This window comes from Ambystoma mexicanum, chromosome 11 (assembly GCF_040938575.1).
Source record: "Ambystoma mexicanum isolate Mex_15411 chromosome 11, UKY_AmexF1_1, whole genome shotgun sequence".
Classification (NCBI taxonomy): domain Eukaryota; kingdom Metazoa; phylum Chordata; class Amphibia; order Caudata; family Ambystomatidae; genus Ambystoma; species Ambystoma mexicanum.
In genome coordinates, this window is record NC_090934.1 from 10,977,093 (window position 1) to 11,265,450 (window position 288,358).

General features: G+C 50.3%; 1 protein-coding gene across 1 annotated transcript; it reads right to left on the minus strand.

Annotated features, from left to right (window-relative positions):
- Positions 1–7,131: 7,131 nt before the first annotated feature.
- CAP1 (cyclase associated actin cytoskeleton regulatory protein 1) lies at positions 7,132–211,474 on the minus strand. Its single transcript, XM_069622395.1, has 13 exons — positions 211,349–211,474; positions 161,364–161,491; positions 160,431–160,531; positions 159,619–159,696; positions 159,381–159,524; positions 129,222–129,307; positions 128,722–128,827; positions 128,409–128,589; positions 126,144–126,334; positions 85,003–85,126; positions 84,098–84,180; positions 58,150–58,293; positions 7,132–8,441 (listed from the first exon to the last, which is right to left on the minus strand). Exons 2-13 carry the CDS (start codon positions 161,482–161,484, stop codon positions 8,358–8,360), a joined length of 1,443 nt encoding a protein of 480 aa, XP_069478496.1. The 5' UTR covers positions 161,485–161,491; positions 211,349–211,474; the 3' UTR covers positions 7,132–8,357.
- Positions 211,475–288,358: the final 76,884 nt, after the last annotated feature.

The window sequence follows — 288,358 nt, forward strand, 5'->3', positions numbered from 1 at the left end:
GTTGTTCTCCAGCATGGGTCTGGCATGGATTCACATGCTCATGAATATTCCCCGTCGTCAGGCTGGGAATCCTCGGTAAAGAAAAAACCAGTATCAGTTTCGTTTCTGATCTGTCTTTCGTAGTAATAACCAATCACTGGTCTCTGCGTCATACTGACCACAGCCAATGACTGCCCTCTACCTAAGCACCGCCTCTGGCAGCCATCTTCAGATTTGGAAGCACGTAAAGTGGCAGTATGACCAAGTGAAGAGCCGCAGAGGGGTAGGCGGGAGGGTTCGCATGTGAATCCATGCCAGACCCATGCTGGAGAACAACAGTTACAGGTAAGTAACTTGTTCCTTCTCCAGCATGGGGTCTGGCATGGATTCACATGCTCATGAATAAAGAATACATAGCAGTACACACATGCACAACCACGGGAGGTGGCAAAGGCTCAACATTAAGCATTACATCAAACTCAACATTAAGCATCTTACCTCCTCACCAGGCTCACCTCAGGCGAACAGGTTGCGCAGCACTGCTTGGCCGACCCTGGACTCCTCCCTGGAATCCCGGTCGACGCAGTAGAATTTCGTGAAGGTGTGCGTCGACCTCCACGTAGCAGCCCTGCATATGTCCAGCAGGGGCACACCAGAAAGGAACGCCGTGGTAGCTGCGATCGCTCTGGTGGAATGGGCTCTCGGACGGCCAGGCAGCGGTCGGTTTGCCAACCGATGACAGTACATGATACAGCCGGAGAGCCATCTGGAAATGGAAGCCTTCGAGAGAGCCTTCCCCTGATTGACAGGTCCAAAGTTCACAAAGAGTTGTGACGTCTTCCGAAAACACTTTGTGCGGTCCATGTAGAACTTCAGCGCTCTAGCCACATCCAGCGAGTGCAAAGTCCTCTCAGCCGGCGACGAAGGCGACGGGAAGAACACAGGCAACACCAAGGGTTCGTTGAGATGGAAGTCCGACGGTACCTTGGGCATGAAGGAGGGGTGCGTCCTGAGCACTACCCTCGTGTCGTGGAAAGTCAAGTACGGGGCCTTGCAGGAAAGGGCCTGGATCTCTCCCACTCGTCGTGCGGAGGTGATGGCCACAAGAAAAGCTGTTTTCCACGATAGAAACTTCAACGGGGCCGAGTGCAGAGGCTCGAACGGAGGTCCCATGAGCTTGGTCAGCACCACGTTGAGCTCCCACGCCGGGGCCGGAGCCTTCACCGGCGGGAACGATCTGAACAGTCCCTTCATGAACTCTTTCACCAGACGATGAGACCACAAGGACGTCCGCCCCGTGGTTCTGGTGTATCGGGAGATCGCAGCAAGATGAATCTTGATGGACGCGTGTGCCAGACCAGCTTTGGCCAGCGTCAGCAGGTACGGCAGTACTTGGGGAGCCGTAATCCGTAGAGGGTTAATCTTCTGTGCGTGGCACCAGACAGAGAACCTCTTCCATTTGTGTCCGTAGCATTTAAGAGTCGAGGACGCCCTGGCCTTTGCAAGAACCTCTCTGCAATCGGCCGGTATGTCGTATCCTCCAAACTCTAGCGCTGCAGGAGCCAGGCCTGCAAGTTCAGCGACTTCGGGTCGTGGTGGAGGATGGCGCCTCCTTCCCTGGAGAGTAGATCCGCGTCCGCCGGCAGCTTGATCGGCGGGGACGCTGACAAGTCCAGCAAGTCCGGGAACCATATCTGCCTCGGCCACGCAGGTGCGACGAGGATCATCCTGCACCGTGACCTCTTGAGCTGGTTGACGTGCCGGATTAGCAGAGGCAAGGGAGGGAACGCGTAGAGGAACAGGCCCTCCCAGGGGAACGAGAAAGCATCGCCCATGCTCCTCGTCTGGGGAAACCTGCTGGCGAACCTCCGGCACTTGGAGTTCGTCGCCGTCGCGAACAGGTCGATCTGGGGTGTGCCCCACTGTCGGAAGAGGCGATCCACCAGATCCTGCCGTAGTTCCCACTCGTGGCACGAGCGCAGCTCCCTGCTGAGTGAGTCGGCGATGGTGTTTTTTATCCCTGCCAGATGAAACGGCACCAGAAAAATCCCTTGGGCGACGGCCCAATGCCACAGGTCCTGCGCCTCCTTGGACAGCGCTGGGGACCTGGTTCCGCCCTGTTTCCTGATGTAAAACATGGTGGTGGTGTTGTCGGTGAAGATCCTCACCACCTTGCCCTTGAGGGACGGAAGGAAGGACCTGAGGGCCCAAAACACTGCACGGAGCTCCAGGACGTTGATATGCAGGGACTTCTCCGTCGGGAGCCAGAGTCCCCTTGCGTGCAGATTTTCGGTGTGCGCTCCCCACCCTTCCAGGGAGGCATCCGTGGTCACAGTCTCCTGGTGGGCTGGGGTCTGGAAGTCCATGCCCGCCGTCAGATGCGCGCGGGTGCCCCACCACCGTATCGCTCGTCGGAAACTCTCGTCGAGCTTGATCCTTTCCTCGAAGCTGCCCGTCGTCTGGATCCAGCGCGCATCCAGGAATTCTTGCAACGGGCGCATCCGGAGCCTGCACATGGGAATGAGGTAGATGCAGGAAGACATCATCCCGAGGAGGGACTTGATGGACCTCACTTTGGCCGCGTCGGCCACCAACATCCGTTGCACCTTGCCCAAGATGGTCCTGGTCCTCTCCTCCGACGGGGAGGCCAGAAGGGACACTGTGTCGAGCCTCGCTCCCAGAAACAGTGCGACTTGCGCGGGCACCAGGTGGGATTTGGCGTAGTTCACGGAGAATCCCAGGTCCGTGAGGAGTTGGACGGTCCTTGCCGTGTGGACCACGGCGAGCTCCCTCGTCTTGGCGCGGATGAGCCAGTCGTCCAGGTAGGGGTAGACGTGAATCCCCTCACGGCGCAGCTGCGCCGCCACCGGTGCGAGGCACTTGGTGAATACCCTGGGTGCCGACCGTAGTCCGAAGGGAAGGGCTTTGAACTGGTAATGACGCCCCTGGACCACGAACCTGAGGAATTTTCGGTGCCCCTTTAGGATGGGAATGTGGAAGTAGGCATCCTCCAAATCCAACGACGATAGGAAGTCTCCTTCCTCCAGCTGACCCAGGACGTGCTGGAGGGTGACCATCCGGAACTTCTGCGCCTTGATGAACTTGTTCAGACGTCGCAGGTCTAGGATGGGGCGCCATCCTCCCGTCTTCTTCTTCACGAGGAAGTATCTCGAGTAGACTCCGGAGCCCCGAAGCCTCTTTGGGACGAGTTCGATGGCGCCCTTTCTGAGCATCGCCTTTACCTCCAGGAGAAGTTGAGGGACGTGAAGTTCTTTCCTGGCCACGGGGGGGACGCGCGGGCACCTTCTTTGAAACTCGAGCGCGTGGCCCCGGGCCAGGGCGTCCAGCACCCAACGGTCGGTGGAGATGGACTCCCACACGCTGACGAAGCCCGCCAGCCGGCCTCCCACCGGGGTGCTTCGGTGGGGGCCCGACCCCACGGCCGGTTCAATCCTGCTTGGACGCGGCCTTGCCGCCTTGACCTCCTTGGCGACGACGGCGGGGTCCGCTAGACTTGCCTCGTCCTCTGTAGGCCTCTTGCGACGACGAGCGGGCCGCTTGACGGTAGGAAGCGAAACCGCCGCCGGAACCTTTGGAGGCGCCCTTGCCTCCGCCGCTCCGAAAGGGCGTCAGTCGTTGCTGCAGAACTCCAAGGGCCCGGGCCGTCTCAGTATCCGCCTTGATGGCCTGAAGGGAATCGTCCACTGTCTTCCCAAACAGGTTGTTCCCGTCGAAGGGCATGTCCAGGACTCTGGTCTGGACGTCCTGCCGGAAGTCCGTAGCTTTGAGCCATCCACGACGTCGAAGGCAAACGCCGTTGCCCAGCTGGCGGAACCCAGTGTCGGCGATGTCCGTCGCCACGGTGATGGCGTGGTCCGAGGCCACCTCACCTTCCTGCAGGATCTCCAGGGCCTCCGCCCTCTTGTCGTCCGGCAGAAAATCCAGCAGGGGAGCTATCTTGTACCACAGCTCCCTGTCGTAGCGAGCCACGATAGCCAAGGCGTTGGCCGCTTTAATCGTCGTCGCTGCCGACGAGATGACTCTACGTCCCATAGCATCCAATTTATTTCCCTCGCCGTCCGGCGGGGAAGTCGATGTGGAGGCCGCACCCCCCCCGCTTTCTTCCTGGCTGCCGCGGAGACGACGGAATCCGGGGTAGGCTGCGCCCGGAGGCATAGGGGGGCCGTGTCCGGGACCCGGTACTTTTTCTCGTACCGGTCTCTTCTAGCTGGCGTCGTGGAAGGGTTCTTGAGGAGGGAAAGGCCCTCATCCCAAATGTCGTCCAACAGAGGCACTGCGAGGACCGTCTTCCTCTTGGCCTCGCGCCGCTGATAAAGGAAGCCTTCCTTTTTCTTCTCCTCAGGGCAGAGTTGGAAAAGCTCGGAAGCCCTGGAGATCATGGAGTGGAAAGATCCGATCTCGTCGGGCGGAGAAGCCCTGGTGGGAGGCGACGACGGAATATCCTCGTCGTATGCCTCGTCGTCCGTACCCGTCGCTGCCGTGTCAGTCCCCGTATCATCCCCTCGGGTGGACGGGGAGGAGGGCTGGACGGGGCGCGACGGTTGAAAAGGAGGTGGTGGATGGATCCTTCTTTTCTTGGTAGGGGGAACACCAGAAGGTCCCGGTTCTGGATCCCCCGACGGGAGAGGTTCCTCCGTCGGTAACGGTAGCCTCGTCCTTATCTCGGAGCATAAGGACTGTATGGCCAACAAAATGGCCGCAGAGTTGTCTTGCGGCGCTGGCAGAGGGGAATCCGACGGGCGAGCAGGGGCCCCGTCGGTATCCTCGACGATGTCGTCGTCGTCACCTGCGTCGGGGTCCATTCCGACGGGCTGGCCTTCTTCCACGCCTAGGCCGTGGCTTAAGACCTCGATCAGCTCCTCTTCTGAGGTTGAGGCCGAATCTACGACGACGCCCTGCCCCCCCTTCTTCTTCCCCACGGAGGGTTTCACGGGGGTCCTATCGATGGGCACAAAAGAAGACTCCCTCCGAGGAGGCAGGGAGATTCTGGGCCCTGAGGTCGCCACCACTGGTGCAGCCTCCACAGGCTGGGCCAGGGCCGCCGCGACCGTTTCGATAGAGGGCTTGGTCGGATGGATCAAGGCCTTCACCACCTTAGGTGCGCTCACCGCCTTATCCTTGAGGGAGGGGGCACTGCCACGCTCCTCCTCTGCCTTAGAGCTCGACCGGGGCCTCTCCAGGAGCTTCGCCGGGTGCTCGGCCTTCCTCTTACCCGACCCAGAGCGTTGGCTCGTGGTTGATGGTGCCGGGGAGGGTGCGCCCTGCCTGGCGCCCGTAGAGCCCGACCGTTCGGCGCTCCCGGTGCCAGCGGACTCGCGGTGCTTGGCCTTATGTTGGGCCCCCGTCGCCGGGGCGCCCTCAAAGGTCTTAGAAGACCGCTCGGATTTCTTCTTCTTCTCGCCAGACGGGCTCTTACCCTCCAGCCAGTTGGCGAGACGTTGATGGCGGTCCTTCATGGTCCGTTCCGACATGTTGCCGCAAAACGCACAGTCCTTCTCCACGTGCGTCTTGTCCTCATGAAGGCAGTAAAGGCAGAAAGAGTGTTCGTCCTCCTTAAAGACATTCTGCAGCTGGCATCCAGGGCAGACCCTGAACAGCTTTCCGGGCGTCGAGCTTCCCTTCTCCTGGGCCATCTCCGAGACCGGGCCTGAGAAGCTTCTGGAGTCCTCCGAAGTGTAGCTCGACGAATCTTCACCCTTGAGGGGCGCAGACGAATCCGACACGGGTCCCCGTTGATCGGATGTAGGATCGGTGGAGCTTGAGGCTCTTTTGACCGAAAGAATCGAAGTTTTTGTGAAAAAAGCGCGAAAAATAGCACTAACTATCGAGAGCAATAGCACGAGGATCCCAACACATGAACGTGCGGTAAAAATCTGAAGATGGCTGCCAGAGGCGGTGCTTAGGTAGAGGGCAGTCATTGGCTGTGGTCAGTATGACGCAGAGACCAGTGATTGGTTATTACTACGAAAGACAGATCAGAAATGAAACTGATACTGGTTTTTTCTTTACCGAGGATTCCCAGCCTGACGACGGGGAATATTCATGAGCATGTGAATCCATGCCAGACCCCATGCTGGAGAAGGATGGTTTGCATGTCCCCTCTTTGCGGAGCTGTGATTCAAGCCTGTTTGTAGATTTGCTGCGTGAGGAGCATGTGCCACCAGATATGTAGAGCTCAGCCGCCAAGTGCGCTGGTGTGCTACTCGTGACTGCTTTGTAGACGATAAAGTCTTGAACAGTAGGCTGGCCTGGAGTGGAAGCCAATGCAGTTCACATAGGATGTTTGGGGCCTGCTATTTAATGAAAAAGCTTTCTTTCTACAAACACATTTGTTTTCTTTGTTGCCATAGCCACAGCCTAGTTAGAAGCGTGCTAGATGGGTTGGGAGGCTATTTACCTTCCAGGCTGCAAACATGAGTAATGTTTTACTGTGGTCCTTGTGACAAACTAAATACTACATACTGTTAAAAAAAAAATGGTTATTCCCAAAATGAACCACATTTTTTTTCAACTGAAGTTGCAGGTTTATAGAGCAATGCACACAGCACTGTGAAGCCCAAATTGTATGAGCTCTACAAGAACCAAATAATGTATGTTAGAGTGACTGGGTAACACGCCTTGCTTCCCCTCACTATGATCCACACTGCTGCAATTGGAGTATGCGTCACTGTTCAACTCACAAAATCTATCTATATGTCCAGTCCAGCCTACCCTGGGGTGTAATTTCTACGGGGGAAAGGGGGGGGGGGGGGGTTTGGCTTGTCAAAGCATGTCCTGGCATCCTGGTCTCGCCACAATACCATGACCTTGTAAAAGGTGCAGTGTTCCTTGGCATCATGTGGCGAGCACTTGCCTCCCTTTTGCAGCTTGAGGGGTAAAACCAGGAGATGCGGTCCATGCTGTCCTGGGGCCCTGCGGCACACCGTTGGTGGTGGTGCCTGTCCCACTTGGCAACCACACCATTTAACTTATGAGTCAAGCAGGGAACATTATCACAACAATCTGTTAGTATGGATGTTCTCCCGCATTCATTCTCTCAAAACAAGCCACCTCTTTTGCACCCCCTGCCTCAGTACTGGTGGCAATATGTAAGCTCCACAGAATGAACTGCCCATTACAAAACAAAAAGAAAACAATTGGCGTTTACTTTATTCTAGTTTCATTCATTGGAAGTACATCGGGAAGGTTAATTCCCACAAACCTCAGGAGAAGTACAAGTCAAAGAAGATAAAAAAAAAAAAAAAATTTGCATATTTCTGTAAATGGTATCCTCAAAAAAACATTCTGGCAAAATGTACAAAGGGAATGACGTCAGGACACTGCGTTCCTCGAACAAGGACACTGGCGTAGGCAGGTCCCTTCATATGCATCAAGACAAGGCTGCTCTGTCAGACTTCCCTGGGACAGAGGCAGCAAGCGTGCTCAGATGGGAGGAAGCTAGGCGCAGTGGGAACAATATGGCATGGGTGCAGCGATACCAGGAAGAGAGGCGGGCTCAGTGCATGCGTGTGCAGAGCTAGAAGATTGAGCTCCCTGTACCATGTGCCTGCTTTTGGATCTAGTCCCGTACTTCTGCACCTGATTAAAAAAAAGCCCCATGACTAATGTCCTAGCGGTATCCAAAGAGCAGAACAAAGACTGGGTGAGCAAACGTTTGGAATGTTTTGATACCAAAACCAATCTATGACAAGTCGTCAAGCGTGCTCCTTGGGACTCTACACAGCGTGAAGATGCTTGCAAGACATAGTGATGGGTAGGAGGGCCATGTACCTGTACCCTCTGCCTTTAGTCCAGGAGGTCGGTGCGGAGGTCCACATTGCCCCCTTCTGTCCCTGCAATCGAGTGAGTCAAGAACCTCAAATTAGATTATCAATAAGCTGAAGACTCAAGATGCTGAGGAGCTCAGCCCCTCTGCACAAACCCTGTTACGGTTTAAAAGTTGTGGAAGTGATCCATAACACCTGAACTATGCACAGCACTTGGCACTCGAGTGTTCCTGGATGAAGAATTCTTTGTAGAGGCCACTGCTTGCCATTGGCATCCTCCCTTCTAAGCCCACCAAGTGCACTGCACCTGGGCAGGAATAACACGAGCGGAGGACCAATAGCAGGCCGAAGCAGCTGCCTGCAGCTGTAGCTGCAGCGTGAGAAAGGGAAGATTGCTTTGGACAGGAATGTGAGCTAAGAAACCACCACCCTACCCCAATCTTAGTGCTGAGGTATACGGAGAAGGCAAGCGTGCAGGTCCCCCTACACTCTTGCGGAGGGGGGGAGGAGGGCAGAGAAGCAGGGAGAGAAGAGGGGCAGGAAAGGAGCAGAGAAGGATTCTTCAGCCTAGGGGTAGAAGCCAGCAGCTTCTCAGCCAGCGATCTCCGTCATGGTGGTTACAAGCTTCTGTCCATTCCACACGGTCTTGAACTGCTCGGGGACCGGAAACTCATTCTAGGAAGAGAAGAAACCAACTATGAAACAAAGCCTTTCACATGTGAACAGTACAAATAGCTGTAATAATTCAAGCTTCTAAATGTACACTGGTGCCTTCTATGACATCAGCACACTCAATATGCAGACACTGTACAGATGTATAATGGAGCACAAAAAAGACATCTTGCAACCCAACAGGCACAGACTGGACAAATACTGTATCGCACTGTGAAGGCGCAAACTCAATGCAGAGACCCACAGTGGAGTAAAGGAGAAGGCATGCCGGTGCCATCAAGCATCCCCAAAACATAATAGAAACCACCAAGCGTGCTGTGCATGTAGGCAGCAGAGCGTGTGCTAGCTTGCGCAGAAAGGATAGTAGACAAACTTCAACTAAATATACGTGCAGATTGTAAGCCCAAGCAACCAATTAAATGGGAAGAGATTAGAGACAGGTGAGCACAGCCAAGAAAAAGCAAGAGAGCACGTACAATAATTGGTGTTCACCTAGCCAAAGCCATGCAAGGAAAGGCTACTTGCATATAAACTGCAATCAAGCAGCAAAATCGGTGTTACAAGTATGCAAAGAACGTGGTATAGATGCAAATGCTTTGCATAGATAAGCGCACGTATTACACTGCTCCAAGACTCTGGAACCTCCTCCGCATCATCAGACTCACCCCTTCGCTTCTACAGTTCAGGAAGGAGCTTAAGACCCTCATCTTCAACGGAATGGCTCCTCCATTAACTAGGTCCACACACCCTCCACCTACCCCGAGACTGGGTGATTGGAGACAGTTTCCTCCCCTTGCTGACAAATTGCCCACCTCCCCACTCCTGTTAACCCCCCCACTCCCTGATTCTCTGCTTTTCTCACTGTGTTCTTCCCCCTAGGATTGTAGAGCACTCTTTCTGAAAGCTAAGTCTGCACTCTATAAATGGCATTATAAATAGCAGACGCTGCGTCATTAGCGTCACCTGGCATAGTTCAGCATCTGGCCTATCATCAGTGCACACAGAAGTGCTTGGCATCAGGTTACTAGGAACACAGCTGCAGGTCCTACTTGTGCCAAGTGCCTCTGGTAAACTGAGCACATGCACTCACTGATGCACTGTGATACACCTGCCTTAGTGGGTGCTCCCCTTCCGCTGGCAGGAATGAACACACCCATAAGTAGTGCTTCTACTTTACGCATCTTGAGAATGTCATGCATTCGAGCCCTTTACGCCTATGCAAAATGTTCTCCACTTTTGCAATCTTGGAAAAATCAATAAGTTCCACTCTTGGAATGAAAAGAAAATCAGGAGAGGTGTGGATGCAGGTCGAGTTGCAAATGTGCACCTGACATTTTTGCTGAAACCGAATTGGTAATATGGAGTTTGTTAGGGACGTTTGTGCCACCCTCTGTTGCAGGCAACTAGCCCTAATGGGAGGGTAACACATGACAAGAAAGGGAAGACAAACCTCTCATAAGGCAGGCAACCCAAGGCTCAACTCACAAGTAGGGGTTGTAGGCCGTGTGAGAGGTCAGAAATGAGACGCATACACAAAGTGGTCATGTTTTCAACATTAGACATCGTTATTCAAATAAAGGGGTTGGATAGAGGCCTTTGTGTCCCTATTCTAAAGAGTTTCCCGAGCTAGGAAAATTAAAACTAAAGATCAGTCTATGTCTCGACATCAAATTTATAAACTGTCCATGGGTCCAAAACCATACTAATCGGACCCTCACACTAAAAATTATCAATTTATGGTGCAATGAAATGTCTAACTTATTTTTGGCAAAAAAGTGATAATAAAAGAGAAATTGATAATTCCAACCAAAGTATCTTCTCCAAGGATACATCCGTGGATTCAGAGAGGGGGTTCCCTTCCCCTGGAAATTAAGGTAGGATGGCAAAGTTTCTTTCAGTGTCTCTGGTATACTTTACCATATACTTTGAAAAATAAATGTTGCTCTATACAACTTTTACTGGACCGGCTGGTATATTCCCCTGCCAGGAATCCTCAGTCTTACAGGTCCCTTTATACTCTTCTGCCAGGTATCTTGCCTCACTTTTGTTACAACTTTATTGGATCTCCTTGTAAACTATCTTGCCAGGAATCCCTTTCTGGATCTTACAGATCTCCTGGTTTACTCTCCTGCCAGGTATCATGCCTCCCAATGTTCCCTGCCTGGAGTATTCCTTTTCACCAGGACGACTTCTTGGTGTTCACGGTCCTTTAATTCCTCAGTTTTATTACTGCTCTGTGCTCCGCTTCGTTGGTTTGAGGTACTACTTGTTCCAACTTTGCCCACACTGACACAGACATCCCATGTATGGAGACTTCAAGTTTTGCCTTGTTCAAGTTTTGCCTTTTATATTCTCATTAGTATTAATTTGCTTAGTATAATGCTTGCTCCAACCTTTCCCCATTCAGATATCCCATTAGGTTCTGCATTTGTATTTAACTTGGCCAGTAATCATATCTTTTTCTGCTTACATGCCTGTCTGTATGCCCTAGAATCCCCAATGGCTATGGGTAGAATCAACAATGTATTGAGGCGTTCCCAACCGGTGGCACGCTGCTGCGGTGAAGTTCCTGCATCGGAAAATCCATCTCGCACTGCAGACTCTTTCCAGCTCTCCGGACAGCTTTGCCTTCACCCACCAGCACGACCGCCGCTTCTCTGCACAACAGTGTTCCAACAACTCTGCCGTTGCTGCCAGCTCAACTGTTCTCTCTTGGTGCCTGCAGTGTTCCTCCTCGGCCTCGCGCCACACTGGTATGCCCCGCTTGCTGGCAGCGGTGTAGAAATACCTCCTTCTCCAGCATGGTCCTTCTCGCTACTGCAGTTTGCCTCAGCACTGCTTCTCTCATCTCCGGCTCCACTTCCTTCTCCGGTTCTCCCAATTTGAAAACGGATACCATCTTTAAATTTCCTGCTCACTCTGCCCTCCCTATAACTAGTCTGCCTGGTTGACCGTTTCTTCTGATCCGCATTAACTCCTTTCTCCTCTTCCTCATCTCCGTACCTAAGGTTTTCTGGGAATTGGAGTCAATTGCATTTCTATGATTTCAAATGGGATGTTCAGAATATCTGCTCAGAAAACCATTAGAGATAGGAGATGATAAATGTGCGTTATGAGTGTATGAGGTATACATGTTTTGTCCAGAGTGATTTTCGAGAGGGGGTTGTTGGGGATTAAAACGGGAAGGACTTGTATAGGGACAACAAGCCATCAAGAATCTAGGAAAGAAGTCTTCTCTTGGAAGGGAAGAATACTGCATCTCTCCTGGTGGGGTCACCACCTTTCTCCGACAGCTGTCTCCTTCCATGTGATCCTCCATCATACCACCCCCAGGGTGGTCAGGATCAGGCAGCGGCTGCCGTCCCCTGGCCACATGGGAGAGCTTTGTAGGGGAATGCCATCCAACTACTGTGCCATCTCTCCTTGCATTACACTCTAAACTCCTTCAGCGAGCGGGGGTACAATCCGGCTTCTGTCCACATAACCCATTCTGCTCTCCTTCCTCCATCAGTGTGGCTTTCATCCCTTTCATTCGACTGAAACAGCCCTTTGTTCTGTTTCTAACTCTTTACTGGCAGCTTTCGACACAGTGTGCCACTCTGTTCTTCACACCCTCTCTCATGTTGGTTTTCAGGACTCTGTACTTGCTTGGTTTCACTCTTAATGTACAAACCACACTTCCTCCGATTTCTTGTCCCGTCAATATTCCTCTTTGCTACAAGTTATAGTCAACACAAGGCTTGGTCCTTGCCTTTCCATCATTCTTTGGTCCCTCTCACATTTTTCTTTCAATTATACTAGTCAATCTACTGTCTCGTCCTGTCTCTCAGCTATCCAATATGGATGTCAGGATGGTTTGAGGTGCAAGCAGTTAGACATTTTTCTTCCCACTACTACCCCCCTCTCCCGCCCCTTCTTGCGTCTTCACTTCCACTGCTCCGAACCTCTTATTCTGGATTCTTCTTCATCCTTTCCTTATGTTTCTTCTGTTGTTCACTTGTCATACCTACTTCCAATATCAGACCAGCTCATCCTTTCCCCTTTTCATGACACACACATTCTTGTTTCATCTCTTATTTTCTCTTTGCTTTTTCTACCGTTCTGCTCTCCTTCGTGATCTTCCGGTCCATCAGCTAGCCCCATCTATGCACCATTTACAGCGGTGATGAATCCTGCAGAGTCCCCTCCCAGGTGGCCAGGGGCAGGCAGACGCTTCTAAGGCAGACGCTTCCTGATCCCCTCCCAGGTGGCCAGGGGAAGGCAGACGCTACCTGATCCCCCTCCCAGGTGGCCAGGGGAAGGCAGACGCTTCCTGATCCCCCTCCCAGGTGGCCAGGGGAAGGCAGACGCTTCCTGATCCCCCTCCCAGGTGGCCAGGGGAAGGCAGACGCTGCCTGATCCCCTCCCAGGTGGCCAGGGGAAGGCAGACGCTGCCTGATCCCCTCCCAGGTGGCCAGGGGAAAGCAGACGCTTCCTGATCCCCCTCCCAGGTGGCCAGGGGAAGGCAGACACTTCCTGATCCCCCTCCCAGGTGGCCAGGGGAAGGCAGACACTTCCTGATCCCCCTCCCAGGTGGCCAGGGGAAGGCAGACACTTCCTGATTCCCCCTCCCAGGTGGCCAGGGGAAGGCAGACACTTCCTGATCCCCCTCCCAGGTGGCCAGGGGAAGGCAGACGCTTCCTGATCCCCTGCAACAGATCCTAACCCTGGGGGAGGTATTAGCTGGGAGGATCACCTGGGAGGACAAGGGCTCCAAGGCAATAGGGTGACTGTTGGGTTAGGCACAGTATTTGTCCCCCTTAGAGGAAGAGATGTCAGTGATGCTGGAATATGTAATGGCTTGTCGTCAGAGTGAGATTTCTTGTTCTAAAGCAATTCATCCTGGGGGTTGTGAAACATGTCCAAATCATTTATCAGGCGTAACGCTCCCCCCTCAAAGTTGCCCAGATCTATAATGGTGAGAGTTCTTGTAGTAGACCGGAGGAAGTTGGGTGTGGACATCAGAACGTTATCTTCGTTTCTGATAGAGCAAGCACTAGCACTCCTTTGATACCAAAACAAACATTGAGTCCTTTTAAGTTTCCTCCTAAAAACAGGATCAATAATGGAAGTGAAGTAAAGCCATTTAAACATAATGTGTGGAGCGAAAAAGCTAATTGTAACAGTGGCGACTGCAAGTCCCACAATACCCAAATCACTGGGACAACAAAGGGATTTGGAGGCAGTTTAAGGCGTTCAATGACCCACACCGAGAGGGATTAGGGAGTATAAAGGGCCCCCTCAGGTGCAGGCCAAGGGAGTTAGCAGGAGAAGAAGCAGAATGTGGAGTGAAGTGAAGGTGGAGTGACTACATGTTGCAACAGCCGCAGAAGCCAAGGGAAAGCAGAAATGCCAGAGCCGCCGCTTATTGGGAAGCGGATGCTGGTTTCTTGAGGGTCTCTACCCTTGGGCACCTTGTGTGCAGAGATTGCGTGATGGGAGGAGTTATTCCAGAAGGCTCCCCCCCCACCAGCCCACCCCCCACCAGATTCTTCATTTTTATTTGAAAACTAAAGTGGGCAACTAACACATACCAACAGGCTGATCTAGAGTGTCTCAGGGGCACCCCCATGGCACAGCGGACTCTGAGGTTGGGGGCAACAAGAGCCTCAGGTACAGCAGTGATTAAATCCCTGCACCCCTATGGTCCTCACCCATTCCCCAAAACATACCAGGCAGCGCTCGGGTCGCGCGTATGATGCAGGGGACTGGGGAGTGCGTGGGCACTGCAATTAATGCAGAAAAAACCCAGATGGCCGCAAAGAAGACAGCCCCTCACTTCAGGAAGATAACACTGGCTTGTTAAGAGAGAGAATGATGTGGAAAAGATGTAGTCCTCCGGTGCCAGTTAGCATTCTCCCTATACCATCTTTTCTCTGCATTGACTATCTTACTAACAAACGGGCGCACTTACAGGCAACCAGCGCCACCGGATTTACAGGGGGGTTTACAATCTTGCCCTTATTCCCCCCCCCCCGTCCCTCCCCCCATGTCCGCTAAGACAAGATGCAAACTGAGGTTTTCGACTTTGGCTCCCACCAGTGCCATACTTTCTGGTTTGATGATGCTGGTAATGTGGAGGCCCCTAAAAACAGATAACATTCAAGGCAAAGTCTTGTGAAAAAACATCCCGGGCTCCACCAGGTCTTCCTTGGCAGACCAAGCAGGTTGTATCCCCGCGGTTGATTTTGGGGAGTGGAGGGCAACTTGAGCTCACAGATCTGGAATTATCAGGTTGGTTGCCACAGGAAGCTCAAGATTGCAATCGGACTTCTCCAAGCAAGGGCGGGAAAGCATAGGTTGATGTGACAAAAATACTGCCCCAGGGAATTTACCCGTTTTGGAAAACAGCGGGCTTTTGAATTCGGACCAGAGGCCGGAGCATCAGACTAAAACACCCAGGATAATGTCATTATGCCGCAGCCTACAGCCCTACAGCCCACCAGTAATCCAGCTGCAAAGTCCCTGTTGTTCTCTTCCCCAGACAGAGACTTTTGGAAGAACCCCCCACCCACACAGTACACCCTATAGATTAAGAGATCCACATACATGGGGACACTTCATCAACAAAGAGCTTACTGCCCTTTACGATCAACAAGAACTAATTTCGAGAGCTGTAACGGCCAACACAGACATACTCAATTAGGTGAATGAAAAATGATCCTTTGTGGAAGGTTATCAAAGGGACTTTGGGTTGAGAGAGGGGAAGGAACAAGTTACTTACCTGTAACTGTTGTTCTCCAGCATGGGTCTGGCATGGATTCACATGCTCATGAATATTCCCAGTCAGGCCGGGAATCCTCGGTATAGAAAAAAATCAGTATCAGTTTTGTTTCTGATCTGTCTTTCTTAGTAGTAACCAATCACTTTTCTCTGGGTCATACTGCCCCCAGCCAATGACTGCCCTCTCCCTAAGCCCCACCTCTGGCAGCCATCCTCAGATTTGGTAGCACGTAAAGTGGCAGTATGACCAAGTGAAGAGCCGCAGAGGGGTAGAAGGGAAGGTTTGCATGTGAATCCATGCCAGACCCATGCTGGAGAACAGTTACAGGTAAGTAACTTGTTCCTTCTCCAGCATGGGGTCTGGCATGGATTCACATGCTCATGAATAAGAGAATACATAGCAGTACACGCATGCACAACCACGGGAGGTGGCAACAGGCTCAACATTAAGCAATACAACAACTCAACATTAAGCATCTCTTACCTCCTCACCAGGCTCACCTTAAGCGAACAGGTTGCACAGCACTGCTTGGCCGACCCTGGACTCCTCCCTGGAGTCCCGATCGACGCAGTAGAATCTTGTGAAGGTGTGCGTCAACCTCCACATCGCAGCTCTGTAGATGTCCAGCAGGGGCACACCAGACAGGAACGCCGTGGTAGCAGCGATCGCTCTGGTCGAATGGGCTCTCGGACAGCCGGGCAGCGGCCGGTTTGCCAACCGGTGACGGTGCATGATGCAGCCGGAGAGCCATCTGGAAATGAAAGTCTTCGAGAGAGCCTTCCCTTGATTCACAGTCCCAAAGTTCACAAACAGCTGTGATGTCTTCCGAAAACCCGTGCAGTCCCCGTAGAACTTCAGCGCTCTAGCTACGTCCAGCGAATGCAGAGTCCTTTCAGCCAGAGACGAAGGACACGGGAAGAAACCAAGGGTTCATTGAGGTGGAATTCCGACGGCACTTGGGCATAAAGGAGGGGTGCGTCCTCAGCACCACCCTCGTGTCATGAAAAGTCAAGTATGGAGGCTTGCAAGATAGGGCCTGAATTTCTCCCACTTGTCGTGCGGAGGTGATGGCCACGAGAAACGCTGTCTTCCACGACAGAAACTTCAATGGTGCCGAATGCATAGGCTCAAATGGGGGCCCCATGAGCCTGGTCAGCACCACGTTGAGCTCCCACGCCGGGGCAGGGGACTTCACCGGCGGGAATGATCGGAACAATCCTTTCATAAATTCCTTCACCAGTCGATGAGACCACAAGGACGCCCGTCCCGTAGTTATGGTGCATCGTGAGATGGCGGCCAGATGTATCTTGATGGAAGCGAGAGCTAGTCCAGCCTTGGCCAATGACAGTAGGTACGGCAATACTTGGGGGGCCGTAATCCGCAGTCGGTTAATCTTCTGTGCACGGCACCAGACAACCTCTTCCATTTATGTCCGTAGCACTTGAGAGTTGAGGACGCCCTGGCCTTTGCAAGAACCTCTCTGCAGTTGGCCGGGATGTCGTACCCTCCAAACTCTAGTGCTGCAGGAGCCGGGCCTGCAAGTTCAGCGACTCCGGGTTGTGGTGAAGAATGGCGCCTCCTTCTCTGGAGAGAAGGTCTGCATCGGCAGCTTGACTGGTGTGGACGTTGACAAGTCCAGAAGGTCCGGGAACCAGATCTGTCTCGGCCACGCCGGTGCGACGAGGATCATCCTGCACCGGGACCTCTTGGAGCTGGTTGATGAGCCGGAGCAGCAACGGCAGGGGAGGGAACGCATAAAGAAATAGGCCGTCCCAGGGGAACGAGAAAGCATCGCCCATGCTCCTCGGCTGGGAGAACCTGCTGGCAAACCTCCGGCATTTGGAATTCGTCGCCGTCGCGAAGAGATCAATCCGTCGTCAACGTCACCTGGTGAGCTGGGGTCTGAAAGTCCATGCCCGCCGACAGATGAGAACGGGTACCCCACCACTGGATCGCCTGACGGAACGTCTCGTTGAGAGGGATCCTGTCCTCGAAGCTGCCCGTCGACTCGACCCAGCGGGCGTCGAGGAACTCTTGTAAGGGGTGCATCCGAAGCCTGCAAAGGCGCACCAGATAAATGCAGGAGGACATCATCCCGAGGAGGGACTTGATGGATCTTACCCTGGCCAGGTCTGTGGCCAGCAGACGCTGCACCTTGCCCAGAATGGTCCTGGTCCTTTCCTCCGACGGCGAGGCCAGCCGCGCCACTGTCGAGCTTGGCTCCCAGAAACAGGGCGACTTGCGACGGATTTTGGAAAGTTGATGGAGAATCCCAGGTCCGTGCGCAGCTGGACGGTCTTCGCAGTGTGCTCCACGGCGAGCTCCCTTGTCCTTGCCTGGATGAGCCAGTCGTCCAGGTAGGGGTAGACGTGGACCCCTGTAGGCGCAGCCGCGCCGCCACCGGTGCGAGGCACTTGGTGAACACCCTGGGTGCCGACTTCAATCCAAACTGGAGGGCCTTGAACTGGTAGTGCCGCCCTTGGACCACAAACCTGAGGAACTTTGTGTCTTTTTAGAATGGGGATGTGGAAGTATGCATCCTCCAAGTCCAACGACGACAGGAAATCGCCCTCTTCCAGCTGTCCCAGCAGGTGCTGGAGGGTGACCATCCGGAACTTCTGTGCCTTGATGTACTTGTTCAGTCGTCGCAGGTCCAGGATGGGGCGCCATCCTCCTGTGTTCTTTCTTACGAGGAAGTACCTTGAGTAAACTACGGACTCCCGAAGCCTCTTTGGGTCGAGCTCGATGGCACCCTTCTTGAGCATCGCCCTTACTTTCAACAGTAGTTGAGGGACGTGATTTTCCTTCCTGGCCACGGGTGAAACTCGAGGGCGTGCCCTTGGGCCAGGGCGTCCAGCACCCAACAATCGGTGGAGATGGACCACCACACGCTGACAAACCTTGCCAGCCGGCCTCCCACCGGGGTGCTTCGGCAGGGGCCCGACCCCACGGTCGGTTCAATCTTGTTTGGAGGCCGCCTTGCCTCCTTGACCTCCCCGTCAACTACGACGGGCACCACCTGACTTGCCGCGTCCCCTGTAAGCTTCCTGGGACGAAGATCTTGCCGCTTGGCGGTATGTGGAGGAGCCACTGCCGGATCCCTAGGAGGCACCTTGTCTGCCTCCGGAGCTCCGAAAGGACGGCCGTCGACGTTGAAGCACTCCCAGTGCCCGGGCAGTCTCTGTATCTGTCTTGATGGCCTGAAGGGACTCATCAACCGCCTTCCCAAACAGGTTGTTCCCGTCGAAGGGCATGTCCAAAACCTTGGTTTGTACGTCCTGGCAGAAATTCCGTCGCCTTGAGCCATCCTCGTCGTCTGAGGCAAACGCCGTTGCCCAACTGAAACCCGTGTCGGCGATGTCCGTTGCCACCTTGATGGCGTGGTCTGAAGCAATCTCACCTTCCTGTAGGATTTCAAGGGCCTCAGCCCTTTTGGCGTCCGGAAGGAAGTCCAACAGAGGGGCGATTTTGAACCACAACTCCCTGTCGTAGCGGGCTACGATAGCCAGGGCGTTGGCCGCCTCGATAGTAGTCACTGCGGATGAGATGACCAGTCGTCCCATCGTGTCCAGCTTCCTGCCCTCGCCGTCCGGCGGGGAAGTTGATGTCGAGGCCGATGCCCCCCCAGCTTTCTTCTTTGCCGCCACCGAGACGACCGAATCCGGGGTAGGTTGTGCCCGAACGCACAAGGGGGCAGCGTTGAGGGCCCGGTAGTTCTACTCGTACCAGTCCCTCTTTGCTGGCTCTGTGGCAGGGTTCTTGAGGAGGGAGAGCCCCTCATCCCAGATGTCATCAAGAACAGGTACGGCGAAGACCGTCTTCCTTTTAGCCTCGCGCCATTGGTAAAGGAACCCTTCCTCCTTCTCTTCTGGGCAGAGCTGGAAGAGCTCGGATGCCCTGGAAATCATGGCATGAAAGAATCCAATCTCGTCGGGCGGGGACGCCCGAGCAGGGGGCGATGGGGGACACGTCCCGTCGTCGCTTCCGTCATCTGTACCCGTCGTAGCCGTGTCCGTGCCTGTATCATCCCCGTGGGTAGTAGACCGGGGGGAAGGCAGAGGGGGGTAGAGGTGGCGTAGGATGCGTCATCCTCCTCTTATGCGGTGGACTTTCCGAAGGTCCTGGCTCCGGTTCCCCCGTCGGGTCTGGCTCAGGTACCTCCGTCGGGGGGAGGGGCAACCTTGTCCTGATCTCCGAGCATAAGGACTGAATCGCTGACAAAATGGCTGCCGAAGTGTCCTGCGGCGCCGGAAACGACGGGCACGAGGGCTCTTGAGGAACCTCGTCGGCAACACCGTCGCTCTCATTGTTGCCCTCGTCGGGATCCCTCCCGATGGGCTGGGCCTCTTCCACAACTTCGATGAGCTCTTAATCAGAGGTCGTGTCCGTATCCACGATGGCCACCTGCCCCTCCCCCACCTTTTCCAATGAGGACTTCGTGGGGGTCTTCTCAATGGGCCTGAAAGAAGACACCCTCCGCGGTGGCAGGGAGACTCTGGGTCCTGAGGTCGCCTCCACTGGCGTAGTCTTCACAGGCTGAGCCAGGGCCGCTGCGACATCCTCAATCGAGGTCTTAGCAGGGTGAATTAAGGCCATCGTCACCTTCTGGGCTCCTTGGGCCTTCACCGTGGAATCTTTGAGATCGACCGTGGCCTCTCCATAAGTTTCGCCGGGTTCTCGGACTTCCTCTTACCTGAGCCAGAGCGTTGGCTCGTGGTTGATGGCGCCGGGGAGGATGCCCCTGCCTGGCAGCCAAGGAGCCCGACCGTTCGGCGCTCCCGGTGCCCGCGGACTCGTGGTGCTTGGCCTTTTGTTGGACCCCCCATCGCCGGGGCACCCTCACAGGACTTAGAAGACCGCTCGGACGTCTTTTTCTTCTCGCCTGACGGGCTCTTCCCTTCCAGCTAGTTGGCGAGACGGAGGTGGCGATCCTTCATGGTCCGCTCTGACATGTTCCCACAAAACGCACAGTCCTTCTCCTTGTGCGTCTTGTCCTCATGGAGACAGAGGCATAACGAATGCTCGTCCTCCTTGAAAACATTCTGAAGCTGGCATCCAGGGCAGGTCCTGAACAGCTTCCCGGGCGTCGAGCTTCCTTTCTCCTGGGCCATGTCCGGGGTAGGCCTCGGAACTTCTGGAATCCTCCAAAAGCGTAACTCAACGAAATCTTCACCCTTGAGGGGCGTAGAAAACTCTGAGACGGATCCCCGTTGATCGGATGTAGAAACGATAGAGCTTGAGGCTCTAATTAACCGAAATATTAGAAGAATCTCCTGAAAAAGCGCGAAAACGCAGCAAAAGCTCGAGAGCTACAGCATGAGGACTCCCAACACTTGAACGTGCAGTAAAAATCTGAGGATGGCTGCCAGAGGCGGGGCTTAGGAAGAGGGCAGTCATTGGCTGGGGGCAGTACGACCCAGAGACCAGTGATTGGTTACTACTAAGACAGACAGATCAGAAACAAAAATGATACTGATTATTTTCTATACCGAGGATTCCCGGCCTGACGACGGGGAATATTCATGAGCATGTGAATCCATGCCAGACCCCATGCTGGAGAAAGGCGCAACTGTGCACTTCAGCTGGGCTCTACTGAGGCCATGCAGTTTGCTACGGTAAAAACCATCTTAGCCCTAAATCTTCCAGCATTTGTACATCAGTCTGTGGGGAGCTCTATCATGGAACACATATCCATGGCTTCGGTTGAGCCTACTGACTCCTACCCCATTGTTGGAGTGTATGGTGGAGACTGACCAGACTTGGGTGCCTACAGAACTGCCCTGTAACTCCTCGGACAGTGGAAGACAGATCTGTGGTTGAGGAAGTGTGTAATGGCTGTGTTGAGAATCTTTCCTCTTCTCCCTTTTCCATCTACACTAATAGGAAAAAGGAGGCAGAGGAAAGTGAACCATGCAAGAATCAAGCAGTGACTAAATTGAGGTCTGCCAATGCTTCGAGAAAACATGTCAACCAGCTATCGGACAATGACATTGATCTAAATGAGCAGGGCATAGATCCAGCTATAGAGCGGGGGCTGGTTGTGTCAACCAGCAAGGGGAATCAGGGGACAAAAAAGAAGTCTAAACAGGTAATGACTGCCAACGTACCACTACCGCCAGTAATGAGTGATCGTCCCCTCCAGTTCTATCATCCCCTCAAAACAGTTAGGCGCTGACCAGCAATCCACTGAAGGAGAGACCACAAGGATGTTCTTTAATTTATCCGAGGCATTGAACAGACCACAACAGTCTAAGCTTACTGCCTTGTGGCCTTTAATGGTCACATTGCCCACGTCCATCAATTTATAGATGCCAAGGGACGAAGCAGTACCTCATTCGCAGGTGCTTCAGACCACTTGTTCGGGTTCTGGGGCTCCTGCCCAAGGATCCCAGGGCCTTGACTTTGGTGCAGCTACAGGGAAATCCTAACTAAGGGGGAGACAGGTGTTTGAACAGTCAGAATGGAATTGCCATGAATGATTCCACTACAGCCCAGGGCCTCATTTGCAGGGGAGGGGCTTTGAGATGTGGGGTGCATCTAAGCTAATTGGTTGGGAGTTGAGCCAAGAGGGTCAGGGTTCCAAGCGCCTAAACAGGTGTAGGGTACTGGAAATATTCAAATCCCCAGGGTCTTCACATTTGGGAAGATATCAAATTTATCGCCCTGTATATGGTTACAAACACTCGCATGGTCTCACTTCTGTTCTGAGATCATAGCCAACTTGGTTTGGTACCAGAGGGAGATTTTGAAGTCCTTGGGCTAGGATTTGTTTGGCATTAAAACCACAGAGGCTACAAAGGTTTTCCTGGCCCTTTGATTGGCCTCCGAGCCATTGCCTACAATTGTGGACTCTATGACCACACAGGCATTGTACCATCCAATCTGTGTTGCCATCCCTCACCAGCTCTAATGATTTACAGGATTGCTCCTGGATCGAGGGGGCTATCACAACCTTTGTGTCTCTTACAGCGATCGCGCAGCAATCCGAGCATTGGTGAGATTGAGATGCTCTCGTGGAACATTTGTGGGATGAAAAAAACTTTATATACAACTGGAAGAATTCCTCAGAGATGATAAATGTTACATATGTTCCTACAAGAAACCATGTGTATGTTACCCTATGTGTTGGAAGGGTACTCATCGTTGTCTAGCCCAGCGAAGGGAGAGGCTAAGGGGAGGCAGAGTGGGGGTTTGGCCATTGCTATGAACACCAGTCTGGATTTGGTCCGCATTATGGTTGGAGAGAGAGGGAATCTTGGCAGTGCATGCCTCCTTCCTGGATGGGATCAGGGATTTTCTGCGTCTATACATATTGGAACCCGGCAAAACAATCCCATCTCCGCTTTTCACCCCTTGTTATAGCAGGCTTTTGACTCCTGGTTAACGGCGGGTCACGAACATGCTAGGATTGTCTGAGGGGACGGCCCATCTGGCCTATGCTAGACGGGAGGGGAACATCCCAGAAAGGAAGATCTTTTTACCTGGCATAGGGGGCCCTCTAAATCATGGCTAGACCGTTTGTCGCCTCTGCTCCGCTCAAGGCAAGGTCCTCCAACGTACACGATGCAGGGGTTAGTGATCACCTGATTCACTTTACAATGAGTGAAATAACACAAAGGTCCGATACATGCGATATCCTAGCGTTGGTAATTCTGCAGAATAATGGCCGGTCCTGTCGCTGGGATTCCCAAATGTACAACAAACAGCAAATGTACAACAAACAGATTTTACTATGCAGAGTGCACATAGCAGCAGACAAGACAGCTGGGGGGTTGGGGGGCAGAGGACATTGGACCTGCGTATTGGGGATTGTACACACAGGGTTAACTATGAAACAGCAGGCGTGTTAAGGGACCCTACCCTCATTTGTTTGATAGTAGAATTAGAGACTACAAGATGTCCAAAAGGCGGGCCATAAAATCATTGGGTCAGCCATCTCTGTAGAGGAATTTGACAGTCTCAAAAGGCGGGAGCGTCAACGACAGGAATCTTGCGAAAGCCTTAAAATATGAACTCCACCCAAGAGACAACCAAATGCTGAGGTTGCTTATTAAGGCGGACAATTTTGTAAGACCATAAATTTTAAGGGGGGTGCAATTTCATCATATGGGCTGATGTAATTTTAGAAAACACCCGAAGTCTTCTTTGAGGGCAAATTTAATTCTCCACTGGATGCCAAATGCTCCCACCTTAAGTATGATCACAGAGTCTCGATCCAAGCCCCGGGACGATGGAAGACATAGTATGGGCTATAAATAAACTTAAGTCCTCTAGGGCGCTGGGACTGGATCGGCGCCCCCCTTCCTACTTAAAAAAAGACATAACTTCCCGGGCTGTTTGGCTTAACCCCTACTTTGACTCCATCTACGCCACACATAAGGTGCCAATCTCGTGGACGAGGTCCATTGTTATTCCCATCTTCAAGAAAGGTGAGTCCCATGATCCGGCCGACTACCGCCCCATTGCTCCAATTGACTCAATCTGTAAGGTCTTTTCCACATTGCTGCTTAGAGATCTGAACTCCTACCTAGTGAAAGCAAACAATCTATCTCGCTTTCCGGTAGGGTTCAGGCAGCAAGTTGGATCTCCCCTCAACGCTACACTAGTTAAACACCTGTTCCTTAGTGCCAAGACTTTCCAGGGGGGCAACATTTATATGGCCGCCCTGGAGCTCTCTTCAGCATTTGATTATGTGGAGCCCCAGCGGATGTGGGACAAATTACTAAGACTGACAGTGCCTCACAAGTTGGTCTGCCTGGTGGTGGCTACGCATCATAATTCCACTGTCAGGATTCGTCTAGGAGGGGGCTGTCACTAAACCCATTCAGGTGTCCCTCGGACTAAGACCGGGGTGTATTTTGGCACTGACTTGGTTTAATTTGTACTTGTGTGATATAGAACATTTATGTGAGAGACTGGATCTAATTGCCTTAAGGCTCATATCTGAGAATCCACTGGCTGGCCTTTGCAGATGAAATCATCTTTGAATGGACACCGCAGGGCCTACAAAGTAAACTCAACATCTTTGCAGCCTATACCACATCGAATAATTTGGCCATTAATGGTGAGAAATCCGAGGTGGTGATATTTCGAAACTTAAGAACCCCAAGATGATGTGATGGTGTGTGTGGGGGCGGAAATTGTTGAAAGGGTGCTACCCATGCACTATTTGGATTACAATCCATCAAACATTGGGTCAATCGAAATGTGGACATGTGCACTAAAGGACAAGATTGTTCTACTACTAGCCCATATGAGGTGCATTTTCTGGAAATTATGCAGTTTCTCCATCTTGCCTGTTCTTAAATACTACTTGGGGAAGATGGGGTTGGTTCTGCTGTATAGGCCGGACATGGCGCCAGTAGAGCTTGGCGCCTGTCTAAACATCATGCAAGGGACCATCTGGAAAAAGGTGTTGGGGCTTGCCATCCCGGTCTGTGTCGAATGGAATCATCAGGCATGAAATTAACCTAATTTTATTATAGGCTAGACTCCAATGTAGACAGTTAATGTCCTACTCCAAGTTCTAGCCCTTCCAGTAATTCACTGTACATAGAATCAGATCATGCTGCAAGGTTCTGTTCCGTCTATGAAAGGGTTTCAGGGCAATATGGACAAATTACTGAAGGCTTGAATGTGTTGGCGCTACAACGCAATCCGAATGCATGTCAAGGTTAAGCTATTCAGGACTGGAGAATTAAGATTGAATCCATAAACAATTACTCCATGTACCAGGAATATGCCAGGTCCCCCTTAAGCAAGGCCAGCTTCCGTCCTATCTAAAATATTGTCCTTGCCCGTTGTCCATAGGCACCCCTCTGCGAGAACGAACACGGCCCATTGACCTGTTCTTTGGAAAGTTACCCACCCGAGAGTCCGCAGCCACACTTTAGCTCATTGTACCTTACACAGATGGGCAATATCCATTTGCATATCAGTCTTTGCCCCGCCCACATGGGCAGTCCAGCACCGAAATGCTATGGCAATTCCTCAGATTTAGGGTGAATCATATTCATAAATGTACTAGGAATTGGTACACTTCTGACAAAGAGGTGAAACGTACAGAGGCTGTCGGAACAAGTTACTTACCTGTAACTGTTCTCCAGCATGGGTTTGGCATGGATACACATGAATATTTCCTGTAGTCAGGCCGGGAATCCACAGTAAAAGAAAAAAAACAGCTTCACTTTCACTTAGAAACTGTCTTTCTCCTATAAAACAATCAGAGCTTTGGGTCATACTGCCCTCTCCCTAAGCCCCTCTTCTGGCAGCCCTCTTCAGATGTGGTTGCGCGTAAATTGGCAGTGTGACCAAGAGCCGCAGAGGGGCAGGAAGGAGGGTTCACATGTGAATCCATGCCAGACCCATGCTGGAGAACAGTTACAGGTAAGTAACTTGTTGCTTCTCCAGCATGGATTCACATGCTCATGAAAAAATAAAACATAGCAGTACATACATACACAAGCAAGAGAGGTGGCAAGGCACGACAGAAGCAATTACTCTTACCCCCAGAACAGGCTCACCTTCAAGCGAACAGGTTGCGAAGCACTGCTTGGCCAACCCTGGACTCTGTGGCCACAGTAGAATCTTGTGAAGGTGTGCATAGACGTCCACGTAGCAGCCCTGCAGGTGTCCAGCAGGGGCACACCAGACAGGAACGCTGTCATTGCAGTGATCGCTCTGGTGGAATGGGCTCGCGGACGGCCGGGCAGTGGTCGGTTTGCCAACCGGTGACACTGCTTGATACAGCCGGAGAGCCACCTGGAAATGGAAGCCTTAGACAAAGCTTTCCCCATGGTTCACAGGACCAAAATTCACAAAAAGTTGAGATGTCTTCCGGAAACTCTTCCTGCATACCACATAGAACTTCAAAGCACGCGCTGCATCCAGCGAGTGCAAAGTCCTTTCAGCCAGCGAAGGTGCCGGAAAAAAACACAGGCACCACCAAAGGATCATTGAGTTGGAATTCCGATGAAACATTTGGCATGAAGGAGGGAGGGGTGCATCCGCAGCACTACCCTCGTCTTTTGAAAAGTCAAATAAGGTTGCTTGAAGGACAGGGCCTGAACCTCACCTACCCTCCTGGCAGAGGTGATGGCCATGAGAAAAGCAGTTTTCCACGAAAGGAACCTGCAATGGCTCAAAGGGAGCCCCCCCCCCCCCCCATGCGCCTTGTCATTACCACGTGGAGTTCCAACACTGGGGCAGGCGCCTTCACCGGCACAAACGATTGAAACAGTCCTTTGAGGAACTCCTTGACTAGACGGTGTGACCAAAGGGAAGACCGCCCCGGAGACCTGGTGTAGCAGAGATCGCCGCCAGATGCACCTTGATGGAGGCACGTGCCAGCCCCGCCTTGGCCAAAGACAAGTACAGAAGGATCGGAGGGGCCGTGACTCAGAGTTGATCCTCTGCGCTCGGCACTAAGTTGCAAAATGCTTCCACTTGTGCTTGTAGCACTTACACTCTGGCCCTGGGAAGGACCTCCCTGCAGTCTGCTAAGGCTACAGGAGCCAGGCCTTCAGGCTCAGCGATCCTGGGTCGTGACTGAGGATTTTGCCTCCTTCTCTAGCGAGCAGATCCGTGACCACTGGCAGCTTGACTGGAGGGGACGTCGACAGGCTGAGAAGGTCTGGGTACCAAATCTGCCTCGGCTATGCCGGGGCGACAAGGATCATCCTGCATCGGCAAGGCAAGTCGATTGGTGACCCACAGCAGGCGAGGTCGGCGAGATCGCGTATAGGAAAAGGGCCTTCCCACGGGAAAGACAGTGTGTCCCCCATACTCTCCGCGGGTGGAACCTGCTGGCGAATCTCTAGCATTTGGAGTTTGTCGCCATCGCAAACCAATCGGTCGCCATCGCAAACCGATCAATCTGGGGTCTGCCACACCTGAGGAAGAGGTTGTCCACTTGATCCTGCCAAAGCTCCCACTTGTGGCAAGAGCGCAGCTCACTGCTGAGGGAGTCACAATGGTGTTCTTGACTCCAGCCAGGTGAAAAGGAATGAGAAACATCCCCTGGGAAATGGCCCAGTGCCACAAGTCCTACATCTCTCTGGAGAGTGCTGGGGATCTGGTGCACCCCTGCTTCCTGATGTAGAACATCGTGGTGGCATTGTAAATGAAGACCCTCACCACCTCCAGACGTGGATCCCTTGCTCACTATTCTTAGAGAGGCACAGCTACACCCTACTGATGAGGTTCAACCAGACCGAAAGACGTGTCTGGGGTTGCTGTTGGTACTCTTGTTCAGAGGAGAATTGCCTATCATTTCAGTGCTGGACTGCCCCAGGGCAGGACAAAGACCGATATGTTTGGGATATTTCTTCTCTGTGAAAGATAGTGAGCTAAAGACTCTGGGTAAGGCTCAGGACTCATGTCTGGCAGAGAGTCTCCCAGGACCCCCTTTTGTTATTTGCAACCCTCAACACCTTGCCCTTGAGGGAATGGAAGATCCTTTTTGGGTACAAGGAAGTACAATGAATAAATACCCTTGTTTACCTGAATAGGGACGGCTTCTATGGAGTCCTTTCCCAGCAGTGCTTCCACCTCTTGGTTCAGGATCTCCAGGTGGTCCGGTGAAAGGCGCTATGAGTGCGGCGGTCTGAATTGTGGAGGTCGGGTGAATTCCATGCAGTAACCGTGGGCGACCGTCTTTATGATCGACTGGTCTGAAGTTATTCCCTCCCATGCCATGAGGAAAGATTTTAATCACCCCCCGAACGGGGTGACGTGGGAGGGGACCTGGATTTGATGGTCATTTCTGACCAGAGGCTGTGGCTCCTCCAAGATTAGGGCTTCTGCAGTGTTTCCGACCCCTTGCTGGGTAGTATAAAGTGTTTCCAGAAGTCTGCCCTGAGTTGAAGTTTCCTGTGCCGTAGTAGTTTTGGCCAGCACGGCTTGCCCTCGAAAGGACCGCCGAGAGTTATTATCCCTCTGGGTGGAAGGCGTCTGTATGATCTGTTGCAGAGACTTCAGATTCTCATGTTCCTCCTTGGCTGTTTCCAAAGCCTCATCCACCGCCTTCCCGAAGAGGTTAGAGTCCTCAACGGGCTTGATGAGGGAGGCTTGAGTTTCCAGTTTAAAACCAGATGTACGCAGTCAAGCACGTCTTTTCAGCAGGGTCCCTTGGGAAAGAGAGCTGTCTGCAGTTTCCGCAGTGTCGAGAGAGTTCTTGATCACATGCTGGTTAACTTGTCTTCCCTCCATTACAATGGGGAGAAGACTTGATTTTGCGGGTGCAGGAACCCCTTGGAGGCCTTCCTGGAGCAAGTTCCATCGCGCATCAGCTTAGCTTGCCAATAGTGTAGTATTATTAGCAATGCGCGTAGTGTATGTGGCTGCTGACGTGACACGTTTGCCAAGGGCATATAGTCGCTTAGATTCCTTGTCCGGCAGTGACTCCCCCGTGGCAAGGGGTATCCCCGACCTTTTCCCGAGTGGTAGTCGCTACCAATGAATCTGGGATGGCGTGCCCTCCGATGTATAGAGGGTTGGAAGGGGAGGGCCGAAATAATTTTTCGACTCTTGGGTTCACTGCCCGGGTTTGAGCTGGTGATACCAATGAGGGAGCCACCCTTTCTCTTCACAGAGTTGAGGAGGGGTATAGCCTGGCTAGATGGAGGTTTCTCCTTAAGGTTATCCTCCACAAAATCCTGCTCAGGCACCGCCTCATGAGTAGAAATTTAAGTATTCAGCTGCTTTTTTCAACATGGAGTTGAATGCCATTTGGTCATCCACAGGAGAGGCCTGGTGAGCAAGGGTGGACGCAGGAAAATCCAGGCACAAAACATCAGAGTCCTGATCTTGCTGTGTCCATGGGTCTAGACCTTCCTGCTGGGTTTCCTCCCAGTTGTCCGTAATATCCTGTTCTTCCTCATAACTTTGAAGAAATGAAGCTTCCTCTTCTTCATTATAAATGTCCCTATATGTGTCCATGTGGACAGTGTCTTCCTGCTGGGAGGCATGAGACTAATCTTCAATCTGGAGATTAGGGTCCATTTGAGCCCTTTTCGGCAGAGGATGGTCAGAAAACCAGATAAACCTCCCCAGCCGATCCATACACCCGTCTAACTTCTCTGTAGTCCATTTAGAGGACCCAAATGGGCCTGTGGGTGGAGAAACGTTTTCCGCCCTACGGCGTCGAAAAGAGTCCTTTAGGGTGTCGGAGAGAGGCTCCTGGCTATCTTCGTAAGCGTCGTAAGAATCGGGATCCCAATCCGCATCTGAAACTTTTTCTGCGGCTTGTCCCATAACTTTGGCCGGAACCGGGGTACGACCCACCGTCGCTGTAATTCTTTCGATGCCGTCTTCGATAGTCGCTGAATCGGCACGAGACAAAGGCTCCGATGGTTTACCGGCAGGTAAACTACCTTCCACGGTGCTAGAGGACCTAGCGGTTGGTTTTTCGGGTTGAGGCCTAGCTGTAGTTTTCGGGCCTACCACGGCCTTTGAGACCGAAGCATCGGACTTCCGCACTTCAACGTTTGCAGTTTTTGGAGTAGCGCCCTTGTTTGATTTGGACAGCCCAGTCGCAAGACGATGCTGCGGGGAAGGCTTTGGATCAGAACGATCAGAGGAAACCGTTAAAGTTTTCGGCGGCCCTGCTGGCACTTTCACCTTTTTCGACGAAGATGTCAAAATCGGTATAGGGGTTTTGTGCTTAGTGCGAAGCGCTTGTACGCCCGTTGCAGGGTGTTGTCCCTGTAGCGAGACCAGAGTCAGGCCTTAAAGGGTCAGGGACGGGCGGGGCGGACCTAGAAGCGTCCGCCTCAAGGTCTGTAACATCCGCAACGGATGTTTGGTCATCCGAAGTACCCCCGTCGCTCTCAACGGGTGTGGCGGTGGGGGAAAGGGGTTCCAATCGCAACATACCTTACGAGGCCCACCACTTCACACGGCGCTCCTTAAGGGTTTCAGGCCGAAGGAGTTTGCAGGCCGCACACTGCTTTTCGTCGTGCTCTAGGGGGAGACAGGCATTACACGTCCTGTGTTAGTCCTTCCAAGGATATCTAACCCTACACTATGGGCAGAATCTAAAAAGTCCTTTCCACAGCTAAAGGGCAGGATGAACAGACCAAAAGGGAAAAGAGGGTAAAGGAGGAAAGACATACCGACAATATGGCCACCCCGACCCCACTCTCCCTACTGTATAGGTCGGCCAGAAGGCCTGACCATGTGGAAAATCCGGCTGCCGGATCTTAGGCGCCGAAATCCACAGCCGTAGACGAATACCCCGTAGACTTTGTTGAAGATGTTCTTGTAGTTGAAGTGACTTGACTGGGAATAACCGACAATTCAATGAGATAAACAAGGTCTCTAGTAAGAGAACCGCTATAGGGCGACCAGTTATGTGGGTGGAAAAAAACAATCTGAGGGACCTCAGCGTGTGAGGGATTTTGGGTACACTACAAGTCACAATAGGAATAGTGTTACGGACACGCCGACGTCCCCTTTTGGTCCCCGAAAGACAAGATGCTATACTCCGCAGTTACCACTGGATGTCGGATCATATGCACAGTATGTGATTCTAAGTAGATTAACATGCATCAGAAACTTTATATATACACCACACCAAAATAAAAAGAATACTCCATATTAAAAATAATTCCAGCATATAACAAAAATAGTCATGTCTGTATGTGGGCCCTCTACCATAGGCAAGCACCCAAGATAATATATCAGGGGGCGGGAAGAGTGAGGATAACCAGGGAACCGCAAACCCCAACAAGTAGAGCCCCTTTATGGGCATGCACAACATCCTAAAGACACAACCCAAACCTGGTATATATGAAAGGCCTTAGATCTGCTGGTCAGCGCCTAACAGAATACCCAGATCATGGGAGAAAAAGGGAACCACCCGATGGCCAGACCTTAAAACATAATAGGCAGGGCATGGGAGAAAAAGGGAAATTACTTACTGTGATGTACATTCTATGGATTCTTCTCCCACAGATTCCTCCGATAGATATCCATTCCAGCGTCAGCTGCGCAGAAACCTTTGATACGGGATGTAGTGCACCTCGACTCAACCGATCAGTTTTGCCTCGATAGTCTGCTCCAGATGTGATGCCGTACACATACGTCACTACGCCCCTTTACCTCAGTTCCCCACCTTTCTCTTCCTACTCCCCGCCCCCTGAGCTCAGCCACTGCAGAGGAAAACTAGGCGATCCAGCCAAATAACCGAAAGTGAACAGAGAAGGGAACTTTGATTTTTTTTTGCTATTGGAGAAAATGGAGACCGCAGAAGGAATACGGCACCCAACCAGAAAATGACAGTGATCCCCAGAACTCACATCGTCCCCCAAGAGAAAAGCAGCCACTGACTGCAGGCACTTTAATAGCAGGGAAGAACGGGAAGGCAATGAGAATGGGTGGAAGAATACATAGCCAGAACATTACGGTAGAGCTTGCCTGGGGTTTGTGTGTAACGTGATATGTTAGCAAGGTAGACCTTGATAGCGGTGGAGTCAAGGCCAGCGAAAGCAAGTACGGTACAAGTAGCGGAGCAGTCACGCGCAGCTGTGACATCTTCCACGGCCGGCACCACACTCTAAAGCACTGGTGCTTGAGGGGGCCTTGGCCTTAGCTAGGATCTTCTGGCATACTAAAGGAAGTGAATAGTGTCCAAAGTGTAAGGCTGTAGGAGCCAGGCCGTGAGGCTCAGATGCTGGGTCGTGGTGCGGTATAGACCCTCTGGAGGAGTCAGAAAGTGGAGGCAGTTGGATGGCTGGGAACACCCATATTTTGCATATTTTAAGTGACTTTGGGTCTCACCCTAGGTTACTAGGGGAATCCAAACATGGACCCATTGCTCACTATTCTTGAGAGGTACAGCTCCACCCTACTGAGGAGGTCCAACCAGACCGAAACACGTGCCTGGGGTTTCCGTTGGTACTCTTGTTCAGAGGAGAATTCCCTAGTATTTCGGTGCTGGACTGCCCCAGGGCAGGACAAAGACTGATATGTTTGGGATACTTCTACTCTGTGAAAGATAGTGAGTTAAAGAAGCTGGGTAAGGATCTTGTAACCAGGACTAATGTCTGGCAGAGAGACTCCATGACCACCCCCCCCCCCCGTTATTTGGCTGGGACCACTGACAGATGGAGAAGGTCAGAGTACTAGATCTGTCTGGGCCACACCAGTGCTATGAAGATCATCTTACAGTGACAACGTTTGAGTGTGTGTATCACTCGCAGCTAGAGCGGAACTGGAGGGGAAAGCGTACAGGAATAGTCCCTCCAAAGGGAAGAAGGAATACCCTCCTGCCCCCCCAGAACCCTCGGCTAAGGATATCTGCTGGCCAACGTCTGACACTTGGTGCTGGCAGCCGTCAGAGAGAAAGTGATTTGAGGGAGACCCCATTCACTGAAGAGATGAAACACTTGCGCTTGTTGAAGCTCCCATTTGTGGAAGGGCTGCAGCTCCGTGCTGAAAGTCTGCAATGGTATTCTGGACTTTGGCCAGGTGAAATGGAATGAGAAACATGCGTTTTGAACAAGGGCCCAGTGCCATAGAGTTTGTCATTTCAGGCATAGAGATTTCGATTTCAAGGAGAGCACAGGTTAGCACACACGCCAAGCCTTGTTTCCCGATGTAAAACATGATGGTGGTGTCCGTGACGACCCGCACCACCTTTCCCTGGAGCTGCGGCTGAAAAGACAGGGACCAGAAGATTGCCCACAGTTCGAGGACGTTGATGTGCAATTAACTCACAGAGCCAGAGGCCCCTGGGGGAGGGGGGACTGGGGGGAGAAATCGGTCCTCTGTGGGCTCCCCAGCCCTCTTGAGAGGGGTTGGTCATGACACTAGCCTGATACGGAGGGATCTGAAAGGGAGCGCCATCTGAGAGGTGTGGACGAACTGACCACCTGTGCCAGTGACTTGTTGCCACCTGGCATCCAGAAATTCTTGAAGGGGGTCTCATCTGTAGCCTGAAAAAAAAAAAAGGACCAGCTGGATGCAGAAAGACATTATCCCCCAGCAGGGACTTGATGGATCAGACTGTTGCCACAGAAGCTGTCAACAGCTGTTGGACCTCCCTCTTTGATGGCCTTACTCGCTCCTCTGAGGGAGTCATAAGACACAAGACTGTGCTGAGTCGGGCACCCAGGAACAGTGCGTTCTGCAATGGCACTACACAGAACTTTGGATAGGAGAGTCTGAGCGAAGTCAGAAGTTGGAGGGTCTGGGTTGCCAGGTAAGTATAAACGCAAATGTGCAGCCACTGGTGCCAGGCATTTGGCTAACACTCTTGGGGCCGAGGCCAAAGGGTAAGGCCTTGAACTGGTAATGTCTCCCCTGAACGACAAACCGTAGGAACCTCGGGTGTTTGAGATTAATGCGGATGTGGGCATCTTCCAGTTCAAGGGTTTAGAATAAATCCCCTTCCTCCTGTTGGTAAAGTACGTGCTGCAACGTGATCATCCAGAAGGGATTTGAGGAACTGGAGGTGCTGCAGGTCTAGGATTGGGCGCCAACAACCCCCCCCCCTGAACTCTCCCATACCAGAAAGTATACGAGAACAGCCAGAACACAAGGAACGGTTCTATTGCCCCTTTGCCTAGCATGGCTTGAACCTCCCTTAGCAGCTGAGCCACATGCAGTTGTTGTCTCGTTGAAGGAGGAATGTGTAGGCATCCGTCCTGAAATTCCAAAATGTGGCCCTGCTGCAGGTCATGGAGCAACAGTTTGTTCGTGGAAGTCTTTCTCCACTGTTTGAGAAAGTTTTATAGATGGCCTCCTACTTAGGTGCAGAAGAGGGGGCACAGGTCCTAGGCCGGTTGAGGCCTGTTTCAGCAGTCCTGGATTTGGGGGTGGGGGCAACAACAAAAAGGTGGGAGCCAACAGCGTAGGGATGGGAGCATCACCTACATGCCTCCTGGGTGGTAGAGCGGGTGGGCTGACAATTGGAGATGGTGAAACTCATAAGACCTGAAGACTCTCCCCTTAATGGAGGGAACGGATGGCCTCCTCTGCTGAGCGGTGCTCAGTGAACATGCCATCTCAGTGTTAATCTTTATGGCCTGACAATTTTTGTCAAGCGCCTTGCCAAAAAGGTGGTCGCCATCAAAAGGGAATGTCAACCACCTTGGTCTGCACATCTGTGCGGCAGTTGGCGAAAGTCTGTTGAGAGCACCTGTGATGGCGTGGTTGGAAGCCAACTCCCCCTGCAGGAATGGCTAAGTCTTCAGCCTTATCGCCAGAGAGGAAGTCTAGGATGGGCCCAAACTTGCACCATAACTCGGTCATACCTTTACAGGAAGGCAAGGGCGTTGGCGTCCTCGATTGTTGAAGCTGCCATAGTCATGATGCACTTTCCTGCAGCATTTAGCTTCTTACCCTCCAGTCCGCAGGAACCATGGACAAAAGGGTTTGAAGACCTATTTCTAGCGGCGGCTGAGACCGGAGACTGGCAAGGGTTGGGACCCTAGGCACCGTGTCAGGAGCCAGTACTTCTCCAACCGGTCAAGCTTAGCAGGAGTGGTACGAGGAGCCTTAATGATCACCAAGCTGTCCTCCCATGAGGCAACCAACAAGGGGACCGATACTATTGTCTTCTTGGAGTAATAGTACATTTCTTACATTGCGCTACACACCCATAGGTCTCAGAGCGCTCAAATAACAGAAGACATTATCCCACAGAGTGGTACTCATTTTATCGATCTCGGAAGGATAAAAGCTGAGTGGACCCTGCCGGGATTCGAACCTGCCAAAGCAGGCTGCACACAGATATCCGGGACGAGCGGTTAGCTCGCTGTGCTATCTGACCGGCTTCTGTCGTCGTTCAAAAAGGAAACCATCCCTTTTCTCTTCATCTGGCACCAGGTTGAATAGCTTGGCAGACTGATATTACAGAGTGGAACAAACCAATCCTGTCCGGGGGAGAGGCCCTGGCAGGCGCATTCAACATCCGGGCGTTACCCATGAGCGGGAACGTAGTCATTCAAATCATTAGTTGGTGCACTGGTCGTGATGGTGTGTCCGACGTGGTTACTCTACCACAGGGGATAGCGCGGCTGGCATTGGCCTAGGTGTGACAGGGGCCTTATATGAAGCAGCGTCGGTTGAGCCAGAGAACGCCTCAGTTGTCTTCTTGTCGGAACAGAGGTAGGAGTAGTGGGCAGTCGCTGCTGTATTTCAGCCACCAGTATGTGTAAGGTGGACAGTCTAGCCAAGAACATGTCCCTTGGTGCAGGAGCAGGGCCTGAGCCCCTTGGAAGGGATAATCGGCTGGGTAGGCCTGCGCCCCCTGATGAGGCATAGGCAGAATGGGGTCAGGTTCTCCTTGGATCCCTTCCTGATCTGAGTAAAAATTCTCTGGAATGTCTTCTTCAGAGCTGGTGTAGATTCTGGAGAGCTTCTGGGGGACCCCAGAGGTGCCAGAGTGAAGAGAGTGGCAGCCTTGGTGGGCCCTGGGCAGGAAGCCCAGAGCTGGCGGCGTCTCTCTCACTAAATAAGAGACCTTAGGCAAAGTTGCGAAGACTGAAGCCTAATAGGTACGGTGGACGGGACAGTAGTCGGAACCGCTGACGGAGGTCTAGACAGCAGGGAGACCCTGGCCGTGGTAATCGTCGCAGTAGTAAAGGTGACTGTCGTAGACAAACCCTTTGGTGTTGCAGCCGTCAAAGAAAGAGCAGACTTCGTAGACAGGCTGACTGTCTTGGTGGATGAAGTCATCGACCAGGCTCGTGTCCACGGCAGTGGAGCCGGGTCCTCCGATGGCTTACTCTTCGACAAAGGCCTGTGCTTGGCCGCTGATGGCGACTTTCTTACAGAAAGATGCAGCCCACCGGTCAACTGAGTCTTAGAGAGCAGACGAGTGTTAGGCAGAATCCTATGCAGTGCCCTTAAGGACCACTACACACAATTAAGACTACAAGTGGTAATACAAGTTCACCTTTGGTACAAGCCCGTACTACACTGTTAAAGTGGTAGCAGTAGCGGAGCAGCCAGGCTTATCTCAAGAGAAAATGAGCAGTAGTAGAGAACACAAAGGACCACAATTACTGTGACTCAAGCAAACACTGACTCAAGGTTTTCTGGTTAAAAAGTAAAAGTACATTTATTTTAAACTATCTGTTCACAAAACACTTCACTTCTATTAAATTAAAACCACATGAAAAATACACTACACACAACCCATTAACTTTGTGCAGAACAAATCAAGGTAAGTACCTTATGATTTGACAGACCTGTGTTGTGAAACTAAAGACGTTACCGGGAATACATATGCAATCACTTTTTGACAGTAATGACAGTTTGGTCTTACTAAAGATACGCGTATCCGCGGAAAGAAATGTTACCGGGGTAAAAACACACTTAGCACCCGAGTTAACAAAAGAGTGTTTGGGGCAAAGATTATAGGCAATACTTTTGTCAAGGCAGACAGAATCAGAGAACACTTTTGAACCCAAAGATAAAAGTCAATAGGCCTGTGCCAGTGTTAGGTGGAACAGGGTTCCTGTTGTCGAGGATCACAGTCCGATAGTTCACAAATCAAGGTTGCTAGGCGTACTTGGATATTGTAAAAAGGGGAAGCAAAAGTTAGAAGAGGGAAGGAAGACCAGGGCAAGCCTTGGATAAGGAGAAAAGCGTTCACCCTAGTTCCTCGAAGCTGGACACAGTACCTTATTCTTTGAAGAAGCTGGTGCCATGGCAGTTGTTCCTGATAGTTTCCTGTAGACTCACAGTTCCTGGAGCTTCAGTCTTGGGGACAAGAAGGACGACTTCTGGAGTGAGCTGTATTACCCAGGGATGAGGCCAGCAGCAGCGACAGGGAATAAAAGGTGCGCTCCTTTAGAACAGGAGAGGCTCTTCAGGTGGCTATCCGGACCACTACAGCAGTGTGCAGCGATTTCGACCACAAAGAGGATCCTCTGGCTGTGGGAGATGAGCTGGTTGAACCCACCGGTCTCAAGAAGAAGAATCCGGACTCAATCTTCTCTGGTCGTTGAAGGGCAGATAGCTCAGGACTGCAGCAGGGCTTCACTGGGACTCGGTAGTTGCAGCAGCTGTCTTATCCGCTTCTATTCAGTTCCTTGTAGCTCCAGTGGCGACTCTGACTTCAAGCCCAAGAGTCCTGCCTTTTTTGCGAAAAGCCCCCATTCACACAGCCTGGCTGTCAATCATGCAGCAGGCGGGGTGGGGAGGGGGGTTGTCTATCCCGGACAACCACCTCAGCCAATCATGGCAAAGTGCGACTTGGGTTTCCTAGGATACCCTGTGCAGGGGGTGACTACACCCCTCCCTCACATTCAGCCCACCTAGACACCCAGGTGCCCAGAGGAGGGCTTCTTCGCAGAAGCCCGACAAAAGACGGTGAACCAAGAAGGCAAACTTGGTTTGCAGCGCAAAGTGAGACACAAGGAGGATTTTAACAAAAAGAAATGGCGAATAAACCCAGCCGGAGCCAAAGGAAGCATTTGGTCAAGCGGGTTTATTTTCGAGGCTAATAGAATAGCCTGGAACAATACCACGTTTAAATAATAAAATTGCGGTAGAAACTTTAGGGTAGATACCACTGCCACCAGCCAAGTCTAAATGTTAAAAGAGCATAACAAAGCTCAGAGGCACAGCCAAAAAGGGATAGTAATTATCCCTTTGCAGTACTCCCATGTAAGATGGGGTGCACTGGGTCTGTAGTTTTAAATGACTACATAAAGTTAATGGCAACTTTACATGTTTCTGGGGGACAGTAGTCAGCCCCAGAAAAATGGAGTCAGTGGGAAGTCTAAAAGACAATCCTGTGTTACTGCACGGAAGGTGCTGTGCAACACAAAAAGTGTGACTCGTGGAGTGGTGTGCTCCAGAGCCCAAGATCAAACAAACAATAGGAATACACATGGCAAAACACCCGTAACAGTGGGGAAGAGACTCACACTCTTACTAAGTTGAAAATATAAACTCCAGAAATCCAGCAAAGCTGCTGGGGGACTCATTAGGTGAGGGAAATTAGCCATAGAATGAGAATTCTCCCCAACAACGAGAACGGCGTAAGAGCGTGTGATTTAACCTTCTTTTGGATCTTCGCCAAGGAAGCATCCTCAAAGGATCTCTACCTTTTTTTACTGGAGGGAGCACACTCTTTGGACCTGCCAGCCCTGCAAGAGGCATGACTACGCCCAGAGGCCGCATCAGAGGCCTGCCCCTCTTCCATCCACGCCACCAACCTTCGATGGCGGTCCTCCTGTGTCTGAGGAAAACGACTGGCAAATGGACATCCAACCACATTGTGGTCAGACTAGAGACAGTAAAATCACCAGAGGTGCCGATCCTCAATGAAAATTTTCACAGGACCTGAAAAGACTTTTCTTCGTGGCATCTGTTAGGATAAATTTCAATGTTTGCTGTTGTCTGACCAACCTAGTCTGACTTGCCAGTGGAGGCCAACCTTCTGCTGTACTCCGCTGGGCTTTTGCTCATTTTGTTATGGGGAAATGGATATGGCCTTAAGACTATTAGTACTGAGAGACCATTTCCCTTAGTCTTTCACTTTGTTGCCATTTCTTAGTAACATTTTAAGGTGCACAAAGTACCTTACAGTACAGTGCGCTGGGGTCCCTTTTTCATTTTTAAGGTCCTAGACACCCGTTAAGGATTTTTTTGTGAATGTACAAGCGTGCCTTGGACAGAACTGGTAGCAGCGGTTTCTTTATGTATTTTCAACACTTTTCTATGGCCCTAACCGCGTTTGACCCAGGACAGTGGCCAGTGCCTAAAATGGCCATTCCACAAGGTCCTTCGTTGTGTCCTTTGGCCGTCTTGTACCTTTGCATTCCCCAGGTCGAGCAGACTTGGGAAATTCTTATTTGGTCATGCAGACCCCCGCGCAAACCAAAGCTTTCACATGCCTTCTGTGTGCGCGCTCCGGAGGTGGGCTGGAGCGGCCTAGTTCCAATAGACATCCCGGGTGCCAGGATATATGGTGTGCTGGGATGACTGGGACCACCGTGGTCCATGATTGGTCCACGTCTGGGATGGCTCTATGGGAGCAGATCTATTGGTTTCTCTTTGTTTTGGCGCGAATTAGATTTTGGATAAGAGAAGGCATCTTACACCCCTTCCAAGACGATCTTCTGAGTTCACACCAAACTTAATAAAAAGGAACCAAGTATCCTGAACCGAAGAAGCAGATCCATGGAACCGCTGGAAGGTTTGGCAACCTGAGCCCGCTGTTGTCCCGCCGGATCCCCCATTTCTGATCAAACCTAGAAGGCCTGCAAGGGCGCTTTGACCCATTGGAATAGTGGGACCAACTATTCTTGGCACCTCTCGATTAACCAGTAAGCAAGCCTTTTCGGAAGTGTTCTTGGACCACCCAGTGAACCGACCAGCTCGTACGGGAACGTTGCCCAGGAACCACTGCAGTCTCGAGTTTTGACTTGAGCCTTTGGAGACTAAGCTCTGGGTATGAGGCACTCTCCTACTGGGTTTCGTACACCTATCATTCCTAGGTCTGGGATTCGAATATGCCTGAACCAGAGCATATGCGGTCACTGAAGACCAGCTGTGGTGACGAACTTTGTGGGTGCCTTGCCGCTGTGCCCCCCCCATGTCCTCAGACTCACTGCAGTGGAACTGGCCTGATCCGTTCACCAGGAGCCGAGAAATAGCTACTGGCCCGCCACGGAATCAGCCCCAGAACGCAGCTCCTGAAAGTCGCAGAGCCACGCAATTTCAGGATTTGAACCTGCGACCGAAGTGGACTAGACTGCTGAATTTTGGCCCGGAGAGTGCCGAGGGTTGGTAAGTACTTGCAACCCTCACCGGTGGCCCCTGGCGAATCCATAGACTTTTACACATGAGTGTCCCCTGAGGGCCACTCTTATCGAGGTAGCCTGTGCTACTGAGCTATTACCAACTCTTTGATCCTGTTCTGCCCTCTTAGGGAGACCCTACTTTAACAGTGGGAACTTATTCTTCACTGCCTCACCCACCTACCTGAATCGCTACAGCCCTTTGAAGAGACTCGTGCACAACCGTGTGCATCAGCACCAAATTTACTTTTGAACTCAAGGCACCACTCATATTAGGGACTGGACTGCCTCTTAGATAGGGTTTAAATTGTGAAGGACTGCCTATAAGATATTCGCACTCTGTGACCCCTTTCTTTGTAGGTTGTGGATTTGTACTATGTAATATCCCATTAGGCCATTGGAAACTCTATATGTTTCAAAGTGTGCTGTTGGTTTTGTTAATATTGCTGAAATGTGTTCGATTTAAAAGACCTTTAATAAATGTACATGTATTTTTGGTATATGCACCTGAGAGTAATTTGTGGTGTTTTTACTGTGTGTGCCTTCGATCACCCTCACCCCTGCTAATACCTAGTCTTGACCGCCGCCAATGCTACCTTGATTGGTCTGGCTTGTCCAAAAGCTTACCCTGTTCCAAGAAACTAGGCTGGCCTTCCAAACCTCTGCCCACCAGGTCAGAGTTTAGAAATCCATTTGAACAAATTGGTGTACAGCGGTGGGATAGGGCCAAAGGTACCCGGTGTTGTGCACTGGTAAAGGTACTCAACACTTACCCAGGACACACAGTGACCTTATCAGTAACTCAAAAGTAAAGGCTAACGACCTATCTTAACATAGCAGCAATAGCCAACATAACCTTGAATGCTTCCAAGTCATAAACAATGAGAATAATGTGTACCGAGAGGTGCTTATCTGCTCAAGGTACAAAGAGTGAAATGATCCAAAGGATCATGGATTGTTAAGATGTGCAACTCGATGCCATTAACTCGGATGAGAGTGCAGAAGGTGGTAGGGCTGCTCTCACCGACAGCTCTAGCAGAGCGGTCACTAGCCTCATCCATGGGGTCCATGAAGAAAGGGATGATGTAGAGTTGCAAGTGTTATCAGTCGGCTCCGATGCTGAATTCAAGAAGCAAGATGCAGTTTAAGCAGAAGGAGCTGGAGTTCAACATGGCAAAGCTGAGAATCGCGCAAACAGAAAAACAAAAAGGACAAGGATCACCAGTTGTAGCTGGCCAAGATTCAGGCTACAATTGGCTCCTCCAAGGGATCTGGACATGGGTCCTCCTCTCATCCAAGATTTCCTAAAGATCTGCTCAGTATGTATGATGAAAAGAATGACATTATGGACTGGCTGACTGCATTTGAGTATGCATGTGAAGTCCAAGAGGTTGTGGATGCTGGTAAGATTGAATGGCTGCTCAGTCGACAACCCCATTCTGGCTGCAGTGCCATTAGAGAAATCTCCAAGACTGATAGAGTAGATTTTGCAAAATTGAAGCAAGCTCATCTTAAAGTTTGGGAAGCCTCCTGCTCAATACTTGAAGTGATTTAGAGTACAAAAAGAAAGAAGGCACCACTTGGGTGTCCTAGGTTACAGATTCCTTGAAAAACTTTACTGGCTGGGTTGAAGGCTATAAGGTCACCACCTTTCAGGGTATGTTATGTTCAGCCATGCTTGAACATATGTTTGCATCTTGTTCAGCTGAGCTTAAGCAGCACTTGGCTGATTCAAAGGAGATATATCCTAAGAAACTGGCTAGTGCAGCATATTTGTGGGGTCACACAGAGTGCCCATAAGGACAAGACTACTCCTGGTAAGCAGGAAGAGGGGAAAAAGAACAAAGATAAGGAGGGGTTGGGAGGGTGGGGGGCGAGGCGGTGGGGGGGGGGGGTTTGGGGGTAGTTCTGAAAACTTTCTCCAAAAAGAGCCACAAAAAAGAAAACTAGGGTAAGTCCCGGGAGAATGTTCAGGGTAGGAGTTATACTCACAGAAAGAACTCTGGTTAAAGTAAGCCTCCCTAAATCCTAAAACCCAGTGGATCTTGTGTGGCTTGTGGAGCAAATGACCATGCAAGATCAAAACCTTGAGGCTCCACTCTAGTCTGGCCTTCCCCTCCTATCAGGAGGAAGAGATCATAGGGCCATCCTTCTCCTCAGACTCCTTTCCCAGTGGGATAGAATCCAAGGTAGTCCTAGTTTCCCTGGGTTCCTGGGAGCCTAAGGTCTCAGAGGCTTATGCTATCATTCCAGACAATACCAAGCACTACTTTAAGGACAGTGTGCTAATCAATGGAGTAGATGCTCATGCCCTTAGGGATAGTGGGGCAAGCAGAAATGTGGTGGATTCCACTTTGGTAAACCCAGAGGAGCTTGCCAGAGCTTCCCCCCCCCCCGATGCCCACCAAGTTAGCTGATGGTCCCCCTCTCTAGTTCCCAGTAATACCTGTAAATCTTACTATAAAATGGTACGATGGTCATGATTCCAGTGAGCATACAGAGGCAGGACCCAGTTAAGGCCTTACTGGGGAATGATTTCAGAGACTTCGGTCTTGTGGGTGACACAGCAGAGACCTTGCACACGGTCACAAACAAGGGCTGCACTGGCCAAGACCAAAGCCAAGCACAAGCCAAAGGGGAAACCCAAGGCTAAAGGAGTCAAGAAAGACAAGAGTGGGAAAGAAAACACTCCCCCTAACTCACCTACCACCGAGGTGGAGGTAGTTGGCCAAACACCTGAACCTGACGACGAAGAGGTGTTGCCTGAAATTCTTAATCCACATGACCATCCTGAACTCCAATGTTTATTGGTTGAAGGTGGTCATGATAGGGTTGAGTTTAGTAAGGGCCAATGTGAGGGCCCTTCTCTGGAAGGCCTACACGGACAGGCCTGCTCCCAGCTTGAGGGTGAACCTCCTGGGAAGCACAGGATTTATTGGGAAGGTGGGCTCCTCTACAGTGAGCCTACAGAAGGAGGCCACAGGAGGTTGGTGGTTCCCCTTCATGTAAAACCCTTCCTCTTGCATCTGGTGCATGAAGTACCCCTTGCTAGTCACCTTGGCATGAAGAGAACCAAGCAAAGGTTTTCCATGCACTTCTACAGGCCCAAGATGGGGATCTAGGTAGAAAATCACTGCAGGAGTTGTGCCACGTGCCAGTTATCTGGAAAACGTGGCACAACAATCTAAGCTCCATTGTGGAGGTACCATTTGAAAGGGTAGGGATTGACATTGTTGGTCCCCTTGACCCTCAGGTTTATCCTGGTGCTGGTCGACCATGCCACCAGGTATCCTGAGGCCATCCCATTGAAGACTGAATGCCAAGTCAGTTGCAAAAGCTTTGCTTGGCATATTCACTAGTGTTGGCTTCCCTAAAGAATCTGTGTCTGACAGGGGCAGCAACTTTATGCCCAAGTACCTGCAAGCCATATGGAAGGAGTGTTGGGTTACTTACAAGTTTTCCTCAGCATAACACCCCCAAACCAAGGGCTTAGTTGAGAGATTCAATAGACCCTTCAAAAGCATGATTGGGGCTCTGCAAGAGCCCCAGAATACAAAATGTGATCTCCATCTTCCATGCTTATAATTTGCCTACAGAGAGGTACCACAAGAGGGGGTTGGCTTTGGCACCTTTCAGCTTCTTTTTGGTCACCCTGTAAGGGGACACTTCGCTATAGTCAAGGAGAGTGGGAGATGCCTCCCCCTCCCTACCAATGTAGTGGACTATGTGCTTGAACTAAGGAAGAGAATGGGCCTCCTGATGGCTCAAGCTAGTGATAAGTTGAAGGATGGGCAAGTTCTGGTGAAACACTGGTATGACCACAAGGCTTCCCTTGTCAACTTTACACCAGGCCAGCAAGTCCTGATCATGAACCCTATAAGGCCTAGAGCTTTACAGGATAGTCAGGCCCTTACTCGGTAGTGGAGCCACTGGGTGAGGTAAACTATTTAGTGGACTTTGGAAGGGCTGGACAGGCGCCAAAGATGTTCCATGTGAAAAGAATGAAGGCTTTCATCACTAGGGTTGCAATAGCTGCACTGCTGTTGGCATCACACGTAGAGGTAGAGTCAGAACCTCTTCCTGATCTGTTCCAGGGCAGTCCTTCAGACAGCTCCATTCAGAATGTCAAAGTGACCCCTTCACCAGACTTCTGGTCAGCAAGATGAGGTGAGAAGTTTGCTGAGGCAGTTCTCCCCCTTATTTTCCCTAGCTCTTGGTTTGTCGACTAGGTAGCGTGGGGCAGCATTGTTGAGGCATTTATGAGATAGGGAGGCTACTTTTAGCATGATTTTGTCTGGAATGGTAAGCCAATTATGGTCTCTCCTGATTGGGGATGCTGAGCGCTGCTCTGAGAGCATTGTTTTGCAGCGTCTGGATTTTGTTGGCTACCACGTAAAGTGCGTTGCAGTAGTCTAATTTTGATAATGCAAGGGCTCTGGCTAGAGTAATGCAGCTCTGGGTGGATAGGGAGGGTATGGCTGCTCTCATAAGCTTGCATGCCAATGCCGTGGAGGATGCCATGGAGCTGACCTGTTTGTGGAAGGAGAGGGAGGAGTCAATTTATATTTCTAATGTTTTTCTTTGGCTACCTTGATTGGGTTCCCCTCAATGATGAACTGGTGTATTTATGGTCCAATTTGGTGACGTTGGGGGTGGAACCGAGGATGACTTCAGTCTTGTCATCATTAAGGCATAGACTATGAGAAGCCATCCATTCCTGGATGATGAGGTACACCCTGCTCACCAAGGCCAAATCATGGTTGTAATCTCCCGTCAACGGGATGAGGATCTGGGTATCAATCGGCATAGATCGTGTAGGTGATACCCAGGCCATCGAGATCGTCAAACAGGAGCTTCGTGAACATGTTGTACAGTGTGGGGGAGACACAAGAAAACTAGGCATTACAGGGCTCTGAATGCCATCACCAAGACATCTCCTGCCCCCCCACCCCCTTTGCCTCATCTCCTTGATCATCTTCCTCCCCCCCATTCTCACCCTTCACCCCATCTTCCCCTCAGTTCTACTGCACTACTCTCCGTCTCCCCTTCAGTTTAATTGCTCTACTTACTGTTTTGTTGGTCTGATTCTCAATTGTAAATTGCTACTGTTATAATGTTAATTGTCATATGTATCCTGTTAAAATGTGCAGCGCTTTGGTGTAAAGCGCTATGTAAACTAAATAAATACTAATACTAAGACAGATGCACACCCCTTGCCTAGAACCGATGAGCTGGTGGATACCTTGGGTGTCTCCAAGTACCACAGCACATTTGACCTCACTGCAGGGTATTTGCAAATAGCCCTAGCAGAACATGCCAAGGAGAAGACCGCTTTCTCAACACCAGAGGGTCTTTACCAGTTCAGGGTAAGGCCATTTGGGTTGAAAAATGCACCTGCCACTTTTCAGAGGATTGTGAATCATGTCCTTAATGGGTTGGATGAATTTCGTCTTGCATACCCGGATGATAGTTTTCAGTGCCACCTGGGAGGACCATGTGAAACACCTCGGTATTGTACTGCAGGCTCTTCAAAAGGCTCACTTGACCATAAAGGCCAACAAGTGCCAGAATGCACAAGATTCAGTGGTCTACCTTGGGCATGAAGTAGGTGCAGGGAGGATTCTGCCTCTATACAGTAAAGTACAAGCAGTACAAGACTGGCCTACCTCCACTACACAAACCCAGGTGAGAGCCTTTTTAGGACTCGCAGGGTACTACAGAAACCTCATGGCAGAATATGGTACCATAACTGCCCCTCTGACTGCTCTCACTACAACTAACAAACCCACAAGGTCTTTTGGTCCGAGGAGTGTGGGAACGCCTTCAATGGCTTACAAGACTGACAGCTCCTGTTCTCAGGGCCCCCGATTATAAAAAAAGACCTATTATTGTGCAGACAGATGCCTCCAACACTGGGATGGGTGCTGTACCATCACAAGTAGATGACAAAGGCAAGCAACAGCCTATTGGCTTCATTAGTCGCCAGCTTAAGGTCAAAGAGCTCAGGTAGTTCATAGTAGAGGAAGAATGTTTATCTGTTGTGTGGGCCCCAAGGATGCGGAGGCCCTACCTCGATGGGACCCTCTTCACTGTGCAAACGGTCCATAAACTCTTCAAGTGGCTCATGAACGTGAAGGGAGAGAACCCCCAAGTTGCTCAGGTGGTCCATAAGTCTACTTCACCATTTCGCATAGGCCAGGTGTCCACATAGCAATGCTGGTGGATTGTCCAGAATGTTTTAGCGACCTGAAGAAGCTCACCCAGACGTGGATTAGTTCCCACGGCCCTTGGTCTGGGAGGGGCGAGCGTTAGGAAAGATTTCCATTTATGGGTTATTTTCCCTCCAGTTGTGAACCCCCGCCCTACGTATTGCAGTTGGACCGTCCTAGCCTGACTTACCAGTGTAGCCCAGCCTTCTGCTGTACTCCACTGGGCCTTTGCTCATTTGGTTATGGGGAAACTGATATGCCCTTAAGACGGTCATTAGTGGGAGACTTGGTTTCCCTTAGTCTTTAACTTTGTTGCCATTTCTTTTTAACATTTTATAAGCGCACAAAGTACCTTACAGTACAGTGCGCTGCGGTCCTTCTCATTTTTAAGGCCCTAGACACCCTCGAAGGATTTATTTTGGGAATGTACAATTGTGCCTTGGACAGAGCTGATGGCAGCTGTTACTTTTAATGTATTTTCAACTCTTTTCTATGGTCCTAACTGCATTTGGCCCAGGGCGGTGGCTAAAATGTCCACCCCACGATTTCCTTTGTTCATCTTGTCCCTTTGCTTTCCCCAGGTCGAGCAGACCTGGGAAATTCCTTATTTGGTCATGCAGACCACCACGCAAACCAAAGCTTTTGCAGGCTTCTGCATGCCTTGTGTGTGCGCCCCCACGATGTGGGTTGGAGCTGTCTAGTTCCAATACACATCTTGGGTGCCAGGATGTCTGGTGTGCTGGGATGACTGGGACCACCGTGGTCCATAATTGGTCCACTTATGGGATGGCTCTATGTGAGCAGATCTCCTGGTTTCTCTTCTTTTTGGTGCGAAGGAGACTTTGGATAAGAGAAGGCATCTTACACCCATTCCATGTCGATCTTCAGAGTTCACAACGAACTTCATAAAGGAGTCAAGTATCCTGAAATGAAGATCTTTAGAGTTCACAACGAACTTCATAAAGGAGTCAAGTATCCTGAAATGAAGAAGCAGATCCGTAGAACCAATGGTGACCCGCTGGAATGTTTGTCAACCTGTGCCCGCCGTTGTCCCATCCGACCACTGTTTCTGATCAAACCAAAGAGGCCTGCAAGGGCGCCTTGACCCATTCAAATAGTGGGACCAACTATTCTTGGCACATCCTACTTAACCTGTAAGCAGGCCTTTTCGAAAGTGTTCCTGGACCACCCAGTGAACTGACCAGCTCGTGTGAGACCTTTGAACTAGGGTTTCGATTGAGCCTTTGGAGCTCTGGGTATAAGGCACTGTCCTGCCGAGATTCGTATACCTAGCAGTCCTAGGTCTGGAATTCCGAGAGTACGCCTGAACCAGAGGATACGTGGTAACTGTCGCCCAGCTGTGGGCATGAAATTCGTGGGTGCCTTGCTGCTGTGCCCTTAGACTTGCTGCAGTGGAACTGGCCTGATCCGTTCACCAGGAGCAGAGACATTGCCACTGTCCCGCCACGGAATCGTCCCCAGAACACAGCCTCTAAAGGCCGCAGAGAAGCGCAACTGCAGGATTTGAACTTGCGATCAAAGTGGACTTGACTGCCGAAGTTTGGTCCGCAGTGCACCAAGGGTAGGTAAGTACGTGCAACCCTTACCTGTGGCTCCCTGGCGCACCAATAGACTTATAAACAAGTATCCCCTGAGGGCCACTCTTCTTTATCGAGGTAGCATGTGCTACCAAGATATTCCCAACTCCTGGATCCTGTTCTTGGGGAGACCCTCCTTGAATAATGGGAACTTATTCTTCACTGCCTCACCCACCTTCGAGTCACTACAGCCGCTTGAAGAGACTCAGTTTTAAACATACCCGCGTGACCACGTGCATCAGCACCAAATGCACTTCTAAGCTCCAGGCTACACTCATATTAGGGACTGGACTGCCTCTTAGATAGGGTTCGAATTGTGAAGGACTGCCTGTAAGATATTCACACTCTGTGACCCCTTTCTTTGCAGGTTGTGGATCTGTACTGTGGAATATCCCATTAGGCCATTGGTAACTGTATATGTTTCATAGTTAGTATTGTGTTGGTTTCGGTACTACTGCTGCAATTTGCTTTGTGTTCGATTTAAAATGCCTTACACCCGACAGAGTAATTTGTGGTGTTGTTTACTGTGTGTGCTCATTGTAGGCTTTTGATCACCCTCACCGCTCCCGAGCCATAGTCTTGATGGCACTCAATGCTACCTTGATCGGTCTGGCTTGTCCAGATGGTTAACCTGTTCCAAGAAAATAGGCTGGCCTTCTGAACCTCTGCCATCAGAACATCTTAACAGCATCCGCCATGGAATTAGAGTAAGGCCCAAGCCTTGGCGTGTAGCGCCACGAGCTGGAGATCAGACAATGGACGAGGATCTTCTACAGCAACGGATCCCCGCTGCCGGTAGTCAACGCAACTGATGACAAAGATTTCAAAAGAGTCAAAAGGTAACGATTTTCGAGGAGCGCAAGTACGAGGACTCCCCGCAAGAAGCATGCAGTAAAAACTTGAAGATGGCCACCAGAGGTGTTGCTTAGGAGGACGTGTCATTGGCTGGCGCAGTATGACAAAGGGACACCGATAGGCTATAGAGTAGACAAACAAGTTACTTACCCCTGGTATCGTTCTTTCACCTGGATGTTCCTCCAACATATTCCACATCTTTGACATTGTAGTGTCTAGCTTCAGCTGATTCGGAAATTCAGCAGAGGGCGCCCTCTGTCGATGGCATCAGGTCGATGTCCCTCGAAGGCCTCCGTCGAGGGTGACGTCATAAGTAGCATGCATGGCGCCCATTGCCTCAGTTCTGTCCCCCCCTCCTCCTCGTGTAGCTGATATGCCCATAAATCGGGCCTGACCGTACTCAGCCTTGTTCGAACGAAAGCTGTAATAGCATGGGAAATTCTACAGAGGGGTAGGTTGGGAGGGCGATGAAGAATACATTTGAGGAACATCCAGTCGAAAGAACGTTACCAGGGGTAAGCAACTTGTCCTCCAATGTATTCCTCATCTTTGACAGACTCCCATTCAGTATCCATGACTGGAGGAGGATGAAGAATGTTGTACCTTGAAAGTTAGAGGGAAGAGTAAAGCACTGCCTTATCAAAAGCAACATCCTGAGCATAGTTACATCACAGATGTTTTTAATAGAAACACCCCTTTGTAGGGCCGTCAACGTAGCCATGTCTCTGGTGGAACGAGCATGCAAGCCCTCAGGAGGGTCCTTGCCCGCCAAACTATACCACTCAGAAATAGTGAGGATGATCCATCTAGACCAGGTCAGTTTAGATGCAGCCTGGCCTAGTTTGTGCCCGGGTCATCCACTCTCACTTTGGACATTCTGGAAATATAAAAGCTTAACATGCTTGTAGGGTCCAACCTATGAAGCCTTCCCTCCTTAGTAGGATGCCGAGGAGGATAGAAGGCAGGAAGCACAGACTCAAGTGAAAGTCAGAAACTACCTTAGGTGAGAAGGAGGGTCTTACTCTCAACGCAACCCTGTCCTTGTGAAATATAGTAAAGGGTGGCTTGGAAGAAAGTGCCTGCAACTCGCTCACTCCATGTGCAGATGTTAGAGCAACCAACAGAATAGTCTTAACCTCACGGACATGAGTGCAAGGGTTCAAATGGAGCACCCATCAGAAACTTTAAGGCCAAGTTAAGGTCCCAAACCGGAACCTGAACAGGTGATGGCAGGAACACATGTGTGAGCCCTTTAAGAAACTGAATAACCAATGGAACCTTGAAATAAGAACATTCCTCGGGTGAGCGCTTAAAGATTCAGAGCGCCGCTAGGTAACCTTTAATGGTTCCCACGTGAAGACCCTGGTGTGCTAAAGAAAGCAGAAAAGAAAACATTCGGAGTTGAACATTGAAAAGGATTAACATTCTTTTCTATGCACCAGTCGCAGAACTTGTTCCAATGGCAACAGTACTTTGCTGCTGGCCGCCTGCCCGAAAGCAACACCTCCATTACGTCATCCGGGAGGTCTCAAATCCTTATATCTCAACCTTTCAGAAAGTATGCGTGAAGGTTGATAGTTTTGACCTCTGGATGGAGAACCTAACCTTCCTCTCGTAAGCAATGATCGTCTTTGGGGAAGACGCATCGGGACAGGTCCAGAAGATCCAGGTACCACAACCTCCTGGCCCAATCCGGAGCAATGAGGATCATGTGGGTCCCGAATCGTCTTAACCTCCTGAGAACTTGAGGAATGATGGGACTTTTGGCACCGGTCATGAACAGATCCACCTGAGAGGTTCCCCAAAGGGTGAAGATCTCTTGAAGGACTTCCTGAGCTAGTTCCCACTCGTAGGAGACTGCGCTCTGCCTGCTCAAAGTATCCGCCGATGTGTTCTCCCCTCTGGCTAGGTGAACTGCCGCTAGGGAGATTCCTTCTGGAATTGCCCAGTACCAGAGCTGCATTGACTCTGCACAGAAGTAGTGCATCGACACCTCTTGCTGAGGTAATGCATGGCCACTGTGGTGTCAGTCATTATCAGGCAATGTTTTCCCCATACAGACGGCAGGAAAGCCTTCAGTGCTAGCCCGATTGCTCCTAGCTCTAAAAGCTAGATGTGTAGTTTGGACTCCAATGTAGACCAACGACCGCTGATGGTCCGATGATCGTTGGCGTGAGCTCCTCAACCCGCGAGTGAAGCTTTCACCACTACAGTTCTCTCCAGCCATGGTTGCCATAAAGGTTCTCCCTTCATAAGATTTTCCTCGCAGGCCCACCACAGAAGATCCTGGCCGGAATCTGAAGGCAATCCCACATCTTGCCTGAGAACTGGGACCATTATGTTCCGATAGCCCATTGAAGGGCTCTCATCCTCAGGTGGGTCTCTGGCACCAGAAAAATGCAGAATGCCATGAGGCCGAGCAACCTCAAGAATTCGAAGGCCGGAAGAATCTGGGCATTCCAGAATTTGGTTACCACCTGGAGAAAGTATTCAGCCCTCACCCTGGGTGGCGAGCACTTCCAAGGATGTGTGTAATACAGCCCCTATGTACTGGAGTCGTTGGGAATGTGTCATGGGACTTCTTGAAATTGCAGGAGAAGCCCAGTCTGAAGGAAGTGGCAGGTGACCCAGATGATCCAAGGGTTGCCCGGGAGAACACACCCTGATCAGCCAATCGTCCAGATAGGGGTAGACATGAATTTCCCCCCTCTCCTGAGACACGCTGCCACCACCGCCATCAGTTTGGTGAACACCCTTGGGGCAGAGGTCAATCCAAATGGCAGGACTTGAAACTGAACCGCCAACCTCAGGTATTTCCGGTGCTGGAGATGGATCGGCACATGAAAATAAGCATCCTGAAGGTCGAATGACACCAACCAATCCTGAAGTTGGAGGATCTGAGAAAGTGACCATCTTGAAATTGTCCTTCATGAGGAACTTGTTAAAATTTTTCTTCAAGTCCAAGATAGGTCTCATTTCCCCAGTCTGTTACAGGAATCAAAAAATATGAGGAATACCAACCCTTGTTCCTGTCCGCCACAGGTACTAGTTGTATAGCGCCTTTCTCTAGCAATTTCCTGCACAAGGAGCGGACCCGGAATCCTCAAAGAGCGATTCCCCGGTGGATTGTAGTTAGGCTTCTGTGTAAAAGAAAGACAGTCACCATAGGCTATTATTTCCAGAGCCCACGCATCTGAAGTAATGTCTCGCCATTCTTCAAGATTCTGAGACACTCTGCCCCCTAGTGGTGAGCTGTGACTCAAGGCTTCAAAGCAGTTTTGAAGCGGCGGTTGCAGAGCCTGATGGCAAAGAGGCTGCTGCTCGAGCGGGCTTGGCACCTCTACCTCGTCCACCACGAGGAAACTTACGTTGGCCTCTTTGACTGGTCATTCCTCTCACCCTTCCAAACGAGTAGTAGCGAAAAGATGTACCCTTCCACTGCTGTCTGCTAGGTTGCCGAACAGCAGCGCCCAAAGACTTGACAGCTGCTTTAGAGGTCTGCAACTTCAAAGCTCTCATCAGCCTTGCTGCCCAAAAGATGAGACCCATCAAATGGCATGTTCAGAAGACGAGCCTGCACATACAGTGCAAAACCAGACTTCCGTAAACACGCAAACCTGCGTACTGTCAGGGAGAATTCTCAGAAATGGGCTCATTCCTGTCACCTTAGAGACCCCCAGCAACTCGGCTGGATTTTGAGGACTTGATTTTTTTTTACCACCACTGTATTTTGATGTGTGTTTTGTGTTCTTTGATTATGGACTTTTAGACAAGGCCATAGGCATCTTCTTCATGTGTGTCACACAGCACCCTCAGTGCAGTGACACAGGGAAGCCTTTTGACTGTCCCAAGGTTTACATACCTTCTCTGGGATAAACTGTTTCCCAGAGAATGTAAAGTTAAATTGACTTTACTAGTCTTTTTAAATTCCTAGACCCAGTACACTATCTTACAATAGAGTGCTGGAGGGGTTACCTATTATCCCCCAATGTCTAAAAACTCATGTAGCAGTCAAATGTTACCCTTTGCTATCAAAATGGCTGGTGACAGTGGTTTTACAACAAACTATCATGATTTTTCCCGATCGTGAACACCGGTAGCTAAAAATTGCAGGAGCCATGTTTTTCAAGATGGCGTCTGAGTGCCTTTGTTTAAATAGGTCCCGGTCTTTTTTCACCGTTTCATTTTGGAAAACTGAGTTGGCCTATGCGTGCCAAACTAGGTTTGGTCCCTTTGTTCATACGCCTTTGGCGGGCTTCAGGACTGAAGAACGCCTTGGGCGCCCAAGTGTCTGGGGTGGGCAGGAAGTGAGGGAGGTGCCCGAAACTCCCTGTGCTTGGTCTCCTAGGAGACACAAATACACTCTGGCGTGATTGGCTGACTGTCCGGCAAGGACAGCCACCCTGCTGGGTGAGTGGCAGCTAGGCTGGAATGAATGGGAGAAACTGGATAAAAGGCGAGTCTCTTGGACTGAAAGCCAGAGCCGACCACTGGAATGAAAGAACCAAAGACGAGCTGGAAGAGGACAGCTGCTGTAATTCCTGGACCGTTGGTTTCACGGTGAAGCCCTGCTGCAGGTCTGTATCGTCAAGTTCATCTAGACAAAGAAGCCCTTCAAGGACGACTTCTCCCTTTGAGTTGGTGGGACCAATCAACTCGTAAGCCACCTGAACACCATTCTCAGAGCTGGTTGTATTTTCCTCAGAGTGCTGCAGGAAACCGAATAGCCAGGGAGGAGGACACCAGTTTGTGCGCTTTAAAGACAGCTACCAGAACCGAAGATTTGCCAGCTTTGTGACCAGTCCCCGTGCAGGAGTCACCCCCCCCCACGCGACATCCTCCGTTTTGTCCCCACGGCTGAGGCTCAAAAACAGCGGGATCTGCAGGAACTGCCAGGAACAGTAGTCTTCAGCTGCATCTTTTTCTTCTATACAAGGTACTGTGAAAACCTGACCGAGAGAACTTACCTCTTACTGCGAAAATGCGTAACAACTTTGGCAACTTGCATGCCTAGTCAGCTTGTGACCCGATATATGAACCTTTCGTCCGTGAACTACTGCCGAGAACCGCGGCAAAGACTTTACTGTTAAAATACCAGAACCGTTTTTACCTATACAAGACACTAGTCCATTGACTTTGGCCTACCCATTGCATTGAATCAACTCCTCTGGTGAACTTGCACAGTTGGATTATTAGTTTTATTAACTTATGCCTTTTTGCTCCTACTTCAAATGCTCTGATGAATGCCTTTTTGCTCCTACTTCAAATGCTCTGATGAATGCCATTTTGCTCCTACTTCAAAGCAGTTTAAATGTCTCAGAAGCTGAGTGTAAAGTACTGTAGTATATTTCCATGTGATATTGATTGCCTCCTTCTAGTGAATGTTTTCTAACTGTGTAATAAATGAAGTTTTACCAAGAAACCTGGAGTATAAGGGTCTTGTAATTATAGACCTCTGTGTAACACCCTTACAAGCTCACATTCCCTCTTGAGATATGCCTGGCTGCTCAGCTCGCTACCAAAACTGTGTGGTACAGACTTATACCAAAGGTTGGTTTTGCTTACACCTGTAGTCCTAGTTGTGTGTAGTGGTCCCAGAGGGTACTGCATACAAACATTGCCTAACATGTATCATGGTGTTTGTGGCGGTTGACCTGCTGATGCTGTCTGCAGAATCAAACCCAGACTGAAGCGATTCACACATGGCTTCCTTGCCACCCTTAATAGCCAGAAAGTCCCCGTCTTCCCCTTCGGGAATACGCTCTGCCGCCATAGAGATGAATCTCACAGTGTGTACAAAAATGTTGCTAAGGCCCAAGTGCAGTTGGACGATTTTAACACCATACTCCCAGCTGAAAATACATTGCGCCCCCATCAATCCACGCACTTATCGTCCCCATCAGGATGAATGGTAGGGTACGCTGCCCGTTTCGAGGTTGCCATGGCTGCTTGAACCACCAAACTCAGGAGTGGGAGTCAGTGGACAGGTAGCCAGTGTCTCTACTGGAGGGGTGGTATTTTCTTGTCAGAAACTTGTTCACCGCCGGATTGTTATCTGGGGTTTCCCCAATTTCTGCCCACCCTTTTTTCGCAGACCCACATGAAAAGGAGGCAACACTGGATCTGTAGGAGGACCCTATGACAAAATATCCGCAGGATCATCCTGATCAAAATGCACAGGAGGGCTAGACCAACCCAAATACTCAACGACAACATAAGTCACCTGTAAGAGGAGTCGGCATGCTCCCCTGGTTCGCCGAACTCCAAATCAGGAGAAGTGTCTGTACCACTTGCATAATGCAAGATATCACATAGATCCTCCATCCTACTCTCCTCCGAAACAAGGCAATCGGCACATTAGGGGTCCCAAACGGGACATCTTCCTCTTGAGAACGTTCCTCATCCTCAATAATTGAAGTGAGGCACTTAAAGAAATCTCTCTTTGGCAGAGGAGTACACCTTTTCTCAAAAGGTGTCACAGATTTAGAAACCGCCATCTTTGGAGGTTCTACCGTCACAGGAACCGGTGCTGGCAGTTTTGGCCCACCGGCGCCGACAACGGCGTAGGCTTTGAGGGTCTGATCGGATGGAGGACCCGATAGGCACTATCGACTGGCCTGGCACTGATGGTGTTGATGGGTTCGATGATGTAGACGACCTTGACCTATCATGTCTCGCTCGATCCTTAAATTCCTGGTCCTTACGTGGCCTTGAAGGCTCTCGATGAGGATCACTCAGTTAACCTGGGGACGATGGTGCGCAAGTATCCGGTCGAGATTGTTCCCCGTCGGCTTCATCAGAAGGCGCGGACAGGGTTTGCCCTGGTTTTCAAAACTCATCTCCACTTGGAAAGCTTCCCATTCTGCCGGCGTCAATTTTTTAGACGGGCAACTCACCCTTTCAGGGGTGCCACCTGAAGACGAAGAAGGCGACCTGCGGTGCCTTCTCAAGTGCTTCGACGAGGACGGTGAATGGCGGGAGCCACTCTTGGACCTTGAATGCTTGGCCATCTTCCTCCGAGTTGAGTTGCCTCTCGACTCATTGGTCGAAGGCCCAGCAGGTCCGACTTAAAACACCTTGCCTACCTCGAGTTTTCCCTTTCGTTTACGCAAGGCCTTTCCAGTCATCGACTGACACTTGGAGCACGTATCCGTGTTATGGCCCGCAGTCCTGGCATTTCTTGAATCCGGACCGAGGTGTCGTCCGAATGGAAGACGAAGACATACCGATAATCTTCAACAGAGTTTCACGAAGCAAACGGCAACGGGAGCCATGCGTGCTACTTATAACGTCTGATGGCGTTACCCTTGACAGAGGTCTTCGAGGGTCATCGAACCGAAGCCATCGAAGCAGGGTGCCCTCTGCCCAAAAATTTCCGAAGCTGGACACTACAATGTCAAAGACACAATCCATTCGAATAGCACTTTTTAGCTTAAAGCTAATCTGCTTTAAATTTACAGAGGACTTCCAACGGACAGGGAATATTCATAAGCATGCAAATCCATGCTGTCCGTCTTACACTGCCACATTCCCAGTCTGACATCCTTCTCTTGCCTTTCACCCAACACACTGCCAGTATAGCTGTTTCCTTCTGCCTTCACTCCCATATTAAAAGTGAACCTGGCCAAGCAGTCCAGAGACAAACTTCTCCAACTCAGCCTTCCTTCATTTCAGCAGCGCTTCTCACAAGTCACATTTTCCATCCATGCATCTAGTGCCCGACCTCCCACCACATTTCATTGACGCCTGCAGTCCATTCTTTGAATTCATCACATTTTCTTAAGCATGTTCCTCCTTTGGAATGTTTACTTCTGTTAGGATGATTTTGGCTGCACCATTTGCATGGTTTTCAGGCACTCGCGTGGCTCTGTAAGAAAGGTGGGTGGGGTAGGTTAGTAGGGAAAGAGGGATGGGATAGTAATAGTGGTCTTCTGTTGATGCTTGCAGAACCAGGAGAAACATGCACCTGTGCGTGTCAGCTTTCTGGGTGTGCTGTGTGCGCACTGGGCTTGTTGTGTCCAGAGGGGTAGGGTTCTGTTCTAGGTTGTTTGCATGGTTCGCAGTGGGTGTGTGGTTTGTGTGTAGTTTTGCTGACCCTTTTGGACATGTGTAGTACGTGAGAGGTATGCGGGGGTGAGAAGCGTAGTGGGTGGTTAGTTGGTTTCTGTTTGGCTCTGGGTGTGCGCTTGTTTTATTGTTGGGTCTTCGATTCGTATTGTCACAGGTTTGCTTTGGTCCCAGAGGTGGGTTTGTGGGGGATGCACGTTCTGCTTGTTTCAGTGATTTGAATAGCAAGGTTTTCAATCGTTTCTCTGAAAGTTGGGTGGTTTTCCGTTCTTATTTCCTTTGGTACCGAGTTGTATTGGCTATCAAATAGGAAAGAGCGTTTCCTCTCAATTTCGTTTTCTTGAAGTATTTTGTTTCGATTTGGATGTTGTAGCTTGATCATTGATTTCGTCCTGGTTGGTAATTGGTGATATGTCTTGGAGAAATTCAGCTCCTTGTCCGTATAGCGATTTGTAGGCGATACAGAGGGCTTTAAAGGCAATACCTTTCTCACTGGTAGCCAGTGTAGACCTCAGGGCTGGTGTAATGTGGTCCCTTAGTCTCAGGAATAGTCTTGCAGTATTTTGGATGCATTGATTTTTTGCGGGGCGTTCTGGCATTACAAGTCTGTTTGCGTAGTCTAGTCTAGTCTTGATAGTACCAAGGAGATGCTCGATGGTTCAGTGTGGGAACTTGAGGTAGGGAAGTATCCCTCTTATTAGCCGTAGGAGATCGAAGCATTTGTTTGCTATTGCATGGACTTGTGGTTCTAGAGAAAGTCTTTAGTCCATGAGGATTCCTGCCCTTTTTTTTTTTAAATCACCCACAAGGTCTCAGCTGATTTCCCATGCATGGTGGCCAGATCAGGAATGTTTATGCTGCATTGTGAGAAATAACTAACATGACACTTTTGCTGACTAAATATGCTTGGGCAATGTAGTTAAGCCAATCAGTTGAGACTATTATTTTTGTCCCTGTATGCACTAAAGCCCCATAAAATGCCAAATAGGACGGTTCATTGTAGTAATTCACAAACACGTTCCTTGTCCAATTAGATTTAATTGCTTTGCGAAACAAGCAGCCAATCGACCCAAACTGTCTTTCTCAAGGCTTATCCAATTTCACCCAATTGTTGTATTTTCATGGGGTTCTTTGTTTATCCCGGTTATTCTACACTCCCCAATAGTGTGGCGCTAAAAGTATTCCATGTGCCTAATTGGATCTTTATTTTCCTTAAATTTGGTCATGAGCCGGCGTCCTTCCTATTGTTGTATATACATGTATGGTGCTGTGTTCGATCAGTTTATTGTCCTGTGCAACTTTTGATTAAGTGCAGTACGCCCACCCACCTGACAACACACTTGCTGTAAAACCCATCTCAACTCCCCAGAGCAGAAGCACAATCACCCCATGTCCCCCAGAGGTTCTATCATTCTTTCCTCATGCAGACTTCAGGGACTAGCAAAAGCAATGACTTACGAAGTCGCCGCTACTGGTCGGGACGAGGATGTTCATTTCAGAGGATTTGGCACTGACTATCTCGCAGTCCAGACAGTCTTTGCTCAGGTAAACATGGCAGCCGTCTGTTTTATTGATGGACACAGTTGGCACTTTACCCATCACCTATGGATAAAGAGCAGAGGGGATTAAGATGGGAGCATCCCTTGTGCACTTGCACATGAAAGAGTAACATTGAAGACTTGGAGCAAGAGTTCGCCACATTTGGCACCATCAGAGCTAGTATACTGACAGACTGTTCAAAGCAGTTTGACAACCCAAAAACCACAAGCGATACAACCGGTAAAAAGCAGAAAGGTGGTATGAGCAAGATTGGTGCAAGCAAAGCAGAGGGTAATGTCAAAGCTGAGACTTCTGTAATGGGCAGGACAAGGCCGACTGGTACAACCAGGATGTGCATGAAATAGACAGCAGATAGCATGACACCTGGAATAACTGCTAGGCCTTTCACTGAATGATACAACACCCAAGAACGATGTATGGGCCACCTTTAAATAAATTATAACCACTGAGAATTCTGAGTAGTGCTTCATTCCTCCATTTTATTGCCTGCAGTGCCCATAGAAAAACAGGGAGCAACCATAAGTAAGCTCAAAATATGGCAGGGGTGCCAGCTTTCTTGTACAAAGGGGACTTGTGAGCAGTCAAGCCAAAACTGCTACGCCATTTGTGGAAGCTTCTGTAATGATGGAACTGAAGCTGCATCGAGTTATGACCAATTCAAATCCACCCATCCATCCATCCATGCAAGGGTTTTGAGGTCTGATGTGTCCAACTGTTACTACCATAGGGCACATGACATTCACAACAACGGCATACACTTGTGTACAGGCACGCTATAAATGACATATCAAAGTGGAACCACAGTAGCAGATCAAAACTGGTGGTAGGATCCAGTGGGCAGATGGCACTGTGTACCTGAGAAGCAGATAGGCTCTGACAGGGCTCATGGGAGGTACATGGCAGGCAGGCTCTGGCAGGAGGCATGCTGCTGATGGGTGCAGGGGGGCACAGATAGTGGGCATGGGGTCATGGTAGAATAGTAGAGAGGCAGACGGGAGGCATGCTGCTGATGGGTACAGAGACAGATGGGCTCCGGTCACATGGTAGAGGGGCAGACAGGCTCTGGCAGGAGGCATGCTGCTGATGGGTGCAGGGGGGGCTCCGATAGTGGGCATGGGGTCATGGTAGAATGGTAGAGAGGCGCAGACGGGAGGCATGCTGCTGATGGGTACAGAGACCGATGGGCTCCGGTCACATGGTAGAGGGGCAGACAGGCTCTGGCAGGAGGCATGCTGCTGATGGGTGCAGGGGGGCTCCGATAGTGGGTATGGGGCCATGGTAGAGAGGCAGACGGGAGGCATGCTGCTGATGGGTACAGAGACCGATGGGCTCCGGTCACATGGTAGAGGGGCAGACAGGCTCTGGCAGGAGGCATGCTGCTGATGGGTGCAGGGGGGCTCCGATAGTGGGCATGGGGTCATGGTAGAATGGTAGAGAGGCAGACGGGAGGCATGCTGCTGATGGGTACAGAGACCGATGGGCTCCGGTCACATGGTAGAGAGGCAGACAGGCTCTGGCAGGAGGCACGCGGGTGAGGGGTAGAGCGGCAGAGGAGGTCTAACGTGACACATAGTGGGCATGATGCAGATGGGTACATAGGCAGAGGGGCTCTGATAGGGCAGGTGAAGGGGTGGAAGGGGGGCAGTCGTCGACAGGTACTATAAGGACTGAATGTATGGCATGAACCTCATGGGGTATGGCATGGAGGGCATTAATGCAAGCTCTCTGTACAGACTTCTGTAACCATTCCTTTGCCACTTTCCAAGAATCCCTCAGGAACTCCCTTGTGCACCCTCTCCTAACAAAGTCTGCTGACCCTTCCTGCCCGGCTAACTATCGCCCTATCACCTTCACCCCTTTCTTGGGCAAACACCTGGAGAAGTTGGTCATCCCCCCAACTGAACCGCCACACTGAATCTGCTAGCTGTCTCCACGACCACCAGTCTGGCTTCAAAGCATCCAGAGACACGGAAACTGCTCTCCTGAACACCAGTGAAGACCTCCTCTATCCTGGATTCTAATACGCTCTCTGTTCCTACGCTTTTCAATCTTTACTCTGCCACTGACAAGGTCAATCATGCTATCCTCATAAATCGTCTGATACCCTAGGCATCACAGACCGGGCACTGGCCTGGCTGACCTTCCTCTCTTAATCGACCTTCCCAAGTGCAACTGGGCACTTTCCTCTCCTCCACCTCCCTCTACCTGCAGCGTTCCTCAGGGCTCTATCCTAACACTGTGGCTTTTCAATACTTACCTCGCCTCTGGCACACTTGAGCCAAATCACCTGGTTCCAGAAGCAACACAAGACCTTCCACTTCTGTTCCGCTTTCTCTCTTCCTCTCCCGTGCTGATGTCCCGACTGCTCCATGCACTGATCACCTGGCCACCATCTGAACTCGGGCCCAGGCTCCTGCATGTCAAGTTGGACCTCACACTGCCTCTTGGCTCCCCCCAGCACTTGTGATCTGTATCTGCAACCCTACAGTCCATTCTCTCTGCACTTCTGAGCCACCCGCTGGCTGCATTTATGAGTTACCTGCACCCCCATCCCTCTGCCCCTTCTCCCCTTCCACTTCCCTGCACTTGCACAATCTGAATGGCAAGGCGTAGTAAGGTTGTTTTATCCTCCCTCTGTTTCCCCCTCCTTATCTTGTCGCGCCTAGAAACACTTGTACGCAGGCGCATTATGCCATATCATATCTCCACCTTCTCTTCTCACTTCGTGTTATGCTGATGACACAGCTCTCCTTTAAGCTTCCCCTCCTACTTCCTCCCTCATACTAGACTGCCCAACTGCTATTCAGGCATGGTGCTCTGCAAATGATTTCTGCCTTAATGTCAGTAAACCAGAGATTCTACTCATTGGGACGCCTGCTCCCAGTTTCCCTCACCGCTCTCTGGCTCCCACCTCCTTGGGTCCGCTCACCTCACCCTAGTGAGGCAAAAAACCTTGAGGTAATTTTCGACTCCTCGCTCTCCTCCCCTCACATCACAGACCTTTCCAAGAAGTCCAACATTCTGCTGCACCTCAGAGGCATTCCCCCTTTCCTCACCTTTCCCCAGATGCTCGATGTCACCAAAGCTCTGGCTCCATCTAGGCTGGACTACTGCAACAGCCTCTTCCTCAAACATCCTCTTTCCTCCCTTCACTCTCTTCAACTAATCCAGAATTGGGCCGCAAGACTGGTTGGCCTCAAGCCCAAGTAACACATCTCTCTAGCCCCAACATCTCTCGACTGGCTCCCGGTGGCTGCCAGGAGAAAATTCAAGACCCTCTGCATCATCCACAGGGCTTTCTGTGGCCTCAGACCTCGCTACATCCAACTTTCTCTACCTAAATACTGCCCGTCTAGTGTCCTTTGGTCCTCTAGCTCCAACTATCTGCAGATCAGACGTTTCTCCAAGCAGAGAGTGGGGGTAGATCTCTTGCTTCGGCAGGAGCCTCCCTCTGGAACGACCTTCCTGCCCCTCCGACTTGAGCCGGATCTCCTTAAGTCCCAGAAACATCTCAAGACTTTCCTTTTCTGCTCCGCCTTCCCTCTCCCTTGCCAATGTCCCGCTGTTAGGCAAGCATCGATGTAGTAACCCTGTGGGAGACTACACCACCCTTGTCCTCTTGGTATTTGGTAACCCACCTATTGGTATAGGTCTGTACTACACAAGTTGGTAGTGTAGAGCTGTAGCACTGAAATCCACCAATACAAGTATCCAAATAACACGAACACAAGGGTTTTAGTTAAAATAATTATTTAACAGTTATTTACAGGTTCTCAGAGCATGTGAGCACTTTCAACCTTCCAATGAAGTCTAGATAAAAACCTTCCCCAGCAATACTAGTTTAAAACCAATGCATCACCTATGAGGGACAGTAAGAATCAAGGTCAATGGACTAGAAGAGTCTGCAGGGAGCCAGGACAGCCAAAGTCTATGGAGCGGAGGCACTACTTGGATAGCAAAGTCTTGCACAATGTTAGAGAGTTTGAGAAAAATCACTGTAGGGTCACAAGCCGTTATATTTCTGAAAGTTGGAGCTGAGATCAACTCTAGAAAAGCAGCTACTGCAAATCTCAACTGAGAAGAGCAAGCTGCAGACAATGAGGCAAGTACCCAAAAGTCAGAGTAGTACCTTTGGTTAGAAGAGGTTCCAGCTGGCTGGTTGCAGTGATTCAGAGCCTGAGTTCCTGAGTTTCAATTGTGGGGACAAGAGGGAGGACGTCTGGCGACTTCTGCTGCAGCAATTCGATGGTCGGCAGCAGCTACAGGCTCTTTTCGGATCAGCAGCACCTTGTGCTTTAAGCGCTCAGTAAATAGCACCACTGCGGATCTTGGACACCGGTTGGGCTTCCTTCACTCAAGGTTGAAGGGGATTCGCACAGAAATGAGAATTTTCTCTAACACCCGCTGCAACTGGTGCCTGGTCCCTTATGTGCCTTACTGGGGCCAGGCCCTCCCCGTTCAGTCTATTTGACCACCACTTGCCCTCTGGCACCCTGCTGAACAAGCCTGCATCTGATCCACCCCTTCCTTGCTTTAGCTGACCCTTGCTTTCCCCTAGTACTTGCCATCCTGGACTCCTCAGCTCTTGGCCAGCCCCTGCCTTCCTGCACTTTGCCCCCACCCCCTCATCATCATCATCATCATCATCCCTTCCTCCCTGCACTTGCATGGTCCGAATGTCACAATGCCTAGGACATTTATTTTTATTGTCCTTGTTTTTTCACCTCCGTCACGCCCCCAACCCCATTGTCTTGCTACGCCTTCAGCCTTCAAACACTTGTGTATAGCCGCCTTACAAATACCCATTAAATAAAAGCAGAAAACTGGGGTCTCAGTGATAAGTGTGCTGAAGCTGTGTAATCATGACTTGAATAAGGTTTTATTGAAATAATGAATCATAACCTTTTAAAAATAGCTTATGGGTCTACAACCTGCGGCTCTCCATATGATCCCTCGCCATTTGATAACTCTTGCTGGGGCTGATGGGAGTTGTAGTGCAAAACCCAGAGAGCCAAAGGTTGAATATGCTTTAGCAGTAGGCAAGATTTGGAGCAGTACTCTTGGGTGCACTACAACAACCTTGACCTCCTGGCAATAGGAACCCAGCCTTTGGTATAAGCCTATACTACACAGGTTGGTAGCGTGTTGAGCAGCCAGGCTTATCTCAAGAGGGGTCAATGTGAGCAGTAGGGGAGTTACACAGATTCACAGTGACAAGTATTCAAATAAACTCTTACACACAAGGTAAACAATTATTAATTTAACAGTCAGTTTGAGTAAGCCTTCTTCCGAAGGGGCAATATAATAGGAACACACAAATACACTCCAAAATACACACTCAATGTTTCTAAATTTCTAAATCAGTAAGTACCCTTTTGGGTTGGCACACAGACACTTCCTACACCCTCAGGTGACTTAAATTGCTAGGACTCTGGACATTAATATATCACTATCGCATTTAGAACCATACTTCGGAGCATGTCAAAGAAAAAGGTTAATAGAATAAAACAAGAGATCTCACAAATCTTCTGAAGCAGTTAAGTACTTTTGAAAACCCCCAATGCAAGGTAAATTAACCACTTCCTAGAAGGAAGGCAAAACACCAAGTCAGAGGGAAGAAGAATCATTCAGGGAGCCGGGCCAGCCAATGTTAAGTTGGCAAAAGTCTAGGTGAGCTGAAGCACTTCTTGCAGGCAAGTCAAAGTCTTGCACAAGGTTTTAGAAGTCTGTAGAAAATAGGAAATCCAAGTAGGGCCACAAGCGGTTTAGGCTTGTGAGGTGAAGAAGCTGTTAGCAACTTCACAGAAGCAACCAAGACAAGTCTCAACTGAGAACAAGTGAGGTTACACAAGAGGTAAGTTCTTAGACTGTACAGTAACTTTGGTTAGAAGAAAATTGTTCCAGCTGGCTTCTGTTCCTGGGCCTCAGTCGTGGGAACAAGAGGGAGGACATCTGGAGGACTCCAGCACTGCAATGGGACGATAGGCTACAGAAAAGCACCAAGGTCTATTCAGTGGCACTTCACGGTTTCAACTCCTCGCGTCTCAGCAAATAGCACCATTGTGGTTCTTGGCTGTCGAGATGGACTTTCCTTGCATCTGTGGTACAGCACTCTGTTGAGGTGGCTCAAGCTCGTTCAAGCCCGCTTCCTGGGAGTCGAGGATCTTCCTGCAGCTCTTGACCAACTTAGAAGAAACGCACACATCTGGTGTTCCTCTCCCTGGCTCTTGAGTTCCGGCAGCAACAGCAGAAATATAACCAGCTTCTAGAGGATGTCCAGACGGGCTTACTTTGGAGTTGATTGGTCCCACCAACTCAAGGGGAGAAGACGTCCTTGCAGGGCTTCTCTAGTCTAGGCGAATTTGGAGCGTCAGCACAGCAGCAGGGCTTCACCAGGCAAACCAACGGTCCAGGAGTTGCAGCAGTCGTCTCTTCCAACTTCTTCGGATTCCTTCGTCCAGTGGTCGACTCTGCCTTCCAAGCCAAAAGGCCGTGCCTTTTATGCAGGTTTCATCCATTCATTCATTCCAGCCTAGCTGTCAGTCTCCCAGCAGGGTGGCTTTCCTTGCCGGACAGCCAGCCAGCCAATCACCTAAGAGTGCATTCCTGTCTCCTAGGAGACTAAGCACAGGGAGTTTCGGGAACCTCCCTCGCTTCCTGCCCCTGCCAGACTGCCTGGAGCCAGAGGCAGGCTTCACTCGTGAAGCCTGCTAAAGACAAAAAAAGAACAAAGGGACCAAACCTGGCTTGGCGCGCAGAGTAAAACTCAAGACCTTTCCACAAAGAAATGGTGAAAAAGATGACCAGGGCCATTCTGACAAATGGCACCCTTGGGTGCTCCACTGCAGCTGCGAAACGCAGCCCACGGTAAAAGCACACCACGGTAGTTAAAAGTAAACCACTGCTAGCAGCCATTAATTGTAGAAAGGGTAACATACAACATTTACATGAGAACGTAGACAAAAGGGGATACTAAGTAACCCCTCCAGCACCCTATTGTAAGATAGTGCGTGCTGGGTCTAGAAAGTTACAATTGTAAAGTCAATTTCACTTTACTGCTCCGGGAAACAGTTGTTTATACAAGAGAAGGTATTTAAACCTTTGTGAAAGCTAAGAGACTTCCCTGTGCCACTGCACTGAAGGTGCTGTGACACAATGTAAAGATGATGCCTATGGAGTTTGTCAGACTCTATACTTATAAAGAAACAGTGTTGAAGTCACATTAAAATATGAGAGTGGGAAAAAAAGGGTCTCACTCTCCAGGTTAAAAATTAAAAGTCCGAAAATCCAGCTAAATTGCTGGATAGTGGGCATGGGGCCATGGTAGAGAGGAATTAGCACATTTCTGAGAATTCTCCCTAACAAGCAGAATTTGAGGAGCCCAAGTTTCTTTATATTTTAATAAAGGGTAAGTGAGTAGTTGGTCACCTGTAACTCCATTTCTCCAGCATTGGCATCTTTCATGGATTCACATGCTGTGAATCTTCCCAGTTATCAGGCTGTGATTCCACGGTTACCTTGATTTAGTAATTTCCCTATGGAAAAAAAATAACTTGACCCCTTGAGTTTCCCCCATCGACGTTGTGGTTGCTTTCGGTCCCCACCAACAGGATGTAGAGTATAGCTCTGCCCCAACAGCTTCCCCTCAGATTTTAACCACTCCAGCTGGAGGATATCCCCCAATAGAGCATGTTTGCCTGTAGAGGTAGGCTGGAGGGTGCATGTGAATCCATGAAAGATACCAACGCTGGAGAAATGGAGTTATAGGTTAAGAAATTACTCCCTTCTCCAGCATTGGATCCTTCATGGATTCACATGTGAATACATTTTATAGCAGTAAACATGTAAGGAGATAAACCAGACAAAGGAGATAAACCAGGCAAACACAAGTTAGAAACTTTCAAATTCACTACGTTAATACGAGAAGTATACATACGCAAGTAGACAAAGAAGCTGCAGGGCTTGCCTTACTGGAACAACTGTTGAAGGACTGCTCGTCCCATCTGCAGGTCCTCAGTGTGCTGCTGATGTAAACAGTAGTGCCTGGTGAATGTGTGGGACACTGCCCATGTTGCCGCCTGGCAAAAGTCTGATGATTACTCAAGACCAGAGAGCCGCAGAGGCAGCCGTGGCCCTTGTAGACTGCGCTCTAGCCGTAGTTTGCAACAGCCTATTGGCTTCGAGTGGCAGGAGATTGTAGATGAAATCCACCATGCAATGCCATTTTGAAATGTATTTTCCCCTTGTTGGATGAGCCAAAAGGTGACAAACAGCCGTTTAGTTGATCTAAAAGATTGTGTCCAGTCTAGATAATTTCAATGCCCTTTTCACGTCCAGAGAGTGTAGAGCTTTCTCCGCTGGTGAAGTGCCATTTTGAAAGAATGTAGGCAGAGTAATGGTTGCATTTTTGTGAAACTACGATCAAACATCTGTGATGAAATGAGTATTGGTGGAGAGAAACAGGTCTTCCGCGAATCGTAGATACGGAGGGTCTACTACCAAAGCTTACAGCTCCGAAACGCATCTAGAGGATGTGATGGCTACTAAGAAAGCCACCTTCCATGTGAGAAATGTGATGTGAGTTGTGAACAGAGGCTCGAACGAGGGCTTCATAAGCCCTGCCAGGACCAGGCTCCATACAGGTGGAATCCTTTTATTTGGAGGAAAGGTATGAAAAAGCCCTTTTAAGAAGTGCTTGATTAGTCTGTCACTGTAGAGAGGGGAAGATCTTTTTCTTGTAAATCTAAAAATGGCTGATAAGTTTTCCTTAAATCGAAGAGATAGCTAGACCTTCTTTTGCTAATTTTAGCAGGCAAGGAAGGATCCGATGCGGATTGGATAGTCAGATGCAGGTGGTCCGAGAACCAGGTTTGCCTGGGCCAGTACGGCGCCACAAGCATTATTTTGCATTGACCTTTGCGTATCGAACAAGTTACTTACCTGTAACTGTTCTCCAGCATGGGTCTGGCATGGATTCACATGCTGATCAATATTCACTGTCAGGCTAGGAATCCTCGGTAAAGAAAAAAACAGTTGGTTTCATTTCTGAACTGTCCTTCTCCCAATAACCAATCACTGAGATCTGGGTCATACTGCCCCCAGCCAATGACTGTCCTCCACCTAAGCCCCTCCTCTGGCAGCCGTCTTCAGATTTGGTAGCACGTAAAGTGGCAGTATAACCAGGAATAGAGCCGCACCGGAGCAGGCGGGAGGGTTTGCATGTGAATCCATGCAATCCCCAAGCTAGAGAACAACAGTTACAGGTAAGTAACCCCAGCATGGGGTCTGGCATGGATTAACATGCTCATGAAGAAAGAATACATAGCAATACACACATGCACAACCACAGGAGGCGGTAAGGCTCAACAGAAGTAAAAACACTCACCCCTGGAACAGACGCACCTCAAGTGAACAAGTTGCACAGCACCGCTTGGCCGACTCTGGACTCCTCCCTGGAATCCCTGTCCACGCAGTAGAATTTTGTGAAGGTTTGCGTCGACCTCCATGTAGCAGCCCTGCAGATGTCCAGCTGGGGCACACCAGACAAGAACGTCATATTTGCAGCGATCACTCTGGTCGAATGGGCTCTCGGACGGCCAGGCAACGGTCGGTTCGCCAAAGGGTGACAATGGGTGATGCAGCCAGAGAGCCACCTGGAAATGGAAGCCTTGGAGAGGGCCTTCCAATGGTTCACAGGGCCAAAGTTCAGAAAACGTTGCAACGTCGTGCAGAAACTCTTTGTGCGGGCCACGTAGTACTTCCGCGCTCTAGCGAGTGCAAAGTCTTTTCAGCTGGTGACGAAGGTGTCGGGGATAAACACAGGTAACACTAAAGGCTTGTTTAGGTGAAAGTCCAACGGCACCTTGGGCATGAAGGAGGGGTGCGTTCACAGCACAACCCATGTCTCGTGGAAAGTGAAGTATGGAGGTTTACAGGAGAGGGCCTGAGCTCTCCCACTTGTCGTGCAGAGGTGAATGCCACAAGAAAAGCTGTTTTCCATGACAAAAACTTAATAGGTGCAGAATGCAGAGGTTCAAACGGAGGTCCCATGAGCCTAGTAAGCACCACATTGAGCTCCCAGCCAGAGCTTTCACCAGTGGGAACAAGCAAAATAGTCCTTTGACAAACTCCTTAACCAATCAATGTGACCACAAGGATGGCCGTCCCGGGGGTCTAGCGGGAGATGGCTGCCAAATGAACCTTGATGGGAGGCGTGGGCCAGCCCCGCTTTGGCCAGCGACAGCAAATATGGAAGCACCTGAGGGGCCTTGATCTTCAGAAGATCAATCTTCTGGTGACGGCACCAAATAGTAAAGGTCTTCCACTTGAGCCCATAGCATTTCAAAGTAGACGATGCTCTAGCCATTGCAAGAACTTCCTTGCAGTCCGCCGGTAGATTGTAGCCACCAAATTCTAGTGCTGCAGGAGCCAGGCCCTCAGGTTCAAGGACCCTGGATCGTGGTGAAGAACGGCGCTGCCTTCTCTGGCGGGAAGACCAGCGGTCACCGGCAGCTTGACTGGTGGAGAGGCCGACATGCTGAGCAGGTCCGGGAACCAGATCTGCCGGTGTGACGAGAATCATCGGCACTTGCACTGTTTGAGTAGACTGATGACTCGAAGTAACAACGGCAACGGAGGGAACGCATACAGAAAAAGGCTTTCCCAAGGGAATGAGCATGCGCCCACCCCCATGCTCCCTTGCTGGGGTAACCTGCTGGCAAACTCCCTGCGCTTGGTATTCGTCGCCCTTGCAAATAATTCAATCTGGGGATTGCCCCATCTTCGGCACAGATCCTCCACTAGGTCCTGGCGAAGCTCCCACTTGTGGCAAGAGCAAAGTTCCCTGCTCAGGGAGTCAGCAATGTGTTCTCTACTCCTGCCAGATGAAACCGAATGAGGAACATCCCCTGGGCGACGGCCCAATGCCATAGGTCCTGCGCCTCTGTGGAGAGCGCTGGGGACCTCGTGCCCCCGTTTCCTGATGTAAAACATTGTGGTGGTATTGTTTGTGAAGATCCACACCACCTTGCCCTTGAGTGACGGCAGGAATGATTCAAGGGCCCAAAAAACACTGCCTGAACCGCCAGAACGTTGATGTAGCCACAGGCCTCCGGTGTGAAGACTTCCGACGTGGGTTCCCCATCCTTCCTGGGACGAGTCCGTCGTCACCGTCTCATGGTGCGGTGGGGCCTGGAAATCTGTGGCTTTGGTCAGATGAGAGCGCACACCCCACCATCCTATCGCCTGACGGAAACCCTCGTCAAGGGCGATCTTGTCCTGAAAGCTTCCGGACACTTGGATCAAACAGGCGTCGAACTCCTGCAGATGATGCATCTGCAGCCTGCAGAGTGAAGAGTTAAATGCATGACATCATGCCGAGCAAAGACTTGGCCCTCACCGTGGCAATCTTCAGCGCGAGCAGCCATTGCACCTTGCCCAGGATGGCCGCCACTCTCCTCTCAGACGCTAGGCATGACACGGTCGAGCCAGGACCCCCGGAACAACGCGTCCTGCGATGGAGGCAAGCAGGACTTTGCATAGTTCACTGAGAACCCCAGATCCGTCAGAAGGTGGATAGTCTTCGCTGTGTGTTTGACAGTGAAGCTCCGTGAGGTGGCTCTGATGAGCCAGTCGTCCAGGTAAGGGTAAACATGGATCCCTTGCAGTCGCAGATGACCCGCCACCGGGCACTTGGTGAACACCCTTGTCGCAGACTTCAGTCTGAAGGGAAGGGCCTTGAATTGGTAGTGCTTCCCTTGGATGACGAAGTGCAGAAACTTGCGATGTCCCTTGTGAATGGGGATGTGGAAGTACGCATCCTCCAGGTCCAACGACAAACTCACCGTTTTCGAGCCGTCCCAGCACGTGGTGAAGCGTGACCATGCAGAACTTCTGAGACTTGATGTGTTTAACCGTCGTAGGTCGAGAATGGGCCTCCAGCCCCTGGTCTTCTTTCTTACTAGAAAGTATCAAGTGTTAACTCCGGGGGGGGGGGGGGACAGCTCTATCGCCCCTTTCTTTAGCATCGCCCGAACCTCAAACAGCAGTTGATGGACGTGATTTTCTTGCTGGGCCACCTTTGTTGAAACTCCAGTGTGTCTTTGTGGGCGAGAGCGTCCAGCACCCAACGGTCAGTGGAGATGGTCTGCCATACGTGGACGAAGTTCACCAGCCTGCCTCCAACCAGGGTGCACAGGTGAGGGCTAGACACCACGGCCGGTTCATTCTTGTTCGGAGGTCGACGGGCCACCTGAAGGTGCTTGGTGTCGACCCCCACCTGTTGGCTTCCTGGGCCGAGGGGCAGATGATAAGAGGAGCCCATGCCGAAACTTGGAGGATCCTTGGGACTTGTTGCCAGAGGGCCAAAAGGATGGTCGCCGCTGTTGAAGAGTGCCCAATGCACGTACTGCCTTGTTTTCCGCCTTGATCGCTTCTAGAGACTCATCTTCAGCCTTTCCAAACAGATTGTCCCCATCGAAGGCATGTCCAACACTCTTGACCAAATGTCTTGATGGAAATTGGTGGCCCAAGCCAGCCCCGGCCACGAAGGCAAACGCTGTTGCCCATTTGGCGGAATCCCGTGTCGGCGATATCCGTGGCCACCGTGATCCGACACCACCTCGCCTTCCTGCAGAATCTCCAAAGCTTCCGACCTCTTGTCGTCGGGAAGGTAGGCCAGAATGGGAGCAATCTTGAACCATTGCTCTCGGTCGAAGCGAGCCAAAATGGTGAGGGCGTTGGCGGCCTTGACAGTAGTCTCCGCTGAGGAGATAACCCGTTGCCCCATGGCATTTTACTTCCCCTCACTGTCCAGCGGTATGGAGGCCACCGAAGGAGGAGGAGCCCAAAGACTTCATCTTGGCTGCTCCTGACACCACAGAGTCCGGCGACAGTTTAGTCTGCAAGCACTTGGGCGCACAGTCCGGCATTCTGTACATCTTCTCAAAGTGGTTTCCCTTCGCCGGGGCCATTGAAGGGTTCTTCATGATGGACAATCCCTCATACCAAATGTCATCCAGGAGTGGGACCGAAAGGACAATCTTCCTCTTTGCCTTCGGACGTTGCTATAAGAAACCCTCCTCAATAAGGAGCTGAAAGAGCTCTGAAGCCCTACAGAATATTGCGTGAAACAAGCCTATCTTGTCAGGCGGGGAAGATCTGGGAGGTGGAGACGGGAGGTGCAATCCGCTGTCATCTGTGTCATTACCCGTTGTCGCCGTGTCAGGATCCGTCTCATCCCTCTGGAAGGTGGGGTGGAGGGGGAGAGTGAGGCGAAGGGTGGCAAGGAGGTGGAGGGTGAACCTTCCTCTTCATGGCCGGTGGCTTCCCAGTTGGCTCTAGCATCACGGGAGGGGCAGCCGGGGTAACAGGCATCCTTGTCCTCATATCCGAGGCCAGAGTAAGCAAAGCTGAGAGAATGAGATATCTCAAGGTGGCTGCTGAGGCAGCTGTGGCAACAGAGGCGGAGGTGAGACCAGTGCTTGAGGCGTAGGCTGGTCACCCAGACCCTCAACGCCCTGCTGTTCCTCGTTGGTCTCCTCGACGTCTCCATCGTCACCCTAGTCGGAATCCTCGCCGTAGGGCCTGCTCCCGACGTTCCTCTCCTCCTGGATGGTCTGGAGGCAAGTAAGCTCCTCCTCCGAGGAGATATCCGTGCCCTGGAGGACTACTGGGCCTCGCCCCCCCTTCTCTGCGACCAGAGGCGACAGTTTCGGGGAAATGACTGGAATCATCTTCTGTGGTGTCTTCTCTATGGGTTGAAAAGGGGACTCCCTTCTGGGAGGTAGGGACACTCACCTCCAGGGCTGCGTCCTGTGGATCCGCCCCAGCAGCCTTCGCGAGGGACGCCACCACCCCTTCGACGGAAGGCTGGGCCTTCATCAAATGTACCTGGGCCTTCACAGACTGGACAGGACCCTGGTCCTGCTTGGCCTTGGTCGACCCAGCGGCCTTCTTCGGGGGAGGGTCAGCGCCCCGATTCCCCCTTGGCCTTCTCGGGCAGGTTGGTCTTGGGCTTCTCCTTGAGTTTGCCCGGATGGTCCGACTTCCTCTTGAGCGTTGGCTGGTGATTGAAGCCGCTGGAGATGCCATACTCACCCTGGCCACTGGGGAGCCTGTCGCTACGGCGCTCCCCGTGGCAGTGGACTCGCAGTGCTTAGCTTTTGTGTGACACCCATGGGAGGGGTGCCCTCAAAAAAGATCTTCGAAGACAGCTCAGCTTTCTTGGAAGCAGGGGAGGCATGCTGCTGGGTCCCACCCAGAGCGGGGGCTTGGCCTGTAGCCAATTCCTTGAGCCGCCTACGCCAATCCTTCAGCGTGTGGGGCACCCATCTACGACAAAACGCACAGTCTTCCTCCACGTGTGTTGTGTTACAGGCAGTGAAGGAAGTGGGAATGCCGGTCGTCCGATAAGACATTCCACAAGCCGCAGTCGGAACAAATCTTGAAAAGGACATTTGAGTCCTGCTTCTCCTCCGACATGTCCATGCGGTGTAGGCCTTTACGAATCTTCTGGAATCCTCCAACGAAGAAACCTGACGAAATTCACCCTTGAGGGCGTGGAAGAATCTGAAAAACGGGTCCCAGTCAATCAGAAGGTAGATCGCTAAAGCACAAAACCTGATTGAACGAAAAAAATAGAGTAAAACTCTTCCAAAAAGCAAAAAATGCAGTAAAGGTTTGAGAGCTAAACACGAGGACTCCCAACACAAACGTGCGGTAAAAATCTGAAGATGGCTGCCAGAGGAGGGGCTTAGGTAGAGGGAAGTCATTGGCTGGGGGCAGTATGACCCAGAGCTCAGTGATTGGTTATTAGAAAGACCGTTCAGAAATTAAACTGATTTTTTCCTTTACCCAGGATTCCCAGTCGGACGGGGAATATACAGGAGCATGTGAATCCATGCCAGACGCCATGCTGGAGAACATCTATCATTTTCCTGATCGAGGAAATGGCCGTAATGCATTTGCGAACACGCAGTACCATGTGAATGAGAATGTGTCCCCTCGAGAGTCGGGATGCAGGATCCTGCTTGCAACTTTCTTGTACTGCTTGTTGTCAGGAGTGGCGAAAAGGTCTAGAGGAGGGATGAACCCACATTGAGAAAAACTTGGATATCTGGATGCTGTGCCGTTGCCATTCGTGTGACTACGATGAATGCCTGCTGAGTGTGTGCTTGCTTGTCCTGTATCCCTGGCAGGTGGAAGATTTGAAGCAGAATGTTGTGTTGGATGGCCCAATGCCAAATGGTCGGTGCTTCTTGAAACAGAGTGCTTGACCACGCTCAGCCTAATTTCCGCAGATAAAACATTGTGGTTGTGTTGTCCGTGAGGACTCCAACCACCAAATTCTTGTATTTATTGTTTTTATGTAGAGCTTTAATCCAAAATTCTTGATTAGCGGAAGAAGGATTTTAGAGCCCCATGTACTGGCCGCAGTTCCAGCACATTTATGTGGAGGACGGCTTCTTCGGGTGTTTAAAGGCCTTTGACTTGGTGCTTGCCCAAATAAGCTCCCCATCCCGCCAGGGAAGCATCAGTCACAATCGTGAGAAGGTGAATGGGTCCCTGTAGGGGCATTCCTTTGGCGATGTTGCAGGTGTATGTCCACCATTTTAGTGTGCTTGATAGAGTCCGAGTGCTGGTAATAGTCTGACCAGGAACCCCGAATTTGGAATCATCTGGTAGCCAGAAACCTTTACACTGGCCGCATGTGCAGCCTGCAATGGGGAATTAGAGGGACGAAGGAGGACATGATCCCTAAGAAAGCCATGCATGTGCGGACCACGACAAGCTTGTTTGATGTGAAAGTTTGCAAGGATTATCCATTTTTTCATCTTGTCCAATGAGGGTCTGATAAGACTTTGGTCTGGGAGGCCTTGAGCATCCAGGAAAACCACATTTTTTGAGTGACCTTTGCAAGATTGTGTCTAATTTATTGCACATCCCAACTGTTGGAGCAGAGTTTGTCTGAGAAAACACAATGCGTGTTGATATGTTGAACCTCAAACTAACCAGTCAAGTACAGGTAGATGTGGTGGCCCTATTTTCAGAGGAAGGCTGCTACTGGTGCCAGGCACTTTGTGAACGTCCTGGGTGCCGATTTCAGGCCGAATGGAAGTACCCAAAACTGGCAATGGCTTTCACCAACCAACAATCAGAAGTACTTTTTGATGCCTTGGGTGTATTGGCACATGGAAGTATGCATCCTTGAGATCTAATGTTGCCAGATATTCTTGGGGTTGAATGGCCTTTAGGACCTCCTGGATTGTTACTATCTTAAACTTCTGCTTTTTCATGTTCAGCCTTCGCAAGTCCAGGATAGGGCGCCACTTCCCGTCTGGTTTTCTGACGATGTACCTGGAGTATACTCCTTTTCCCCCTTGCTGAAAGAGGGATCATTTTGATGGCTCGTTTTCTTTGACATACTTACTCCTGTAAAACCTGAAGGTGTGGGTGGGATGACTAAGGGAGGTATCGGGATTTGTGCACATTTGAACTCCAACAAGTGACCGTATTGGATTGCATCTAGCACCCACCCGTCCTTTGTTATTGTCTGCCGCTCGTAAAGGTAGAACGCCACATTTCCCCCACCTGTCTGCCCCTGATGCAGTCATTGTTGGGTCTTATGTTGCTTACCTCCGAGAGGGGGTTGATTTGCACGTTCGCTGCCCTTGATGGTATTCCCTGCTGCGTTGGATTGGTAATTTCTCTTGTAGTCCTGAGTAGTATCCGCTTTACTGTAGTTCTCGTCTCTAGAGGATGAGAACCTTGAATTATCCGAGGCTTCTCGAAAGGAGCAAAAGGACCACCTGCCCTGCAGGGCTGTAAGAGATCTAGCAGAGTCTGAATCTGCCTTCATGGATTTAGGGCCTCATCAATCTGGTCCCCAAACAGATTTTCCCCTTCACATGGCATATCGATTAATTGTGCTGTACTTCCTGCTGAAAATCGGTGCAACGTAACCATGCCTGTCGTCTGAGGACTATCCCATTGCCAATCTGTTTGGACCCCGTCGTTTCAGCAAGGTCTAAAGTGATAATAATGCTGCGATTTGAGGCTTCCTCCCATTCACACACTAGCGTCATGGCTTCCTTCCTCTGCTGTTCTGCTAAGTGTTCCAATATAGGAGCCAGCCGATGGCAAATCTCTCAATCGTAACTAGCAACTATTGCAAGGGCATTTTGCTGCTTTGACAGTTGTTGCCCCAATGGTGAGAACCTTTTTTCCGAAGGCATGCATTTTTCTGTTTTCATTGTTAAATAATTCTGAGAATGGAGGCCCTCCTGCCAAACAATCCAGGATGGGTATGGAGAACATTGCCTTCCTGTGTTTAACCATGTGATCGAAGAGGAAACAATCCATTCCCTCTTCCAGAATCAAACCAAACTCCTGGCAGGCTTTAGACATGCAGTGAAAAGCTCCAATGTCATCTGGAGGCAAAGGTTGAGCAGGGCTATCCTGAGCGTCTTGGTCAGAATCATCCGTGTCCCACGGGTCGGCTCTGCGTGGAGGCGGTGCAGCATGTATCCCATGGACCAGTGTCCTGGTCTGTGTTAACCAATTCTCCCTCCTCTTGCTCTCTTCTACGTTATGTTAATTCACTTATAATGCGCCAAAGCCCGAAGACATCCAGGCGCACTGAAGCTAAGGAGGGTAGCCATCAACTGTTTTCTGAAGAACAAATGATCCGTATCATTGCGTAAGTGTTCAGGCAAGGCATTCCAGGCCTGTGTCGCCTGCACATGAATAGCACAACCATTTCCGTGGGCTCTCTTAACGCGGTCTACTTCTAAAAAGCATGCCTTTGCAGATCGCAAGTTTTTTACGTTGATAAAGGCTCAACCTATTCTTAAGGTAAGCCGGAGCATCACCGAAAACACATTTGTGGTCAACAGCGGGAAATTAATCCTTGCCGAAACAGGCAGCCAGTGTAATTTCTTTCTGGCGGCAGATGTAGGTCTCATCTGATAGACAATGCGCACTGCCGCATTCTGATCTTCTGCAATTTTTGGATATCAGCCTTGTTGGCTCCCCCTAGGAGTAGTCTACTCTTGGGAGTAGAGCGGCTCTAACTCGTTTTTGACGGTTCTCCTCAGAAACCAGAGGGGCTACTGATCGACGAACTTTGAGATGGTAGTTGGTACCTTTCACAATTGCTTCTACGTGTGAACCACTATCCAGACTGGCTTCCAGGTAAATGCCTAAGATCTACACCTTATGCACCACTGAAATGTGGCTGCCGTCAATCGAGAAACTGGCGTAGGAGTGACTCAATTTGTCTCTAGCTTGCCGGGGGCCGTATAGCATAAGCTCGGTCTTACTAGCGGTGAGGCATAACCAATTTGTGGCCATCCAGCCCTTTATAGTCTGATAGTGTGTTAGGCAGAATCCTGTGCAGTGCCCTTAGGGACCACCTCACACAATTAAGACCACAAGTAGTAATACAAGTTCACCTTTGGTACAAGCCTGTACTACTATGTTAAAGTGGTAGCAGTAGCAGAGCAGCCAGACTTCTCAAGAGTATATGAGCAGTAGGAGAGATTACACACAGGGTCACAATTACTGTGACTCAAGCAAACACTGACTCAAGGATTCAGGTAAAAAATATAAGCACATTTATTTTTAAACCATCTGTTATAAAACACAACACTTCTCTTAGTTCAAAACCACACGTAAAATACACTACACACAACCAATTCACTTGGTACTGTATAACTCAAGGTAAGTACCCTATGTTTTAATGGACCGGTGTTGTGAAACAAAAGACGTTACCGGGAATACAGATACGATCACTTTTTGACAGTAATGACAGTTTGGTCTTACTAAAGATACGTGTATCCGCGGCAAGAAATGTTACTGGCGCAAAAACACACTTAGCAACCGAGTTAACCAGTGAGAGTTGGGGCACAAATCATAGGCAATACTTTTGTCAGGGCAGACAGAATCAGAGAACACTCGTTAACACAAATACAAGAGTCAATAAGCCAGAGCCAGTGTCAAGTGGAACCGGGTTCCCGTTGTAGAGGATCACACAGTCGGACAGTTCAAGATTCAACGTTGCCAGGAGTACTATATTGTCAGAGGAAGCAAAAGTTATAAGAAGGAGCGAAGCCAAGAGCAAGCCTTGGAGGAGAAAGGGATTCACACCCTAGCTCCTCGAAGCAGAACACAGTACCTTATTCAAGGAAGAAGCTGGTGCCACGGCAGTTGTTCCTGGTAGTTTCCTGCAGACCCACGGTTCCTGGAGCTTCGGCAAGAGGGACAACGTCTGGAGGGGTCTGCACCACACAGGGATGAAGCCAGCAGCGACGGTGAATAAAAGGTGCGCTCTCTAAAAATAGGAGAGGCTCTTCAGATGGCTATCCGGACCACTACAGCAGTGCGCAGTGATTTCGACCACAAAGAGGAACCTCTGGCTGTGGAAGATGAGCTGGTTGACCCCACCAGGCTCAAGGGAAGACGACTCCGGACTGGATCTTCTCTGGTCGTCGAAGGGTAGATCGCTCAGGACTACAGCAGGGCTTCACCGGGACGGGGTAGTTGCAGCAGAAGACTTCTTCTCCGCTTCTCTTCGGTTCCATGTAGTTCCAGTGGCGACGGTCTTCCAGCCCAAGAGTCCTGCCTTTTATGCGAAAATCCCCCATTCACACAGCCTGGCTGTCAATCACGCAGCAGGGGGCGGTTGTCCAGCCCGGACAACCACCTCAGCCAGTCATGGCAAAGTGCGACTTGGTTTCCTAGGATACCCTGTGCAGGGGGTGACTACACCCCTCCCTCACATTCAGCCCACCTAGACACCCAGGTGCCTAGAGGGGGGCTTCTTGGCAGAAGCCCACCAAAATACAGTGTACAAAGAAGGCAAACCTGGTTTGCCGCGCAAAGTAAAACACAATTAGGACTTTAACAAAAAGAAATGGCGAATAAACCCGACCGGGGCCAAAATAAAAAGTATTTGGTCAAGCTGGTTTATGTTTGAGGCTAATATAATAGCCTAAAACAGTTAAGAGCAAAACAAAACTCTAGGAGGTACAGATAAAAAGGGCTAAGAATTAACCATTTCCAATACTCCATGTAAGATGGGGTGTACTGGATCTGTGGTTAAATTACTATGTAAAGTTAATGGCAACTTTACCCTTTTCTGGGGGACAGTAGTCGGCCCCAGAAATAAAGTCGGTGGGAAGTCTAAAAGACAACCCGGTGTCACTGCACTGAGGGTGCTGTGCGACACACAAAAGAAGGGGGCTACTGAAGTGGTGTACTCCAGAGTCCAAAAGACAGGTAACAGACACATGGCAAAACACGGGTAAGAGTGGGGGGAAAGCTCACACTCTTACCAAGTGGAAAAATAAACTCCAGAAATCCAGCAAAGCTGCTGGGGGACTCACTAGGTGAGGGAAATCCATTGAATGAGAATTCTCCCTAACAGACCAGGTCCAGCTTCTGTTGGTCTCTTTCATAGTCCCCACTAATCTCCAATGCCAGCTGGAAATAGTCTGCGTAATTGCAGAAGAAAAGACCCAGACTCTCCAGATCTATACACAGTGGGATGATATCAATGTTACAAAGCAGGGGAGAGAGGAAAGGGGACACAGCAAGTGGTGATCTCAGCATCAGATGCACTAGCACCCCGGTGAACTCTTGAGCAGCGGCCTTCAAGGATGGATTTAAGCCAGTGTATTGCTTCCACCGAAATACCCCTCCCCCGCCAACAGTGGCCATCCGATGCAGCAGGATCCCATGGTATAGCAAGTCGAAGGCTGCCGATAAGTCCAACAACATCAGCATCCCTGACTTGCCCGACTCCAGCCCAGAGAACATGTGTGTCTGTAGGCCTAATAATGCAGTCTGCACCGTGGAAGCTACGGAAGTCAGATTGCTTCTTATGTAGAGTGCCCATTCTTGCAATATGATCCTGAAGTTGTAGGGAAGCACCTTCGTCAATTAATTTCAGGAAAAAGAGCGTGTTGGTGATAGGCCCAAGCTTAGCTGGATAATTTGGGTCTAAACTTGCCTTTAATAATGGCGTGACTGCTACATTTTTTATAGAGAGGGATGCTACCAATTCGAAAGGAGCAGTTTACAAACCTGCAGAGGAAAGGAACATAAATACACTTGTGTTCTAGTATTGTCTTGGATGGAAGGAATTCACCCAGACAACTTGTGGGGTATATGGTCTTCAGGACATTGTGGATTTCTATTTTTGTAAGCTCCTTAAACCCAGTGTGGGTTTTCTGCTGATTTTGATCTCCATCTTCTAAAGTTTGGTAACTCGTTTTTAAAATAACGGTACCCTCCTACTTCCCATCCTCGCAACAACTTTCCCTAGTAACTATGGTATGTGGAGTTTTCTGGGTTAAGTTTTCCAAGATTATTTTTTGGGGAAATTTTCAATTTGTCCGAAAAAGCTTTCTGGACTATTTTACAGTCTTCATTTGTCGGTTTAATGGTAGCGCTGGTACTCATGGTTTTCTCCCAGGACCCAAGGAGTCTAAACATTTCCTTAGTTTGATTTCCAGCATGGGTAATTTGTTTATTGTAGAAATTACACATTGCTTCCTGGATTTTAGCCATGTATTCCTTTGCTTTAAGCTTCCAGGTCACCAAGTTTTCCAGAGTGTTGTCTCAACCAGGTGTGTTCCGCCTGCCTTTTGGTGGTTTTTAATTTCACCAAGGTTGGGGTGATGATTAGGAGCATCTTTAACGGTCCTAGTTTTCAAGGGAGCCACCTGATCTAACATACTTAGAATCTCCTTGTTATAAGTATTGATACATGGACTATATCCCCGTGGCGGTGTTGGAACTCTAGGAAGTTTGTCTTGGTCTCCAAAGGGATGGCTTGGGTCCCTTTGATGCTGCAGCATAACTTGGCCTTCTCCGATTGTCTGAGCCTGCAGAAGCCTGGCATCAAGCTGCCCCAAAATTGATGTAGTGTTGTAAGCACTTGCAGAGAAAAGCAAGGATTGCAGGCTTATAAGGGGGTATTGTGGATTCATACTGCCCATTCCAGCAGGTGTTGATGGTACAGTAGGTGTCTGAATCCCTAGAGGTGAGTCTTCCTCTTGATGGTCTTTGGATAGGAGGATGGGAAGTTATTTCAGGATTGGAGTCAGTAACACCTGCACATTCTTTTGGCGGAAGCTCAACCTCAGACGTGATTTCATGCTGCAAAATGTCTTCCGTCATGATATCTGGGTAACATTCCTAGAGAAGCCCAGTCATGCTCTATCATGTCCCCTGTTGGGGTTCTCAAAATACCCTTGGGAGACAATATACTGTCCCGCATAGGTAATCCCAAAGTCTCCATCATGATGGTGGTCGACGGTTGCTTCTGTTGTTCTCCGGACGATTTATGTTTTTTGGTCGTCGACGAGAGATGGGCAGCTAACGCGGATGAAGTTGTCATCGATGCCGTTGTGTGGTAGATGGGGATGTCAGAGTGGATTTCGATGACGGTCGTCGACGGGTGTCTGTTGACAATTCATGCGCAGAGGACGATCTGTGAGATTCCAATGAAGAATAGTTTTTTTTTCATCAAATATGAAGAGGAGGTCCTCATAGCCAATTTGGATCGGTGTTTGTCTGTCAGAGATCATCTCCTGGACGGGTCGGACTTGGGTTTTGTCAACGGCAACACCCTTTATCCCTTGGTTTTTCCCAATGGTGTCTTCGTCGACGGGGCCTTGGCCGAGTGCTTAGGCCCAGTATGGGACACCTCACCACCACTACCTGGTGGTTTTTTTAACAAAAAATGTTTGGCCTTATCGTGACCTCTGGATGATCTTGCCTCACCCGTTTGTTTTTTTCTCCACCAGCTCTTCAGACCTGGATCTCTGTCGGGATGGAGACCTCTTGTCAGAGGTAGTGATGGCTCTCACTCCGTGACAACCCCACTTCTGATGCAGGGTACACTCCCTTATTGAGCCAACAGATTAGGAGACGGTTTCTGTCCTCAAGGGTTTTTTGAGAGAAACCCTGGCAGATGTCACATCTATCCGTGGAATGGTTGGGGTAGAGACAGTAAAGACATTCCGTATGCCCATCACCCTCGTACACATTTTTTAGGCTGCAAGTGTCATAAGGCCTAAAATAAGGACTTCTTTGGTCCCGAGGTCGTAGACGTCGGTTGAGGCCTAAAATAAGGACTTCTTTGGTCCCGAGGTCGTAGACGTCGGTTGCTCCGGATGGAGGAAGTTGAGAAATATAAATTTTCCGAAGGACGTCATTTTCTCTCAGGAGAGAGAAACATGAGGAATACCAACAGCTCGGGAGACGGTTGAAATCTGAGAGGAATCTGCTGGCCCAGAGCTATACACTCGACGTCCTATTGGTGGGGACCAAAAGCACTCACAAGAACGTCGATGGGACACTCTAGGGGGTCACATTTTTTCCATAGGTAAATTACTAAGTCAAGTTAACCAGGGATTCCCAGCCTGACGACCAGCAATATTCACAGAAGGTGAATCCATGAAAAATCCAATGCTGGGGAAGGGAGTAGTTTACCTGTAACTTCATTTCTCCAGCATTGGCATCTTTCATGGCTTCACATGCAGTGAATATTTCCCGTCAGGCTGGGAAACCTCGGTAACTTTAACCTAGCATTTTCCTATGGAAAACTGACACTTTAGTGTCCCATCAACGTCCTTTTTGGGTGCTTTAGGCTACCCAATAGCACGTTCGGTATAAATAGCACTGCCCCCCCGTGGCTTCCCTTCAGATTTTAACCTCCAAATTAGAGGAAACACGAATCCCGGTTTGCCTTAAACTTCTCCAGACGCCCCTTCACGGCTGGTTCCGAAAAAGGATGCCGCTTCGTATGCAGGCCCTCTTGCCACACATGGTCTAAAATGGGGACCGAGAAGACGGTCTTCCGTCGCTTCCCCATGTGATCGAAAAGAAAAGTCTTCCACTCCTCCTCAGGAGCCAAGCCAAATTCTTGGCATGCCTTCACCATCATAGTGTGAAAGGCCCAATATCGTCTGGCGGAGACAGCTGAGCAGGGCTGTTAGGCGGTTCCACCTCTGGGTCTGTATCCCACTTATCTCTCCAGGGCGACAAGGTTTCTTGACAACTTGTCACAAGGCCTGCTCTCCTGATCTGAAATCGACCAGCTCTCCTTCCTCTGGATGACTTCTGGGAAGGCCCAACTCCACTGGTGACGGTAACGTCAGCTGCACCTGAGGTGAATCCCTGGGGCGACTCGGGCGAGGGGCCACAACAGGCAGACTACGCACCACTGGAGGCACCGGGCTCAGAGCCTCTGGAAGTCATGCATCCAATTGACCCAACAGTGATTGGAGCGCACTTAACACCTGCATAGACAGCAGAGTGTGAGGGTTCACCAACAGGTAAAGGGGCACCCCAACCCCACTTGACGTAGATGGACCTGCCTCCCGCAGACCCAACACCGATGGTTGCAAACCTGGTTCATGCTTCTCCTCCAGACCAGAGGAGACTGAATAAGAAGCTGGATCCTGTTGTAGAATGTCCACCGGGAGCAACGGCTCAAAGCCGGCCCCAGACTGCCATGGCTCTCCCGTCTGCAACAAACCACCATCCACCTCCAGCTGTGTCGTCGATAGCAATTGCAGACCACCGACAGTCACGGCCGTAGATGACACCCCTGTCGACGAAGGGAGTGAGGATTGTACCACAATCGTCGATGATAGAACCTCAGTCGACAACTTAATCGACGACACCAAGTCCTCCACCGGCCTGGCCTTCTCCGGCGACGCGTGGTTGAAGTGCCGGAATGGTGCTTGGATGAGTCCGCTGGAAGAGGACCTATGCCGGTCCTCAGATGACGAGTGCTCCAAAGAGTACTCGCTCACCTTCTCCTACCCAGAAGAGGACTTATGCGCCGACTTCTCTGGCCCATCACTCCACCCCTTGGACTTGTCCGGTCTTGCCGACCTGGAGAGCGAAGAACCACTCCTACCTCTAGACTGAAGCGACTTGGATTGAGAGGAACCAGCTTTCCCCACCTCCGATGCCAGCACCTCCGTGCGTTGCTTCTTGGCGGGGGAGGGGGGATTCCACAGACATCGCCCTGCACTGCATAGGAGTCTTCACTGCCGGAGCCGAATACTTGCTTCCCCGGGACGAAACCTCTGTACCCGGTAAGTGCCCTCGTTAAGCCAAGCAATCAGTCGGTGGTTGCGGTCTTTCAGCATTTTATGAGCAAACCCCCCTCCCTCTCCCCCACCGCCTACACCCCCACTGCCTACACCCCCACTGCCCCCCCTCACAGGCATCCGCTGAATGACTTGGGTAAAGGCAATACAAGCAATCTGCATGGCCGTCTCCCTCGAAAACCTTCTTTAGGCTGCAGGAAGCACAAGGCCTAAACAGCAATTTGATTTTTTATGGCCCACAGATGACGTACTGGCCGATAGTATGAAAAGCATGTGTATAACACGAAGAGTAGACACGAGGTGTCTACAACTGTTCGGAGACGGTTGAAATCTGAAGGTAAGCTGCAGGGCAGGGGCAATTTATACTGAATGTCCTATTGGGTAGCCTAAAGCACCCAAAAAGGAAGTCGATAGGACACTAAAGTATTGAGGTTTGCCATAGGAAAACGCTAGGTTAAAGTTAGCGAGGTTTCCCAGCCTGAAAATGGGAAATATTCACAGCATGTGAATCCATGAACGCTCCAATGCTGGAGAAAGTCGTAAACTAATGTTTACACAGTTTCCATTCCCGACATACTATGTGCATAAACCTATGTATGATTTTGTCTAGCAGTTTTAAATTAATTTTTAAACTGGTATTTTTTACAGCCACAATTCTGTTTCTTCTTTAAACTTTATTTCTAAACCAATGTTCTGATTTGTTGCGATGTCCTTACCTGCACTTTCACATCTCGACTGTTGATTATTTCCACGATGCCGACAGCATCATCAAAGACCAGGCCGAGCTTCTTACAGTTATCTAAGGATGTGAAAGTGCAACCACTAAAAGTTAAGAACCACACCTTACTCTTTAAAATGATTCCCCATCAAGCCGCACTTCTCCAATGACCCTAACTCCTAACCAGTTCACAGAAAGCAAACAAGAGTCCTTGTTCATCAACCCAGAAGGGCCCTTACTCAACACCCTACTCCAATCCAATCCTGCCAGAAGCCCCGTTATTCTCTCCCATTACCCTCTAATCACACAAAAGAACGCCCCCTTCAGTGGATTCCAGAAGGACTACTGCAAGATCACTCCTTCACGGTCGTAGCTCGTTTATCTTAGGTTTCACCCACCCTTTACTCAAAACAATCACCCACGTGGCCCCAGAGGAAGCTTGCACAGCAATGGCACTTATCAAGTTAATTTAAATGGGCTGTAGACTTAGCAGGACTGCTTTGTAAGCACTACGCATACAAGTGCCCTTACAGGATAGACACGGCTATTCTTACTCCATAAGCACAAGCAAAGCTGGCTACTATGAAGGGCTGTAGTCGCATACAAGTACCCCTACATGGCCATTCTTATATGGAGCCCAACTTTGCATTTGATGTCCTCCTGGATTAATTTACTGTTTCCAGGCTATCCTAAACTGCACCATTCCAGAGATCAGCCCAACCAAAATGCACCCTGGTTTCCATCCCCTTTTGAACACCAGAAAGCAGAATCCCCAAAAGGTCAGCTTAGCCTGAACGATTCCTGGTGTCCACCTATTTCTCCAGTGCAGACCTGCCTGCTCTGGCAAGGTGCCAGTTTCCACCCCTCATTCACCCAGATGGGGCCAGGAGCAGCAGCTCTCACCTACGGTGATGGAGTTGATCTTCCCCTTGATCTGGAGGGTGCTGTTCACGCACTTGTAAATGTACGCCACCTGCTTCAGCTCCGTCTCACTGATCACCAGCTTGGAGGCGTTCTCGTAATTCTCCTGTTGGGAGAAACATGGAATAAGAGCTCATACCACTGCATTGCAACAAAGATCCCGTAAACCAGTATCCCCTCCTCCCCCCCAAACCCCATTTTCTACTACAAGGCAACCATGCACCCAATGATACACCCTGTCCCACCAGTCTCCTGCCATGACAACCCACACCCTACTTCGGCAACATTAATTTAATGCAGAGGCTCTTTATGGGAACAACAGGTTATACAAGTATGACCATAGTAAATGTGTTGCTCTTCTAGATTAGCAGACCACTGGTGCTGAGCCCTGTCACAGAGGAGGAGGAGGAGCAAGATGTGTATGCCAAGTGTTGATGAGGTCAGTTGCAAGAACTTATGTTCTGTGTGCATGTATGTCCCTAGACAAGTTCTGGTGAGGGCACATGGATCCATCCACTGGGTAGCCCCAACTGTAGTAATCCATCGCAGTTTGAACTAACGAAGTCCACCCTGAGAAAGGATAGGTCAAGAGCTGCAAGCGAGGCAAGCTGCTGGGAGAAGTCTGGAGTTGGGATGTTAATGTGTGCTCCCGAGTGGCTACTCTAGCTATGTAGGAGAAGGTGGAAAGTAGAATGGTGCGGTAAGGGCGTAAACAATCAAGAAGTCCTATATAGCAAGGCACAGCAGGGCCATGAAAGGGTTTGGCTTCTCCCCCAAACTCCTACCTCTGTTCTCTGCAGACAGCTTCCACCTTTACTTTGTCACGGTCGAATCCTGTCCATGTTGCACTCACTTTCAGGTCCATTGAACATTGTGGCAAAAAGGCACATGGATTTCAAGGAATGGATTACAGCCCAAGCCAGTATGATCAATGGTGAGGGACATGGGCTTGCAGACTCCAGGGATGGGGAACAGCAGATAATGGGAGGGGGCTTCCTGGGGGACTACTCATTACCTTTGGTGAAGTGCAGTGCTCAGGGTTTTCGGATGCATGAACATTTTGGTTCTCTGCATAAGCTGCTTATCTGCTTCCTTGGAACGCGGTTGGCAGGAGGAGAGCTGGACTTGCAGCATATAAATGAACACATTCTTCAGCAGAGGTTGTGTCAGTATTTGGTGAGTGTTGGCTTGTGCTCCCTTTTAATGGCCTTGAAGGACTCTGGAAGTGGATTATGTTTTGCCCCGGTGGTCTGTAGCATTCTGGCTGGTTATCCTGTCCAAGGACTGCCTCTCCGACCATTCTGCAAGGCTCCTACAGGGCGCAGGCAAGTCTCTGGCCAATCACTTTTCCTGCCAATGGCTTCCTATACTGGGGTCCTGCGGGGCAGGGAGTTTGCATTCAGAGGTTTGTTAGGTCTTGCAGCACCTGGTGTGAAGTGGGTCATTTCTCAATAATGCCCCAGAATTTAAAAGTGCTTGTGGGAATGTAAAGTAGCATTGGGAATGGCCCGACTTCTCGGCACCCAAGATTTGGACCATTGACCTAAAATATGAGTTTGCAGAAAGTGATGTGCCAGATGTCTGTGGGTGATGCCGACCCTTTTCACTATGGAGTCTCACAACTCAAGGTCATAAAATACGATGGTGGAGATGGTCTCACATTCATTTCACTGGTGGATTGAACTACTCGGGTTGCTTCTTAATGGGCTACACTTCCGCATGCACTTATTCTGAGACTCCAAAGACACGCAGGCTGGCAGGGTCTCTAGCACCGTAGGTAGGACCACGACCTACAGATTGTGGGCTTGGTCTGGGGAAGGCGCCTCGCCGTTCATAACCTTCACTTTGCAGGCGATTGCTTTGCACATAACAGATTTCATCAGGTCTCCCCTCATTCTAGCCTGCAATCATTTATGGTTTAGTGGGGTGCTGCAAGAGAAGGGGTAGATTCCTGCAACCTCCGTTTCATCTCTTGCAATAGCACGACCCCAGGCAGATTTTCTCTTTGGTATTTTGTACCTTGATACACGTCTTCAGAGTACTAGCATGAAAGACAGGAAAATGAGGTAGCAGAGGTAAGGAACCCATCCATTCACAACGAGATGAGGGGCTGTGTTGCTCGATGCCATTAACTGCAAGAGCGGCGTGTCCCAGAAGCCCTCCTGAGTTAGTAAGTACACTCTATGAGGGTCAGTTGGGAATAACGGAGGGACCCAATGAATTTGGGCAAATCAGTACGGAGTTTGCAGAAACGCATCAGGATCTGGCGAGAAGAGCCATAGCTCATAGCAAAATGCTGTCTGCTGCCAGCCTTTGGGACGAGTTGCCCCCTTCTGAGAAGCGATGCTGGCATCACGAGAAGTCTCATCTATGTCGATCACAATGTGACTGGGCAGCAGAACTTTGATAGAATGGGGAGAGCTTTGAATGGTGAATGCAGAGAACGCTGGTAAGAACTGGAAAGGCAGGCTCAAGCTCCATGGATCGCCATGGCAGGCCAGCACACCAAGAGCAGGGTAGTTTAAGTCTATGTTGGACCACCAAAGCAGACCTACTGTTAGTGGAGGAAACTCCTGTGAATCTGGATCTCGAAGGAAGTAGCATCCACAAAGCTCGGGGGAGCAGGGGACACCAGGGTATATGGAAAAGAATAAAACAGTCCACATTAGGCGACAAGAGCGCGACTGCCACAGAGCCACGTGTGAGGAAGGACGCACACTGGTGAGTAGAAGCACTGAAAAGTAAACAAAGGCAGGGAGAGTAGAGAAACGGCAAAATGAGGCCCCGTACCGAAAGACCTCCAAAGCTGTGGTGAACGAGAAAAGGTACTGTTGCATTGGACAGAAAGTAGTGAAATGCTAAGAGTGGAAGAACGGCTGTCGTCCTGAAGGGCAATTCTGAGAACGATGCATGTTGAGTCACGGAGTAAGATATCCTAGGCTATAGAGCCTGGACTGCATGAAGTGCTGTGAAGTAAAGTCCAGACTGCGTCTAATAAACATTGAGAGTGAGGAAACAGATGCACCCTAAGGCAGCCATATCAGGCTCAGTGGACAGATGAGTTGGCAGCATAGAAACATCTATTCTAACAGCCACTGAAAAGACACCCAGTGAAGTGTAATGATCCCCAAACGAACACAAAGAGGCTTATGAAGCACTTTATTCTAAATACGGCAGTGAACGAATATTAAGGGACTGGTTACAAAACAACGTCTTAAGATTAACAAAAAGTAGTATAAACAGATCGATGGGAGCCTAAGCCTAGCCATGTTTAAAGAACAAAGAAAGAGTTTGAAGGGATGCATGCTTGGCAATGAAGTCAAGGCCTTTACTTACATAACATATCTGAAGACTGTCAAGTACCCCGAAGGCAATCGCTTGATGAAAGCCACCTACAACCTAAGCTTGACAAACCAATGTTGCAAGAGTCAACTATCCATCCACAGAGTAAATCGAAAGACTGAAAAAAATCAAATTAAGCACAAGTCTGTAAGATTTACTGAGAAACACTGGTACTTGATGGAGGTGGAGCAGGGAGTCACCAGGTATGAGCGGAGATCAGGGGATGACAAGGACACCTTTTGGATCCCATTAAAAACTACAGAGATCCTGGATCTAGACTACACCCTTTATAAAGTAGTTTTACTCTTTCTTTACAACAATCAATGCACACTGAACCTCATCGAGGACCACCCTAGTGCACACCACAGATCAATGCGCACCAACCCTCAGTGAGGACCACCTGAGGACACCACAGATCAATGCACACTAAACCTCAGTGGAGATAACCTGAGGGAACAATGCCATCACTTGCAAAGACATGGAGTGAGGACCACCTTCTCTACCAAAACAAGGGACCAACGTACAGACAGAATTCCATTGAGGATTTCATCGATAAACAAGGGAGGTCAGCCTCACCGAGCATCCAGCACATCAGAAATAAAGCGCACTGGACAAACACCTGGATCCCAGCAAGTTGGAAGGAGAACCCTAAGGATTAATATGGTACGACGCAGTTACATCGCCAGGCTTTTTGGCTGAAAATGTTCAGCCAAAAACTCATTGAAAAACATGGGGGGGGGTGTTAATTGGGACTCAATAGGAAATGGAAATTAGGGGGGCAAACAACCCAAATATTTGTATAAAAGAAGTGTTTTTTTGCCAAATATATTTGGAAAAAACTCTGCAAAATAAAAGTTTCCCATCTAAGAAGCTAGAACCATTAATACACCACAAGGCTTACACTGTTCGTGGTTTACTTCAATGCAGCAGATCAAAATAGCGAATTTGAAGACTCCAGCAGCCCTGGTGATCCTTAACCACTCTGGGGCCAATAAAACTTAGACATTCCAGCTGCCCTTTCAGTAAACAATGCAATTTATTTTTTAAGGAGGGTCTCCCAGACCTCTTAAAGGAACTTTGGTTAGTCTGCTCTTAAATAACAACTTTCGTCAGATTACACACACACACACACACACACACACACACACACACACACACACATACACACACACACACACGTGGGGCAGTCTCCAATAGCTCCTTTATAGTAAACATCCTGGATAAGGTGGTCTCCTTTTAGTGAAGACACTTCCTGGAGGAAACCTATCCTGGGACACCACCAATCTGGCTTCAGACCCCATCAAAGGACAAACTGATCTTGATGTAAAGAAAACCTTCTTGCACAGATGGATATAGACTGGTCTGGCATAATCATAGCTGCTCAACCTAGCGGCAGCTTTTGATACGATTGACAACCAGGTCTGGCTAAACCGACTTGCCCTGAACTTAAGGCTTGATCGTACCATAAAACAAATGGTTTAATTCCGTTCTCCATAATCAAACACCCACTGTCAAGATCGAGACATTGCTTATTTTCCTGTTCCACTGAATTTTGAAAATGTGTAACATGCTCGAAACGGACCAAACTGTATAATGGCGCAACTTTTACTGAAAGCGACTATCCAGAGTTGTAGTAATGCCAACATTCCATCTGAGGGAACAAACAGTTACAGAAGACCCAGAATAGTTAAACTTTATTTAAACAAAAACGTTTTCAGGGCTTTAAGAAACTTGCACAGGGAATCCCGAGTCTTACCTGGGTAAACTGTTCCAGAGTCTGGGACCAAACACTGAGAATCTATCCCTTCTAGACACAAATGTTGATGAAGGAAAGACTAATAGAGCATGGTCTTGTGAACGTAGTCTTGTGAACAGACATCTGGATGGTTGAAACTGCTGCAGTTTATCCTTCAGGTAGTCCAGTGCTAGATTGTTCAGACACTTAAATACAAGGCACAGTACCTTGAATTTAATGCAGTCCTCAACTGATAACCAGTGAAGTAAACAGCGTGAGGGTGAAACATGAGAAGTTTTATTTAATCCACAAACCAACCCCACCACTGCATTCTGTGCCCTTTGCAATCTACTAAGTTTTTTTTGGATTGTCCACCAATTGGCTATTACAATAGTCTAGGTGGGCATTTTGTAAGTGCTCCCACCACTAGCATGATCCTCTTCCAGAATGTATGGGAGAGTTTGCCGGAGAATACTCTTACGTCCCGTCCCCTTTCCTCCATACTGTATGGGAGTCCCTTCCAAGGGACGGGAGATGGAACGGGAGATGGAACCTTTTTCACCAGAAAAACCTTATTGCCCCTTTACATTTAGAGGTGCGCAGGGGCACGGCCCAGGGAGCATGCGCTGCCCTGACTCCGCTCTCCTGCGCACACCTCAGTCCCCTTTTCCGTTTCGACGGGAACGGGCCGAATTCACCAGCGCTCCTGGGTTTGGCTTCAGCCATGTAATTCCACGTGCAGATACTTCCATCTATTTTGTCATTTTGGTCCTCGGTCCTCTGGAGTCACGCTCCTCCTGGCGCTTGTCGACTTCTACAGGTGTCCATCCTGCAACGGGCTTGTCCCAACTTCAGACCCCCACGCCTTCCGCCTACGTTGCCTTGGCCCAGACCACGGTTGGAAATCATGTTCAGCATGTGACTCGCCGTCCTCGAAGGCGGTGAAGAACAGTCTAGCCAGGTGGAAGGAGCTCTTCCAGAAGTCGCCTCCAGAGGATCTCAAGCACTTTGTAAAACATCGTCCCAGGTTCAAGGTAGGGCCGATATTCTCCAACGCATCCCGCAAGGGAGGCTCCTTCCCAAGGACTCTCCTGCTTGGGAGGGACCGGTCAGGTCCTTCCACCGGCACGTGCACTGAGGCTGCTTCAGCTACTGGCTTTCGGGTCGAGGGGTCCTCTCGGACACAGTGTCGAGGGACAGGAAGGTTCAGGTACCAGGGCTATGCCCTTTTACCAGCGCAATAGCCGAGGGGCTATGCCCTGACACCAGCAAGCCATCCGAGGGGCTAATCCCTCACTCCAGCAAGCCATCCGAGGGGGCGCCTATACGCAGATCTACCGACCCCCGGGTTGAGGGTGTCACACCTACCGGGCCAAGACCCGAGGAGCAAGGCAGGTCTCGTGATCCACATGCCTGAGTCTTGGATGAGGCCGGACCCAGCGAGCTGGGCAACACGTGGCAGGCAGCTCAACAAAATGGCTGCCGCGCCAGACAGGAACACCCGTCCGGCCCCTTGCCACATATTCGGCAAAGAACGAGTGTCAAGGTGGGACTGGTCGCAACATGGTACGTGGCCTACAGTCTACCTTTCATATGCGCTGGGTAATGTTCCCATGCGTCCATACGGACTGGGTATGCAGCGGCTCCAGCAATCCCCTGCTATGATATGGCATTTATAACGTGCCTATACACAAGTGTTTCAAGGCACAACGAGGCAAGGAAGGGGGAACAAAGGGAAGACCGACAACGATCCTACTAGGCCAGGTGTCAATCAGATCGCGCAAGTGCATGGGGAGGGGGGAAAGACAAAACTGAGGGGGAAGGGAGATGGGAAAGTGCAGTACATGGGATAGTACAATAAATAAGATAAATAAAAATGGCCAGCTGGTGGCAAGTGCAAACATAAGTGATGGTAGGAGGACTGTAGGTATACACAAAACATTCCCCAGGTGCAGGGGTTGCCAGGGAGGCAGTGCAGGTGGGCAACTGGCGGGGCCTGGGCCCAGAGAATCAGAAAGGGTGGCCAGGTAACCAGTGCAGTTTCTGCCAGGAATTCAGCAGGTACCCCCTGCCACCACTTCAGCCTGCGAGGAGAGGCTCTTCGATAAATTCCTCGGCCTCATGAGGTCTCCTCAGATGGTGGTTATAATCAAGGACGCAGTGCTAGCGGCACCACAGACGACTCCATCGGGTGTAGCCTTGATCCCGGTGCAGCCGCCTCCTCCAGCTCCACAGCCAACTCTGCAACCTCCGCCGCCTCTGGCTTTGGTCTCTATACCCAAGCCTGTGCTGCCATCTACCCCTCCTCCTCCACAAGATCTGCAGGACACGGATGAAGAGGAAGATCCGGACACGCAAGAGCCTTTCACGAACGTCTTGCTGGCCTGGCTGAGTGCCTAGGCCTCCCTCAGCCCGAGGTCGAATAGCCGGTAGAGGCAGTTCTGGCTGAAGTCCTCACAAGGCACCCCTCTGCCAACATAGGAATTCCACTGCAAACTGATGTAGTCCCTGGCCAAGAAGGGTTGTCTCGAGCCCCACTCCGTCCAGCCGGTCAACCGACACCCAAGTACAGGCAGATGGAGGGGGACGACTACTCCTCCTCCTCCTCCTCCTCCTCCTCCGGAGGAGGAGAACTAATCCAACGCCTCCCTCCACCTGCATCAGGCCAACGCAGACACCATGCTAGCTGCCGCCAACCAACGGTTATGGCGGGAAATTGCAGACTTCCTCCCGGAACTCCCCTCCCAATGCCAATCATGCTTCAAGGTGGGGCTAGCGGAGGCCAAGCTTGTGGCGCATGACCTCATGGAATCCACAGTGGCTCATATCACATTTTATATCTACTATTCGAGGGTGGGGACCTCTTCCACTCCTCTACGGATGAAGAGCTGGACAAAAAGAAGAACAGCTCATAAACGGCAAAATCTTTGTCCATTCTTACAAAGTCCACGCCAAAAGCTTACACCCAATCCCAGCAACGTCAGAGAAGGGTCGTACATATGGAGGGTTCCACAGCTTCCAGGAAAGCAGATCTAGGCAGCCAGACCGCTCGCTGTCTCAGAGCCGGCACAAACAAAAAGGGGGGTGTGGGGGAGGGGAGTAAGGGCTTTTTCCAGTCCCCCTCAGCCTCGGAGGGAATGAAGGCATGACACGCCCCTCCGGGTCCACGCGTCTCCGGTGGGGACAGGCTTGCTCTCCATGCACATTTCTGGCGCCAGCATTTCGGGACCCATGGATCCTATCCGTATTATCCACAGGGTACTGCCTACCCATTCCAGCCTCCACTCTAATCCACTCCACAGGTGGAGACAGCAACTCTTGGCAGAGATCCGGTTGCTCGTAGAGAGCCAGGCAGTGGAGGAAGTTCCAGCCTCCCCGCAAGGTTTTGGCTTCTACTCCAAAATTTGCCATTCAGAAGAGGAACGGCCTGAGAGTTGTGCTGGACCTTTCCACCCTCAACCTCTCCTTACCCCTGCAAAAATTCAAGATGGTTACACCAGCTTTTATAGCAGAGACATTGGACAAGGGAGACTGATGTGCTCCCTGGACTTGAAGGACGCGTACCTACACGTCCGGATCTGGCAGCCCCATCATTCTTTCCTACGGTTCAGGATCATGGGCTACCATTTCCAATACAAAGTCCTCCCGTTTTGCCTCAACTTGGACCCCAGGGTCTTCACTCATGAATGCTGTATCGGCCATCAGAGCGCAGAGGCTCCACATCTACCCATACCTCGACGACTGGCTTGTTCTCCGGAAGCGGTTCACCACTCTTCCCAGGCCCTCATGAACACTCTGCACGACCTGGGCTTTTTGCTCAACCTCAAGAAGTCACAGCTGCTCCCTACGCAGTCGGTGACATTCCTGGGTCTGATCTGGGACACGTGCGCCAAGAAGGTTTTCCTGTCGGAGGACAAGATATCGGCCGTCAAGAGGGCCACCGCCCACTTCCTCAGCAGAAAAGTGACCTCGGCATGGTGGTACCAACATCTCCTGGGTTTACTAGCGGCAGTTCTCATAGCCGTGCCGCACACAAGACTAAGAATGAGAAGGATTCAGCTGCACTTCGCAGCCTCATGGAATCAGGAGCGGGGCTCTCAGACGATCAACATTCCTCCATCGCTCCACCTGGATCCATCTTGGTGGGCCATGGACTGCAACCTACGGACGGGCAAACCCTTTCAGCCGCCCTCTCCGCAGGCCACCATCACCACAGACTCCTTGCTCGAGGGCTGGGGAGCCACTCTGGACGTCCCATCGGTCGACGGCACCTGGACTGGACAGGAGCAGGAATACCACATCAATTGGTTGGAGCTGAACGCCATCTGGCTAGCGCTCAGAGCATTCCTACCACTTCTCAAGGGCAAGGTTGTCCTCATCCAGACAGACCACACGACCAGCATGTACTACGTCAACAAGCAGGGAGGCACCAGATCCCCATCCTCTCTGCAGACTGGCAATCAGCATTTAGGAATGGGCCCTGGAAAATGACATCTACCTCTCGGCAGGCCACCTCCCAGGCGAATCCAACCTGGAGGCGGACCGGCTGAGCAGGCTGGGAGCGGACAATTACGAGTGGCAGCTAAACAACCTTGTTATTCAGGAGATCTTCAACAAGTGGGGTCACCCCCACGTGGATCTCTTTGCCACCTGGCACAACAAGAAGTGTCCCCAGTTCGCATCCTGGCAAGGTCAGGGCCCCGGCTCTCTGGGCAACGCATTTCACCTCCAGTGGACCGGCATGAAAGCCTACGCCTTTCCGCCCACTCCTCTGATCCACAGGGTAATTTGCAAAATCAAGGAGTCTCACCGACTCATCATCCGGATAGCTCCATGGTGGCCGGCCAGGCCATGGTTTTCGGAGCTACTCAGCCTCTCGGAGATGCCCCTATACATCTCCCGACGGGCCCAGCACATCCCTCACAGCATGCTACCTGAGCAGGTAACGCTTCGGCACCTGAGCCTCTCACAGGCCAATATGAAAATCATACAGGGCGCTAGGATCAAAGCCACCAGGGCCCAGTGCAAAATCAAATGGACCAGATTCTGCCACTGGGCAGACTCCAGAGGAATTGACCCCTTGGCTTGCACCTTGGAGGGCATGCTCTTTTTCAGTGCACCTCGCTCATTCAGGCGTGCATGTGGATACCCGCCGCACATACCTTGCAGCAATTGGAGCTTACAGGAATTCAGAGGGGGGCATTTTTTCCTCCTCCAACCCTATCGTCAAACATCTGACGGGTCTCGCTAGGCTCTACTGCCAGTCAAGAGACTGCACCCAGTGTGGGACTGCAACATAATCTTGGGTGCAATGACACACAAACCATTCAAGCCAATGGCGTCCGTGGACATCAGGATAGTCCCCATCAAGACGGCCTTACCTCAGCTCGTAGAGTCAGCAAGATCCAGGCGCTCGTCGCCTCTGGACCATATAAAACCTTTCACAAGGCACCCAGCTTTTCTGCCCAAGGTTCCGTCTGCTTTCTACCTTAACGAGGAAATAGTCCTTCCTACATTCTTTCCCGATCCTAAGGAAAAAGCACAAAGGGTACTGCACTGCCTGGATGTCACGAGTGCTCTGAAATTCTACTTGGACTGGAGCAAGGGTTTCCTCAAGTCGGACTCCCCGTTTGTCACTTCTGGAGGTTCAAGACCAGGCTATCAGGCTTCTAAGGCCTCCATATCCCGCTGGATGGTCTCTGCCATCAAAGAAGCATACGAGGGCCAGCACAAGCCACTTCCGGCCAACATGCATGCCCACGCAGTCAGGGCCAAGGCAACGGCCATCACATTCCAACGCCATGTCCCTTGGCAAATCATAAGTCCCTCAGCTTTCTGCAAGCATTACTGTTCGGATGCCGGATCTAGATCTGATGCGGCTTACGGACAGGCGGTTCTCAGGAACCTATTTGCTTAAAGAGGGTCTCCCCTCCACCCTGGGGCTACCATCAGCTGAAATTGCCCAAACAGTATGGAGGCAAGGGGACAGGATGTAAGAGTAATTATAAATTACTCACTGTAGTGACTAACCTACTCTTAAGTCCATAGTCCCCTTTCCTCCATACGTCCCACCATCCTCCCCCCTAATACTGGTGTCATTAGGAAATGGTAAATCTATTGTCGACGTGTCAATGGGGACTGAGGAGTGGCGCCGGAAGGTGGAGTCAGGGCAGCGCTCCTTTAAATTTAAAGGGGGAGAAGGTTTTTCTGGTGAAAAAGGTTCTGTCGACCGTCCCTTGGAAGGGACGCCTATACAGCATGGAGGAAAGGGAACTATGGACTAAAAGTATGTTGGTCACTACAGTGAGTAACTTATGTCTCAGGGAGTAAAAAACAGCTTCACTACCCAAGTTGTTCTGCTAGATGCAGCCAATGTTTTTGACTTCAGTGGAAAACTTAAGTTCAACACCCAGTAACTTGGGAAGTGACTGATTCTCTAAAGTGGCCGAGGGGTGCTCGGGGCCAAACAGAATGAACTCTGTCTTGGCTGCATTTAGTTGTAGTTGGTTAGAAGCCACCCACTCGCTGATCTCTTGGAAGGCATTCACTGATCTTGGCGAGAATTTCCTCGACCTGGTCAATTGTGGTAAAAATCTGAGCATCGTCAGCATAGGATTGGAAACTGATTCCATGACTTCTCAGAATTTCCATGACCAGTTGGATACAAATTAAAAAGGTGCAGCGACAGCAATGACCCTTGTGGAACCCTACATTCCACAATACTGGGGTCCGACATATTGGCTCCCAGTCCGACGCATTGCTGGCGCTTCTCCAAAAAAGATCTAAACCACCATCTGAACCACCGAATGGTTTGCTCCGAAACCTTCCCAACCATCCTCAATTTCACCAAGAATGAGAACTTGCCCTGGTCAGCCACCTTCATGCACCATAAACTGCTAGCAGGGCCGTCTCCGCATGAAACCCAGACTGTAAACAGTACAGGAGTAGTTCCTCTTCAACAAATGCTTGCAATTGAGTCACCACTTTCTCCAGTATCTTCCCCGGCAAGGTAATAACAGCAAAACTCGGATAATTCTGGAGAACCAGTGGATCCAAAATGGCTATTTATTTTTTTAGAAGAGGGTTTAATGTGGCGTATTTGAGTATGCCAGGCACCAATCCTTGATCAAGCGATTTATTAACAAAAATGGTAACAGAAGGGGCAATTTCCTCAGCCATACGCTTGGACGCAACTGCCGGCATAGGGAACAGGCAGTCATTAGTTGGTTTTAGATTTTATCAATACACGTGATCCACTGTTACATGATGAAAATTAAACTGTTTTACGGAGTGAACAGCTTGATCATGACCAATATCTAAACCAGTGCTTACTTGCACAAGGAAAAAGGAATTCGGTTCATGGCTGCAATATTGTTCTTAATTATATCAATTTTATCTACAAAAAAGCTGTAAAAGGCATTGGCCTGTGCCAGTGATGGTGCAATTAATGGTAGGGCGATGGAATTTAGAGATGGAGAAAAGTTCTCTTGAATGTTAGTATCCCAACATCCACTTTAGGACTCGAAAATTCTTTGATTTGGCCACTAGTACAAATAGTTGGATCGCATGATCTGACCAATAAATCGGTATATTATCAAAAAGCGATGTACAGATCTCTTGTTATGATCCGATCAAGACAGTGATCCCTATTATGTGTAGATGTTTTTGCCGAAGGGCTAAGGCCATGATTTTCCAAAATATCCCAGAGTTCCATGGAGCCTGGCTGATTAGTCATTCAACCACAAATTCCAGTTCCCCAGTAGTAGTATTTATGCATGTTTACTGCCTATTGTAGAACGAAAAAAAATTAAGACACTCTAGGAATTCTTTATATGAACATGGGGGCCTAAAGCCCAATACCACAAGAGTGGCTGAGTTAGGGGATAACTCAATAGTAAATTGCCCCACTTGCAATTCACTTACCCAATAAAGTGATTTAAAATGGGAAATGTGCAATATATCTTTATAAATAATATCAATGCCTCCACCACGTTTGCCCACCACGTGTTGAATTAGAAAATTATCCAGTACTAAATTGTGAAAAACTGCATGCAACGCCTCTGTGAACCAAGTTTCAGTTATAAAAGAAGATCAAGGTCTTGCTCCTCAATTAAAGAAACAACCTTGGTGGTATGTGCACACACAGATCTGACATTAACTAAACCCCCCTTAATGCCTTCCAATTTCTTGGTTGTGCAAGACCCCCTATCTAAGGGAGTAGCAATTCCTAATCTTATTTAAACTTCTCAATGTAATTGCCCACTTATTATTGTCCAAAATCTTTTAGTGCCAATATATCACAGGTACATGTCCTCGACCCCCCCCAATTTCAAAGCCATTACTTCCAAACAATATGGCTCACCGAAGTCACAGTGAGTAGAATCACAGCAACACAATGTATAGGTAGGTAGGTAGAATCGCAGCCAAAAGCAGCAGTCTCCCCCGCCGACCGCCGTTCCAGCCCAGACAGGGTTTGCGTCGTCTGGGTCGGACCCAAATGATGCATTCAGCCCGCATCTAGCGCAGAGAGCAATGGGAACGGTGAGATTAGCAGGAAATCCACAGAATTTGGAATGCATTCAGGTCTTCAATCGTATTGACATGTAGATGAGACCATTACCCAAGTCTCAATCAGCCTAAAGCCATGTAAACCCAAGGTCCTTCTCTTGTATTGGGATTACTTCAAATGTAATGGATCTTTCAGGCCAGTCGCACAGCTAAAGCCACCCTGTCCATGATCCCTCAGGTAAAGTCAACCTTATGCTGCTCCTCTTACTATTTAACGTTGACACAAATCAATCACCCATTAACCAAGGATAATGGCACGGCCATTAATCAGCACCAAGCTAGATTGCTGTAAAGAGCTTGCGTGCCCACCCGCCTCCACTGAAGCGCCAGCACTGGAGTTCGAATCAGGCAAATGTTTGCTAAAGGTGTACCTCAACATCCAGCTGGCGGCTGCTGCTGCTGCTGGACCTTTCAGAACTGGGACACGAGAGGGTTACTGTGGAAGCCAAGTACCTGAGTGGAGCCAGAAAGCAGCCAGGAGATGTGCACTGGTAAACATTACAACCCAAGACAGGTTTGTGCAAAAAAGATTAGAATGAAAGACTGGCTCATCGAGCATGAATCAGGCCCATTCTTGCACTGGATAAAACATCCAAGTGCCATCTGGAAGCTGGCTTGCGAATAGGTTGGCCTCTTGCTTTCAAAGTGAATCAAGATAGGCCTTTTTTCTACAGACAAAACCATCCACCCCTGGAAGAAAAGCACTGGCACTTTATATAGATGCAAGGGTTCTGGCCAATACCCTTCAGATTTAACACAAGAGTGCAGAGCGGAACTTTCATTGAAGCGTAGTGTGTCCTTGTGGAGGTGAATCACTGTCCAAGGTTTCCCTGGCCTCTTGGGAAATAGGAACTTCGGACCTCTGCCACTGCTCTCCGTCCCAGAGTGATGGTCACACTTCGAGCAATGCACAATGCAGGACTAGCAGTTCCCAGTTGACCTCTGCTAGGATTTGTTGACAGAGTTTGGCTGCAGCATTCAGGAGAATGAGGTTCAAGTAGGAATCTGGTCACTATCCATGAAATCAGGAATGCCTAGGCTAGCCCGGACAAGCTGAGGGCATCCATCGCCTCCGGCACCATGTCACAACGAACGATGCAGCACCGCTCCCCACCTGCACACCCGCATTCCTGGTCAGCTGTAGATATGGTGCAGACGTTACTCCGTGCCACTAGCACCGAGTCTGCTTTGGAGCACTTGAAATGCAGGCAACCATAGATAGCAGGAAGAGAACATGTGACAAACAGTTCTACGCGTAAATAAACAGGGCAACCCACTGGGCGCCTCTCTGAAACCTGGCAGCTGCGTGTTGGGTCCATTGCTGGTTCTCCATCGTCTGAAATGCAGCTTCCACGATGTCCTTTCCGTCCCACTTGTGGGATTAGCACAGGTGCTGCAGAAAGTCAGCAGGTGCACGCAGAGAGTGTCCGCCCATTACTACGATTCTCCAGGAAAGCGTTCTGCTATTGAGGGCCACGTGATAAACTAAACAGAGCGTTTCATTCAAATACTCTTGATTTGGCAGGAGCATGCCTCCATATGTAGTACATGGCTGTGGCTCACCCCAACAAACTGCCTCTGGCTCCAATGGACAATCCGACCCCTGCAAGAACGTATAGATGCAACACTCCACGCATCTAGCACCAGGACTGCAAAGGGCTGCCTAGCCATCGGGGGGAGGGGTCGGCCCACCCACCCAGCACGGCTGGCGAGCAATACGTCATTTCTGGGTCTCCATGAAAGAATGGAAAATAAGCAATGGGGAGGGAGCGCAGACTACAGATCTAAAAGGCTGTGGGAACAGAATAATATTTCATGAGTCTGGCAGTGCAGAACACTCTGCACTAAAAGATATTGCTCAGCGTGTGAAGTTTGAGCTTAAGGCAAAAGGAGTGCAAAGGACGTGCAAGGATATGGGCTCCAGACTGTTTGTAGATGGTAAAGGTTGGTGTCAATTCTTTCATCTGTAGGATTTCTAGATTGACATGGGGCCATAATGGGCGACGTCCCCTCAACCAACATGGTGCAGTGGTGAGAACATGTCTTTTCTGGACCATTTGATCTTGGCCGAGGAACCTTCCCAATCGTGTGTAGAATTTAGGATAAACTATACCCTACTGAGGGAACATAGTGTTCTGCCAGCAAAGGTCACTCGTAGGATTAATAGTGCTTAGTCGGGCTTGGAGGTGAACCGTGGCGGGAAAAGATTGGTAAATCGGATTATCCACATAGATGGATACAGTGGTAGGGTGCAAAAATGTGTGTTTGAGCATACCCTTGATGGCAAGAATATTACTAACAGCCTTTTACCCTTCTTTTAGTGAGGATGTAGATCTGGACTTTTTTTTACCAGAGTCTGTAAAAGCAAAGCAACCCACTTACTTGATCCCACTATACAAGACCGGAATCAGGGCGTATGGAAGGATGTTGGTGCTGCTCAGAGGGGTCTTCTGGTTCTACTAGAAAAGGTGTAGGAGCCATAGACCTATACAGCTCCAGAAGGAAGGGGAAAAGATGCTCCTCTCAGTCAGGAAAATCCATGCAGTTTCTGGAGTGTGGGAAGGAACAAATTACTTACCTGTAACTGTTCTCCAGCATGGGTCTGGCATGGATTCACATGCTCATGAATATTCCCAGTCATGCTGGGAATCCTCTAAAGAAAAAATCAGTTTAGTTTCTGAACTGTCTTTCTCCTAACAACCAATCACTGGTCTCTGGGTCACACTGCACACAGTCAATGACTGCCCTCTACCTAACACCCTCCTCTGGCAGCCATCTTCAGATTTGGTAAGCACGTAAAGTGGCAGTAGGGCCAAGAGAAGAGCCGCAGAGGGGGTAGGCGGGAGAGTTTGCATGTGAATCAAAGCCAGTCCCATGCTGGAGAACAACAGGTAAGCAACTTGTTCCTTCTCCAGCATGGGGTCTGGCATGGATTCACATGCTCATGAATAAAGAATACATAGCAGTACACACATGCACAACCACAGAAGGTGGCAAGGCTCAACATTAAGCATCTCAACATTAAATATCTCTTACCTCCTCACCAGGCTCACCTTCAAGCTAATAGGTTGCGCAGCACTGCTTGGCCGACTCTGGACTCCTCCCTGGAATCCCTGTCGACAGTAGAATTTCATGAAGGTTTGCGTCAACCTCCATGTAGCAGCCCTGCAGATGTCCAACAGGGGCACACCAGACAGGAACGCCGTAGTTGCAGCAATCGCTCTGGTCGAATGGGCTCTCGGACGGCCAGGCAATGGTCGGCAACTGGTGACATTGGGTGATGCAGCCGGAGAGCCACCTGGAAATGGAAGCCTTGGCAAGGGCCTTCCCTTGGTTCACAGAGCCAGAATTCACAGACAGCTGTGATGTCTTCCGAAAACACTGTGCGGTCCACGTAGAACTTCAGCGCTCTAGCCACATCCAGCGAGTGCAAAGTCCTCTCAGCTGGTGACGAAAAGAAAATAGGTAACACCAAGGGCTCGTTGAGATGGAAGTCAGATGGCACCTTGGGCAGGAAGGAGGAGTGCGCCCGCAGCACGACCTTTGTCTCGTGGAATGTCAAGTACGGTGGTTTACAAGATCGTGCCTGAATCTCCCCCACTCGTCGTGCAGAGGTGATGGCCACAAGAAACGCTGCTTTCCACGATAAAACTTCAGCAGCGCTGAATGCTTAGGCTCGAACGGGGGACCCAGGAGCCTAGTCAGCACCACATTGAGCTCCACGCCGGGGCCGCAGCCTGTACCAGCGGGAACGAACGGGAAAGTCCTTTAATGAATTCCTTGACCAAGTGGCGTGACCAGAACGACGACCGCCCCAGAGTTCTGGTGTAGCGGGAGATAGCCCCCAGATGAACCTTGATTGAAGCATGGGCCAACCCTGCCTTGGCCAGCAACAGTAAATATGGCAGCACCTGCAGGGCCATAATCCTTAGAGGATCGAGTTTGTGCACGGCACCAGATGGCAAACCTCTTCCACTTCTGGCCGTAGCATTTCAGTGTAGACAAAGCCCTGGCATTGGCAAGCACTTTCTTGCAGTCCGCCGGGAGATCGTATCCACCAAACTCACGCTGCAGGAGCCAGGCCTGCAAGTTCAGCGAGCCTGGGTCGTGGTGCAGAATCACGCCTCCTTCCCTGGCGAGAAGATCTGCGTCCGCCGAAAGCTTCACTGGAGGAACGCTGACATGTCCAGTAGGTCCGGGTACCATATCTACATCAGCCACACCTGTGCGACGAGGGTCATCCTGCACCGGGACCATCTGAGTTGATTGATGAGTCACAGAAGCAATGGCAACGGGGGAAACGCATGGAGGAACATGCCGTCCCAAGGCAAGGAGAAAGCATCCCCCATGCTCCCCGGCTGGGGAAACCTGCTGGTGAACCTCCAGCACTTGGTGTTTGTCTCCGTCGCAAACAGATCGATCTGGGGATTGCCCCATGGTCGGAATAGCAGATCCAATTGGTCCCGTCGAAGCTCCCACTCATGGCATGAGCGCAGTTCCCTGCTGAGAGAGTCGGCCAGTGTTCTTCACTCCTGCCAGATTAAATGGGATGAGGAACCTGATTGACGGCCCATCGCCATAGGTCATGCGTTTCTTTGGAGAGCACTGGGGATTTGGTGCCCCCCAGCTTCCAGATGTAAAACATCATGGTGGTGTTGTCTGAAAATCCGCACCACCTTGCCCTTGAGGGATGGAAGGCAAAACACGGCCCGTAGCTCCAGAAGGTTGATGTGCAACGACTTCTCCTCCGGTAGCCACAGGCTTCTTGTGTGGAGACAACCGATGTGTGCACCCCATCCCTCCAGGGATGCTTCCGTTGTGACCACCTCCTGGTGCGGGGGTCTGGAAATCCATGCCCACCGACAGAAGCGGACAACCCACTACCGAAACGCTCGCCGGAAACTCGAGAGCAATCTTGTCCTCGAAGCTTCCTGATACCCGGATGCATAGGCGCACAAGGTAAATGCACGACGACATCATGCTGAGGGACTGGAGGGACTTAATGGACCTCACCCTTGCAATCTTCAGGGTCAACGGCCGTTATCCCTTGCCCAGAATGGCCGCTAATTCTTTCCTCTGACAGGAACGTCAGACACAACACTGTTCAGCCGGGACCTTAGAAACAGCGCGTCCTGCGATGGCACCAAGCAGGACTTCGCAAGGTTTATAGAGAACCCCAGTTCCACGAGTTCCACGAGTAGCCGGACGGTCCCCGACGTGTGTGCGACAGCAGTCTCCCTCGACTTCGCTCGGATGAGCCAACCGTCCAGGTTGGGATAGACCTGGATCTCCTGCAGGCGTAAACACGCCGCCAGACACTTGGAGAAAACGCTTGGTGCTGACTTCAATCCGAAGGGAAGGGCCTTGAATTGCTAATGCTGCCCTTGGACCACGAAGCGCAGAAACTTGCGGTGTCCCTTGTGGATGGGGATGTGGAAATGGGTGTCCTCAAGGTCCAGCGACGACAGGAAATCCCTGTCTTCCAGTTGTCCCAGCACGTGCTGAAGGGTGACCATCCGAAACTTCTGGGACCTGATGTACTTGAGGCGGCTGAGGTCTAGTATGGGTCTCCAACCGCCTGTCTTCTTTCTGACGAGGAAGTACACTCCGGAGACCCGGAGCCTTTTTGGGACGAGTTCTATGGCACCTTTCTTCAACATGGCCCGTACCTCCAGCAGAAGTTGGGGGGGGGGGCTCCTTCCTGGCCACTGGTGGAATGCGCAACCTCGTTGAAATTCCAGGGTGTGCCCGTGGGCCAGGGCATCCAGCACCCAACGGTCAGTGGAGATGGACTTCCACATGCTGAGGCCGGTTCAATCCTGCTTCGCTGTGGGGGCGCCACCTTGTTGACCTTGGCGATTACTGTGACCTCCTCCGGACTTGCTGCGGCCCCTGTAGGATTCCTGAGCCAACGAGCAGGACGGTTGACGGTAGGCATCACGAGCCGCCACCAAAACCTTTGGAGTATCCCTGAGCCTTTCCTCCGTAGGTCCGAAAGGACGGCCGTCGCTGCTGGACCGTGTCTAACGCCCGGCCCGTCTCGGTATCCGGCTTGATGGCCTGAAGCGACTCATCCACTGCCTTGCCGGATAAGTTGTCTCCGTCGAAAGGCATGTCCAACACCCTCGACTGTATATCCTGGCGGAAGCTAGTGGCCTTCAACCAACCCCGCTGACAGAGGCAAATGCTGTTGCCCATCTGATGGAAGACAGTGTCGGCGATGTCCGTGGCCACTGTGATGGCATGGTCCAATGCCACCTCGCCTTCTTGCAGAATCTGTTAGCTGGTAACTTCTTTGACAACATTCAATCTTGAAAGTATCACTAACCTGATTTAACAGCGACTTCCCTTGGAGGATACAAATGCTGAAATGAAAGTACCCCCAGACAGCTCTACTCCCCCCCACACCGGGAACAATACAGAACCAGTGTGGGAAGGAGCAAAACCCTCAGGGAAACCCTCTGGGGAAGAAAACCCTGGACAATGTCGCACACAGGTGAAGAGGTCTTGAGCTAGTAGAGGTCTTCGGTGTAGCTGACAACTCGTAATGGAGATGAACTCTCTACAGGAGCAGAACAGACAGATAAGTATTCAAAAGTGAAGGACAGGCTGAAAGACACAGGAGAGGTAACAGGCTGGAACTTACTGTAGGATTATGCTGAGGTTACAAAGGACAGTAAGGTGACCGGGGATACCAGTCTCCAATATTGTAGTCCGAGAACACTAACATAAGCCCTCCCTTATAGAAAAAGAAGGTTAAACTTCAGCCAATGGGAACAAGTAACGCGGGGAACGGGTGTTTGGGAAAACACGCTAACTTACTTTGGATGGGAAAGCAGAAAGTGACGACAGCCTGAATGGATGTTGGGAGTGATAACTTGCCGGTGAAAAACCAGACCCGGAATGTGGCCGAGATGAGAAAGGAGAGGAGAGTCTAAATGGAAGAGAGTCAATAGGTAGCAGTTAGGGAGAGCAAGAAATTCACAAGGTAAGCGAGGAATCACCTAGAAGAGAACTTACGGAGCGCCGAAATCAGCAGTAGCGACGCGGCGGGTAGCAGAACTTCCTTCACTATATGTGATCACGTGAACAGCCATCCGTGTCTCTGGGGAGCGTGCAACGTCTATACCGTTGTCTGTAACAACGGCACGGACATCCGCGACCATCTTGGTCGTATTGGATCGTATCGCTCCGTACACACGCGGCGCTGCCAAAGAGACCAGTGTCGCCACGGTGTAACAGAATCTCCAGCACCTCCGCTCTCTTGTTGGGAAGGACGTCCAGGAGGGGAGCAATCTTGAACCACAGCTCCCGGTCATAACAGACCACGATGGCCAAGGCATTGGCCGCCTTGATCGTTGTCACAGCTGACCAGATGACCCCGTCACCCCATGGCGTCTAGTTTCTTTCCCTCGCTGTCCGGGTGGAGGAGAGGATGTTGATGCCAAGGATCCGGAAGACTTCTTCGCCGCTGAGATATCCGGGGACGGTAAGGATCGGAGACACTTGGATGCAGAGTTCGGCACCCTGCATTTCTTCTCGTACTGGTCCCTCCTCACCGGGGCCAAGGACGGGTTCTTCATGCCCCTCGTCCCAAACGTCGTCCAACAGAGGGATAGAAAGTACGGTCTTCCTCTTGGTCTCCCGCCGCTGGTACAGGAAGCCTTCCTTCTCCTCGGGGGCCAGTTGAAACATCTCCGAGGCCTTAGCGATCATGACATGGAAGGAGCCAATCTAGTCGGGTGGCGAGGCCCTGGGCACCAGCGAGAGGAAGTCCCCTCAGTCGTCTGTACCCGTGCCAGTCACTGTATCCAGTTCTGTATAGTCCCGCGGAGGAGGAGATGGAGGCGAAGGATGGCTAGGAGGTGGAGGATGGACTCAACTTGCCGGGGGGGGGGGGGTTCTCCTCCCACCCGTCCCCCCCCCAACGACGCAGGATCTCCCGCCGGTGACAGGGGCATCTTTGTCCAGATCTCTGAACACAAGGTGTGCAGTGCCTGTAGGATGTTCACCAGCACGTCCGCTGGCGGTAGTGGTGGGCGCTGTGGCTGCAACAGGAGTGATGGTAGTGGCATGGTGTCCTCTGGCTCCTCACCACCCTGCTCGTTGTCAGTATCCTCGCCGCTCTCCACATCCGCTTTGCCAGGGTCCTTCTGATAGGACCTGGCCTCAAACTTTGCCCAGTACGGCCTTCAGGCCAGACAGCTCCTCCTCAGAGATGTCTGAGCCCTGCAGGACTACAGCCCCTCTCCCCCGATCAATCAGCATGGCCATCTAGGGGAGATGACCGGCATAGTCTTCAGCGGTGTCTTCTCGATGGGTAGAAAAGACAATTCCCTCCGCACAGGCAGGGACTCTCCTCTTAGGGGCCGCCTCCTGCAAACCCACATACGCGGCCTTCGCTAGGGACGCCCTCATTCCTTCCAGGGAAGACAGGTGAACCTGGGCCTTCACAATCTTGGATGCGCTTGCGGCCTTCACCATGGAATGGGGGGGTGGGGGTCAGCGCCCCACTCCATGGCTTTATCCAGCGGAGTCAGCTGGGACTTCTCCAGAAGTTTACCCGGATGGTCAGACTGCCTCTTCTTCGCTGACCCAGAGCGTTGGCTCGTGGTCGAAGGTGCCGGAGATGCTGTTCCCGACCTGGCCGCAGAGCGGCCCGTCCCAACGGCGCTCCCGGTGCAGGCGGTGCTTTGCCTTATGTTGGGCCCCCCGTCGCCGGAGCGTCCTCAAAGGTCTTAGAAGACTGCTCTGATTTACTCTTGTTGGGCGCGGCTCGGGGCTCGCCCGCAGCTGGAATCTTCGTCTGAAGCCACTCTGAGAGCCGCTTGCGACGGTCCTTCATGGTGCGGGGCACCATATCCTTGCAGAATGCACAGGTCTCCTCCACGTGCGTTTGGTCAGAATGAAGGCAGTAAAAGGCACAGAGTGCCCATCGTCCAGGAAAAGGATCTATAGGCCCCACCAGGGCAGATCCTGAACAGAGGCGTCGAGTCTCCTTTATCTTCAGCCATGTCCACGTGGGGTAGGCCTCAAAGAAACTTCTGGAATCCTCCAAGAAGGGAAAGCGATGAAAAATCACCCTTGAGGGGTGTAGAAGGTTCCGAAAAACTGGTTCCCGTTAGTCGGATGATGGATCGATGGAGCTTGAGGCTCGATGGACTGGAAAAAATAGGAGTAAACGCTTAGGAGAAGGAAAAAAAAGAAAATCGCAAAATGCAGTAAAAGCTCAAGAGCTATAGCACAAGGACTCCCAACACTTGAACGGGCAGTAAAAATCTGAAGATGGCTGCCAGAGAAGGGGCTTAGGTAGAGGGCATTCATTGGCTGGGGGCAGGATGACCCAGAGGCCAGTGATTGGTTGTTAGAAGAAAGACAGTTCAGAAATTAAACTGATTTTTTCTTTACCGATGATTCCCAACCTGACAACGGGGAATATTCATGAGCATGTTTATCCATGCCAGACCCCATGCTGGAGAAATGGTGTGACTAAAACCCAGGAGTTCTCCCAGAGTAATCCTATTACAGATGGGAAATGGGGAGAGCATGCCAGTATGTTGTATTGCAGACCGTACTGTGAAATTTCTTTCCAATGTTCTGAATCCGATTCGTATGTGACCATGTCCTTGGTCAAGTCTTTAGAAGGCCCGCTGCTGCTAGGGCCACAGGGCCTAATGGGATCTGAAATGTAATCGTGAAGAGCGATGCTGCTCTCTGGGACCGGGTGTGGTGTATACTCATCCAAGACCAGCCCAAAGACTTGGAAACAGTCCATAGGAATACCAGGGCCAGAGATAGTCCATCTAGCTACCAGCCCATCTCATTATTAGATAGTGAGAGTAAGATCTTCGTGGCCTGGCTCCCAGGGATTTTGAAGTCTGAGCAGAAACGGGGGCCATCAACAGAAATGCCAAACTGGATTTCTTAACGGTTTGGCAACAACCCTGAATGGTTTTATTGTCACATGTATGCAGGAAGGCATGTGTTTGGTGGGTAATGCCTGTGTGTACATGGCTGCAGTTGATTATTTCCAGGCCTTTGACTGTGTGAACTAGTCTTTACTCTGGTCTAAATAACAGAAATGGCATATACCATCCTCACTCCTTGGGATATTGCGCATCTGCAGAAGGACGGTGCATTGAGAGCGAGCTTGAATGGACAGGGGCATTGACTGATAGCTTTTCAACTTTCTGAGGCCTCAGAGAGGGCTGTATCCTTGCTCCCTGTCTATTTAAATCTCCACTTATTCGACTTGGGCGAGTATTTGAGTACCCCTCCGAGAAGATCATGGTTGTCAGTGCCATATTTAACCTATCTTGATAATGTGGTTACTGCTAGATGGCACCCACGTGGGCTTGCAGAAACAGCTAGGTACAATAGGTTCTTAACTCATTACAAAATAATTGAATCGATTAACGAAAAGAAAACCAGCATTATACGATTTTGTAAGAATCCAAGGAAGAAAATGGGTTTTACACAGGTGCTGCAGGACTAGGTAATGCCTCCTGTATCGTGTTTGACTTATCTGAGGTTTGTCAAAGATATTACACTTAGTACTGCTCCCACTTTGTCTCGTTTGATGGCAAAGGCTTTTTAAATTCTCAGCACAGATGAGGACGTTTAACACTAGGTTCTGCCGTTTCTCAATTTGTCCTCAATGCATTTTTATCGAATGAAAACACCATTACTTTATGTCATGGACCTTGGTTTTGAACCCTGTTCCAAGTGATTATGCAAGGATTGAAAGTTTGAAAAACGGCTGCCAACCTGCCGGACTGTGTGCGTCGATGAGGCCTTGCGTTTTGAGATTGGTTTAGCATCTTTGCGTTGCTATCTGAATTGGAATACCATTTCTGAGTTTCGTAAATGTTTGGCTCCACCAGCAAGGGCATTGTAGGTTGATCTCTCTGACGCAAGCCCGATGGCGCTGAAGGGCCCCAGGAAGGAATTCTAAAACGGTGCTGAATGGATACGGATGGCCTGTGACCAAAAGGTTGAGAACTTCATTTGTGATCTTTGGGCAGTCAAAAAAAGATTGTTTGAATAAGATTTGTCAGACAATAGGTAGAGAGGGAGTTGTCATGAATGATAAACTGTTGTTAGGAACTGTCCCTTCATATGTTGTGAAATTTCTGAACACAGATGGCACTCACAGGTTGAATGTACTCTCGACAGGGGAACTATGTCAAGCAAGATCTACAGTAAGTAATGTTATGTTATGTAAACTTTTAAAGCGCACTGTCACCAGAGGTATCTTGGCGCTAAGGAGGAGAGAGTGAGGAATACCAGTAAAGGCCAATGCAGGGTTAGAATAGAAGGGTCTTCACAGATTTTCTGAAAGCTAAATGGTTAGGTATAGCCCTAATCATTGGTGGCAGGTTGTTCCACATTTGAGCCGCAGCCACCGAAACAAGCCGACCTCCAATCCATTCACGAAGGTATGAGGGAACCACCAGCAGATCGGCTGATGAAGATCGCAGCGGAGAAGTAACAGACAAACGTAGACTGAAGATATTCTGCAACCAGTCCATGAAGCGCTCGGTGGACAATGCAAAGTGACTTAAGCTCAACTCTGACTAACAGGGAGCCAGTGTAGGGCATGCAGTACCGGAGTGATATGTGCACCATAGGGGGAGCCGGTAGCAATAGGTGCGGCCAGATTTTGAAGGCGCTGAAGCCACTGGATTAAGCCTTTAGGCTGCCGAAGATAACGAATTACAGGAGTCCAGTTGGCTGAGCACCATGGCTGCGACAACCGGAGGATGGAGAGAGAATGGTAAAAGCGGGAGAACCTTCAATATCTTAAGATGAAAATGACCTTCTTTACACACGGCTGAGACTTGGTAATACATTGACAGCGAAGCAGAGAGGGTCATACCGAGATTCTTGTCACTGGAATAGGTAAAGGACCCAGAAGAACAAGTTACTCTTACCTGGTAACGTTCTTTCGATGGGATGGTCCAACGACGTATTCCATATCTACGTCAGTAATCACAACAGCTGTGCTGCTTCGGAAAATCTTTGGGCGTCTGCGTCAATCACGTTGATGCGTTGTCCTCAAAGGCCTCTGTCGAGCAGACGTCACTGGATGTTATAAGTAGGACGCACGACGCCCGAAGCCTTAGTTGTAGTTTTTTCCCCAGAACGTGTGGCACCAAACCACTGCCAGTATGACCACAGAAAGCCTTGCGGAAACGTAAGCTGCAATCGCATAAGAAATTCTGTAGCGGGGCAGCTAGGGAGGGAGCGATATGGAATACGTCGTCGGACCATCCCATCCCATCGAAAGAACGTCACCAGGTAAGAGAGTAACTTGTTCTTCGAGGGGATTGGGTCCTCCGATGTATTCCATACCCATGGCAGACTCCCAAAGTAGTACCAACGTATGGAGGGAAAAAGGATTTAGAATATAGAAATTTAGAATGCCCAATCAAAATTTCAGAGTAAAGGACCGCCTTGCCAAAGGCCAGATCCTGCCCATGGATAGAATCGAGGGAGTAGTGACGTATAAAAGTATGGACCAATGCCAAAGTGGCTGCATAACAGATGTTACGAATAGGAACAACCCTTTGCAGGGCAGTAGAGGCAGCCATACCCCCTAGTAGAATGGGCCCTTAAGCCTACTGGAGGGTCCTTACCCGCCAAGCGGCAACATTCAGAAATTGCCAAGATAATCCATCTAGACAAAGTCTGCTTAGTCACAGCTTGTCCCAAACGCCTTCCAGCATAACCAATAAAGAGCTGATCGTCCACTCTGACCCGGGACATGCGAGAAATGTAGAAACTTAAAGCTCTCCTAGGATCCAACCTATGGAGCCTCTCCTCTTCCTTACCAGGATGTGGAGGATAAAATGCCGGAAGAATAACCTGGCTCAAATGAAATTCCGACACCACCTTCGGAAGAAAGGACGGACGAACTCCAAGGACAACCCTGTACTTATGAAACACAGTGAAGGGTGGCTTAACTGAAAGTGCCTGCAACTCACTCACTCTGCGAGCGCAAGTGACCACAACCAAAAACAGTTTTAAGGTTTAACAGCCTCAAAGGACAAGAATGTAAAGGCTCAAACGGAGCACCCATAAGGAATTTCAGAACAAGGTTCAAATCCCAACCATGCACCTGGAAAGGTGCCGGCTGGAACACATTAGTGAGTTCTTTGAGAAACTAAAGGAATTTTAAAATAAGAACACTCCTCAGACGAGCGCTTAAATATAGACAGCGCCGCCAGGTAACCTTTAACAGTACCCACTTGCAGGCCCGTGTGGGCCAACAAAAGCAAAAAAAGAGAACTACAGGAATGTCACATGAAAAAGGATCCACATTCTTAACCCTGCACCAGTCACAGAACTTTCTCCAACGGCAACGGTACAGGGACTTTGTTGCCGGCCGTCTGGCCGAAAGCAACACCTCCATCACGTCTTCAGGGAGGTCCCAATCCTTATACCTCAACATTTCAGAAGCCAAGCGTGAAGGTTGAGGGCTCTGACCTCTGGATGGAGAACCTGACCCCCCCCTCCCATGAGAGCAGGTCGTCTCGGTAGGGAAGACGACGTGGAGGGCAGATGGACAAGTCGAGAAGGATACCACGTACTCCGAGCCCAAGCCGGAGCAATGAGGATCATCCAGGAACCAAACCTCTGCAGCACTTGCGTGATGACGGGGACTGGAGGAAACGCGTACAGCAGTGGGAAGGACCACTCCACCACAAACGCGTCTCCTAAGGCTCCTTTTGGAGGAAATTCCCGCGAGTAGAACCTTTTGCACTTCCGGTTGACACTGGAGGTGAAGAGATCCACCTGAGGGGTTACCCAAAGGGCAAAGATCTCAAGGAGAATCTCCTGAGCCAGCTCCCACTCGTGAGAGATTGCGCTCTGCCTGCTCAGAGCATCCGCCGTCTCGTTTTTCGTCTCCGGCCAGATGAACTGCCGAAATCAAAATTTCCTGCTGGATGGCCCAGAACCAGAGCTGCATCGCCTCCCTGCACAGAGGAAGGGACCCTGCCCCCCCTTTTTGTTGAGGTAGTGCATGGCCACTGTGTTGTCCGTCAGAATCAGGACATTCTTTCCTCGCAGTCGGCAGAAAAGCCTTCAGGGCAAGATGACGGCCCTCAGCTCCAACAGACTGATATGGAGTCTGGACTCCGACGGAGACAAACGACTGTTGACTATCAACTCGTTGGCATGAGCTCCCCATCCCGTGAGGGGTGCGCCCGTCATGATCGTCACCTCCGGCCAGGATTGCCAAAATGGAGCCCCCCTCATCAGATTGCCTTTGAAGGCCCACCACAGAAGGTCCCGGGCGTCCGAGGGCGGCACCTGAACGGGGTCCGACATCCTGCCGGAGGACTGTGACCACTGCATCTTGAGAGCAGAGATCTCATCCGCAACCTGGCCTCTGGCACCAGAAGAATGCAGGATGCCATGAGGCCAAGCAACCTCAAGAACTCGAACGCAGGGAGACTCTGGGCATGTTGAAACATGTACACCATCTGCTGAATGTGATGAGCCCTCACCTGGGGAGGCAAACACTGCCCCAGGGACGTGTCGAGCACTGCTCCGATGTACTGGAGCCGCTGAGTTGGTGTCAAGTGGGACTTGTTGAGGGAGAAGCCCAGCTTGTGAAGGGAGTGGCAGGTGACGGACAGATGATCCAGGACTTGCTTGGTAGAGCGCGCCCCGATCAACCAATCGTCCAGGTAGGGGTAGACGTGAATCCCCCTTTCCTGAGATACCCTGCCACCACCACCATGAGCTTGGAGAAGACCCTCAGGGCGGATGTCAATTTGAACGGCAGGACCCGAAACTGAAACTGCGAGTCGCCAACCGCAAACCTCAGGTACTTCTTGTGCTTGGGATGGATTGGCACATGAAAATAAGCGTCTCTTCGGTCGAGAGACACCAACAAGTCCTGAAGTTGAAGGGCCTGGAGGAGAAGGAGTAACCACCATCTTGAACTTGTCGTTCCCGAGGAGCTTTCTCAAACCGCGCAAGTCCATGATGGGTCTCAATCCCGTCTTTCTTCGAAATCAAAAAATAAGGGGAATACCATCCCTTGTTCCTCTCTGCTACAGGCACCAGTTCTATGGCGCCTTTCTCCAGCAGAGATTGTATTTCCTGCGCAAGAAGCAGATCCGGACTCTTCAAAGAGGGATTCCCTGGTGGATTGTCGTGAGGCCTCTGCCGGAAAGGAAGACAGTAGCCGTGGGCTATGATCTCCAGAACCCACACATCTGAAGTAATGGCACGCCACTCTACAAGATGCTGCGCCAGCCTTCCCACCCAACCGGCGAACCATGGGACATGGCCTCATGACTGAGCTGAAGCGGCTGCAGCAGTGCCTGAGGGCAAAGAGGCAACTGCTCGAGCGGCCTTGGCACCTCGAATACCCTGTTTTCCACCTCTGGCACTCCTACGGTGGCCCCTTTGACTTGCAGCTGCTCTCGCTTTACCAAAGGAGGAGTAATATCGAAAGGAACCTCCCCTCCATTGCTGTCCCCTAGGACGAAAAGGCGGAAGTTGGCGAACTGCAGCCCTCAACGACTTTGCTGCAGCTTTGGAGGTCTGCAACCTCTCAAGGCTCTCGTCAGCCTTGCTGCCAAAAAGATGTTCACCATCAAAGGGCATGTTGAGGAGCCGGCTTTGCAGATCAGGAGCAAACCCTGACTTCTGCAACCACACAAACCTACGTATTACGGTGCTCGCCGCCATGGACCGGCTGACGCAATCAACCATGTCCAGACCCGACTGAACGGATTCACACATGGCATCCTTGCCATCCTGCACGATAGCAAGAAAACCATCCTGTTCCTTCCCTTCGGGAATATGATCAGCCGCTAAGGAGATACAGTTCCACAGAGTGTGCGTGAAACGAGACAAGGCACAAACAGAGTTGGCAGCCTGACGCGCCATACCCCCAGAAGAAAACAGCTTCGCCCAGCCCTCAAAACATTTGTCGTCTCTATCAGGAGGGATGCTAGGGTACGACGCCTGCTTTGCGGGGGCCGTAGCCGCCTGCACCACCCAACTCTCCGGAGTAGGGTGCGTGGTCAAGTAGCAGGGGTCGCCACTGGCTGGGCGATATTTCTTCGGCAAAAACTTGCTCACTGCCGGGAGACTCTCCGGAGAAGTCAAAGCCGCAGCCAGCCTTCTCTGCAAGGCCATATGGAATGGCAGCACCGGGTCAGTTGGTGGACATTGTACGAGGATATCAGTCAGGTCATCCTGGATGGGGGGGGGTAATCCGTGACCCTCCACATCAGGCGCCGGTATGAGGACTCGGCATGCGTACCAGGCTCAGGCCGTCCAAACTCCACCTCCGGGGAGGTGTCTAGACCACTGGCGTTGTGCAATGATTGACACTCAGGTCCTCAAGTTGGATATGACCAGAAAGGAACAAGTTACTTACCTGTAGCTGTTGTTCTCCAGCATGGGTCTGGCATGGATTCACATGCTCATGAATATTCCCCGTCGTCAGGCTGGGAATCCTCGGTAAAGAAAAAACCAGTATCAGTTTCGTTTCTGATCTGTCTTTCGTAGTAATAACCAATCACTGGTCTCTGCGTCATACTGACCACAGCCAATGACTGCCCTCTACCTAAGCACCGCCTCTGGCAGCCATCTTCAGATTTGGAAGCACGTGAAGTGGCAGTATGACCAAGTGAAGAGCCGCAGAGGGGTACGCGGGAGGGTTCGCATGTGAATCCATGCCAGACCCATGCTGGAGAACAACAGCTACAGGTAAGTAACTTGTTCCTTCTCCAGCATGGGGTCTGGCATGGATTCACATGCTCATGAATAAAGAATACATAGCAGTACACACATGCACAACCACGGGAGGTGGCAAAGGCTCAACATTAAGCATTGCATCAAACTCAACATTAAGCATCTTACCTCCTCGCCAGGCTCACCTCAGGCGAACAGGTTGCGCAGCACTGCTTGGCCGACCCTGGACTCCTCCCTGGAATCCCGATCGACGCAGTAGAACTTCGTGAAGGTGTGCGTCGACCTCCACGTAGCAGCCCTGCATATGTCCAGCAGGGGCACACCAGAAAGGAACGCCGTGGTAGCTGCGATCGCTCTGGTGGAATGGGCTCTCGGACGGCCAGGCAGCGGTCGGTTTGCCAACCGATGACAGTACATGATACAGCCGGAGAGCTATCTGGAAATGGAAGTCTTCGAGAGAGCCTTCCCCCGATTGACAGGTTCAAAGTTCACAAAGAGTTATGACGTCTTCCGAAAACACTTTGTGCGGTCCATGTAGAACTTCAGCGCTCTAGCCACATCCAGCGAGTGCAAAGTCCTCTCAGCCGGCGACAAAGGCGACGGGAAGAATACAGGCAACACCAAGGGTTCGTTGAGATGGAAGTCCGACGGTACCTTGGGCATGAAGGAGGGGTGCGTCCTGAGCACTACCCTCGTGTCGTGAAAAGTCAAGTACGGGGCCTTGCAGGAAAGGGCCTGGATCTCTCCCACCCGTCGTGCGGAGGTGATGGCCACAAGAAACGCTGTTTTCCACGACAGAAACTTCAACGGGGCCCGAGTGCAGAGGCTCGAACGGAGGTCCCATGAGCTTGGTCAGCACCACGTTGAGCTCCGGGGCCGGAGCCTTCACCGGCGGGAACGATCTGAACAGTCCCTTCATGAACTCTTTCACCAGACGATGAGACCACAAGGACGTCCGCCCCGTCGTTCTGGTGTATCGGGAGATCGCAGCAAGATGAATCTTGATGGACGCGTGTGCCAGTCCAGCTTTGGCCAGCGTCAGCAGGTACGGCAGTACTTGGGGAGCCGTAATCCGTAGAGGGTTAATCTTCTGTGCGTGGCACCAGACAGAGAACCTCTTCCATTTGTGTCCGTAGCATTTAAGAGTCAAGGACGCCCTGGCCTTTGCAAGAACCTCTCTGCAGTCGGCCGGTATGTCGTATCCTCCAAACTCTAGCGCTGCAGGAGCCAGGCCTGCAAGTTCAGCGATTTCGGGTCGTGGTGGAGGATGGCGCCTCCTTCCCTGGAGAGCAGATCCGCGTCCACCGGCAGCTTGATTGGCGGGGACGCTGACAAGTCCAGAAGGTCCGGGAACCATATCTGCCTCGGCCACGCAGGTGCGACGAGGATCATCCTGCACCGTGACCTCTTGAGCTGGTTGACGAGCCGGATTAGCAGTGGCAAAGGAGGGAACGCGTAGAGGAACAGGCCATCCCAGGGGAACGAGAAAGCATCGCCCATGCTCCTCGCCTGGGGAAACCTGCTGGCGAACCTCCGGCACTTGGAGTTCGTCGCCGTCGCGAACAGGTCGATCTGGGGTGTGCCCCACCGTCGGAAGAGGCGATCCACTAGATCCTGTCGTAGTTCCCACTCGTGGCACGAGCGCAGCTCCCTGCTGAGTGAGTCGGCGATGGTGTTTTTTATCCCTGCCAGATGAAACGGCACCAGAAACATCCCTTGGGCGACTGCCCAATGCCACAGGTCCTGCGCCTCCTTGGACAGTGCTGGGGACATGGTTCCACCCTGTTTCCTGATGTAAAACATGGTGGTGGTGTTGTCGGTGAAGATCCTCACCACCTTGCCCTTGAGGGACGGAAGGAAGGACCTGAGGGCCCAAAACACTGCACGGAGCTCCGGGACGTTGATATGTAGGGATTTCTCCGTCGGGAGCCAAAGGCCTCTTGCGTGCAGATTTTCGGTGTGCGCTCCCCACCCTTCCAGGGAGGCATCCGTGGTCACTGTCTCCTGGTGGGCTGGGGTCTGGAAGTCCATGCCCGCCGTCAGAGTCGGTTGTGATCCTTTCCTCGAAGCTGCCCGTCGTTTGGATCCAGCGCGCGTCCAGGAACTCCTGCAACGGGCGCATCCGGAGCCTGCACATGGGAATGAGGTAGATGCAGGAAGACATCATTCCGAGGAGGGACTTGATGGACCTCACCTTGGCCGCGTCGGCCACCAACATCTGCTGCACCTTGCCCAGGATGGTCCTGGTCCTCTCCTCCGACGGGGAGGCCAGAAGAGACACTGTGTTGAGCCTCGCTCCCAGAAACAGAGCGTCTTGCGCAGGCACCAGGTGGGATTTGGCGTAGTTCACGGAGAATCCCAAGTCCGTGAGAAGTTGGACGGTCCTTGCCGTGTGAACCACGGCGAGCTCCCTTGTCTTGGCTCGGATGAGCCAGTCGTCCAGGTAGGGGTAGACGTGGATCCCTTCGCGGCGCAGCTGCGCCGCCACCGGTGCGAGGCACTTGGTGAACACCCTGGGTGCCGTCCGAAGGGGAGGGTTTTGAACTGGTAATGACGCCCTTGGACCACAAACCTGAGGAATTTTCGGTGCCCCTTTAGGATGGGAATATGGAAATAGGCATCCTCCAAATCCAGCGACGACAGGAAGTCTCCTTCCTCCAGCTGACCCAGGACGTGCTGGAGGGTGACCATCCGGAACTTTTGCGCCTTGATGAACTTGTTCAGACGTCGCAGGTCCAGGATGGGGCGCCATCCCACCGTCTTCTTCTTCACGAGGAAGTATCTCGAGTAAACTCCGGAGCCCCGAAGCCTCTTTGGGACGAGTTCGATGGCGCCCTTCCTGAGCATCGCCTTTACCTCCAGGAGAAGTTGAGGGATGTGAAGTTCTTTCCTGGCCACGGGGGGGGACGCGCGGACACTTTCTTTGAAACTCGAGCGCGTGGCCCCGGGCCAAGGCGTCCGCACCCAACGGTCGGTGGAGATGGACTCCCACACGCTGACGAAGCTCGCCAGCCGGCCTCCCACCGGGGTGCTTCGGTGGGGGCCCGACCCCGCGGCCGGTTCAATCCTGCTTCGACGAGGCTTTGCCGCCTTGACCTCCTTGGCGACGACGGCGGGGTCCGCCAGACTTGCCTCGTCCTCTGTAGGCCTCCTGAGACGACGAGCGGGCCGCTTGACGGTAGGAGGAGAAACCGCCGCCGGAACCTTTGGAGGCGCCCTTGCCTCCGCTGCTCCGAAAGGGCGTCCGTCGTTGTTGCAGAACTCCAAGGGCCCGGGCCGTCTCGGTGTCCGCTTTAATGGCCTGAAGGGAATCGTCCACTGTTTTCCCAAACAGGTTGTTCCCATCGAAGGGCATGTCCAGGACTCTGGTCTGAACGTCTTGACGGAAGTCCGTAGCCTTGAGCCATCCACGCCGCCTAAGGCAAACGCCGTTGCCCAACTGGCGGAACCCAGTGTCGGCGATGTCCGTCGCAACGGTAATGGCGTGGTCCGAAGCCACCTCACCTTCCTGCAGGATCTCCAGGGCCTCTGCCCTCTTGTCGTCCGGCAAGAAGTCCAGCAGGGGAGCCAGTTTGTACCAGAGCTCCCTGTCGATAGCCAAGGCATTGGCAGCTTTAATCGTCGTCGCTGCAGACGAGATGACTCTGCGTCCCATAGCATCCAATTTCTTTCCCTCGCCGTCCGGTGGGGAAGTCGATGTGGAGGCCGCACCCCCCCCCCCCGCTTTTTTCCTGGCCGCCGCAGAGACGACGGAGTCCGGCGTAGGCTGCGCCCGGAGGCACAGGGGGGCCGTGTCCGGGACCCGGTACTTTCTCGTACCGGTCTCTTCTAGCTGGCGTCGTGGAAGGGTTCTTGAGGAGGGTGAGGCCCTCATCCCAAATGTCGTCCAATAGAGGCACTGCGAGGACCGTCTTCCTCTTGGCCTCGCGCCGCTGATAAAGGAAACCTTCCTTCTTCTTCTCCTCAGGGCAGAGTTGGAAAAGCTCGGATGCCCTGGTGATCATGGAGTGGAACGATCCAATCTCGTCGGGCGGAGAAGCCCTGGTGGGAGGCGACGACTGTACATCCTCGTCGTATACCTAGTCGTCCGTACCCGTCGCTGCCGTGTCAGTCCCCGTATCATCTCCTTGGGTGGACGGGGAGGAGGGCTGGAAGGGGCGCGACGGCTGAAAAGGAGGAGGAGGGTGGATCCTTCTTTTCTTGGTAGGGGGAACCCCAGAAGGTCCCGGTTCTGGGTCCCCCGACGGGAGAGGGTCCGTCGGCAACGGTAGTCTCGTCCTTATCTCTGAGCATAAGGACTGTATAGCCAACAAAATGGCCGCTGAGCTGTCTCGCGGCGCTGTCAGAGGGGAATCCGACGGGCGATCAGGGGCCCCGTCGGTACCCTCGACGATGTCGTCGTCACCTGCGTCGGGATCCATCCCGACGGGCCGGTCTTCTTCCACGCCGAGGCCGTGGCTTAAGACCTCGACCAGCTCCTCCTCCGAGGTTGAGGCCGAATCTACGACGACGCCCTGCCCCCCCTTTTTCTTCCCCACGGGGGATTTCACGGGGGTCCTATCGATGGGCACAAAAGAGGACTCCCTCCGAGGTGGCAGGGAGACTCTGAGCCCCGAGGTCGCCACCACTGGTGTAGCCTCCACAGGCTGAGCCAGGGCCGCCGCGACAGTTTCGATAGAGGGCTTGGCCGGATGGATTAAGGCCTTCACCACCTTAGGTGCGCTCACCGCCTTATCCTTGAGGGGGGGGGACAGTGCCTCGCTCGCCCTCCGCCTTCGAGCTCGACCGGGGCCTCTCCAGGAGCCTCGCCGGGTGCTCGGCCTTCCTCTTACCCGACCCAGAGCGTTGGCTCGTGGTTGATGGTGCCGGGGAGGGTGCGCCCAGCCTGGCGCCCGTAGAGCCCGACCGTTCGGCGCTCCCGGTGCCAGCGGACTCGCAGTGCTTGGCCTTATGTTGGACCCCCGTCGCCGGGGCGTCCTCAAAGGTCTTAGAAGACCGCTCGGATTTCTTCCTCTTCTTCTCGCCGGACGGGCTCTTCCCTTCCAGCCAGTTGGCGAGACGTTGATGGCGGTCCTTCATGGTCCGCTCCGACATGTGGCCGCAAAACGCACAGTCCTTCTCCACGTGCGTCTTGTCCTCATGTAGGCAGTAAAGGCAAAAAGAGTGTTCGTCCTCCTTGAAGACGTTCTGCAGCTGGCATCCAGGGCAGACCCTGAACAGCTTTCCGGGCGTCGAGCTTCCCTTCTCCTGGGCCATGACCGGGCCTGAGAAACTTCTGGAGTCCTCCAAAAGCGTAGCTCGACGAGATCTTCACCCTTGAGGGGCGCAGACGAATCCGACACGGGTCCCCGTTGATCGGATGGAGAGTCGGTGGAGCTTGAGGCTCTTTTGACCGAAAAAACAAAGTTTTTGAGAAAAAACGTGAAAAAAAATAGCACTAACGCTCGAGAGCAATAGCACGAGGATCCCAACACATGAACGTGCGGTAAAAATCTGAAGATGGCTGCCAGAGGCGGTGCTTAGGTAGAGGGCAGTCATTGGTTGTGGTCAGTATGACGCAGAGACCAGTGATTGGTTATTACTACGAAAGACAGATCAGAAACGAAACTGATACTGGTTTTTTCTTTACCGAGGATTCCCAGCCTGACGACTGGGAATATTCATGAGCATGTGAATCCATGCCAGACCCATGCTGGAGAAGGAGGCCATCAGGAACCTCTGCGGAAACTTACCTTCCGCAGACCCCTCATCCATCTCAGAAACATAATCCAGAGGCTGGAAGGAGGGTACAGAAAAAGGAACACGGGGAACCTCCGACAAAGCCGTCTCGAAAGGCGTCGACGGAATCGGCGTCGACAGCTTCGACACAGGCCTCGAGGGCGGAGCACCGAGCATGTCTCTCGACAGCCTCGGCGCAATGACGTTGACGACTTCCTTGGAGGCGGAGCCTCGAGAAGTCAGTCGACGACCTGGGAGCCGCAGGCGTCGATGTCTTCTTCGAAGACATCACAGGTTCTCCAGGTCTCAAGGGCGTTGAGGACCGGGACCTGGAATGGGCATGTCTAGAGCGACCATCCTTGTCCGACCGGGACCTCTAAAGCGTCCGGTGGTCGCGACGACAACTCGATCCCGAAGGCATACGAGCAGCGTCTCTAGGCCGGTGTCTTTCGACAGCACGGACTGACCAGAGCCCTGCGATTGGAAAATCGCCAACATCTCCTTTCGGAAGGAATCTCATTCCTCAGGAGTGGAATGCTTGTTGGGACAAGCAACCCGCCGATGGAAGAAGGCGACCTGTGACGGCGCTTCCTGGAGTGCCTCGAAGAGGCAGAGGAATCGCGGGACCGACTCCCAGACCGAGAACCCCCGGACTCACGATGATGCAGAGAGTCGCCCTTCGAATCATCCGTCGAAAGACCAGTGGAACGCGACTTCCGGGGCTTGGCCAGCTTACCGACCGACAGCTTCTTCTTAGGCTCCCGCAAGGCCTTCTATGTGAGCGATTGGCAGTCGACAGTCATCCGTATCGTGGTCCTCCCCGAGGCACCAGAGGCAAGCGTCGTGTGTGTCCGTCAGCAACATCTTGGACCCGCACACCCGACACTTCTTAAAACCGGACTGCGGGGTGGAAGAAGCCGAAGACATCATACAATATCTTAGAAACAGGTTCGAAGAACCAGGCGCCCCGAGATCTCCAAAGCAAACACGTTCGTGGAAAACTCGATACTGAGGCTATGGGCGTCGTACGTCCTACTTTAACATCCGGTGACGTCGGCTCGACAGAGGCCCTCGAGGACAGCTTATCGACGTCATCGAAGGGAATGGGCGACGGGGCAGTGCCTTGTGGGACACCACAAGGTGAAAGGAACGGGAGAGATAGGGAGGGAGAAAGAGCACCTGAGCGCGGTCGGCTATGAATGACGAAAACCATGCTAGGACCGGACCCGCAATCCCAATCTGGGACAGGCAGGTAAGCAGAGTGGGGTGGTCTACAGTATCTAAGCCTGCTGAAAGATCTAACAAAATCAGTGCCCCCCACCAGCATCAACCAGCCTGGCCATGTCATCCTGAACTGACACCAGTACGCTTTCCGTGCCCCGACCAGGCCTATAGCCAGATTGGGCAGGATCAAGCAATGTAGATGACTCAAGAAAAGTGGAGAGAAGAGGTGAGTCCAAAGATTCCAACAATTTCATAGGAAATGGGAGGAGGGAGATAGGACGGAAATTAGAAAGAAGAGAGTCGTCGAGCGAGGGCTTCTTCAGAAGGGGAATCAGTGGCAATTTTAAATTCAGCCGAAATGAGGAAGCATTGACCGATGAGGTAAGTTCCATAGAAGTGTCACCAGCAATTTTTTTCATGACTACTAGTGGAACCATGTTGGAGGGGCAGCCAGATGCGCTGTATTGCCCGCATGAGTGTTTCCTCAGAAAACAGTAGAAAAATAGACCACTCTTACTCCCGGCAGGCTACCCACAATGGTGTAGCCATTGGAAGTGGTAGGCACCTGGGACGCTTGGATGGTCGGAAAAATTGGGCTAAGGAATTAGAGGTCCTGTGTCGGGGGGAGTGCAGGTGTAATTTTCTCAGAGGAGGATAGAGCTCTAACCGCCAAAGAAAGAGCCTTGGGTTGGCAGAGGGCCGACTCCTGTGAAGTAGGGACGTAATGGTATAACGGTATACCGTTAAATATACCATGAACCATTTAATTGAACAATAATAACCATCACATTGTTTACTGTATATACAGTTAAGTGTGCTTTTCAATCTGATTTGTAAAGGCTGCAGTAAGCAAGTGCTGCGCAGTCTTGGTCTTGCACTGTTGGATGTGCCGTCTGCAAAGTAGTTTCAGTTGGAGCAGTTTTTAATGCCATTCCATAAACCACACGTGCCTGACACAAAATCAATGTGAGGAATAAATACAGTGCCAAGAAGGAAAAAGCTTTACTTTGGGTTTGCGGCTTTGGGGTTTATATATTTATAATGGATGTTTGCTAAACACATGACAATGGGGGATGTCCCTGGCTCCATCATTGAATTTACATATAAGTCACACTGCGAAATTCACTAATCTCTGTGGGTATTCCCTGCTGCCATACCAAAGGGTAACATGTCCGTGATTACTGAACACCTTTTGGCCCGCAAGTAAACTAAAGGCTGTAACGTAAAGAGAGAGTGAGTGAGTGAGTGAGCGAGCGAGCGAGCGAGCGTGTGTGTGTGTGTGCACGCACAAGCGTATACTAAAATCAGCCTCCATTGATCTGTGGCATGCAGGTTATCAAGATGGCAACATGTTCATCTTCACCAGTAGCCAATGGGGGAGCTAAAAGCCTAAATGACCACTTAAGAAAAGCAATTCAGTTTGCTTTGCCAGTCGCAGCAGGGCTTCCACCCCCCCCTCCCCCATCATCCTCTCCACACGTGTGTTTGTGTTTGGTGTAAGCAAGGGGTGGCATTTCAGTGAAAAGTATGTTGAAAAGCCCAATTCTGGCCCTGAGTGCCTGGTTTTGTTTGTGTTGATAAATCTGACAATTTACGACCTTGACAAATATTTTCTAAAAGATTAGTTAACTCCACCTGCTATACCGCGATAACCATGATATACCGTCATTTGGCAAGAAGGTTATCGTACCGTCATAAAACTAATACCGTGACACCCCTAGTGTGAAGTACAATTTTATCGCTTCAAAAATATCAGAGAAATAAGCAGCATAACAGTCTTTGTATTGAGCTTTAGCATTGAGGTCATAACCAATGCTCCACATGCGTTCTATCTGCTTGAGATTAAGCCGAGCAGCTTTAAGTGTGGGGGTAAACCAAGGCTGAGTGGGAAGTCTGCGTGGTTGAATGAGCGACTAGGGGCAAATATGTCAGCATTTTCGCTCAGAACACAATAGTGTGGAGAATGAGGGGTGACAGTATTCCTGGCATTTACTCTTGACCAGTTTAGAGAGTAATGAAATTGATGGATCTTGTGATAAGGGATAAGATTGAGGCGGTGCTACAAACAATGGAGTATATCATATTGGCTTGTGGGTCCCATCAGAACAGGGTTCGAAATGGAGGGTAGCTGGGAGCTATTTAGCTCCTCCTTGCAGCCTAGAAGACCCTGGTTAGCTTAAAACCAACTGCTACCAGGAGCTACTTTCAGCTCCCCAAGACAACTGATGTTGAACAAACATACCCATTTGACATTAACTGTGCGCTTAGGACAATCGATAAATGAGCGTAAGGGCGCATCTATAAAGCATTTAAAGCATGAGCGGCCATAAATCATGGCCAAAATGTTCATTTTGCATATTTGGTGGAAATTAAATTTGAGGAACGCTATGTACTAGCTCCTCATTCCCCAGTGATAGCTTCTGCACACTGGTTAATGCCGGATACCCAGGAGCCGCTTTTCACGCCCACTTATCCATTTTCGATCCCTGCAGAAGGAGAGATTATTGTTGGGGTCATATGTACATGATCCTATGTATTCAGATCTCAAGGATTTGTTTCTCTGGCTATCAAGTGATGAAGAAACTTCTTTGACAATTGTTACTGTTAAATTGCTAAAGCATGCAGGAATCGTGAGGCCCGGTATTAATCTTATATTGTATTTGTTTGTTAATGGATTGTCAATTATTTTTGTTTTAACTTGAAATTGTAAATGATATGTATTAAGTTGATGAAATTGGATCAAAGTCATTTTATTCCAAGATGTAAATTAAATGTGTGTATTTTGTCTAAGGAGGCCTTGTGCACCCACTATCACAATAAAACTTTTTTTTTAATGTAAAAAAGGATTCACTTTTATGCTGAGTAGATTTCAAAACTGAAGAAGCCCGAAACTGGGACATTCAAGCTGATCAAATGTGTCAATCACGTCTCGGAGATGTTTGAGCAGGCAGCCTACCCACTGCTGCTTGAACCCCTGCCATTCCACTCCTTGTTGGTTACCTTCACCTCCTCACCCAGACATTTCACCTTTCTGTATTAGAAAAGCGAGACTAAAAGCGGTCACAAACATATCACACAGGGTCTCAGTCAGATGGCAGTGTGTGCACAACCTCACCAGGACCACCAAACAAGAGTGCTGCAGGGAAAAGAGAAAGCTTAAAAAAGGGCACCACAGACAAACCACAGAGCAAGAACTGGGAAAAGGTCCAATACTAAGGTACGGGAGGGGGTGGGGAGGGAGGAGGAGAAGAAAGTTAAAGTGCAGCAGAAAATGGCAGGGCTTTAAACTCCAAACTAAACCCAAAAGAGGAGACATTGAAAACACCCAAAAATAAAACCTGGCAGTTGTCAGAGACCACCTGTTAATGGCAGGAATGAGGAATCTGAGACAGCATCCAGAGGCAGGAGGTTGTGCGATTTTCAACATTTGCTCAGCTGACGTGGTAAGGGGAGCCTTTAAGAATCAAGACCTTCCTAAATAACCATCACAATTCTCTCCTACTTCACAAGCATCATCGAACAAATTCTGCCAGGTAACCAGTGTTGTCAGCAACCCCACGTATAACCCCCTTAGCAATATAATCACCCCCAAACACCAGTACCACACAACTTCCTCCACAACGTTTTCTCGCACCACAAAGGTCCACGACTATGACCAGTCCACAAAAGCACCACCAGACTGCTCTGGTGAACCTACATAAAAATACACCATTTTACCTCTGCTAACCTTTGGGTCGCAAGACCTCTGTACCGGACAAGAACCACTGCCCAAAAAACATACCACTTGCACGGCACCACTGCTGTGTCAACATACCACTCGCCATTTCTTTCCATCCAGTTCCAGTAGTGGCGGTTCTTTCTTGGGCGCCGCCTTTGGGGGGGTGCAGGCGACAGGCGTAGGCTTTGGTGTGATGAAAGGCTTGGGACCACTGCGGACAGGACCTCCCTGTGCCTTCAGTCCTGGGTTCTTGTGCGTCTTCAAGGTGTCAGGGACATGTTTCAGAGCTGGAGGAACACATAAGAAAATAGCTCGGGTGTATTATTCACATCACAGCCTCTGATCCAACCTGCATTCCTGAAGATGGTGCTTGTGCGTCAACCCAGATCAAAGCACTGGAGCTTTGCCTCTCAGGGTGTCAATGCACACAGTACTGCCCCTGGAGGGCCCCTTGAGCTCCAGTGGCACAGTGGTTGCCCTGCATCTCTCATACGGTTCTCACCCTGACCAACTTACAGGGTCCCATAATGGTACCCTTCCCTTCATGCCCACTTGGCCTCCTGCCAAGCTTCTTTTCAGCCTACATCTCCATGGGCCATTTCACACACAGTAGTTGCTGTATAGGTCTCCAGGATTCATTCATTCTCATCTCCTTGGGGGGAGTAAGGGGGGGATAAGGGGGGGGATAAGAGGGGGTAGGGGGGATAAGGTGGCTATTGCCCCAGGTCTTTTGGTTGTAGCCCCGGATAAAAGCTCAGGGGCTACAACCAAACGGATATAGCTAGCCCGAATCCCACAAGTCCCGACATTAGCTTAGCCCCGGATCTTTTCCAGACCTAGCAACAACCCTGGCTGTAGGCCTCTATTGGCCACAGCTCCTATGGTATTCACAGAGTAGCACCCACTTGCGCCCCAACTCTGCGAGTCGTACATACCCTGCTTCTTCACTGCCCCCCGGGCGGCTTTGCCTCTGTTCTCACATGGTACACACCCTGCTTCTTCACTGCCCCCAGTTCAGATGGATGTGCCCAGACGACATTCCCTCTTCTCACATGGTACACACCCTGCTTCTTCACTGCCCCCAGTTCAGATAGATGTGCCCGGAGGGCATTGCCTCGGTTCTCACATGGTACACACCCTGCTTCTTCAATGCCCCCCGGACAGCATTGCCTCTGTTCTCACATGGTACACACCCTGCTTCTTCAATGTCCCCCAGACGGCATTGCCTCTGTTCTCACATGGTACACACCCTGATTCTTCACTGCCCCCAGTTCAGATAGATGTGCCCGGGCGCCATTGCCTCTGTTCTCACATGGAACACACCCTGCATCTTCACTTCCCCCAGTTCAAATAGATGTGCCCGGACGGCATTGCCTCCGTTCTCACTTGGCACACACCCTGCTTCTTCACTGCCCCCAGTTCAGATGGATGTGCCCTGGCGGCACTGCCTCTGTTCTCACATGGTACACACCCTGCTTCTTCACTGCCCCCAGTTCAGATGGATGTGCCCGGACGGCATTGCCTCTGTTCTCACATGGTACACACCCTGCATCTTCACTGCCCCCAGTTCAGATAGATGTGCCCGCATGGCATTGCCTCTGGTCTCACATGGTACACACCCTGCATCTTCACTGCCCCCAGTTCAGATAGATGTGCCCGGACGGCATTGCCTCTGTTCTCACATGGTACACACCCTGCTTCTTCACTGCCCCCAGTTCAGATAGATGTGCCCGGACGGCATTGTCTCTGTCCTCACAAGGTACACACTGCATTTTCACTGCCCGCATCTCAAGGTTCTCACTCTGTCTCCAGGGCTCTGGGTCAAATGTGGCGGTCACAGAAGCCTATGCAAAGAATCTTTCCATTCTTTGCTGAGGCCACATACTGTGCTGCTGAATAGTTTAACTAGCAGAACCACACAAGGGGTTAACCTCTGCGTAGTGAAATAAAATTGCATTGCACTTTAAAAGAGGCCCTCAAGTCAGCAGTCATTTCACTGGCCCCATCACACACACAATGCACTCCATGCTCCCCTACTACAATAGATTCCATGGCCCACAGCACACATGGTACTCGCCATGTGTGATCCCCTCTCATACATGGCCCACAGCACACACAGTACTCCCCATGTGCGATTCCCGCTCATCCATGGCCCATAGCGCACACAGTACTCACCATGTGTGATCCCGTCATCCATGGCCCATAGCACACACAGTACTCACCATGTGTGATCCCCTCTCATGGCCCATATCACACCCAGCACTCACCATGTGTGATTCTTGCTCACCCATGGCCCATAGCACACAGTACTCACCATGTGTGATCCCCTCATCCATGGCCCATAGCACACACAGTACTCACCATGTGTGATCCCCTCTCCTTGGTTGATCTGTGCAAATAGCTGGGATCGCGATTCAGATCCTGAGCTGTCGGGTGAAGCAGGTGCAGGAGGGGGTGGAGGAGGTGGCGGGCCTGGAGGAGGTGGTGGGGGACCAGCACGTGGAGCTGCCGGACACACGACTGCCCCAGAAGCTTTGGGTCCCTAAAAATAAAATACAAACATTTTTAGGAATTAATCACCAAAATGTTAGCTTGCTTTGAGGCCATAACATACAAATGATCAAATGTAAGACTATGCATGGGGCACACATGGCGACTTCTACTCTGCACTTACCGTCTTGCTCCAGGCCAGCCCGGTCGTGTGATATTCCTTTACGTAGCCTTGCAGCTCCGTCCAGATGTTCAGATAAGCTTTAGCCCAATCCACATGTTTCTGGTCTCTGGACAAGAAAGAGACTGCATTACTACAGTGTATAGGCCTCAGACACTGGGTGCCAAGGTTCCTTCCCACTGCTGGAGGGGGAGGGTACTGAGAGCGATGGCCCTGGAGAAGCGGGGTGTAGTTGGGAGGGAAGAATAGTGTATTTGGAAATCCAAAACCTGACCACTCAATGAATAACCAGTTGAGAATTAACGAGAGTCGCTCCATTCCACATTAATTGCAGCCCCCACAGTTATTGCTGTATTCACCTGAAGGCATCTCTCAATCCCACCAGGTGAATCCACCCCCCCTGACCCCCATACCATTTGTCCAGTAACCGACACCGTCTATGAAACACCTTCAATCTGGAGACCAGCCCCTTCTTACCAGATACCCACCCGCGTGGAACTTACACGTCCTTGTACTCTTTCAGCACACGGTTGGTGTAAAACATTGCAGCGTCGTTCATCTCTTTGATGTAGGGCCCAGGCTTTGGAGCCTAAAAAAAGATAAAGGGTATAAACCAGCGAGAAACGTGCTAATAAGTTCAGGAAGGAACAGCTACATATGATAACTAATGCCTGCCCCAGAACAAAAGCTGACTGCTGAACGAATATGCTTCACAGAAACCCTGAAGAATCAGCAGCCACAGTTGCAGGCAGGCACTACTCAAGACCCCAAGGAGACACCAAAGCATGAACAAAAACAAGATTAAGATGCCAAGCACTAACACCATGGCAAGCTGAGAAGAACAAGGTCAAAGGAAGCCCACCAGGGACAGTGGCAAGCGGAGAAGAAGGTCCAAAGAAGCACACCAGGGACACCATGGCAAGCTGAGAAGGCCCACCATGGCAAGCGGAGAAGGTGAACAAGGTCCAAGGAAGCCCACCAGGGACACTGTGGCAAGCGGAGAATAAGAACAAGGTCCAAAGAAGCCCACCAGGGACACCGTGGCAAGGTGAGGAGAACAACAAGGCCCAAAGAAGCCCACCAGGGACACTGTGGCAAGCTGAGAAGAACAAGGTCAAAGGAAGCCCACCAGGGACAGTGGCAAGCGGAGAAGAAGGTCCAAAGAAGCACACCAGGGACACCATGGCAAGCTGAGAAGGCCCACCATGGCAAGCGGAGAAGGTGAACAAGGTCCAGGGAAGCCCACCAGGGACACTGTGGCAAGCGGAGAATAAGAACAAGGTCCAAAGAAGCCCACCAGGGACACCGTGCCAAGGTGAGGAGAACAACAAGGCCCAAAGAAGCCCACCAGGGACACCGTGGCAAGCTGAGAAGAACAAGGTCAAAGGAAGCCCACCAGGGACAGTGGCAAGCGGAGAAGAAGGTCCAAAGAAGCACACCAGGGACACCATGGCAAGCTGAGAAGGCCCACCATGGCAAGCGGAGAAGGTGAACAAGGTCCAAGGAAGCCCACCAGGGACACTGCGGCAAGCGGAGAATAAGAACAAGGCCCAAAGAAGCCCACCAGGGACACCGTGGCAAGCTGAGAAGAACAAGGTCAAAGGAAGCCCACCAGGGACACCGTGGCAAGCTGAGAACAACAAGGTCAAAGGAAGCCCACCAGGGACACTGTGGCAAGCGGAGAATAAGAACAAGGTCCAAAGAAGCCCACCAGGGACACCATGGCAAGGTGAGGAGAACAACAAGGCCCAAAGAAGCCCACCAGGGACACCGTGGCAAGCGGAGAAGAAGAACAAGGTCCAACGAAGCCCACCAGGGACACCGTAGCAAGCAGAGAAGAACAAGGTCCAAAGAACCCCACCAGGGACACCGTGGCAAGCAGAGCATAACAAGGTCCAAAGATGCCCACAAGGGACACAGTGAAAGCAGAGAATAAGAACAAGGTTCTACAGATGCCACCACTGACACCAAGTCATGCTGGGAACAAGACCAGGTTATGAAGATCACACAAGTGCCATATTGCATGGAGGAGCAGCTTCTCAGGAGGTTACCGCTCAGATCGCCACATTGGTCACTATAGAGGCACTATTTAATGTTTGCTTGTTAGGCGCTGATACAGGAAATAAATTGTTTTTCAAAGCACCCACATGGAAGCAGGGAGGGAACATGAGATAGCAGTACAACTAAATACAAACAAAATACAGAGGGGGATGGAACGGCCAAACCTACTATGCCTCGTGAGTATTCAGAATATGCAAGTGCAGACAGGAAGAGGGCAGTGAGGTAGGTGCTGTGGTGTCCGTGCTCAAGGGTGAGGCGCAATCAAAGTGTAAAGTAAGGTAAGTGCTATGCAGCCAGGAGCTGCGTTGGGTGGAAAATGCAAATCTACAGTACGGAGGGTGTGCTGAGGCAAGTGCTGAAGGAAGCCAGATGCTGGGGAGATTGGGTGTGAATGGTCAGAGGCCCAGAGGATGCATAAGGATCCAAGACACCAATCACAGCACCGTGGGATTAGCAGAGGAAGGAAGGAGGAAAATGAGTCTTGAGGGGTTTCCGGAACTTCAGAATGTCCTGCTCAAGATGCAGTGGGAGGCTGTTACAGACGAGGGAACCAGCGGAGGAAATAGAGGCCTTCTGCTCTGTTTAGCAAAATGCTTTACACACAGTTGGTGCCAGAGGAGCGTAGAGGTATAGAAGGAGAGTATTTGGTATGAGAGTTGCAGATACAGTGGTCCCTTGCCCCAGACAGCCTTGTGGATGATGCAGGGGGATTTTTAATTTGATCTGTGCAGCAACCGGGAGCCAGTGGAGGCTTTTTAGGGCAGGAGAGATGCGGACCCTGGGCTTAAGGTGAAGAATAAGTCTTGCTTCTCTATTCTGGATTAGCTGAAGGGGTCGGAGAGTGGAAGGAGGTAGACTGAGGAGATGGCTGTTGCAATAGTCAAGCCTAGAGAGAACCAGGGCTCGGGAAACAGAGCTTCTGGGGGAAAGTGAGAACTGGGAGAATTCCTTTGAGTAGGAAGAGTTGAAAGTGGGACTTCTTGGCAATGTCCTGCTGCCCCGAGGTAGCAGGCTAGCCCGCCACCCAAGTTAAGGACCTTGAGTGCAGCAAGGGTCCCTTAATGAGGGTGGAGGGTTACCTACAGGGTCGGCCCACCACCGAGGGGCATATCGCCATTAGCACCCGTGTATATCCAAACAGGTGCTAATGGGTTTTTCTAAAAGAAAGAAAATGTACCTTGATTTGCGGCCCGAGGCCGCACAGCTGTCATCAACATTGAAGAGGGACTGCCTGCCTGACAACTTGAGTCGGGATAAAAGTAAGTTTGCCTTAACGTCCCGCACCCCAAATAAAAAAAAAACAACAAAAAAAACACTAGCACCCATGTAGGGAGCTACATGGGTGCTAAGGTGATGGGGAGAAGGGGGAGCGGGGAAGGAAGTGCCCGACGCCAATGAAACTGCTCAGAACGCGGGCTTTCCTTAGTGAATACAGCCTGTATTATGAGCACTCATTGGCGGACGTCTCCACCCAGGGTGCTAATGCCGTAAATAACTCACATTTTGGTTGGGGCCTGCCCATTTCAAACTATCGCACATTGTCCTCAAGCTTCTAAACACTCTCCTCTCTGCCCCTCCACCTCATGACACCATGTCCCACCAACCACTCCTAATGCCATCACCCCATTCCTACTCGACACAGCGTACTCCGCCTTCCAATCACTCTCCCTCAGGACTACCTACCGCACCCATCCCTCCGTCTCCTCCTCAACCCCATGCCACGCACCTTCAATCTCTTAACCACCCCATACCCTCGCAGCAAGACTCCATGACTCCCTCACTAATCCTCCTCCCCATCCACCCACCTTTCCTCAAACGACAACCTGCGCACACCCACCAAATCGAACACTTTGCCTTCATCCAAGACCTACCCCATCCAGCATTCCTGGAGAACTAACATGGACTCTGGAACGCCCACTCTGCTACGAGTCTTTACTCAATTCCCACCCAGACTCTGCAACCCCATTCCTCTGTGAGAGCAGTCACAGAAACAGCTTCCCCCTGAAGCAACTGCTGCTCTTCACACTGCCCCCCCCCCACTTTCTCCCCCTCTCCTTGCTTCATTACAAAACGTTTATTAGTGGGACTTCTGATCAGCAAAGCCCACCCATCTGTCCCTCTTGATTCAAACACATCACTGTATAGCTCCCTGTGCCAAAACCCCTCCCCAGCCTTCTCCACGCAGTCTGTGGAAGACCAAAACGTTTCTCCTACAATCAACTCCTAGTCAAATATCTTTTTGCTACAGTCCTACCCAAAGCCCAAATCCTGGCTGTCACGCTTTGTACAGCGCTCTGCTGCTCTCGAGCTAGGTATGCGCTTTGAACAATCATGCAGGCTTTGAGCGTTGCTAACATGACAACGCTCCAGAAGGACTACAGCTCGGAACACTCTTGGCTCTTCCATAATCAAATAACCCACAATGTTTGCAACTCACTCAACCTCACCTACCCCCAGGACACCCCATTGTTCCTTCTTCAGACAACTGCCTCCTTCACTTCAGAGTTTTTCTTTCTCCACTCCCACTTTGCCTCCCCGCTGTGCAACTATAACCGACTACAAACTCAAATCCAAATTCAGTGCTCCATCTTGATCAAATCCGATCCTTTCTGCCACGTTTCTTTCCAATACCACTAAATTTGTCAAGCAATCGTGGCACTTGCATCAGTCTTTGAACACCAATAGCCTTTTCCTTAATCTACCCTCTTCTGCTCTACGACCTCTCCAGCTAATCCAGAATAGACTAAGACTTATCCTTGGCCTCAAGCATAGGGACTGCATCTCACCAGCCCTAAAAACTCTCCACTGGCTCCCGGTTTCTGCAAGGATCAAATACAAAACCCTCTGCATCATCCATAAGGGCTGTCTGGGGCCAGGCACCACGCCATCTACAACTTGCTCTCACTAAATACTCTCCTTCCAGATCTTTATGCTCCTCCAGCACCCACAGTGTCAAGCGATTCGCTAATCAGCGAGCTGGTGGCCGATCTCTTTCCTCGGCAGGCTGCCTCCAATGGAACAGTCTCCCCCCTTCCTCTTTGTCTTGAGCCAAAACTCCTCAAGACATTTCTTTTAACCTGCTCCTTCCCTTCCAACCAACAGTTGCTGAGATTGGTGACCAGGGCCCTTTTGTCCTCTTGGGCCCTGGCCTCCCACAACCAATTGCCTTCAGCCTTCGCCCACTCCCAGCACTTGCCATGGCACCCACTGGCCTATACCACCACAGGCCTGCACTTATTTATTGGCAGCTGACCACTCACCCAGGCACTTACAGCTGCTCGCTCCCTAGCACTTCCCTCGTGGTAACACCTAGCACCACACTCCCTTCCTCTCTGCACTTGCACGTTCTGCATGCTCACAAGGCCTAATCGGTCCGCCTCCATCTTTCAATGTTAGATTTCATTTTCATTCCCATGTTCGCTCCCTGTTGCCCTGTGGGCGATTTGAAACACAATTTACTTGAGAAATGGCTCCCTTCCCCAGGTTTCTCTCCACATTCAAGAGAACTCAAAAGTCCCAAGGGCCTGGGTATTACTTGGAATTTTCTTTTAACTGTACTGCAATTTGGGTGTGGGTCTTCAGACTCGCAGGACACCCGTATTCCCAAAGGCATGGGTCTTAGAGATTCTCTTTTACAGCACTTTGTATACACTAGACCTTTGCCCTGTATACTCTCCTGGCAGGACTTTCATGCAGTTTCTTTATTGTGGGATGCAAATGCAGCCCCAGCGTGACAAACAGATGTCATGCCAGGCCCTACAGTGAGAATGAAGCTCGCTGATGTGGACACCCATTGGATATGCAGGCCAGTTCGAAACATGGTTTTCCAACATTAAGGCCTAGTAAATGAACAAGAATGGGCTTCTTTCAACTTCATCTTAATGGACAGGCGCTCAAGTGAAGGAGAATGTGCCCGAGCACTGAACACTGCTGAATGTGCCCAATCCATTGCAAGAGACAGTTGTGGCTGAACATGCTGTTTTCATAAAATATGAAAAGCTACAATTTCACTTAAAGGGACAGGCGCTCAACATGTTACATTGGCTTCAATGCAGCACAAGACTGATACAAAAATCTAAAGTGAGGCCACAGATCTTGCATTTGTCCCAAATATAGACTTTAACAGTTAAAGACATTTAAAAGGAGAGGCATTCTTGGTTTAAAAGTGAACACTGGTTTCCCATGATAAACTTTGGCCTATGTGTGAATAACACTGAAAGCAAGACTTTTTTTTTTAACCGTTGTATTAAAGACTTGATTTCGACAACAGACACAGATGCAATACAAAATGTGCAAAGCACATCTTTTCAATTTAAAATGCTATTCTGTTAGAATTAGATATTAAGTTTGTTTTCCCCACTGAACTGAAAGGTCTATGCCTCTAAAACCTTGACCTCAAGAGCTTTGGGCTGGGCCCACCAAAAAACACTGGTTGTCAGGTTGAAATGCAAAATAAATACAAGAGCCACTAATGGATCTCCAAAGAATGTAGAAACAGACATTACTCATAAGCAGCTGTTCAAGTCATGGGATTTGTGAGAAATTAAACTCGATTTTCTGAAATGTGAAACTGAGGCTTCTATACTAATGTCTTGCAATCCAACTAACATGGGACACCTTTTCCTTAATAACAGGAGAACTGTGCGTTGCAATGAGCTCATTCAGGACTCATTAAAGATCACAAAAAGGCAGTCAGTTCTATGTACGTATTAACCATATACCCAGTGTGTAAGTTGAGTTAGAGGTGACAATGTGTTTGTGACACTCCTAATAATCAGAAAACTCCTAAACTTGGCGAGCAGAAAGGAAGAAAAATTGTGTTTTATGAATTTTATTAACTCTTTCAGCTCAAGAGTAAACCAGGGAAAATAACAGCTCCTCCCAGGAATGTTGTGGCGAAATAAAATTAGCATTGCCCTGATTGGTCATAAATTGTAGAATTCAAAATGATATGTTTATGCAGTTATCTGAAAAGATGAGGTAGTTGCCATGTGTTGAGATTTTGAAGAAACCTAAACAATTTACGAACATGTCATTTTGAAATGCATTTTTCTCCTCCCACATTATCCATACTACAGACCTCTAAACTCCTTGCCCCATCAGCTGGCAGTGGGCGAACTGGTGGGAAAGTGGGGAGGGCGAAGGGGGGGGGGGAGGGAGAAGGGATGTCCAATCCGTAGCGTGGGAATATTCATAGCATGTGTCATCAGCATTATATAATATCAGTTATCAATCTAAAGGGGGACAGGACAGGAGGAGACGGAAGGACAAAAAGAGCAGCCGGATAAGCGGAGACTGAGAGTAGACCCTGATGACACCTGCTGGGGATTTCTGCCTGGAAGCCCCATCAGAGAGACCTGTGGCTGGAGGGACCTTGCTGTGAATAGAGACCAGCGGTGTGCGCTGCCTACCTATTCCAAAAGAGGTTCTGAAACCTGGCTGACCTCCTGAGCTGAGAATAGAGACCTCCAGAGTAAGTAGATGCATCCCCAAAGCGATCCATTGTATTGGGAACTGAATGCCTTAATCCTTTAGGGGGAGGGGGCATATAAGAGTGTATAACTTTAGCTTATCCAACTAAAATATAATTTAATTCACATATGGTAAGTTACCACGGGGTGATTTTGTCAAAAGTGACAAAAATGATCCCAGTACACAGTAATTGACTCTGGTCTTTAATGTAATTGGGTAACCCTGCTGGTCATGTGAACGTGCCAGTGTCCCCAAAACAAAAATCCCAACACCCTGCATTCCCTGTGAAAATGAATTGTCCCAAACAAATTTTCCCATTCATTCCAAATTCCCCAAACCCGGCCTTTCCTTTCAATGTGTGCTCTCCAAACGATTTTCCCATCGAGTTCATTTCCCAAACCTTGCTTTTCAAATAAAAGCCCAAACGAAATTCCCATTATATTCCCACTCCCTGTACCTTGCCTTCAAACTAAAGGAGTCATATATAACTGATGCCTGCGGGTGGGGGGTGTTGGGAGAAAAGAGCATTGTGATAAACCAAGCAATCACTGGGCGTTTTTAAAGTTTAATCTCTGTTAATGTGCAAAGAAATCCTACGTGTGTGTTGACTTAAAATTCAACCCGTTTGTGTTGTGGTAACTGAAAAAGTCTATCAAGAAATGCATGTCAGTCAACAGATGCAAGTAATTTACATTTGTGCTTTTGTGTTGTCCCACAGAGTTGGTGGCTGGTGTTTGATTTATTATTCAGTGTAGAACTTTAAATATACACAATTATTTCTATACAGCGGCCTGTTTTCTAGCTTATTGGCGATAGCGAGGTTATCTGCTGAATGGTGTTGTACAGGTTGAAAGCCTAACCAAATTTCAATATGCTAAGCACTTTGTTATGCAACACCTTGACAGTGGTGAAAGGAGCTCAGAGTTGAGTGACCGTCCAATAAACTTTGACATTATACAGGGCGTTATCTATATTTTTGTAAAAAGTTCATTCAGCTGGTCTTACAAAAGACCTGGTAGTCTGATCCGAACACACAACGTCCTTTTGTTTTTTTTTTCAATCTCTTGCTTTTCCCTGAGTTCGTATTGTGGGTCCCAGACTCCCAATTCCACTTCTAGAGACTTTTCTCTTGGCCGACAATGCTTCCGTGCCCCAACCCTTTCCCGGGGCTCACTGGTTTGCTTCTTGCGCTTCTACAGCTTTCCCCGATTATTCGTCAAGTAGTTCTCTGTCTCTCGCGGCCACTGCAAGCACCTTTGCATCCAGGTACCTCGGCACTCAAAGCACAGCCTGCTCAGAGCGCGCTGCACACCGGATTTCCTTCTTGCTACTTTCTGCCATTCGGACATCTGCGATGCCGCCAGTACCTTGTTCTGCCTTGCGCTGGAGAAATCATGTTACACTTCCTGCCATTGTTTTGTACCATGCTGGGCCAATTGGATTATCCCAATTACTAGACCAACGGTATTGGTTTACCTTAGGAGTAAACATTATGACTCCTTGCCTCTTCCCAGTTTCTGTCATGCCGTTTTCCCTGTGGAATTGAGGAGGCTGTTCATTCTTTTTGGAATTATCGGTACTATTCCTCGCACACTCTGCTACTCTGGACTATCCCAAATCGTGCAAACATTTTCTGCTCCTCCAATCCTAGGAAGCTTTCTATAACCTTTCCATCCATGCTTACCAACCTGAATCCTCGCCCGCTACCTTCACTTCTCACTCTGCCGACTGCAAGGTACTGCCTAGCCAAGATACACAACACTTTCACTACCCTCCTCCACCCTCCTCTCCATTCACACTCGCACGTCATTCTCTCAAACATATGCACACGCACCCCGTTTGACAGACCCGACACCTCATCCTGTACTCCCCACTGACTCCTCCACACACCAAAGAAAAGGAACAGGCACCCGTGAGCTGCTCCTATGTGCAGGCATGCAAAAATTGAACTTGCCAATGACCATCGAGTCTGCACACATAGGAAATGCTGTGCATGAAGCGAGTCCTTACGCTAGCTATTAGCTTACAACTTTAAATGTGCACCCCTTCGTTTAGAGCTTTTCAAATTGTGACTTTCCACAGGCACCTTCCCAATATGCTTCAAGATGGCGGCTGTTAAACCCAAAACTAAACCAGCTGATTCAACAATGAGGCCAAGGCTTGGACAATGTCTTAAATACATTGTAGTTGGTGCATACTGGGAGGGAATGACTAGGCAGCGCTCTCTGCCCCCAACCAATCTGGGTTTGGTGGCACACAAGACAAACTGCACTAAAGGTCTCCAACTTCCTCTTCACCGTCACCTGACCCATCCTCATCCAGCTTGGCCGGCCTGTCACCTCCAGCCACTCTTCGACTCCCACCATGAATTGTCCACATCTTTCCCGGATGATCACACTGTATACATTTTTGTGCCATTTACTTCATGGTGGTGTTCAAGAGTGGGACCGGCTCTGCACCTCCTTTACCCGGTTTAAGCAATTCACTGCTACAGCAGCAGAGGCTGCAGCCTCAATCTGAGCTTCCAGAAAATCTCACCGTGGCAGCCTCCATTCCAATCCACTAAAACACCCATCACCCCTCGTCCCAAGCAGACTGGATTGCTGCCACATCTTTGCTGCATATTCCTCGTAGGACACCCCCACTGCACCTCTTTGCACTTTTAAATAAGGCTCTGGGGCAGGACCTAGAGGAGAGTATTATGCTTCACTTTATAGTTAGAATTGCGTTTTGCAATTGTCTTTGAATTTGAAACACTAACTAGTAACACCCATGGCCAATCCCCATGGCTTGGCTCCGCATGACCTCACGTCCTGTGTCCAACCCTTTTTCCCTGCTGCTCTTTCAGCAGACAGCATGTCTGCCACCATTTTTGTAGCATCACTTAGAGCAGCTTTTGGAATGGCTTGAATCTTTTTTTAGCTCCGTCATCTACCCTACGAGAGCCTTGTTCGCTATTTTTGACTCCCTAGGCCAACCGGCACCATACAAACGTACATATGTGACGGTAATAATAATAAAGGGCACATCCAAGGGATATTTAAAGCAGAATGGAACATACCATCATGGACAATGTCTCTCCTGTGGAAGCTGGATTAAAGGGGTGCTGTGTACTGGGTAGTTCCTGCCTACCAGGTGATGCCCGACACCCAGGAGCCGCTTTTATCTCCTGCTCATTGAATTCCATTACAGCTGAACTTCATTTATTTCATGTGCTTTTCTTCGTGGACTTGCAATCTCTTGAACCTGCCCGGACCCTTGGCCTTCATGGGCGCAGAGTGGTTGGTTTCCACACCAGGGAGCCCATTCGGACCTTCTGCAACACTCTTAAGTGATCATTTTAAGTGTGAGGGGACCATCAGCGGGTGTACTACATACGGTGCACGGTGCCCAGAGCCCTGCTGGCGGGGCTCCGGCGGTGTGGTTAAACGCCATGGCACAATGGCAGACAGGGTTGGTGGTGGGTCCCTCAAGCACAGCCTTGCAGGGGAGGAGTTGGAAATAAAACACATTCTTTTCTTGAAGCATTTTTCCCCTCAATGGGCTTCAGATCGCTGGCAAACGTTTCCCTGCACAGGAGCTCAATTGATATCACAGCTTAATCCTTCCTCCTAGTGCCCAGGGTTCTCCGGCCTCAGAGGCAGATCAGAGTAAAGCCTCTCTACAGCAGCTTGGTGATATGTAGGAGGCTGAGCAATATTGTGAGGAATGCTCTGAACAGTATCAACTGGAAGAGCACGGTTGCAGCAACATCCAATAGTCTGCTCCTGACAGAGCTTTAGCCGTAGGTTTCAGAAGGATATAGGTGCATTGCACCCCAGTCAGTCCAATTTTCGAACTGCCCATAGACCTGAGAGGGCTCTCATCGATCTGCAAACCCACATGATGAGTATTGTGGGTAAGGCTGGCCTCTTGGTCCTGTTGGATTTGTCGGCCGCTTTTGATCTGGTCACAAGCGCCTTCTGCACACACTGAAAGATACTGCTCGCTGCTCTGAAAAAGACATGCAACTGGGTGCACCCTTTCCTGACCAGGCAATCATCAAGGATCTGCTGGGGAGAAGCACCAGCAGAGTCCCACAGGGGGCATGTATGTTTAATCTCTATGCTAGACCCCTTTGCAGCCTCCTAGGATACCCAGCTGGTCCTAGAGATCTCTACCAACACCACAAATCTCCAAAACATCTATAACCCGATGGACCTATGGAGGAGAGACAACTGGATGTGCCTCAACGCAGGTTAAACTGAGTTATTCATCTTTGGATCTCCCCAAGCAAGAGCAAAACTAGGCCCCAACAACCAGGCTTTTTCCAACCAGGAATGCGATATCCTAGTACACTAGGCACACATACAGATTGCTCCCTGAGCGCAGAGCCACACGTGTCCCAGGTTGATGAAGTGTGCCTACCATCTAACATTTAACATTCACCTTTACCCCACTGAAAATAACTGCACTACAATAGCCTGGCCAGTTATTCTGTCTAGATCAGACTATTGTAGTGCTCTGCTGGTGAGTGCCGATAAAAGGAGCTTACAGAAGCTTCGGACGGAACCGAATTATACTGTTCGAATCATACAAATTATCCCAAAAAAGTGCTACCCATCGGCAAGGCTTACACTGGCTCTCTGTAAGAGCCAGATACCAATTCAAAGCAGCTACCTTAGTACACATACCTATATGGGAAATCCCCGACTCACTTGAAACCATCCTGGTACGAGCCCTCACGGCCACTTCATTCACTAACCTACGGCTAGTCAACTGCCCATTCTTCAAACGGACTAACGGCTTGGGAAGGTCTTTTGCTGCCCGCTCAGCCATGACCTGGAATTCGCTCCCTTTACCCCTGCGGCTAGATACAAGCATTCAACACCTTTCTCTTTGAATAACTCATCCATCTCTATCTCTGCCCCGTACTTTGTTGTCTCGTGTGTCTATATGTGCGCCCCGATACCTTTAGGTTACAGCGCGTTATAAATCAATTAAATAAATTATACACTGGACATTGCCAAGAGCTCCATGGGTACTGGGCAAAGATAGCGACCCAGCTTTCCTGGCAAGGTGCAGAGGGCAGTTTGTATCCTGAGCAATGAACACTGTGCCATTCCAACAGAACACCGCAGGCGCATTCACGTTCCGATTGAGAGCAAACAGGGAGCCTTCTTCCTTCAAGGAGGGTTCCCAAGATGGGGTGTTCTGGATTCCCTTTGCAAAGAAACTTATAAGTTTGTAAACACTTAATGTGGCCTTTGACATCTACTGGTAGCCCCCTCTCAGCTCAGCATTAGGGGCATGCACAGGTCGGACCATCTCAGCTCAGGATTAGGGGCATTTACAGGTCAGCCCATCTCAGCTCAGGATTAGGGGCATGCACAGGTCAGCCCATCTCAGCTCAGGATTAGGGGCATGCACAGGTCAGCCCATCTCAGCTCAGGATTAGGGGCATGCACAGGTCGGCCCATCTCAGCTCAGCATTATGGGCATGCACAGGTCGGCCCATCTCAGCTCAGCATTAGGGGCATGCACAGGTCGGCCCATCTCAGCTCAGGATTAGGGGCATTTACAGGTCAGCCCATCTCAGCTCAGGATTAGGGGCATGCACAGGTCAGCCCATCTCAGCTCAGCATTAGGGGCATGCACAGGTCAGCCCATCTCAGCTCAGGATTAGGGGCATGCACAGGTCAGCCCATCTCAGCTCAGGATTAGGGGCATGCACAGGTCAGCCCATCTCAGCTCAGCATTCTGGGCATGCACAGGTCAGCCCATCTCAGCTCAGGATTAGGGGCATTTACAGGTCAGCCCATCTCAGCTCAGGATTAGGGGCATGCACAGGTCAGCCCATCTCAGCTCAGGATTAGGGGCATGCACAGGTCAGCCCATCTCAGCTCAGGATTAGGGGCATTTACAGGTCAGCCCATCTCAGCTCAGGATTAGGGGCATTTACAGGTCAGCCCATCTCAGCTCAGGATTAGGGGCATGCACAGGTCAGCCCATCTCAGCTCAGGATTAGGGGCATGCACAGGTCGGCCCATCTCAGCTCAGGATTAGGGGAATGCACAGGTCAGCCCATCTCAGCTCAGGATTAGGGGCATGCACAGGTCGGCCAATCTCAGCTCAGGATTAGGGGCATGCACAGGTCGGCCCATCTCAGCTCAGGATTAGGGGAATTTACAGGTCAGCCCATCTCAGCTCAGGATTAGGGGCATGCACAGGTCAGCCCATCTCAGCTCAGCATTAGGGGCATGCACAGGTCGGCCCATCTCAGATCAGCATTAGGGGCATGCACAGGTCAGCCCATCTCAGCTCAGCATTAGGGACATGTACAGGTCGGCCCATCTCAGCTCAGCATTAGGGACATGCACAGGTCGGCCCATCTCAGCTCAGCATTAGGGGCATGCGCAGGTCAGCCCATCTCAGCTCAGCATTAGGGACATGTACAGGTCGGCCCATCTCAGCTCAGCATTAGGGGCATGCACTGGTCGGCCCATCTCAGCTCAGCATTAGGGACATGCACAGGTCAGCCCATCTCAGCTCAGCATTAGGGGCATGCACAGGTCAGCCCATCTCAGCTCAGGATTAGGGGCATTTACAGGTCAGCCCATCTCAGCTCAGGATTAGGGGCATGCACAGGTCAGCCCATCTCAGCTCAGGATTAGGGGCATGCACAGGTCAGCCCATCTCAGCTCAGGATTAGGGGCATGCACAGGTCAGCCCATCTCAGCTCAGGATTAGGGGCATGCACAGGTCAGCCCATCTCAGCTCAGCATTAGGGGCATGCAAAGGTCAGCCCATCTCAGCTCAGGATTAGGGGCATTTACAGGTCAGCATTCTGGGCATGCACAGGTCAGCCCATCTCAGCTCAGCATTAGGGGCATGTACAGGTCAGCATTATGGACATGCACAGGTCGGCCCATCTCAGCTCAGCATTAGGGGCATGCACAGGTCAGCCCATCTCAGCTCAGGATTAGGGGCATGCACAGGTCAGCCCATCTCAGCTCAGCATTAGGGGCATGCACAGGTCGGCCCATCTCAGCTCAGGATTAGGGGCATTTACAGGTCAGCATTCTGGGCATGCACAGGTCAGCCCATCTCAGCTCAGCATTAGGGGCATGCACAGGTCGGCCCATCTCAGCTCAGCATTGGGGGCATGCACAGGTCAGCATTAGGGGCATGCACAGGTCGGCCCATCTCAGCTCAGCATTAGGGGCATGTACAGGTCAGCATTATGGACATGCACAGGTCGGCCCATCTCAGCTCAGCATTAGGGGCATGCACAGGTCGGCCCAGCTCAGCTCTAGGGGCATGCACAGGTCAGCCCATCTCAGCTCAGGATTAGGGGCATGCACAGGTCAGCCCATCTCAGCTCAGCATTAGGGGCATGCACAGGTCGGCCCATCTCAGCTCAGGATTAGGGGCATGCACAGGTCAGCATTAGGGGCATGCACAGGTCAGCCCATCTCAGCTCAGGATTAGGGGCATGCACAGGTCAGCCCATCTCAGCTCAGGATTAGGGGCATGCACAGGTCAGCCCATCTCAGCTCAGCATTAGGGGCATGCACAGGTCAGCCCATCTCAGCTCAGCATTAGGGGCATGCACAGGTCGGCCCATCTCAGCTCAGGATTAGGGGCATTTACAGGTCAGCATTCTGGGCATGCACAGGTCAGCCCATCTCAGCTCAGCATTAGGGGCATGTACAGGTCAGCATTATGGACATGCACAGGTCGGCCCATCTCAGCTCAGCATTAGGGGCATGCACAGGTCGGCCCATCTCAGCTCAGCATTGGGGGCATGCACAGGTCAGCATTATGGACATGCACAGGTCGGCCCATCTCAGCTCAGCATTAGGGGCATGCACAGGTCGGCCCAGCTCAGCTCAGCATTAGGGGCATGCACAGGTCAGCCCATCTCAGCTCAGCATTAGGGGCATTTACGGGTCAGCCCATCTCAGTTCAGCATTAGGGGCATTTACAGGTCAGCATTCTGGGCATGCACAGGTCAGCCCATCTCAGCTCAGGATTAGGGGCATGCACAGGTCAGCCCATCTCAGCTCAGCATTAGGGGCATGCACAGGTCGGCCCATCTCAGCTCAGCATTAGGGGCATGTACAGGTCAGCATTAGGGGCATGCACAGGTCAGCCCATCTCAGCTCAGCATTAGGGGCATGCACAGGTCGGCCCATCTCAGCTCAGCATTAGGGGCATGCACAGGTCAGCCCATCTCAGCTCAGCATTAGGGGCATGCACAGGTCGGCCCATATCAGCTCAGCATTAGGGGCATGCACAGGTTGGCCCATCTCAGCTCAGCATTAGGGGCATGTACAGGTCAGCATTATGGGCATGTACAGGTCAGCCCATCTCAGCTCAGCATTAGGGGCATGTACAGGTCAGCATTAGGGGCATGCACAGGTCGGCCCATCTCAGCTCAGCATTAGGGGCATGTACAGGTCAGCCCATCTCAGCTCAGCATTAGGGGCATGTACAGGTCAGCCCATCTCAGCTCAGCATTAGGGGCATGTACAGGTCAGCATTAGGGGCATGCACAGGTCGGCCCATCTCAGCTCAGCATTAGGGGCATGCACAGGTCAGCATTAGGGGCATGCACAGGTCGGCCCATCTCAGCTCAGCATTAGGGGCATGCACAGGTCGGCCCATCTCAGCTCAGCATTAGGGGCATGCACAGGTCGGCCCATCTCAGCTCAGTATTATGGGCATGTACAGGTCAGCCCATCTCAGCTCAGCATTAGGGGCATGTACAGGTCGGCCCATCTCCGCTCAGGATTAGGCGCATGCACAGGTCAGCCCATCTCAGCTTAGCATTAGGGACATGCACAGGTCAGCCCATCTCAGCTTAGCATTAGGGACATGTACAGGTCGGCCCATCTCAGCTCAGCATTAGGGACATGCACAGGTCAGCATTCTGGGCATGCACAGGTCGGCCCATCTCAGCTCAGGATTAGGGGCATGCACAGGTCAGCCCAGCTCAGCATTAGGGGCATGCACAGGTCGGCCCATCTCAGCTCAGCATTAGGGACATGTACAGGTCAGCATTCTGGGCATGCACAGGTCGGCCCATCTCAGCTCAGCATTAGGGGCATGCACAGGTCAGCCCATCTCAGCTGAGCATTAGGGGCATGTACAGGTCAGCATTAGGGGCATGTACAGGTCGGCCCATCTCAGCTCAGGATTAGGGGCATGCACAGGTCAGCCCATCTCAGCTCAGCATTAGGGGCATGCACAGGTCGGCCCATCTCAGCTCAGCATTAGGGGCATGCACAGGTCAGCCCATCTCAGCTCAGCATTAGGGACATGCACAGGTCGGCCCATCTCAGCTCAGCATTAGGGACATGCACAGGTCAGCCCATCTCAGCTCAGCATTAGGGGCATGCACAGGTCAGCCCATTTCAGCTCAGCATTAGGGGCATGCACAGGTCGGCCCATCTCAGCTCAGGATTAGGGGCATTTACAGGTCAGCCCATCTCAGCTCAGGATTAGGGGCATGCACAGGTCAGCCCATCTCAGCTCAGGATTAGGGGCATGCACAGGTCAGCCCATCTCAGCTCAGGATTAGGGGCATGCACAGGTCAGCCCATCTCAGCTCAGCATTAGGGGCATGCACAGGTCAGCCCATCTCAGCTCAGCATTAGGGGCATGTACAGGTCAGCATTAGGGGCATGCACAGGTCGGCCCATCTCAGCTCAGGATTAGGGGCATTTACAGGTCAGCCCATCTCAGCTCAGGATTAGGGGCATGCACAGGTCAGCCCATCTCAGCTCAGGATTAGGGGCATGCACAGGTCAGCCCATCTCAGCTCAGGATTAGGGGCATGCACAGGTCAGCCCATCTCAGCTCAACATTAGGGGCATGCACAGGTCAGCCCATCTCAGCTCAGCATTAGGGGCATGCACAGGTCAGCCCAGCTCAGCTGAGCATTAGGGGCATGTACAGGTCAGCATTAGGGGCATGCACAGGTCAGCCCATCTCAGCTCAGGATTAGGGGCATGCACAGGTCAGCCCATCTCAGCTCAGGATTAGGGGCATGCACAGGTCAGCCCATCTCAGCTCAGCATTAGGGGCATGCACAGGTCGGCCCATCTCAGCTCAGGATTAGGGGCATTTACAGGTCAGCATTCTGGGCATGCACAGGTCAGCCCATCTCAGCTCAGCATTAGGGGCATGTACAGGTCAGCATTATGGACATGCACAGGTCGGCCCATCTCAGCTCAGCATTAGGGGCATGCACAGGTCGGCCCAGCTCAGCATTAGGGGCATGCACAGGTCAGCCCATCTCAGCATTAGGGGCATTTACAGGTCAGCCCATCTCAGTTCAGCATTCTGGGCATGCACAGGTCAGCCCATCTCAGCTCAGCATTAGGGGCATTTACAGGTCAGCATTATGGGCATGTACAGGTCAGCCCATCTCAGCTCAGCATTAGGGGCATGCACAGGTCAGCCCATCTCAGCTCAGCATTAGGGGCATGCACAGGTCAGCCCATCTCAGCTGAGCATTAGGGGCATGTACAGGTCAGCCCATCTCAGCTCAGCATTAGGGGCATGTACAGGTCAGCATTAGGGGCATGCACAGGTCGGCCCATCTCAGCTCAGGATTAGGGGCATGCACAGGTCGGCCCATCTCAGCTCAGCATTAGGGGCATGCACAGGTCAGCCCAGCTCAGCTCAGCATTAGGGGCATGTACAGGTCAGGATTAGGGGCATGCACAGGTCAGCCCATCTCAGCTCAGCATTAAGGGCATGTACAGGTCAGCCCATCTCAGCTCAGCATTAGGGGCATGTACAGGTCAGCCCATCTCAGCTCAGCATTAGGGGCATGTACAGGTCAGCATTAGGGGCATGCACAGGTCGGCCCATCTCAGCTCAGCATTAGGGGCATGCACAGGTCGGCCCATCTCAGCTCAGCATTAGGGGCATGTACAGGTCAGCCCATCTCAGCTTAGCATTAGGGACATGCACAGGTCAGCCCATCTCAGCTTAGCATTAGGGACATGTACAGGTCAGCATTCTGGGCATGCACAGGTCAGCCCATCTCAGCTCAGCATTAGGGGCATGCACAGGTCAGCCCAGCTCAGCTCAGCATTAGGGGCATGTACAGGTCAGCATTAGGGGCATGTACAGGTCGGCCCATCTCAGCTCAGCATTAGGGGCATGCACAGGTCGGCCCATCTCAGCTCAGCATTATGGGCATGTACAGGTCGGCCCATCTCAGCTCAGGATTAGGCGCATGCACAGGTCAGCCCATCTCAGCTCAGCATTAGGGGCATGCACAGGTCGGCCCATCTCAGCTCAGCATTAGGGGCATGTACAGGTCAGCCCATCTCAGCTTAGCATTAGGGACATGCACAGGTCAGCCCATCTCAGCTTAGCATTAGGGACATGTACAGCTCAGCATTCTGGGCATGCACAGGTCGGCCCATCTCAGCTCAGCTCAGCATTAGGGGCATGCACAGGTCAGCCCAGCTCAGCATTAGGGGCATGCACAGGTCAGCCCATCTCAGCTGAGCATTAGGGGCATGTACAGGTCAGCATTAGGGGCATGCACAGGTCGGCCCATCTCAGCTCAGGATTAGGGGCATGCACAGGTCAGCCCATCTCAGATCAGCATTAGGGGCATTTACAGGTCAGCCCATCTCAGCTCAGCATTAGGGGCATGTACAGGTCAGCATTAGGGGCATGCACAGGTCGGCCCATCTCAGCTCAGCATTAGGGGCATGCACAGGTCAGCCCATCTCCGCTCAGCATTAGGGGCATGTACAGGTCAGCCCATCTCAGCTCAGCATTAGGGGCATGCACAGGTCAGCATTAGGGGCATGCACAGGTCAGCATTAGGGGCATGCACAGGTCAGCCCATCTCAGCTGAGCATTAGGGGCATGTACAGGTCAGCATTAGGGGCATGTACAGGTCGGCCCATCTCAGCTCAGCATTAGGGGCATGTACAGGTCAGCCCATCTCAGCTCAGCATTAGGGGCATGCACAGGTCAGCATTAGGGGCATGCACAGGTCAGCATTAGGGGCATGCACAGGTCAGCCCATCTCAGCTCAGCATTAGGGGCATGTACAGGTCAGCATTAGGGGCATGTACAGGTCGGCCCATCTCAGCTCAGCATTAGGGGCATGCACAGGTCGGCCCATCTCAGCTCAGGATTAGGGGCATGCACAGGTCAGCCCATCTCAGCTCAGCATTAGGGGCATGCACAGGTCAGCCCATCTCAGCTCAGCATTATGGCCATGCACAGGTCAGCCCATCTGAGCCAGGCATTATGGACATCTACTGGTCGGCCCATCTCAGCCTTGGACCGCAATCTAGCCAGAGCGCATCCGTTAGCGTGTCAGCTTTTAAAGGCCATCCATTTTTTTCAGCACTCCATAGCCTGGCTATTCTTTCATTGTGGAAGTTAACAGAGTACTGGGAAAGCGGTTTTCTTCGCAGGCTGAAGGAGCTGCCTTGTAAGCAAATGATTCTCAATGCCTTATCTGCTTTAAAGGGTGTTTTGCACATGCCCTGGATTTCTTGCTGCAAGTGTATTCTCCAGAGGGGAGATGCTATTCAGGTTCTAGATGAACCAAAGGGGAATTCAGTCAGTGTTTTGACTGGGCTTAACTATTTGCTACATGTCTCCATACGAGATTGTGACAACCGCTGACGGGCTGCAGGCAACACTTACTAGGCATCAGGCGTCCTCACAAGCAGATTTCTTCTCCCACGTTAGCCCGATGGATAAAATTGTTTAAAGAAGAGGCAAGCATTGATGTCGCGGTCTACAAGCCGACTCTTCCAAGGGGCCATGGCATTTAAAGCTTTCATGATGGGGGACCCATTGGAGCACATTATGAAGTCTGCTGATTGGTCAGTGGGGAGTGATCATAATACTCGCCTCTGGGTCTTGCCACAGAATATAGACTCCTTTACTCGTTACAATCTGAAATACCTTAATACCATTATTCCCACTTTATATGTCAATGCACATGCCTGCTCCCACTAATGCCCCATTGCTTTCTCTCTCGAGTGTGGACCCCACGCCGCATTGAAGTTAGTGACGCAATCTATGAATTCTGGTCCTGGTTACAGTTCAGACCGATATCAGTTTTCCGTTTTCCGATTGACTTTTGTAGTATTGGTACATTGAAGAACACCCGTCAAATGGGGCAGGATCTGATAGATGTTGGTTGTACAAAGAGGAAGAGCCGGAGGGAGAATATAAGGGCACCAGGACCCAAGCAATGGGATAGGACTATGGATGTTACCAGTTGCAATGTTTCAAGTTTAAAGGAAACTAGCATAGACATACGATGCTGCTGGGAAAGTTACTCATGCTTTTCTGGTGAAAGAGCAAGTATAGGAAGCAAAGCAGAACACTTGCCTCTGTGCCCCCAACAAGTTTGGGGCATCTCTAGTCTACGCTACACCCCACCCCCTCACCTTACCTTACCTTACTGCCTTCATGTGGGGTAGTTAGTGTGAGGGGTCAGTAATGCGAGGCGAACAACTGTTTGAGGATTTATCAACATATGCCATTTTATTCTTAAAAGAAATGTGATCAAAATGCCTCACTCTCTCTACTTTACAGAGGATTGACCGGCCTAACCAAAGCTAAGGGGAAAAACCAAAACAGGAAATCTGGCCCTCACTAAACAAATACACAAAGAAAGCATATGGCAAGACAACATAACATGAACATCCACATTCTGAATAAGCTTATAATGTCCCAATGACCCCAGAATTCAAGGTCAAATCTGCTAATGTTCAAAGAAAGAAAGGTCTTCAATCAGTTCTTGATTTCTCAAAAGTCAATGTAAAGGTGTGTTAACCAAATTTCCAATGATAGCAAATCTCGTCTCCTTGGTGAAATGTCCACTTCTCCCAAATAGCACCAATGGTGATGCCAGCCACAATGCTTGGTCACCTCTTCAAATTCAATATCCACTAGTCAGTGGTTGTTAGTTAGTATTTTCTTAGTTGCAGTTTTAGAATTCACAGTGGTATATTTGGCAGGAGGACTCATCAGTGCTGCTACTTCCACTTCAGCAACTCCACTTCTACTTAATTCACTATGAGAACAGTCACCTTTGTCTCATAGTACTCTACTTGAGAAGACTACTACAATGTTGCTTCTACTGACAACCTGATATACCACCAAAACTTGCACTACTACCACAACCTCAGTGATTTGTACTTCGAAAGAGGCTTCGACAAGACATACTCTAAAGTACTTCAACAACTTCAAGTAGGCAAGGCAGGCTACCGCCAACTCTTCAAAAGGGACAGCCTCTTTGCCTCTTGTGTCTGCCACAATAAGAAACTGAGTTTGCCTTTAAGACTCTTCCCTCTGTCTTCCACAGTCTTTGGCACTACAGGTTGTGTCAACTTCAAAATAGTCTTTACAAGCAGCCAGTTTCCCTGCCCCAACTTTACCTGCACCTTTCTGCCAGTTATCAGCACAAGTAATTACCCTGAAGCCTTTGTGCCACTCTTAGCTTCCGTTAAAGGCTTCCACAATTGTAGATTAGGCCAATTGAAGCGTTAACTTCACCTTTCAGTTGGATTGTGTTTTAACTGTGAGGAAGGGTGGTTTCACTGATAATATGGGAAGATTGGCTTGGGTAACATTGGTTCTCTTCAGTAATATACACGTTACCTTCTTCAATAATCATCACCTGCCCCCACGCCCCAGCATATTACTATGCCTTCACCCCCCGTCCTGATTTTTGGAGTCACGCGCTTGCTTAGTTCCTCCGATTCTGGGGCATTGGTCAGTCCCTAAGGCTACCAGTACAGGGCGATGGTCCCCAATTGTGCGATACCTTGTTTAAATGCAGCCCACATCGCCCGACAGCGGAGTGCTGCAAGTAAACTTTGTATCCATTTTCCTTTTAGTGTTACTTTTGTATGTGTCCAAGACAAACTTGCGGCAGCAGATATTTTTCTACTGCGTTTTTCAATTTTCTCACATGCACTTATGCATTTTACAGCAGAATGCCATTGAGAGTACCATTTAATCAGGATGGCCATACCATGCGTTTTTATGCCCATCGTTGGGCCATATTCCTGGCCTCTCAGGTCAGGAAATGCCATACAAGGTAATCTCTTTCCCAGGGAAAACTCGAGTTTCTGTACGAAGCAGCGATGGGAGTATCTGGCTGCAAGTGCAGGCTGGGAATGTCTGGTCCCAATGCACACATCTGCCAGAAGTAGGTCTGTGGCCGGGCAGATGTTGGGCAAGGCCAAAAGTAGGTCTGTGGCCGGGCAGGGGCCAGGAGTAGGTCTGTGGCTGGGCAGATGTTGGGCAAGGCCAGGAGTAGGTCTGTTGCCGAGCAGATGTTGGGCAAGGCCAGGAGTAGGTCTGTGGCCGGGCAGATGTTAGGCAAGGCCAGGAGTAGGTCTGTGGCGAGGATGAGGTTAGGCAAGGCCAGCAGTAGGTCTTGCCGGGTAGATGTTAGGCAAGGCCAGGAGGAGGTCTGTGGCCGAGTAGATGTTAGGCAAGGCCAGGAGTAGGTCTGTGGTGAGGATGAGGTTAGGCAAGGCCAGGAGTAGGTCTGTGGCCGGGCAGATGTTGGGCAAGGCCAGGAGTAGATCTTTAGTGAGGATGAGGTTAGGCAAGATCAGGAGTAGGTCTGTGGCCAAGCAGATGCTGGGCAAGGCCAGAAGGTCTGTGGCCGAGAAGATGTTGGGCAAGGCCAGGAGTAGGTCTGTGGCCAGGCAGATGTTGGGCAAGGCCAGTAGGTCTGTGGCTGAGCAGATGTTGGGCAAGGCCAGGAGTAGGTCTGGTGAGGATGAGGTTAGGCAGGGCCAGGAGTAGGTCTGTGGCCGGGCAGATGCTAGGCAAGGCCAGGAGTAGGTCTGCTGCCGGGCAGATGCTAGGCAAGGCCAGGAGTAGGTCTGCTGCCGAGCAGATGTTGGGCAAGGCCAGGAGTAGGTCTGTGGTGGAGCAGATGTTGGGCAAGGCCAGGAGTAGGTCTGTGGTGAGGATGAGGTTAGGCAAAGCCAGGAGTAGGTCTGTGGTGGGGCAGATGTCCTTGATTTGGACCGCCCTTGCTCGAATGTATGGTGCAGATTCTGATCATTGGTGGGATGGGGCGACCCGGGCTTGAATTTGGGATAAAAGGACGAGTCCTGCAGACATTCTTCAGATCATTGTATGGACCCAAGGCCCTTAAGGGTTGCAGCCCACTGAAGAGATCAAGCATGGTCTCCAGCTGAGCTGGTGAAGCCCTGCATCTCTGCACCCATTTCCTGAAGACCCTTGCTTGTGCTTCAAAGCTTAGGCTGGTGGGACTCCAGCCCGCACCCCTGCACGAAGATCCTGCCCCCAAGAACCCTTTTGAAGAGTCCCGTAATCATTATGAAGACTGCCAACTTCATCTATGGCATCTCTGAAGCATCTGTCCCAGTCGCCTTGTGGCCCAAGTAGCCACCCTCCTGCTGCGCTCTACTGCAAAGAGGGGACTCACAGCAGCATCTGTGTTCTTGCCACGTGACTGGCCTGCCGCAGCCTGATCGCAGTGTTCATCGCTACAGCCCACTTCAGTCAAGTCATGGGGGGAGGGCGTCAAGTGTCGTCCTGGGACCTATGGTGGTCTTCATCTTGAGGTGCCTGGTTCATGAAGCTGAAAGGTATCATCTAATGCAGAACTACTACCTAGTTTAGACCCAATGCAGAAAACTACTACTCCATCCATGGCCTTTGAGCCCCCTGCAACAGAACCAACAATTAAAGTAAGTGGTTCCAGCAAACCTAGCAAGAGTGGTTTCTATTGAAATCGGGGTACGGTGAGCAGGGGTGAGTTTGTGTACCGTTATCTGTTTCCTTCTCCCCCACCACTCCCCCACCATAGGGCTAAACGGGTGTAAAGTCCTCAACCTACACCTCTTCCGCATCTGGATTTATTTATTTGTATTTTTAAAGCACACATCAGCCCAGGGGCATGGTGGCACTGTTACAGATATATTGCTGGTTACAAAGGAAGGTTTTATAGTTACATTCAAGAATTGCATTTCACAGTACATTTCATAGCACTACATAGAGATTACAGTACAGCTTGGAGTTCGATGGAAGAGTAGTTTAGGAGAGTAGGAATGATGTGCAAGGTTATATGAATAGTGTGGTTTTGAGGGATTTGAGAAAGGAGAACAAGGAGGGTTCTGTCCGGAGTGTGTTGGGGAGTGCATTCCAGAGTTTGGGTGCAATATGGGGGAAGCCTATGCTGCCGGCATGGTTTCTTTTTACAGAGGGTACTCGGAGTTCGTTAGCATGGTGGCTCCTTTTGGGATTGGATCAGTTGAGTTCCAGCCGGGATCCCCTCGTAGTGGGATTAGGAAAGGATCTCTAATCTTGTCAATTTAACCATTTCTTCACTAGTGGAGCATTTGGACTATTTGTCGGCTTTGCCAATACTGATTTCTTCACTTCTACAGACTCCCAACAACAGTACTTGCCTGGGACCTAGTGGCACTAGGTCCATTTATCTTAGCTGGGAAAGACTGAGCGATAGGGGACTTGTTTTATAAGGCAGTGTAACTCGTTTACATCGATTTGCATTACTTCGCATTGATTTGCAAAGGTTGCAATTATGTCTGACTTTTTAATAGTAAAGTGTGGGTGATCTCTTGAGATCACCAACTGTGAACTATTTATATAGGTTTATAATTGATCAGGGTTCGAAATTGAGGGGCACTGGGAGCCATTTAGCCCCGGTTTGTAGTCTAAAGAACTTGATTAGCTTGACACCAACAGCTACCAGGAGCTACGTTTGGCTCCCTAGGCCAACTAAAGCCGAACAAACGCCCATGTGAATTTTTTTTTGGTAAACTTTATTTTTGGTTTGCATATCACATCACATTCGCTTCAACTTCCCTCCAACATTAAGGTATATATACTGTTCAAAAAAGGACTTTCTTCCTACTCCCTTGATCTACACAATAGTCATACATATTTGCACATTTACGTTGTTTTGGGTTCCGAATTGACGGGTTTCGTGGTGAATTCAATCACTAAGTTCCCCGTGTCCGTTGGGGTGTCACACAGGTATGTTCTGAACAGACTCCAAAAGTCTTTTGGTCTGCATGGTGTGGGCAACATTCCTATGCAAGTTTCCTCACATTCGTTAACATATGTTAGGGCTGTAAGGAACTGTTCTGTGCATGGGGCATGGCTGCTCTTCCAGCTTTGAAGAATACACTTCTTGGCTACTGCGCAGGCGACATTCAACAGTCTCCTAGTTTTTTCTGGGGTTTTTCCTATGTCGCGGAACAGGTATTTTTGGGGATTGAGCTGCGCTGGGATTTGTGTCATCTTCCAAAATATTCACCACTTCACGCCAGAACCAGGCTATCAGGGGACAGGCCCAGTACATGTGAAATGCATCTGCACGAGGGCTGCTGCATTTTGAGCAATTTCGAGATAAGGAACTATGAAACTTCGCCATTTTGACTGGAGTATAACGGAGCTTGTTCAGTATTTTGAACTGTATTAGTCTTAGGCCCGCATTCAGTGAGACTTTCTTAGAGAGGAGACAGTATCTGGACCATTTCCCTTCTTCTATTGTTGTTCCCATGTCCTTTTCCCATGTAGCCTTAATGTTGTTCAACGATTTTGTGTGCGTTTGGACTATGTTGTATAGCTTGGATACCCCTGTGCCATTTTGTGAATACAGTGATTGATAACATGCATGTTCGGGCGGTTCTACTGGGTATGTTGGCCATCGTTTCTTGAATGCTGCTTTCATACGGTGATATTGTAAAGCGACAAGTTGGTTTCTCCCTACTGTGTTCGCAAAATCCTCTGGGGTTACAAATCTACCTTTTGGAAACATGGTTTTCATTGTAAATTCATATTTCAGGATCCAAGCCTTCTGTATGCTGATGTCGTATGTTGGCTTAATGCCTGGGAAGTACCATAGCAGGGCCTGTGAATCGTAGGGTGCGTCTATGTGGGCGTCTATGTGGAGCCTCTTACTGATTGCGGCCCATGCTGCGATTGTACAGGATGCCGGGTCAAATTTCCAATCGTGTTTTTGAGATTTTGCGAATATTATGGATCTCAGGTCTGTTGGGCGGACCGAGTGCCGCTCGATGGGAACATGTGGTACTATATATGTGGGGTCCTGCCAGTACTTAGCGTATTGTGCCTGCGCCACCAGATAGTACAGCTCAAAGTTGGGTGTGGCAAAGCCCCCCCCCCCCATTTCATAGGGTTCCACTAGTTTATCCCATTTCAGCCTGTTGGCTCCACCATTCCATATGAAGGTGGTAGCCATGGAACGTAGGTTTTCAAAGAAAGGTTTGCCTGGCCATATTGGAACATTGCTGAAAATATAAAAGGAGCTTGGTGAGCATTACCATTTTGAGTACCGCAATTCGGCCAGCGAGTGATATGGGAAGTCTAGCCCAAATTTGGAGTTTGGTATGGATCGTCTAATAGGGACTCGTAGTTGTCTACATGTAGGGACATTTTGTCTCTAAAGACCAGGATGCCTAAGCATCCAACATGGTTAGGTGCCCAACCCAGGCCATGTGTGTGTGTAGGGCAAATAGTGGCCTGTGTCAGCAAAAACATTTCAGACTTAGTGGTGTTTATTTTGTAGCCTGAATGTGCAGTGAAGTCTCCTATCACTGTCAGTGTGGGGGCTAGGTTCTTTTCTGGTTCTCGTATGTACAATAGCGCATCATCTGCATATAATGAGATGGATTGGATTATGGGGGATTATGCCCCCCAGTTCTTGCTCCAATCTAATTGCAGCCGCCCCTGGTTCTATCGTGAGGGCAAAAAGGATGGGAGAAAAGGGACATCCTTGTCTGGTGCCTCTATGTAAAGTGAAATGGTTGGATAGAGTAAGATTCGTTAGGACCCTAGCTTTGGGAGAGGTATAGAGCAATCGGACACATTGTGCAAAGTACGGGCCAAACCCAAATTTGGTAAGTACTTCGAACAGGTATACCCATGAAACCGAGTCGAATGCTTTCTCAGCATCCAGTGATATAGTCACCGCCTGCACTTCCGGGTTAATCTGTGCCATGATGCAGAATAGTCTACGCAGGTTTAAGGCTGTGGATCTTGTTGGAATGAAGCCGCACTGGTCGGGGTGTATTAGGGTGGTCATTTTGGGTAATCTAGTAGCGAGTACTTTTGCGTAGATCTTGGCGTCTGTGTTGATCAAGGAGAGCGGGCGATAGGAGGAGCGCTCATGGGCAGGGCGTCTAGGCTTCAGCAAAACCGTTATAATTGCGTCAGTTCAGAGCTCAGGCCGTCTGGGCCTGGGGTTTTGCCAGCTGCCAATGATTTCATCGCTTGAGCAATATCTTCGCTAGTTATTTGCTGCTCGAGGGCCCAGTTATCCTCTAACGAGAGCCTAGGGAGAGTAATCTTGCTTAGGTATTCCTTTATGTCTTCCTGCGTGTGTGTCATGATTTGCGCATAGGTTATTGTAATATTCGGTAAATTCATCTTTGATTTCTTCTTCTTCCCTGTGTACAGCTGTTCCCTCGCCTGCCAAAAGGCAGGTGATTAGGGTATGATTGTATTCATTCCGTAATAAGCGCACCAAATGATGTCCCGCCCTATTGCCCTCCCCGTATCTACGCGCTCTGATCGGTGTGGCCATGTACTGTTCTTTAGTTGCTAAATCATTACATTTTTGGAGGTGTGCATTGATATCGGCCTGCGTATGCTTGTTATGTGTTGCACTATATTCGGTTTCGAGTGTTTTCAGATAAGTTTGTTTTGTTTAATTCAGTTCCGATGGTCTTGAGGAGTCCGGTGGTTTTGGAAATTATGCTGCCTCTCACCCATACCTTGAATGTTTCCCATATGGTGGACCATTTGTCTACTGACCCTTTATTCAATCAGAAGAATTCCTCCATTTCAACATATAGTGACCCTACCACATTTGGGTCCCTTAAGATATTTGGGGGCATTCTCCACCGCTGAATAGGTGGTTTAATGTTATGTAGCGATACCTCGAGTATGACCGGAGAGTGATCCGAGAGCGTGCGGGGAAGTACATCGCAACGCTCCACTGAGTTAATCAGGGGGGAGGAAATGAACCAGTAGTCTATTCTGGATTCTGTATCATGTACTGATGAGTAGAACATGTGTGGTCTGTCTGTTGGGTGTATCCCTCTCCAGGCATCGGTCAGGGCCAGTTCCACTAGGGCTTGGTGTATGATGGTGGCTGATCTAGTGAGGTTTCTTTGTTTACTCGAAGACCTGTCTAATGAGACATCAAGGATAGTGTTGAAGTCCCCTCCCCACAACACCCATGCGTCCACTGTCGAACCAATTTCAGCGAGGAGATGGACATAAAACTCGGGGTCCTCCAAGTTTGGGCCATACGTGTTGACCAGTACCAATTTTTCGCCTGCCACAGTGCCCCAAACCACAACATATCTACCCTGTGGATCAATTTTGCTTTTTCCGGTGGCAAACCCCAACGAGGGGTGAATTAGCGCGAGGACACCTCTGTTCTGGGAGGAGTATTCGGTGTAATGTCTATTGTTACCCCGCTGTCGCAAAACTTTAATTAGTTCCTCGCAATGCATGGGTTTCTTTGAGCATGGCAATGTGTGGGCGGTGTCTATTAATGTATGCCCCTACTCTGCTGGCTTTCGCCCTATTGTTCAGGCCACAGATATTCCAGGTAGACATTTTAAGTTTTAACCCGGCAGCTGACTGTTTTCTACGCCATTTCGATGGGTTCCAACAAAGATTGGGGTGAGGGGTCATCTCTTTGCGGGGATCAGCGCATGATACAGTGATTGTATTTAACAAACCAATTAACCTCTTCTCCTGGTGCCCAAAACGCCTATGTGAATTTAACTTGGGGCATTTGTGACAATCTACAAATAAAAATTAGAACATTTATTAGACTTTTAAAGCATAAGGGGTCATAAATAATGGGCAAAATAATAGGTTTAGATCTTATGCAGAAGTTAGATTTGTGGAACGTTATGTACTAGCAACCCATTCCGCAGTCACTGGTCAATGCTGGATACCCAGGAGCTGCTTTTAGGTCCCGCTTATAAAATCTTAATTTCGATCCCTGGTTTATATTAGGGTATTTATGGAGGTCCAGGCTCAAGAAATTCTTTCCAGTGATTTTAACTGCTTAGCGTGTCTAAAGGCCTATGAGTATTTGTATACACATACAATCTATATTGATTACAGTGCTCTGTGTGAGTTTCAATGCACCATTACACCACCCGTAGATCGCCCAAGTCCAAGCCTTACTGTTCAGCTATCTGCCTTGAATGAGTATGGCAAGACCCAAGTCTCTTTTTGCTGTTGACTAAACCAGGGCTGGTTCTGAAAATCCACCTTAACCACTGTCGAGCCATAACAAAGTTGGCAATAGCAGTCTCCAAATGTCCTTCTAGTGCAAATCTGCCCAGGGCTTGTTCTTGAAACAGCAGTGTCAATGCGGCGGTCTTGGAATAGAACCTACTGAGGGGACCTTAAACAAGAGGTACTGATGGAGGGGTTCAGTGAATTCCCTGGTTTACCACCTCCAGGTAGCACATCATACACTTGGGTGGGGTCTACGGGGGGAAAGATAAATCACTAGTTCCCAAAGGCCCTCCAATCCAGAAAGGAGAGGTATCCAGTGTGGCTTTGTCAAACACCCCATCACTGACCATCACAGACTGTAAATTGGAGCACCATATCAATACGGTCACATTCTGAAATCGGACACCTCTCCAATATATAGCACACCACGTGATGGTGTACACAAAAGGTGCAGGACCTAGTTATCCTTCCAAAACCATCACATGCGATACACAGAAGGTGGATAGCAACAGAAGGATTACAGTGTAACCCCTACAGGTCGTCCAGAAGCCACCATCATGGGATGCCAAGAGTATGGTCTCTATGAACAATCTCCCTGCTGACAAAGGCAACAACAGTGCACTAGCCAACTAAGGAACGGCCTGCTTGAAACCTCAACCGGGGCCCCCAAGCACCACCACACAGCCCAAATAAAACTGCAATTTTCTTCCGATCCCCCTAGAGTACCTCATCCTCACTAAATTGCCAGCCACTACCTGGCCTGCACCAATAGCCAGTTGATGCAGCCCTGGAATTTGCAGTTTACTTCAACCCAAGTCTGAGATCCACTCAAAGCTCACCACAGCCACCCAGCCCAGGGCTGGCACGCTCTCACTGACAGCAGACAGGTGGTTGAACAGTTTACTGCCACGATTCTTCTCCCGGAAATCCTGGGCTGCCTGGATTTGCTCCGACAGGGGCTTCAATACAGTCAGGAGCTCACTCTGGTGAAAACAGGTAAGAGTAAAAGATACTCATTAGCAGTGATAACGAAACGCAAGAACCGGAAGTTGCCAATGTGGTTTCGCTGCATCTCACCTCGGCAGGTTGCTGACAGTTGGAAGCCGTCACAAGGATATCCCGCTCAATCTTCAGCCCAGCATGGACCATGTTAGCCTGAAAGAGCCCCAATATTCACAATCACTAATGATACCTAGTGCCCGTCTCCTGAGGGGTGTGTATGAGAGAAGGGGCACGTAGGCAGAGAGGGGGCCAGAGGAGGGGGAGGAGGAGCGTTCGAGGGGGCCAGAGGACGACAGGAGGTAGGGGGCAAAATGATGATGGAAAGGGGGAAAAGGGAGGAGGACAGGAGTTGGGGCAAAAGGAGAAGGAGGACAAGAGGGGCAGAAGGAGGACGACAGGAGGACATGATGGAGCAGAACAAGGACAGCAGGGGAGACAGAGCATGAGGGAGGAGAGGGGCAGGGGGATGACAGTAGGAAAGGGGCAGCAGTGGGAGGAGGACACAACAAAGGGGTCAGGAGGCCAGTGGGAACGGAGGGGGAGTTTTTGAATGATAAGTAGTCCTACAAGGAAACAGGGGGCGCATGAAAGACGGTGGGGCCAGGAAAGTGGTGGCGGAATGAGGCAGGGCAGGAGGCTAGTGGGAACAAATGGGGCAGTGAGAAAATAGGCTTTGGCTATTAGCAAAAAGCAAGGGGGTGTTGGTGCAGGAGAGTGGAGGTATTCCAGCGGGAAATAGGGAAGAAGTGTGCCAGAAACAAAGGAGGGGGGTGGGGGGAGTATTACGACTGGCCATTTGTTCGATGGGTCTGATGAAGGACACAAAGGGGTGGGTCAAGACTTTACACTCAAATACTAGCTTTGGCAGGACTGACGACAGCCCTTACCTGTGTGCTGACATCTCCACCGATCTCTTTGCTGAGCTTCAAGTACTGAGCCACAGGGCCATCGAGGAGGGAGTCAAAGGCTTGAACATAGGGAGCAGATCCTGCAGAGGTGGACGGGGGGAAAAAGGTCATAAGAACAGCAGCAAGCAGCTATTCAAGCCCAACCCAGGGTAATAGGGACAGAAAAGCTCAAGGGCAGCAGTGGCTTTCCTAACCCCAGCCCCACACAACTCGGAAGGCCAAGCCTGACATTTATGGAGCCAGAGGGAGTTTAACAGGGGCTGAGTGCATACCCATCACTCACACTCTCCCTGCCCCCACCAGCATGAGGCGTCATGCCCCCATCAAATCCATTAACCTAAGTGTCCGTAGGGGCAGGTTGGAGTCTTGCAAATGCACAGCCAAGCCAACAGGATGTAAACACAGGCAGCAAATTCACCCCATAGCGACAGGAGGCATCCGTGCAAACATACCACATCTCAGGTAGTCCTACATACAAATTGCATTATAAAGCCCTGCGAGCAGTCTCTTGCCTACTTGGCTGCAATGTACAGTAACGAAACCTATCCAAAAACACACCCCTGCCAGTAACAGGAAATTGCAACAGGCCAACCAGCAATGCCAACAGCAGGATGAAGGCGTCACGGCTTTCTGAACAGTCATGTACTGTCCAGGGCCAAGCTGAAGGTCACTCGAAAGGTGTCAGTCTACCTGCAAACAGTGCATTGGGGATCGGACAGCAGCAGGGACACCGATGGCTGCATCTGCAAATCGTGGTTCTTTCTATGAGAAACGAGTCCCCCACAGACTCTCATTGCTAAGTTTGCAGAAGTCGAGTTCTCCTTCCCCCACCCTTCGGCGGCCCTCTGAGTTTCACTCCAAGACCCCAGAGCTTGAGACTCTGGTGCAGCGGAACAAGCCTTCATTTCATACCTGTAGACGATGCGTCACCGCCTGCTCCGCCGTGGACTCCAGAAGACTGAGCCAAGAGCTCCAGGCGTACCACTACCTTCTCAAAGCGTTCCGCCAGCTTCTGCATATCGGCCGCCATCATTCAGCTCCTGAGGACACAGAAAAACATCCAAGAAGGGCTGTAACTATGGAATATATGAGCAGCGGACAACAGGGAACGTACAGACAAAACAAGGAAAATACAGTGAGCGATGAAAACACAATCCAGAGCAAGCAGAGGGAAGATGCATCATATTGATGAGTGGACACTCGAAAATGTACATGACCACGCGGCCAAATGCTTTGATGGTAAACCTAGTTCTGCAGCCTGCTGGGTACATACAGCTTGCAACTGGTGCTCAACCCATGAGCTGATCCCATGCGTGACATTCCATCTTACCGCGTTGCTATGTAGCCGCTACCCAGAAAGTGAGATGGCTGCAAACTACAATATTCTGCCTAGTTTGCCCAGTGCTCTGCCCGATACGCCATCCACTCTGCGTAGTCTTTTACATAATGAATACATAAAGCTAACTTGCTATTTAAGTAGCAATCAATAGTTTCATCCTGTCTGTACATCTACAGACCTACTACAAAACTGTACACTGTAGTGGGCTTCCAGAGCTCGTTTTGCCCTACGATTATGATTGCATTATATATTTGCACCTGCAGTAGAGAGAGCTGCCAAACTGTTTTCGGGGCGTTTTTATCATAGCTATTTGTATCCATTCATGCAGCAGCTAACCTTCCTACAGACACTCATCCAATGCTTGCAAAGATTTTCACCCACTTGCATATTTGAGTAGATTTTAAGAAGTGCCAATACCATTTGCAGGGGATGTTGGAAACTTATTTAAACTTAACTTATTTGACATTTACTGTAAACAAAGTATCACTGTGCATGGCTGACCTCTGGGTGACAGCAGTGTGCCAAACTAAAGTGGATTTGTGGTGACATGCACCATTTTACAGAAAGTGCATTTAAATGTGTTGTCATCCGTTGCCATGGGTCTAATGCATGTCTCTTCAGTTGAGTAGGAAAACTAAGTTACTCAACCTGCATGTCTAGCAGAATTTAAGAATTTGCAAGGCCTCACTTATCTCACTAAAGTCTTACTTCGGCAGTACACAAAACTGCTGCATTGTTGCTCATTTTATATATCTTGTGTACAAGTATCTTCTGATGGCATTAAAAACATCACAAAATTGCTAATCAAATGGGTTTGTTTGCTAATGAAGAATAATTAGATTAGCAAACTCGGCTAATCAATTTTTTGAAAACTAATTTATACCTTGTACATGATGTCATACTACATGGCAAACTAAGAAAAACCTACACGGGATTGCGATAGGCTCAAGGGGACCATCCAAATATACTTTCTATAAGGGATTGGAATGCGAATGGATCTCTAGTCAGGTGGGCGGCTTATGCCCTCCCTTAGTGCCAGTCATCTTCAACAGTTATTAGAAACACGATACACCATTGGCTCTCAAACTATAAAGTCCTTTGTTATATGGCCTTCAACAATTGGATGGCACACTTGTACCCTTCTGGAACATTCCATTCTCACAGCACGTAAACTGGTAGCCCGGTTGCTGGTGGATGGACTACTTCCCCACCCAATAAGCCCCATCTCTTTAATCACTCATGCCATCTGCCATTCAGATTGTTTTTTAACTTGGCCTTGTAGTTGCTTTTCTTCTATGGGAATATAAGGAGTGTGAGCATGTTCTTATCAAGGTTCAGGCTTGCATGCCCAGATCTATTTTCATCCTCGACTCACGTGATCAGAGGCCATGAATCAACCCATTTTATAGCATTTAATTGTCTCAAATAAAAGAACTTGGCACTCATGGTGTTCTCCCTTTCCAACTTTAACAAGGGATGCCTCAGCATTCTCAAATTCACTGTTCAAGATTGAAGAAGTTTTGTCTGCCTTCACCTCCAACACCAGCCCAAGCAGTTTTCCTTTGGCCCATCTTCAAGCTTCAGCTCATTTCTTTGCTGCAACACACACAGTTATCGATCCTCCTTGCTCCACGGGTTGAGCTTACTAAAGTTGTGACATCAAATATCCAGATTCTATATACACATATATTGATGGCACCGCCTGCAGTCTATTCACTACACATAGCCAGTCTTTACGATTACTTAGCCTACTTGCGTTACAGCATCTGTAGTTGTAGAAATACTTGTATTTTCTGCAGTGCTTCACACCTGCAATCTTCATTCCGCACATGAACGTCTTAATTCTTTACTTCAACATAAGGTTCCATAAGATCTATGCCTTTTCTTCTCCGGTCATCCTTCTCAGTGCGTCACGCTCATCACTTGACATCACCAGCCTCTCCTTTTCACATGTTCACACTCCTTCGGGGTCCTCCCTCAGGAGACCATCTCTTCGGGGATACATCACAGGGGGCTTTCTTAATGGATACAGGCTCTTGCCTGGAGTTGCACATGTCGTAATTTCCGGTTTCCAACATATAAGAAGGGGCGTACAGCTGCTCATCTATAGGGCTCTGTAGCCTTGATCCCTGGCTCACTGGTCCGAGTTGTCGTAATGGTAGGAACCTCTCTAGGCCTCGTTTGGGATCTAGGTCTGCAGAAGTAGGACTAGGCTCTGTAGCCTCCTTGGCTCACTGGTCCAACGCCTGAAGGCAGTACAGCTGGTGCCCTCTCTGGGCCTCGTTTGGGTGCTCTGTTTGCAGAGGTAGGACTGGGCTTTGGAGCCTTGATCCCTGGCCCAAGTGGCCGGAATGACCTGTCAAATCATAGCACTCTAAAATGCTGCGACCCCACCAGTGGTAAAGTCTTGCAGCTTCTTTGCTAGTAGATGCTAGTAGTAGATAGTTAGTTCCAAACTTATCTTAGTCTTAACTAGAACTTGGCCTCTGAACAGGAATAAAAAAAACAGGTGCCATCTTCTCCACAGTAAATGATGAAAGGCAGTTTAGAACAGTGAGTTCTGCCAACCTGCTCTCAATATTTAATTGCAGAACTACTCCGGAGGGAATCCCCCATCTTGACTTGGGCTAGATCCCAATCCTCCATCTTGTGAATAGACAGCAGATCTCAGGAGCAAATCATTAAATCGTTCTTGAGCTCAGTCTCGATTGTTTTCTTGAGTTGTTGCTGACGTTTAAAAAAGGTCTTTAGCTGAGTCTTTACGGGATCTTCATTTAAAAATAAAAAAAAAAAGTATTTTCAAAATGGCCGGCGCCACACAGAAAACTTTAGTCCTTCTAATGACTTCTGTGAAGCTGGTAAAGACTAAAAGCTTGTTGAGTGGCTTTCGGAACATGAGCCCTGGAGGTAAGTTTATTTAAATCTTAAATTGTAGTCTCTGCCTAGCGATGACAGTGTGCGCGTTGGACGAACTCCTGCCTCCCTAAAGGGTTCCTGTATTTACACAAAGGCAGCTTGCCCACGTGCCCAACTCAAAAGGAACTGGTAGCTCTGCAGTCAGGAATGAGAAACCTTTCTGTTCTCGACCCACAATAACCTACTCCTTTGTCAGAGTAGCAGCACGAGAAACTGTGCTCGCTCACAGTGCTCAGTTCCGAGTTGCTGAGGTGCGCGTCATACGGAAACCGTAACCTTTCCGTTCAGAAATACTAACCCTTTGTCAGCGTTCACAGCTCAATTAGCACGTTGAAGAGATCATCTACTGCAGCACAGATGCGCAGACTGTCCGCCCTCTCCTCCGCTCTCCCTCCTTCTCGGATTGCTGATACTCCTTCAGCTACCCCCCCGCCCTCTTCTCCTTTCCTTTTTTCTCCCCTGATGAGGTAGCTAGACAAGTCCGATCTATGAAAACATCAAAACAAGTCCATCCCTGTTCCTCTAAAACCATTAAGGACCACAATGACACCCTTGCTCTCTCGGACATCCGGCTCATGAAGCGCGTGTCAATTTGTGGACACCACCTCCCACCCTCCTCCTCTCCAGGATGACTCACACCATGACACAGCCCAGTCTCTGTGCTGCTACTCTATTTCTGCTACTTTTGATGTTCTAGCCCCCGTTATGAGGATCCGTTTGAAGTCCAAAGCCAAGTGTAATTCCTGGTATGACTTGGACCCATCTACACATAACCGCAAGTGTAGGGCGGCTGAAAGGAAATGGAGGGCTCCCTGCTCACCCTCTAACAAACTGGCCTGCTGCCGGCTCCAAAGGCATTACCGTCTCGCTGTCCGCTGCAAGAGGAGAGCCCACATTCAAGCCGGCGTCTGCGGCATCCAACAACTCGGCCGAACTCTAAAATCTGCAAGGAGCTGGCCAACCCTGCTGCAATCTCCACCCTCTCGCCTCACAGGCTGTTTGCAATGCCCTTGCCTCTCACTTTAATTCTAAAACCCAGGACATCTTTTCCACCCTCTCCTCCGCCCGCCTCCTCTCCCCTATCCGTCCCAGCATGCTAACCCTCCTTCAGCCATTCCCCCCCCCTCCCTCTTTCTCCTCCTTCCCTCCTCTCCTGATGAGGTTGCGAGACAAGTCTGATCTATGAAAGCCTCATCAAAAAACAGGTCCATCCCTGTTCCCCTAAAACCATTCTTTTGTCTCTGAATCTTTCCCTTCCCCCCCTGAAGCACTCCGTGCATCCTCTCCTCAACAAAAAAAAACCAGCAGATCCCTGCGGGCCTGCCAATTACCGCCCAATTTCCATTACTCCCTTTTTGGGGAAGCTCTTGAAAAACTGTCCATCTCTCAGCTTAACCTTGTTTCCGACACTATTGGCTCTCTCCATGACCACCAATCTGGATTCAGAGCTGGCAGAAGCACGGAAACTGCTCTCCTGAACATCCGTGAAGACCTGCTCTCTAACATTCCCTCCGTCCTCATCCTTCTTGATCTCTCCTTTGCTTTTGACACGGTCAACTATACCATCCTGCTCAATCGTCTCAGTGACAACTTGGGTATCACTGATCAGGCTCTGGCCTGGCTGACCTCTTTCCTTTCTGACTGACCCTCCCAGATAAAACTTGGGCCCTTCCATTCCTCTATCTCCCCCTCTACTTGTGGAGTTCCCAAGGGGTCCAACCTCTCGCCCTGGCTTTTTAATACTTGGCAACTCTCGCCTACTGAATTTCCATTTTCTGCTCAAACTTCCAGTGCTATGCTGATGACAACCAACACATTTTCAGGCTCCCTCAGGCACATCCTCTCCTTCCCTCATCTCAGACTGCCTAATCGCCATTCAAAACTGGTGTGCCACCAACAATCTTTGTCTAAATGCCAAAAGAGATCCTCCTCATTGGTACACCTTCACCATTCTTTCCCCTCACTCTCTGGCCGGCGTCCCCTGCCCTCCTCCTACCCCTACCTGCGAGACTAAAAATCTCAGGGTCATCTTTGACTCCACACTTTGCTTCTCTGCACACATCTTTGATGTCTCTAAAAAGTCAAACTTCCTACTGTACCTCCTTAGAGGTACTCTGCTTTTCCTCTCTTCCCTCAGAAGCTCACTTTCTTCCAAGCTCTGGTTCCCTCTAGGTTGGACTTCTGTACAAATCTACCTGCCTCCACTCTCCGCCCTTTACAACTACTCCAGAACCGAACTGCGAGACGTGTCCTTGGCCTCAAGCCCTGGGATCATCTCTCCAGCCCTGAAATCCCTTCATTGGCTCCCAGTGGTTGCAAGGATTAAATTGAAAACTCTCTGCATGGTCCACAAGGCTTTCTGGGGCCTGGTTCCAAAACACCTTTAAGTATCCCTGCATAAATACCTCACCTCTCAAGCCCTTCGCCCCTCTACTTCTAACTCCCTCAGGGTTAGTTGTTTTGCTAAGAAACGAGCTAGGGGTAGATCTCAGACTTCGGCTGGGGCAACCCTTTGGAACAGCCTCCCGACCACCTTGAAACTTGAAGAGAACCATCTCTGGTTCCGGAAGCACCTCAAGATCTTCCTCTTCACCCCTGTTGATTGCTCCTCTCTTGCGGTCCCGTGCACCTGGCCACCCACTGTCCCTCAGGCCCAGGTACCTGCTCAACCTGCTTCCCTTATGCACTGCCTCCGGGCCACCCTTGGCACTGGTATCTGTACCCATGCAGCCCCCACTCTTATGCACTTATCAGATATACCCTATCTAACTAATCTTGCACTTGCCACTTATGAGCTGCACTGCCTTTTCATTGCATTTATTTCACTTATTCTTCTCTCCTCCGTTGCACACATTCCATTTCTCCCCCTTCCACGCACTTAGCCCCCTTCGCCATGCACTTGCGCATTCTTAATGTCACTGGGCCTGGTAAGATCGCTATTTTTGTTCTCCCCCCGTTCCCCTGCCTTTGCTCGGTCGCGCTCCGAAACACTTGTGTATGAGCATGATATAAATAAAATATCGTATCATATCATACCATTACTCACCTTGTATAAAATGTGTACCAGAAGAAATCTTGAAATGTGCAACCCTACCCGATGCAGGATTCTAAATAATACTTGATAAGCAGGGCTAAAAGCATCTTCTGGCTATCAGGTGCTGCTATGGGAGGGAAACTAGTAGCTACTACATTGCGTGCCAAAAAATCCAACTTCCTAATGCAAACTAACTTATGGTCCATTTGATGTTAAAATGTTAAAGATATTTGTACCGCGCACCGTCACCAACAGAGTTGACCACCAGGCGCTCTGGCGGATCTGCAAACGAGAAGGTGGGATGGGTTAGTAGTGTAAAGATGGAGTAGGATAATGAGAAGAGTGGTTTTCTGTTGGCAGCTTCAACTCAGTATACACCGTGTGCTGAGCTTTGGTGCGAGTATCGGAGCAATGTCAGTCCTCGTGTGATGTTGGTGCGCTTTATTTGTTGTAGCGGTGTGGTGAAGTGCATGCGGTGCGAGAGGTGGTTGTGTTAAGTCTAGAGCGAGATAAGTATGTACGTTTTTAGCTTTTTTTTGGTTAGTGGGTTATACGCTTTGCAGCTGATGTCAGTATGCCGGGATTTCGGGAATCCTGCCTGGTGCGAAGGCGGCTAGACGAGAGTGCCATATGATGGGAGAGGCCCATGCCCAGCAGAGCAATTGAGTATAATATCTCACTTTACTGGATAGGAGAAGCCATAAATATATAATTACAGTCCTGAAACACAGCTCGAATCGAGATTCCCGCAAAGGGATAGAGGGGCCAGGCCTGGCAGGAATTTCGGTTTTGGCTTGACGCATTACCCGTTATATTCGAATGAACTAGGTGTAGTGAGGTTGAAGTGTCCATCATCCTCCACCAGTAGTGCCATAAAACAGGGGTCAGAAACTACAAATCCCATCAGCCCTAGCTGGAATAGTCAATTATGAAGAATTAGGGGAGTTTAGGTCCAAAACATGTGGAGAGCACAGGTTGCAGAACCCTGCTATACTGTGTCCTGTAAAGTTCTCCCAATGCACTTCTATACAAATTCCCAAACACAGGTACACCAACCTTGCCAGACTAGCTAAACCTCTGCCTTCGAGTCATTGATTGCATTTTGCATAGGTACCCACCTAATCAGACTAGCTGAACTTCTGCCTTGAGTCTCCGGTTGCAACCGTGCACATGTACTCACCTAACAAACTGTACTCTGACTGCCATCTCCTGGCAGATCCCACCCCTGCCCAGCACAGAACCCCTCCACATACCTTCCAGTGCTCCCCCATTCCATCGCACAGACGGTTAGGACACTTGGCTCACGATATGCGGCCACTGCCATCTGCTAGCCACCCCATTCTTGCCACCATCGTAGGGCTCATCATTGCCACATTGCTCTGCCCCCCCACTCCTAGCACTGCTAAGACTAACCCCCGTCACGCCACCCCATTCTCTCTCACAAAGCCCCCTAGCAACCCATACCTTAATGACCCCACCCTATAGCTCCAACACTTCACCACCAAACCTACACCCAATCAACCGTGCACGCTCCAAGTCAGGAATCTTAGATTGGGATCCAGATTGCCCCGTGCCCCTCGTGCTGCTGGCACTCAGCACTCAGCACCCAACACTTCAACTACACAGAAGTCACCACCAACCCTTAGCACCTTTTCTGCCAAAGAACTCAAGGGTGCCGTTATCAACGCTAGATCCATCATGGCCCACGCATTGGACATCTCCGACCTCATCACCACTCAAAACCTTGATTTCATAGTCATTGCAGAAACTTTGTTGCACGCAGCCTCGGGCCCACTCCTTGCCCTCGCCATCCCCAACGGTTACTTTATCACTAGAGCGGACCGTCAAACAACATCTAAAGGAGGCGGAGTCACATTTATACACAGAAATAACATTACACTTAGAATCATCCCCAACACTGAGCTCAGTTCCGCAGAATCCCTCTCTGTGAAACTTACCCCATCTCCAACTAACACTGCTACCCTCCACCTTATCTACAGACCTCCAGGACCACTTGGCTCCTTCATAGATGAGATCACGGCCATTCTGACCGTCAATACCAAACCTAACTCTAAGGTACTGCTTCTAGGCGACCTTAACCTGGGCCTTCTCGACACCAAGGAACACTTGGCCTCTGAAGTAGATACCACATTAGCTAATTTAGGCTCCCAACAACGCATTGACGAACCTACCCATATTACGGGCAGGACGCTCGATTGAATTACTGACCTTAACTGCAACACATCCATAAGCTCCAACCACGCTTGTGCCTGGTCCGACCACCACATTATCTTCCACTTACCAGCGACCAACCCTCACACTACTCCCGCGATAGCTCCAGCCATACCCACAAGGAACAAAAAAAACACATCACCAAGGTTAAACTCCTCCCTCTCATCCTTCCTATCCTGAACAAAAGCAGATGCGCCAGCCCACGCAGGGGGCGCTAGAGGCGCAGCTCACATAGCGGGCCGCCCCTCTGGCCGCCCCCTGCGTGGACTCGCCTCCTCTATGGAGGACGCAGTCAGGGTGCTCTCGGGGGTCCGGCCGGAAATGGCCTGCACCCCTGGGGGCTTAAATAGCCCAGGGCCGAGAGAGCAAGTCCTCTCATCCAGCCCTGGCAGCAGCGACATCCACCCTCCCACCCAAGCTGCTGAGAACTGCGACAGGTAAACTGAGGATCAAGGGTTGGTCCACCGGGAAGGTATAAAGGGCTTAGTGTGCTTTTGGGGGAAGAAGGATTTGCCTTTTGAATCACAGGGTGGAGTAAGGTGAGGGTGGCAATAATTGAATGTTTTGAACAAAATTGTTTTTCAGGGATGGTGGTGGCAATTTACTGTACTAACGAATGTTTCTGTCGCAGGCGGAGTTACGAGGGCGGTCCTAGAGAAGGAGGCACGCTGCGGTCTGGTCCGTGAGCTACAACCACTGGCTGCTTCAGGCAGGATGGGGTGACACGGGCGCTGATTCCACTAGGGACGGTTGGGACTCCTCAACAACCGATACAGTGGCCTTATTCGCTCCATACTCTCTGGAGGAATGACTGAACTGGCAGTGGAATCCAGGGCGGGCAGTTCTCGCAAGAACGGATTGGTGCGAGATGGCTCACAGGCTTTTGGACAAGGGACTTCTTGTAAGGCGGGATTGGCGGAGCCACCCGGCTAAGGACCATGGTTGGTGCCAGGCAGTCATAAGACCTGAGCTGGGATGGGTGGGGCCGCCCTCATAAGATGACTCCAAATTATGCGACCATATGTTTTCCAAATAAAATGTTATATATGTTTCCAACTTTCAGAATGTCTCTGACTCCATCATTGGGGCATGCAAGCGGGGGGTGTTATGATTTTACCAATGTGATGTAAGGGGCCAAGGAGTAGGGGTTAGCCCCGCTATGCATGTCCCAACATAACGACCCCACAGTCCTAGTGGATATCTTTAATCAAACACTGCTCAAAGCCATTGACAATATAGCACCGCTCAAATTACGGAAAGCCAAACAAGCCCACCTGAACTCTTGGTTCACCCCACAGCTAAGAACTTTACGCAAAGAAAAACGTAAGGCGGAATCACTTTGGAAGAGTCACCCATGTGACCCTAGCAAAGATCGCCTCATCATTACTACCCACAACTACAAGGAAGCGATTCTACAAGCCAAAAAGGAGACCTATAACCAACGCATCGTTCAAGCGGAATCTAACACTAAGGAGTTATTTAAAATCCTTAAAGAATTGGAATCCCCATCCTCTGCTCCTGACACCTGCACTAAAGACAGTAAATGGTGCAACAACATCCAAAACGCTCTCCTCAACAAAATCATTACCTTGCAATCTAAAATTAACACCAAACAAACTACCCTACTCTCCAACACCCCCACTAAACCTTCCTATACTCTGGTGGCCTCATTTACTCACACCCCTTTTAGCTTCACCCCACTCACCACCCCGGAGGTCGATAACATAATTCGCAATTTAAAACCCTCTAATTGCCAAGGTGAATCCTGACCAGCACCCATCATCAAGGAAGCAGCACATGACCTCGCTCCTTTTATAACCGCCTTCATTAACTCCTCATTCCTAACGGGCACGGTACCCAACAACTTAAAGGGCGCGTGGGTTATCCCCCTCCTAAATAAAACGACGCTAGACCCTGAAACACCAACCAACTACAGACCAATTACCACCGTACCGTTCCTACTCAAAATATTTGACAGAGCAGCTTACCTGCAGATTCAGAACTACTTAGAAACCAATAACCTCCTCGGCTCAAGACAATCTGGCTTCAGACCTAAGCACGGGACTGAAACAGCTTTACTTGATCTCAAAACTCAAATTGAGGACCTTAAAGACAATGGTAAACTGGCCCTTCTACTATTACTGGATTTATCAGTTGCCTTTGATTTGGTCAATCACCATATACTATGTCGGAACCTGAAGTCAGCGGCCCACTTCTCTGACAATGCATCCAACTGGATCAGGTCATTCCTTGACAACAGGCACATGGGAGTTTGCTCACCTACTGCATCGGCCGATCCCACACCAGTCCCTTGTCGAGTCCCGCAGGGGTCCTGTGTTTCCCCAACTCTCTACAATGTCTTCACCAAACCTTTATTTTACGTGCTTGACTATCTGGGTGTCACCTACACTAACTACGCTGATGACACCCAGATACTCATACCCATCACTAGTGACTACATTGCTGACTCTAAAGCCCTTAATGACATTTACCTTGTCATACAAGCATGGATGGCCCAGCATGAACTGTGCCTTAACGATGACAAGACGGAGCTTCTAATCTTAGGCACACAACAGAGACTTAAACTGAGTCACCTGTTCGGCTCCTTTAACATTGATGGTAATCTGATCAAAGTATCTTAAGACACCAAAACTCTGGGTATATATCTTGATGCCTCCTTGACACTCACTAGACAAACCAATGCAGTGGCCCTGCGTCTGCATACACCTGCAAATTGATCTCAGCCTGTCGCCCTTTCTTTACTGCATCACATTGGCCAGGACCTTGGTCATGTCCAAACTGGACTACTGCAATACATTTTACCAGGGCACTAACCAGGGTAATCTTAAACTTCAAACAACCCAAAACAATGCCATTAGAGCAGCCCTCAACATCCCCAGATCTGCCCACATCTCAGAAACTAGGAGAACCTCAACTGGCTCTCAGTCGCCCAAAGGATCTCCCTGAAAGCACTGGCCCTCACATACAAATGTATTAACCACCAGGCTCCCTCATACCTAGCCTCGCGATTCACTCAATATACACCAGCACGAGCACTCAGATCTGCACAAGACCAAGGACTTGCGATCCCTAGATTCAAGCTACACTCTGCTGGTTGTGCTAGCTTCCCTGTCCTGGCAGCCAAGCTCTGGACACTGTACCACTCATGATCAGAACGCTACCTTCATTCAACCAATTCAAACACAAAGCCAAGCTCTGGTTAGCTACATCCTACTAGCAACCACCCCTCTGTACTGGACGGCCCATCTGGGACCTTATTTGTTCTGATGATCGATGCTATGATTTGTAATGTCAATTGTATACTTTGTTTGCAATCTGTTGGGACTATCGTGATGATACGCCCCACCTGTAGTGTAATGCTCCATCATTTGTAATGTAATGTTCTACTAAGATATGCGCCCGGTCTGCGCTATACAAATAAAACAAATACAAATACATTTATTATGGCAAAACTAAAAGCAACATCTTAACAGCTCAGGGCAATTCCAACTGCTGAGAGTTCCGTCTTCTGACTGCACATGGGCTCTACGACACAGGGCAAAGCTACTGCGGGCATAAGGCAGCAAAGGTTTGAGGTTACTACATACAGAATTGCTTTTCTGTGGTAGGGGTGACTCCGTGCAGGCATAGAGACATAGGTTTGTGGTTACTAGATGCAGTATTGCTTTTCCATGGCAGGAGTGGCTGTTACTGCAGGCACTTTGCTCTCCTCCTCCTACACCTTTGGCTGACTAACTGACACAGCCCTTTCTAACCTTAATCTCTCCATCTCCAACACTCTAGATGCCCTTGACCCAGTCATGAGGATCCGTTTGAAGCCCACATCTAACTGCAACTCTTGAAGCGATTCCATCATGGCGACCCTTAAATGCAAGTGTAGGGCAGCTGAGAGAAAGTGGAGGGCAGCAGACGCACCCTCCGACAAACTGGCCTGCCGCCTGCTCCAAAGGCAGTACAGACGCTGTCCACCAAGAGCTCACATCCAAGCCCACGTCTCTGCAGCAAACAACTCAGTCAAACTTTTCAAAAATATGCAAGAATGCTCCTCCTTGTTCACCCCTGACGATGTTTCTAGACAAAGTCCGATCTATGAAAGTCTTGTCAAAGCAGGTTATCCCCTGCTCATCCAGAACCATCAAAGACCACGTTCACACCCTTGCTCCAGCCTTGGCCGATTTCTGCAATCACTCCACTGAACCACTCCCACCCCACCCCCACAGACCCCTTAGGCGCTCCATTGTGCACCCCCTTCTAAAGAAGCTCTCTGCCGATCCTTCCTCTCTGGCTAACTGTTGCCCGATTTCCATCACTCCTTTCCTGGGTGAACTCCTGGAAAAGCTGGCCATCTCCCAGCTTAATCTGCACACCGACTGTTGGTTGTCTCCATGAGCATCAATCTGGCTTCACAGCTGCCATAAGCACGGAAACCGCTCTCCTGAATACCTTTGAAGACTTGCTCTCTAACCTCTAATCTTCCTTCTGTCCTCCTTCGTCAGGATCTATCCACTGCTTTTGACACAGTCAACCATGCCATCCTGTTCAATCACCTATGACAACCTAGGAATCACGGATCAGCCCCCGGCCTGGTTGTCCTTTCTCACCAACAGACCTTCCCAGGTCCAACTTGGGTCTTTCTTCTCTTCTCCCTCTCTACTTGTGGTGTTCCCCCTGCCTGGCACGTCTTGCCCATCGCATCGCAAATTTCTCTGCTCCTTCTCCAATACCCAACGGTCTGGCCGCAATTCACGATTGGTGTGCCACCAATGAGCTCGGACATAATACCAGTAAGACAGATCATCCTCATCCGGACACCAGCTCCCTCCTTTCCCCTCTCTCTGGCCGCCCACTCTGGGCCATCTTCCTGATCCTTCCTGTGAGGCTAAGAACCTTGGTGTCATCTTCGACTCCACCCTCTCCTTCTCTCCTCACATCTCCGACATTTCTAAGAAGTCACACTATCAGCTACACCTCATGTATTCTTCCTTTTCTCACTTTCCCCCAGAAGTGCACTGTCTCCAGAGCCCTGGTCCTCTCTAGGCTGGACTACTGCAACAACCTCTTTCTAAATCTGCCTGTCTCTACTCTTCAACCTTTATAACTTATCCAGGACAGGACTGCAAGACCTGTCCTTGGCCTCAAGCCAAAGTATCTCTCCAGCTCTGAAATCTCTTCACTGGCCCCCTGTGGCTTCAAGGATCAAGCTCAAGTCCCTTTGCATCACCCACAAGGATTTCTGGGACCTTGGACCGCACTACCTCCAACTTTCTCATCCTAAACCTCTTTCTCGAGCTCTCCGCTCAGCCACCTCCAACTCTGAGGGTCAGACGCTTCTCCAAGCAGAGAGCAGGGGGCAGATCTATATCCTCGGCTGGGGCCTCCCTATGGAAGAGCTTCCCTGCCACTCTCAAACTTGAGCAGAACCACCTCTGTTCCGAAAGCAACTCAAGACCTTCCTTTTCAATTCTGCTTGGTCTCTTCCTCTCCCCTGCTCATGCCGCCAACTGTTCCGTACACTGGTCACCTGACCACCCTCTGAACTCAGGCCCAGGTTCCTGCTTGTCCAGGTGCCCTTGCACTGCCTCTGGGCTCCCCCAGCACTTAAGGGTCTCTACCTGAAACCCTACAGTCCCCGTTTTCTTTGCACTTACGAGCCACCCTCTAAGCTGCACTTAAGTTACCTGCACTTCTCCCTTCCCTGGTACTTCTCCCCTCCCTCATCCCGCACAATCTGAATGACAAGGCCTAGTAAGATCGTTGTTCTGCCCTCCCTTTGTTTCCCCCTCTTTTCCTTGTCGGGCCTAGAAACCCTTGTGTACAGGCACATTATAAATGACATAGGATTGAGGTTACTAGATGCAGTATTGCTTTTCTATGGCATGGGTGGCTGTTACTGCAGGCATAGAGACATAGGATTGAGGTTACTAGACTCAGTATTGCTTTTCTATGGCACGGGTGGCTGTTACTGCCGGCATAGAGACCTAGGATTGAGGTTAGTAGATGCAGTAAAGCTTTTCTATGGCACGAGTGGCTGTTACTGCAGGCATAGACATATAGGATTGAATTTACTAGACTCAGTATTGCTTTTCTATGGCACGAGTGGCTGTTACTGCAGGCATAGACATATAGGATTGAGGTTACTAGACTCAGTATTGCTTTTCTATGGTACAGGTGGCAGTTATTGTGGGCATAGAGACATAGGATTGAGGTTACTACATGCAGCGATGCTTATGGCACGGGTAGTTGTGACTGCGGGCATAGAGACCTAGGTTTGAGGTTACTAGATGCAGCAATGATTTTCCATGCCATGGGTGGATTTCAACTAGCAGTCCAGGTATCTTAACTACCTCCGTCTCTTGGAGGGGCATTTCTTGGCCACCAGCCCGCTTTCTGAAACAGCGAGGTAGCTGCAAGAAGTCAACAAGGCAATTCTATGCCGTACTTTCATGACGTGGGTGGACCTACAGGTTTCCAGCCGCATCCCATTCTTGGATGAACACGTCCTTTTAGTCGAAGTGTGCCAGCTTCCTCCTTGGTTCTTTGAGGTGCGGGCGGGTTCAAAGAAAGCCCAAAGAGGAGGCTTCTGCATTTGTAATGGCCGCTTTCCTTATGCAATGGTGGTAGCTCCACAACCTAGGAATGCAGTGGGTGGACAGCGTCCAGGGTGAAGCAGGTCCAATGGAGACAGCGATGCTGTAGAGCCCCAGCACAACTTCTCACCAAAGGTGGGCTCTGGAAGCGGGCGACACACTGGTGTTTGAGCACACTGATGGGGGTTCATCTCCCAATTCTCAAACACCATGGGGGAAGGTTCTGAGTAATGTGGGGCCTGAGCAATCGTGGTGCAGTGGACAGAGCCCCCCCGACAGTGTGTTCATGGTTGCTTGAGCACAGTAGGCAGAGGTGGGCCTGCCAAATGGAGGATCACTTAAAGGTCACTGGTGCTCGCGAGGCTGCGGTGTGTGCACGCTGGACTCTTCCTGCAAGTATACTGAGTGCAGAGTCCTATACTCTTGGGATAGGAAGGTGGAGGCGAGAATGTCTCCACATTATAAAAATTGGAATAGAATGATGTAAATAGTGAACTTACCGTTTTTTGCTCGTTCCTCCCAGATCCTTGCTACCTTCCTCCATTTAAGATTGGAGCGATTATAAGAGGCCAGGTGTGTGGGTGCCCACCCTGTGAAGGTGTATGCAATATGACATGTTTGCTGTCTAAGGGCAGCTTTGGCATTTGGCTAAGCACCCTACACCAAGGCTTGTTCAAAGTATACCATGATATTTAGGCTGTATGCCCCCTGGCATGTCGATGCAGGTGATGGTGGGATTAGTTACATGTGTGTTATGAGATAACTGTTCCACTTATTGATTTGTTTTTTGGATCTTTCTTTATAGTGTTATTTGCCCCTGGACAGGAGGAAAGCATCCCCGAAACGCGCAGAGCGCTTTTTTGGCCTCCTCTTGAATACTTAAGAGTTGTGTGTATTGAATATGTGATTGGAGATAAACATGGACATCTTTAAAGTGTACTAATATTTGGCTGATGTCAGCATTAAGGTCTGAAGTGGACGGGAGTGTCCTTACATTGGACACCTATTGTTGTATATTGCATTACGAGCTTGTGTCAGGGTCAGTATTCCTCCCCTGCACCCAAACAGTGGGTAAGACTTTCCAAAGCTATAAATAATTCAGTAGATGTGCATTGGTCATTAGATTTCACCTCTCCCTGGAAGGTCGGGCTTCACAGGTTTGTGGATGGTGCAGGTCAGAGGCGATGGCATGCGGCTTGCGAGTGGGGTGTGGGCTTGCTGGACTCGCTCCCTTGAAGGTCTGGCTTCACAGGCTTGTGGTGGGGTGGATGGTGCAGGTCAGAGGCGATTCCATGCGGCTTGCGTGTGGGCTTGCTGGACTTGCTCCCTTGAAGGTCTGGCTTCACAGGCTTGTGGTGGGGTGGATGGTGCAGGTCAGAGGCGATTCCATGCGGCTTGCGAGTGGGGTGTGGGCTTGCTGGACTCGCTCCCTTGAAGGTCTGGCTTCACAGGCTTGTGGTGGGGTGGATGGTGCAGGTCAGAGGCGATTCCATGCGGCTTGCGTGTGGGCTTGCTGGACTTGCTCCCTTGAAGGTCGGGCTTCACAGGCTTGTGGGTGGATGGGGTAGGTCAGAGTAGATACCATGTGGCTTGCGAGTGAGGAGTGGGCTTGCTGGACTCGCTCCCTGGAAGGTTTGTCTTCACAGGCTTGTGGGTGGAGTGGAAGGTGCAGGTCCTAGGTGATCGATGTGGCTTTTGGAGGGGGCCATTTCGAGGGGGGGCATGTCGCCTCAGGTCCAGTGTCCCTTTTTTTCGGTGGTCAGGTACTAAGATTGGTGTCTTGTCCCAGGCATTTCCTGCTGGGAAGGAATACCGTCCCGGGATCCCTGTGGCTGTCCATTGGCGTGGGCCGTATTTATGGAAGTATTACCGTTGGGAAGGTTGTCCTAGCCCCTCCACAGTCACTTGATTGGTTGAGCACATATGACCAAACCTGCTTGGCATTTGAGAGTGACAGGGGAAGGGGTTATTATAGCCGATTCGGATTCTCGGCCAAAAAGCCACACTAGCCAAGCTAGACCGCCTCTACACCAACTTTGACATAGATAACTCCAGCATCCCTGTTTCCTCGTCAGTTTAGGGGTCCACAGTGATTCCACCCCATCAATGGACAAACATGTAAAACGCCATTGCCTCTGCCTCAGCCTCAACAGGAAACTGATCAATGCCATAAAACCTTTCTTAACCAAATCAAACTGCCTCTCAATTGCCAGAGCTACGATAGGGGCGAAGCTAGACTATTGCAACGCCCTTCTAGCAGGCACCAAAAAAATTAAAAAAATTAATAAAAACACAGACTTCAAGTTACCCAAAACCATGCGCAAGCGCTGCACTAAGCATCCCGAAGAGAGACCACATCACCCAAACCAGACAGCAGCCCACTGGTTACCAGTCGAAGACTGAATCACCTTTAAAATTCTCACCATCACTGCACCATCATACCTGTCAGAAACCTGATCAAGGACCACATCCTTGTGGCCCATCAGAACACACTACACCAACCAAATCAACACCCCACACATCAACAGAGCCAAAGCAAGCAGGGTTAGGATTCCCGTTCTTAGCCCCCAAGCTCTGGAACGGTCCCCCCACTGCCCTCAGAGCGGAGACGTCCCTCACACCCTTCCGGAAACACCTGAAAACTGCCCTCTTCAATTAACCCCTTCCCCTCCCCCACCACATCAACCTCCTACATCTCATACATCTCCACTCATCTTCTCGCACTACAATATGTATTTCGCGTAAAATGCAAAATATATGGTGTTTAAGCATGTACTATGTTTTTCCTGGCTTCCTTCCTGCAACTAAGCTATGCTCCTATCTCTGTAATCAAGTATTGATCTCCCTCTGTAACAAGCACCACAATGCCTAAGGGCTGCTGAGCGCTCAACAAATACGAATAAATAAATAGCGCCATGAATTCTTTATATAGAAACATATAGAAACAACTTGTAACGAGCTAAGCACTAAAGTAACCAGCACCGTGATACCCCTGGGTTTGGGCGTGTAAGAATACACACTTTTTTTTTTTTTAAATAGGACTAGCCATCACTTATCAGCAACCTAGCACTGGGACCACCATTGTACAATAACAGGAATGGGAGGAGGAAAGGGTAACGAAGTCGGGTTTTACGCAACTCCGGGCGAAGTCTTGTGGCCCTCAAACCTTCAGGCTGCCAACACAAGGCTCGGGGTTTCACACGCCCACTTGAAAGAATGGCAGAGGGGTGTACCAGCCAAAGGGTGAAGTCTAGCGCTGCAGGTGGCCTTCTGCGCCAGGTAGCGACTTATGAACGTCGCTGGTAGGTAGCCAGTGAACCGGCGGAGGGTGTGGGGGGGAGGGCACCTGTATTAATTAGAAGGCGGAATTCTGGATTTGGAAGTTTAAGCGAGCAAGTGACCCTCCCGACACTTCAAGTTAATATGCAACTACTTCCTGGTGCAACGAGGTAGGTGGGTGTACTAGGTCTAGGTGAGGGAAGCCCGGCAGAGGAAAAAAAATAAATAAATAAAACCCATGCGCGTCCATGGCCGGCTTCCTGGAGAACAGCCGGACCCCTTGGCGGTCACTCACGCAACCGGGGGGACTTGAGGCGTCCTAGATTTGTGTGGAGGGGTAACCGAAACCCGCTCAACATGCCAAGTACTGTCGTTTGAATCAGAAACCCACTCACAGCGTCAGGGGGCAGCCACAGAGGACAGGTGTGAAGCAAGCCAGTGGCAGGGCTCGGGCATGAAGCCAGGAAGTGCAGAGGGGCTGGAGACCGCAGCTCTCCACCCCTAGCACTGCCGCTTCCTCTTATGAAATGCAGAGGGCGGAGCAGAAGTTGCCGCCACAGGGCCTAGGCTCCAGCGGGCAAGCTTCAAGTAGCAGGCATGGCACCACCCGCATACCTGGCGCCTAAGAACAGTTGCACTGCGGTGGGGAGGGGGGGAATAGTGGTTGCAGGTCCCCTTCTGGTACCAGTGGGTGGCAGAAGGAACATATTACTTACCTGTAACTGTTGTTCTCCAGCATGGGTCTGGCATGGATTCACATGCTCATGAATATTCCCCGTCGTCAGGCTGGGAATCCTCGGTAAAGAAAAAAATCAGTATCAGTTTCGTTTCTGATCTGTCTTTCGTAGTAGTAACCAATCACTGCTCTCTGCGTCATACTGACCACAGCCAATGACTGCCCTCTACCTAAGCCCCACCTCTGGCAGCCATCTTCAGATTTGGTAGCACGTGAAGAGGCAGTATGACCAAGTGAAGAGCCGCTGAGGGGTAGTCGGGAGGGTTCGCATGTGAATCCATGCCAGACCCATGCTGGCGAACAACAGTTACAGGTAAGTAACTTGTTCCTTCTCCAGCATGGGGTCTGGAATGGATTCACATGCTCATGAATAAGAGAATACATAGCAGTACACACATGCACAACCACGGGAGGTGGCAACAGGCTCAACATTAAGCAATACAACAACTCAACATTAAGCATCTCTTACCTCCTCACCAGGCTCACCTTAAGCGAACAGGTTGCGCAGCACTGCTTGGCCGACCCTGGACTCCTCCCTGGAGTTCCAATCGACGCAGTAGAATCTCGTGAAGGTGTGCATCGACCTCCACGTAGCAGCCCTGCAGATGTCCAGCAGGGGCACACCAGATAAGAACGCTGTAGTAGCAGCGATCGCTCTGGTCGAATGGGCTCTCGGACGGCCTGGCAGCGGTCGGTTAGCCAACCGGTGGCAGTGCATGATGCAGCCGGAGAGCCATCTGGAAATAGAAGACTTCGAGAGAGCCTTCCCTTGATTCACAGGTCCAAAGTTCACGAACAGCTGTGATGTCCTCCGGAAACTCTTTGTGCGGTCCACGTAGAACTTCAGCGCACATCCAGCGAGTGCAAAGTCCTCTCGGCCGGCAGCGAAGGAGACGGGAAGAAAACAGGTAACACCAAGGGCTCGTTAAGATGGAAGTCCGACGGCACATTGGGTATAAAGGAGGGGTGCGTCCTAAGCACCACCTTCGAGGCATGGAAAGTCAAGTACGGTGCTCTGCAGGATAGGGCCTGGATATCTCCCACTCGTCGTGCGGAGGTAATGGCCACCAGGAATGCAGTCTTCCACGACACAAACTTCATCGGTGCGGAGTGCATCGGCTCGAATGGGGGCCCCATGAGCCTGGTCAGCACCACGTTAAGTTCCCACGCCGGGGCCGGGGCCTTCACCGGCGGGAACGACCGGAACAGTCCTTTCATAAACTCTTTTACCAGTCGATGGGACCACAGGGACGTCCGTCCTGTGGTTCTGGTATATCTGGAGATCGCCGCCAGATGAATCTTAATGGAGGCATGGGCTAGCCCAGCCTTTGCCAGCGATAGCAGGTACGGCAGTACTTGAGGGGCCGTAATCCGTAGGGGGTTGATATTCTGTGCTCAGCACCAGATAGAGAACCTCTTTCACTTATGACCGTAGCATTTGAGAGTCGAGGACGCCCTGGACTTTGCAAGAACCTCTCTGCAATCGGCCGGTGTATCGTAGCCTTCAAACTGTAGCGCTGCATGAGCCAAGCCTGCAGGTTCAGCGACGCCGGGTCGTGGTGGAAGATGGCGCCTCCTTCTCAGGAGAGAAGGTCCGCGTCCGCCGACAGCTTGATGGGAGGGGACGTTGACAAGTCCAGAAGGTCCGGGAACCAGATCTGCCTCGGCCACGCCGGTGCGACGAGGATCATCCTGCACCAGGACCTCTTGGTTTGGCTGATGAGTCGAAGCAGCAACTGCAACGGAGGGAACGCATACAGGTATAGGCCGTCCCAGGGGAACGAGAACACATCGCCCATGCTTCTCGGCTGGAGAAACCTGCTGGCAAATCTCTTGCACTTCGAGTTCGTCGCTGTTGCAAACAGGTCGATTTGGGGTTTGCCCCATCGTCGGAAGAGTTGATCCACCTGATCCTGGCGCAGTTCCCACTCTTGACTCGCGGCAGCTCCCTGCTGAGCGAGTGGGCGATGGTGTTACTTTCTCCTGCCAGATGGAAGGGAACCAGGAACATCCCCTGGGCGACCGCCCAGTACCACAGATCCTGTGCCTCCTTGGATAGGGCTGGGGATCTAGTGCCTCCCTGCTTCCGTATGTAAAACATTGTTGTGGTGTTGTCCGTGAAGATCCGCACCACCTTGCCTTTGAGCGACGGGAGGAACGATTTGAGAGCCCAGAACATTGCTTGGAGTTCCAGGACGTTGATGTGCAGGAGCCTCTCCTCCGGGAGCCAGAGGCCTCTTGCGTGGAGATATCCGGTGTGGGCGCCCCAACCTTCCAGGGAGGCGTCCATCGTCACCGTCTCCTGGTACGCCGGCGTCTGAAAGTCCTTGCCCGCCATGAGGTGCGCTCGAACGCCCCACCACTGAATCGCCCGCCGGAACACCTCGTTGAGAGGGACCCTGTCTTCGAAGGTGCCGTCGCCTGCATCCAACGGGCGTCGAGAAATTCTTGAAGAGGGCGCATCCGTAGTCTGCAGAGGCGCACCAGGTAGATGCAAGAGGACATCATCCACAGGAGGGACATGATGGACCTCACCCTGGCCACGTGCGTGGCTAGCAGGCGCTGCACTTTGCCTAGAATGGTCTTCGTCCGTTCTTCCGACGGGGCCGCCAGGCGCCTCACTGTATCGAGCTTCGCTCCCAGAAACAGGGCCACCTGCGACGGCACCAGGTGGGACTTTGGGTAGTTTATGGCGAATCCCAGGTCTGTGAGTAGCTGGACGGTCCTCGCAGTGTGTTCGACGGCGATTTCCCTCGTCCTTGAGCGGATGAGCCAGTCGTCCAGGTAGGAGTAGACGTGAATCCCCTGCAGGCGCAGCCGTGCCGCCACTGGTGCTAGGCACTTGGTAAAGACCCTGGGGGCCGACTTCAATCCGAACGGCAGTGCTCTGAAATGGTAGTGGCATCCCTGGACGACGAACCTGAGGAACTTTCGGTGACTTTTGAGGATGGGAACGTGGAAGTATGCATCCTCCAGGTCCAACGACGATAGAAAGTCGCCTTCCTCCAGCTGTCCCAGTAAGTGCTGGAGGGTGACCATCCTGAACTTTTGTGATCTGATGTATTTGTTCAAACGACGAAGGTCCAGGATGGGGCGCCAGCCGCCCGTCTTCTTCCTGACGAGGAAGTACCTTGAGTACACCCCGGAACCCCGGAGCCTCTTCGGGACAAGCTCGATGGCGCCTTTCCTGAGCATCGCCAACAGCAGTTGCGGGACGTGATTTTCCTTCCTGGCCACAGGTGGAACGTGAGGGCACTTCTTCAGGAATTCGATAGAGTGTCCTCTTGCCAGGGTATCCAGCACCCAACGGTCAGTGGAGATGGACTTCCACACGCCGACGAAATTCGTAAGCCGGCCTCCCACCGGGGTGATTCGGTGGGGGCCCGAGACCACTGCCGGTTCAGTCCTGCTTGGAGGTGGTGGCCTTGCCGCGCTGGCAACCTTGCCGGCGAGGCGCTCCCTGCTTGCCGTGACCCCTGTAGGCCTCCTGAGACGAGGAGCGTGCCGCCTGGCGGTAGGACGAGCCACCACTGGATCCCTTGGAGGCACCCAGTCTGCCTCCGGAGCTCCGAAAGGGCTGTCGTTGCTGAAAGGCTCCTAGGGCGCGGGCCGTCTCCGTTTTTATGGCTTGGAGGGATTCATCCACCGCCTTCCCGAACAAGTTGCTGCCGTCGAACGGCATGTCCAACACCCTGGTCTGGACGTCCTGATGGAAGTCGGCCGCCCGGAGCCAACCCCGTCGTCATAGGCAAACACCGTTGCCCAGCTGGCGGAACCCGGTATCGGCAATATCGGTTGCCACCGTTATGGCGTGGTCCGACGCCACCTCGCCCTCTTGCAGTATTTCCAGGGCCTCGGACCTCTTGTCCGGCAGGAAGTCCAATATGGGGGCCAGCTTAAACCAGAGCTCCCTGTCGTAACAGGCCACGATCGCCAGGGCGTTGGCCGCTTTGATCGTCGTCGCCGCCGACGATATGACCCGCCGCCCCATGGCGTCCAAGTTCTTTCCCTCGCCGTCCGGCAGGGAATTCGACGTCGAGGCTCCTGACCCCGTCGCTTTCTTCTTCGCCGCCAAGACGACCGAGTCTGGCGTTGGCTGGGCCCTGAGGCACAGGGGAGCGGTTTCGGGGACCCGGTACTTCTCGTACCGGTCCCGTTTGGCTGGTGCCGTGGAGGGGTTTTTGAGAACCGACAGGCCCGCCTCCCAGATGTCATCGATTAGAGGCACCGCGATGACAGTCTTCCTCTTGGCCTCCCGGCACTGATAGAGGAAACCTTCCTTTTTCTGCTCCTCCGGGCAGAGCTGGAACAATTCGGACGCCCTGGCGATCATGGCGTGGAATGAGCCAATCTCGCCGGGCGGCAAGGCCAGTGCAACGGGAGACCCGTTCCGTTGTCGTCGCCCTCAGAACCCGTCGTCGAGCCCAACGCACCGTCATCTCCCGACTCGTGGGAGGATGAGGAGGGAACTGTAGGCCTTACGGGGGCGAGCGGAGGAGAGGGTTGGGTCCTCCGTCTTTTGTTCTGAGGACTTCCCGACGGGCCAGGTTGCGGGTCCTCCTGCCTGGGCCGTGGGAATCTCGTCCTTATCTCAGAGCATAAGGACTGGATCGCAGACAAAATGGCCGCCGAGCCATCCTGAGGCCTAGGTTCCGGCCGCGCCGGAAGGGAAGGCTGCTCTTCCTCGCCATCGTTATCTCCTGAGTATCTTCCTTACGGGATCAAACCTTCTCGAATTGAACTTCGAGGTTCCTCACGGCCTCGGTCAGTTCCTCCTCCAAGGCTGACTCCGAGCTCGAGGAGGCTACCGTGCCCCCCCCCCTCGCTTCTTCCACCATGGCGGCCACGACGATGGGCTGAAAAGAGGATTCCCTCCTTGACGGCAGGGAAACTCTAGTCCCGGAGGCAGTCTCCGCTGGCGGGGTCTCTGCCGGCTCGGCCAGAGTCGCCGCGATCGCCTCGATAGAGGCCTTTGCCTGCTGGGTAGGGGCCTTCACCACCTTAGGTGCGTCACGGGCCTTCTCCTTCGGGAGAGGGGCGACGCCTCGCTCCCCCTCTTCCGAGATCTGACGGGGCTTCTCCCGAAGCTTACCCGGTGTCTCGGACTTCCCCGAACCGGAGCGCTGGCTCGTGGTTGACGGTGCCGGGGAAAGTGCGCCCTGCCAAGCGACCGAAGAGCCCGACCTTTCGGCGCTCCCGGAGCCAGCGGACTCGCGGCGCTTGGCCTGGTGTTGGGCCCCCGTCGCCGGGGCACCCGCACAGGACTTAGAAGCCCGCTCGGACCCTTTCTTCTTCTTCTCACCCGTTGAGCCCTTCTCCAACCAGCTGGCGAGACGGGATCGACAGTCCCTCATGGTCCGCTCCGACAAGTTCTTGCAGAACTGGCAGTCCTTCTCTACATGAATCTTGTCCCCATGAAGACAGTAGAGGCATTGCAAATGTTCGTCTTCCTTAAACACATTCCGCAGTCGCATCCAGGGCAGCTGCGAAACAGTTTGGGTCCGGGCGACGAACTCGCATCCTGGGCCATCTCGAAGTAGGCCGCGAATCTTCTGGAATCCTCCAAGAAGTTGATTCGACGAAATCTTCACCCTTGAGGGGCGTAGGAAAATCCTGCAACGGGTAGCCGTTAACGGGAGTAGAAACGGTGGAGCTTGAGGCTCGATTAACCGAAAAAATGTGAAAATTCACCTGAAAAAGCGCGAAACACGCAGTAAAAGCTTGATAGCTAAGCACGAGGACCCCCAACACTTGAACGTGCGGTAAAAATCTGAAGATGGCTGCCAGAGGCGGGGCTTAGGTAGAGGGCAGTCATTGGCGGTGGTCAGTATGACACAGAGCAGTGATTGGTTACTACTACGAAAGACAGATCAGAAACGAAACTGATACTGATTTTTTCTTTACCGACGATTCCCAGCCTGACGACGGGGAATATTCATGAGCATGTGAATCCATGCCAGACCCCATGCTGGAGAAGGGCTGCTCACAGTGTTTCAGAGGGTTGAGGGAAGAGAAGACTTCCAACGTGTAATATAAATCCTTGGTACGCTGTACCACTAGTTTTTAGTGTTTACAGAGCCTGCCTTTAGTTCAAAGGCCCAAGAAGCTTTGGCTTTCTCCTGAGCCAAATAGAGCCGGATATTCAAGCACTGCCAGCGCCCCAAGTCGTAGGGAGGCGCGCACACGTATGCACGCGCTCTCCGCGAACACATGCTGCAGACACATGGTCAGCCCCATACCGCTTCCCTCCCCTCTCCCATGGCTACAAAGAAACAGGCAGGATGAGGGCACTCCAAAGAGGTAAAGCACATTAGCATGTGCCACACAGATACAACAAGAGAGCAGGAAGGCAGGAAGTAATGGCATGTGACAGACAATGGTCACCATGAAGTGCTAACTGCAGTCAGCGCCAGCCGTCCAGGTGCGCGAAAGCCACCCCCAAACGCATGCAGTGCCTAGGGGTATTCTACCAGGATATAAGGAGCTGCCTGGGCAGCAAGAAACACAACTGTACAGAGCACCACAAGTCGTCTGCGTACACAGAGGACTTTCTCCCAATCCCACCCACAAGAATACACCCACCCAAGAAAAGAAAAAGGAGAAAATGGAAGAAGAAAATTAATAAATACAGGACCACGAACGGGGCCATGTTACAGGGCCACAAAAGGGGCCCTCGTGGTAAGAGGAAGGCAGCACAGGCCACGACCCTGGACCTCGTTCCCAAAAGTGTACATTATGGCTATTATATTATGTTTTGTGTAATGTTACATAACGTACAATAAAAAAACACTGCCTTTTTATTGCCAACACTTACAATGTTTCAGTAATCATTGGGGAAACAATATGGGTAACAGTCGCCAACCTCTTGGCTCCACTGGTTATCACATTCTCCCGGCCATCTGTCTGACCATCCCACAGCCTCCTTTTTGGATGCAGCCAGAGTACCACTAGCTCCTTTTTTCCACTTCCACCCCAGACCAAAGGCAGCATATGGCATCTATAGGTAGAGCAGGGAGGCGGCGCCGAATGGCCACTTGAGAAGACATTGCACAAAGCGAATGCGCAACGAGGCCACTTTCTAGCCGAGAGATACTTCCTTCCCCTTTTGCTCTGGCAGAACTAGCCACAAACCCAACGACATTGTGCACCGATGTGGCAGTGGGGCACAGCAAGACATGGACAATTGCTACCTTTGGGGCAGTACTTAATTTGTGAGAAAATATGTGCCAGGCAGTGGGCGAAGTAGTGCGTCTACTTTTTTGTACAGCTCCTATACTTTTATTTTAAAAAGAAACCGTTCCGGAAGAGAGTACGTTTTAAAATCAAAGCGTAGGAAGACGTTGAAACTTGCCCTTCAGTGGACTGCAATGAGCATTCCCATAAACAGCAGGTCTTTGTTTAGGGGTTTGTATTGTGTGTGGGAGGAGGCGTGGGCACAGCGTTTGTGGGGAGCAGGGCAGGCCATCAGGGAACATACACTTTGACCACTGATACCAGGGAGCAAATGTTCGAGCAGCCTGCGACAGTGCCCTGCCCACTGTGGTCACTACCCACGGCTGCTCCATACAGTGTAACATTGAGGTTCATTAAGGGGGATTGATGCACTGTGCGATTTACAGCGGTCAATCCACACAACAGATTAGTTGTGTCTTGAAATGTAATACATGTTTAAGTGTTTCTGTGAAACAGGTTATCGTTAAGATCCTATTGGTGGCAGGGAGAACATGTTAGCCATCCATCCACAGAATACATTAATAAATGCTTTCCTCCTGTGGCAAACTGATCGACAGGCAATTCCTTTTCACTGAACCTGCCCCTGTGTTGGGGCTGCTGGCTGGTGACTGGCCCGTTTACAACCCAGACCGTTATTACAGTAGAGAACTTGCAGAAATGTCCTGCACGCAGAGTGGAGCAGTGCGTGGGCATGGCCTGCATCAGTGCCAAACATCATCACCTTCCAACTTAGTGAAGATAAATAGCCCTGCCCTACCCCACCAACCTGGCTCATCGGGTTCATGAATACAATGAGCCAGCCCATGCTGCAGAGACCCTGGAGACCCTGGCCAGTGCACTCTGCGGTTGATTTTTTACAGTAATTTGACTGACCGTTAAAATAAGTTTGCCAAAACACTACAGCATAATCAAGCTGTGATCAGAAATAAGTGTCTGAGCTGAGCCCCGACAAGCCTCCAACAAATTAAGCACTGCTTTGGGGTCACTTGCCCTCGGACCACAGATTAGAGCTTCACTGCAGAAAATGCCAGCCTTCCCACACAGAGCAAGGTCTGCAGAGTGGGGGACGCAAAAGGCAGCGCCCAGCCCGGCACTGGCGCACATAGTTGTGGGGTGCATTTAAAAGCCCCAAATAGAAGTCCCTTTCACATGAATGGCAAGCATTTAAACACTGCAACAAAAACGGCCTGGCTTTTGCTTTCCACATAAAGTTAGAGCCATGTGGAAATGGCCTGTCATTACCAACGGACAAGCAGCAGTTTAACCAGAGAGGGAGGAATCAAAGAATCCTGTGACATGGAAAACAGGATTTTTAAACATTGAAAGAAAAACAGCCTGCACATGCGTTTGCAAATAAAAACAGCTTTAAAAATCTAAAATGGGGAAAAAGATCACTGCTCACAGAAAAATTTCAAGAACATAAAACTGGATGTGTGGGTAGACAAAAGCAATGTATATTCAACCACAAAACACCAGTGACATTTGAAGACACACTTTGTCTTCAGGAAAAAATGGTTTCTGGCAGAGGGAAAAACTGCAAAGGAAAACCCCAAGTCCAGCCCTGGATGTCATATCTCCCATCTAATGACCCCAAGCAATAGTGTGCTGAAGGTGTGGAAAGTCCACTATTCTCCAGACCTGCTGGCTAGGAAAGCAGGGACTTCAAAGAAAGTCATCCTTGGCTGGAGCATGACCAAAGTGTGAACAGGGAGGCACCCACCTCAAAGAGCAAACCACCCACTTCAAAGAAACAAAAAAAAACCTCTGGTTACAGGCTGGCCCAGCGAGACAGATGGCTGTGCAGGATGAAGCAGACTTCCCATTTTCTGAACAAGACACTCACAATTAATTAAAAGACTACCATCATTTAGGCATTTCTCACAGCAACCATACGGTGGATTGATTTCATATTTATACCATGTTTTATGTAATTTCCGGGTGAGTTTGGAGATATAAAATGCATCTACCTGTGACCCAACTTTAATGGCCAGTTAGACATGGTTTCTGGCTGATCTGAACATGTTCCAAATGTGAGTTAGTGAAAAGGTGGAACATGAAATTAGGGATATGCTTAATAACTTCCATCTTCATAATTGTTGTGCATTTTATGGAAACGACAAAAATGTGCCACGTTGACCAAGCTACATCGTACGGATTTGGCGGTCGGCTTATCTAATTCTCCTTGATCAGCTAAAAACAGGAAATATATTTAGTATGGCAGTTCCTAGTACATTAATGGTTGTGATACATAACTAGTTTGTGTCAAAAAGTTGAAAGGAGAACAAAGTAAGGCAAATGGGAATAGACAGATGATGCTGCAAACCCCTAAACCAATCTTGAATGGGGGCGGAGAGAGGGTAACTGTCCAATCCTAGTGGCAGGGATTATTGCAGGGTACTTCACCAAGAATGTAAAATTGGTGATGTCATTTCTAAATAAAGGGGGACTGCACTAGAACAGGGGACACCAACTGGGGAAGACAGAAAAAAGGAGAAAGACAGGAGGACAGAGAAGGCTGCTGAAACTTACCATCTGACAGCTGTAAGGAGACACCAGAGGGGATTGCTCAAAGTGCCTCCGGGTGGAGCCGTCTAGTTCTAGGAAGCTCTCAAAGCTGACTGGGTCCTGTGGTGAAGGGGAGGCATCTTTGAGAGTGGAGTGATCAGACCCCTGTCCTATCTTTCCAGAGTGTCCCGAGATGCAGCTGGCTTTCCTGAAACCTTAAACAGAGGATTGCTATGCAGAACTAAGCCCTGGAAAACCAAAAGGTGTGCGTGTGTGTTGGGGAGGCGGGGGGGGCGGAGGGGGCAGGGGGAGTCTGCTTGCCTTAAAAACTTTCCCTTTATAGTGGGTGGGGGAGGGGGGCAAAACTGCATAGATGCTTAGCCTATGTAACCAAAATTATGAATTTAATTCCCCATTTGGCAGAAAACTATGGGGTGAATTTTGCTAAAATTTAAAATTAACAAAGCTCACTTCCCAGTGTGTGCAGAAAACTATAGCCTGGAATTTAACTGGGTAATCCTTGTTGTCCAGCTGACCCCAGACGGAAGAGGGGTGTCTTTGTTCTTAAATCAGTCCAACCCTTTTATCCAGCTTCCCCAACACAGGCCCCTTTCAGTAAGGGGGGTCTGAAATCCAAAATTCCAAAAAGCATTCCAATTTTTCAGCCTGACTACCCAACCTAGACCAAAGCAACGGGGGGTTGTGGGGGGGTTAGGGGGGGCAGGATAGTCCTGAAAAACAAAGCTAAAAATACCCTGTGTTTATTTTAAACCAAAAGTGTGGGCGAAATTACAATTCTCATACATATTTTTACCATCTTGAAATCTAACTGCTAGCCTTTTAAGCTTGCAGGAAATCAAAATCGCACAACATTACATAAGAGCCTTCTTTATTGATCAGTGTAATTATTTTGTGAAGTGAAATTTACAGAAAGAATTGTGTCTGTTCTTTTTAACTCACTGGTGATTTATTTGTGCTGAGAAAAGTCGATTGTGCGCCACGGATAAAGTGGCGTGTTTGACAGTTTCATGCTAGTTTTATCATTTTTAATTTAAATAAATACCAATATATTTTCTATACACCGGCCTGGTTCCTGGCTCATGGTTAGCTCCAGGGCGAGGGATCCAAGGGGCCCGATAGGCGTCCGAGATAGGGCTAAAAAATAAATTTGTTAAACACTTTGTTGAACAACCACTTGAGTGGGGAGGGAAGGGACTCCCAGTGTTGAGGGTGGCTTCTCAATAAACCGTTACATAGCCCCGCCAGGAGCGCAGGGAGAGTAGACATACTCTTCCCCCTCCCCCTCCCCCTTCCAGGGCACCAGCGGCCCAACCAAGGAATTAACCAGGGCACCACAGGCCCAAAGAAGGTATTAACTCTCCTCGTATCAACTGGCATGTGCTATCAGGCACATTTTAGAATTCCTATGGACTGAACCGAACGTGTGGGTCTGCGAGGAGGCTAGCTTAACTGGTAAACTGGTGCCAAAGACCACTCAGCATTTTGCACCCTCCCTGTTGACAAGAGTTCTGGAGGTGGGCCTGGAGGAACCTCCATTTCATTAGGAGATGATCCTTACAGGCATGTTAGCCCTTTGATTTGGTTTAATACTGCACTGCAGAGGGAGGGGGTAGAATTGGTTTCTCAGTGATATCAAATGGCTCGGGGACCTAATGGTTAACGGAAGCCGGCTCACATTATGCCAAGATGGGAAAGAAACATGGCGAATAGTAGACATGAATACAGAATATTGAGGTGTAAGCGTATTGTGAGCAATTCATTATCGAATGCTTGCTCCCAGAGACCGTCTATGGACATGTCGGATGCACACGGGGCCAACATGTGTAGGAATAGTAGGCCTTTCCACGCTGAGCACGAGTCCCTAGGGGCCCTCCTGGCCTATTCCCCCCCCACCTACCCCCTCGTTACAGCCTTGGGATCTACTGGACATCAGAGCGATTATATAAAGGCGGAATGGCTGTTGGGGGTGTACACAGAAGGGGGTCCCTGGAACATGTGCTTTGGGCTGCACCGGGGAGAGACGTTTGGGGTGCATGGATTGCGATCTTTAAATCGTTGGATTAGGACTCTGAGGCGATAATACTGGGGGAGGAGACCCCGAGTGAGGATCTGTGGTTGCTCAGGGCAACCTTGAGAAACTGGGAACCCACTGCTCCATCCTTTCGCTGCTCAGGGAAACAGGTCAAAGGAAATAGAAACCGTTCCATGGTATTTGGGGAAGCGTTTTGAAATGTGCCAATACGAACAGTACAGAGAACAAAGGGGGCTGGGGGTATTGATGATGTGTTCTTTTTTTCTGTATTTACTAAAACGTGTCTTTAAAACACCTCCCGTGCAAAACCGGTATGGGGATACGCAGAGGGTGGGGGAAGGGGGGCATTAAGACTACTCCCAGGGAGCAAGGGAGGAATGCAGCCCCCCCTCTGGGCAGGGCGAGCAGGCCCAGGTACTATCAGATCCACAGGGCCGCCCGAGGGCTCCCGGAGGCGGGATGCGACACATACCACAGCATCGGAGACCTGTTCCTGCACATCCAGTAGGAGGCCAGGCCTGGGGCCACAGCACACCTCCATCCTGCCGCACCCTGGCGGCGGCATTCCTGCATCCCAACCTCACGAGCCATGCCTCGATTACAGGCAGGAAGAAGCACACTAGCAGGCCACGGCACGGGGCATTAACGGGCCATGCCGTGCTCAGCCAGCCTAAACTGCACACTACAGAGCATTACTGAGGCATGCCGTGCTCAGCATACCTGCAAGCAGACTAGCAGGCCATGCATCACTACCCGCGGCCCAAAACAGCGAAACCCCTGTGAAACCAGCCTACTGTGGCGAGTCCACACAGACCGAGAAGAACACTAACCCACGACTACATACTCAACCCGAGAAGATGGGGTAATGAGGTTCAAGCCCGACATTCAATAATCCCGGCAGCCAGCGGGAGAGGCGCACCCACCTTGGGTACAGCCAGCGGGAGAGGCGCGCCCACCTTGGGTACAGCCAGCGGGAGAGGCGCGCCCACCTTGGGTACAGCTTTCGGCGGAAGCAGAAGGACCGCGTTACATTTTCCCACCTACCCACCCGGAAAAAGGAGGTTACGATCGGTGCATGGAATGCCGGGTAGCAGGTTCGGTACCCAGCAAAGTCGTAGACGGCACTTTTCTAAGGAGAGGATGCCAATTGGACCGAGACTTGCCAACTGAAGCAAGGAATCACTCACACTGGACACAGTGGGCCCACAAGCACACCCGTCATTGTTATTATGGTTGTGAATAAGAAATAAACGCCTACGGCCAAAAATTATGTTCCACACAGAATGGTATGTAGAGGTATTATTAGATAGGGGTACGAATGGGAGCCCGGGTGCCCACACTACTTAGCCTAACAGCCCCATCCGGTGGGTGGGTGGTCTTCCAGCTCGGAGGCGCCGCTCACTCGGGCCATCCACCAATAAGCCGGTCTCTTAGGTCCCGTCTCTAATGACCCGTCTCTAATGACCCCACAACGCTCTACAAATGGCATTTGAGACCTGCATCCTAGTCACACAGGCCACCCTCCACCGCTGCCCTGAACTCCCGACTTCCAGATGTGCATGGATGGAGGCTAGTACTCGCCCCTTGAGGAGCCTCACACGGTCTTTATGTAGAGCAGTCTTCCTTGCGCGTTAACTCATGCCATGCGGGCATGTTTTAATGTAGATTTTTACCAGCCAGAGCCAGCTAGTTGACTGGGTTCAAATCCCAGCTTCACAGCCTAGAAATAAAGCTTGTGACCTTGGGCACTACGTTTTCTTTTACAGCGCCCCATCTGTCAAAATGCAGTCAGTAGAAGCATTCTGTGTAGGCTTTGCAAACAAACCAGCCACAGTTGAAGCGGGACCCATTCGAATGCACACCACACACTTCTTTTTGGCTTCTTGTAATGAAGCCCCCCACGACGCACCCGAGAATCAAAGCCTGACGTCACCCTCTGTGCTTCAGGTGATGTCAACACATATGCAAATTATGCCAGATCTTTCAGTGTTTAAATCCGCCCTGCATCCCAGGGAGTTTGTGGCGGCCCACCCAAATGCGTCTCAAAACCCGACCCCCTTCCTAAAAATTGGAACATTCCCAGAGTCATTTCTCACGTGCCAAAGGTTACATATTTTCCCACCAATTCTCAAGTAGCTAAACCCACCGAATCGAGGCGTTTGCCATCGGCAAGGCGCCTGCAGCATCCATGCAGGCGGCAAGTCTCAGGGTCTCCAGTTGGCAGGAGCTGGCCCAGCGTTTCATCCTACGGCGGCCGAGTTGGCTCACGGCCTAAAGGGAGTGACAGACTAGGAGGCATCAGGGAGCCTGCAGTCCTCCAGTGGCCGCACAGCAGCAGGTGGCAAACATGCCCCGGATGAAACGACATCCATCTGCAGCATATGGCAACCATGCCCAAGAGCAGTGTGCCCCTCACCCACCGCCCCGCCCGCTCAAACTGGGAAGCCGGTGCAAGGCCATGCCACTGACCCTACTGCCGGGCTGGGGAAAGGAGGGGGCTCCAACTCCTGAAACTTTCCAGGACTGCAGTCACAATACTACGTAATCCCCTCCCGAGATATTTAGGAGGTTTGGAGGAGGGGAGGGGGGCAGGTTTACCAGGTCTCCAGAGGCTTCAGATTAAAAACATTAATATTTGGCAGTGATGTGGCCCCTGGGAGAAACAGACCAAACGTCACAGAACACTACTCGGGACCATGGCCCACAATCATGGGTAGGGGCAATTCAGTCTGGCAAGCCATGTACGACAGAGGGGTTTTGTGTAGAGAATCGCTTCTGGGGGACTGGGCATAGCCTGGGCTGGGAGGCTGGCACATTTAGCAGTTGGGAAGCTTCCTTGCATGGGTGTCTGCACCGGGGGTGCGGCAGATTTAAAAGCCATCGCCCTGTACACAGCTGCTAGCGTCTAGATTTTCTGTTTCGGGTGGAGGGCGTTCAGTCCGAAAGGGCAACCTTTAACTAAAGGTCACAAAACTTCATTCATATATACACATATCATCATTAGTAACAGATCCCTGCTGCCTAGACTACTGCAATAGGCTCCTGCTGGGGAGGTACATCACAAGCCAATATCAAGGCACTCCAGACAGCCCATGGACAGATTAGCCCCTTTCAGACGCTCTCTGGAGCGAGAAGAATGGGGTGTCTGATTAAAGCCCCCAGAGTTCGACATTGCTGGGAGCCATTTAGCCCCCACTTCAACCCTAGCAGAACCTGGTTAGCACAACTACACCCCAGGTCAACAGGCGCCGCCATACCTGTGCGACACCCACATTGAACTGCGCTTTTGAGAAAGTTATAGAAGCAGTGCTAGAAGAGTACTGAGAAACGTAGTGGAGATGAAGGGACTAATAAGGCTCCTATTACAACTTTACACTTGCACAAGGACATCCTCTATGGAGAATGGTGAACATGGTCGTAAAAGGCAGAGGAATGGTAAACAGAAAAAAAGAGTGGAACACCATTCCCCATCGTTCCCGCTCACTTAAATCAGCGTATAGAAGAAATGGGACACATCTCGAAGATGTAAACAGCATGCAGCCGACATGGCGCGCACACGGCTGGCGTTGCTCCTCCTGTGGAGCTTGCATTTGCGGCGGGCTCTGTGCATCCTCCTGGTTGGGGGGGGGGGGGGGGGCTCAAGAGTGGAAGGCGCAGTCTGCCCGGCCAGGGCAGGCTGCATCCCCCCGCGTCCCCTCTCCCTTCCAGCGACGCCTCTCCGGGTTGAATGACGTCCGGGAGCTGCCTGCCATCAGCGATGGAAAATCGGAGACTTCCCCCTGCGGCTGGAAATAAGTCACACACGGGGCGGCGCGGGGACAGGCCGCCGCACGCTTCATGCACCGCTCCCGGCAAGCCCCCTGCCCACCAGTCACCTCGTGATGGGGGCGGGGGGGGGGGACAAACTGAGCGTGGGCAAGACCTGAAAACGGCCCCGGGATATGATGCGCTCTGCAGCAACAGGGCGAGACCCTCCTGCCCCCACTCCACCCCAGGCCCCGGGCCGCCGCACAAAGTATGGCACGGTGGAGGGCCGATGGGGGGGGACTGGGGGGCAGAGGAAGGGTCAAGCACAAGGGGAGGACAGCCAAGTGGCGCCCCCCAATTAGTTGTCATGGCAACGTAGCCACAACACAGGAAAGGTGCGAGAACAACCAGTGGGGGTCCGGGGCACGGCTGCCCCCACACTAGAATAACAAAAAGGTAAACAGGTGCAAGAATGGCCTCTTGGCAAAGGCAGCACACCCTGCTCGGGTACAGCTTCTTGAGCACGGAAGGAATGTTTTCCCACCCAACCCACCCCAGATTTTGGTTAAAAAGGAGACACGGGAACGCCGAGTACCAAGTTCGTACACGGTAAAGAAAGTCGTAGGTAGCAGGCAGCACGTGTCATGCCAGAAGGACCCATGCACAGCTGTTTTATATAAGTTTGTTTTTGTGTGTAATTTCTGTAGATAAGCAATAAATGCCTACGGCCAATAATATGTCCACAACAAACTGTACTCATTCCAAGATAGGAGGTGGGAAACAGGAGCATGGAGAGGCCCGCACTACTCAGCCTAAGGTTCCCAGGCTACTCGCATTACAGCTGAACAATGCAGCCCGCCTGCACCGTGCACAGAGACAAGGCAGCCTGCCTGCACAGGTCAAGATCTATTGCCGGCACCGTGCACAGGGACAGCGGACAGGATGCATGCGCCACGCACAAATGCAATCACACAGAGCAAGGCCCGCAGCATGCACGCAAAGAGACAAGGCAGGCATAATGCACACGCCACGCACAAAGACAAGGCAGACTGCCTGCACCGTGCACAGGACAAGGCCCCCGGCATGCATGCACCACACACAGAGACAAGGCAGACTGCCTGCACCGTGCACAGGACAAGGCCCCCGGCATGCATGCACCACACACAGAGACAAGGCAGACTGCCTGCACCGTGCACAGGACAAGGCCCCCAGCATGCATGCACCACACACAGAGACAAGGCAGACTGCCTGCACCGTGCACAGGACAAGGCCCCCAGCATGCATGCACCACACAGAGACAAGGCCCCCAGCATGCATGCACCACACAGAGAGAAGGCAGACTGCCTGCACCGTGCACAGGACAAGGCCCCCAGCATGCATGCACCACACACAGAGACAAGGCAGACTGCCTGCACCGTGCACAGGACAAGGCCCCCAGCATGCATGCCTGTACAGGACAAGATCTATTGCCGGCACAGTGCACATGGAAAAGGCAGGCATAATGCATGCGCCATGCACAGAGATAATAAGGCAGCCTGCCTGCGCACAGGACAAGATCTCCTCCCGGCACTGTTCCAAGGACTACGCCCCCACCATGCATGCACAAAGACAAGCAGTGGACAGGACAAGACCTCCTGACCGCACCGTGCCCAGGACTAGGCCCCGTGTGCATGTACCATGCACAAAGACAAGACACCCTGCCTGCAGCCTGCACAGGACAAGATCTCCTGCCGGCACCGTGCATTGGACAAGGGACCCAGCATGCATGCACTACGCACAGATACAAGAGAAGAATTGTTTGCGGGTCCGCTCAGTCGAATTGCTGCACGAAGAGCGTGCGCCACTCGATATGCGGAGCTTCGATGCCAGGTATGCTGTTGTTCTACTCAGGACTGCTTTGTAGAGTGTACATACAGTCTTCAACAGCAGCTTAGCCTGGAGAGGACACCAATGTAGTTCATGTAGCATGGGGGTGATTCGGTCAAATTTCTGCACACCTGTAATAAGACACGCTGGGGACAATACCACCAGAAGGCCTGGGATCACTAGCCAGCAGTGACCTATGCCACACACATACACCTATCAAAGTAGATATAAAAGTTACCTTAGTGACTAGAGTACTCCCAGTCCATAATCCCCTTTCCTCCATCCTAGTGGGACGGTACCCAAGCTGTTAGCAGTGAAGCATGTAGCTTCCCCAGTACAGTTAGAGCATGCTGGGCGCAGCCTTGTGTGTTGGAATGCCCTGCCCTTTGGCGCCTCTCCTCAGCCCCCTTTAGTACATATTAGCCCTTGGCATACTAGTGGGAAGGCTGGTGGGGCATATGGAGGAAAGGGTGCTATGGACTATGAGTATTCTAGTCACTACAGTGACTAATTACTCATACGCCCAGTCCCCTTTCCTCCATCCTTATAGGTGATTCCACTGAACAAGAACATAGGGTGGCGCTGTGATAACCTGCCTCATATCTAGTACTAACTAAAAAGGTTCTTCAGAACCGCCTGACCAAACTCTTGCCTCCCGCCTGGAGCTGGTGTCCAGTGAATAGTGCTTACAGAAGGCCAACTGAGTGGCCCAAGTAGCCACCTTGCTGATGACATCCCAAGAAGCATGTCACTAAAACAAGATGCCCGTATCCTTGGCTTTGACCGCATGGGCATGAATCCCCTCAATAACAGGTTTGCCCATGGCTGTGTAGGCCTGCGAGATGGCCTGAACCATCCAACGGCAATGGAAGCCTGAGAGCCGAGGGGGAGGAGCTTTTACGCTCACCTGTTATCCACAGGGACGCCACCCAGCTGGGTTACTCGCTGGTATGCTTCTCAGCTTTGCCCTGATGTGGTTTGCGGGGAAGGTTCTGCCTTGTGGTAGAATTAGACGCGCTCTCCGTCCTGCCTTCTTTGCAGGGGCGCGTTGTCTTTCATGGGCGAGTGTGGTCCAGTTACTTCACTGACGCCGGCCCATTTGATATTGTTCAGGTAGGTCTTATTGCTGTTCTTTAGTTTTGTTGCTATCCTGCATGCCTTTCTTTGTTTAAAATGTCTCTTTTTTTCTCCCTTAGGTATGTGGAGCTTCAGCGCGGCGAACTGCCTTGGTTGAGCCCCGCTGGTAAATGATGGCGCATTAAGAGCGCTATGATGCGGTAAGTAAGCGCTATGCACAGCGCTGCAAAGTCTTGCATTTGCTAACCTGTGTTTTCCTTCCTTGTAGGTCGCAGTGTTCTTCAGCGTGAGTGGAATGTCCGGAGTGGTGCCAGCCGAGAGGCGACCAGCCAGGTAGGTAAGCCTTTTGAGCAGTTCGTAATTTGTAAATGTCTCTACAGCTTTCTTTAATGTTGCCTCTATCTTCCTCTTTCAGGTCGTTCTGTCCGGGAGGCGTGCAGATTCAAGGAAGCTATTCTCAGTAGCTGCGAGTGTTTAAAGATGAAGACTGCAGGCAAGATGCTGCTGCTAATGATGTTCCTTTTGTCTCCTTGCAGGTTCTGCTTCTCCGAGGTTCGAGGGAATAGCTGGACACGGTGAGCTTCACGTTGCAAGCTGCAAAGTAACATGAAGCATGTTCTGCAGTCAGGGTGTGGTTTATATAGCCCAGGTAAAGTAGAACCAGGGAAAGTAGTTCCAGGCCTGTCACACCCAAAACACTAGACTGCATAGCTTGGTTCTTGGGAACCAAGCTATGTGGATGCCTCCATGTTGGCAGACAATACAATAAGGTAGTTCCCAAGCACATTGTTGTCATGGTATCTGAGCCTGGTGCCATAGGCGCCAGGGCTGGCCCCATGAGGCCCGAGTCCTGACTCCACCTGGCCAATGGGTTTGCCAGAGGGGTTTTTGAGCGAGGGTCGTGACAGGAGCCCCGCCCCCCCAAACAATGCCAGACTTCCTGAAGTATTTTGTCTGAAAGAGACAAACCTTGATGTCCAAGAAATGCAGGGCCCTCTCTGCGCGTTTGGGAAGAACACTGGCAGGCAGATCTCTCAATTCAGATGAAATGGAGAGATCACCTTGGGCAATAAGTTTGGATGAGTGCACAAGAGGACGTTGTTGTGAAACGTGGTGAAGGGCTTGCACAAGGACAACACCTGCACCTCACCAACACTGCAAACAGAAGTGAGAGACACCAGTAAAACTGTCTTTAGTGTCACCAAGCAGATGTCCACAGAAGCCATCAGCACGAAAGGCTTGCGGTGCAAAGCTGCAAGAACCACACTGAGGTCCTAGATCGGGTGCGGCCTACGCACTGGTGGAAAAAGCCTAGGCAACCCTTTAAGGTGGGCCTTAACCATCGGGTTGGCTGCAGAAAACACATGCTCAGGGGAATTCTCTTAAGCGCCAAGGGCTGCCAAAGAAGGGCGGCACATATCCACCTGAACTCCATAACAAGCCAGGTGTGCTAAAAAAAGCCAGTATGTCATCCAGGGGACAAGTGACAGGGTTCAGACCCTGGTCACGAGCCCAACAGCAGAACCTAGTCAATGTACTCTTATACCTGGCCTGCTGAACAATGTCCCAGTTACCTGAACATTGAGCGTGCTGAAGCCTCAGCTGGTCAGGAATCAGGCCGCCAGTGCCAACTTACCCGGGTCAGGATGTTCCACCACCCGCCCTGCGCTGCGTCAGAAATCCCCTGCTGGAGATTCGAAGGTGGACGGGACCCTGGGAGCACAACTACAGCAGATCTGAAAACCAGGGTATCGGAGGCCAGTGGGGGGGCAATCTGGATGAGGCTGCAACCCACCAAAAGCCGAAACTTGCAGAGGGCCTGTTGGAGCAGAGGTGGGCTGGAAGGCATAACACTTGCAGCCGTGCCAACAGATCTGGAAGGCATCTCCTAGAGACCCCCCCGACCTGCCCATGAACAAACTGGGGGCACTTGAAATTCAGAGGGGATGCCAACAAATACAGATCTGCGAACCGCCACCGATAGAACAGGGACAACAAGGAGTGTGTGCAACTCCCACTTGTAGGTGTTGAACCCCAGGCGGCGCAGCTGGTCCGCTTGTGCATTGCTGTCCCCGTGAGGTGGACTGCTGAATTCAAAATTTCCTCTGCCAGGACCCATTCCAAGATCGATACCACCTCCATGCTATTGGAGGGAGTGTTGGGGCGAGGGGGGGGGGGGAGGAAAGGGTTTCACCCCGCTTGTTCAGGTGTAAACATTGTAAAATGGTCTGTCCCGACCAGAACCAACTTGTCCCTAATGAGGGGCAAAAACACCCCGAGGGCCAGCAGAGCTCGAGCAGATGGATATGCAGGAAGGTCTGTGTCCTGGACCATGCTCCATGAATCACAGCCTTCCAGAGTAGCCCCCCAGCCCGAAAGAGAGCAGCCAGTCGTCATCACCAGGGTAGGCTCCAGTCAGGTGAAGGGGGTTCCCACTGAAACATCGCCATCCATCAGCCACCAGCAAAGATCGGGCAGTAGGATCCTGTCTGACTGAGACCCCGTCTCCTGTTCCCAATTGGGCGCCAGGTGGAGCTGGAGGCGCCTCATCTTGAGGCGAGCATGCTATATAGTGAGCAAGCAGGAGGCCATCAGGTCCAGAATGTGCTGACCCACCATGCTGAGGTTGTCGTTTAGGCCAGAAAAAGCTCCGTCTTGCGGAGGGACAGAAGCCTTTTGGGCGTTGAAAACACCCACTGAACAACAATGTTCCAACACACCCCTAGGAAAACCAGTTCCTGAGATGGGCACAACTGTGACTTCTCTGGTTGAGAGAAAACCACGGCTGAAGGCTATATGCCAACCGCTGGCCCGAGTGCACCACACCTTCGGGTGACCACACCCTCACCAGCCAGTCATCCAAATAAGGGTACAGATGATGGCCCTCCAAGGGGAGAAGGCCACCACTGCATTCATCAACTTTGAGAAGACACGAGGAGCCGAGTTCAGGCGGAGCAGCACCACCATGTAATCGCGAACCGCAGAAACTTCTGATGTGGTTGAAATATGCAAGTACGCGTCCTTGAAGTCCAGGGAACACCTCCAGTACCCTGCACACAGATTTGGCTATGGGCGCAGGAGTAATCATCACCTTGAACCGTTCCAGCGGTAAAGACAGATTTAGGAATGACAGGTCCAGGACAACCCTCAGGCTGGGCTGGTTGTTCTTGGGTACTGCAAAAGTCCTGGCATAGTAATCGAAGCCCCCGTCTAGAAGAGGAACCAGTTCCATCACCTGCATCTCCAAGAGCGAAAGGACTTCCTGCAAAAGAGCCAGGGGCCCAATCTGATGAGGACGAGAGGATGGTATAGGAAGACTGAAGCCCATGGAGACTACAGATAGGATCCACAGGTTGCTGAAAAAACGCGTCCAGGAACAGAGCCAAACTGCCTCCCACAGGCAAGCTGTGTTCCCCCACCTTGACGTCCCTGCGTCTTGCTTGAGGTGGGGGAGCAGAAAAACCTGCACAACATACTCTGCGGCTTCCGCCTGCTGTCGCTGGCCGACCCAAGAGGCCTCCGAGTACCGCAGTCCCAGAACCCCTTGAAGCAAGAGAAATTGCGGGGTTTGAATGCCTTCTTGCCCAGAATACGATGGAAGAATTTCTGACCTGATTTTTTCAGCATGGCCATGGACTTGGCGGTCTGAGTGGAGGTCTTCTTTGTTAACTCATCGGTCGACGAATAAAAGTGGTCCACGTCCTCAAAAGGGTAGACCCATGATCCGCTCCTACACATCAGATTGTGGCGTGCATCCACGCTGTCCTTCTCACCTCGACCCCAAGGCACAACCCTCTGCTGGCTGTGTCAATGTAGGAGAACAAAGACTCCATGAGGTCCTGCGCAATGGACCGGGCATCTGCCAGACCGGCCTTGAAGGAGGCTTGCTTGAAGGGAGGTCAGGCAGAAATTCCCCAGAGCTTCCGCCACAGCTTATGGTTAGCCACAGTCAAGAGGGCGTCCGTGTTGGCTTGCCGCAGATGCAGTCCTGAGATGGAGTAACAGTGCTTTCCCAAGGAGTTTGTCCTCCTTGGAGAAGCAAATGGAGATGGCTCCGATGGAGGGAGACGACAAAGACTATGGTTTAGAATACAAGGAGGCCACCAGAGGACTGGGGCAGCAGGTGGGAGCCAAGGAGGATTGGCTCCCCGTTCATCAGCCTAAACCTGCTGTCCAACTTCCTGATCCTCTGGGCTTTGGCCCTGGGCTTCTCCCAGACCTTTCGCGCCACCTGCAGGGCATCCTTCTGGAGGGGGAAGCCAGACCGGATCATGGCGAGTTTTCTCAAGACCTCTGCTAGCACACCAGACTCCTGCGGGGGCTTCCTCGGGAAGAGGGACCCCCAAGAACTCTGCCAGGCCCTGAAGACGGTCATGAAAGGCCTTGACGGATGCAAAGGGCTCATTGTCCTGTGCATCATCATCGTCCCCCTGCCCCCATTTTTTACAGACCATGGGCAATCCGGGGCCTTGAACATGTGTTAGAGGGGTTCCCCCCCCTGGTCTGGTGCCGCAGACTGGTCTATGGGTTGTTGAGGGGAAGGCGTTGGTAGTACAGGAGGAGGTGGAGGGGTCAGAACAACCGGTAGAGTCTGAACCGTTGGAGGAACAGGGAGCACAGGAGGAACGAAAGGAGAACCCAGGGGGGGGGCGGGGGGGGGGCAGGGCGACACCACCGGTGGGTGGATCTTCACAAAGTCCTTTAGGAGCCCCTTCATCTGGCGGAGCACATGAGAAGGAAGCTCTCAAAGAAATTGACATTACCAGCCCCTGGATCTCTAGGAGCCTGGCCCGCTGAGGCGCTGGGCCCCCACTACTGATCAAAGCGGCAATGTGCATGGTGAGTGAAGCCGTATGGCTGTGATAGCTAGATGTAGCCCTGATGTGACCAAAAACCTGCACCATAGGATCTGCTGCCGCTTACAGAGGGACAGGGATCATCCTGCATAAGCCATTCGATGGGCAAAAGCACTGGCGGGCCCCAAGCTGGATCCAAGATGGTCGCCTGTCTGGCAGGCAGCACTATCCCGCCATTTTGAAGCCTTGTGCCACGCTCTGGGCAGGAGGGTGTCAAGGCCAAGAGGCATCAGATGAGAGAGGATACAGCCAGGGTCTTGCACACAAAGCACAGGCATCACTCTGGTAGCGCTGAGCCCTCAGCCAGAGGGCCGATCGTCCCAACGCCCAGACTCACGACCTCGAAGCTCCGGTTGGCTGGGCGCCCTTGGCACCTCTGCTAGTAGCCGTGCTGGGTCTAGCCGAGGACACACTAGAGGCACTCAGCGACCCCCTACACCCCTGGGGGAGAAGAGGACAAACTTGATCGCCCTTCAGAAGACAGCCTGGTAGGGGCCTCTGAGGCCCTCAGCTTGGGAGCCGGTAGACTGTCCCCAGAGCTCCCAGAAGAGCCTCCGGGCCCCTCAGTTTAGGAGCTGGTAGACTTAGAGGCCTTGGGCCTGCCAGAAACTAAATCTGAGGAACCCTTGATCTATGGGATCCACGGGGAAGGAGTTGCTGCATTGTGGAGCTGTGATTAACAGAGGGCCCACCTTGTCTTGACGAGAGGTCCTGGAGACAAAGTCTTTAAGGTGGGGCAGAGAAGAAGTGTGGAAGATCTCCCTTCACCACGACAAACTATTCTTCAATGCCCTGTGACCGAGAGCGCTGCAAGTCGAACATAGCGGAGGTTGGACCCCAAATACTCAAGACAGAGTGTATGGGGGTCCGTGGCCAGAAACGAGCGGTCGCATGAGGCACATCACGTGAATCCTCCCGTGGCTGACATTCGCCGGGGGAGGCAAAGCACTGAAGGGAAGTGAAATAAGAATTGAAAAAAACAGGGAACATGCAGAAAGCTAAAGAGTCTCTATGCTGGCTGCCAGGTTCTGACACCGTCCATGCGGCAAAAGGGAATGAGGCGAGTTGCCGGAGCCTCAACAGGAGGTTCCCAAGCCCGAGTCCACACCCCCGCGCGCTATACTAAATTTAAAGGGGAAGCTCAATTTTTCGGTTACAAAGGTTCCGATACCATTCCCATGTTGGAGGAAGCCAACAAGGATGGAGGAAAGGGGACGGGACATATGAGTATGTGTGTTCACACAGTAACAAAGAATCCAACCAGAATGCCTGCACACCATCAGCAACAAGGCACCCCATCCAAGAAGGGGTGTTCAGGCTTCTGACACCATACTAGCAACAAGGCCTACAGTCTGTACACAAACAATCCCAGACTCCCTGCATAGGGACAGGGTGCATGTGAATACCATATCCAAGACTGGCAAACTGCAGGATACCTGGGTGAGTCGCAAAGACTGTCTGTGATGCATGTTGGACCAGGCACTCAATACGCTCACCACTGTATGGTAGGACAAGGCACACTTCCCAAATTCACAGCATCTGTGATAAAGACGACCAACAGCACCATACCTGGACAAGGCCTCATGCTACACTGAAGGTAGGGCAAGCTGCCGAGCCTGCCAGCACTTAACACAAGACAAGGAGTTCAGCCTACAGCAGGCAGGGAAGGAGCCCAGCCTGCCCATCCCAACTGTAAGTAGGGGAAGGCACCCACCCACCAGCATGTCACAGGACAAGACGCCCAACCATCCAGCACTTCACAAAGGACAAGGAACCAAGCCTACTGCAGGCAGTGAAGGAGACCAACCCACCCGTCCCCACTGCAAGTAGCGGACAGCACCTGGTTCATCACCCCCTGGCCCCCACTGCAGGTTGGCCAACGCACCCAGCCAACCACCACTTAACACAGTACAAGACACCCACCTTATGGACTGGTGCAGACAGGTCAAGTAGCCCAGCCCACCCCTGTGCAGGTAGGGCAAGGCGGACGACCCTACCACACCACCCTCACTGCAGGTAGGGCAACGCACCCCACCTACAAGCCCTTCACATAGGACAATGCGCACAGCATGTAGGACAAAGCACCCAGCCTGCCTTCAGGAAACCTGACAATAAAGTAAGGCCACCCGAGCTAAGGTGGCGATGTCGCTGCAGCATCTAGGTGGCATAAGACATCAGAAGCAGAGGAAGACTTAGCGTGAATTACCAACAATGCATATATTTGATGAAAGAGGTTCGGAGGCTGCCGGGGTCAACACAACGAGCTGCATTATACTGAATATACCATCCACGCTGTTACAAAAGTTACAGCTGAACGATAGGCACTTTCAGAAAGGTTACTTCTGAGTCATACTCTCGAGTTTGACACTGTGGATCCTGAGCTGCCTGGCCAGTAGTTTATGATGAGCTACAAGCTTTGTTTTTACTCCGTTTGGTGCATCGGTAGAGTGTGTTTTGTCACCTGTATGGTTGTGCGTGCCAGTTTCTCCCTGGTTATCAGCCTGGTTTATAGAGAAGGTAGAGGTGTGTGGAATGAATCTCTACCCCGTTGAGTATGAGGAAGGTGGCTGGCTAAGTCTTGGTTTAGTGCCTATTCCACATGTGTGGTCCCCTTCAGTTCTTGGCAGGTTCTGTTTGTAGTTGTGCAGTATAGTTCGTAGTCAGGGGTCAGAGATGGCTTGTGACTGGCAGGCTCTAGGCCTGGGGGCGGTAGACCCAGATACACCAGAGACGTGTTTTTCTGATGGCTGGGAATTTGGTATTGCTTGTTTGCCCACTGTCGGCCTGGTCGCACTTGTGGCAGACCTAAGAATCATGGGTGGCATTCTTAAGTAAAAGGAGTCTTGTACTCTTGTTGGTTGAGGATGTGGGCATGAGATTCAGGTGAGCTGGTTTTAATAGCGGGTGCCTGTGCAAGTTGCAGATGTGTGTGCAGTTTGTGTGTCGCCTTGGTTGTGAATGTTGAAGGATGAGAAGTGTGGTGTATAGTGCCTTCCTGAAGGCATAAATGTGAGATCATTGAGAGAATCCTGTGAGGGACCAGAATGTGTGTGTGTGAGAAAGAGGTTTCATCCTGGCAATTGGAGATGTAAGCCTGGGTGGTCGAAGCCAGTAGGCTCCTGTCCTGTCCCCAACCTGTGTCGTGTAACTGAATAAAAGGAACACAAGAAGAGATCACCTGCTGCCTCCAGGAGTTTCATTGTGTTTAACTGAGCATTGTACACGCGCATCTGCCCCACTCGGTGTAGTCCACCTGGGGAGAAGGTGGCACCAGGGCCAGATTGGGAACCAAAATTGCCCCTGGAAATGCTTTTTGGAAGTGGCCTCATTTTACACTATGTGGCCAAATGTAGTGAGAAAGAGCAACACCTGCAAGTTCAGTTAGGGTTCTTCCCCAGGACAATGAATAAAAGATTCCAAATAGTGAATTTAAAAGCATAATTGTCCCTATATAAGGATTAAAAAGTAGTTAAACATAACAAAAGGTGTGTTAAGAGTCAATAACAAACTGGAAAATGTGTAACGTTTTACTTCAACCCACTCAAAAAAAGGCCATGGTGTAGAGGAGCACCGGGAAACTGCCCTGTTCCCTGTAGGCCAGTCCACTGCTGAATGCTAGCTGGCACTTGCATAACTGGAAGTTTGAAGACAATGCATGGCTTAGGTGGAAGAGGCATTGCCCAAAGCAAGGGGGCCTCCTGGCTCTTCAGCAGAAGCTCAGTATGAACAGTTGCGCCCCCCCCCCTTTCAGAAGCCTGGAGCCCATGTGCTTAGCGCCCCCCCCCACCTCCAATCATAAGCAGTCAGAACCCCCATCCACTGGCCACTACTGAGAGGTGACCACTGAGTGGACGCACGTGGTACCGTCATGCCTTGGAAAGCAGAACCACCATCCAGGTAAGGAGGGACGTGTGGCACTGACGTCTCAAAGAACAACTTGTGACCCCATGGCCTCCTAGTGCAACACAGGGCATGCAGGGACTTGTAGGCCCATACCTCCAGCACGAAAAGGCGAAACAAGCCCCAGCCCGTAAAAGTCTGGTGGCCGAAGGCGTCACATGACATGGTGCTTTCGGCAGCTATGGGGAAGGGGCAAAAGCACAGCCAATGGGATACCCACTAGCAAGACCCCCGTCTGGATATGCGGCTACCCACATCCCTGCGCGCCTTGAGATAAACTCAAAAATGTCCCTAAGAGAAAAATAAATAAATAACTATTTACGCCCCGCCATAACAATTCAGTAATGCATCATCCACTATGTATCCAACATTGTTTAGAATATCAAAAATATGAGAACTGCAAATCTGGACCATGCCAGTGCATAGCAATAGAAGGGACCGTTGCCCCGCAGCGCATAACCGAGAAGAATCAACGCGTGTTTCAAGCAATCTGCTCTTCTTCAGAGCATACCATGGCGAAATTATGAACTGCGATATTAAAAATAATTTCACATGCTAATATGTGATTCATTGATACATTTAAGCGAAATTGTCTGGTTAATTAATTAGCCATTAATTTTCAGACACCAATTCCACTGGGTGTAGGCGAATTCAACAAACTTGCTAATAGTAATTGTTGCATTTATTAACACCGCCAAAACCTTGCAGGTGAATTGCCATTTTGAACCCACCCTGAAGTCCTGTATTCGCGTAAATAAGATCCGGTGTCGCATAAGGGACGTCACTCAACAAATGCGAATGAATAAGTAAGACATGGCAGCAGCACTGGCAGGTCCCCGTGGTACCGGTATGAAAGGCACACGGGCAGCACTGCCCTGCTCACCAGCATTAATACGACACACTGGCATGCCTGGGGCAAGGAATACTTCAGGTGCCACAGCTGCAGCACTGTGCCCAGTTCTGGGGGCCACGCCTAGGGCACGGTTCCCAGCTCTGGTGTCGTCATCTTCTTGAGTTCACCTCCGAAGTGCCCGGCCAGGCCCTGCAGGAGGGCAATGGTCCATCTCAGAGGCCCATACAGGCCACCATCCGACTAACTGTGGGGAATGGGGGTCACCAGAAAGACATGCCTTCCAAAAGCTGTCACCAAGAGGGCACTACATATGCCTGGCACAGAGGCCAGTCGATGCTCCACAGGTCTGCAGGCGGGGGCTGGGAGCAGGATATGTGGATTTCAGAAGACAGATGAGAAACTGTTCAGAAGGAGCAAGGGTAAAGTTGGAGACCAGGTAGGTGTGGCCCACCCCACTCAAGGCATCGTCACCGCCACGCTGCGTTCGACTCCGTTATTACCCAGCATCCCCGATGGTCGAATGCACACCTTAAGTGGCGCCCGCTCTTTGCCCAGTCTCCCTCACAAGTGCTGCCACTTCCCTGCCCCCTCCCTTAATACGGCTTCATCCTGCCCCCTCCCTCAGTGCGGCTACTTCACTGCCCCTCCCTCAGTGCCATTTCCTCTTCACCCTGCTGCCCCCTCCCTCAGTGCTGCCACTTCCCTGCCCCCTCCCTTAGTCCCGCTTCATCCTGCCCCCTCCCTCAGTGCGGCTACTTCACTGCCCCTCCCTCAGTGCCATTTCCTCTTCACCCTGCTGCCCCTCCCTCAGTTCCTCTTCACCCTGCTGCCCCCTCCCTCAGTTCCTCTTCACCCTGCTGCCCCCTCCCTCAGTGCCCTTTCCTCTTCACCCTGCTGCCCCCTCCCTCAGTTCCTCTTCACCCTGCTGCCCCCTCCCTCAGTTCCTCTTCACCCTGCTGCCCCCTCCCTCAGTTCCTCTTCACCCTGCTGCCCCCTCCCTCAGTTCCTCTTCACCCTGCTGCCCCCTCCCTCAGTGCCCTTTCCTCTTCACCCTGCTGCCCCCTCCCTCAGTTCCCTTTCCTCTTCACCCTGCTGCCCCCTCCCTCAGTTCCCTTTCCTCTTCACCCTGCTGCCCCCTCCCTCAGTGCCCTTTCCTCTTCACCCTGCTGCCCCCTCCCTCAGTGCCCTTTCCTCTTCACCCTGCTGCCCCCACCCTCAGTGCCATTTCCTCTTCACCCTGCTGCCCCCTCCCTCAGTGCCATTTCCTCTTCACCCTCCTGCCCCCTCCCTCAGTGCCATTTCCTCTTCACCCTGCTGCCCCCTCCCTCAGTGCCATTTCCTCTTCACCCTGCTGCCCCTTTCCTCAGTGCCATTTCCTCTTCACCCTGCTGCCCCCTCCCTCAGTGCCCTTTCCTCTACACCCTGCTGCCCCCTCCCTCAGTGCCCTTTCCTCTTCACCCTGCTGCCCCCACCCTCAGTGCCATTTCCTCTTCACCCTGCTGCCCCCTCCCTCAGTGCCCTTTCCTCTTCACCCTGCTGCCCCCACCCTCAGTGCCATTTCCTCTTCACCCTGCTGCCCCCTCCCTCAGTGCCATATCCTCTTCACCCTGCTGCCCCCCCTCCCCCTCAGTGCCATATCCTCTTCACCCTGCTGCCCCCCCTCCCCCTCAGTGCCATTTCCTCTTCACCCTCCTGCCCCTTTCCTCAGTGCCATTTCCTCTTCACCCTGCTGCCCCCTCCCTCAGTGCCCTTTCCTCTTCACCCTGCTGCCCCCTCCCTCAGTGCCCTTTCCTCTTCACCCTGCTGCCCCCTCCCTCGGTGCCATTTCCTCTTCACCCTGCTGCCCCCTCCCTCAGTGCCATTTCCTCTTCACCCTGCTGCCCCCTCCCTCACTGCCCTTTCCTCTTCACCCTGCTGCCCCCTCCCTCAGTTCCTCTTCACCCTGCTGCCCCCTCCCTCAGTGCCATTTCCTCTTCACCCTGCTGCCCCCTCCCTCAGTTCCTCTTCACCCTGCTGCCCCCTCCCTCAGTGCCCTTTCCTCTTCACCCTGCTGCCCCCTCCCTCAGTTCCTCTTCACCCTGCTGCCCCCTCCCTCAGTGCCCTTTCCTCTTCACCCTGCTGCCCCCTCCCTCAGTTCCTCTTCACCCTGCTGCCCCCTCCCTCAGTGCCCTTTCCTCTTCACCCTGCTGCCCCCTCCCTCAGTTCCTCTTCACCCTGCTGCCCCCTCCCTCAGTGCCCTTTCCTCTTCACCCTGCTGCCCCCTCCCTCAGTGCTGCCCCCTCCCTCAGTGCTGCCCCCTCCCTCAGTGCTGCCCCCTCCCTCAGTGCTGCCCCCTCTTCGGCCCCTCCCTCAGTGCTGCCCCCTCCCTCAGTGCTGCCCCCTCCCTCAGTGCTGCCCCCTCCGTCAGTGCTGCCCCCTCCGTGCTGCCCCCTCCCTCAGTGCTGCCCCCTCTTCGGCCCCTCCCTCAGTGCTGCCCCCTCTTCGGCCCTTCCCTCAGTGCTGCCCCCCTTTTTCCCTTCTGCCCCCCCTCAGTGCTGCCCCCACTCTTGCCCTCCTGCCCCTCGTTCGGTGCTGCTGCCCCCACTCTTGCCCTCCTGCCCCCCGCTCGGTGGTGGTGGTGGTGCTACTGCCTCCTCTCGTGCCCCCCGCCCCGGCGTCCTCACCTCCGCCTCGGTCTCAGCTACTTCCAGAGTGCCAAACACTTCCGGCAGCCGCCTCACCCAGCAGCACTCGCGCAGCGCGGGGGCGGGGCTGGGAGCACGTGAGTGCTGACCACACATAGACACAGACGAAGGACTGGCACGCAAGGCGGGGCCCGAGTGGGCGGGGCCCGAGAGGAAACCCGAAGCGAGGGCTAACATGGCCGATCGGCGGCATAGACATAGAAAAAGGACCAAGGCAGCTGCAAGCCAGGCTCCTGCTCCTGCTCCTGCTCCTGCTCCTCTTCCCCACACACTTCATCTAAGCTGAGCAAGCAGTAAATGTTGCATTGCTCCTCGCTCTGCCTTGACATAAGCACTAACACCCTTACACGAGGCGTGAGAGGATGCAATAGCAATCCAAACATAAATGCATAAAAAAAAAATGCAAATGCATGTTAGAAGTGATAAAACCAGCCGTAAAATAGGCCTGTTTTTGGGGGGAATTGAAAGTTGCCGGCTGGAAAGTTTTTTTTATTAATCATAACCTCTGGCATTGCTCTAGACAAACCACGTATCGTTTTTTAGCCCACCATATCATTACTTAAGGCGAAAGGCATACCTCTCAACCTTTTTAGCTACCTGGTGTCACGTTTGTTAGTGTCAGCGGATGCCTCGGGCTACCTCAGCCACACACACACGCACGCATACTCAGTAATACGCTGACACACGTCTGGTGTTGTTGAGGTCCCGGCTGCAACTGCCATTCAGGACGCATTTATTTCTAAACGAGGCTCCCGCATGCGTACATGCAACTTCCCACTGTAACATCTCTCCTTTTCTTTAAACAGAAACAATTAACAAGAACGGAAAATAACCAAGACTCAACGTGAGTCGCTCCATTCAGTGTACTACCGGCTCAGTCCCCTGAGTCCATGATGTAATCCTTGAATCGCACCGAGGGTTGTCGCCCCTGTCTCGTCGGGTACCGACTGCTGCTCCCGTAGGTCGGCGGCGGTGCAACATCATTCTGCCTCCTCTTGCTTCTGGCTCTGAAGTCTCTTCTAGTGACCTTCTCATGGTACTCGAGTCCACTTTCTTGAAAAAGGATTTGTTTCGTGTTACTGTCCCCCTTTCATTTGCCGCTGTTATCATCAACCCTTTCTTGTGAGTAACTGTACAGGATTGTGGCTCATACGTGAGCGACAGTTTCCCTTCTGGGTGGCGATTCTTGACCAGCACAGTGTCACCCACCGTTGCCTCTTTTTCCTGTAGGCCTCTCCTCTCACTCTCCTTCTCATTCCTGGCCACTCTTTCTTGCCGGACCCGGGCGTCATCGATCACGCCTGGCGCTCGTCCCTCCAGTTCGGGGAGGAGTCCTCTTGGGCAGCGTCCAAACAGGGGTTCAGCTGGGGACACTCCCGTCGACTGATGGGGAGTAGTTCTATATTCTCGCAAGAATTCGAACAGGTTTCTTCTCAGATCGCCCCCTCCATTCGCAGAGATCTGAAATATTTTGTTCAATGTTCTTATAAATCTCTCTGCTTCCCCGTTCGCCCTGGGCCCTAGGGGTGTTACTTTCTGTGTTGTATCCCCCTCTCCTCCATGTATTTTGCAAACTGACTCCTCATAAACGGGGGTCCATTGTCTGAGCACAAGATGGTCGAGAACCCATGAGTTGCAAACATTTTCTCAAGGGCCAAAATGGTGTGATCGCACGCTATGGAGTCTACCAGCTCTACTTCAGAGTATCTCGACCACTGGTCCACGACGGCCAAGAAATACATTCCGCAGCCTGTTGAGCCAAAATCAGAGTGTACTGTCCCCCAGGGGAGTTAGCTTCTGTCCATAGATTTGATGGGAGGTGCCCTTTCTGCCGGGCTTTCGGCCTGACACGGTAACCATCTTCGCACATGCCCCTCCACCCGCTCTTCTAGGTCAGGAAACCACACTTTTGGTCTCAATCTCCCCTTTGTTTTTGCCAAACCCTGATGACCTGTATGCGCTAGTTCGAGTACCCTGGGTACCAATGCACTGGGAATCACAATCTGTCTGCCCCGTAGGAGTAGGCCTTCTTCTGAGATTGAGAGTTCATCTCTCACCTTCTAGAGAGCCTGCAGATCCCGTTGTGCTCTCGCCTCCCTCCTAGCATTATTGTACAGAACCTCCTTCCACTCTCCACTCCGGATGGACGACTGGATCACCTTGAAGATTTCATCTTCATTGGAGACCCTGGCGACGACCTCTCTTGATAGTGCTACTGGCATGGCCGCTTCCACAATGTTGTGTGTAATTTCCTGACATGCCACAATCTCCCCTTGTCCTTGCTCCCGTTTGCTATTTGGGTGGCAAGGCAGGTAGTCAGCGGGTTTGTTTGACCCGGGCCTGTACAGGAGCTTCACCCCATATTCGATGAGTGACATAATGGGGATGAGTGGTTTGTGGTCGGTGACTACGACCACCAGCTTCCAAAGGATGTAGAGGCGGAAGTGCCGGCAGCCCCACAGGATCGCAAGCGCCTCTCTCTCGATTTGGGAATATCTCCTTTCCGTCTCTGACAGCGCCTTGCTTACATACGCAATTGGACGCATGCCTCCTTGTGCGCCCGCCTGCATCAGTACAGCACCCAACCCCACGGGGCTGGCATCCACTACGATCTCCGACTCAACTGTGGGATCAAAGTAGGCCATGGTGTCCTGATCCCACAGCGCCATCTTAATGTCTTGGAACGCTTCTTGTTCCTTTTTGTCCCACGTCCACAGCACCTCATTCTTTGTTAGAGCTCGGAGGGGTTCCAAGAGGGACGCCAGTCCTTTTATGAAACGGCACAGTAATTTACCATTCCAAGGAAGCTGCGCACTTCAACCGCGGCCTCGCGAATGTCGCAAACTTTTTCCAGATCAGGCGAGATCCCCTCCGCATGAAAAATGAAACCAAAAAACTCTATGCGATCTCTGAAGAACTCGCACTTGCTGCGGTGTAGTGTCAGACCTAGTTCGTTCAGTCTCTGCAATGTCAGTTCCAGCCGCTTCATATGTTCCATTTCCGACGACGCAAACACCAAAATGTCGTTGCTCATGTTGAGGACTCCACGTAAGCCAGCAAGCGCACCCTGGTTGTGTTCTGAAAAACTTCGGCAGCCGCGGACACGCCGAATCGTAGTCGCTTGAATTGATAAAGCCCCTCGTGCGTGGTGAAAGTCGTTATGTACCTAGATTCCGGGTGAGGCTCAAGCTGATGGTACCCGGAATGTAGGTCTAATTTTGAAAAGACCTTGGCACCTTGCAATTCACTAACTTTATCGTCCAGCATAGGGGTAATGTGACGTTCCCTTTTTATTTCCGAATTAGGTAACCGCATGTCCACACAGATGCGGACAGCACCTGGTTGCTTGGGTTTAGGCGCTACTACAATTGGCGATACCCAGGCCGTGGGCCATTCAACTTTCTCGATGATATCCATCTCAATTAGAGTTTGCAGTTCTTTTTCCACTTGAGGTCTGAGGTGGAAGGGAATCCTTCTGTGCTTGAGAGCGGTAGGTCTTATCGTCTCGTCGAAGATGTGTTGGCGAACCAGTGCCGTTTTAAGCTTGCCCACCCCTTGGAATATGTTCTCAAACCTGCTCAGGAGCTGTTCAATGTCTGCCTGATATACTGCTAGCGTAAAGTGGACGATGTTAAGGGCCTCTGATGCTGCGCAGCTCAGGAGAGAGTGGGGACTGACGTCTGTTACATAAAACCGAGCCTTGATTGTTTTGGGGCCGTGGGTAACCGGTGCAACGAATACTCCTTGAATTGGCAGGGGGGTGTCGCCTCCGAACGTGTTGATTCTCGCATTTGACTGGTCCAGCTGCGGTGGGCCCGGGATGGCCTTGTAGTGTTCCGTGGCCAGAACACACACCGATGCTCTTGTGTCAATGAGGACTGGTGTGAGGGTGCCCTTAATGTCCACTACACAGGTGGGTTGCCTCCTTTTCTTGGCTCCCATGGCGATGCTGGATATGAAGAACATTTCTTTGTCATCTTCTTCCTCCTCAGCAATATTGATCCTCTGTATTTCTTGTTCCACTGTGGCTCTGCTCTGCTGCCTCCAGAAATTGCTCCCACTCGCTCTCGCAGGACCCCTGTGTGTCGTCACTGGAGCCGCAGCTCGGCACATCCTTGCGTAGTGGCCTGGTGTGTTGCACCTCCCACATACCCTTGATTTGGTGGGGCAGTCCTCGTATATCGTACCCGCAATACTGGCACACAGCTGGGGATCCCTGGGTAGGAGCCGTGTCTTGGCGCTTTTGGCTCCATCGGGACTTCGACGTGGTGGAGTTCCCTAGAGCGAATGCCTCCTCCCTTTTGCTGGGGCGTACAGCTGCGTCAATTTTTTCCCCCCTGCTTTCGGCTAGTTTGTATATGCTGCCATTGTCTAGGATCTGGACTAAAGTCATTCCCGGTTCTCGCAGGATTTGCCTGCGTAGCTTACTTGAGCTGCATCCTTGTATCAGCTGGTTCCTTATCATCACCTCCTCATTGTCCCATCTGCACGTGCTTGACAGTTGGCACAGTCGTGCGCAGAACTGGTCCAGGGACTCATCGTCGTGTTGTTTTACCCCACAGATCACAAACCTATCAACGTCCACATTCGAAAGTGGGATGAAGTGATTCAAAAGAACAGTCTTGACGGTGGCATATGTTACCACTTGAAAGTTTAGTGACTCATAGATGCGTAGCACCTCAGTTCCTGCTGAGTACAGAAGCGTAGCAACCTTTGCATCATCATCTTCCCCGGTCGCTCTGAAGAACATGTCCAGCTTCTTAATCCATACAAGCCACTTGGGCCCTAACTTGGAGGGTGGGCCCGAAGTGTCAAACTCCGGCATGGGTGCCAGGGTGCCATGCTGCCAACGTGTCACTCGCACAGGTGCCGCAGTCTCTCCATCTGTGTCACTCATTCTCACAGGTCGCACAGGCACCTTCCCCACGTGACTGAGGCTGCATACCTGTTCTGTTGGAGTGTCCCTTCGCTGTTCACCACTGACCTTGAAGTCCTGTCTGCGAGGTATGTAGGCTCCTCCTTCAGGGATTCACTTGGGCTGGGCCTTAGGGCCTGGACTGCTGGCTCTCCTTTTTTTTTTCTAATTTGAGAAAAAAAAGTAGGCCTCTCAGGCCAAAATCACGGCTCTCCTACCTGGAGAACCGCAAAAGTTCAAAAAATTGATAAGAATATGGACCGTGGGCAGCGCACCAGCACCCTCGTGGGCCAAAACTGCGCCATGAGCAGATTCCAATGGCCGACCGTCACAGCGTCGGGTCGGGCAGCGTCGAAGGAAAGATTGATGTTGGTTGCGCCCGCGCGCGCAATTGTATTCTTCCCCGAGCAGCTTTTCTCGTTGCCAATGTTAGTGTCGGTGGCCACGCATACTCAGTAATACGCTGACACACGTCTGGTGTTGTTGAGGTCCCGGCGGCAACTGCTGTTCGGGACGCATTTTTTTCTAATGCGCATGCGTGAGCCTAAACGAGGCTACCGCATGCGTACATGCAACTTCCCACTGTAACAACATTGATATCTCCGTAGTTACGGGGGGTGGGCGCAAGGGATGAAGGAAGTGACGTTAGGGGAAGGGAAGTGACGGGCGGAGGATGCGGGGACGAGCAGAGCGAATGTAGAGTTTGAATAAAGAGGATGTGTCAGAACACTCCGCCTCCGTACATTATTTGCTGAACCACGCGAGGACCTGCTGGTTCACCCCACGCCACGACACTGGCAACGAAGCAGGCGGCCTCTCCGCAACGCAAAGAGGACGCGGGGAGAGCCTGCAAAGCAGCGAGTGCCTGCTCGGGTGTGTGACGCAGGAGCGTCGTGCGCGCATGGTGATCCCCACATGGGGGGAGGAAGGAACTGGGCCGCGGCGAGTGACGCGCTGCAGGCGCTGCAATCCTGGGCTGCAGCTGTGCTAGGATCACAGCACCGACACAACAGAACATTCGAGGAGCCTGTTGCAAGTGGGGTGAGCAGGGGAAGGGCCCCGCACCCCCACAACGCCCCATGAACACTGGCAACCTAACGGATGGTGCTTGTGCCTATTAGAGGCGGCCATCCCTGTCCTCTGAGGGACAGAGGTGCACCCCAGGGGGACACAGTCTTTGCACCTAGGAAGGCAGCCATCCCCAGGGCAGAGACCCAAAGAAAGGGGCACACCAAGCCCATCACTGAAGCCAGAGTGAACCATGTCGGGCCAAGACAATGATCAAGGTGTGCAGGCACAGGGACAAGGACAACTAGGACAAGGCCCACAGGTGGTGGATCAAGTCCCTAATAGGCTGCCAGACACGCTGGTGTTATGTACACAAGCAATATGGATCAAATGGATCAGAGACTTTGACCTCTATATGGGGGCCACACGGCCCATAGAGGATGATCGCCAAATATGTCTCTTGAAGCTGGCAGTGGGCTCTGCCACACGCGGCATCATGGACAAAATGCTACCTGACTCCATTGACTCGATCCAAGACCTGCCTGAAGGATGCTCTGGCCGCATACTTCACCCCCCACACTAACGTGGACTACGAAAGGCACCTTTCCATAGCACCAAGCAGATCAATGAACGGCCCGACACCTGGGTGGGTGAAAACAATTTAATTTTGGGCGGGTGACGGCCAAATGAAGTGAATGGCCATGTAGGCGACTTGCAGGTGATAGGACTGATTCCGTAGCAGGTGACACCTACCCAAAGTGTGTGAGTTGAGAGGTATGCAATATCATATGCAAATCAGGCTTGGTCCATACCTCTCAACTCACATGCTTCTGGCAGGTGTCACTCTTACACCTCCCTCAGTGCTCTCATTCTGTGTCAAGACAGGAGGCTCGGATTATGCTTCTCTTCCAAATGCACTGATCAGCAGCAAAGAATAACCAATAAAACATGAAACACACAAAAACTCAATAAAAACTACAATAACCATGGTTTTAGAGTCTTTGTAGTTCTGTTCTTATTGGTCCTCAAACTGACCATGTGACATTCCTAACCAATCAACATGTCCCTTGTCCATAAATCACCCTGTCCTTCTACTATTCCTCCTCTTTCTTTGCTGCTCGGCAGCGAGTTAATTGCCCTTTTCATTACTTTCATATATGTGTGATTATACATGAGTGTTTGTTATTAGGCATACTTGCATGCACAAGCGCGCATTATCAGGAGTGTTTGGCGGAGCATATCTGCATCAGTTTGGCGTCTTTGAAGTTGCGGTCGCGACGGGGCTGGTGCTCCGGCAACCGCATCTCCAAAGAACAGACACAGAGGGCACTGCGTCATGGAAGGAAGAGCGCGATGGGACCGTGTAGTTCCGGCGCTCTCTCTCCTCATTCCACGACCGTTAGAGGAGTGTTTCAGTCACGCTAAATGAGCGCTGAGATATTTCTTATACTTACCAGATTGACAGTTGCATTCTATTTTGTTTTGCTTTCATAGCGCAATGTTCCATCAGGATCGCGCTACGCGATCAGAGAGCACAGCGCCCCTGCAGGCCACAATAAGGTACCGCAATAACACTACAGGCACAGTCCCAAGTAAAACCTGTTATATACATATATATTATATATATTTATATCAGACCAGGTGATCATTATATACATACATATTTATTCTTTTCTACTGAAAGAGAGTATATAAACGATCATAAAAATTCCTGGTATACATTTGAAATCTCCAGTGTACTGTGCAGACATGAGTTCCTCTAGTGATGAAGGAAAGTCTAGCATTAGCCAGAAGAGGAGCCAGGCAGAGATGACTCAGGTCCTCCAAAAAGGCTTGGGGACCTCGTTGAGCCAAGGGCCACAGCAGATAGTTATGTGTCATGATCCGCCCCTGGAAGCTATGGCACGATTGGAAAGCACTGCCACGAAGAACCTGACAGTAACGGCCTAGCCCTCAACCAATATGGCCGCCATCGCTATTTAAACCAGCCCCGCCCACTTACCTGCGCGTTGTATCTGTGATTTCCCTCGATACGCTCGCTCGGCTACTCCTCCGAGTAGCCTCCCCCCCAGCCTCCTTCCGTTTTCTACCTGCGCTTCACACCACTTGCCCAGCCTACGATTTGCCTTGCCTCCTTCTTTCTCCGGCGTCTGCCGCTCTTCATTCCACTCTGTTTACTTACCTTCGGCGCCTCGCCGTTCCAACTCGCGGTCTCCTCCGCCACCCTCGCGCCTCATTGCGTTCACCTCTATTAGCTTCGGGGTTCTGTCTATCCTTTGGGTTTGGGACTATCCATAGCTTCTAGTCTCTCCCTCTCTTTCTTTTCATTCTGCTTACATCGCTCTCTTCTGAATCATTTACAGATCCTTCTGTGACATCTCGCATATGGTATATTATTCCTGCCAGTTTGCTTCCTATGGGATCCTGAGAAGTTAAAGTCACTCCAGACTTTACCGGTCTGCCTCTTGTAACTATACTCGACTCGAGTATCCTTCCTGGAACTGCCTGCAGGGTTTTTTGTGCCATCCATCGGCTTTTTCCCTGTCTTTTTGGGGCTTGGCTTCTCGGGGCCCCCCTCAAGACAGGTCCCATTCCCTGTCGAGGTGGCCTCCGAGGGAGCCAGGCCTTACTTGCATGACAGGAAGTCAAAGGAGAAACCATCTAAGGAACGTCCCAAGGTACTACGGAAGAAGTCATCCAGTGTCCCAGGATCTTCAGGTGAGGAGCAGGGGGCGGAAGGTGATCAACGTGACAGAATACAACGCCTGAACGTAACTATGGCTTCTCTGGAACAGTACCAGGAGTTGGTTGCCGCCTTACAGAGTTTAACCCTAGAAGTTCAAGCCCTGAAGACTGAGAACGCCGCTTTACGCCAACAAGTGGTCTTCCGTAGAGATGACCAAGGGGATTTGCCGCCTATGCCTCTTACATTTGGAAAGTATGATGGTTATCCCGGCGGTCTAAAGGAATTCTTAGACGCCTGCCAAATTCACTTCGCCTTTCGACCTTATGCCTTTGAAACTGCAAGAGCTAGGGTGGGTTTCCTTATCACCAACCTAACAGGGAATGCCTTGGCCTGGGCCACCCCTTTGGTGACCAGAAACGATCCCGCTCTGTCCAACTATGACCAGTTTGTGGATCTCTTCAAGGGGAGATTCGATCGTCCTGAGGTCCTATACACCACTCTTGAGGCAATACTTGATGTGAAACAGGGGAACGCAGACGTGCAGACCTACATATCCCGATTTCTGAGACTAGCGGCGAAGACAGACTGGCCTGATTCGGCTAAGCAAACGATATTTAGGAGAGGTCTCCAGGACGAACTGAAGGACGAGTTGGCTAGGGTAGCTCGCCCACCGTCGTTCCAAGATCTTATGACACTGAACCTACAATTGGAATACCGGCTATCTGAACGCCGACAGGAAAGGAGGAGACTGCGGCTCAATCTACCATCACCTAGCCCTGCTCCACATCCCCCCAGAGACATGCCGACATCAGAAGAACCAATGCAGATAGGAACAGCCCGAGGACCTTTGACGGCTGCCGAACGTAAGAGAAGGAGAGACTCCGGCCTCTGTTTATACTGCGGCTCCTCGAAGCATTTACTCAGGGACTGCCCGGAAGTACCTCCACGAAGAAAGGAAAACTCCAACCCTCGGTCCTTTGCAAGGGAGGTCTCGGGGGAACAAGAAGCAGCCCTTGCAACCTTACCCGACCCTCGGAACTAAGAGAAGACAACAGTCTAATGGTCTTTCGAGTTCAACTATGGACTACAGAATCCTCCCCCATAGAAGTTCTAGCCATGCTGGACTGCGGAGCCGCAGGAAACTTTATGGATATCGAATGGGCTAAGGCACAACGAATCGCCATTAAACGCAAGGAGAAACCTATCCCTGTAGAAGGGGTAGACGGTGAGCCCTTGTCTTCAGGCCCCATAGATTCCGAGACTTTACCCTTGCATTTGGTCTTAGGAGAACACCATGAATCTATGATATTTGACCTGATTCGAGCAGCACATTTTCCTTTGGTGATAGGTATTCCATGGCTCAGACGGCACAACCCTCAGATTAATTGGACCACCAGTGTTGTGCGTTTTGACTCTACTTATTGTAAGGATCACTGTACCATCAATCCCCCTACCCAGGGAGAGAACAGGGAGCACCAAGCACCCCAGCATAAGGTAGTAGCTGCCATTCCCCTACGATACCAGGAATATGCTGAGGTGTTTCAGGACTCTGTACCCAAGCTCTTACCTCCCAATCGACCAGAAGACTGTGCCTTAGATCTCCTTCCAGGGTCTGTGGTTCCCTTTGGTAGAATGTATACTTTGTCTCCTTCCGAAAAATTAGCATTACGGATCTACTTGGACGATAACCTTCAGAACGGACTCATTCAGGAATCCCGATCGTCCGGGGGAGCATCGTTATTCTTCATCCCCAAAAAAGATACCACCGAATTACAACCTTGTATTGATTACAGGGGTCTCAACCAAATCACTGTGCGTGACCGCTATCCTATGCCTTTAATCAGAGACATACTGGAAGCGGTCAGAGGGGCCTCTTATTTCACGAAACTAGACCTCAGGGGAGCCTATCATCTTCTCAGGATAAGGACAGGCGACGAATGGAAGACCGCTTTTCGAACCCCATTCGGGTTATACGAATACCGTGTCATGCCCTTTGGTCTCGTGAATGCCCCTGTGGTTTTCCAAAGATTCATAGATAAGATCTTTTCTGACATGTTGTTTGTGTCTGTTGTCATTTATTTGGATGACATCCTTATCTACTCAGAAAGCCTTCAAGAACACCAAGAACATGTGAGACAGGTGTTACACCGACTCCTGTCTAACTGTCTTCTGGTTAAACCCGAGAAATGCCAGTTCGAAGTAACATCTGTTTCTTATCTGGGTTATATCCTATCCAAGGAAGGAATCCAGATGGAACCCGAGAAGATTAGAGCCATCATCGAATGGAAAGAACCTAGAGGTATAAAGGAGGTTCAAATATTCTTGGGTTTAGCCAATTTCTATCGCCAGTTCATCCCTAATTTTTCCGACCTGATGTTACCTATTACCAGTCTTCTCAAGAAAGGAGTTAAGTACGTCTTTGGTCCAGAACAGAAGAGGTCGTTTTTTCGCCTTAAGGAGTTATTTACTTCGGCTCCCATACTTGTACAACCTGATCAAACAAGACCCTTTATCGTGGAAACAGACGCGTCTGGAGGAGCACTGGGAGCCGTACTTCTACAAAGAACGGATGATGGCCTCAAACACCCAGTCGCGTACTACTCAAGGACTCTGACGAAAAGCGAACGTAATTACTCAGTTCTGGAAAGAGAATTACTTGCCATAAAATCAGCTTGTCAAGAGTGGAGGCACCTACTCTTGGGAGCAGCTTACCCGTTCCAAATACTTACAGATCATCGCAACCTCCGGGTATTGCAGCAGATGGAGTGCACCAATGCTCGACATGCCAGATGGGCCTATTACTTTTCCCAATTTGAGTTCACCATTTCATATGTACCGGGTACTGAAAACAAGATGGCAGACGCACTCTCCAGATGCCAAGGAGAGGAAGACAACCTACCACAAGAGCATGACCTCTTGTTCCCAAATCTGAAGATTATGGCTAGGTTCGTGCCATTTCTACAAGATCTGGTAACCCAATACAGTCGTCTACCGGCCAGACCCGCATCCATCACTCAGGCCAATGACGGTCTATTCTACCATGGTACTAAACTGTTTCTCCCTTCCAAAGAGCTTCAAGAACAGATACTTTCGTGGTGCCACGATACCCCCCTAGCGGGACACCCAGGTATCAAGAAGACACAGGAACTCATAAGCCGCAGATTCTGGTGGGCAGAACTACCCAAGGATGTAAAAAGATATGTAACCGCCTGTCCCGTATGCGCCGCCAACAAGTACCAAACAGGCAAACCTTTGGGCCAGTTGCAACAGCCTATCCTATCCACTAGACCCTGGGAACTGATTTCCATGGATTTTATTGTTGACCTGCCGGAATCCGAAAACAAGACAGCAATTATGGTCACTGTAGACACCTGCAGCAAGATGGCTCATTTTTCTGCTCTTTCAGGTCTTCCGTCAGCTCCAGAGACGGCTTCGATCTTTCTCAGAGATGTTATTCGTCTCCATGGATTGCCTCGGACCATTATTTCGGACCGCGGAACCCAATTCACCTCCAAATTCTGGACATTACTATGTCACCAATTGGGTATCAGCCGAGCACTTTCCTCTGGTTTTCACCCCCAAACTAACGGACAAACCGAGAGACTCAATGCTGGGTTGGAACAATATTTAAGGTGTTTCTGTAGTCACAAACAAGAAAGATGGTCAGCCTTTCTCTCTCAGGCCGAATTCGCCTACAATAATAATTACCACACGTCCATTCTCATGAGTCCATTCTACTGCACTTACGGGTATCATCCACAACAATTACCCTGGACCGGAATGCAACCTACCCAATCTCCTGCCATAGACGACAGGTTGTCGGAACTCAAGGAGGTTCATAGAATGGCTAGAGAAGCACTGGAAGGCAGTCGGCTCACACAGAAAAGATGGGCGGATAGAAGTCGCCGATCCAACCCAGAATGGAAGCCAGGACAGAGAGTCTGGTTATCTACCAAACATCTTCCTAGATGGGCACACACAGGCAAATTCGCACCTCGATACCTGGGTCCTTATCCCATCATCAGACAGATCAACCCCGTAGCTTATGAACTACGCTTACCTAAGGGTCTTCAAAGAGTACATCCAGTCTTCCACACCTCATTACTCAAGGAATACAAGGAGGATCCTTTTCACCGCAAGACTCAGAAGACTAAGACCCCGAAGGTAAAGGAATCCCAAGAATACGAGGTGGATTACTTAGTGGATTCACGTTACCACCGAGGGAGACTCCAATATCTGGTCCATTGGAAGGGATATTCCGAAGACGAAAGGACGTGGGAACCCAGATACCATCTTCACGCACCCAGACTCGTAAAAAGGTTTCATCGGAGGTATCCAGGAAAACCAGGGGGTTTCCGGGGAGAGAGAGGCCATACTGTCATGATCCGCCCCTGGAAGCTATGGCACGATTGGAAAGCACTGCCACGAAGAACCTGACAGTAACGGCCTAGCCCTCAACCAATATGGCCGCCATCGCTATTTAAACCAGCCCCGCCCACTTACCTGCGCGTTGTATCTGTGATTTCCATCGATACGCTCGCTCGGCTACTCCTCCGAGTAGCCTCCCCCCCAGCCTCCTTCCGTTTTCTACCTGCGCTTCACACCACTTGCCCAGCCTACGATTTGCCTTGCCTCCTTCTTTCTCCGGCGTCTGCCGCTCTTCATTCCACTCTATTTAATTACTTTCGGCGCCTCGCCGTTCCAACTCGCGGTCTCCTCCGCCACCCTCGCGCCTCATTGCGTTCACCTCTATTAGCTTCGGGGTTCTGTCTATCCTTTGGGTTTGGGACTATCCATAGCTTCTAGTCTCTCCCTCTCTTTCTTTTCGTTCTGCTTACATCGCTCTCTTCTGAATCATTTACGGATCCTTCTGTGACATCTCGCATATGGTATATTATTCCTGCCAGTTTGCTTCCTATGGGATCCTGAGAAGTTAAAGTCACTCCAGACTTTACCGGTCTGCCTCTTGTAACTATACTCGACTCGAGTATCCTTCCTGGAACTGCCTGCAGGGTTTTTTGTGCCATCCATCGGCTTTTTCCCTGTCTTTTTGGGGCTTGGCTCCTCGGGGCCCCCCTCAAGACAGGTCCCATTCCCTGTCGAGGTGGCCTCCGAGGGAGCCAGGCCTTACTTGCATGACAGGAAGTCAAAGGAGAAACCATCTAAGGAACGTCCCAAGGTACTACGGAAGAAGTCATCCAGTGTCCCAGGATCTTCAGGTGAGGAGCAGGGGGCGGAAGGTGATCAACGTGACATTATGATGGAGGACTGGCTCATGTTCTCACAGGGCCTGGAGGAGTTCAAAAGGCGAAAAGCACAGGAGAAAACAAAAGGGGGCAGAAAAGCAGCCCGTAGGGGGGGGCACTGTTGAGCAGCCAGCAAGATGGCTGCCTAGTCCTAACGCCCTGTGGCTCGACTGCAACAAATCTGCCTGAATCAGCGGTTCTACGAATATCCTGGAGCTGGGAACCTGAACATTGTGCTCCCCAATGCCCCAACACCGTCCGGACCGGTTTTGGGGCGAGACCAGAGCTTTTTGGCCGCTCCGCCGCCAGCTGAGGCCTCCTAGGCCGCGTGATCCCTCGGCGGCCCACCCCCCCCTGCACCCTCCGAGAACCGCTCTTCGGCGGTGGTCTGCTGCCCGGCTCCTTCATCTGCCTGTGAGGGGCACGGCCTCCTGGGGCACTGCGGTCCCCCCTCCTCTGCCCTCCCGCTCTGGACTTTACTATTGTGCACGGCTGGGCGGCGCTGCCCTTCGCTCCCCCACTCTCTCCGGGGGGGTGCGCTTGGGCTCGCCAGTTGTCGGCGCGGCTTCCCTCGCCGGCCCGCTCCTGCTCTTGGGCGGCGGTGGAGGCACCGGCCCCCCGGCGGGCGACTTCACTCTGCAATATCGCAGGGGCTGCCGGAGCGGCCCCCGCATCTACAACATCCCGCAATTCCTGCCTGGCGGTCCGCCGCCAGCATCGCTCGTCCCATGGTGCGGCCGGGCTGGGCTGCGGTTCCGGAGCCACCCTGGGCTCGGACTCCTGCTTCCGGTTCGAGTCTTGCTCCCGCCCGGATCAAAATACTCTGCTTGGAGGCCCACTCCCGCCTGAACCACCATCCACATACCGGCCTGCAGTGCTCTGAGGTGAGAGGGTTGGGAGTGCGGAGCTCCGCACGTTACGCCCATTTTTTGGTCTGCCTTATCCTCGGGCTACGCTTGCCCCATTCCACGAGTGACAGTGGCCCCCAATTATACCAGGCTCCCCCGCGACCACTCATTTTACGCCCGTGCAGCTCTGGGCGCTCCACCATTCTCCTCTCTCCGGACTGTGCGTCTAATTGCTACGCCCTGAGCGCACCAGGCGCCCTGGACTGGGCTGCCCTCCATTACTGGCTCCTTCTGCCTGGGGCCCTTCTGACTCTGGGGCGGGCGCCGCAGGACACTATCCCTTCCAGGTCTCACTGCTGCTTCGACACCTCGCCTCCCCTTCGGGGTGGGCCTAGTGCCTTATAACATACCTACTGTAGGTGCGCCTCGCTCCTGCCCCCTGAGCAGCTGTCGGCTCATTGCTGATTGTGGGCCGTAGTCCCTTTATACACCCCCGGGGCCCCATTGCTGCCTTTCTGCACTACACACCCTGCTTATCTCGGTGTACAACCCAAACATGTCCAGTAAGGCACGTGGGGCCAACAAGGCTGGAGCAATGGACAAGTTTGCCAAATCACTTAATAAACAAGACCAGGGTGGGGCTGCCTTCCCTCAGGATGACCTGGATGTATCCTCAGGCACTCCTCAGCCAGACCTCACGACACTCATGGAATCTATGGCCAAAAACTTTGCGGCATTTCATGAAAAATTGGACGGCATAAACGCCAATGTAGCCTCACTACGCACCAAACTGGATCAGCAAGGTACTAGGCTGGTGGAGGCCGAGACCAGAATTGGGGCCACTGAGGATGAGGTACAGGTACTCCAGAATACGGTCTCTGACTTGGTGCGAGATATGAAGCAGGTCAAGGCGAAGTGCGACGACTTAGAGTCCAGATCCCGCAGGAATAATATCTGCATTGTTGGGGTTCCTGAGGCAGCCCTCAAAGGCAAAATGGAACTTGCAGTCGAGACCCTTCTGAGAGACCTCCTGGGTGATCCTCAACTCTCCCCGTTTTTCACTATTGAGCGCGCCCATCGCTCACTGGCCCCACACCCCAAGCCAGGTGATTTCCCCAGACCAATTATTGCCAAGGTCCTCAGCTTCAGGGACAGAGACCACATTCTACGTCTGGCCCGCGAAAAAGGAGAACTGAAACTTGAGTCCCAGACTATCCGTATCTTTCCCGACTTCTCGGTCAACGTTCAAATGGAGCGCAGACAATTCAATGGTGAAAAAATTGCTTAGAGAGAGGAAAGAGGAATACGCCATGTTGTTCCCTGCAAGGCTGAAGGCTGAAGCTCACCCACCATAATAAACTGTACTTTTTCACAGTCCCAGAGGAGGCGGTGAAATTTATTGAGTCCCATATTCCGGTCCCAGGGCCGGAGGGTGACCCTGTGGATGAGGGTTGAGCCGGCTTGCCATGTACCCATTACTTGAATCATTGTGGTATCAGTACCACGCTCGTCATATGCACTTTTCTTGTAATCTCGTGTATCCTTTCCTTTGTGTATTCATTCATTGTTGTAACTCATTGTGAAGATTCATGAAACGCAATGTGGGTCAAAGTCGTAGGGTCTACGATTCATTGCACTTAAACTGGGATCCTCTATTCCTATACCCCCTACTTACCGTACTCTATTATGTTGTCTCCTCGAAAATATTATTTAGTTACCACTGCAAGTTATTTGGTGTATTCCACCCTTAAACATCTTAATCGGGCTCACGGCAGCAGCTAGCCCCACTGCATTTGCAACACCGAGTTTGGCTTGTTTTGTTCATTGATTACTCCCCTGTTGGGTGTGGGGGCTCGGCCTGCCCCGTTGGGCTTGGCACGGAAGCCATGAGACTTTGGGTGGGTTCTTGGGCACTGCTGTGTTGGGGAAGGCAGTGAGGGAGGGGGGAGGTTCAGTTGGGGAATGTTTTAACAAAAATGGTGAGACAGTGGTAGCTTCTGGTTTGACGTATCTGGCCATTGTATTAGTGGCCGGCACTTGTTCGACGGACTATGACACACATTACTCTGATCCCCCCTAAAGCCCTACTGAATGGCCATTAGGCTAATGTCTTGGAATATCAGAGGGCTCAGCAACTTCACGAAGGCACGCAGGGTCACGGCTTATGTCCAGAGGCACGGGGTCAAAATACTTCTCTTACAAGAAACCCACGCCCTCGCACATCTCTCGTCCTCTCTTGCCCCGGCATGGGGCCCCAACAAATACTATACTGTGTTCTCCTCACAGTCCAGAGGAGTCCTCACCTTGATTCACAAGTCCTTGGAGTTCTCCCTTCGCACCAGCCATATAGATGCCCGGGGTAGATACGTGATCCTCCACTGTTTCCTTGCTAACACAGAATGCCTCCTGGTTAACACATATGCCCCATGCATCGATGCACCCGATTTTTTCGACCACATACTTGACATCCTCCTAGGTTATGTGGAGGTTCCCATTATTTGGGGGGGGGACATGAATCTCATCCTGGACTCCGACTTGGACAGATCTGGTGTTCCACCAAGAACACTGTCCAGAGCTGCTCGCCGTCTCCAGGCACATATGCTCACTGCCGGTCTAGTAGACGCCTGGAGAGCACTCCACCCAATGTCGAAAGAGTTTACATTTTACTCCTCTGTCCACGACAGCCACTCCAGGATAGATCTTTTCCTTCTCTCCGCAGGGCTCATGGGCAAAACACTTACCACACAGATTATGCATCGCACGCTATCTGATCACGCCCCGATCACATTGGACATTGCCTTGCACCCGGCCCTCCCCCAGCACTCTAACTGGCGGTTTAAGTCAGATGCACTGCATGATATTGTCTTCAAGGCTGACATCCTCGCAGATATCACCTCGTTTTTTGATAATAACAAACGGCACGACACAACTGATGGGGTGAGATGGGAGGCCTTTAAGGTTTTCATCAGGGGCATGTGTATCTCCAGGGAGGCTGGAGTCCTGAAAGATATTAGAAACTCCCTGTGCCGCTCTGAGTCGAGACTTGGGGAGTTAGAGCGCAATTATGCGACCAACCCCTCTGCACCCAAGCTTGCACAGATAAGAACCGAACTAGATGCGTTGGAGTCCTTTGCCCTCAGTGAGATTAGATACCTGGCCCGGCCCATTGCGGCCCGAAAGTATGGTGAAGGTGAGAGACCGGGCTGTACCCTTGCCCGCCTCGCCCGGACCGAGGGAGGTAGAGCTCGAATTGACAGTATCATTGACAATGACGGAGTACGACATTGGTCTGACAGGCCAATTCTCGAGACCTTTGCAGATTTCTATGCAACCCTCTATGCCCAGCAACCAGAGCACAGCCCGCAGGATCTGGACGACCTCCTAGACCGCATCCCAATGTCCCTTATATCTCTAGCCACCAAAGAACAATTAGATGTTCCCTTCACCCTTGACGAAATAACCGCTGTTATTTCGGCTCTCCCTAAGGGTAAAGCCCCCGGTCCAGACGGCCTGACCGCTGAGTTCTATCAGGAACATGTGGCCCTCCTTGCTCCACGCCTTCACGAGGTTTGGGAGGAGTCGCTGCGTCTTACTTCCCTCCCCCGGTCCATGCGTGGGGCTGCCATCACCGTGCTCCCCAAGCCGGGTAAGCCTTTGGATGAATGTGGCTCCTATAGACCCCTGTCACTCATTAACACTGATACCAAAATCTTCGCTAAAATCATCGCAAATAGGTTCCTCCCCATCATGAAATACCTGATCCACCCAGACCAAAGCGGTTTTGTCCCTGCCCGTTCCACTGTCTTAAACATTCAGCGACTATTTAATGTCATCTCTAGAATAGACCCCAAAGTCAACGCAGTGGCCGTGACACTTGATGCCCAAAAAGCGTTCGACATGGTCTTGTGGCAGTATCTGTGGGCGGTGCTTGAGAAGATGGGGATAGGCCCATACATGATGTACTGCATAAAACTGCTATACACTAGCCCCGTGGCCAGGGTCCTTGTTAACTCTCACCTGTCGGCTCCCTTCTCCCTCCACAGGGGGACACGACAGGGGTGCCTGTTTTCTCCCTTGTTATTCGCGATGGCCATTGAGCCCATGGCGGATAGTGTACGAAACAACCACGTATGCAAAGGGATTCGTCTGCGGGATACCCTCGAAATTATATCACTGTACGCTGATGACGTGCTTCTATACATTAGAGACCCCTCAGTCCACCTCGACCCGATCATGCGTGAAATTATCAAAATTGGCACATTTTCGGGCTTCACCATAAATTACACCAAATCAGAAATCCTACCCCTTACGCCCGTAACGTCTCAACCTGCATGTGAATTTCCTCTCAAATGGGCACCGGGGGGCATCAAATACCTAGGGGTCCAGGTATCCCTCTCAAAATCCTCCTTATTGTCTGACAACTATGGGGCTGCCGCGAAATATGCCGGCGCCAGGATGGAAAGATGGCGTAGCCTCCCCCTCTCACTATCAGGGAGGCTGTCCCTAATAAAAATGATCATAGTTCCGAAACTCCTTTACATATTCGCTAACGTTCCACTTTGGCCCGGGAAACAGTACTTTGCAGACCTCTACGTGGGGTTCGCCCGTTTTCTATGGCATTCTGGTGCCATGCGCAGAAAGTGGCAACATATGACCCTTCCTTATGAGAGGGGTGGCTTCAGTGCACCTGATCTCACCCAGTACTGGATAGCCGCTCAGGCCCAGCATGCTACATACTGGTACCATCACCAGGACCCCCACCCCCCCTCATGTTAAGCTTGAAATCCTGACGACCGAGGAGGTGAATGTCATGTCCTTGATCCTTTTTCACTCGTACCGCTCGGAGGCCGCTGCTGACCCAGTGGCCTCCACTATAAGGGCGTGGCGACAAATTCTGAAGCCTGGTTCTGGCTCTCCCCCGTATTACAAATGGCTTCCCCTCTGGTTGTTCCCTGGCCTCACCCCCACACAAGATAAACTCCTCATTCGTCACTGGTCGGACCTGGGATACAGATCATTCTCCGACCTGTTCCCTGACGGGAAATTCATCACCCCAGATAAGTGGATGACAGGGTACTCCAAGTCATCACTGGAGTTGCTACAATACTTTCGACTTAGGACAGCGGTCCAAGACATGTGGCCTTCATATACGGACGTACCCCCTGAGTCCCCCGAGGTCTGCTACATTTCCAATTCCACTGGTGGTAGTGGCATTGTATCCTCCCTTTATAAAATGTTGATGGCGCGAGCTGTAGAACCCCCCCACACGGTTCGGGATGCCTGGAGCCGGGATCTGGGATTAGACATCATAGATGTTATGTGGACCAAAATGTGCATGCATACACGCAATGTTTCTCTTAATTCCAGAGTTAGATGTGTTCAATACAAGCTACTCAATCGCCTGTACTACACTCCACACACGATTGGGAAATTTGCCCGGGATCAATCCCACCTCTGTCAAAGATGCAGATCTAACGATGCGGACCACGCTCACATGTTCTGGTCTTGTGGGGCACTGGCCCTGTTCTGGAGTGCGGTGCTTGAGACCCTCTCCGAAATAGTGGGGTTCTGTGTTGACCCTGACCCCCTGTCTCTTCTGTTTGGGCTCTGGGAGGGAACTGGGACGAAGCGGGAGGCGAAATTTCTGAATGTGGCAGCGATTGTGGCCAAGAAATGCATTCTGCAATGCTGGAAGCGCAGATCCCCCCTACCCTAGAAATGTGGCTGAAAGCCCTCACCTGGACACAATCTTGTGAAGAAGACTGCATTAACATGTTGCCCAGTAATGCTCGTCCTAAAACATATGGACGGAGTTTTGTAGCTACTTGAACCCCTAAGTGGACCTGGAGGTACTGTCACCCCCCCCTTCTCCTGTTCAGGGGACAGATCATACTGCACGATGAATGCCTCTATTGTATTCAACCTCTTCCTGGATCATATGTGACCCTCTGTAGAATTTGTGCTTTATCATTCACGATTTAAATATGAAATGTGTGTTTGTTTTTGTTGTAACTTGTGATGTCCCAGCTACTACTTCTTGCCAATAAAGAAAAGTTTAAACAAAAAAAAAGAAAAGCAGCCCGTAGGGGAGAGGAAGTCCCCCCACCCCCCGGGCGCACCACCAAAGAAGAAGGGTGGTAAGAGAAGGAGAATGAGAGTAAAGGTGGGGCCTTGCAGGGGACAGGATAAATCCTCAGATACCTCTGATGAGGGTGAGGAAGACTGGGAGGAAGAATACTCAGAGGAAGAAGAGCTATATTCTATATCTTCCTCAGAAGAAGAAGGCCACAAAACACCAAAGAAAAAGATCCACCCAAGGCCGTCCGAATAGGAGCCGCCAAAAAGAATAGCGGCCTACTTAAGAAAGCGGCTGAGGGCGCCCCTAGCTAAGGAAGCTAGGAGTAAAATAAGGGCGGAATGCCCTAGACCTCACCTCCCAGAGGGTGCTGCAGATACACCCGAAATAGATGATAAAATGATCACGTTCCGAGTAAGTACACTAAGGACGTGCTGAAAGGTATAGATAGGTCCTGGCGTTCATGCCAAAACAAAATGCTGGACATGACAGGGCCCCTCACTAAGATTCTTCAGATTGGCAAAGAGGCCAGAGAAAAAGGGGAGCCAGTGGACCCGACGATCCTGATCGGGTGGGCCCAGAGGGCAATATGTATGTTGGGAGACGCCAACCAAGCTATCACCACAGAAAGGAGGAGGTCTCTGTTGGTTAAGATAGACCTGAAGTTAAGCGAGTTAGCTTCTTTGGAATCAGCGCCAACCGCGAAAGGAAAATTATTTGGAGATTCCTTCGCAAACTCCTTTGAGGCGCTGGACAAGGCACAGGCCTCTCTCAAGAGAGTGTCTGGAAGACAAATTTTTGGACGGGCCAGCAGAGGCAGGGATCACTCGGCAGGCCGATTCCACTTTAACAGATCCTAGATCCTACCAGGACAGAACGCAGTGGCGAGACCAGGAGAATCGAAGACAGACCCCCTTCTTTCCATCAAGGGGCAGAGGAAGGGGCAGAAGCTGGCGACATGAGGAGCGCCAACAAAACAATTCAGGTGAGAGCAAGCAACCCACGCTTAATAACCCCAGAGGTTGGTGGAAGGATAGCAGAGTTTATACAAAATTGGCTCACTATATCAGGGGATACCTGGATAATAGAAACCGTTCAAGGTTTTCACATAGACTTCCGAGAGACACCTCATCAAGAGAACCCACCAAGGGGTTTAGAACTAAACAGGGAAGACAAATTATTGCTGGAGAAAGAGCTGAGAGCACTAGAAAGCAAAAAGGCTTTAAGACCCGTAACAGATCACTCAAAGGGGTATATAAGCAACATGTTTCTCGTAAAAGGGAAACACAAGGTAAGACCAATTATAAACTTGAAAGGTTTAAACAAATACGTGGTGTACAGACACTTCAAGATGGAAGGGATACACTTGTTAAGCGATACCTTAATTCGAGGCGATGGGCTAGCCAGGATAGATTTAAAGGATGCATATCTGACCATACCCATAGCAGAGGAACTCTGCAGATTCCTTAGGTTCATATGGGGAGAATCGACATGGGAGTTTCGATGTCTGCCCTTCGGCCTGGCATCAGGACCATGGTGTTTCACCAAGATGATGAAACCAGTATTGACGCATCTCAGGAGTCAGGGGATAAGACTTATAATTTACCTAGACGACATGTGTCTGATGTGTCAAGAGAAAGAGACATTACTAGTACAAGTGCAGACAACAATAAAATTGTTAGAGGACCTGGGGTACCAAATAAATTGAGAAAAATCCAAAATAGTAGTGGAACAGTCATTAGAATTTCTGGGATTCATAGTGGACTTGGTTCAGGGATCTCTCAGTCTACCTGTTCCCAAGGTGAACGATATTAAAAAGCAGTTAAGACACACACTAGCAAAAAGAGAACTGTCACTGAGGGACATTACAAGGTTAGTGGGCCGCCTAGCGCCATCAATCCAAGCGATATTTCCAGGACCACTAGATTACAGGGCACTCCAGAGGTTAAAGATCAGACACCTCAGTAGGGGGCTTCTTACGAAACAAATGTTGCCATCTCCCAAGAATTGAGGGAAGAGTTGGAATGGTGGCTACACCACATGGATGCATGGAACGTGAGTCTTCCACGGACCAGATCATCGAATCCGATGTCAGCACATGGGGCTGGGGAGCCCGATGCCGGAACCTGTCGACAGGGGTTGGGTGGTCGGATCAGGAGACGACTCTCCATATCAACTGCCTGGAGTTGCTAGCAGGGTCCTTCACAATGAAATGCTGGACTCAGGAGAGGGCACAATTGTGTGTCCTGCTAAAGATGGACAATGTCTTGGCAGTCAGGTACTTAAACAAACTGGGTGGACAAGATCCAGACTACTGGCAGAACTGGCAAAATATTTCTGGAAACTCTGGGCCTCATTACGAGCCTGGCGGTAACCGAGGCGGTAAAACCGCCTGGTTACCGCCGGACTCGTATTACCATTCTGCCTCTGTGATTCCCGTAATTACCGGGGCATTACAACCCCGGTTTTCCGGGAATCACGGAGGCGGAATGGTGTTAATCCCATGGGAATGGGGATCATGGAAACACCGGCAGCATCTCGTAATGCTGCCGGTGTTTCCTCGTCCGCCTGCAGGCGGGCGGTGTTAAACCCGCCAGGTCAGACCTGGCGGGAACATCACCTCCCGCCTGCAGGAGTCGGGATCAGGCGGTCCGGAAACAACGGTGGCGGCGGGTTTACCGGCACCGTTATTTCCAGACCGCCTGATTTGTAATGAGGCCCTCTGTCTTCAGAGGGAAGTGTCAGTGAGGGCGGAGTACCTGCCAGGCCATCAGAACGAGGTGGCCGATTGGAACTCCAGATACCTCAGAGATGCCAGCGATTGAAAGCTGGACGAGGAAGTGTTAAAAAATCAAATGATGCAATGGGGGCCATGTCAGGGTGACTTATTTGCATCGAGACTAAACAAACAGTTAACCCAGTTTTTCAGCAGGAGACCGGACCCAGAGGCAGAAGCGACAGATGCTTTCCTACAGTTATGGGGTCACCAGACAAACTATGCGCTCCCTCCTTTCTCTATGATAGCGAGGACACTAGCCCAGGTGAGGCGCCAGAAAGCATCCCTAGTACTAGTTACGCCGGACTGGAGGGGGCACGTGTGGTTCCCCAGTTTACTGGAGTTATCACACCACAACCCAGTGGCGCTACCCAACGACAAATTAATTGTGCGAGACCCCCGGGGTCTCAGTCATCCACTAGTGAGGTCAGGAAGAATCAACCTAATCGCATGGGCGATTTCAGGAGATCTTGGGTTAGGCCAGGACTCAGTGGAGTAACGAATCCTGGGCCCCAGGAACACACTGGGCTTATAACTCTGCATGGGCTAGATGGAGTAGCTGGTGTTTGGGAGCAATATTCATCCCGATGGAACGGATGTAGTACACATAGCCAATTTCTTAGCACAGTTGGCAGCCCAGGGGAAGGCATACAGAACTATTAACACGGCCAGGTCCACGATATCTGCAGGACACCCTAGGATAGAAGGTATAGCAAAAGGTGAACATCCCCTGATCTGCAGATTAGTAAAGGGGGTAAAAATGACTAGACCTCCTAGTGAAAGATACACACTGAATTATGGGATGTAGACACAGTGTTGAGATTATTTCTATCATGGCCAGATTATCAGGATCGATCCAGAAAGGCTATTTCAGGGAAACTGACCATGCTACTGTCTTTTAGCTTGTACGAGATCATCAGACGTTAAAGCACTAGAAATCAACAGGAAGAGTGTTTCACCTAATGATAACCTCATAACGAGAAGGACCAAGACAGGTTTGAGATCCATATTTTACGAATCTTTTATGAGACAACCAAAATTATGCCCGGTCAGATGCTTAGCAGCATACGAGGATATGACAAGGGAGGTAAGACCCCCAGGAGTATCTCAATTACTGATAGCAATTTATAAACCCTTCAAAGCCATAACTCCAGCCACCATAGCCAGATGGCTTAGATGGGTAATGGAACAGGCAGGCATTGACGTAGTAAAATATGGCGCTAACTCAGCTAGAGGAGCAATGGCTACCAAGGCTTTCAACATAGGTGCCAGAGTAGAGGACATTGTGAGGTCAGCGGATGGGTCGAATGAATCAATTTTTAAAACCTTCTATTTTAAACCAACGGAAGGTGTGGCATCGTTAGTGGGGAGTACATTTTGAACAAGCATAATCCAAGCCTCCGGTCTTGACATAGAATTCAGATTTTCAACACATTCATTCCAGAAAGTCATAATTCTATTAAAGACACAGAGACGAAGGATTATCCCACCCTATCAATCGTAAGAATGTAATGTAATAAAAAAGTACTGAAGTATTTTACATGTTTTCTATAACTAATGAAATTATGCATGATGAATACAATAAGATGGTACAGTTTTGTGAAATGCACAAGAGGAGAATATTGATGAATTGTGGTTGGATTTACGATTGTCCCACCCTCTTTCGGTTTATAGTCACCATTTTACTTTATGTTTTCTATAGGTACAGCAGTGGACAACAAACAAACTGGAAATTGAACTCTTATTGGCATGGAACGGACGGAATTACAAAAGTTCACTGGACGCACCCTCGGCTGGACAAAGAAAGAGGAGGAATAGTAGAAGGGCAGGGTGATTGATGGACAAGGGACATGTTGATTGGTTAAGAATGTCACATGGTCAGTTTGAGGACCAATAAGAACAGAACTACAAAGACTCTAAAACCATGGTTATTGTAGTTTTTATTGAGTTTTGTGTTTCATGTTTTATTGGTTATTCTTTGCTGCTGATCAGTAAATTTGGAAGAGAAGCATAATCCTTCGCCTCTGTGTCTTTAATAGAATTATGACTTTCTGGAACTAATGTGTTGAAAATCTGAATTATTTGCATTGCTGCCCCTCCCTCTGTTCTGTCACCTTCTTTGCCTTTCCACCTCCTCCTTCAGTGCTGTCCCACATGTAAAGATTCCACTCACCCGCCAAGTGCCTTATCTGTCCATTCATTTCAATGGACCCTCACCTGCCCAAAACGAAATTGTGTGTTTTGATCCGCCCCATGGTTGAGAGCTAATTTAGGTCCCACCCTAAATTAGATGATTCTATGTCAAGACCTGGAGGCTCTGATTATGCTCAATTCTTCTCTTTACTTCTCGAGCAGCATTAAAATGGAACACAATGAAACAACAAACTAATAATGAACTACAACTCTTAATAAACAAAGGTGAATTTGTATTTTGTTTTTCATAGGTCTGATTCAACACGTGTCTTCTCCAGTCCAATCACTTTCAACCTTCTCACATAAACACTGTCAACTTGCGTGATTCCTCCTCTTTCTTTGCTGCTCGAGCAGCTGAGCTAAGTGCTTTTTCATTATTACTTTATTGGAGTGCAAGTACAGTAAAAGGGAACGTTAGTGTATGTGTGTGTGTTTATAGTATTCATTAGGGAACGGGCCAGGGCGTTCGAGCTGCAGCATTCCAAAGCCTCAATAGGAGCCACTGCCACACAGAGGTTCACGTCAGGCGCGACGGGACCGCAGGGGTTCTGGCGCCATTGCGAACTTCTGTGTGCAGAGAGTTAGGTTAGAGATTTCACGTGCGAGCAGTTAGGAAAAATTCATACATATATTAATAGTAAACAGAGCAAATACTGCATGTAATGTAGTAGGAAATATGTTCAGCAGAGCTCTGTGGAGCGAAGATATTCACACATATCTAGTGGCTAGAGAGCAGCACCACAGAGATAATCACATCAGGTGCAGAAAGAAGAGTGACGGGCAGAGTCCCAGTAAAAACTGTACAATGAGACCCAATAACTGCCATTCAGAGGAGGTGAGGCTCAGTGCATATAACACAATATTACATAATATAGAATTTCATATAATTGACGGGTGCAGTCCCAAGAAAATACTGAGAATTTGTTAGTGGACCCGCCTAGTTATGAAGAAAAGTGTGTATTGTGACGGGGGCAGCCCAAGATAACTGCATAGAGATAACACACAGGGCACAACCGCACATACGAGCGGATACTCAGAGGATGACTCAGGGCCTCACGTAAGTGGGGTGAGGAGAAATCAGGCGGTACATAGAGTAATGAGTGCCGGCAGGCCCCACAGGAGAGAGGAAAGGGGCATAGTGGAAGACCAGGTGACCTTTTCTCGGGGTATGACAGAACTGAGAAAAGCACATAGGCATAAAGGGGGAAGAAAAAAGAAAAGCCGCAGGGCACGTAGCGCCCAGACCCCCCCCCAAGGTTCGCCACAAAATGAGCGAGGGTGGCAAAAGGAAGGCAAGATCCAGAGCCAAATATGTCTATAGTTTAGATGACACATATGATATGATATGATATGATATGGCATTTATAACGCGCCTATACACAAGTGTTTCGAGGCGAGGCGAGGCAAGGGAGGAGGAACAACAGGAAGACAGACAACGATCTTACTAGGCAAGGTGTCATTCAGATCGCGCAAGTGCATGCGAAGGGGGAAAGGGAAAAGTGCGTGGGGGAAGGGAGAGGGGAAAGTGCAGTACAAGGGGTAGTAGAAAAAATAAGATAATAAACAGCCAGAGGTGGCAAGTGCAAGGTAAGTGCAGACATAAGTGCTGGTACAGGGACTGAAGGGATACAGAAAACAGTCCCCAGGTGCAGGGGTTGCCAGGGAGGCTGATGACATCTGACGAAGGCTGCATGAGCAGTGACAAATCAGACGAACATAGCTCGTAAGAATATCAGACCTCCTCATCGAGTGAAGGGTGAGAGCCCAGGAGCAAGAGAGGCAGAAATGAGGATGAAGGACCTCGAGGAGATGAATTTGACCCGATGAACTAGTGCATCCGAGGTCATCAGAATGGGACCCCTCAAAGAATATAGCAGAAGACTTAAGGAAGAGACTGAGAGCTCCACTAAGCAAGCAAGCCAGAAATAAAATGAGCTCTGAATGCCCCAGACCCAGGGTGCCAGATGGAGTGTCAGAGACACCCGGGATCGATGAGAGGATGCTAACATTCCTGTGGACGTAGGGCAGAGACGTGGATATTGTGGGGCCAATCACAAGGATATGGCAGCTTGCGGATGAGGCCAAACCAAAGAAGGAAGCCATGGGCCGGGAGATAATTACTGGCTGGGCCCAGAGGACGATACGTCTGCGGGCCAATGCAAACACTGCGCTAGCCACAGAGAGAGAGCAGGGAGGTCCATCTTGATGAAGATGGACTCAAAATTAGGGGAGCTGGCCCCATCAGAACAGGCGATGGCGGCCAAAGGAAAATTGTTCGGAGAGTCTTTTATAAAAGACATGGCTAAGTTCGCCAATACTTACGCGTCTATGGATAAGGCACAGGCTTCCCTCTAAAATAATTTTGGGGGGACGTTTTTTGACAAGGCTGGCAGAGGCAAGGGCCGCTCGGCCAGCCGGTATCATTACCACAGGTCCTACAGTGACAGACATCACTGGAGAGAGCAGGCGGACTGAAGAGCCAACCCTTTCCTCCCTTCCAGAGGAAGAGGGAGAGGTAGAGGCTGGAGAGGCAGCGGCAGACAACAGCATCAAAATACCACAGGTGAGGAGCAAAAGCGCTCTAGCAAAAGATTTAGAAGGGGGCATTCCTCCAGTAGGAGGGAGAGTGAGGCTGCACGCGCAAAGCTGGGAGGAAATATCCTCAGATGTATGGGGACTTCAAACGGTTCAGGGTTTTCGGTTAGAATTCTGACAAGAACCAATACAGGAAGTCAGACCCAAACAGATAAGGTTCAGCAGGGAAGACAAAGCTCTGCTAGACAGAGAAGTAGATCTACTGAAAATAAAGAGGGTGATCAGCCCGGCCAGAGAGGGACAGAAAGGTTTTGTAAGCAATTTGTTTTTAGTAAAAGGCAAACACAAGGTCAGACCAGTGATAACCCTCAGGGAACTGAATTCATTTCTCATATACAGACACTTCAAATTGGAAGGAATTTATCTACTGAAGAACATCCTACAGAGAGGGGTTTGGCTAGCGAGACTAGATCTCAGGGACACTTACCTGACAATACCAATCCATCAGAGTCAGAGGAGGCTGTTACAGTTCCTCTTGAAAGGAGAGAAATGGAAATTTACGAGCTTGCCGTTCAGACTAGTGTCACCAAACTGTTGAAACCAGCAGTGGGACACCTCAGAGAGAAGGGAATCAGATTGATTATATACCTGGACGATATCTGCATAATGTGCCAGGACATGGAGACTTTGGTAGAACAGATCCAGGTAACAACAGATTTATTACAGCAGTTAGGATTCCTAATAAACTGGGAGAAGTCGGAACTAGTTCCAGCCCAGTCGATGGCATTTTTGGTGTTCATCCTAGAGACAGTACAGGGCACCCTCAGATTACAGCTGGGGAAGGTGAACTCCATCAAGAAAGAAATAATGAGCATGATGACAAGGCAGATGATTCCTCTGAGAGATATAGCCAGACTGGTAGGCCGACTGTCCGCTTCGATAAAGGCAATTTCTCCAGGACCACTGCATTACAGAGCGTTGGAGAGGTTGAAAATAGAACATATCAGGAAAGGTCTATGTTACAAAGAGAAAGTGTCCATGGAGGCATGGAATGGAATGGCAGGGCGATATGTGGATCCTCACCAGACCTGGTAGTAGAATCGGATGCCAGCCGCAGGGGTTAGGTGGCCATGTGCGGTGAACAGTCAACCGGGGGGAGATGGTCAAGCCAGGAATTGGGTCTCCATATCAACTGTCTCAAACTGTTAGCGGGATCCTTTGCAGTCCGTTGCTGGACTCAGGAAGTAGCGAGATGCGCCATCCTGCTCAAGATGGACAACGTCTCAGCAGTCAGGTACATAAACCGGCTGGGAGGGACGAGATCCAAGATGCTGGCAGAGATAGCCAAGGAATTTTGGCACCTATGTCTCCAGAGAGGAGTCAGCGTGACGGAGGAGTACCTGCTGGGGGAACAGAACCAGGTAGCAGACTGGAACTCGAGACACCTGAGGGACCCCAGCGATTGGAAGCTGGAGGAATCAGTATTCCAGGAGAGCATGCATCGTAGAGGTCCATGTCAAACGGATCTGTGCGCTTCGAGACTGAACAAGAAGATCTCCAGATTTTTCAGCAGGAGACCAGACACAGAAGCAGCGGCAACAGATGCATTTCTCCAGGTTTGGGGACCAGCGAAGGAATACGCTTTCCCGCCATTTGCCATGATAGCACGAACTGTGGCACAGATCAAGAGGCAGGGAGCGACAGTGATTCTAGTGACACCCGAGTGGAGGGGTCAAGCATGGTTCCCAGACTTTCTGGCGATGTCTTACGACTTTCCAATTCTATTGCCACACAGACAGGACATAGTGCTGGGCCCAGCTGGAGAACTTCCCCCGCTGGTTCAAACAGGGAACCTGAACTTGATAGCATGGGCGACTTCAGGAGATCCTGGGCCAAGCCAGGTCTTTCGGGGACAGCTCAAGAGTTTATCAAAGAATCATGGGCCCTGGGCACCGGGAGACTTATAGAGTGGCATGGCACAAATGGAGTAATTGGTGTTTGGAGAGGGAGGTTGATCCCATACGAACAGATGTGATTCACGTGGTGAATTTTCTGGCAGACCAGGCAGCGCAAGAAAAAGGCATATAAAACAATTAACACTTACAGATCAGCAATAACTGCAGGTCACAAGTATATAGAAGGGAAACCGGTGGGGGAACACCCATTGATCTGTAGATTACTGAAGGGAGTCAGATGCATGAGACCAGCGGTACCTAGATATTCATGACTCTGGGATGTGAGTGCGGTGTTGAGGATGTTTGAGTCCTGGCCGGACAACGCTAATCTATCTAGGAAAGCTCTGTGGGTGAAACTGACCACATTATTGTGTTTAATCTCTTGTAGGAGAGTGTCAGAGGTCAGAGCACTAGAGGCAGACAGAAAATCCTTTTCTCCCACAGGAGTTATATTCTACATAGAAAGGAGGACGAAGACAGGGATTAAGACGTAGAATATATGGCTTTCCCTGAAAGGCCCAAATTGTGCCCGGTTAAGTGTCTGAAGGCTTACGAGGCTGTGGCAGATCGGGTGAGACCCGCAGGAGAATCTCAGCTGTTGATAGGGTGAGAAAGCCGTTTGAGGCAAGATGGGCGAAATGGTGCATGGCAGAAGCAGGCATTGACTTGGGTCAGTTCGGAGCACTTTCAACTAGAGGTGCTATGGCGTCTACAGCCTTTATACTAGGGGCTCGCCTAGAGGATATTTTGAAGGCGGCAGACTGGTCAAATGAAACGACTTTTAAGAATTTCTATTTTAGACCAGTAGACCAGATAGCTTTGTTGGTGGAAGGTAACCTTTAAACAAGCATAATCAGTGCCTCTGAGTCTTGACATACAATATATATTTTCAACACATTCATTATAGAAAGTCATGATTCTATTAAAGACTCAGAGGCAACAGATTATTCCACCCATTCAATCGCTATTAATGTATGAATGATAACAAGATGTTTATCAATATATTGTTGGGGATATTGGAAATGTCATGTATTGTTACTATGTGCGATTGCCCACCCATTCAGGAAGAGTTGTTTCATTGAGGTTTATATTTTTTGACAGGGGCAGGATAATAAAATAAAAGAAGACGTCTACCAGTTGGGGCGCAAATTATCGAGAGGTCGATCAGTGCAGAAAGAGGAGGAATCACGGAAGTTGACAGTGTTTATGTGGGAAGGTTGAAAGTGATTGGACTGGAGAAGACACATGTTGAATCAGACCTACGAAAAACAAACTACAAATTCACCTTTGTTTATTGGGAGTTGTAGTTCATTATTAGTTTGTTGTTTCATTGTGTTTAATTTTATTGCTGCTCGAGAAGTAAAGAGAAGAATTGAGCATAATCTGTTGCCTCAGAGTTTTTAATAGAATCATGACTTTCTATAACGAATGTGTTGAAAATCTGTATTCAGCCTGAACTGCTTGTTCACACATCTTTGTGCAGCGGTGTGTCACTCCTGTGTTGCATATTTATTTATTTATTTATTTAACCATTTATAAAGTGCCTTAGGCCCATAGGCAAACAGAAAAACAAGTCAACAAACAATAACACCATATACAATATAAAAAACACACATACATAAAAAAAACACAAATTGTAGACCATAAAATACAGTGTGCAAGGGCCAATAAATGAAAACATTGGACATATAAGAAGAAAAGCTAGTTCATTAATTCAACCTTGGCACTATGTCACCTAGATATTAACAATAAAACAAATGAAAATTCCATAGCAGAGTTATAAAACAAAACCCCCAATTACATGCGCTAGGCCAACAGAAGATCGTCCACCACAATTTTCAATTTCGATTCAACTGACCCCAAACTCTCAAAGATGCTAAGAAACCTAGGAAGGTTACTTTTTCCGCAACCTACAACAATACAGTCTTTGCCTCCATCAGGACCCCATTCATCAATTTGAGTTCTAAGAACAAGTTTCAAGTCTTGTGATTGCGCCCAACTTTAAGATGTAAGTATGCTAACACTAGGGCATCTCTTGGTTCTCGCCTCGGAGGCTTTTCTACGTTAATAATGACAACTTTTCTCTTGTCCTGGATCAAATCATGTTTTACTGCTAGAACGCAATGGCATTTGGCTTTTTCTGAGACAAATATCCCATGGCATATAAGATGATAGAGAAGGGCTCTGTTTTGTGCCAGTGATTTTAATTAGACCTTGCAGGGGCTGCAGACAACTGCCCAGTGGACCGGAGGGATCTGCTATTCTTGACTGCGTTTCTTATGAACAAGCCTGAACTAAGACCCGGTTAGTTACTGGGATTGAGGTAACATACTTTCCTTGCCCATCCCTTCCAATCACGCCAGTTTCGCCAACCAACTCAGGACTGCTTCTCAATGTTGCTAGCGTGGTCTGGCAGTATTCTTCTGCTGACGTCTTAGGTGACTCATCCGCCCTCTCTCCAATAGTCTCAAGCCATTGCTTAAACTCCTTAAAATTTACCAGTTGGTGGAATTTGGCAGTACTATGATTTATCTGTGGAAACAGATAGACCCCCTCGGCTTTCAGGGGCGATGAAGATACTGAGACTGGGATGAAGCTCTCTCAGCAGGAAGTTGTAGCAAATCGTTCCTCGTTGATGTTGCAACCTCCAATAAAGGCCTGTTAACCTCCAACCCGGAGAGCTGTAACCGGACCGACTCTTACATTTCTCCCATTCTCCAATGAGATGCCTAGTGACTCCATCCATAATATGTGTGTGTAGCATTCTTCATGTGTGGAATGCTATGCAGAGAATGTAGAATGAGAATGCGGGTAAAGCATGCTGCCTCTGAGTCAGTTAGAAGGAGCGTATAGGGGGACTGCTGAGGTGTACACATGGTCCACAGTTACATGAATAAAGAAGTTGCTTATATCTTACCTGTGTGGGGGGTTGTTTCACTGGCAACGAGGAGCACTACAGCCATCTGGATGAGGGTGTCAATCTCGTGGGAGATTAGACCACCCTAACCTCAGTCTGGGGGGGGGGGCGACTGTGATGCTGGAAATGCATTGGAGGGACAGGGCCTCCATGTCCTTGTCGTCCTGTACTCTGTTATCATTTGTGCTATGTGTTGTTTTCTGCACAGGAGTACAGGTGGGACTCCTGGCAGTGCAGGTCTTCCTCTTTTTGGTTGTGGTGAATAGACCCTTAGGATACCCTTATGGCACCCATGGGTGGGGCTACAACCCTGTACCCCTAATGTATATTTTTTGGCACCTGTGTGTGGCCCACAGAGCAGGGTATGGGCTGGTGGCAGCTCCATGCTGAATTCAACAGGTACTCTGAGTATCCTCCATTTTGGGATACCAAGGGCCTGCCATTGGAATCAGTTGATTCTTGATAGGAGACCAGATGGCCCCTGTGGCGTCTTGCTTTCTATTGCCTGTTACCTTGTTTTCCCAAAGTCCTGGGAAGCCCCGACTCTGTCCCTTCCCCTGACTGGCTGTTGGGTGGAAGTTCCGTATATGGTATTGTGAGGAAGTCCAGGCCAGACTTGCTGGAGACTTCCCAATTACTGTATGTTGTGGGTACACCTTTGGGGTGCAACCTGGGTGGACAGAGTGTGTGACCAATATACATTTCATGTTAGGGGTGTCTGGTTTCTGGTATGTGACACAATGAATGAGACAGCCCTGCCGAAACTGGTATGAATGCAGTGTGGTGTGCTGAAAGGCTGGGTGCTTGCCCCAATCCTCATTTCTTGGTCTGAGTGTCTGGATGGAGAAGAATGGCCTGAATTAACTGTGAGCCTGATTGGCTGCCTGCATGAATGGCCTTCTGAATGATTGGCTGTCTGTGCCTGGGTCAGCAGTGTGAATTAGAGACAGAACAGTATATCTGAGCACTTCTCACTGACTAGAATTGTTCAGAAGATGAAGTCAAAACCTGATGCTTAACCTTGAAGCCCAGCTGGAAGAGAAGCATTGCCGCTGCTTTCCTTCACCAATCTGAAAGCTGTCGTATCACCAAGAACTGATCCAAGAGAGGACCTGGCTAGAAGACCTCTTCCTGATCTACGAGGGAACATCTTTCAAAAGCTAATCTTCTTCAAAGCGCCCTGGAAGTCAGTCCTCGAAAGGCTGCCGACCGGAGACAGGGTCTGACAAGAACCTGAAGTGAAGCACCCGGACATCGAAGTCCATCATCGTCGACCCGGGTTCGGAGGTTTGCAATAACCGCTGGAAGCACGTTGAGTCGTGTTGCCCAGAAATGGGGATAGCTTGACGCTGTGTTGCCGGTGACCGGAACAGCAACGCTCCACCTTTTCCTAAGACACTTTGAAATCAAGGACTCCCTTGCCATCAACGTCGACTGCTTTGCCCCACCGGAGAAAGTCGAGGTCATCGACGGCCGAGAAGAATCCACAAGTGGCTTTCCACCACCCGAAGTCCTCAAAGACACAGACCAACGAATATCCGAAAGCCAGATGTGGTTGAGGCCCGATCATGGATGCCAAACGCTGACAACCCGACGTCCTTACTGGGCCTACGTTCTTCATCAGTCTGCCTTGTCGCAACAAATGCTTGTCATCGAGGTACACTGCATGCCTCATCTTAACAGGACATCCACTACCAATCGTTGACAAGCACCACGAAGGTCGAAGCTGTTCCCTCGACAACAGTGTTCACAATTCTTCGTAGGAATCCCGACAACCCGTGGCTCCTGCTTTAAAGGGAGTCCACTCAACAAGGGCCCGTCGATGAAGCATCGAAAGAACTCTGCTAAACTCAGGTACATTGGGGTAGTAAAACACTTTAGCAGGAAAGACTATCTCAAACGTCTATGGCCTGGGCTTGTTAATACACTTTGTTTACAGGTTGCCCAGGTGGGGGGATCGTCACACAGAACTGTGTCTGGTGGTAAGGACTCAGTAGTCTTCCATTGTTTAATCTAACTTGTCTTCCTTCCTATATCTGATATTGATACATATTACTGTTTGATTTGTATGCCATTTGAACTGTCAGCAGTTGGTGCATTTTGAAGGAGTCAGGAGTGAACTGTGCTACCACATAGACATTGTACATATTTACCATATTAGAATTGCAAGAGTCCAAAGTGTGTTATTGATTGTGTATATATATTGACCCTTATTTATATAAAGAATTATGTTATCACCTAACATAGTGTGTGGACATTCCTTTGTGGGTGCTTGGGGACTACACTGTACCTAAGAACCAGCCTGTACCACCTCCTGAGAGCTTAAGCCTTGATTGCTCGACCTTCGTTACCATATAGAGAATCATGATCTGTGCTTCTACTCTGCCATATAGAGGGCAGGAGTACAGAAACCCCCTCCAGTCTTTACAGAAATCCCAATAAATTCTTGGTGGGGGCAATACAATTTCTGAAGTATCCAAAAACAAAGTAACACTACTTTGTTAGGAATGGCGCTTCTCAGTTAGCCCCATGTGGTTGCTGTTGGATTTCTAAAATATTAAGTACGCCTAACGGTATTGATCAAAATTAAGTAATTGATTCAAAAAGTGTATCTCTTAAAGCAGGATATGTTTCAATTGATTCAATTGAAATGTTATGGTTTGTTGTCTGAAGATTTACAAGATATGAATGTAATATGAGTTATATAATACTGATTTTGCCTTACTACCGCCCTGAAGAAGGTTTAATCCGAAATGCATTGGCACTAGTGTATTATAGGCAATACAAGATGGAAACCCATTTGTCGATGTGCACAATTACGTCATTTTAAGGAAAACTTCAGGAATGTGAATAAAACATGTCCTGCTTTAAGAGATACACTTTTTGAATCAATTACTTAATTTTGATCAATACTGTTAGGCGTACTTAATATTTTAGAAATCCAACAGCAACCAGATGGGGCTAACTGAGAAGCGCCATTCCTAACAAAGTAGTGTTACTTTGTTTTTGGATACTTCAAGTTTTGACTGGTCCTTGTGCTATGGGACCATTACGGACTGGCAGCTCCAGGCAAAAACAATTTGAGTATTGAATTTGACTCATTTAAAGAATCCTACTACTGAAAGATTGAATATAAGTGGTGCCCTCCTCTCCCTCTATAGATTGGCAATACAATTTCTGTCATAAGTATTTCACACTGGGTTACTAACTTGATGGCACAATCATTTAAAAAATAACAATTTTATGATATAAACAATAACATTATTTGTATTTCTATGGCAAGACCGGAGGCCCATATAATGCTTGTTCAAATCTTAATTGTTACTAACAAGGATACTTGGTTGAATGTTTGAAGTACAAAGATTTTGAACATCAACTTCTCAGACCAAGCCACTGCTTTCATAAAGTCTTCCAAGATAGTGCAAGTGGCAAAGGTTTTTGAAGCCATCATGGCTCCTCACGTGGAGCGAACACCAAAGCTCTACCCGTCTCTCATACCTCTCAATTAACACACTTTTGTTGAGTGTTACCCGCAATAAGATCAATTCACTTACCCGCAAGTCCGTCACCTGTCAATACATGTTAATGGGCAATCAGCCGCCCTGGGGACTCAGAAGGTTGAGCAGTTGGATCTATGCTTGCCTGCTTCATCTGATCCACATTTCTAGGGTGTGGCATTAGACCACTTTTGGAAGTTTAGTAAGACTTATTAACAACTGTGTTTCCCTGATCGGCCTAAGACTTGTCATCGTCGCCCCATATGACTTGAGGCATCGGATAAACAAAGAACTTCGGCTGATCAGGAAAATCTGGATACAATGTTGTTGTGAGCCCTTTGTACGCTTGGAAATGTGAAAGGTGACTTCTTCTGGGGACAAACTCTTATTTATCGTGTCCAAGACATCTGATATTACTGTGCTTGATATAAGACATTTGCTGTCCTTCTGTGTCTAACTCTGAGAAGAAGTTTGCTAATTTCACAACATCTGCTGTAATGGGGCGGCGATTCCTTTCCATACAGCAGCTGTTCCAAGCTACCCGCTATGATCTCCCTGTACCTGGAGCCCATGAACTATGGGAGATGCCTCCACCTTCTTCAGAACAAATGAGCTTTCCCCAACTGTGCCAGAAATGAACCACAGTGCCATTGTCAAGAATTCCGTCCAGCACTGTCAATGGATAATGTCCTGCCGGGGTTTGTAGTATGTGGGGAATCTGTGGCAGGAGTGTAGGGGATCTTGCTGAGTACTCTAGGAGCCCCAGAACTGAAGCTTGAGACAATCAGAATGGCAGGATCATCAGCAGCCATGCAATCTGCCTCCAGACATTGGCTAGAACGCGCGTGATCTCTATAAACCAGGGCAACACTATTCTGTCTCCAGTCAACCTTGTGGGAGAAATGCATATGTTGCCATTGCTACCAGCTCTGGTCCCAAGGTGAAGAACGTCTCTAGCCAATAGCTGAGCCTTGCGGCAAACCAATCCATTGGTCATAGCCCTCCAGATGTCCATTAATCCCTGACAAACTTCCATGTGAGGCTTCTAATCCCTGGAATCTGTCAGGAATTGCCAGATCCAGTATCCTATCATATTTTGATCCCTGGCAGGTATTCTGCTTGTATGGGACTGTTCCTTCCTGGCAATAGTGAACAAATATCCTTGTTGTGAGAAATTCATGACCCTGTCTAGGGGAGCAGGGATGCTGTGAGAATCCAGAAGGTGTCTCACCCACTTGTCCCTGGGGATCTTTCATCCAGGTGGCCAGGGCACGGCCATCGCCTTTGGATCCAGACCCTGGGGGGTGGACCAGTACAGGAGGATCACCTGAGTGATGGGTCTTCGGGGAGTGGGAGCAGGACACCGGATGGTGAGATGTGGTATTCCTTTATATCCTGTAACACCTTTACCCCATCCTATCAGATATGATATGTAGGAACTCTACCCCCGTCTCCCTTTTCCTGCACAAACACTTTCACACGGACAGCCTGCTCTGGGAGAAAACAGACTAACACCCGAGTACTATACCTGATGTGTCCAAACACAATGGTCAGGCAACTACTGACCATCACTCACACCTGACATTCATTAAGCTTCCCCACATGGATAAAAGGCGGAGCACCAAAGCACACTCTGAGTGAGGCAAAGCACACGAGGAAACAGCTGTTTCGAGACGGCAGCTGGCTGAGAGAAGAAAGACGGTGAAACAGCAGGAGATTGCAAGGAGGGAAGTTCCCATGACCTTTCCGACAAGAAAGAGTTACTTTCAAGAGCCCCTGAGAGTATAAAGCATAAGACCAGGAAACCAGGCTAAAGAATCCTGTATTGTGCGTCGGAGATACCCCGGTCCCTCCCGCGTCTCTGATCAAGGTGGGGAGAAGCAGCAGCCGCTGGGGTACCTTCCTTGGCTCCAAGAACAAAGCAGAATCAGTGAAATCAACACAGCCAGTGAGTTGGGGAGACCGATACAAGACCATTCTGTGCTGAAACCAAGGTTGAAAGCAGCAACATTGTATGGCGGGCGCTGGAATCAGCATTCTTAAAACGTGTGTGATAAAAGATGCAAGTAAAAGTTGAACTGCTGATGAGTGTTTGAACTTTGAAAAGCAAGATACGGTACCTTTGACTGATGGTCCTGCACCGCGTGGGTGCTCAATCGTAGGTCTCTGTAAGATATCCAGCTGAGAAGTGGCAGAAGTGAAAGTAAAAGGGTTATAATGAGAAGAGAACAAAGAATTGTGAATCGAAGTAATCCTGCGACGGGTCAAGCAAAATCCTGCTCACATTCGAAAGTCTTCAATTTTGATACAGTAAGGAAAGTTTAGAAAATTAGATAATTTGGTCCAAGCCCGGCAGAGGTAGACCAATGGAAGGTTTTGTATTCAAGTGGGTCTGAGCTCAGGGGATGGGGTTCAGGGGTGAACAGTGAATCACAAGAGTAGTTGTGCATATGAGAATCTTGCGGAAAAAGGAACTTTGAATGTTTGTCTCATCAGGCCCTCTGAAACAAGAGACTTTGGATGGCAAAGAGATTTCGGAACAGAAGGTCCTGATACTGAGATTTTGAACTGCATCCTCGTGCTAAGAAAAGCCAGAGTATGTGCTAAGCTCAAGAGTGCCACCTTGTCCTGTAGTGAAAATGTGGGGAAGGGAAGCTAATGGCTCAACTACCCTGACATATCCTTTCTTGAACACTTTTCTTTTGTATAACTTTGTTTCCCTCAATATTTCTATTTAGAGGTAAGGATTGGCAATAGATTTATTAGTAAAGGCCCTTTTTATTTTGACAGACTCGACTAGGACTGCGTTATTATTATTTGATGGTCGTAGCTTGCTCCCATGTTTAGATTTAGGATTAGATCGGCGTTTTTCAAACCCAATTGAAGTTCAATAAACACCCTTGAACTGTGGTCACTTGTGTCTGTCTTGCTGTTTGATGCCATGGCTTCCTTAGAATGCCCTCTGCAATCTGGGGTAGGTAGCCGAGCAGGGTGCATGCCTGTGTCGATTCTGCCCCAGAGGTGGAGTGAGGGGTTTGGGGGGCAGTCCCTATGCCTCCTGGGCATGTATTATGTTGTTAACCTCTTTTCTGGCCAGAGTTCATTTACATTTTTGACAAGACCACAAGGACCAAAAATCTCTGTGCCTAGTGCACAACATGCCACGCAGCAGCTGATGGACATCCGTGGTGAGCTACAGCTTACCGGCAGCAAGTTACGCCGCACTGCAGATAGGAGGCCAACCCCTCTGAGTCAAGCGATGCAGAAATGATGACCCTGGGCAGACAACAATGAACGAAAAGAAGGGGGCGGGGGTTTAGCAGAGGCTTTAAACCTTTTTCACCTGTAACCCATCCTCTGAGGACTAGATGAGGGGAAGATTGGCTCAAGCAGACAGGTGAGAGAAGGAACCAGTTGGAAGGTGGGTGATAACCAAGATCAGCAGAGGTATAAAAACCCCTATACTCAAACAAATGGCAGAGAGAGAGTGGTGCCAATCTTTAGAGTATAGTGAATGGTGTGTGTGTCAGTTTCTGTGAGTAGGGAAGGGAGCAGGGGAGAGCAGAGCTTGACAGTATAGGGTGGGGCGTACAGGTGGGCGGTATAATGTGAAAGTGGTACAGAAAGAGAGGGTGTGAAAAAAGAGTGAGAGAGAGAGGAGGAAGTAGGAGGAGGTAGGCATAATATGGTAGGTTGGAGAATAGCAGGGAAGAAAATAGTGGGGGGAGGAAAGAGAGTGGAGCGAGGAAGGAGTGTGAGAAGAACTAATGGAGGAGGGAGAGAGCGAGGGAAAGAGAGGAGGGAGTAGTGCGAGGGAGAGAGAGCAGAGGAGGAAAAGAAATGAAGGGAGAGAGAGGAGTGAGAGGGGAGAAGGAGACAGAGGACCTAGGAATACGAAGGTCAAAGGGGGAAAGGGAGAGAGCGAGGATCTAGGGAGAGGAGATGGAGGGTAAGAAAGGAAAGGAAAAGTATCAGAGAAAGGGCAAGTGTGTGGCGGTAGCATCCAAACATATTGCTCTGTGGGAACATCGGGGTAGGGAACCAGAGGCGTTGCTGGTGGGGAATGGGGGGCTATAGGCCCGGATCTTTTCCAGAACTAGCAACACCTCTGTAGAGATCCCTTAGCAGGTCCCAGAGGGAGTCTCATGGATACGGCTACAGCCTTCATGCCCCCATCATGTCTAGGTTAGAACTACACAGTAGGTGTAGGCTATCTCTAGTTTTCATTGCAACATCGTGTCAGGGAGTAGGGGAGCCTGGGCAAGGGTGGTGGGAACCTGCGTAAAAGACCAGGACCATAGTAGGGACCCCCTAAGTCTCCAGGCTACAAACATCCAAAGTTAATAACAACACCTAAACTCCACACCTTGGACATCATGTTTTTGAAGCAATCCGTGACTCTGTTTTATTCCACCTGAAGCCAGCATATAGTGCCTTCCAGGTAAGGGATGTACCTATCTGCCGAGATCCTGAGCATGTCAACGCTTGCGCCATCAGGACAATGACTGTACATGAGCTGGCTAGCAGTTCCAGGCAATTGATGTGGAATTAGACTTCCTATGTGACCAATCAGCTGCTGGCCCTGGAACCTGCTCAGGCTCCCCAGCCTCTTCTGCTGGAGTCTGTAGCTTGCTCTACCACTCTGGGCTTCTGCAACACATCCTCATCTTGGCATGTCTGGAGATCAGAAATGACTGATCATAACCAGGCGCTCTGTGTAGGTGTTGAATGTTCAGACTCTGGATGGTACGATGATGGATAATTCCCGCATCTGGCCTGCTCAGACAGACCTTTAAAAGCTTCTGTGAGGGGGAAAGGTATGATATGATATTTGTATTTATGATATGATATTTTATTTATAACGCGCTCATACACAAGTGTTTCAGAGCGGGAGGAAAGGATAGGTTTGCATCCTTGGGGTCTAGACAAGCCAGCCAGCCTCTGGATTCTAGAAGATCTCTCAGTAGGGGAATGGCCTCCTTCAAGGCCTTTTCAGGTTATCTTGTACAGGAGGGCGGGAAATTCACAGACAAGCCCATAGGTCAGTGCTCACCCTCTAGTACTTGTAAGACAGGATAGCTGCACCAATGAGGACTCAGTAGTTTGGCAAAGGGAAGTCTGTTTAATGACAAGTACATCAAACAGGGAAACAAATGGGAATCAGCATTGTTGCGATCCCCTGTCTCGCTCCAACTTCCTCGAACTTCAGTTGAACAGCAATTCTTATAGGCAATATTCGTCATCATTGACATCTAATTCTACAAAACTTGTCATGCAATATAATTGGTTAGGAAAGGTAACTTAAGTATAGGTGCTACATCTGTATATGATAATGGAACATACGGATTGGATAACTCTTATTGGATGGGCGTCTACACCCCTCCCTCTACATCACACGTGACAGATGTCACTACAAGTACGACGTCTCATTGGTTCTACCATATATAGGACCCCAGATAACTTGGTCCATTGCGATTGGGCAAGTTACACCCCTAGACATACATTTCCACTTTTAATTAGCAGCATGCAGAATAGACACCCAGGTGCCTGGTGTCCCAAGTTTCACCCTGCCTCCCTTCCATCAATCAGTATCTTAGGGCTGTGTGTCAATTAGGTGGCTGGCTATGGCCTCAAAACTGTAGCCTCTTAACAGGAAAAGTTATGGCATCCTCGGGTTCTGGGTGACATCAGGCGGTGGTACCTCTTCGCGCCTGGCTGATCGCGTGCTATTTCACCATGAATCTGCTTCAGTTTCCAGCTTTTAGTGTATTTAATTCTGTTTCGGCCTCGTCACCTGCATGGGCCCCCCTTATCTTGACCTTCATGGGGCAGGCTGGTACGCTCTGAAGTTTGAGTGTTGTTAGCTGACGCTCTCCTCCCTTACTCTGGATGACCTCGATTTCCTAGGCCTGAGCCGCTCTTTGTTGAGTTTAGATTACGCTCCTTCTCTTGCCTCTGGCTGGGTTACGAAACTTGGCCTGTCAGGCCTCTGGCAGCCTGGGTACATTTCTGCTTTTACAAAATCGAGTCGCACTTGTATAATGTGTATTATTGAGGTAGATATACGGTTGGCGCTTGCCGCTCTAATCTTCTACTAAGCATTGCAGCAGTATCGTTTTCTTTAGCCTCTTGCGTTCCAAGCCAAATTACACACGTTTAACTGGTCGGTTGCTTCCATCTTGTCTCGTAGCAATGTTTCCTTACGTTTTAACATTGTCTCTTCTCTGTGTCCATTGCGTTTATTTTCGTAGCTACTCGCACTGGCGTGCTTGTCTTCGATAGCCGCTTTTGTTCATTCACGAGTCTGTTCAGGCCCTTGTGTCATTTCCACTGGCCTTCCATTAGGGCTTTTTGGGTCTCTTCATGGATCGTCTGTAGGTACTCTTCGTTTCGTATCAGCGGCTGGAACGGCTGTCTGATAGGGTACCGAGCTGCCCAGGGTTGTCTGGTTATGGACGCTTCAACAGGTACTCTCCTGGTACCTCGAAATGAGGGGTAGGGGTCCAGGCCATGTCTGGGACCTCCTCTAACTCCCCCTCTGGTCAGTTCATCAACCACTTCTGCGATCTCCTTCGCATTTATTTCCTTTGATTCCTCAGTGTTATGTTCATCGTCTTCAGGGTTTGTACATGATGGTGTGAATGTGTGAGTCTTTGGAGTCCATATTTTTATCACCCCTTTCAAACTCCCTGCTGCTTTCACATGCTCATCTTTGTTCCAGGTCATTAGCTGTCATTGTCCATTTGGGCTGCAGTAGATCCATTTTCCTTCATACCTTATTCGTTTCTTAGGATATGTGAACTTCGTTCCTTCTGGTGCAAATTTGCTGGTCTTCACAGTTTCTTATTTCTTCATCAGTCAGGTCTCTGGGTTTCCATCCTGGTTCGACATCAACCATTATTTTCATCCCTATGGCTTTCATCACAGTTTTCTGGCACTGTGTAATGGTTATCTTGCTAACACAGAATCCTAGCAGTACCATTGCTAGTAAAGCTCCCAGAAACTTGAATATATCTGCCATCCATTGAGGGACCCACAAGAATAGGTCTCCAAACCAGCTGTCATCAGTCTGATTGCTCTCAGTTCTTCTTTGATCGCGTTAAATCCTTTTATAGTGGTATTGATGGTCTGCAATAACTCCCATCTGGTTATCTGCAACCATTTAGCATTCACTCCAATTTGGATGTGTGGCAAGAGTAGTGTTGTGAATACTGTTGAGGTGAGGCTGAACAGCCTGTGTTCGTATGGGATTGCATGGAATGCCTTTTCTGATTTGGTAGAAACGTAATTTTCTCTATTCATCCTGGATGCAAATTCCACAGATCTCCTTCTCCTTAGATGAGCATCTGCTTTCGGGAAACTGTCCAACTTCAGGTCATTCTTAGGGATCACTAGTGCAGGAACGTGGATGTTCACCAGTGTGCATATGCCTCCCCAGTTTTTCGGTAGTCTAATGTATGCCTTGGATCCACACGCCCAGTAATGGTCCATAATAACTGCGGTTCCTTGTGTCATTCCTGGGGCTTCAAAGATTTGTCTCCAGTTTACATTCTCTCCCATCTTCTTCGTGCCATTACTTCTGAAGCATAGTTTTGGGCTTTCCAGTGATACTATCTGCCGGGGTCCTCCTCTGTCTTCGACCCGTGTTAGCAGCTTTACCAGTTTTGGCCATAGAGGTTTGCATAATTTCTGCGAATTCTCTACTGCTTCTCGGCAGGCTCCAAAGACCATCCAAGCTCGGAAGTTTACTACTCCTTCTTCCCATCCATCTGGGGAAACCACTGTTCCACAAATCTGCATTTTTCCTCTGTTCTTCCAGGTCCGAGCCTCTTCTGCAGTTTTTCCTTGAACGTTCAATCTTGGATTTATTACCTAACGTGTTCCTGATCCTTTGATGCCAGGATTCTCGTATTTGATCACGTGATTCCTTGTTTGTGCCCTGTTTCTTGTTTTAATGTCCTGGACGTAGCCATCTTCATCCGGGTAATCCTTTTCGTTGGCCCATATCAATGAGGCGTCTCTTCCCATAAATTGTCCTCTAGTGTTGCACATTGCTACATGTGATATACAGTGTGCTGTGGGTACATCAATTTCTACAGCCACGAAGATCTTGGATTTTCCCATACTATATGGTAGGAGTGCACAGACGAAGCATTCTCCTTCTGTCTTTCTTCGTCCTACTTCCTTCATGTGCTGGTACCATATGTTGTTTCCGAGGTGGGCTGTGCTGACCACGTAATCGTTGAGCTCATAGTTATCTTCATGCGGGCTTCTTTTGATTTTCAGCGTTCTTCTGTAGTTTGCTATTATTATGTTTTTAAAAGCATCTGTGCTGCTTTTCCACTCTGTGCGTCTTGGTAGGGCGGGCTGCCTTTGCTGTATCTCAGTGGTAGGAGAAGGATTTTCGTTTCTTTTCCTTCCCTCTTGTAATCTTCCATAGAGGTTCTCTAACCGCCATTGGCTCACCAACTCCCCAATGCGTGGCTGTGTCGTAGGTCTGGTGCTTCTTCCTTGTGTCTGAGCTGGCGTGCTTACTGTTATAGTCTCTGTAGTTCTATTTTTCAGCTCCTCGTGCAGTTTCTTTGCTCTGACTATAAATGGGAACAAATAATCTATTAGTATTTGTGTTTTCTCCCTGAGTTCTTTTGCGGCTACTCCTGTTCTTTTGAGGGATTTAGCTATGCCCTCTTTCGTTGGTTTCTTACTTGGTTCTTCTTGGTTTCTTTCCCTATTTTCTGGAACTGATTTTTCGACAGGCAGTCTCCCCTTATCTGCTGCCTTCGTTGGAGACCCTGTAACCATTGACACTTGCCCTTGTCTGTGTGCATCCTGTGTGTGGGTGCGTGCAGTGGTCAGTGCTGTGTTTTCATCCATTCCGTGCTGACCCTGTCTCCAGCTTTTCTCGTCATTCGTTACCTCAAGTGTGCCTGAATCACCGCTAATTATATTTAATTTTAGTTTGTTAACTTTACAATCCGGTTTTCTTGGGACTGGGATGACTATATAGGGTCTGGGAGCTTTCGTAGACCCCAGACGTTCATTATCTGGTGGGTGCACTGAGATTGGGACACTTCGTGCACCAATAAAGAAAGCAGTTCTGATAGTCAACGATAGAAAGACAATGATAATTACTATGCATATACACATAATAGACTTGTAGGACATCTGCCAGTATTTCCTTCCAGGGAAGCGGGGGCACCCCTGTGCTCGTGGTAAAACCAAGTTACTGTTCTGTGCCCCCATTTAAAAAAAGTCCATAGTCAGTTATTTATTCCTCTTCTTGCTCTGATCTCGTAGTTCAAGAGTTCATTACTACTAAAGTGACAAGTTCTTTTTCATGTGTCCTCCCTCTTGCGAGTGCTGTCGGTAATCTCTGGCTATACAGTACAGTTCCTGTGCTAGTCTATGGAAAAAGGGTTAGGCTAGCAACTTTGGTATATCACATTCATAATGCATATTTACAGTAGATGAAAACCCAGTGCATTCCTCGACTTTGCCTTGGTCCTGAGGACATGCTGCAACCTGTTCAATGCGAAGGAATGAAAAGATGGAACTGCTAAGAATCAAACAAAAATAAAATGTTGTAAAAATAAAAATAAAAATAAAAATGAAAGCGAACATGATAAATAAAAATAAAAATAAAAATTAGGAAAAATAGAGGAAGAAGTAAAAAGAAAAAAATAGGATGATGTAGTTCTTGTCTCTGCTCTCCTCGATCTGTCCTGTGGCGGAAAATTAAAGAACTGTGTCTCTGTCCTCGGTTTGATCCAAGGCGAAGGATAAAGCACTGTCTTTCTGTCTCCACGATCTGTCCCACGGCGGAAAGTCTCACTGGAACCTCTTGAGGGTACCCATGTGTGGGGCGTTGGCCGGATCTCTAAGGAAGATGATGACGTTAACATCTGCAGGCCTCCCCACCATTTCCGGATAGTCTGTGACTAGTCTAAGCAGGACGTTGTGCGCAAGCCGGGTGTCTTCAGGTGATAGGGACATTTGTCCTGTTTGGCAGGGTCCTTGTCATGAGCTTTTATTTTGATTTGCACAGTCTCTGCACCTTCCTGTTGCGTGGACTACCACAAGGTGATTTAGCTTAGTCCACAGTTGGTTCAACTGAGCTAGGTTTCTTGGGTCTCTGATGAAAGTATGTGTGTCAGTTGTTCTCCCGATGAGTCCTGGGCATTTCTCGATTATTTGAAAGAACAAGGTAAATGTGAGTTCATCAATGTCTACTGGCGGTGGAAGCATTTGTCTCCTCTTTGCTGTGCTCGGGTAGCTTGGCGAAGGCTTCCGCGATGATAGTCAGTAGTTGCCAGATTAATTTCTTGCTCGCAGGGTCTTGAATAAAGTCTGTGACACTGGTCTCTCTCCCTATGAGTGACGGATATGATGTCACCACCAATTGAAAGTACGTAAGCACATCCCACTAAGGCTTCTGCTAGGTGATACCATGAGTTCTGTAAACAAAGTCTTGATAGTGGTTGCTTCAGGATACTGTGTTATGCTCTCAGAAATATTTTATTTGCAGTCTATCAGAGTCTTGATTCTTTGTACTACTTGGGCATGATGTGCCTTTAAAAGTTCATTTTATCAATGTTGTTGTGGCTTTGGATGTGCTTCTCTTTACCCTGCAACTAGGATGCACAGAGTGTTCGTTTTATGTCCTTTGTCATCTTTCACTGGTTTGAGAAAATATCTTGTTTAAAAGTCACAAATTGAAACAGAGTTCTTTTGTCATTGTTTTGCTGCTCATGCGTCCTTCTTCCTCACCATGGATCTTGTCTGCACGTGCTGAGGTTCTTCCCCATTGTTTGTGGTTTCTTTGTGGTTGGATGCAGCTGGAGGGCTTTCTCCTATATAAGGTTTAATGTCATTCAGGAAGAGCCATGCCTTTCTGGCCTGGACCTTGCGGCTGAAGGAGTGCAGTCCTCCATGATGAAAGGACCATTGAATCGTGGCTCATCCCACTTCTTCCTTGTAAAGTTCCTTATGCGGACATCGTCACCAGGGAAAACGGTTGGCGCACATAGACTTTGCGCGGAGTCTGTTCCAGCACTTCCTGTTGTGTTTTGTGCTGCGCTGTACCCTTTTCTTTGTCGCTGCAGCTGGCCTGAAATGACAGAGATGCTGGATGTCATACAATTCAAGTACTCCTGCATCTTTGTCCCCAGGACCTCACTGGTTGGCTGGGCATCACATCTAGCTCTATCTCGGGGGGCAGGAGGGGTCCTCATCCTTCTGCCTGTGACTATCTCGTGCAGTGTGAGATGATGGTCGGAACCTGGTTTGTTCTGAAGTGCATACAATGCCAGTGGTAGACAGTGCAACCATCCCTTTTTCAATGTGAGCTTCAGCTTGGCTATCCTCTCTTTTAACAGGCCGTTGTTACGCTCACATATGCCATTCCCCTCTGGATGATACGCCGACAAGAACTTGTGCTTTATACCAAGCATCAAGCTGATTTGCTCAAAAACTGCATTAACAAAATGAGCCCCGTTGTCTGACCTCATTACCTCGCACACCCCCCATCTTGGGAACACTTCCCTCACTAGAAATTTGGCAGCACAGGTAGAGTCTGGGTGTGCACAGGGACCTGCTTCTATCCATCTAGAGAATAGACACACCATCACAATTAAATACCCGTACCCATTGCACACTTGAATCATGTCAACATAGTCGATATGCAAGTGCTGGAATGGTCCATTTGGCCGGGGGATAACTCCTCTCACTACTTTTAATGTGTGCCCAGCGGTGAACTGTTGGCAGATGATGCAGTTCACCATGAAAAATGCAACGTGCTCTGCTAAAATCGGTGTAAACCAGTCTTCTGCGACCATTGCAGTGAGATTTTCTTTTGCCATATGTATACGGTAGTGTAACTGCTCCAATGTTACGTCCAGTAGGGCAACAGGCATTACTGGTTTACCAGTGCTGTCTTGCCTCCACAACCCATCAGAGGGGTTTAAAGAACACCCTTGACGCTTCCACAAATTTTTCTCCTCCTGAGGTGCCTCCCCTTGTAGCTCCATTAGCTGAGTCTGCCCCATGTTGCTATAGGCTTCGGGTGTGGCTCGTGCTACCATCATGGGTACGTGCCACCTCCACATCCATGATTGTTTCATTTTTGGATGCCATACGCTTGGCTTCCGTGTCCGCTTCATGATTTCCACGTGACACGAAATCCATCCCCTTGGTATGAGCGGTGCATTTCACGACCGCTATGCCCACTGGGAGCTGTAGTGCTTTTATCAACCTGTCCAATAAGGCTGCATGTTGCACTGAGTGCCGTCTGCTCAGAGGTAGCCCCTCCTTTACAGCGCACTAGACCTGCATGCACTGAGGACGTCCCATAGGCGGAGTCAATGTACACCGTTACTTCGCATGGTTCTCAATGGCGAGTATCAGCGCCAATAGTTCTGCAGCCTGTGCCGAATAATGAGATGATATTCGTGCACTAACGAGTACTCGAAACTCTCCATTTGCTAGGTGTTTTACCACAGCCACGCCTGTATATCTTTGTCCGTCTTCTTGATCGATTCTTGAGGAACCGTCAATGAACACGATTTCACCACTTGCCAGGGCATTTTCCTTTACCCTGGGGATTTCATCATAGAATTCCTCATAATTCACGCAGTCATGTACGGGTTCTCCCTCTGTGACCGTCTCAGCTATGAATGTAGCTGGATTCACAGTTTTACATCGCACTATTTTGATCGATGGGTTAGAAATAATCACTTCGTATGCGGATGCTCTCTGAGATGTTAGCGTGCCCTTTGGCTTCTCTAGTATGGCGAACAACGAGTGCTCGACATACAAGGTCATGGAGCACCCCATCACAATGGATGACGCCTTTTCAATGGCGAACGCGGCAGCAGCTAGATTTTGTTCGCATGGGAAGTGGCCCTTCATGACCGGGTCCAGACTCCCACTGTAATATGCTAGGGGCTTGTACCCCAGTGAGGTTCGCTGCGCAAGCACTGCCGTCATACAATTACCATCGGTGTGTGAGAACAGGTAGAATTCCTCTGCATAATTAGGAATCCCAAGAACTGGGGCCTTACAAATTGTCCCCTTGAGTTCTGCAAACCCCTTTTCCATTGCCTCAGTCCAATTGATTTATTCCCTTGTCGCCTGGGCCTTCTTTAGGGCCTGAAGCAAGGGCTTGGTATACAAGCTATAGTCGAAGACCCATGCTCTGACATAATTGCACAGGCCTAAGAAGCTTTGCATTTGTTTTATCGTGAGTGGTTTATCTGTGTTCATGATAGCTTCAGCCCTTTCTGGGGTTACCTTTTTCCCTTCGTGTGAGATTAGCTGGCCTATGTACAGCATTTCTCATTGACAGTATTGTAACTTTTCCTCATCAACTTTATACCCTTTCTCAGCCAAGATAGTCAATAGCTGGACAGAGTCGCGCCTGCATTGTTCCTCAGTGACGCTGCAGATTAGAATGTCATCCACATACTGCAAAACAACACTGTTTACTGCAATATTGCTTAGGTCCATCTGCAGGACTCTGTTGAAAATGGATGGAGACTCACAGTATCTCTGTGGCTGCCTCATGTTTTTCAGGCGCATTTGCCCGAAAGTGAATGTCGTCAGGTCTTGTGAGTCACGGTGCAACGGGATTGAGAAAAACGCATTTTTCAAGTCAATCACTGTGAAATATTTTGCCTCAGTGGGTATGTTGCATAGAATTGTGGATGGATATGGGATTAGAGGGAACTCGGCTTCAACTATATTGTTTAATGCTCTTAAATCTTGGATTAAACGCCAAGACCCTCCTTTTGATTTCTTGACAGGGTAAATCACTGTGTTGCAAGGTGATTCTGACGTCACTAGGATTCCCTGCTCCATCATGGCAGAAATTGTCTTCGCGATCCCTTCATCGGCCTCTCTGGACATAGGATATTGTCATGCTCTTGGTAAAATTGCTCCTGGTTTCAGTTTAATTTTCACTTCACCTGCCCCCTTCAGGAGGCCTACATCATAGGGCCCTTTAGTCCATACCACGACAGGCACTTGGGCCATGTCTTCATCAAAGTATTCTGGACGTATTAGCGCCAACATCATTCTCTGTGGCACCTCCCGTTTGATCATTTTGACCCAAAATATGAGACTCACTTCTACCCTTGTCTCTTCTAGGTCAGGGTGTTCTTCGAACAGATCGTCATCGGTGACGTCAGTCACTCGATACCCTTCTTCGATGGAGATAATCGCACACCATTGTCTGCCTTCATCGTCATATCCTTCGACCAATACCACTTTCCCTCGTACTGCAGCGGATTGTATCATTAATGGAAATACTTGTCCCTCCTCTTCGTGCATAGGTATTCTGGGTCTGAATAGAAACTCATCAGGTGTCCTCATAGTTCTATCTGCGAGGCCTGGAAATCCCGCCATGAGCACCCGCACACCATATGCGAAGACTTCTGGCTCCAATGGTATAGCTCTCATGGCTATGCGTCCGGAGTATGCTCTGATCATTTCGCACACGTTTGAATAATGTATTCCTGGAGTGGAGCATACTACACCATTCTCGGTAAACGAGATTGTCATATTCAATTTAAGTCATTAAGTCCCGACCCAGGATGTTTACTGGGGTCTGATGTGAATATAATAAGGGTACATTCATTTCGCGCTCTCCCACGGAGACTGGGGCCGCGTCTGTAAAGGGAACTCTACTGTGAGCTCTCGTGAAACTCTGAGTATCTATGGCTTCGCCGGACAAGGAAAACTTGCCTTCTCATATGCACGAGCATGTCACACACGTGTCAACTAAGAAGGAATATTCTTTACCCCCTATGACGACATTCCCCCTAGGTTCCCTATTAGGGTCTGGTGTCACTGATAGGATAGAACACATCAGAGTCCCCCGTGAGCTGTCCTATTTCATATATAAGTTCGGCCCGCTATATACTTGCTGATTTCCCCCATCCCCAGGGGTGACTCCCCCTCCGGAGCTAGTGCCCTGTGACATTTGCAGTGGTGCCTGCTGGGATTGTCCCTGCGGTACGTTCCCCATCTGCGGGGGTGGAACCACTTGCTGTGCACCCTGTTGCAAGCCTGGCGCCTGCTGCTGCACTGTGTGATTTTGCGAACTGCCCTGTTGGGGGACGGCTGGCTGATTTACCACACCTGCCCCCATCCCTTGGTTATTTTGCCACATGCCTTGGCTTCAGCACACACGCGCCACATGTCCTGTCATTCCACACAGCCAACACACTGGCGGTGGTCGGGCGATCTGTCCATCTGACATAGCTGGACTGCCCATCTGCGCGTTCTGAAAGCCACTTTCATTATTCTGAAAGCCCCCTTGGTTGTCTCGAAACCCACCCTGATTACTCTGCCATCCTCTTCCTCCAAAACCCCTTCCCCTTGGGTAAAATCCCATGCTACCTTGGTTATTCTGGGATGGGTTAGCTACTGATTGCGCTCTTGGTTCAGCTGGGCTTGTCAGCATGGCTCCCTCGAGAGCATACCTCGAGAGTTTCTTTTGCACCAGCTTTGCTTCCTCACCCTTACGAGTTGCCTCCTTCTTCCGGTTCTTTTCTTGCAACAATCTGCAGTAGTGAGCAACTGTCAACTGTATTTCGGCCCATGGTTTTTCTTCTACTCTTACCAATTTTTTTTGCTGCTTCTGCAATGGTTCAGGCACCCCCTGGCATAATATGTGGTAGAATACAGGGATAGATTTCGTCCAAGACTCATGCGTTTTGAGCACCCATGCGTCTTGAAAATTCTGGATATAAATCAACGGATCCACTGACTCTTTCATTTTCCGAGTCATTATAGCTCCCATATCTGAGGTGTCTGGATATAGCGTTCGCAGCGCTTTCCACACTGCTGCTCTACAGTTATTAAATGGCACTCAGTTATGGGAGGTGTTGATTATGGTTGATTATGGTTACCCTAGGGTAGCCTGCCCGTTTCCATACATCATCTGCTCTTTCACCAAGTATGGCGATTAGGAGGCCCTTAATGTCCCCTATAGCTAAGGTTACACCCCCTGTCATTTTCTCTAACTCATGTATCCACTTTCCGGCTCCCGATGTCAGCATTGGAAGCTTATTTTTAAGGTTCTCTTGGTCCATGTGTGGCCATGGAATATATTGTGGTCTTGTTCCCCCCTTTTCTAGCAGCATGAATTGGAATGCGCAGTCTTCCTTTTCTTTCCCCATAGCTCTCTTATCTATCACTGGGGTGGAATTTCCACCTTGCCGTCTCCCTGGCAATGCCCTTAATCTATCTGCATAGACAGGTGCTGACACCCCCCCTCTGACCGTGGAATGTTCCTTCATGCCGGCCGGACTGCACGGTAGACTTCGGTGTCCTACTTGCGGACTCGCTAGCGTCTGACCATCGTATCCCTCGGTCCCCTGGGAGCCGTCTTTGCACCGTCTCCCTTCCTAGTGTGCCTCATACTCTGTTTCCCCACCGGAGTCAGATTCTGAATACTCCCAGTTTACACAACTCCTTGCATCTTCTTCGTCCTGCCCAATCTCTAGTCTGTTCTGGTTGCGATCGAGCTTTTTCTCTTGCTCTTCGCGATACAGTTGTTCTCGCTTTAGCCTATCCTTACTTCTTGTCCTTTCGTCCCTTACTTCCATCTCTTTTTCTCTCTCTCTCCTTTGCGTCTCATCAGACCTCTCTCTAGGCCTTACATCATCACTTCCTTTTCCATCCAACTTCAGCAATATCTGACCTCCCATCCATTCGTGTTTCGCGACTGCTATCTCATCAACTCCACCTTCATTTCCCTTTCGTTTCTTTCCCTCTCTCTCCTTATCAGGAGGTGATATGATATGATATGATATGATATGGTATTTGTAACGCGCCTATACACAAGTGTTTCAAGGCGCGACGAGGCAGGGAGGGAGGGAAACAAGGGGAAGACAGACAAACGATCCTACTAGGCCAGGTGTCATTCAGATCGCGCAAGTGCAGAGGTAAGGGGGAAAAGGAGAAAGTGCAGGGGGAGGAGCTGGGGGGGAAGTGCAGTACAAGGTAAGTAGCGTAATAAAATAATAAATAATAAATAAAAAGGGCCAGCTGGTGGAAAGTGCGAGGTAAGTGCAGAGCAAGTGCTGAGAAGTGCTGGGAAGGGGGGCTGTAGGGATACAGTGACAGTCCCACAGTGCAGGGGGAGCCAGGGAGGCAGTGCAAGTGGAGAGTGGCTGGGCCCTGGACCGAGGTCGCTGAGAGTGGCCCAGATGCAGGTTTAGTGCAGAATTCAGTGGGGAGTTAAGCAGGTTTAGCAGGGGAGAGGGAGAGAGAAGGCAGAAGCGAAGAGGAAGGTTTTGAGGTACTTCCGGAACCGGAGATGGTTCTCCTCAAGTTTCAGGGAGGCAGGAAGGCTGTTCCAGAGGGAGGCCCCTGCTGCGGAGAGAGATCTACCCCCAGCTCGTTGCTTCGAGAAGCGGCTGACCATGAGGGAGTTGGAGACGGATGAGCGAAGGGCTCGTGAAGGAAGATATTTAGGAAGAGAGAGTTGAAGGTATTTAGGCCCCAGGCCCCAGAAGGCCTTGTGGACAATGCAGAGGGTTTTGAACTTAATCCTCGCAGCCACTGGGAGCCAGTGAAGAGATTTCAGTCCTGGAGAGATACGGTCCCTGGGCTTGAGGCCAAGGACAAGTCTCGCAGTTCTGTTCTGGATAAGTTGCAGAGGGCGGAGAGTGGAGGCAGGCAGATTAAGATAGAGGCTGTTACAGTAGTCCAGCCTTGAGAGAACCAGGGCTCGGGAGACAGTGAGCTTCTGGGGGAAGGAGAGGAAGGGAAGAATACCTCTGAGGAGGTGCAGCTGGTAGTGTGACTTCTTAGAGACGTCAGATATATGGGGAGAGAAGGAGAGTGTGGAGTCGAAGATGACCCCGAGGTTTTTAGCCTTGCAGGTAGGGGCGGGAAGGGGGCCAAGGGAGGCCGGCCAGAGAGCTGCAGGGAAGGAGGGAGAGGGTGTGCCGATGAGTAGAATCTCAGTCTTACTGGCGTTAAGGAAGAGGTCATTGGCAGCACACCATTCCTGGATAGCAGACAGACAGTCGGAGATGAGGGAAGGAGAGGAGGAGGCCGAGGGTAGCCTGAAAATGAGCTGGGTATCGTCCGCATAGCACTGGAAGTGGGGGCAGAGAGCGGCGATGCGGTGGGCAAGGAGTGCCAGATACTGGTTGAAAAGCCAGGGAGAGAGGTTGGATCCCTGGGGGACACCACAGGTGGAGAAAAAGATGTCAGAGAGGAAGGAGCCCATTTGGACCTGGGAGGGTCGACCGGAAAGGAAAGAGGTCAGCCATGCCAGAGCCTGACCATTGATACCCAGGTTATCACGGAGACGGTTGAGCAGGATGGTATGGTTGACAGTGTCAAAGGCAGAGGAGAGATCGAGCAGAATGAGAACACAGGGAGTGTTGGAATCGAGGTTAAGGAGCAGGTCCTCACGGATGTTCAGGAGAGCAGTTTCCGTGCTTCTGGCCGCTCTGAAGCCGGATTGATGGTCATGAAGATTACCAACAGATTCAGCATGGAGGTTAAGCACAACTCTGTGCCCGATCTTTTCCTTCATCTTCGCGTCTCTCCTTGTCCCTCTGGACCGCGGAGGCGATATTGTTTTCCTGTTCCTTTCCCTTATAGTCGTCACTACTGTACGTAGGCAACTCATATGCGGGGTTGGTATACCCCGTGGCTGCCTTAAGTTCTCTTAGTGGGTAAAGCCCCTCTGTCTTACTCCCTTCAATGACTGGCTCAGGCGGGGCTGGTGGCGCAGTAGGCGTCTCACCCCCCTCCGTACATACATTTAGTATCCAGTCTGTGGGTGGTTCTTCCACCTTCGTTTCTTCAAACATCTTCCACAATTCTAGAATAGCAAGACGTTTCTCTAGCTTCTTGCCTGTATATGTGGCATGTAGCAAAGTCATCATATGTTGTAAGACGGCTTTAGATAGGGACCCATTCTGTGGCCACGGCATAAACATCTTGTGGGCAGTACCCTTAACCTACTCTGTGCTATACTTTTTTAGTTTAGGAGCATGCTTAGGTAGTTGCATGCACAGATACGCAAGTGGGGTGACCTCCTCCATTTTCAATTCCGTTACCAACAATATTTATACAGTTTGTTATCCTTCTACTAGAATGAGCGAGCACCAGATACGCAAGCTCCAATCCAATCTTTTCCCGGCAAAAATGTTTTATACTATCAATTAACTCAAAACCAGCAATTCATTGGCAATTCCCTCTCAGTTACAGAATCGCGTAAAACCAAATTTCATTTCGGACTATCACCGATACAGTTCCATTACATTTGACGTACAACAGAACACATATGACAGACACTTGACAGACTAGACAGACACCAGCTGGTCATACATATACCTGCCTTCTAATCAATACCCCGTCATGGAGTTTAAATAAACTCCTTTGATGCTCTTTAAACGTCACCGTAGTCTAATTGTCCCTTATTATATGGGCTATGAGTTCAGGTTTCTTCTGACCGCTGTATTAAAGCGCAGGAACAAGGCAAATCCTTACGTTTTTATCTCAGGTGCCCCCCTGGTAATCCTTAATTTTTTATCTCAGGTGTCCCCCTGGTATCCCTTGTTTTATTTTTGGTGTCCCCCGGTATCCACTATTTATCTCTTATGCTCGAGTCATTACCCCCTATATATATACAGTCTTCTCTACTTCTGACTATTTACATTATTAGTCCGCCACTCTCTGTTACCTTTCCCTTACTTGTTCTAATGCCTACAAGACATTTGCCAAAGTAACGAGTTTGTTGTTTCACTTACCAACCGCATCTTTTCCTCTCTGGAGCTTCGGAATCACAGCCCCTTCCTCTTCAGCCTCCTATGTTTTTTTCGTCCGATTGGCTGCCCGTGGCAATGAGAAGGTTTATGCTTGGAAAGGCGGGTTCCTTCAGACCCACTGCAGATTTTTTATCGAGTTACACTATCATTGTCCACGGGAAGCTTCACAGCCTACTCAGCCGGAATGGCGAAAGGACTCGTGATATTGCCGAAGGCCTAGAGTTACTTTGTGCCGTCGGTCTATAGGTGTCTTATAACTATATTAATCAACAATCCATAATCGATAATCAATGGCCGTAACCATCCTCCCGCTACCAAGTGTACAGGAGGGTGGGAAAATCACCGACGGGCCCATAGGTCAGTGCTCACCCTCTAGTACCTGTAAGTCAGGATAGCTGCACCATGTGAGGACAGGGGGTGCAAGATTCACTTACTCCAACACGACTCAATAATGAGGACTCAGTAAGTTGGCAAAGGGAAGTCTGTTTAATGACAAGTACATCAAACAGGGAAACAAATGGGAATCAGCATCGTTGCGAGCCCCTGTCTCGCTCCAACTTCCTCGAACTTCAGTTGAACAGCAATTCTTATAGGCAATATTCGTCATCATTGACGTCTAATTCTACAAAACTCGTCATGCAATATAATTGGTGAGGAAAGGTAAAACTTAAGTATAGGTGCTATATCTGTATATGATAATGGATCGGGCGGATTGGATAACTCTTATCTGGTGGGCGCCTACACCCCTCCCTCTACATCACACGTGATAGACGTCACTGCAAGTACGACGTCTCATTGGTTCTACGATATATAGGACCCCAGATAACTTGGTCCATTCCGATTGGGCAGGTTACACCCCTAGACATAAATTTCCACTTTTAATTAGCAGCATGCAGAATAGACACCTGGGTGCCTGGTGTCCCAAGTTTCACCCTGCCTCCCTTCCATCAATCAGTATCTTCGACTATGTGTCAATTAGTTGGCTGGGTATGGCCTCGAAACTGTAGCCTCTTATCAGGAAAAGTTATGGCATCCTCGGGTTCTGGGTGACATCATGCGGTGGTACCTCTTCGCGCCTGGCTGATCATGTGCTAGTTCACCATGAATCTGCTTCAGTTTCCAGCTTTTAGTGTATTTAATTCTGTTTCGACATCGCCACCTGCATGGTCCCCCCTTATCTTGACCTTCATGGGGCAGGCTGGTATGCTCTAAAGTTTGAGTCTTGTTAGCTGACACTCTCCTCCCTTTCACTGGATGACCTCGATTTCCTAGGCCTGAGCAGCTCTTTGTTGAGTTTCGATTCCGCTCCTTCTCTTGCCTCTGGCTGGGTTACGAAACTTGGCCTGTCAGGCCTCTGGCAGCCTGGGTACATTTCTGTTGTTACAAAATGGAGTCGCACTTGTATAATGTGTCTTATTGAGGTAGATATATGGTTGGCGCTTGCCGCTCTAATCTTCTACTAGCAGCAGTATCGTTTTCTTTAGCCTCTTGCGTTCCAAGCCTATTTACACTCATTTAACTGGTCGGTTGCTTCCATCTTGTCTCGTAGCAATGTTTCCTTACGTTTTAACATTGTCTCTTCTCTGTGTCCATTGCATTTATTTTCGTAGCTACTTGCACTGGCGTGCTTGTCTTCGATATCCGCTTTTGTTCATTCACGAGTCTGTTCAGGCCCTTCTGTCATTTCCACTGGTCTTCCATTAGGGCTTTTTGGGTCTCTTCATGGATCGTCTGTAGGTACTCTTCATTTCGTATCAGCGGCTGGTACGGCTGTCTCATAGGGTACCGTGCTGCCCAGGGTTGTCTGCTTATGGGCGCTTCAACAGGTATGGATCTTCTGATGTACACTGGGCCAAGCCCAGTTCATTTGGCTCATTTGAGGTTCATTTGTTCCTCATACATCACATACCTTGGTGAGTACTCTCCTGGTACCTCGAAATGAGGGATAGGGTGCAGGCCATGTCTGGGACCTCCTCTACAATCTCTGGCCACACCATCATGGTCTACTCATAAGGAAGTCATTGCAGAGGAAGAGGTCCTGTTTGAAAAGATATTTAGTGTTGGGTTCTTCTTGGCTAGCTCTCGGATCCTCGTTCATTATTTCTACCTCTTTAGCAGAGAATTTGCTGGAGGTGGAGGATGTACCGACTTGGACTCTGTAAGAAACTGCACAGGGAAAGCTGCAAATATTTGCAGTACCCATGTATTCGCCGTAATCTTGTGTCATTCGCCCAAGCAAAGTGCCAATCTGATGGCTGTGATGCCGTTTTTCTTTTGCTTCTCCTGGCTGCTGCATTTGAGGCAGGTTTACACGCTATCTTTCTAGATGCTCCCGTCTGCCTCTTATTCCTGCTGCCCTTGGAGTGGCTAGTCAGCAAGGCCTCTTCTTACGCCAACCTGTTCTGGACAGCTGTTAGGAAAGATTTCATAATTGTATGTAATGTTCCCTCCGTGTGTACTCCCCCAAACCTTTTGCTGCTGTTTAGACACCATAGTCTGACTTTACCAGAGGAGCTCTACCTTCAGCTGCCCTACTCTGGGCTTTTGCTCACTTTTTATGGGGAAACTGACATGCCCTTAAAACAGTCAGTGCTGGGAGACTTTGTTTCCCTTAGTCCTTTTCCCATGTTGCAACTTTTGTGCGACATGTAACAAGTACACAATGTACCTTCCAGTACAGTGTACTTGGGTCTGTAGACATTTTCCAAAGGCCCTAGATACTCCCGATGGACTTTTTGTGAGATGTGCAGATGTGTCATGGACAGGGCTTGTGGCAGCTATCTTTTCGCATTATTTTTAACTCTTTCCTGCCATGTTAATCGCTTTAACTGCGTTTTGCACAAATAGGTGGCCAAAATGGCCATGCCCCAGGTTCTTTGTCCTGCCCTTTGGCCATCTTGCCCCTTTTCCTTCCCCAGGTCGAGTTGACCCGGGTCATTCCTTATTTGGACTGCTTTGATTCTGTGGATAAGACCCTCCTGGGCCTGCATTTTGTTTTTAAACTTGTTGTCTGGTGCCCCCTGTCCCCCCTGCTCATTGATCCTCATTGCTCTTTCCCTGTGTTTGTTCCGCTTGCCTGCACACCCACCTCACCTCCCTGATTGGCTCTCCCTTCCTACTTACAGGCCCTCCCAGTGCTGCCCCTTGCCCGGCAGCCCCACGCCTAAGGGCCACTAGGCAAAGGGCAGCCCCCCCTGGCAGCTCCCTGTATGTGTCTGCAGGTGTCCACAGGGGACACCAGCTGCCAGTCACCTTCCTTTGGATTGCCCTGCCCACCCCCTCCTCCACCTACAGGCGGTTCTTCCACAGTGTGTTTAACTGTGACTGTCTGAGTACCATAAAAATTGCATTGTGAAACCTAGGCCTTTCTCCCTCTATTCAGGATTATCAAACTTAGGTGGTGTTTAATGTGACTGGCTGAGTACCATAAAAAATTGCATTGTGAAACCTAGGCCTTTCTCCCTCCATTCAGGATTCTCATACTTAGGTGTGTCTCCCCTCCTGTCCTAAAATGTGCATTTTGTGATCTCTTTAATCCTGAGTGTCGCCTTGTCCCGTTGCTCAAGTTGCTTGCCTCTCACTGTCCTTTCTGCCTGCTCTAGTTGTCCTTTCTAGTGTCTCCCCCCTCTCCCTTCCACCTCTCCCTCTCCCACCTACTCCATGGTGCTCTCTGTCTCTCCTATCTTTTCCAACTGCTTCTCTGTTTACTATCCTGCTCTCCTCACTAAATCTGGTAGGAAGAAGTTTAAAAAGACATCCTGGTCTCCAACCCAGGCCTCCCTATCGCTGACACCTACACCAGTGCCGCCTCCAAGGAAACTCTCACCGACATCCTCTTTGTCGTGCCTTCACCTGACCTATGGACACTTCATATGGTCTCTGTGCTCGCTCCTTTCTCCTCTTCTCCCATTAATGGTGGCACCCGTTGGGATGTCCTCTTGGCCTCCTTCCACTCCTCTGAGGTCATCATTAATGTTTACTCTAATGGAACCGTCTTGGTCCAAGGCCCTCAGGCCAACCTTTACCTCTTTGATAGACGCTTTCCGCGCATCATCAACTTCCTTTCTTCTCCTGCTGTCCCCTCTCTCCTTTCTGTGACTACCTTGCCTCCCCCTTCTGCCTCCTCCTCGGCTACCGTGCCTTCTCCTTCCCTCTCTGCCCCCACTTGGGCTCCTTCTACACCTCCGAAGGGTGTACCTCTGATTTGTACGCCTCCCCGGAAGTACTTCAAGGATGGCAACCTTCTCCATATTGCCACTCTAAACTCTTGCTCCGCTGTCAAACACTCCTCTGATATCTGCCGTCTTCTTGAAGAACTTGACCTCTATGTCCTCGGTCTCACCGAGACATTGTTCACGGCCAGCTCTATCACTAGCTTTGACACTCTCCTACCTGACGGCTACAAGATCCTCTCTGCACCCAAGTCCAACCGCTCTGGTGGGGGTGTAGCCCTGATCTTCCCCGAGTGGATTCCTGCCTCTGTCACTCCTACGCAGGCCTCCTCCTCTTTTGAATGCCTCGTCTGCAGGCTCTCTCTCTCTCTCTCCCCTAGCAATTCCCTTATTGTGTCTACTATCTATCGGCCACCTGGTCAGATCTCCTTCTTCCTCTCTGAGTGGGCGGACCTCTCCTCCTCACTCCTGGCCTCAACCACTCAACTACTCCTTTTTAGGGACTTCAACATCCACCTGGATGCCTCCTGTCCTTCCTTTGTACTCTTTTGTGACCTCTGCAACTCTGTCTCACTCACTATTCTCCTCTCTGGCCCGACTCACTCTGCAGGGCACACTCTGGATGTTCTGATGTCCTCAGACCTTCCCCTCTCTGTTCCTCTCTCCAATCTCCTGGAGTGATCACTGTCTCCTCTCCTCCCATCTCACCCTCCCTAACCATCAGGCCAAGCCACTTCCATCACTGCCACCCACCTTCTCGGTCATCCGACCCATGAAGCGCGTGTCAGCTGAGGCTTTCGCCGCCACCTTCTCACCCCCACCGCCCCCTTTGGCTGACTCTCACCCTGACACAGCCCTCTCCATGCTCCACTCTGCTATATCTGATACTCTTGATATCCTTGCCCCTGTCATGAGAATTTGCCTGAAGCCCAAAGCCAAGTGCAACTCCTGCTACGACTCAGACTGCGTCACCCTAAAACGCAAGTGCAGGGTGGCCGAGAGGAAATGGCGTGCTTCATGTACATCCTCTGACAAACTGTCCTGCCGCCAGCTCCAGAGGCAATACCGGCTGCCTTGTCCTAACCAAGAAGAGAGCTAATATCCATGCCTGTGTCTCTGTGGCATCTAACAACTCAGCTGAACTCTTTAAAATCTGCAAGAAGCTGGCCAGTCCTGCTGCAGTCTCTACCTCTACGAACCTGGCTTCGCATTTCATCTCTAAAACTTAGGACATCCTGTCCTCTCTCCTCCTCTCCCCTTCCTCCCTCTACTCCCTGCTCTTCCTCTGGCCCTTCTACAGCCACCCCTCCTCCCTCCTTCTCTGCCTTTCCCCTGTTCTCCGGAGATGAGGTTTCTAGACAAGTCCGATCTATGAAAGTCTCATCAAAACAGGTTCACCCCTGTTCCTCCAAAACCATCAAGGACCACATTGACACCCTGGCTCCTGCCCTGGCTGATTTCTCCAACCCCTCCTTCACCACCAGAGTCTTCCCATCCCCCCTGAAGCACTCCCTTGTGCACCCTTTCAAGAAACCCAATGTCTGATCAATAACATGGTAGTTGAACTCGTAGTGTAGTTGTAGAGTTCTCCCTACCAATGTGTCCCTTTGTAATTCCAAAATAAATACAAAGGAACCAATCAGTCGAAAGATGGGAAACTGTTACGCTATAGAACTATGACAGAAAAGTCGATACTGTTTCCCACAATGAAAGCGAAATGTGATTAATCTCACCTTGACAGAACGAGGAGACCACCAAGAAACAATCAAGTGCAGCTGTGAAAGCTACCCTAGGACAGCCCTGTCCTCTCCGACCCGGAGTGAGATTAACCAGGGGAGAGAACAGGGTAGCCAGGGAAACCCTCAATGGGGAAGAAAACCCTGGTCGAATCTGGATGTGTTGGGAATCCGGATGGTAGATGACTGTCTTCAACAAGTGGCTGTGGGCAGGAAGGCTTCGTCTGGAGAAATGAGAGGACAATGATCAGAGAAGTAGAGGAGAGATGGGAATGAAAAGTGGAATTGAAAGGCTTAGTGAAAGGTTCTCACCAGCGGAGGGAATGAGAGGATGAATTATTTAAGGCTTCGAAGGAGAAGAGATCGGGAGATGAGAGCTCTGGAATAAATATGACTTGGGTCAGAATCTGAATTGAAAGAGGTAGATCAGGATTCAGATTTTATGTAACTTACAGCTAGCGTGTGTATCAGCAAGATGAAAGTTGATTTGGCGAAACCGAGACGCCGAAGGATATCTGGAAGTGATGAGAAATCCCGAGAGAAAGCGAGACCGGACTGGGAGCAGGAGCCTGGAGATGGGAACTATAGAGACAAATAGGTTACAGGGTAAGTCAAAAGGTTGACAGTAAGAAGTAGAGCTCAGAAATCCCTAGAGGCGAACTCACGGAGCGTCTGTAGAAACAGTAGCGACGCGAGGAATCGCCGGCTTCCGTGTTTGATAAAGGATCACGTGAGCCAGCCGGAACGTCTCGGAGAAAACGTGAAGAGTCTAGACCGCTACTTTCAAAACGGAAGTCATCTTGAGAAGGATTATCGGGATTAGCGTAGAGAATGTTACTACACAACTGGTTGCAAAACAACCGATTGCGAGCCCATAGTGACCACCTCCCACGATGTGTAACAGTATACCCCCTCCTCCTGGGGGGAGAACCCGGTTTAACCGGGTGAAGAAGAAAGAATCGTCGAATCAACTTGGGGGCATGCACAGCAGAAGCAGGCTCCCAGGATCGTTCAGCAGGTGAGTAACCCTTCCAGTCTATCAAAAACTGCAATTTACCCCTCTTGTAACGAGAGTCACAAATACTGGCCACTTCATACTCTGATCCAGTAGCCGTCAAGACCGGAGGCGGAGGAGGCTTCACCAATCTCTGAAAACGGTCCGGAACCACCAATTTGATTTGAGATAAATGAAACACCGGATGAATCCGAGACCAGGAAGCCGGTAAGGCGAGTTTGATTGCAGCAGAACCAACCCAGGAGAGGAATTTAAAAGGCCCAAAATATCTAGGAGACAATTTAGATGGTACAAGATGCCGGGGAAGGAATCGGGATGCCAGCCAAACAGAATCTCCCGGGATGATATTAGGGGCTGCCCGACGATGCTTATCTGTATTCCTCTTAGCCCGATCTTGAGCCTCTTGAAGAGATAGTCTGGCCAGTTTCTGTCCCTCTTGAATGTCTGATATAAGACTGTCAACTCCAGGGAAAATGGAAGCAGGGACAGAAACGGTAGGTACAAAGGAAGGGTGATACCCATAAGAACAATGAAAAGGACTGGTGTGAAGAGCAGAATGTTTGGCGTTGTTGTAGGCGAACTCTGCAAATGGGAGCAACTCTACCCAATTGTCCTGAGCTGCAGAGATGAAACATCTTAAATATCCTTCCAAAGTCTGGTTTAATCTTTCCGTCTGCCCGTTGGTCTGGGGGTGATAACCGGAACTTAAGGCTCTCTTAATGCCCAGAATGTTACATACTTTCTGCCAGAAAAGAGAAGTATATTGGGGCCCTCGATCTGATACAATAGTATCTGGGAGTCCGTGTCGAGAAAAGATTTCAGAAAGGAAGATTTTTGCCATAACTGCTGCTCCAGGAAGCTTAACCAACGGGATAAAGTGTGCCAGTTTGGTAAAATAATCAATGGTGACCATGATAGTGGTTTTATTCTCAGAAGGAGGTAGGTCCGAGACAAAGTCAGTGGAGATAAACTGCCAAGGTCGGTCTGGAATAGGCATTCTAGAAAGTAAACCCAAAGGAGACATCCGAGGAGACTTAGACTGAGCGCATATCGTGCAGGCTGAAATATAATCATGTATGTCTGCCTTCACTTCCGGCCACCAAAAATGTCGTTGAACAAGCTCCAAGGTTGAGGCGTAACCTCGGTGGCCAGCTGCTCGGGAGTCGTGACACATTCGTAGAACTTCTTGCTGAAGCGATGGAGTGGGAAGTAGAACCTGAGCTCCCTGAAAATAATAGCCCCCTTCTTCAGTGAGATGATGAGTAGTAGCAATTTTTTCACATAGAAGTTTGTTTTGATTAGTAGCAATCAGTACTTCTTGAAGAAAGTCCGTTAGTACCGCGATAAACCGTGCTGTGGGGAACATCCTTTCAGAACAGAAATTAGAAGTGGGAGAATCCTTCCGAGAAAGAGCATCGGCCCTTAGGTTATGTTTTCCAGGAAGAAAAGTGAATTCAATCCGAAAGGGAAGAAAGAAATAAGCCCAGCGGGCTTGTCTGCTGTTGGTCGTCTGGGCATTCTGGAGTACTCTGAGATTTTGGTGATCCGTTCGAACTGTGACAGGAAAGGAAGACCCCAAGAGCAGATGTCTCCACTCTTCGAAAGCCCGTTTAATAGCTAACAGTTCTTTCTCAAGAACAGAATAATTCAGTTCGGCTGCGTTGAATGTTCTAGACAGATACGCAACGGGTCTTTCTTCCCCCTGGTCAGAGAGTTGTAACAGCACAGCTCCCATAGCGTATTGAGAGGCATCAGTCTCCACTATAAACGGCTTGGTCTGATCAGGGGTAATCAAAATAGAGGCAGAGGTGAAAATTTCTTTCAAAGTCTGAAAGGCCCTCTGGGCGGCTTCGTTCCAGCAGAATGTGACGTTCTTTTTTAGCAATTGAGTGATAGGCAGAATAATTTCAGAAAAACAGGGGATAAATTTCCTGTAGAAATTTGCAAATCCTAGAAATCTCTGGATGTCTTTGACACAGGAAGGACTGGGCCAATTTACGACTGCGGATACCTTCTTTGGATCCATAGATATGCCCAGGCTCGATAACACAAAACCTAGGTAAGTAACTTGTTCTTGATGGAACACACACTTTGAGGCCTTACAATAGAGATGGTTTTTCTTGAGTCGACCAAGGACTATGTTTACATGATTTACATGGTCTTTCGGGTTGGATGAATAGACCAAAATATCATCCAGGTAGATGATTACAAAATGAAACAAAATGTCCGCGAACAGGTGATCCATAAATCGCTGGAACACTGCTGGAGCATTTACAAGACCAAACGGCATCACATGATATTCAAAATGTCCGAATGGTGTGCGAAAGGCGGTTTTCCATTCGTCTCCAGGAGCTATTCTGATGAGGTGGTAAGCTCCTCTGAGGTCGAGTTTTGTGTACACAGAAGCCCCCTGGACAGCCTCAATAATGTCAGATATTAAAGGCATGGGGTACTTATCAGGAATGGTAATCTTGTTGAGACCTCTATAGTCTATGCAGGGGCGAAGTTCCTCAGAGTCTTTTTTAGGAATAAAGAAAAGAGAGGCGCCCGCTGGGGAGATTGATTCAGAAATTAGACCATTGCGTAAATTGGTCTGGAGATAGTCTTTAAGGACTGCTTTTTCTTTTTGGGACAAAACATACATCCTGCCAAAGGGAATGGGTTGGTCTGAAAGAAGGTTAATATGACAATCATCCCTCCTATGAGGAGGTAGAGTGGGAAATTTGGGGTTCTCGAAAACTGACTGAAACTCTTGATGGCACAGTGGGATGATCTCTAGTTGGTTTATGGTGGACCCGGTTGGAAGATTAGACACCTCAGTTGGAATGTGAACACCCACAGACTCCTGGGACAAACAGTGGTTTACACAGAACTCAGACCCTAAGAATAAAGTACCCGCTGACCAGTTAATATAAGGGTTATGTAGTCGTAACCATGGGAGACCCAAGATAACAGGGAAATGAGCTGCCTTAATGAGGTCAAAAACCAAAGTTTCTTTATGATTGGCAATCAGACAAGTAATTGGTTTGGTCTGTTACTTGATCGGGCCAGAGCTCAAAGGGTTTCCATCCACTCCTTGTATGGGAGTAATGATGGATTTGGAAACAAGCTGTATCTCGTGTTTCGTTGCCCAATCATTGTCCAAGAAATTGCCAGCGGCCCCGCAGTCAATCAAGGCTGGTATACCCGCCAACACTCGTTCGGAAAGAATCATAGATAGAGATACCACCACCATGGTTTGGCAAGTAGCTGTGTCAAGCGACATTCCCATTCGGTATGGGGAAGTAGGATTTGAAGCCACTACCGTTCTTCCCCTTGGGGTAGGGCTTTGAAGTTTCCCGACTTAGGATTTGGGGTACGTCGCGGAGGAACCAGGTGACAATCCTTCAAAATATGTAATGAAGAACCACAGTACATACACAGTCCTCCTGTCCTTCTTCTTTCTCTTTCAGAGGTGGATAGTGGTCCTCTCACTGCTCCAATCTGCATGGGCTCTTCATTTTGGACGTGAGGTTTATTTCCTGTTGGATAGTATTCATTAAAGGATCTGGTACTCTTGCTTCTTTTTCGTTCATAGGATCGTTCCTGCAACCGGTACTCAATTTGCATGGTTAGCGTTATCATGTCTGCTAGGTTGGCTGGTCGAGGAACCTTCGAAATCTCATCCTTCAGCTCGTCTGTTAATCCTCTACGAAAAAGAGTAAGAAGACCCTCGTCTGGCCATCCCAATTCTGACGATAACTGCTTAAATTGGGTAATATACCCTAATAGGTCTTTTCCGCTTTGTTTTAAGTCAAGGAGTCTTTCTTGGGAGGATACAGTGATTTCTTTTCTCCCAAACATGGCTTTTAGACTGTTAGAGAAGGCAGAGTAAGATTCAAGAATAGCATTGTTTGATGTAACTAAGGGCGTGGCCCATGCCAAAGCGGGCCCAGATAAGTGAGAAATCACAAACCACACCTTATCTTTGTCCGTTGGGAAGAAACGGGTTTTAAGTGTAAACTGTACCGTACAGCTATCTAGGAATTCTTTGAGTTTGTAGGGGTCGCCATCATACATTATCGGGTGCAATGTGGACGGGGGGTATCGGAAAAAGCTCTAGCAACCTGTTGTCGTAATTGTACATTGTCTTGCTTAAGTGATTGTACTTCTAAAGACATGGCCTGCATAGCGGCCATTAGTTGCTGCATTTGTTGTTCCATAATGGTCTTCTTCTGTCAATATTCTTTTTGGGCGTCGCTAACTGTTACGCTATAGAACTATGACAGAAAAGTCGATACTGTTTCCCACAATGAAAGCGAAATGTGATTAATCTCACCTTGACAGAACGAGGAGACCACCAGGAAACAATCAAGTGCAGCTGTGAAAGCTACCCTAGGACAGCCCTGCCCTCTCCGACCCGGAGTGAGATTAACCAGGGGAGAGAACAGGGTAGCCAGGGAAACCCTCAATGGGGAAGAAAACCCTGGTCGAATCTGGATGTGTTGGGAATCCGGATGGTAGATGACTGTCTTCAACAAGTGGCTGTGGGCAGGAAGGCTTCGTCTGGAGAAATGAGAGGACAATGATCAGAGAAGTAGAGGAGAGATGGGAATGAAAAGTGGAATTGAAAGGCTTAGTGAAAGGTTCTCACCAGCGGAGGGAATGAGAGGATGAATTATTTAAGGCTTCGAAGGAGAAGAGATCGGGAGATGAGAGCTCTGGAATAAATATGACTTGGGTCAGAATCTGAATTGAAAGAGGTAGATCAGGATTCAGATTTTATGTAACTTACAGCTAGCGGGTGTATCAGCAAGATGAAAGTTGATTTGGCGAAACCGAGATGCCGAAGGATATCTGGAAGTGATGAGAAATCCCGAGAGAAAGCGAGACCGGACTGGGAGCAGGAGCCTGGAGATGGGAACTATAGAGACAAATAGGTTACAGGGTAAGTCAAAAGGTTGACAGTAAGAAGTAGAGCTCAGAAATCCCTAGAGGCGAACTCACGGAGCGTCTGTAGAAACAGTAGCGACGCGAGGAATCGCCGGCTTCCGTGTTTGATAAAGGATCACGTGAGCCAGCCGGAACGTCTCGGAGAAAACGTGAAGAGTCTAGACCGCTACTTTCAAAACGGAAGTCATCTTGAGAAGGATTATCGGGATTAGCGTAGAGAATGTTACTACACAACTGGTTGCAAAACAACCGATTGCGAGCCCATAGTGACCACCTCCCACGATGTGTAACAGGAAACACCAAACCGGACTTCTGAGGAGGCAGGAACACCGTTGACTGCAGAGGGGGAAAAGACTATGATCACCACTAAACTCAAAGAATTATAAATCTTCAACAGACTGAGAGTAATATCAGAGAGATAAAACTGCATAGCAATAACGTATCTCAATACAAGGATCAGAAAATAACTTACCAAACTGTGAGAGGAAAAGTAAACCAAAGAGAAACGCTGCACAACCCAATCTATCCCTGAAAACACAACGGCACGAGGATGCCTAGACAAGTGCAAGTGTCTCTAGTCCAGTTCCTGTCCCGACGGAACGAGGACGACTTTAGACTCTAGCATCAGTAGTACCAATCTCTAGTCCATTCGCTGTATTTTGGGTCATGCAGTTTCTTTCTGGTGTATGAAGTTGAATCCCCAGTTGTATTATCCAAGGAGTGGTGTGGTGAAGTCAATGCAATGAAGATCCTTCCTGCAGGTGCTAGATTCAAAGGTGTAGCATGAGAATGGTAATACGCAGACGAGATGACATTGACAAATGACGGAGAGAATGGTCAAGACGTTCCAGGTTTGGTAACTTGCTGGCGACGTAGTATAGAATCAAAGAGCAGAGCGTGGTCAAAAAACGTTCCAAGTTGTTAAGATGCGGGCAGTGTGGTGTTGAGTTCATAAAGCAGAAGAAAGGTCACAAAACGTTCCAAGTCAAGCAGCTTGCTGGCGATAACAATTTGAAGACGGCAGGCAAAGGCAGGTCGTAACACAGGCCGTAGTCGATAATAGGAGGACTTCAAAAAGAATAGGGAAGGGGCAAGGTAGGGAAAGATCAAGGACAAAACGTACCAAACAAGTACGCAAGAACTTAGCCTAGATTCCAGAAGCAAAATCAGAAGCGGCGAGTGCGGCAACCCGGAAGCGTTATATCGGGTGACTGCGAACTCACCGAACTCCGCCTCTCCGAGAGCGAGTCATGTGACGAGCATGGAGCGGACGCCATAGTCGCCAGGGCAACCTTGCAGAGTGAGTTTTAGAAAAGCCGGAGCGAGTCCAAGGAAAACCATGACACAAAATGCTCGTGTGGATAGCGTCATGACCAGAAAATGATATATTCTTGCGGGAAGAAGCTTCAGGTTTGTGTGATGCGAAAGAATGTTTGTTTACACCTTTTAGATTATGGATTCTGGGACGAATCCTGACACACCCTCTTTTTAAGAAACCCTCTGCCGATCCCTCCTGCCCGGGCAACTATCGCCCACTTTCCATCACTCCCTTCCTGGGCAAGCTCCTGGAGTAACTGGCCATCTCCCAGCTTAATCTCCACACTGAATCTGTTGTCTGCATGACCACTAGTCTGGCTTCAGAGCTGCCAGAAGCATGGAAACTGCTCTCCTGAACATCTATGAAGACCTGCTCTCCAACCTTGACTCTAACCCCCCCTGTGTCCTCATCTTGCTTGATCTTTCTTCTGCCTTTGACACTGCCAACCATTCAATTCTGCTAAAGTGTCTATGTGATAACCTAGGTATCATCAGTCAGGCCGGGGTGTGGCTGATTTCTTTCCTCTCTGACCGACCCTCCCAGGTCCAACTTGGGTCCTTCCTCTCTGCTATCTTTTTCTCTCTCTGTGGTGTTCCCCAGGGGTCTAACCTCTCTCCCTGGCTGTTCAACAATACCTGGCACTCCTTGCCCACCACATTGCCGCTCTCTGCCCCAACTTTCAGTGCTACGCGGATGACACTCAGCACATTTTCAGGCTACCTTTGGCCACCTCTTCCCCATCCCTCATCTCTGACTGTCTGTCTGCTATCCAGGAGTGGTGTGCTACCAATGACCTCTGGCTTAATGCCAGTAAGACTGAAATTCTCCTGATCGACACACCCTCTCCCTCCTTTCCTGTAGCTCTCTGGCCGGCCTCTCTTGGCCCTCTTCCTGCTCCCACCTCCAAGGCTAAGAACCTGGGGGTCATCTTCGACTCCACACTCTCTTTCTCCCCTCACATCTCTGACGTCTCTAAAAAGTCACACTACCAGCTGCACCTCCTCAGAGGTATTTTTCCTTTCCTCTCCTTCCCCCAGAAGCTCACTATCTCCAGAGCTCTGGTTCTCTCCAGGTCGGACTATTGCAACAGCCTCTTTCTAAATCTGCCTGCTTCTACTCTACGCCCTCTACAACTCATCCAGAACAGGAATGCAAGACTTGTCCTTGGCCTCAATCCCACGGATCGTATCTCTCCAGGACTGAAATCTCTTCACTGGCTCCCAGTGGCTGCGAGGATTAAGTTCAAAATCCTCTGCATCGCCTTCTGGGGCCTTGGGCCTCAATACCTTCAACTCTCTCTTCCTAAATATCTTCCCTCTCGAGCTCCTCGTTCATCAGCCTCCAACTCCCTCAGGGTCAGTCGCTTCTCCAAGCAACAAGTTGGTGGTAGATCTCTTTCTGTGGCTGGGGCCTCCCTCTGGAACAGCCTCCCCGCCTCCCTGAAACTTGATAAAAAATTTGCTTAGGCTTTCTCTCCCCCTCTCCCCTGCTGCAGTCCTGGCTGAGACTGCACGGGTTACCTGTCCACCCATCTGATCTCGGGCCCAAGCCCTGCCAGCTGCACGCTTGCACCACCTTCCTGGCAACCCCTACACCTGGGGACTGTTTTCTGTATCCCTATAGTCCCCAAACCAGCACTTATGTCTGCACTCACCATGCACTTGCCACCAGCTGGCAGTTCTTTATTTTATGTTGTTTTTATTTTATTATCCCATGTACTGCACTTTCCCATCCCCCCTGCACTTTTCTTTCTCCCTTCTCTTGCACTCGTGCGATCTGAATGACACCTGGCCCAGTAAGATCGTTGTCTGTCTTCCCTCTGTTCCCCCTCTCTTGCCTCGTCGCACCTTGAAACACTTGTGTATAGGCGCGTTATAAATATCATATCATATCATGCTGATAATAAAGTAATATTTTGCCATATTCTTTGAGTCTGTCCAGTTATTTGGGTATTTGGGTCAGAGATCATTATTGGTAATTCCATCTAGCACATGAGACGCTTCAAGGTGCTAGAGCACAGACCTTCTTAAAGCTGAAGGCCACCTGTCTGTATATGGAGGAACCCATCTCCTATTCAATGATTAATGGCCTGACATATTGCCACAGTTCACTTTTTCACCTTACAATTTATTATAATCTCTTTTTAACTTTTTTATAACCCTTAACAAGTTTCTTTATACTGTGACAGGTGGCCTCAAGAACACACCAACTCTCAAAAACAGTTCAAGGGTTTTCATTAAAATGTTTGCGTATGGCCTCACTAAGGGCCGTCCCTCTGTCTCTTGTTTCCAGTGGGATTTTCTGTCACTGGCCCAGGAATTCCGAAATCCATAGATGGTAACTAGAGATCGGTAACCCCAATTCTCCATGATCTGGCTGTCTCGCAGTGAGGGCCTAAAGGCAATCGCTGTGAAATCACTATCGGTAGAATCCGAGGAGCTTGGAAAAAACCCTTCAAAGGCTAAAATGGCACTAACTTGATCTGACAGCAAGTCCCTGGTATGCAGCAAATGTAGAAATAAGAATCCCCCTGATCGATCTTGCTCCACCCTCTCCGGGGGTAAAATACACCAGAGCGGGTGTGAGCAAATCCTCCCAGGGAAACCCTCAGGGGAAGAAAACCCTGGACGATGGTGTTCACAGGTGCTCCGGGCGTGTCTTGAGGTAAGCCAAGGTCATCTCGATGATGTCATCTGGGATTATACAATACAGGTAAGATAACAGGTAAAATATTTAGCACAGAACTTCAGGAGATGTGCAGAAAAGGCAGAGATCTACACTTACTGGAAGAATGTTGAACTCTCAGCCGAGAGATTCGAAGTTATCGGAAATCACGATTTCTGGTCAATAAAGCCGGAAACGTTATATCAGTTTCCCTTGAAGAGAAAAGATATGCTTTCTGTAAGAGAACTATTATGAAAGGATAGAGGACCAGGGAAAAGAAAGAATGCTAACTTACTCTGAAGGGGATGGTTGAGGGAGCGGCCAGTCAGAGAGGGTGCCGGAAGCACGAGAGTTGCCGAGGGAAAACAAGGTTCTGTTAAGCCTGGAGAGGAAAAGTAACAAGGAGGAAGGAAGGGAAGGAGAGTGAATTGCAGGGAAGAATAGTGACAAGAAATCACGTAGTAGTGAACGTCTATCTAGTGGCGAAACTTACGAAGCGTCCCATTCAGGAGTAGCAACGCGGCAGGTATCCGTGTTTCCTTTCCTATATATGGATCATGTGACCGCTCGCCTGCATCGTAGAAGAGCGTGCAAAGTCTATACCGTTGTGAGCCGCTACGGGAAAGCCGTCCACGGCCATCTTGGACAGGCGGACGCAAAGGGCTCCGCACAATCGGCGGCGCTGCCAAAGCGACCAATGCCGCAGAGATGTGACAGTATGCCCCCTCCTTAGGGGGGGCGAACCCGGCTTACCGGGGTGGAAACAAAAGAACTGCCGTATGAGTCTAGGGGCATGTACTCCTGTGGCAGGTTCCACCAGGAACTGCAGTCGGCCTCTATAATACCGGGAATCACAAATACCGGCCACCTCATATTCTGGACCGGTGTTTGTCATAACCGGAGGGGGTTGTGCCTTGGTAAGACGTTGGAAATGGTCCTTTACTGGTACCTTGATCTGAGAAACATGGAATACTGGATGTATGCGGCACCACGATTGGGGTAAGGCTAGGCGAACAGCGACAGTCCCCACTAGTTCCGTTATTTTAAAAGGGCCAAAGAATTTAGGAGATAGTTTAGATGGAACCAGATGTCTCGGAAGAAATCTTGAGGACAACCAAACCAACTCCCCCACCTTTACTTCCGGCATTTCATGGCGATGACGATCAGCAAACCGTTTGGTCCGATCTTGTGCTGTTTGGAGAGACAGTCGGGCCATTTGTTGTCCACTCCGTATGGTTGCTATCAAATCTTCGATCCCTGGGCAACTGGTGGAGGGTGATGATACTGTAGGCACAAAAGAAGGGTGAAAACCATAGGAACAGTGGAAGGGACTGGTCTTTAATGAAGAGTGGGTGGAATTGTTGTAAGCGAATTCTGCTAAGGGAAGTAGATCGACCCAGTTGTCCTGTGCTGCAGAAATAAAACACCGTAGATAACATTCTAAGGTTTGATTGAGGCGTTCGGTTTGTCCATTGGTCTGGGGGTGGTATCTGGAACTCAGAGCTCTCTTGATTCCCAATGTATGACAAACTTCTTTCCAGAAGCGAGAAGTGTATTGAGGCCCTCTATCAGATATTATGGTGTCTGGTAATCCATGTTGGGAAAATATCTATTTGATAAATAGCTTGGCCATGTGGAATGCTCCAGGGATCCTTATCAATGGGATAAAATGTGCCATCTTGGTAAAATAGTCGATAGTGACCATAACGCTAGTGTTCTTGAAGGAAGGAGGAAGATCCACGATAAAGTCTGTGGAAATCACTTGCCAAGGTTTATCTGGGATGGGCATGCGAGCCAATAAACCAATAAACCAAATGGTGGGGATCGCAAAGACTTAGATTGTATACATACAGTGCATGCTGCTATATAATCTCGTACGTCAGAGTTCAAGGTGGGCCACCAGAAATGTCGCTTAATCAAATCAAGAGTGGTTTGATAACCCCGATGTCCTGCAGCCCGGGAATCGTGACACATTGTGACTGAAGGGGTACCTTTGACTGTGTTCCCTCCGTACCCACGTTCTCCTCACCTGGGCTTTCCGAGTCGATGGTATCTTGCAGGCCTCGACGTGCCAGGTAGTCTCTCTCTTTCCTCTGGTGCGAGGGCTTGTCACGGAGAGAAGCCACTGTGGCCGCTGGGTGTGAACAGCGGCACAGCGACCCCCTCTCCGGAATCAAACCAGAAAAAGCAGGGAAAAACCCACTAGGGGAAAAAACCCTGATAGGAGGTGCCAAGACTGTTCTCAGAAGGCCAGCAGTCCACCGATGAAGAGGAGGAAGCGAAGGATCACCAAACGTCCACTGTAGCGGTCGACCTGGAGAGAGGCGAGGGAAACAGCAGCTGGGAGGTCCGGACTGAAGGTAGAAGTCTTCCGAGAGGCACTGCGGAGGAACACGGGAGCACGGGAGAGAAAACCCCGCGATGACCAGACTCAAGAGCTAGGTGAGAGGACGAGAGGGAGAGAGAGAGAGAGAGAGAGAGAGAGAGAGAGAGAGAGAGAGAGAGAGAGAGAGAGAGAGCACGGCAGACGCCGCCTAAAGGGGGTCGGCGGATGGCAAAGGGAAACAAAGTATGGAGGTTACTGGTGACTGGACACCTATGAGAAGTAACCGCGTGGGGGTAAATATTAACCCCTAGTAGAATCCAAAGCGAGGTGCAGAGGAAGAGCGAAGGACCCAGAAACGAAGTAAACAACGGAGAGGGGTTGCAACGCAATGACCTGCCGGGAGGCAGGGATTTTATACTCCCGGCAGCGTTGCGTCTCGCGTTAGGAGCTGCGGCCATAAACACAAAAAAGGGACTAAAGCAACCTTCCCCCATGACCTCTCAAACTCCAACGCGGAAGTAAACGCCAGTCACGGCGATGGCCGCGACTGCGAGTGACAGTATGCCCCCCCCTAGAGTGCAACCGCCCAGGCCTACCCGGGTGCAAGCGATGGAACTTTGCCAACAGTTGAGGGGCATGTACATGGGAAGCTGGCTCCCAGGAATCCTCCGACCTTGGGAAACCCTTCCATGACAGGAGGTATTCCAACCGACCATGAAGGAATCTGGAATCACGAATGGCGGAAACTTCGTATTCCTCCTGGTCGGTTGTAGTGACAGGTAGTTTCCGGCGGAGAGACCGGTGATTGGGATCTGAATAGTAAGGTTTAAGAAGAGAGGCGTGAAAAACAGGGTGTATGCGTCTGAGAGACGGAGAGAGTTGTAGGCGATAGGCAACTGGATTGACCTTGGAGAGGATGGGAAAAGGTCCCAAGAAACGAGGAGATAGTTTAGAAGGCCTTGTCCATCTGGGAAGGAATCTGGTGGACAACCACACTTTGTCCCCCGGTTTCCATGAAGGTGTATCCCTGCGGTGTTTATCGGCCTCGGTCTTATTCCGCCGTCTGCAATCCGCCAAACTCGTTAATGCACTGTCCCTGGCCTCCTTGAGATTACTTAACACCTCTTCTGCAGTGGGAGAGTTGGAGTAACTGGGTACCTCGGGCATTAGATAACGCGGGTGAACGCCATAGGTACAATAAAAAGGTGATAGGCCAGTGGCACTGTGCTTGGAGTTGTTGTACACGAATTCCGCCGTAGGGAGTAGAGAAACCCAATTATCTTGGCACTGGGAAATAAAACATCGCAAGTACTGCTCCAAAGTTGCGTTGAGTCGCTCCGTTTGGCCGTTTGTCTGGGGGTGAAACCCTGAGGATAGGGCCCTTTCCATCCCCAATCGAGTACATAAAGCCGTCCAGAATTTGGATATGTACTGGCTTCCTCGATCGGATATCATCTTGTCGGGGAGGCCATGATGCTTAAAGATATCTCGGGCAAAGGTTTCTGCCATTTTGGTGGCCGAAGGGAGTCCTGGAAGAGGAGAGAAATGGGCTAGCTTGCTTAGAGAGTCCACTGTCACCATGATACATGTGCATGACTCGGAGTCGGGAAGCTCCACTATGAAGTCCGTGGAGATGAGACCCCACGGGCGAGTCGGCATCTCTGCTTGGGTAAGAAGTCCTAGGGGCTTCCCGGAAGCATATTTGACACTGGCACAAGTAGGGCAGGTCTTTACGTAGTTAAACACGTCTCTCCTGATGTTGGGCCACTGGAACGATCTCGAGATGAGTTCCAACGTACCATTCCCGCTTCGGTGTCCACCTAGACGTGAGTCGTGACACCATTTAAGGATTTTCCGGCGCAGTGACCCCTCAGGAATATACCACTTCTTCTTGTAGAAGACCCAGCCGTCTTTGATTTGGAAAGGAGAATCAACGGAAAAAGAGAACTGGGGAGCCTCTTGCGCAACGGCAGCCTTGACCTCCTGAAGGAAAGAACTCACTGTGGCTAAGATCCGATTTCTGTGGAATAACGGCTCAGACTTGACCGCTACCGTTTCCAAGTGGGAATCTTTGCGAGACAAAGCGTCAGCCAGACGGTTGAGAGACCCAGGGATGTACGTGATCTGGAAGTCGTACTGCGAAAACAGGTAGGCCCATCTAGCTTGTCTGGAGTTAGAACATTCCATGTCCTGTAAAGCCTTGAGGTTTTTGTGGTCAGTGCGAATGAGAAACCGATGACGGGCACCCATGAGAAGGTGCCTCCATTCCTCACAAGCCAATTTCATCGCCAACAATTCTTTCTCCAAAACCGAGTAGTTGAGCTGGCTGGGAGAAAGAGTCTTAGAGAGATAGGCGACCGGATGCTCCACCTTGTTGAAAG

Excerpts from the sequence above, each read along its gene's own strand:
- CAP1 (XM_069622395.1), bottom strand. The coding sequence starts at position 161,484 with ATGATGGCGGCCGATATGCAGAAGCTGGCGGAACGCTTTGAGAAGGTA. Across the intron at positions 159,525-159,618 it reads ACTGTCAGCAACCTGCCGAG|AGTGAGCTCCTGACTGTATT; the intron begins GTGAGATGCAGC and ends TGTTTTCACCAG. Across the intron at positions 8,442-58,149 it reads CGACCAGTAGCGGCGACTTC|AATGAGTTTCCGGTCCCCGA; the intron begins GTAAGTCATTGC and ends TTCTCTTCCTAG.